This window comes from Acanthopagrus latus, chromosome 21 (assembly GCF_904848185.1).
Source record: "Acanthopagrus latus isolate v.2019 chromosome 21, fAcaLat1.1, whole genome shotgun sequence".
Lineage (NCBI taxonomy): Eukaryota > Metazoa > Chordata > Actinopteri > Spariformes > Sparidae > Acanthopagrus > Acanthopagrus latus.
Window position 1 is genome coordinate 12845310 of NC_051059.1, and position 288358 is coordinate 13133667.

The window sequence follows — 288358 nt, forward strand, 5'->3', positions numbered from 1 at the left end:
TTGTTTCCCCAAAAGTTAAGCAAACCAACTTTTTTAACTTCTTAAAAAATGGGTTGAATTTGAAGTGGAACCATGTACCTTCTGCAGTGAGAATAAGAACACCTTGGAACAAATGTTTTCTTATACCCTGTGTCCCTAAGATTTTGGACAGATACAATGAAAACAAAAAAAGAACTCTAGCAAGATTGCAAATAAATAAATACAAATAGGTGTGGATATTTTTTGTTATTTTGTTGTTTATATTCATTATGTATAAATCGCCCTTTTTTAAATTTTATTTTATTTTACCTTATCCTCATCTCATTTGATTATTGTTTACTAAGGTATGTTTTGTATGTTTTCAATGGTTCAGTGATAAAAAGCTACATATTGTAGGACATTCAGGGGTAATCGAACATTTCAGTTTCCATTAACATGGTACAATATTGTCACAGCTGGCATCTTAAGGGTTACAAGGTTTTCAGGCGAGGCAGGAAGTTAAAATGACAAAAGTAATTTCTTCGAAGTAAATCTGAAATGTGCTTGATAAAAATGAATCTCATTCTCTCGACAAATTCACGTAAAGCATCTTGAGTTCAAACGGTTAAACCTTAAACGTCCGACGACGTCTGAAGGCATCATAGGTTCCGTTCCGCTGGGTGCATCTGGCCAATCGGAGCGCGCCGGCGCCGTCATGTGACAAACCGACTAGTAAATTACGATTGACCTGAGAGCTGCTGATTGTGAGCTACGTTTGGATGTACAGTGACTCAAAGCGGACGAGTCGACTCTCTGCCGTTGCTGGAGTTTTGTTTGTCTAACGGAAATGCTCTTGGGTTTTTCCAGGTTACCTTGAGCAAAGTTTTGCTTGGATATCGTGGCCATTATGTCTGTAAACTGCCGAGCAGGTGAGTTTAAAGTAGGGTTTTTTGGTTTTGCCAGCAAAGCAGTTTGATGACCCGGGTCGACTTTTTTCCCCTATTTTACCGGCAGCAGCAGCAGCAGCAGCATCATTTTTCATCGTAAACTGCCCGGAAAAAAAGAAGTGTTGAAGCCGTGATGTTTTCCGTGTTGTTAGCGTTTTTGTTATCACCTCCCGTGTTTTTCTCTTAGAAAGTGTTTATATGAATATGTGGGAGTGCTTTTGTGTGTGTTGGCAGATGTCGTTATTTTACAAACAAGCTAGCGAACAGTTAACAGCGTTAACAACCATCGACGTTAACGTCAAAAATACACAGTAAAATCAATTGTGGCACAAAAAGTTAAACATTTCGAGATATTCAGTGACTTTTGTGGGTGACAAAAAAGGACCATGAAATACATGCTCGCTGTGAGCTCAAAGCATAGTGTTAAAAAAACAACAACCCATAGTTGTCGATGAAAATATCAAAAGACAGAAAAACATCTGTTGGGATATGGGTGCATATATGCATGTGCATGGACATGCATTAAAAGTCAAATTAAATGTGTCGCATTATTTTTAGGGACCAACAATATTGACAAAATAACAGTTCTTATATGTAACAGAATAACAATCACGTGAAACATTTAAATATCCCACCGTCCTTTACTAATTTTACACTATAATCGTGTGGAGTATATTTCCAGGACAACGTGATATACGGTTAATTTGACTTTAGAGTTTACACTTTGGATCCCAAGTGTTTGTTATACATGTGTAACAGGTCTTTAACAGTTAAGTTACAACGTTGAAGTAGATAAATGGGTTTGAAAAGGAGACCACACACCATCATCTTCACCCCTCTTTCTCCGTTTCTCCTTGCAGCCATCCAGGGAACAGGGCAGCTTAGTGAGTTCAGGGGCTAGCTGGCCTGCTGTACCCCCTGTAAAGGGTGGCAGCTGGAGTGGCTGCTGGGATGCTACGGAAAAGCAGCAGCAGTGGTGGCGGTGGGACCAAGCACACCCAGGGTCTACCACGACACATTTCCAAGCATCACACGGGATCTCTGTCGGCAGGATCAACCAAGACTTGGGATATGGGCCGAAGCTCCAGGAACTCCAATCCTCTAAGCAGCATGGGGCTGACATCTCATCTGGTGGGGGCACCGGGAGTGGACCCAGAGTATGTGATGCAGCTGGTGAACGATGTCCGGTGGTTCGCTGACGTGTTGCTCAGCCTCAAGGAGGCTTTCCAGTGTAATGGTGAGTTCAGGGGGCGCTGGAATGTGGAGGTGTTTGTGCAGGAGCTGTGGAGGTCAGCGGAGTGGAAGATCGTAAAATGACATAGTTGAAGAGAGAAAATCAATCTTCGGATACTTGTTTGGCGCAATCGGTGTTGTGTTCAGTGCAATCAGTGTGTCATATTCTGGTGGTGTCTGTCGCTTTCCAGGCGCCCACGTCTATGAAAGTTGTAATTTCTTAAACATACCCCAGATACTTTTGACAAACCCCTCTGTCTACAGAGAACATGTCTCTGTCTCCTCTCTGAAAGATTTCTTATTGTGTAATTGCAGATGATTTGACTAGAAAGGAGCCCTTGCTCTTTGGATTGAGTTACAGACGTTAAAACCTGATGTTTATCAGTGATGCTTTGCTATAGATAACTAAAGTTCTCAGCCAGCAAATTCCATTGTAGATACATTGGGATTGTTTGTCCATTTGTCCACAGGAATCGCAATTACTTACGTAAACACACCTACAACTCTTTGAATAGTGAGCACATTTCTTTGACTCATAGGTGGGACTGTATATCACACACTGTCCCTGTTCTGCTTTGACGCCTTCCGTGCCATCACCCAAGTGTTTGGGATTAAATGTCCGGGAGGCTCTGTGTGCTGTTTTAATGGTATGTTTAAATAACTAAAATCAAGAGTTAGCCATCAATAGACACCCAGAACCACCTGTGGAGTGTCAGTTTAAAGTGTGATAACAGCCTCACTGCTAACGCGTCGAGCACTTGCAGTGTTGTGTGTTAATAACTTCGCACACCCACACACCACTACACAAATACAAGCATGGCAGGCACAGGTTATGTACTGTCTTTCGGTTTTTCGCACTTGGTTTTGGTGTCTTTGCTCTTGTTTGCAGACACATACAAACTGTCAACCCACACAAACACCCATGTAGCGTTTTCAGTAGGCTTTACAGGAACACAGTAGCTTACTGTATGCTAAATATGCATTTAGTTTTTCATCAGTTTATTTGGTTTTTTTTTGTATTATTTGAACATCTGCTAGGGCGGCTGTAGCTCAGTGGGTAGAGCAGGTCGACTAGTGATCGGAAGGTCGCTGGTTCAAGTCCCGGCTCCGGGGAGTACCCTGCCCTCGCCCTGAGACAAGGCTGGGATTGGCTCCAGCAGCAACACCCCACGACCCCATGGAAAGGGATAAGCGGTTACGGATAATGACATGACATAAACATCTGCTTGACAAATTGTCAAAAAATATGAAAATTCAGGATCGCAAGTACCAAGAGCCCAAAGTAACATTAGGAAATTACTTGAAATTACTCGTCCAGTTTAACACACAAGGTCTCTACATTTTGTTGTATAATAGCAATATTCTGTCTTTCCTTTTTGAGCTCTTATTTTGCTTGTTTCACTGCATTTGTCTTTATGGAATCATTAATGTGAGGCTGCCACTTTTGCAACTACTACTACTCCTGCTGTTCGGCAAAAACACAGATTCCTACACACAAACTATCCCTCACGCATACTGGGGTCCAACTGCAGGTCTGGCAGTGGGAGTGAGTTGTTTAGCCATTCCTCTGGCTGGAGGAGTGAGGCCTCTGTGAGTGAGCCTTGGCTTGCATCATGCTGAGTGTTGCTCTGAGCCATCCCAAAAACATTTGGGATATTTGCCTCCCAGTGCACAACGGCTCTTATTCAGCAGGTGGGTATGAAATCATACCATATGACCCTATAATGTCATTCAGCTATTCCCCGTTTGGATTAGTGGTTTATTTTTGATTTTCTTTTCTCGGAGAAAGTGACACAAGTGGTATGGTGGAACAACTCATGCAAGATGCTCCTACTATAATGGGGTTCTCTGTCCAGTTGGAAGCAAACATTGAGTCATTTTTATTAATTATTGGTAACAGTGGCGGAAGATGGTCATGGTTAAAATTCTCTGAGCTTTAGAAATACACTGTCTGCCTATAGCAACAAACCCATATCAAGCAACAAAATTATTGCAAAGCTAGCAAGCATGGAAACGAGACATATGTCATCATTTAGATTAGGGATGCAGCAATATTTTTAGAATTGAGTATTCTACCTATTATCCATTCGATTAATTGAGTAATCTAATGAGAAATAATTTTGCAATGTTAAAAAACAATATTAAAATAATGTGTAAAGAGTATGACAGGCCTGTTAAATAGACTAAGTAAATGGCTTTTATTCCTGAAAAAACATACAGGTATTTATTCCAACTATTCCTAAAACTGGGAGTAAGGGTGTGTGTTTGTTTGTGTGTGCATGTGTGTGTGAGCGAGAGTGAGGGTGATGAGATGAATGTGTGTCTGTGGAGAGGAGTTATTTGGTGTAGGCTATTACTTTATTGCAATTTAACATGTATTAGTTTCCACATCTTGGAATGATATCTAGTCATACCAACATCAGGCTACAGCCTCTACAAATACCATACGTTCTAACTAGCGATGGTAGGCTACGTTAAATTAGCTAACATCAATGTTTACGTTACCTTGTGTCAGCGATGCTTGGTGAGCTGGTGGTAACCACTGGATGCTTTCAGTTCAGATGTTGAATCATTGTTGACATGCTGTTGTGGTTTGCCAGTTCTGCTTTGCAGTAAACACGTTGCACTTTGTTATCTTCTTTTTTAAGTGTGAAATGATCCCAAACTTTGGACATACTCTGTCTTTTACGGGCAGTTTCTTGGCTCACCGCCATCGCACCAACTCAGTTCTGAACGTAGTGGTGTGTGTCCACAATAACAGTCCTTGTGGAAAAATGATCCCTGAGCTAAGCAGGTCACATAACGTGGGTGATAGGAATGAAATGAATCCTCGAGGCAGAGATTTTGCCTCGACCGTTTTTTGTAATTGAATTATTCGAGTTACCCAAGTAATTGTTTCAGCTCTAATTTAGATACTAACAGTGTTGGAGTCCATGTACTGTACATCAGGAGATATCCTGCCAGTCGTCTCTCAAAGAAACTCATTGTCCACATTTAAATGTTTTCTTTTGTAAAGAGTTTTTATGACCTGCTTCACATAAAATCTATGTTACATGGGTCTTTATAACCATATCGAAAAATACTTCTATATTTATGGCTTAAATGTGTTTGTCATTAAGCTTTCTATAAGAAAAGTATATCTTTTTTTTTTTTGGTCTATGGTATTTGATGAATTTCTGCATAATAGTGATTTGATCATCTTAGCCTATTGCACTATTTCTAGATCTCGTTCATTATGTTTAAGTGCTGACATTCATAATTGTATTGGAGTAATGACTTTTTGTATAAGGAGGCAGGGAGGTCACACAGTCTAGAAAAAGGATCAGTCAATGGTCTGTTTTTTTCTGATTTAAATCAGGTTGTGTCTCTGTTTTAGTTAAAGCACATTTGATGAACATTAATTTATCTCTTCTGCCCTCTATGTTGGGAGTTTAAAGCAATATTTATTATGATACCTCAGTATTGGGGTCTTATCCATCACAGTCAACATATGCTTCCTATTTGTCCAATTATATTTAGGCAGAAAAATCAAATGTTTAGCAATCAGCTCTAATTTAGGAATTTTGTTTAATGTTCATGAATGAGCAGTATTTTTCACAGTATTTTTCAACTGTGTGATTTAAACTGTAGTGTTACTGTTGTGTGATTATCAGCATGCGTTAGCTTTTTCTTTGAAAAGATAAACAGCCTGATGGCAACAACAGGTCTCCATGTGGTGGAAGGTCATGGAGGAAGCGGGGAGGAGGTTAGCGAGGCACATGCCACCCCTCGTGTTATTCTTTTCATATTTCTGTCACTGGAGTACTGTGTGAAGCCGACACAATGCTTTTTTTTCTTTCTTCATGAAAGGCATGCGCCATGTTGTGAACTGGCAGGCTCGTATTGTCATCGCCGAGAGGCAGGTTTGATTCAGCTCCTTATGCAGAGAATGCTTTGTAGGTGTTTATTTTTACTCTCAGGGCACCCGCCAGTCATTAGCTGGGAGGTGTATGCACACAGCATGTTTAGTTGTCATAAACCCACATGGGAACTCCATCCGTGACCATAAGCTTTAGTCAACTCGACCCATGACACTCACACCTACAGCTTCACACCTATAGATTCCCCAGGGTCAGATTGTGGTGTAGATTTACACTTTCTCTCATAACTGGTCCCTTTGTCACAGCGCTTGCAAGAATTGTTGCCCAACAATAGTCAAGCTGTCAAAGAATGTAACCCTAGTAAGGAATGTGAGGCTGCATGAGTTTTCACTAAGTAGGTGACTGCTGTCCCCATCCCCAACTTTAACCTCTCACTGCTCTGTGTCAAATGCAGAATTGCATTTGATCATTTAACCTTAACGTCTGATTTGAAATGACCCAAAATTGTAAATAAGTTGCTTACCTGCCAGGTAGTCAAGCATAATTCATTATTGTTTTGAAAGGAAGTGGGAAACAGTCAGGGTTTTTCTTACCATTGTAAGGCATAGCTAAACACCCAAACCTTTAAGCAATTGACGTTTCCCAAATCTAATGGTTATAGTAGGCTTCCTAAGGAAGTTGGAGCTTTTCAGGTGTTGTTTATTTAATATCAGCTCTCTTTTTGTACACAGATATGGTGATAGTAATCGTCCAAAATTCTGTGAATTCCATTTTTTTAAATTAAAAAATGTATTAAGTTTTTCAGGGGAAGGAACCATCTTCCACAAACTTAAACAAAAAACGCTGAAAACAGCAGGACTGAAACCATTATTGCTCGGCTTGTTGTCACAAAATGAACCCTAAAAAATTTCCCGTTCCCATAAATGCCCACTTTTAAAGAACACAATCATATTATGCTCCAGTCTTCTGCTTCTGAATATTTATTTTGCTTTTAACTCAAGTTATACAAAGCCTGGCTTGAATTCCTTTGATTTTCAATGTTTAAAGAAATTTCATAGAAATGATACAACTTTTCTGGGCCAATAAAATTAAATGAATATGCAATATCAAAGTCAGGATTGTTTCTTAATTCTGAAATTTTTGTTTGAATCTGCATTTCCTTGCAGGACAGCTTGGTTAATGGTTTTAATCGGGATGAAAAGGACTCCTCCACACACAGCCGGGCTGCTGTCCCCCTCCCATCCCCCAACTCTCCTGCATACTCTGCATTCCTTTAGAACAAATGTTCACTTGTAGCTATAGGGCCTTCAGTAGACTAATGCTAGGTGTGAGGCAGATTGACTATGAAAGCTCTCCTCAAAATAACCCATGTTTGATTTGTGGTCATAAATAAAACACCAATGGTGTGTATGTGTGCTTACGAATCGTCTGAATAATTAGATCTTTCACAAACTATGAAGTCTGACTTTACAAATGCCACTGAAGCACAAACTCTGAACTTCATTTGAATCCCCAATGTGCCGAAACAAAACATTTCCTTCTTTATCAAGCCAAAAAAAGTTGAGGAATGTGTGTTGAGAAATGTGTGGTGGAAGTTATGGATAGGCCAACAATGTTGAACAGGATGAGGTTTTGGCTTTTAATGACTCTTGTTACAGCAACGGATAGTCCTCTGAATGATGTCTGAAATTCTTTTTCCTTGAAGGTTTCTCTGCTTCAGAGAGCTTGGGTGACTTATTTTAGCCTTTTAGCTTCAGGTGGAAGAGAGAAACGAAAGGTTTCACACCAGCCCTTTTAGACTTCAGGGTAGAACAAACATCTCACGCATATTTGAGAAGCATGAGGTTAAAGGCGCATTTATATTTACCACAGATAAACTCTGGAACATGTTACCTCCCACTATGCTGCAGAAAATATGTTTCACACTGCAAAGTGCTGCATGAGAAGAGGCATTCAATGTCTGTAATTGAGGAGAATCATGTCTTGCTGACTCACAGGTCTTTGTTTCATTATGAAAACTGGCTTTTTTTCAACTGTTAGTGTCATCAAGACACTCTGATAAGATCTGGCTGTCGTCCAGTTAAACATTGCATTGTTCTGTGTTTCTCAGTGCCAGTCTGTAATGCTGTTGTGATCAGGAAGAAAGACTTTTTTTAGAGCTGTATTTGATCAGATCCTCAGACAGCGACGTGTGTGTGTGTGTGTGTGTGTGTGTGTGTGTGTGTGTGTGTGTGTGTGTGTGTGTGAGAAAGGTTGTCTTTCGCAGTGACATGTTTACCTTTCTACTGAAAGTAGAAAGTCATTTAGTCATGGACTTGTTTTTCTTTATGACTAGAACTGTTAAGTTTTGTGCGGTCAATTAAAAACAAGTAAAATCTATGATTTTGAGGCTTATCAGAGAAAACGCTTACATTCTTTGTTGAACGAGGCCTAGTTTTTATGTGTTGACCGGTTTGAAACCCTGCCATTAAAGCTGCCACCGGTCTCTTATAAACCATATCCAGCAAAAGCCAGCTCACGTATCTCTGCTTCTCAGACAAGTGCCCCTGTGCCAACTGAAGTGGACACTTGTGGCTGGTGCCTTTAATCGCAAAAAAAAGCCAAATTCTAACACATAATGGTTTAATAGCCTGCTTCTCTTTGGAAGAAGAAAGGAGAGATTTGTTGGGCAGTAACTTTCCCCTGTGATGCTGAAGGATGTTTTTGTGCAAGCTTGTGGTTGGGGTGTGTTTCCTGGGGTGGGATTTATGGTTATGGGCTGTGGATGTTTGTGTAGGAGATTGGTCATGGCGAGGGGTGGATTGGCCGGTGGAGCTCCTGCTAGCAGGGGGACGTCACCGCTGGTGATTGGACAGACCTGCTGAAATTTACAGCTGTGGATCAGGCCTGCACAGAGAGGCAGCTTGTGAGGCTGGCTGTTGTTGGTGTTGTTAAGAGTACCAAAGAAACAGCTGATGTTGTGTTGCTCAGCTGAATTAGAAGACAAAACAAAATCACAATTCAGCCTGTTCCAGCAAATTCTTAGATCCCTTGTTTCAAATGTCTGAAAGAACAAGTCATTTCTTTTACCAACACAGTAGTTTCCAACACACTGATGTGACATTATTCATTTCCCTAGGTGGAAAGTCTCTCACAAAGCATTGTGCCACCAACTTCTCAAGGTGAAGCAATCCCTAGAGGACAATTTGTCATCTAGGAACTGGATGGAATAAAACTGGCTCCCAGTACAAGCCATTATTTGTTCCTGGTAGCATTGCAACATCACATTTAGAACTGAAGTGATTCATTGAATTATTTGAGTCAGTTTAAAGGCAAAATTGCCAAACATCATCTGCTGCCTGCTTCTGAAATTGGATGATGGTTTGCTGTTTCTCCTTTTTATATTTTGGGGTTACAGTTTGTTCTTGGGATTCTATAGACAATTTGATAAATTGTGAAATGTGTTTTTTTCCCCTCTAAAAAACTCACCAGAAAAGAGGAAACCAGTTACAATGTTCTAATTTATTTTTTATTGATAACTTTTGCTTTAGTCTCTCTATCAAAGTCTAGGAAGACTAATTAATGTTTGAGTGCTGCCTGAACGGAAAACGTATGAAATACTATTTCAGGATCCATGTCCTGAACTTCATATCGTCACACTGGAAAAGCGGTGCGTATTAGTGTCACCATCTGGGTGTCATGTTTCCATCATTGCCAGTGGAAGCTGGAGCTGAGTAGAGTCATTTGACCCTGGGATGAATGCTGATTGTAACCTTTCTTACTGAGGACAAATGCCAGATGTTGGAGGGTGTTAGTTAGACTAAAATGAAATTTAGAAGTTGATTTGTTTCTTAATGTCTAAAACTAATGCTATAAGCTTTAAGCTATGGCTTAATTGTGTTCAAGCGTTTATTTCCTGTTTCCCTTTTGAGCTTTGTCTCACCTCCATGTTTACCTTACATGCAGTGTGTTAATTTAAGAACGCAGTCTGGTTGTGCACCTGCCATCCTGAAGTGTTAAAGAAGCCTGAGTGTGAGGCCCAGACCTCACAGAGTGCAGCACACTAATAGGGCAGGTAGCTGTTTATGGAGTGCCTGCTGTTTACTGTCTGTGTGATGTCTGAGGCCCGCTCTGTCTCCAAACAAGGCATGGGAAAGACGGAGAGGCACCAAGCAATGCTGCGTTTGTTTGGACAGTAGGGGAAATTAGTGTTTGGATATGGAATCCTGACCAAACAATTCCACCTGTCGCAGATCAGGTTGCAGGCAGCTCAGCAATGCGAGTGGAGTCTGATACTGTGAGTATTTCATGGTTTTTGGCCTTTTGGTTTGTGATCAAAGAGACTTGGGGACACTCTTTGTCCAGGTTTATCTGTGGGAAGGACAAAAAGGGGCTGCTTCCGCTTGGATGAGAGCATTTAGGTGATGACTTAGTCATCACAGAGAGTCACCATCCTGGAATGAGATAGACGGATACACATCTAAAAGCAAACCTGAAAATCGTCTGCTGCTGCGGGTGTAAATCCACCACCCTTCCTCCTTCAGGACAAGAGGAGAAGGAGGGATGCTGATGGAGAAACATGGCCTCCCTGGCCTTTCAGTAAAGCCCTGCGGCTGTTTCCCAAGCAGCACTGTGTCACCAAAGCTGTCGAGGCTTGTTTTATGTCGAGCAGATCGCGTGTCCAGACAGGCCAGTTGATTGCCTGTTGTTATCAGTGGGGGAAGCAGAGGCTGTAACCTCTGTCAGGCCACCTGAAGATTTGGATTAGATAGGTCAGTCTCTGCACCAGACACACAATGAGCTTTGTTAGACACAATGGGACCCCCACACACAACAATATATGAAGAGACAGAAATTTAAAAAGCAAATGTTTGAGCCACTATATAGGGTTAAAGTTGAGTAACTACTTAAACCTGCTTGACAGTGATACTCCAGACACAATACCAGTATTTAGCAATATTTTGCCAAAAGTTTTTGCAACATGCTCAGCATGCAGATTGACAGCAAAGAAGTGCATTATTCTGGATGAATGCATTAAGAAGTTTCTGTTGGCATCCCTTCAGTGAAAACTGGGGGATAGATATCGATGGATTTGGATAAACTGCAAAACCATTGCTGTTATTTAAAGAGCATAAGCAATTCGTTCATTCACACTTAATGTTATGGTTATAACAATTCGTTGATTATTTGATTCGTTTTTTAGTTATTTGATTAATTACAAACTATTTTAAACATTGATTGGTCTTTTGAGTCATTTTTTAAGAAAATATGTCCAAATTCTCTGATCTCAGCTCCTTAGATGTGAATATTTTCTGTTTTTTTTTACTCCTCCATGACAGTAAACGTAATGTCTTTGGGTTGTGGACAAAACAAGACGTTTGAGGATGTCGTCTTATGGCTTTGGGTAAAACTGATCGAAATATTAAGCATTTTATGATATGGATATGATATGGACCAAACAACTTGTCAGGTAATAAGAAAATAATCCACAGATATGTTTTTAGTTGCAGTTCTAGTTTACTTAAAAATGCCACACATGGGGGCATGCAGGTCCACATTTTGAGTTTTGTTTGCAGAACTTTTTTTTGTGAATTTTAGGCTTTTTCTGTCAATCTGTTGACATACTGAGCAGTAGAAAAATGTATGATCATTTAACAAATGATACATTGGAAGCACATGTTGTCAGAGATGTTTCAACCTTAGAGATGCTATTATAAGTGTTATGGTCATTTTGTACTTACGTCATAACTCTAATGAAAATGTTGAGTGAAAGTAAATGTAGAATCCTTTAAACTCCCAGACAGGTGACTTTTTCGCAAAGTAGATTTATAGAATGTTCTGTACAGTTCGAGCCAAATCCACTTAACCATAATTGTATCTTTTAAAGCTCAGCTGTCTGGAGTTGTGTATCAAAAAAGAGTCTAGAAGCATGTACAGTGCATGCGATGGAGTGAAACATCTCAAGTCAAACTCTGATGTAGAGCTTAAAAATTGTTACTGAGCTGACTGAGAAAAAACACATGAAAAGTGAATGACACTATTGTAATCATTGTTAAATTTCAAAGCCAAATGTAGAATATTTGATGGCCCTGGGGTCTTAGATATGCTAATTTCCTTGTTTTACATAATTTATCTTTGGAACCTTGGCCAGATTTTCAGTGTGGTTTTTGTGTTAAGAGAAAAATGAATTCTGTTTTGAAATCGAAAAAGGTAATTTTGTGTATACTGTGTATTATGACATAGCAGTCTCAAGGTTTCAAACTACTTCAACCTGCCTTGAAACAAGAAGGGGATCTTGAGCTTGTAGGAAATAAATGAAGCAGACCAAGCGTGAAGCATGGCTGGGCCACCAGCATATCCTACCAATGTAAAGAATTGGCAACCTTGAGCTGCGTTGGCGTTTGCAGGGGGTCCTGCCTTAAACAATATGGCCCAGCTCTTTGCCTCAGCTCTGTTATCTTTACCAAAACAATGGCATGGCCCCCCACAATCAGCCGCAGATTTCCAGTGCGCTTTTTGATGCCATTGTTGTGACAAAACCACTCACCACCGATTTTTACCAGCTTTCTCTCAGCTGTCTCACGCTGCAATGAGCACAGATCCGCTCACACAATTCAAAGGGCAACAATGGTAGTGATCAGTATGAGCTGTCACACAAAATTTGACCTTGTTTTGAGAACTTTATTCTCATTTCTGATGGAACAGAATTCTTTTGTTTACATTTTTTAATCTGGACTTTTAAGATGAGGAATTAATAATGATCTAAGTAGCCTAATTACGCACAGACTGTACTGACATAACCGTGTATATTGTGGAGGTTAAGACATGTTCACACACTTGAATTTGACAAAAAAAAGGTTATATACATTATGTTTTTTGTCATTTTTTAATTAGAGTTGGATCAATTAGTTGTTAACTAGAGAAGACAATCGTTTTTTTGCAGCCGTTAGTTTTAAACTATTGTGAAATGATTTGAATATAAAACACTTTTTATGATGATTTTTGGACAGTTCTAGTGGCATTTATTTGGCCTTAGACCTTGATCTTAGTCTTTGATTAAAATTCAGTACTTTAAGTAAAATTTTTGTCAGGAAATATAGCCAGAATTTGGACAGCCTCTTTCCCCCTGTGACTTTGAGATCTGGTGGAAAATGTTGTTAGAGTAGATGCATGATGGGTTGTGCTTTTTAACCCCCAATACCAATCCAATGGAAAATACCCTGATTGGCTGGCGTTCCAGTCTAATAGATTGGCTCAGGACATCCTTCTGTCTTTGTTGCCACAACATCACAGCTTTTGTTATTTCCTTACAATTTGTACTCCTTTCTCTTATCTGCTGAACAGATTAGTCTAATTAAATTCTGTTCTTTTGAGAGGAAAGGGAAGTGTGTGATCCTAACCAGCATTATTGCAGTGATCAATGTCATGTGAAGTGGAAATTCTCAGGTGTGGACCTTTTTTGGACTTGTTCTCATGTGCTAATGGTCTAACCACATATGTCTTTGATAAGAAAATCCTCAGATACCATTGAGCTGGCCAAAAATCCCCCTGATGACCACAACTGAGAGGGATGGTTAAAAGGCAGGGAAGGGTTTTTAATGAAGGCCTATTGTCAGTGTTGACAGGGAGGGGGGCCTTTTAAGTGTGTGTTGCAGAGTCAGGGACCTCTCGCCTTGGGGCAGGTGAGCAGGTTAGTCTCCCTCCTCGATAGGATACTTTTTCTCCAATCCTGAGTGGTGGTAGCTACAGACAGGGAATGGTTAGCCTCTAATCAACAAGATGGTCCTTGAATTTCTGGACATTTGGAGAGTGTCTCTTCAAGTCTTCCATTGTGTTTAGTTCCCAAGTTATTCTTTGTCAAAATCCTTTCTTGTCCAATGTCTGCATTAATGTCCATCTCTCTGGTCATTCTGTGAAATACTGTCACAGATGGTCAGGGCTTATGTCTCACTCAAGGATTATGCCCCCTCTACCATTTTTTACAGCAGCCTATTGAATTAGTGTGTGTGTGTGTGTGTTTGAGTCAGAGAGGAGTCAATTGGTATCACACACAGACTCACACAGGCACTTATTTTCTTAGCCTCTGTAATTTCTTTGAACGTTCCAATAAATTCAGTCTCTCATCTCACCCTACTGCCTGGTGGGGTAGGCCTTGATGAAAAACAGATGACTCTACTGTTTCCAGCCGGTGTCCCTGCTTCTTCCAAAACAGTGAGTTAGACATGAACTCACCTAATGTCTGGTGCCAACTTGAACAGCCTCCTCTGATTAGCCTGCAACAGAGTGGGACACAGGCTCCTTCCTCTCCTGTTGTCTGGATAGACATTCATCTTGCTTTTCCTTTCAGTGTTTATTTTGCCCCACAAGCTTAATTGTCTCTAAGACACATTTATTTTAAGTGCTGTAGGAAAGTTGTAGAGCAAATAATACATGGAATTTACAAAGTTTTGAAGTGTAGCTTTCTTTTCCTTGGCAAAATAGATACAGAGAGAAGCCCTTTACACCCTTCACTGCTTTGCCTGGCTCTAGTGACAGGGAATGCCGTTCATAGCAGAGTGACTGATGTGATATGACTGGTAAAAAAATGGGAGAGATGCAATCTGAATGCATTTTGTACATTCTTTTTCTCCTCAAGTATCATCTTTTGAAACCTCACCCTTAACAGAGAGACGAAAGATCATCTCAGCATTTCTTTTTGCTTGCACAATAACTGCCACTGAAATTGAATTTCTTCAAACTTATGTAGTACGAGTGCCCTTTTAATGGTGCTCTGTTAACAAATCTTATCATACACAAACAGAGACTCTGTGCTACAGTTGTATTTATCGAGTTCTGAAGAAGTACAAAGTTGAATAGATAAATTTGACATTTAGCTGTCATTCCTAACTGTACCAGAATTCAAAGGTGGCTGTTACACAGATAAAATCTGTGGCTTTATTGTTAACAGGGACATTTGATTGACACCACCTCACTTGTGACCACAGAAGCACAAAAAGCACGTCATCATCTCTATATTCGTCATCTTCACCTGTCTGGGAATGTTACAACTGTGACTGAGACAGTGTGACCTGTTTATATAGATACTTGTCTCTTCCGGTGCACGTAATGTCACTGCACGCCTGGAGGAAACAGAGAACAGGTTTCATCACAGCAGTTTTGTGCAACAACAACTTAGTCACTGTCACTCAACCACAGCTGTCTTACACTTTTCATCTGAGCGCCAATCGTGCATGTGTGTAAAATAGAACATGCACTGTATTATTTTGCCCTAAGGGGATTTGTCTGGATTAGACAGAAGATGACGGTTGAATTCCATAGTTTCAAAATGACAAAGTGCTTGCCAAATGATGTGTGTGGCAAACACAAAAGGAATGCCAAGAATGTATTTATCACTGGCTTACCTGTGACTCAAAGAGGTGCTTCATACCTGGCATTGTCATGCGTCTCCACATGCGTCTCGAGCGATTGGATCTCATTTCCTGGCTCTACATGCAAATAAACATGTACATCTTCATGTTTTTAAAGACCAGATACATTATTGTTTGGAAAAACTGGCACATTTTTTACACATTTTTACTCTATTTGTAAAGTTGGACAAGTTGTTGTGTCATTAAAGTTGGTGGTCTTGCTTCATAGATAAGGATCAAATTAGTTTAAACAGTTTATTCAAAAAGCTACTAAATGTTTGCATGGAGTCATCAAATTTCTAGAAAACATGACAGATTAAGAATTTACCGGAACTGTTTTGGTAAAGTTAATTTAGTTTGGGCTCACTCAGCAACTCTCACAATTTCTGATGAAATGAGTTGAAACAAAAATGTGACGCTTACCTAAATGCGGAATTTGGATACAGTTAACCAAATAGAAATCGGAGTGTGTTTCACCTACTTCATGAGGACATAATTTTTGTGTAGGCAGACCTTATATGTGGCCCAGGACACATTTGCGTACAACTCTCTAAAGAATGTGGCCACATGCTTCCTAGACCATCTCTGTATGTGGTCTGAATGATCAGATCTCAATCTGAATCTCAGTGGATCTTGGATTCCTTTGTACTTGATGCTCCACCTCTGATTGGATCACACAAAAATGGGGTGTGATAGTACTGACTTTGACTAATGAAGATAACATTTTGTGCAAACTGTTCATTGTAGTTTGGTTTTGGAATTAATAAAGCTTTTGTTAATCTAGTCAGGGTCTTTCTACTTACATGACCTAACCTACTTGTGCCTCTTCTTTTTCCAGAGAATCTGGAAGAGCTTCAGGAGGTGGTACAGGAACGTTTGGCAGAGTTACTCCGCGTCCTCAAGGCTGTCATCGGCAAACACCAGACCCTCAACTCGGTGGACATCCTGGGAGCAGCTGGAACGGTCATTGCCAAGGTCAAAGGTCAGTAATTACTAACTAGCATGCATGGACACATACAGACGCACAAGTAATAACACACAGGTGGCCAGATGATGCTCAGATATCTTGTTGCATCACAGGTTCAAGCAAGGGGTCTGCATCAGTCTTAAAACCAGTGTGGGAAATACCCTGCAGAAATGTTTTACAGATCTGTGCTTGGTTAGAGTTGGCTTGGAGATTTGTTTTAAAAAGGTCACAGTATGAGGAGTTATTATTCCATCAGCAAGAGATCCATTTCCCGTCTACTTAATGAATACAAACAAAAGGATTCTCAGCTCATGAGTTCAGCCTGCTAGAAACGTGATCCACTGCAAGGGTATTTCTTCACTTGACTTGCACACAAGAATCTGTACGGAGGAGACTACGTGGCTGTAATTTGCATTCCATATTTCAGCGACTGCGGAGGCCCCTTGACAGGCTGCTTGTCAGTCAGGCACGTCCACGTTTCTTCATTCTTTTCTGTATGTCGTGAGGTGTGTGGTTGTCTGACAGCTCATCTGCCCTATCTCAAAACCTGAGTTGTGACCTACTCCTTAAGAATGCTTCAGAATACACTCGTGCATCTGCAGTCCACTGAGTGGTGCTTTGACAATGTTTAGAATGCAAACAGGAAACAAAAGTGATCCAGTATTAGATCAGACAGAGGAATTATTGGCATTGTTGAGACTTAAATGATGGAACAGACTGTGACTTCAGTGATAATGGAAAAATTACACCATGACTAATGACTGAAGGCTGCTGTCATTTATAAACATTTATAAAGGACAGTTTCAAAGACAACCAGTAAAACATTTATGATAGTAAATGGGTTTCCTGAATTTCATAAAAAGTATTAAAAAATCAAGGTTTTGATGCACCAATTTAGTTTTTCAGTTTCACATTCACTCAGTTACCCCTATTTTTTCAGTTACCCCTATCTTAGCACAAATAGAAAATATTCCAATGAGTGTGTGAAAAAGTCAAATTGGTTCTCTCAACCATTCAGTCAAGCTATTACAACCCAAAAAAGCGTCCCAACTCTCTTGAATCAAGGTTGTACGTTCATTTGTGGGTAAGATGACATTTTCTCTTTGAGAGAATAATTTGATCAAGGTACTTACTATCATCTTATATTCTAAAAATGCACAAAAATATGCTCAAACACCTTAACTCCAACAGAATGGTGGTGCTACTGTACAGTACGGCAGTGCAGCATGCCATTATTCCTATTTCATATAAATAACCTAGTCAATAACTCAGGCAGTAAATGCAGTAATTGAATCTTGGAAATTTTCCTCTCCACAAGGGGGTGCCTTACATTGCTGCACACTGTGGCTGGACTGTCCCTAATGGCCAGTAGGTAACACAATACTGAGACAGTCAGGGAGCCAGAGGAGGACTGAAAAGAAGAGGCTGAAAGAGGAATGAATCAGTGAGACGCCAGAGATCAGGACTCAAAGGTCTGGATGATAACAGGTCTTGTGCGCCTCAGTGTCTTCAGAGTGTGTCGTCTCCTCATCCTTGTTGCCCTTTGATGTTTGGTCATGACACCTGGGGCATCTGGACACCTGCCAGAATTTACTGGAAAAAGAAACCCCCCTCTCCCCCTCTCCAAACACATGGTTGTCTAACCAGTTTCAAATGCCATTTACATGCAGATGTTATCCGCAAACTATTCTCTTGCTATCGTTTTTGTCTGAGACTGTAGGCAAGTTTTAATAAGCCTGAAAATGTTAAGAGACGTGTTCAGCTCCACTCAGTCGTATAATTCCAAGAGTTTCATACTAGACAGAGAGGCCTATTGTTTTATCGTCTGTACATTTTCGCTGTTTGTGTGTCATCAAAGATATGATCTTCACACAGACTCTCATTGGTTCAAAACCAGACCCAGACAGTGTGTTCAGAGTGTTCATTTTCGCCTCCTCCTACTGAAAAACTGCAGGGCACTGCAATAAAAGTGTCAACTTCCACAACTTATTGAAATTCTTTCCCTGCTCTCTGTCGCCCTTTGTCAGGGGAAGATGCTGGCAGTTGACAGAGTGTGTTTGTTTAATGCAATCAATCTTGTATGTGCATGTCAAAGGTATGTATCTGTCCCTATGTAGAAATTAAAGTTGTAGATTTATTTGATTAATTTAAGGAAAGTTGTTTACACTCTTTTCTGCATTTAAACACAATTGTACTTTTCATTGGCCTCATGAGTGACCCGTCATGCCAAAGAAAATCAATGTGAGTTCAATAGTACTCACTAAAGGCATTTTTTAGGGGCTAATTGTCCCAGTTACGGCTCAAGCGTGAGAAAACAATGGCCCCTGTACTTGAATGATGCAGTTTCCATATTTCAATCGTGGCAAGGGGGGCAGAGCTCTGGAATCATTGTTATGAGACCCACAGGATGTCCTGAGGAAGAAGTCAGCGCGGAGTTGTACGCTAGCATTCAGGGCCAGGGAGGTGCACTGCAGGGAGGCTTTAAGAGCTCAGTCTCTACTCTTAGTGTCCTCGAGAGTCTCCCTGGAACGTGGGGTTGCCTCCCCAACCCAGGATGCCATGACCCTGCTGTGCTTCGTCTTAGGTTGGGACTTTACAATTACCCAACCGCCACTGACATGGATCGAATTTGCTCTCGTGAAGAGAAAATGGAAGCACAAAAGTTAGAAAGCAGTTTGGGAACTGGAGCTGTCTAGGGCTGTTTTTTCCCCCAGCACCTGAGGTTTTGTGGTCCAAGTTACCAGACAATGATGCCAGGTTTCACAGAGAAAAGGTAAGTGTTGTCAAGGTTGTCTGTAGTGTTACATGTCACAGAACTCAAGCTGTGTGAGTGTTTCCTGTTGCGGGCAGACAGGAAGTACTCAGCTTAGTCGGATTTCACTGCCTGTTTCTTAGGTTCCTCCACTTGCTTTCTGCAAATGCCTTCTTGCTGAGTAAACCGTTTCCTGACATCTCGTTCTCGAAGATTAATCAAGCGTCGTTTGCTCTGCTGCTCTAAAGTCGGTGGACAGCTTGATGGAAATACATCTAAAAGCAATGTCTTCGATTGATTACCTCTTCTGAGCATGATTAACATGGACGATGGCATGTGGAATTATAACACAGTGGAACAAAGGAGGGAAAATCTGGGATTGTTTCTGAATATTCCTTGAACTTCTATCCTTGAAGATCCTTGAAGCTGTTCAGAAGAAGACTTTTTTGATTTGGTAGGTAGACAGGGACTGCACATGGCATTGGCTCAGACAGGCTTAAACAGTTTTGTTTTTTAATCTGTTTGCAAAGCCTTTTCTTTGAAATGTTTGACCCTGTTTAACCACCCAGGAGGTTGACTTTCATTCTCTCATCGAAGAGAATGTAAACACTTACCTGAAACTACTTTAGCACTTTAAGAAATGATAAATAACTCCTCACAAAATCAAAATGGTGAACTGTGGTTGTTACTACTTGTGGTTGCAGAGGGAAAACAGATTTTTTAAATTTCGTACATTTACTTGGCATTTGATACATAGTTGTTGCTTTTAGAAATGAATATAGCTGTTTCTTTTGACTTGCATGTTATTTATTTGATCCATTGTCTATGTATGTTTATGATTTTTATGTTTAAGAACCCATGGCCCGGCCACAAACTGGCCTTGTCGACTGAGTATAGATAAGCGGGTTTGTAACATTTTGGCTGACATTCTTGTATTTTATCACTCTCCACAGGCGTTAACTTCAGGGAAGTGAACCCAGAAAGCACAAAAGCTATATTTGGCGAGATACACGCATCCATTGACACTTTGGCATTCACATTCGGCAATGTGTGAGTACAATGCTTGTATACCTTTTCAACACCACAAGATTTAATATTACTTTTTGGTGTGACAGCCAGGAAAAGCGGTCTGACTCGCCCAATCTTTAAAACCTTGAGTTAATCCTTTTGCCCTCTGCGTGTCTGTTTTTTTGACATATGCATCTTCACATCTACCCCTCAGAGTTTCTGACTTCCTTATGGGAGATGTGGACAGCGGCTCAGGGTTGGGGATCCCCCAGACCAGAAGAAGCAGGGTGAGACACCATCTTTCTTTTCCCAGCTTTTGAGCCAGCAATTTTTTTTATTGTTGTTGTTTTCAAAGCTTTGTTCAATTATGTCAGTTTTCAAAAGGCTGCACTCAAAGCAGCAATTTTACCACGCCTCCATTTAAAAAAGCCTCAAAGACTTGCTTTCTGTACTTAATTTGGGTGCTGAAAACCCAGCTGCTTCTGATGTCTAACTTTGATTGTATGTCTGCTATTTAACCCCTTATGATTGGAAATGTCTCTTTCACAGTCTTTTGACAATCTCTCTGTGGATCCTGAGGGATATGTTTCAGAGAAAAGTGACCTTGTGGGTAAGTTTCATTCACATTCTTTAATTTAGCTCTTAGTAGTGCATGTGTGAAATAGATTAATTCTGATATGTAATAGCTATTAATGGCTGCTTTACAAAGCATTAAATGGTGCCGTTGTAGCCCGGGGCACCTTGGAGTGTCAGCCTGTGAGTTAGCTGAGTGATCAAGGCTTTGGACTCTTGAATGCCTGAGGTAGACCCGCCTTAAACCTCTGCTTCCTCCCCTGTTATTTCTGCTTCTTTTTTCATACTAGCTGCTCGTTTTGCCCTCGCCTTCCACATGTCTGACATTCCTTGCCTGTTTAGGAGTAGTTCCATGTGGGATGGGAAACACATGGGGTTTGTGTTAAATCCGATGGCAGGCGGTTGGGAGAGGTGTATCATAGTGTAACCAGTAGAAAGAAAATAATGCTGTTGGACTACTTTAAAAGATGCCCAGCACTTTCATATCCTCCCACACTCCCAGCTTTGACCTCAGTATGCTTTCTCATTTACCTCCCACACACACCTGTTGGGATGGTAGAACTGAGAGACACTTACTTTGTTTGATGTGTAAGACTCCACTGCTGATTCTTCAGGCCCAGAGTTGCAGTTATCACGGGAGGAAGAAGTTGACCTGACCCTTCAAAAGAATGACAGCGGGGTGGAGTCTGCCCTACTCTACGCCAAGGCCTGGTCCAAGTATATTAAAGACCTTCTGGCTTGGATGGAGAAACGACTGGCTATGGGTAAGAAAAGGGTATCACTTGACAGTGCACTGGGCACATTAAGATAATAAACTTCATATTATGTGAAAGCATGTGTTGATTGATAACATCTGAACTGGAATTCTGTCTTAGAAATGGCCTCATTTTATGTTGCAATGTAGTTGAAACAGTACTTCCTAGATACCCATAAATTGTGTTTGACACATCTATTTGCAAATATGACCCCTGAGTGATTATAAGCCTTTTGATTTAGAGGTGGCAGAACAGTTTGTGTTGACTTTAAAGCCATTTAGTCATGGTAATAAGGCAGTCAATAAGGCAAGAAGCAGTAAGGGCCTCACTACCCTATAACCTAAGGCAAATTTCAGTAAATGGCGGAGTCATTTATTTCAGCAATACCAAATACCAGTTACGTTCAAGAATATCAAAATAGTATGAGAATAGGCCATTGCAAAACATCTGGAATAAAAATCTGCCTGTGCTTATTCACTGTATGATAGAATCTATGTATGCTTATGCTTGACTTTATTAACAAGCAAACTCTCTCACAAATAGGCTTTTAGAAGGCTACAAGTGAATTGTGATCCCATAGGTCCTGCTGTTATGTATATATTGATTTTGCAGTCTGAGCAGAAAACATTTGCCTGCTAGCCTCACTGTTTGTTCCATCTACTTAGAATTGATTTATAGGGCTGCAACTTATTTTCACAGATAACTAGTTAATCCTGTTGTCTATAAAATGTAAAAAAATACATATTTTTTCCGACCAACATTATGAAACCAAAAGACTCTGCATTTACAAAAGTAAATGTCAAAGAAAAGCAGGAATTCCTTAAATATAAGAAGCTCAAACCAAAGAAATATTTTGATTCAATATCAAAATAGTTGGCAATTGATTTTCTTTCAATCACTTAATTCTTCCAGTTTCCTTTATGGTAATATCCGGTATGTTCTGAAGTATGAAGGGTGATGTGATCACTACAATAAGTTCCTGTATGCGCTGAAGCTCATGAGTAAACTGTTTTCGGTGGGGGCCATCATTGTGCGTTTAGATGAAATACACTAAACATGCTTTTGTCCAAAAAATAGTTTATCAGCTGGCAGCGATATAGAAAAATAATTCCTTATCCATTGTTTTCTTTCAGACATCGAGTATGCCAAAAATTATGCCAAAATGGCAGAGTCTGCCAAGGCACTGGCCAGTCAACAGGTAAAAGAAGAACCAAACTCTGTTTAAAATTGTTGTTGAAAATATTTGTCTGAAATTATTTTTGAGATGTTGTTTTCTTTGTTTTGTTTCTCCAAGGACTACATGCCATTCAGCGATATCTACGTTGCCACATTCAAGAATGACATTGAGTACAGACAGCTGTTTATTCAAACTGCAATGGCTCTTCAAACAAATAAATTCATACAGGTAAGAATGCAAAAAGGAAGTCCTTAAAGAAACACTTACCTTATCTAACTTCAGACTTGTTGGATGCATCAAACCTTCAGGATTTCATAGGCATAAATATCTCACTGAGCAGAGACATTTATTTTTTTCTTTAAAGTGAGTGCACAAAATAAAACATTGCAAAGGCCTGTTGTGAAATTTACTCTATGGGGGAAAAAAGCACACTTGCCTCTTGTCAAAAATGTAACAGTTTTTAACATGATGAACCTGCGTTTAGTTCAGTAATTCTTATCTTTCAAGTCTTTCTTGTAATCCGACTATTCTCAGGCTCTTATGGGTGTTGTCATTTCTTGTAAAACCATTGCCAAAGACTTAAAGCAATTTAAGTCAGAAAGCCTTCCTGTTATCCTCTAGTCAGTAGGGATCTTTTGTAACAGTACTTGCTGATAAGGACAAAAGCATCTCTGACGTAGTTTTCATCCTTATGTCTTACCTTCAGTGCAAAGCTTAAATTAACAAAGTTATTCAGAAAAATGACTTTTTAAAATTGTAATTGTGTGTGATTGTTGATTTTTTCCAGCCTCTTGTGGCCCGTAAGAGCGAACTAGACAAATTGAGGAAAGACATCAAGGAGCAGTGGCAGAGGGAGCAAAAGAAAATGGTTGGTAACAAGTCACTTTTTAGATACATACATGCTGTTGAGCTCAATAGCGATGTTTTTTTGTTTTTTTTCCATTGTGCACTACAGAGCAACAAAATGCATTATTGCAGTAACATTGCACAGTAATGTTTTATCAACCAGCCAGGTGATTGTTTGATACCTAACTGTCACTAGAGTTTCATTTGAATTTGTGAAAACAGTGACCAAAGCGAGAGTTTATTTACCCTGTTTTTTTTTCATTGTTTTCTGTGTCACTTTACATGGAAGGTTAATTAACCACAAAAGGTGTGTCTGATTATATTCATGATAACTGTTGGACACTTTTCAACATCATGAGTGTTTGTGGTTGATGTGTGTGGTTTTGGCAGCAAGAAGCAGATGCAACATTGCGTAAAGCACGAGCACTGAAGGCCCAGAGGAGAGAGGAGTACCAGAAAGCCCAATCATCCACCAACCGCTCCCAGGAGGAGCAGTCTAATGCTGGTAACAAACAGCTGGAGAAGAAGAGGAGGCTGGAGGAAGAGGCTTTGCAGAAGGTAGGCAGGGGAGAAGATGACAGGGTGAAAATAGTTATTGTGACATATCCTGATAAGGCAGTTAATAATAGCATGTATTGTGTGCCAGTAGAAACTCTGACACCCTTTTTATTGTCAAAATTTGACTTTACAGCAGTGCTTTTCAGTTGAATGTCTGCCCACTCATTCTACTCAGCAATTTAGAATTTCATCCACACCCTCACATTATTCCCTGTATCCATTGCTGTGGTCAGGCGGAGGAGGCCCAGGACCAGTACCAGAGCTGTTTGGCTGACGCAGGCGTCAGGAAGATGGATCTGGCCAACGCCAAAAGCACCATCCTCACGCAGATCCGAGAGATGGTCTTCCAGTGTGACCTCACACTCAAAGCAGTGAGTGGACAGTACATAATATTAGCAGTCAGCTAACAAAACAATGAAATGAGAAAAGAAACTGGACTAGTCAGTAAAGTTTAGTCTGTTATAGAAATATCTTGTTAGCACAGTGCATGATAAACAAAAAAGAAGCTAGCAACCATACACTGAAACACATGAATAAAACAAGGCGAGACTTTTTTCACTCTCAATTACATTTAAAGATCTTGTAATAAAGGGACATTTAACGACAACACTATTTTTTAAATGCTTTCATATAATTTCAATGGCGTGTTAACATGGTATAAAGGAGCCCTATCTGTTTAATGAATGTGAATATCTGTCAAATACATGTACTCAATTTTTGATACTACAAAATGATTCGATAATTTAAATGAAGATGAAATAGAAGCTAATTTAAACCATCTATAAGCTGACAAAATCATACAATTGCTATTAAGTGACATAACAAATATTTGATATTCACCGTTACTCACATTCAATATGCATTCTTAAGATGGGAGTGGTTAATCAAATTGTGAAAACAGAGTTCAAAAATTAAGAAAAGTACTGAAGGTTTGTACAGAATTCTTTGTCAGGTTCTCAATCCTGTTTATTAGGTCACTGCCTGAATATTATCTGATTTAAATTGTCAGTTTCTCTATATTAAATGGGAAAAAGAGAATATAACACCATATATGTAAGAATGTTTGTCTGCCTGTATTCATCTGTTATCTATTATCTGTTGACAATCACTTTGATTCATCCAGTCAGACGTCATTTACTCACTAACTTACTCATTAAACAATCTGTCATTCTTCAGGTGACAGTGAACTGGTTTCAGATGCAGCAGGGGCAGGCTGTGTCGCTCCCCACCCACTACCAGGACCTGAGTGAGAGTGCCAAGCTATACGAACCTGGTGAATGCTACGCTGAGTTTGTCCGCAACCTTCCCAAAAATCTGCCTAAAGAGCGTGTGCACTTGGACTCCATCTCCTCTGACAATACCAGGTACCAAAGACTGTAGATGCTCAGTAAGATTCTGGAAATTATCCCAAACAGAATATCAAAGTCAGACCTAAACCCCTCAGCTTTGTGCAAGCACTTTCTAAGTGAGTTGCTTATGAAATCGGCTTGTGGCAATGCTTTTATTAGGGTTTATTGCAGTATAATCACAGTCATCACAGATTGTTGCACATGTAGCCGTAACATGAGACAGTCTATGTTAAAAGAGCCCAACTGTGGTCTGAGTTTTGTTTTTGATTAGGCTTCAGTTTTAGAGGCAATTGTTACAAAATATCTCTAAGTCACTCCTGTCTCTTTTTAGAAGTTGCTCATAGCCTAGTTCTCCTTTCAGCAAAGGTAACAGTGAGTCAGAGCAGGAGGAAGCGAGAGAGAGAGAGAGAGAGAGAGAGTCGAGGAGAGACAGAATGAATGTTGAATTTTCTGCCCTTCCTCAGGAAATATCTGTGGCGCAGGCAGAATGCAGCAGGGGAGATTGTGAGCGTGAGAGTTTGGCTCTGGTTTGAAGCTGTCCCTAAGACTCTACTTATTGTCAAAGCAACGTTAGCTTCCTACACACACACACACACACACACACACACACTGACTGCCACTAAGAAAACAAACAGCGACAACTTCACTTTCTTAATACCATGTTAATGGTAAGATTAATGATGCTGTTGTTGCCCTATTTGTTACCGTAAAGCATAAAATCACTAGTGTTGACGATGACTGTAAAAATGCAGTGGTGACCTAGTTTAGTGCTTAAACATGTTCATACTTCCATTATTGGGTAGCCACAAACGCCTTTGACGTGACATTATATGTTGTAGTGGACTGCTGGCTAGAATGATTTCAGTTTCTGTTCCTTATCCTGTCTTTCATTCTTAGTAAAGCACTAGCTTTTCTGACAATTCATTGAGGTCACTCAAAACAAATCAAGTTTTTTTTTTACTTTGGTGGCTTAAATCAACATTAAGTCTTGCAATTCTGGGATTACGAAGACCATGTGTGGTCTCCCGTACCACTTAGGTTAGCATGTAATAGACAGAAACAAGCACTATATTAAAAGGCTTGTTTTCTTTTTCAATTAATTGAATCATATGGCTAAATACAGCAGAGGAAGAAGAGGTAATATAATGTGCTAAGCTAGTCTCAGTAATACTGTTGTCAGAGTTTGGCACAACAGATTGAAATGTGACATGCTAGCTTATTCATAGCACTCTGCTCCAAGGAGTTATAAATTGTTGGGAGTGTTGGTGGTGGATGTTAGCAAAACAGATTACATGTCAGAAAATGAAAGCCAGAATGGCCTGGTGTAGTAATAGTTGAGTCACTGGTGTTGACCAACAACACCAGACTATTGCACACTGTGTAATACAATAAGGCTGAGCTTTGGGATAATAGAAATCTATCTTACAAGCAGATTCATCACATGTAACCTTAACCACTGACTGTGTGTCCCCAGGTTTATTTTCAACAAAAGGTCAGTGGGCAGCACTCATTCTTCCCATGGCAACCTGTCACAGGCATCCATCACCTCCTGTGACCTGCTGAGCGGAGATGAAGTGGACAGTCCACTACACCGACCTGCGAAGATCAGTGAGAGGAGGTCCAACAGCAGCGCAGACATACAAGGTGCTCGCTGAGTTGTTAATGCGAACTCAAGAAATGATCACATAGGTGTTTACAATTACTATGAACACCAGAAGACTTCAGAGAAGATCTGCTTTGATATGTGGTTTTACAATTTTAAGTGTAACATCTGTCAGTCATTGATAAAAATAACATTTTAGACATTGTGTCAAGTTGTTTTTTCAGACATTTTGAGGTTAACCTCAGGTCATGTTTTTTTTTCCGAAATGGAGATGAAGTATTTTAGAAACTGGGTGATCCCCAAACCCATAACAGCTGAAGCTGGCAGGCTATCTGGTTGTTAGATCAGTTTGCAAACCTGCTTGTGTCTTTACGTGAGCCTATTGGGGACTTTCCCTGTGTATTGAGTCACGGAAATTAAGTCATGACTAAAATCAAAACATTCAAAGTTGTGTCTTGTCTGGAATATCTGTGTGACCACCTGTCTCTGAATCTCATGCTTAGAAAATCCCTAAACGGGAAATTTAGTCATTTTTCTTTCTTTTTATTGTGTGTCTGTGTGTGTATGTGTGTAACTGGTGGTCTGTGTGTTTTCTTGCAGCTCTGAGAAATCCGGCCGCGCCGAGAGCCTGGGCCTCCAGCAGTCAGGGTAGCCAGGGAGGGATGTGCAGTGACTCAGAGAGTGCTGGAGGCAGCAGCGAGTCAAGATCCATGGACTCTCCCACTGCCAGTCCAGGTAGGAGGATTTTACATTGATACTTTTTCAGGGCTCCAGGTTGGGACTGTTTGCCTGCACATGGGCTCAAAAAATCTGTCAAGTGCAACCTGAAACTTAGCAGCTCTGCAAATTTTTTTTTCCAAATAATCCAATTTACATAATGTTAAGAAATTAAATTAAAGTATATTCCTGGGTACACCTAAATGAAAACATGAGGTGTACAACAGTGTCAAAAGTTTGTCTGGAGTCCTTTTTTTTTTTTTTTTTAATTTATAAAATGTCTTGAGCATGTTGGCACATGAAAATAATCAAAGCACACATGGGACAGAAAGAGACACCTAAATCACGTCACATAGAAGATGATAAAAACATCTTTTAGGGGGGTTATAAAAAATAGTTAGCAAATAAAACAACTTTTTGATACCGAAACACAACAAAGCTAAAAAAAAAAAAGATGATGAAGGTACTCATGATGTGTATTTCTTTCTACTGATATCTTTTTTTGTCTGTAGTTTAACTTCCCCACAGACCCACGCATTACTCATTTCTAGGTGGTACACTTCCCTCTGCAGCTGAAACTACTTGCCACTTTGTGCAAAGCTTTTAGATACGCAACACTAAATCTCCACATAGAGAGCACCTTAAGTTATTTGCTCTTAGCATTACAGTGGTACATGTCTTTGTGCTCAAACATCTGAGCTTTGTTACGCACAGATTCATGACTTTTGTATCTATATATGTGCAGGTGACTTTAAACGACGGCTGCCGAGGACTCCTTCCACTGGGACCATGTCTTCTGCTGATGACCTGGATGAGAGAGAGCCACCGTCACCCTCAGACAATGGTAAGGCATGTGTGCATGTGTTTTATGGCCCCCCCCCCACCCCACCCCTCTCAGGCAGATGCATGCTAATGTGTATACCAATTTTGGCCTTGTGTCTGCTATGACAACCAGTCAGTGTGTCCATTTATGTGACAGGGAAGTTAAACAAGGGAGGGACAAACAGAGAGTTAGAGAGAGAGAGGGAGACTGCTGCACACGTCATATAAGGTGCTTTTTTATGCACCTTGCTCTGTGGTGGATTTCGCTTGCGGCACAGATGGGGGTCATGTTAGTTTTGGCATATGGCCTCAGCTTATACTTCCTGCATCTATGCTGAGCTGTCCCGGTCAGTGTGTATATTTATTTTGTCATTTTGAATTGCGGCAGAAGATCAGCTCCTTCCCTATGTTTTTTAAAATTTAATTTTGTTTTATTTCTTGTGAGGTGACATGTAACATTGTGCTGTCTGACCAGACAGTAAATGTATTCATAAAATATAAGAATGATGGTTCTTTTGTAGCAGAAGTTGACTTTATATACCTGGAGGGATTCTTTTGAAATAGATAAATAATTGTCCTTTTGTTGTGTCAAACGACTGAATTTTCTAAATCAAGCTCAGAATAAATATGTCAACAATCAAAAAACGAAAATTACTTAAATCTGCGATTTACTGTATGTAGTGGCGTGACATCAACAAAGACTTCTCTGATTGCCTTCATAGAGGATCAGTGTTTGTTTCCCCCCATATAAGAACAAAGTATGAAGTCACCAGTCGAATTAGTTTCCTCATTGGAGCCTCTTGTTTTTCAGGTCTGGCAGAGATGGTGACAGAGACGGCCAGTTCTCCTGGTCCATTCAGAAATGCTCAGATGTCTAAAGCTGCTCAAACCCATAAGCTGAGAAAACTACGAGCTCCATCTAAGTGCAGAGAGTGTGATAGTCTGGTGGTTTTCCACGGAGCTGAGTGTGAGGAGGTAAGGTGTAATATCCTCAGCTGTAGAAATGATAAAGTTAAGTATGTGAATTTGTTTCGTTGATACAGTAGAATTTTCAAATATAGAAGACAGCCACTACATGTTGCCATCTGACTGAATTGAATTTTATCAAAGTATCAGTCAACTTCTTTTTTCCTTCTTCTATATTTTCACATCTCTGTCTTCTTTCCTTTTACTAGTGCTCTCTTGCTTGCCATAAGAAGTGTCTAGAAACACTTGCTATCCAGTGTGGCCATAAAAAGCTTCAAGGCAGACTACACCTGTTCGGTATCGACTTTGCTCAGGCATCAAAGAACAGCCCAGATGGTATCCCTTTTATTATCAAGAAGTGCACCTCTGAGATTGAGAGTCGTGCTCTCAACATCAAGGTAAACTTAGTTTTTCACACAGTAGAGTTGTTGTTTCATTTGATATCTTGAATTGCACTGCCTCTTCAAACGATACACATTTTATTTTCTTAACTTAAATACCACAGTGTGGGTATGTTTTGAAAATAATGGTAAAAATGTGTCTTTTTCTTTTCCTTACAGGGGATTTATCGTGTGAATGGTGCCAAATCACGTGTCGAGAAGCTCTGTCAGGCGTTTGAAAATGGGAAGGACTTAGTTGAGCTGTCTGATCTCTCACCTCATGACATCAGCAATGTCCTCAAACTTTACCTGAGACAGGTGGGTTTCAAATTCTTACTGAACAATTGAAAAATGGAAATTTACATCACATTATCATTTGTTACATATTGTTCTATGTAGTATCGCACAAGTTAAATTCTTAATCATGGGATAGGTAATTGAACGTGGAACTTCTTTAAACACTGTATTCACTTCACATGTAGATTCACACATATTCCACTTCTAATAACACAAAACACTTTACCGTTTCCCCACTGTGTCCAGCTACCAGAGCCACTGATCCTGTATCGACACTACAACGATGTTATTGGCTTGGCTAAAGAGTGCCAGAGAGTGATTGTGGAGGAAGCTGATAAATCTCACAGCACCCAGGCAGGAGAGAAATGCAGGCCGAGCGTCCAGCTCAACAGAGTCATTTTCAAGATCAGAGACTTTCTCCAGCAGCTGCCTACAGCCAACTACAGGACTCTGCGCTTCCTTATAGCTCATCTCAACAGGTAAAACCCAGAGCTCAGCCATTGTAAAGATTTCTGTGCTCCTCTCTGCATAAATACACTGATTCACAAACTTCCTCATGCCACAAAGGGAAACAGAGACTTCCCTATAGCTCAGAGGAAGTAGCATAAATTACATAAAACTCATGTTCTTTTGATAGTCATGTCCAGTTGGTTTTCAGATCTGACCCCAACACTAATCCTTTTAAATTGAAAATTGAACTCTTGTGACTTTAACATTAACTTTGATGATTTGTTGGCCAAGAAATTAGTATTTGGTGTTTTGAATTAAATTTGCTGAAGTGATTGCAGAAACTTTTTCGGTCATCACATGACAGAAAAGGGATTTGGCTTGTTAAGTTTGTGGAGGCAGGTTTCATTTCTTTCAGAACGTTTCCACTAAAGTTTGTTTGGTGAAACCTTTTCTCACATCCTGTGTCTGATTCTGCATAAATGTTCTGTTGACTAGATCAAAAACCATATGTGTGGTTTATGAATGAATCTCACCACCACTTTTTGCTCTCACAGAGTGACCGAGCAGGCAGAGGAGAACAAGATGACTGCGAGTAACCTGGGCATTATCTTTGGCCCCACGCTGATCAAACCCCGACAGACAGACGCTGAGGTCTCCCTGTCCTCTCTGGTCGACTACCCCTACCAGGCTCTGATGGTGGAGTTGCTGGTGCGACACTTCCAAACAGTCTTTGACATGTCGCTTCTTTCTGGCTCCGACATCACCACAGCCGGACAAGCGTCCCCCAGACTCACACCACAAGAGAAGGTGCAGCGGCTCAGCAGATACTCCACCTCCCTGATGGACATCAAAGAGGTGAGGAGGGATGGAGGGGTGATCTCACTGCTCTGGCATGTGCTTATTTTGCTATTGTTGAAGCAATCTTCATGAGCTGAGGACAACCTCTATTGTAATTAAATTGACTAAAATCATCCACAGAATGTGAAGTAATAACAATTTTGACATTAAGACTTCTGTGAACTGTGTTGCAAAGATCTCTAGTGATGTTAGCATGCTAACCAGCTAGCCCCAGCCTGTTTCAGTCCAAAGCTCCCTTGTTAGCAGTGTAAAAACTGAGCTCACAGTCTGGACCATTAGCTGTACTGCTGTTTGCTGTTTGCAAGTATGAATTCAACAGGTGGTCAGTTTTTACATATTACACCTTTTAATGCTTTTATCTCAATATCACATTTAAATGTATTTGTAATCTCGAAATAATGAAGCTATTTTTTATGTTAATGGGTTGACAAAATAGCTTTGAGTGATGTCACTGAAAGACTAATTTGAAAGTATGGAGCAGAAAAGAAGATTCAAACACCTTTGTAGCGCCTCCTGATCTTGACTCTGGGCTAGCAGCTTAAGACTACATTAGTGGCTCGTAGCATAACACACTTGAGTCTCTAACTGTTGGTGGTCGAATATCATTGTGGGTTATGTTGGTTATGTTAACATGTTGGAATGCATGCATTTAAAAAGATGATATCTCTGGTTCTGGGGGAGTCTTTTAAGGAATATTAAAGCATGTATGTAAGTTATGGGATTATAACATTATGTGATAATGTTCAATTATATTCATTAAGCAGTATTCATGAACTACTAATTGATGTGGCACCGATCGTAATCTAATTGTTTATTTTGTCCCTGCAGGGTGCCAAGGTGTACAAAAGATACTCATCAGTAATCCCGTCCTCACACATCCTGGATGAGGTTCAGGAGGTGCAGCCAGGAACAGACAGAACCGACAGAGCGGAGGTTTCAGCCCTGGACAGACTCAACGGGATCCAAACATCTAGTGGAGGAGAAGTCCAGAGGTCAACTTTAGTGTTTGGCCGTCCCAGCACCACAGTTATCCCCTCCACCACCACCACCACTGCCGTTGCACCAAAGGTCCAGCTACGCACCCAGCGCATGAGACATGTGTCTCGGCCAATCAGCATGCCACTGGAACGCCTGCCGACCCCCGCCCAGATCAGCGAGAGGAATAACCGCAACACTGCTGCTTTTGCTAATACGAGCTCTGAGCAGGACCCCGTCTCTGAAACTATACAGGAGGTACCAGAGACAGATAAGGCTCGTCAAAGTGGCTCGTCCAGGGTTAGCACCTATTACATCACTCCTTTCATTGACACACAGACGATGCACAGGAGAACGTGGGACAGGAAGTACAAGCACTATGATGTTACACCCAGGACTGCTATGATCGTGGCCAACCTGCCATCTCCCAGCTCTGGAGTACAACCTGTAAAGGCAACAGTGCCCGTCACTGTTAGCCCAGCAGTAACTACTGCCTCTGCTGCCCCTACCACAAGCAGCGTGAGCACCATATTCTCCAACAACCCATACACAGTGTCAGTCAAGCCTGTCTGGACTTCTAAAAGGGAAAATGACACGGATAATTCAGTCAGTGAGTTCAGAAGCTCACCAAACCTTCCGCTAACACTCAGGGCACCAAGAACTCTGCAACCTCCTCCTGGGACTTTCTACAAGCCCCCCACTTCCATTAACAGCAGAGCTAGGACACTTCCAAACTGGACTACTACCATTACCACCTTTACAACCACCACCACCACAACCTCCTCATCGCTCTCCTCCACCAAACCTGCCGAGGTAGCCACGCCGTCCCCTGGCCTTGCAAGCCCCCCACAGACACGGCTCCAGACACAGGACTCCACCGACAGCGCCATTGACCCCGGGGTCTCGACCTCAGCTACGCTTTCACCCCCGCAGTCTCCTCCCCCGAGCAGCCCCGAAGACCTCAGCCCCAGCGAGACTAAACCCGTCTACCAAAGACTGCGACCTCGGCGTCTGCAGGAGCTTGAACACAGAGAGGCTCATTTTGTCTGACACCAAATAAACAAATTCTATCTGTAAATATTAATGTATCTGTGCCATAGTGTATACTGGGAAAACATTTTATCATACAAGCTGAGAGTGGGAGAAAATATAGGCCTGTGAAAATAAACCATGAAAGTGTTATAAGTACTAATATATTGTGTTGTACATGTTCAAGTCAGAAAGTGTCTCAATTCAAAACAAGCAAATACTGCAAGTATGATGCCAACATTGAATGATTTAAATAACAAACATATGAATTGTCAATTTTTGTGTCAAAGGAAATTTGCCGACCACAAATTGACATCTTTATGTAAAGAAGTGTAAGCCTATCGTTTGTTTTCCTTATTTGATTTGTTACGAAAATTATATTTTTATTGTAATCACACAATGCACTTAATCCAGGTTCAAATTCTAATGTTGCCTTTAAATGTTAAAATTTGCTTAATTTTATATTTTATTCCACAAGGAATGGATGGAAGTATTTTAACTTGAGGTTTTTAAGGAGTTCAACATTTTAAATGTGTCCATTGTAGCCTGTGATTGGTACATCTTTTCTCAGTATGTAAACCTTATGTATCTGTTTACGTTTTTTTATATTCGTTCATACATACTGCATGTTTGTCACAGTCATTTTGTCTCATCGCGTTATTGTGACTATACAAAGAAAAAATGACATGCAACAGTACTTGCTGCAAATTAAAAAATGTAGTTAAAACTGTAACTTTGGTTTGTAGTTGAGTGTATTTTTTAACATCTCTGTTCAGCGCTTCAGAGAACAATGTTTACATTGAAAACTTTAAAAGGTTTCTTTAAAAGCCCTGTGATGTACGTTTGTGTGTTTTATCCAGCCCAGTTTAAAATAGGCAAATAGGCAAAATAGGCAATTTGAGGGCTTCACTTTGGGTGCTGGGAAGTTGTAGTGAGCATTTTTACCAAATCTTTCTATGTCTCGCTTCGTAGATCAGTCACGGCAATGATTGGCAGGTGAATAGTTTTAGTTGCAGCCTTAGTTTACTTTATACATGTAACAACCCTGCTCGAACCCAGATTTTCTGGCCAACTTGATGTATTTGACGAATAAGAAGAGTTACCTGACACCACAAACTACCTGAGCCGCCAGAAATGCCCAGACTTGAGCAACTTTTAAGCCTCGAATTCACCTCACACCACAGCTGCGTCTGTTGCGCACACAGTTTACAACAGGTTCAAGTGGTTTTAATGTCCTACTGTCAAGGCTTCACATCCCACAAACCCAATTACCTGTGTCATCTGGTGCATCTTGTCGGGCTGCTCAGAGGAGTGAGTCAGTTCAGATGTGTGCGACACAAAAACAGCCACAAAAACGTCATGTCTCTGAGTCTGTAAAAGCTCCCTAGACTAAGTCTAAAACTCTGATTTATTTTGTAGGTGTTGAGCAAAAGGGGTTTCTCGCAGAGTGACAACTGTGCGGGTAAAATCCTCCTTACGGACACTTTTTGACAAGCGTTTTGGTTCTTACAGGGGACAGTTTCCCTCCACCAGTATCCCTCCTGTCCTCTCCGGCACATATCCCCCTAATTCTGCTTCAAAATGGATGACTGTTGTCTTTTTTCTGCCTGCCCGTGTTGAGCTGGGGAGATTAGAGCAATCAGATTAGGCGTGCTGCTGACCTGCAGGCAGAGGAGAGAGAGTGGACGGCGGGGGGGAATCGTACGGAGCTCCTCTACCTTCTGCTTAATGTTTTCTATGACTTCAGCTTGATCGCGAAGCCGCTTTTCTCTAGATGTCGTACGACTTTTATATCTTTCCATAAGAGGTAAGGATGAGCACCGACTGTTTTGTTGACAAAATAGGAAACTGACTGTAAGGTGTGACAGGTATGTGGCTGCTAATTATTGCTTTAGTTTTGTCTAACGACTCGATTCTAACATCATGTGATGTTGTAGAAACGGCGATCTGAGGGGATTTTTCTTTTATGTTTTTCCTTCTGATATCACTTCTTGTATTTGTGACCAAAAACATGCAGTGTTTTTTTTTTTTTTTTTTTTTTTTAGCTCATGATACATGTTAACCACAAAATTACTTCAGGTTTCTGTCAAGGAAGTCCTGTCATGTGTAATTACTGTGTGAGTGATGAGGTGATTTCAGACGCAATGACAGCCTTTACTCTCCTGTTTTTAGCCTCGCGGTCTCCGTCCTGTCGTTTTTTTATGTCCCTGCATGCTCAGTCTGCCGGTCTGCGGTAATCTATTGGACATGTCACTCTTCTGAACAAATTACTCTTCGTGTCCGACATTCCCCCAGGTCATCTGCAAATAACGCGCATGTGTCATTGGCTGTTGAGTTTTTTTTTTCTTTTTGGTGTTTGGCTCCAAAATGAATTTGTTCTCTGGAATAAGTCTTTACGACTGAGCAGGTACAAATTGCATACACTGTTTCACAATGCATAGACGTACAAGCTTGTGTTTACAGGTTTGTTAATCGTGATGTTGTGTTTTTCCTGAAGATAAATTCCTCCATTTGCCAACATGCTGACACACACACACACACACACACACATAAAAACAAAACTCGGTCGGTGGTTTGGATCAGTGTAAACAAAGAGATGGATGACAATTTAAAGGAAGAGACAACACAAATCTCCTGGGACCATCTTTATTCTCTCATGGTGGTCACTTCTTTTTTATTCTCATCAAACTGTCCTCTGTTGAAAAGTCTGCCTTTGTCATGTTTCTCCCCATTTGTCTGAAAACTTGTGACTCATTCGACTCTGACAACTTACCTAAAAAAAGCAACAATGGTGGACCATGTGATGTGAGATGTTTTTGAATGTTTTTAGAAACTTTTTTAGGTCTTCTTCTGCCTTCTACGCTCAATGACCCACTGTGCACAATATATGTCATTATTGCGCCATAATACGTAATTGACCCGACAATGGGAAATGCATTTTATCACTGATAATTACATTACAGGGTGCAGTGTTGACTAGAGTGCGAAACATGTTGTCGGGTGTTCGTTTTTTGACATTTTCAGAAGAGGACAACATGATTGCAGTCTGCGATACGTGTTCCACAGGGGTTCTGAGAGAAGATTTAACAAGTTTCAATGCTACAAATCTGTGTAGAAATGTGATCTTGTTGTTATCAGCCACAGAAGCAGGTAGATGTCTGTTAATGGTGTCGTGTGTCTGCAGGTTTGTCACAGTCTGATGACCCCTTCCAGGGGAGAAGCTGCGGAGCAATGAAGACAGGCTCCCAAATCCGCCTGTTACTGTGGAAGAACTGGACTCTCCGCAAAAGACAGAAGGTAGTATGAAAACTTATAAACATCAAACTAAAGCATCCAACATCTCCCTGGTGGCGTCTCAACCGGAGCTTCAGATTGGTCAGATGTGTTTCAGGGCTTTTGTATTAGATTAAATTCAGTGTTCATAACTCGCGCTTTACTTGTTTGTGCCCAGGTCCGCTTTCTGGTCGAGATCTGCTGGCCGGTGTTGTTATTCATCGGCCTGGTGTGGCTGAGGAAGGCCAATCCACTGTACCAACAGCATGAATGTAAGGGGATACTCTATCCTGGTGATCACTAAATTCTTAAAAATCTGAGTTCTTTTCATAGACGCTAACAACTGTGCAACTCTTCTTAAAAGCCCGTTTTAAAAGCCGTTTTGACACTTTCCTCAGGTCACTTCCCCAACAAGGCCATGCCCTCGGCAGGGATTCTTCCCTGGATCCAGGGCATCTTCTGCAACGCCAACAACCCCTGCTTCAGATATCCAACCAGAGGAGAGTCTCCAGGCGTCGTCTCCAACTACAACAACTCAGTGTAAGCCTGATCGTGGCCCTCTCTCAAATCTTCGCCGTCATTTGCTTATCAACACTTGTAAATCACTAGATCAATCAATCAATCAGACTAATTCTGTGGGTTTCTCGGCTTGTTCTAGATTGGCACGGTTCTATGTTGACGCCCAGGAGCTTCTGCTCAATGAGACCGAAGTCCAGCAGCTCGGCCGTCTCTGGCGCGACGTGTCGTCCTTTTCGAACTTCATGGACACGTTACGCAACAACCCATCTGTGCTGTCAGGTAAAGGGCAAATGTGAGAAACGGTTCAGATGGTTCAGATGGAAGCACTTCTCTCGAGATGAAAGCTGTTAGTAACAGTTGTTTGTTTCAACTCTGCAGTCAGAGGAGAACAAGACTGTTGACACAGGTCAGCCATGTTCGATTGTGGCTTTCTGGCCATGATGGAAAATCCTCTCAGTCCTGTTGTCGTATGAACATCCTCTTTCTGTTGTTGCGGCAGCAAATGCTGATCAGTGTTTTCAATATGACGTCCTCAAATGTCTCGTTTTGGCCACAACCCAAAAATACTCACTTTTCCTTCATAGAGGCGTAAAGAAACAAGAAAATATTCACCTTTAAAAAGCTGCAACCAGACAATTTTGCCTTTTTTCCCCCGATTAAATTAATAGTTTACGACTAATCGATTAATCTTTGCAGCTCTGTCCAGGATGTTGCTGTGTAAACTCCCTTTTCTGCTTAACTCCTCTTGTGGACATTCGTATGCGGAGGATGGTTCATGACCGGGCCTGAGGGCCAAACATAAAACGGTTCTTCATATCACTTCAGAAAATTAGAGCTCAGCCTGCTGGCAAGGACACGCACGCAGTATGAACACTCATCCTCCTCACTGGAGTTTCCCTGAAAGATCAGATCTCTGCCAAGCGGCCCTGCTGTGAATCACTTCCTCCGTGCAGTCCGGTGCTGCTCGGGTCATCGAATTCCAACCTTTCACTTTACCCGCTGTTGTTTTTTTCTTCCAGGCCGTGGGCTGAAGATAGAAGACATTCTGAAGGATGACGAAGTTCTCACTGCCTTTCTTCTGCGAGACGCCGGCCTCTCGTCCTCTATAGTCTACCAGCTCATCAACGCAAAGTTACGACTAGAACAGGTGCAGTTTTCAAAGGAAGAACGTGCAGACTGGTGCTAGGTCGTCTTGGTTTAACGGTTGAAAAACCTAGCCTGCATGCTTTTACACATTTTCCCTGTTCTATGTGACCTTTCTTTGAGACGCATCCCACAATCTAAACCCGGCATCTCACCGTGTTCTTTTCTCTGCCACGTCCCCCAGTTTGCCTTTGGAATCCCGGACCTGCAGCTGAAAGACATCGCCTGCAGCCAGGCCCTGCTGGAGCGCTTCATCATCTTCCCCAGTCGCATGGGGCTCACCGGCGTCCGCAATGCCATGTGTGCCCTGAGCCAGCAGAGGCTGCAGAGGATAGAGGACGTCCTCTATGCCAACCTGGACTTCTTCAAGATCTTCAAACTGGTGAGCTGTTCGAAAGCACAATCAGTCATGATATTCATCCTCCCAGTCGTCACTCCTTGTCACTGATATTGCTATTTTGGAAAGTCCTCTTTTTACTAACGCGTTCGTCATTATTCCCACTGAGAGATCCTCTGACGGCAACGTTTTCGCTGGAAAGAATCGTGCCCCTCTTCCTCTCCTGGCAGCGAAGCCCGGTCTCATTGTCTCGTTTACAGCAAATATAGTAAAGTGATGTGGCAGTAATTCCACTGAAGTTTGAAGATTGTGGTAGGCGATGGCCAACCGGCAGGGACTAAATGTCTCCATCGAAAAATCTTAAAGGATGGTTATTCTATATTTCTTATTGTCAACAATCTCATTAAAAAAACAAGTCTGTCCTTCCATTCTACGAATATATACTGAATGACCACACGTTTCTGGCAGCAGGATGGCGTTTGTGGGCATCAGCCAAGTTGACCCTGTGATATTGTTTCTCCGAGTTGACCTTAACAAGATGTGCCCCCCCCCGATGGCACATTTTGTGCTCAGAATAGTGATTTTTAGTCATGAACTGTTGCATTCTGTCAGATGGCTCATTTGTTCCATGCAGAGCCGGTGATGCCAGGATTGCATGTGTGGCCCGGCGGCTCACTCCGGCTCTCAGGCGTCTCTGCCAGACATGTTCACTCAGCGGCTGGTTTAATTTTGGGTCTTGGAATAAACCGCAGGCTCCGCGTCAGACTGTTTACACACACGTATTTATGGGAAGCGAGAAACACAGAGAAGTGACAACTGCCGCAAGATGCAGATTGTCCTTTTATTGAAAGAAAAGGCCATTCTATTTGTTTTTTACTTGAATAAATTTGCGAAATATAAAGAGAGGTATCACAGGATATTTTATGGGGAACCAAAGACAATAAAGAAAGGATTAAACAACAGCAAACTGAGCTATAACTAAACTTTTTCACTTTCAACTCCCTGCATTTTCTGCTGCATGTGTCTTCGGGTTCAGCCTGAGTGAGTCATGTCAGGTGACATGGCATTATCCCTCTTGGCCTGTTTCTCTAATGGGCTTAGCCGGGCCCAAGCTACAGCCTGTGAGGTGTTCCGTAAGTCGTGAAGCTGCATCTCATATAAATACATCGTCAACATGTGCCAGTCTGAATGGTTCGGTAAACATAGCTGCCAGCCCACCTGCTTACCTGTTTGCCAGAAAACCCCGACAGCAGGACCGACACGGTTTAGAGGACGGCAGGGCCGCAGCGTCGACAGGCTGGAGGAGGTGTTCAGCCTGAGGTCCACATTCAAACAGGGGTTACATAAAGGAGGTGCAGGCTCATAGAATACATGACTTGGTGTGATTATTTATTTATTTCTCTTCACTTCTGGTGAACAAAAGCCTCGTATCTGAGATTATATCTTCCTGTTCCTTTGTTTAAATGCAATTGAAACATTTATCCATCCATCCTTCCACTATCGCTACTTGCTCATATATATCATGTATTATATTGTAGAATGCAAAAAAATGCAATGTAAGCACCTAGAAATGTATGTATTTAATTTTTGGTATGTAATATGTTTACTGCCCAACACTTCAGCAACTGATTGAAGTGATTCATCATCAGATCCCTGTGGCTAAAGAGTTAAAGGAACATCTTTGGGTTTTATTTATGAAGTCTAGGTGATTGACAACCGGCTGTCGTCTGATTCTGATTCAGATGTTGCTAAAATCTGATTTGGATGTGACATCGCCAGCGTTGGGAAAACTGCTTTGACACCGAGCTTTGAGTTTGAATTTGTTTTCCAAAACTACAAGGTGCCTCTTTAAGCCACATGAAAAAGTAATAGATTAAAATGACAATGTACATGAAACAGGTTATACATATACAAAAACCTCCCCAAGGTGTATTTCATCTTCGGTTTTGGAAACAGTGTCTGTCACTATGGTAGACACTTGCTGTCGGTCAGCTAAAGTCCAGGCGGGGGGTACTGCACCAATCAGAATTACTCAGTAAGAGACATAACTTAGAAATAATCAATCAATACTTACGACTTATGGAAATATTCAAGTTGTCCTTTCCTCTCGTGGCCCAAAATTGCTTATAGTATCAATAAATATTACACAAAACATTGTGAGCCAAAAGAGTGAGATAAGTACTTGGATCACAACGCAGATTACGATGTCGTTGAACCACCAGCAAGCTACTGCGAAATGTAACTGAACTTCTGTTTCGATTGCCTGTAGTTCACTACTCCCCATTCACATGTCGTCAGTGGAGATCCATTCACTTCAAGCTGTTCTAACATTGCCCATTCATGTAGAATCTCACCGCCAACAGTATGAGGCTGATAATGAAAACACCTTCGCAGGACCTTTAAAGTAAAAAACAAATACAGTATAAAATATCTTAGGTGCATGGAAACTTGCCTCGTGTGTACTTCTACACGCAGTAGTGCTCCGTTTGTATTAGTACGACAGTAGCATCTTAGCTGGGATCTCTGTGTTTAACTTGTTAGCTCTGTTAAGTTGAAAGCCCATTACCACTGTGACCTTTGCCTTGTAACAGTTTCCCTCCCGTCATTACGGTCCTGACTCCGGTGTCCCGTCCACCTCTCATCGCCCTCCCTTTCCTATTCCCTCGCTTTCTCCCCCCCCCTCCTCCGCCGCCGCTGCTGCCTCCCTCCTTCCTTCGTTCAATGAAATGCAAGCGCGAGGAATGCGAGAGGAAGGATATCACATGTGCGTGTTTGTCTTTTCCATTGCCCTCAGCACTCTGCCCTGAGCAGGAGCTTTTTTTTTTTAACACCTACCGCTAATGGTTTCTCAAGAAGCCACTGATGAAGGAAGTTTAGGGGAATAATGTCAGCGAGTTTCCATATTGAGAGGTTCAAATTTGATGCAGGTTCATTTCCTCTGTGAACACAGGCACAAATAAATAAAAAAAAAAAAGTGTGATGCGACGTTCCCCAGCAGGTTGCTGGTTGTGTTTGCCTCTAAAGTAAAGAAAGTGTTCGAATGCTTGTTTCCTCCAGCATTTCTTGGAAGCACTCCTCCTCCTCAGGGTTGTAGTTTAACTGGTTTTCTTGTTATGAATTAGTGTTTTTGTCAAAGGGTGTCACGGGACATGATTTTCCCAAGAGCACTTGCAGTCGAGGCACACAAAAAGAACAAAGAGAAAATTGTGTTTATTCTCTCGACTAATTTTATACAAGGCTTGACTGATGCATCTTGTGACTTCGCCTCCCCTCCTCCTCCTCCTTCTCCCCCCCCCCACAGATGCCTCAGGTTATGGACAGCTACTCAGAGGGGATCGACCTGCACTTCTGGGGACGGGTTCTTAAGGCGGTATCAGAGAAGATCCAAGCTGTAAGTGCTCCAAAGTCCATCTATCCCCATTCAAAATCGCCCCGCTCCCCTCTGTCCTGCGCCTCGGCCCTGCACGATCAGAGGCACCAATATTTTTAGCCCTGCAGGAAACTCGCCTCTTCCGCTGCTCCCTGTTTGAGAATCGCTCACAGAGGAGCTGGCTGAGTGATGGCCCCAACAATGCGATGTGGGGTGTACATGCGTGTGTGGACAGCCTGTGTGTGGACCGCGCAGCCGGTGACGTGTGGGCCTACGTACATGATAGCTCACATGATATTTGCACGTGGGTGTGCGTGTGTGTTCGTGCACGCGCAGTGTGTGTGCCTTTACACTTGCATCTGAATCACAAATCAGAATCAAACAGAACTGAATTTTTTTTGGTCATTTTTTCAAGCAGGGCAACACCTTGGCACACCTGCGGATCAACAACGTTTGGGGTCGACAAAATCAGACCAAAAAAACTCCCTCACTTTGTCCTCTTTGCTTGCTTTAAAAACCGCGCTTTGGTACACAGGCCTTCATCAGGTTATTAGGAAATCAGGTAAGGAAAATGCCCCTGATGAAGGTCTACGTACCCAAACATTCTACATTTTCCTGAATGCAAGTGAAGACAGAGGGCAGGACGTTCAGGACTTTTGTTCATTTTTGGAGCAAAACGCCCTTGTAGAAAACATTATGTAGAAATTGACATTTAGCGCGATTTGGCATCCCAGATGTGGCCGGGAGGCTGTTCACCCGGGGACTGGCAAAAATGATTTTGAAGGTGTTAGTTAAAGGTAAATAAGTTAAACAATGTTGCTTCAATTAAGAGGATTTGCTGCATTCTTTTGTCCTGAGACCAAAAACTGATTATCTTTGGGTTTTTGGCCTGTCAGTTCAGCTCTGACTTTAATGAATGATGATGGGCATCTTTAACTTTCTCTGACACGATACAGACCAAATGATTAACTCGAACAATATTCAGTGTTTTGACTGACGATCAGTCATCGGGCTACATCTTTGTTTCACGTCAAATGATCTTCATCAGGAGTTGTCATTGAACTGCAGATAATTGCATTTCCAATGTTCTCTTTAACTGTGCCACAAGGAGCCGCACTTCATTTCATATTTTTTTTTAAAAAAAAAGAAGAAGCAGGAGAGGAACAGATGCACTGAGCTCACATCATAGAAACAAACAATGAAAAAATAAATAAAACCAATACAGAAAAAAACAAAAAGTAGAGTAAACAATAAATAAAGAACAGAAACACAATAGAATAGACCTTCAGTAAAGTAAGATCATATACAATGGCCCGTCTGAACCCTCATGCTAATATTAACTCATACTTACACACACACACACAGAATGAATGACTGGGATTGCGTTGTGTGTGTTTCGGCACGTTCACCGTGACTCCCAGGGGAAGGTGTATTCCATCATCACCTAAGTCGGGGTCAGGGAGACACAGACGGGACGGGGGGTGGGCGAGGGACAGAGAGAGAGAGAGAGAGAGAGAGGGAGAGACATTCCTTTTAGGTGACACATCCTGTAGGTGGGACCCTCCTGTCACCCTGGTGACAGAGAGGCGAGCCAAATGCTCTCATTACCCACCTCTCCTTCCTCTCAATCCAGCGAGAGTGTGTTTGTGTGAAATGACGAAGTTGGGAGGAAAAGGGAGTGAAAGTTAAATAATTTCAGGGGTGTGTTTTAGCTTGGTGTGTGTGTGTGTGTGTATGATTGTTCACACGTAACTTGTTGGCTGAGTGAGGGACATAGAAAAGCAGTGAGTCATTCTCAATCTGGAACCAGTTTGATTATCAGTGTTGCAATATATTCCACATTTAAACGGTGAGCGGACTGTAGAGAGGAAGCCCTGCGATGAAACACGTCTGGGAGAAACTCAATTCCACCAAAATCTGATCCCTCGTGAGATCACCTGTGGATCTCAGAGGGCAACTCACCAAAATTAAGGTCATCACAGGCTGATTTCATTCAATATCTGATTTCATCTTCGGAGTGATCTGTTAGTGGCCTCTGTCTTGAGTATTGGCAGCCCGCTCCCTCTTTCTTTAGAAAGGAAGTGATACACGCTGTGGAGAAATGAAGCTATTTTCGTTCCATCAATAGGAGGATATTTAGTCCGCCCGCAGACTATCCTCGACATGTGAGGAGAGCCGTCTGACCCGCGTTTGCTTATCTTTCAAACTATTGTTTTCTAGTGATCGTTTATGTTATGCAAGTCCCACAGTATGAATGAATATGAGAGACATAAATATCCCTGTCTTGTAAATAATCATCTGATGAAGGTCAAACAGCTCAGAGCTGATTATTTATAATTTAAGGCAATACCCAACAAGTAACCTAACTGGTGTGTGGCTCCATTAAGCCTCCTGTGCTTTTTACCTGAAACAGTTCAAATTATCTTTGGAAATAAATTAGTTGTAGCTTAGTCGGCGGTGTTTTTGGTGTGACCACATCACAATAGTTTGAAGTTTGGAACTTTTTTTCTATTGGTTTAGAAGTAATTAAATAAGATGACACTTTGAATACTGCATCTACACTTTCTGGCACACTTTTTACAGCACAGCGCTGCGTAAACACACCAATTCTTCGACTATCAAGCCAAATAACAGAGTTAAGACACCAGCAAATATTCAAGAAACACATCTGAGGTGGGACGTTTAGATTACATTTATCATGCACACCAAGCTGAGGGGTTAGGGTTAGATGTTGGGTTCGGGTCTAGAACACACAATACTCTTTGTGTCTTTGGTGAATCCTGCTAACAGCTCAATATATATTACCTTTTACCCTGTGTTGAGCAAAATGTAGTTATTGACAATTTGCAATAATCATATTATATATTCTTATCCATGCTAACGCGCAGACTAACATATCCCAACATCTGTTGGAAAAAGATGAACCTTCCTTCCCGTAGGCTAGTTCCACAAGCAGGTTTGGTTGTATAACTTGCAAATCTTGTAATATTACCACGAGCCTCAATATGTCAATTGTGTCTTCAATGCAAATTACCTAATTTTAGCATTCCAACATGCTAAACTGATATGATGAACATTGTAAGCATCGAAGGTACTAAACATCAGCATGGTAGCACTGTTGAGCATGTTAGCATGCTGATGTTAGCATATAGCTCAGACTACAGCTTCACCATGCCTAATCTTGTCTGGCTGTATTGTGGGCTAAATGTAGGCTAGCAGGTTAGCAGTCTGATGCTCTCAGTTCTGAGTCTTCCCATGTTTTGACTCTCGCGTTTCAAACTGCCTGATATACTCACAGTAAGTCAACCGTGGGACACACATGGAAAAGTTAAAAGTCAAAGGCAGGCAAACCTGAACAAAAAATCTGTAATCTGGACGATGATGGATGGATTTGTCCAGCACAGACTGTAACTTCACCAAGTTAACTGGTATGCTGAATCTGTGTATGACTCTTTCACAGCTGTTGCAGCGGGAGAGCTCTCAGGAGCTCCTGAAGGCCGTCTCCTCTCTGTTCCAAGCCGGCGGTCCCCCCTCGTTCTCCAAGCTCATGTCCGGCGTGTCGAGCCTCTTCTGTGGATACCCGGAGGGGGGCGGCTCCCGGGTCCTGTCCTTCAACTGGTACGAGGACAACAACTACAAGGTGTTCCTGGGGGTCAACGGCACCAAGAGCCGCAACTATGTTTATGACGACTCCGCCAGTAAGTGGAGGGGTGTAGCACAGCTGATGGTATGGATCCAGTGGGGTTCACAGCATGCTGTTGTTGCAGGTCGTTTACAGTGAATTCATATAGTGTGAGAATTTACACATATATCTCATATTCTAACAGCCCGGATAAATAATCACTCGTTACTGTTTGTCCATGTTATGCAAATGTATTTTTAAATGATTTTATTGTTTTTTGTTTTTCTTTTTTTTTTGTTTAGTGTATTTAACACCATAAACCTGTTTTGGTTATATAGTCTGACTAGCACCAACCCTTGACTAAAATCTGATACTGAGTGTTTAATTCAACATGCACACTTAAAAAAGCAATAGACGGTCTTACATTTTAACTTCCACAAAGATGTTATCTAATTTCATTTATTCATCTTTTAATTTCTTTATTTTTCAAACATTTCTGACATTTCAAATCCTTAAACCTCCAGTAAACTGAGTACTCTTTTGTCATTTTACTCACCTGTTTGCAAAACGTTATTATTATCCTAACCAGATTAACACTCTAATAATGATTCCATATTCCATGGGACCACATATTTGTTTCACACCTTTACGCTTACCTGCACTTTTTTAGACAAGATAAAGATCATCCGTTCAAAGACCAGTGCTAATGTATGGGTGGAAATTAACTTAAAAAGTTTGTAAAAAGCATTTATTGCATGTGTATTATACATGTCAATATTATACTGTCAATATGAGTCAATGTGATGCTCTCTCTCTTCCTCCTTTCATTTATCCTTCACTATCTCTGCTTCCTTTCTTCCTCTGAACTCTTTGTTTGTTGCACTTCTTCTCCCATTAGCCCCCTTCTGCAACGCCCTGATGCAGACCCTGGAGTCCAACCCTGTTACAAAAATCGTGTGGAATTCAGTCAAGCCCCTGCTGATGGGAAAGATCCTGTACACCCCCGACTCCCCTGCCGTCCACAAGATATTAAAGAGCGTAAGAGAGGCCACCTCCAGCCCGACCCCTCACCTCTCTCCCTCTCTCCCTCCCTCTCTCCCTCTCTCTCTCTCTCTCTCTCTCTCTCACTCGTTCCTCTCTTTCTCAATTCCTTTCCCCTCTTTCAGTATCTCTTTATATGCGTCCAAACTCCCACCCTGCTTAGGAATGAGCTGACTGCTGCAGAGCGGTGGAGGGTGGGGGGGGTCGCGATCTACTGCGGTGTGAGGCGCAGGGAAGAGGAGGGGGTGAATTAAACAATAAATTGAATGCGAGCTCGCAGCCATGGAGGGAAAAACAGAATGTTTTCCCGTCTGTCACATCTCATTCAGTGGTCGTCATGAGTCGGAACAGATCTCCATTTCAGGAGGAGTTTGTTTTTAATGAGATTTAAGCAATCTGCTCCTGACAAGAGAACGAGCTAATGTGACTGTGCACCCTGTTGCTGTGTGATGAGCTCAGATGAAATGAAATGTTCAGGTGGCTCGTCCGACTCCGTTTGTGCACAGTCGAATAAATCAGCATCAGGTGATATTAATGTTGTTAGCATGTGATTGTTCTTCCTCACTGCTGACAGATGTCTGAATTTTACTCCAGTGTGTGCTGGCTTGATATAGTGTTTATTTGTGCGCGCTGCAGGCCAACACAACATTCGAGGAGCTGGAGAGGCTGCAGAACATGGCTAAGGCCTGGGAGGAGTTGGGACCTCAGCTCTGGGCTTTCTTCCAAAACAGTGTCCAGATGAACATGATCAGGGTATGAAAAACTGCACACACACACACACACACACACACACACACACACACACACACACACACACACACAGATACAGTCACACCTGCACACAATCTCGAACACACGCTCATTTCAAATGAGTTTTGATGGACTGTGCTGCCCTACAATGACTAACTGCTGCAACTACGCTAACAATGAAACTGAGAAAAAAGGCTCGTAAGTCGCCTGTCCAGACAAAATGTGTTACTGGGAGAATGGCAGTTATTTTGGATGTAGTGTAGGTAGGGCAAAGACAAAGTGCAGGAACTTCTTCTTGCCTTCTCTCTGAAATATCTGGATGTTGCTCTATATCTTCTTCCATCATATTGTTATAAAATGTTGTCTGCTTGTTTCAATAGTTGAAATAAATGAGTAATTAAGAAAAAAATCACCCCATCTGCAAGTTATCTTGTGAAGTTTGACCCATTAAGATGGCATGATGTATTTATTTTCATTGTAAAATCTATGTTAGCGGAGCAGAGAGAGGCTCTGAGACGAGGCACTCGAGATCGGGCATAATAAACTCCCATCCTTTGGACTGTTGTGGGACAATCTGACCTGAGACCTTCACAGGGAAAACAGTCCTACAGAGTTACATATAGGCTTGTATATTCAATGGGAGGGATGAGGAAGGTCTCCTTCTTCACGCCACAATACACTGGTGATTCATACATTTAAACTGCTAGAAATTGTTACATGGAGCAAGTCAAACTCAAAGCCACAACTTTGACAAACATGCAGTTTGACCTTGACTTGGTATGGTCACAGTGAAGAATTTGGGAAGATATTTTTTTTTCCTCTGAGAACAGCTTGTTTATTCAGTGACAGAAAAGATAAATGTTTCTAAGTTTGTATTGTTACCTCATTCATATTGTAAATGATATAATTCTGAGTTAAAATTTCTTACATAGTGCTCCTTAAAAAGAGCGACCCTCCCCGAGCCCTAAACAGAAGTCAGCAGACAAACTGTCCAGCTAGCTCGTCTCTCGCCACGTTCACTGACTCACCCTGATAGGATGTAGTTATTTGCCAGCAGCCGCGTTCAGTGAATCAGCATTCAGTTTGATCATGCAGTCCGCTCAAACTTGTGCTGAATTGAAAAAAAAAAGTGAAAAGTTGAAAAAGTGAATTATGCAGATGACTTGGAACCCAAAGTTTGTTGGCACAGTGACTTAAGGGCATTTTTCACATTCCAGTTAGCCAAATAAATGGTGCTTGTTCTTGCACATGCAACATGTTTACGTCCCAACCCCTGCAGGACACCCTGAGAAACCCAACAGTGATGGACTTCGTTGACAGCAGTCTGGGAGACGCCAACTTCACCACCAAAGACATTCTTAACTTCCTGTACAATGGTGCGGAGGAGCAGAGGGAGCCGGGCATGCCCAAGTTTGACTGGAGGAACATTTTCAACATCACAGACGAGCTCATACGCATGTTCAACAAGTACGGAGAGGTGAGGAACACAAGATGGTCTGTCTGTTTATCTTCCCCCTGATGATGAAGAATATGCCCGTTCTTCCTCTTTGCTTTTTTTTTCTTCGTCTGTGCCTCAGTCACATTCCCAGGATGAGGTGTTCAAGCCTTTTTGTCACGCCGGCTCACAGGCCTCCAGACAGGTGCATCAGTCTTCCAGGTCTGCTCCCAGGAGATTGCAGCCAGGCCCCTTTGAAACACAGATCAGGCCACTTAGCACGGCTATAGAGCCGCTCTCTCATCCAGTCGGCTGAAAGGTGGGGAGAACAAGCCTCCTGTCACCCCCCTCCTCGGCGTCCATTGTGGACCCCGTGATAAAGTGGAGGGTAGATGGAAGCGAGTCCCCCCCCAATGAGCTCAATGCTGTTTTAGTGCACGGCCCCGCATTGAAGCAGACCCTTGCGCTTGCGAAATAAAAGAGGGGCAAATCACTCTATCCATCCTTCACGCCTTCCCCTCGTCTAAATTTAAAGGGGGGGGCAGGGAGCCCTATCAGTGCAGGCATCTCAATCTGTCCTTTGTGTCCCGAGTTCAGCGTCGAGACCTTCCAGAGCCGCACAAACAAACCCCACGCGGTTCAGCCAATTAGGTATAGCTGTCAGCTAGCATTGGGCCATAGGATAACTGCCGCAGGTCCTCTCACTCCGTCAGGGGCTTGTTTCTCACACTGAAGTCTCACTGGAACATGTGTATCAGCGAGGCTCTTTCTTCTCGGCCCATCTCCGAGCGAACATGATTGTGTCTTGGATGTATGGGCCCGTAAAAGATGAATGGGAAGTGGTCCCTTTGAGAGATCCCGGGGTATTGTACAGTAACGTGAATGGAGACATTAGACATGGTGTACACAGGGGTGTGTGGGGGGGTTAGAGAGCAATGTGTGTGTGTGTGTGTGTGTGTGTGTGTGGGGTGGGAGTTTCACATGGTAATTACGCGTGTTTCATGGAACGGGAGTGCGTGTTCGTGTGTGTGTGTGTGAGAAAAATGTGGCAGTGTGTGAGAGAGTGTCAGTAGTTTGTGTGTAGGTGCACATTCAAGTACATGTGTGTTTGTTTCTGCATGTATGAACGCGCGTATTTGCTTTTCTGCGCGTGTGTGTGTGTCTCACAGCAGAACGAATGCAGTGGCTCAGATTTTCCCATGACACCAGATCCCCTCAGTGAATGATGGTTCTGCTAAGACACAAATATGGATTTAGCTGTAGACTCAAAATGATACTGTTTCATGACCTTATGCTTCCAGTTTGAGGAATTTAACCATATTTAACCATATTTTCTGCAAAACCCGCATCAATTAGTGTTACTGTGACATAAGCTGATTTTGTTTTGGACCTGATGACTGTGCAAGTGTTTCCCTTTGCATACTGGATATTAACATAGTGTGTGTTAAAACACAATGAAAGCAGAGATAACAGAGAAAATAAAGAACAAAATATCTCTGCAAGTCTAATGAAATGGGAGAGAGATTCGAAATTTAGGGGCAACCGCCGCAAAAGCATGGTCTCCTTTACTGAGCCACCAGCGAACCCAGAAGGACCCGTAAGTGAAGTTGGATTCTGAGCTTGACAGGGAGCCAGTGGAGGGCAATCAGAATAGATGTCAGACATGAGACAGTTTAACATGTTTATATACTTTTGGCAATGTTTAATTATTATTACTCAAACAAGCATTCATCTAAGAAATTGAATGAAATCGTCTAGAATAAGACTAAAATGTGGATTTAGTGAGTGAAACTTCAGTCAAAGTAATATGTTAACAGAATTCAAGTCACATTTTTGGCCCTTATATTGGTCATAACACAAGCCTGATTACAAAAAAGGTCAGGATGCTGTGTGAAACATTGACTAAAACAAATCATTTGCAAATGAACAGTTTTACGAAGTGTTCCTGAGCCATGTAGTAATCTCCTTCATACAATCGTCGCTTGTGAACGACTGAGCTTTTTTCGAGGATGGCCCCTTCGTACCTAATCATGATTGAACAAATTCACAATAAGCATATATCTACAAAGAATAGTTGATGAGGTCAAACAGTAAAGATGTTGTTTCTGTGCTGAGCATATGTCAGAGAGCTTTGGCAAAGTATCACATTCAGTTCTGTTTCACACAGCGTCCCAACTCTTTTGGAATCAGGGCTGTAGCAGCATGCTTTGGACACATTTCAGGGTCCGGACCATCTAATACTCCACCTGGCAGCTGTTTCCACATAGAGCAAATGCCTCCACCTGCACCGAAGCCAGCACACTGTCGAGTTAGCTCAACATCAAACGACTTCCCCTCTGTTTTTAGTGCATCAATCTGGATAAGTTTGTGGCTTACACGGATGAGTCCATGATGACCCGTCAGGCCTTGTACCTGCTGGAGGAGAACAAGTTTTGGGCCGGTGTGGTCTTCACGGACATGTATCCCTGGACCACGAGCGTGCCTCCGCATGTCAAGTACAAGATCCGCATGGACATAGACGCCGTGGAGCGGACCAACAAGATCAAGGACAGGTCGGTAACAGCGGGGTCTACTTTTGACTGTTCATCAGAAGTTGTTTCTGTTGTTAATTTTTTTTTCTTCCCCTATCTGATTAAATGTGATCTGAGCTAAGAACTGAGATTTATTTTGCAACACATACTGATCCCCAGTCCTTAAAGGGCCATGGTCTCCAAAGCACCCCGGGGAGCTAATTTATTGCCCAAAGAAATTAGGCTATAAACGTTTTATTAGCAGAAGAAAAAGGCTAATCACAGGTACTTTCCAGTGGAATTCATTGCGGCTAACTGCTACGCGTACCCACAGGGGTTAAGAAGGATCCAACCGGTAGCGTTTGGACTACCAAGTCACCCTGACAACCCACCTCTCCTTCATTTTTCCATGTTGTTACTGCCATATTAATGAGGCAATTTATATGGATTTGTCACATTCCTCAGAGGAGGACAAGAAAAACCTCTCAAGCTGGCCTCAATGTGTTTTCTAAAGTCTCTCAGTTTGTTCCATATTAACTCTGTACCTGCTCTTTCATGCTCCCATGTGAGGCTTTCACATGCATTTTCCCTTCCCTTTGATCCTCCATTCATAAACAGACAGTATGTCAATAGCTCCAGGGGCAAACAAGTAGTTTCTGCTGTTTGAAGCGCACCAGCAGGCTGTAATAGACGCAGTGGGAGTGCAGCCTCTATACAATTGAATAATCAGATTGTAAGAAGGCTTTGCCTCCGACTTATCCGCTTAAGTAAAAGCAGCGTACATGCGGTCTGTGTGTGGCTTTGGAGACTCGGGATGTTTTCATTATGACAATGTTTTGACTGCAGACTGCGACTGAGATTTTTTCAAATACTTATACAAACTGTTATTGTTGGTCTTATAGCTGTTTTAGAGCCAATAGCTGTAATCCTGTCACTCTCTGCGTCCCCTCTCAGGTACTGGGACCCCGGCCCCAGAGCGGACCCCATGGAGGACCAGAGGTACATCTGGGGAGGCTTCGCCTACCTGCAGGACATGATCGAACATGGCATCATCAAGCTTCACACGGGCAACGACTGGCCGCTCGGGGTCTACATCCAGCAGATGCCATATCCGTGCTATGTAGATGACCTGTGAGTAAACGTGTGATGGGTCAGATGTCTTGGGTTAGTGGGGTCAATAGCACCCTACATTGAAGTTGTTATTTTTTAATGTGACCACTGGGTGGCACCAAAGAGTGAATTTTTCAAATTCACACTGCAGCTTTAAGTTTCCTTCATTAATCCTGCTTTTTCAAAGAGACCTGCAGCAACTGAAATAATTCAGTTTAAGCTTCATGTGTATTTACTGAGAGAACAACAGCAGATGGGCCCCATGAGGTTTCTCACTTTGGTTTTTGGGGGTCCTATCCATACTCACCCTCCTCTTCTCCCTCTCCACTCCTCTCCTCTCCTCCAGCTTCATGATCACACTGAACCGCTGCTTCCCCCTCTTCATGGTGCTGGCCTGGATCTACTCCGTGTCCATGACTGTGAAGAGCATTGTGCTGGAGAAAGAGCTGCGCCTCAAGGAGACTCTCAAAGCCATGGGGGTCGACAACGGGGTCATCTGGTACACGTGTTTCATCGACAGCTTCATCATGATGACGGTGAGCACGGCGCTGCTCACCTTCATCATCATGGTGAGTGGGACAGGGATGGATGACGTGGACATGGTGATGGACTCGGGTCAAATTTTATGGCATGTAATGGTGCCCTCTTGTGGAGGATTTTGAAAAGAGATTTCTTTTTTTAATTTGTCCTGTTCAGCCACTGGTTGCACTGGCTCTTTGTCTGTGTACTGAAAACCTCCATATAATCACACACTATATGAATATCTGTCTCTTTTCTCTCAGGGAGGGAAAGTGCTGAATTACAGCAACCCCATCCTCGTCTTCTTATTCCTGCTGACTTTCACCGTGGCCACCATCATGCAGTGTTTCCTGATGAGCGTGTTCTTCAACAAGGCCAACCTGGCAGCCGCCTGCAGCGGCATCATCTACTTCACCCTCTATCTGCCGCACGTCCTCTGCTTTGCCTGGCAGGATCGCATCACCAAGGGCATGAAGATGTCTGCCGTATGTGAATCTTTTGTGTAACACATTTTTAAATGCATATATGCTGCTCAAGGATGGGCATGGTGAGTTTAGGGAGTTTTTATCCAATCCAGACATCAAGAAACATAATTATCAAATATTATCTCTCACTCTAACTTCTCTCAGTTTGGAAGTGAGATTTATGCTCGTAATTATTCAGCACCACTTGTCATCAAACCAATAATGTATTCACCTCCCCTGTTTCTGTAGAGCCTGTTGTCTCAGGTGGCCTTTGGCTTCGGGACGGAGTACCTGTCCCGGTATGAGGAGCAGGGCTTGGGTCTGCAGTGGGACAACATCCAGACGAGCCCGCTAGAGAAAGACACCTACTCCTTTCTCACCTCCATCTTCATGATGGTGTTCGATGCCATCCTGTACGGCGTCCTGGCCTGGTACCTGGATAATGTCTTCCCAGGTTAGGCCGCTGAAACGCTGCATGGTTAACTTTACACAGGCGCCTCGGGTTTACTGAACTGAGAGCAAATGTCAAATGTCTCCCTCACAGGACAGTATGGCATCGGCCGACCTTTCTACTTCCCGCTGGAGCCCTCATACTGGCAAACTCCTGCACACTCATACACGGACACAGCTGCCCAAGGTCGGTGTCGCTGACTCTAAAATCTCTGACGTGTTTCATAAATTCAGTATCATGTGACTGGTGAGCATATCAAGGGAAAAAACGGCCTCTTCTGTTAGATTACTTTTTTTTTTCGCTGCGTTGTAAAAAGGAGCTTATTGAGGCAGCTGTCTAATCAGTCGTTGATTATGGTGACATTTTATATGCATGCTTCAGCTGCGACTGTGAAGCCTCTGGCTGCCGTTTGTCACTCTGCATCAGAATGTATGACTTGTGATGATTATGATACTCTTCACTGTGGCCGTCCCCCTCTCACTGTAACGACTAATTTATGCTCAACGTTGAATACAGATGTGGATACAGACTGAGGCCTTTCTCCGCACTCTGTGTTCATTTTGTCCGTATTTTGACACATTTCTTGAAAGCTTACAGATACGGACCAACGGAGCAATTCCTCCTGTAGTCGTGGGGAGCAGAGTAGCAGTGTAGCCAGTAGCTCGCGGGAGACGTGGCCTCAGAGGGTTTAATGTGGTCTCTCAGTCAGTTTTGGCAACACATCCATATTCAGCCTCGTCCTCCTCCTCCTCTCCTTCTTCAGGGAGTCATCAGTATTAGTTGGAGGAAATTAGCAGAAAATTAAAAAGTGTTTGTTGTTGTGCATCTGCAACCTTGAATTACTCTCTCCACATCCAGCTGCTCTTGTTTTAATTGATTTGTCTGCTTTAAATTTTGGTTATTTTATTTCTTCTCCATTTCTCTTCTTCTTCTCTCTTCTCCATTACTAATTTGGTCCTCGTTTTCTTTTTTTAAGCCTAGGAGAGAAAAATTGATGTTCAGCCCAATGACTGGAGGTTTGTAGGAGAAGTGAATGGCTGTACTTTTGTTTGGCTCAGATCTGATTGCTTCCAGGACGGCTTTAAATTCCCACTGGAATGTTGTTTTGGTATTTGAAAGGCCAGTGTAAGGTGTAAAATGAGTCGAGACCCCGCACAACGTTTTTCCACTTTGCTCCATCCAGGAACTCATGGAGTACTGAATCCAGCATCTCGGTAGAAGACATTTCAGTAGGGTGCACAGGCTCTGAAACCGGGTCCAACTAAATGACGTTTCTGTCAACCTTCCCTTGGAAGTTAAAAATGACATCAGCTTACAACCTCAGATTTATATGATCGTCTCTCTCAACCTGCTTTCTCCAGATCACGAGATGCCTGAACCAGACAACGTGCAGAAGGACGTGGAGAGCAGCCACGAGCCGGAGATGTACACCTGTAACGGCTCGGGCAGCAAGAAAACCTGCAAGCACCAAAGCAAGCGGGATCGTCTGGAGAGGGAGAGGGAGCTGCTGACGCGACAACAGGAAAGTCCCAACCAGCAGGAGGAGGCTCAGGACTCGGGGGCTGAAGGTGAGGACACAGATACAGAAGAGAAACCCTGGAGACAGCCTGGACTCTATGTAAGGCCGACTGGAGATGGAGACTGCAACACTGCGTGTGAGGAATGCACTGAGTACATCTGGTGGACAGGAAGGGTAACACACCACACCTGGATGTGCAAGACAGCAAGACAGCCGGGAATTCTACTGTTACATTTACAGTATTGTTGCAAATGTCTGCTGTTGGGTCTGATATGTGTAAAAGGAAGTCTCTCGGATCGAACATTGCTAATGCTGGTTGAACCTGGCTTCAGATGAGTTCAGGAAAGGAAGCAAACCGTACACTTGATATTTGGCATGTGGCGTTCTAAGAATGTGAAATACCCCATGGATCCATGCACTACAGTTTTCTTTTTCTTAACTGTTATATACTGTTATAGAGCAAATCTGTTGCGCAATCCACAGTGTGATCGGATTCTATCAAGGTCCCTGTAAATAAGCATTAATTAATAGTTAACATTACTGTGTTTTAATAAGATGATATAAGTGTTCATAATAGCATCATAACCACATTTATTGTTAGATTATAAGACATGTAGAAGCGCTTGTTAACACTTGAGTGCTTATGGACATTTCTTCTTTTTAGCATCACAAACAAATGTATTGAATTTGACTAATTTGACTTTTATATTATTGTTACAGATTATTCATACTTTATAATGCATTTATTAGCAGTGAACTGTGCTGTACCGGGTCTGAATAAAAAATAATACCTTGTTGAGGTTGATAAATCATTTATCAGGCACATATTAACAGTAAACAAATATTTTTTGCATCTGCATGCGGGATCTAGAATGAACACTATGCTGTCAAGGCTGATAAAAAGTAAAAACTTTTTGCAGCATTAACGTCCTTTTCTCATGCAGGTCAGTTGTTCTATGAGGGTGACCCGCTGGGCCTGGTGCTGGGGGTGCAGATCGAGGACCTGGTGAAGGTGTTCGACGGGAACTCTCGTCCGGCTGTCAACTGCCTCAACATCAATTTCTACGAGGGCCAGATCACGTCCTTCTTGGGGCACAACGGGGCCGGAAAAACCACCACCATGTGAGCTGGCTACTAAATCTCTGTGATTATGAGGTGGAGTCAAGTAAAAGGCTCCGTCTCAAAAGACGCGAAGGGATTTTCATTTTTTCATTTTGAGAAGTATCTATCAAAATAACCTTTAAAAAACATCCTCTCTGCAGGTGAGGATCCCCCTGCAGTAGTTTTCCCATTTGAATCCCTTCCTGTGGATCCTTTGTGAGATCGCAGCACAGAGTCGGCACCTCCTGTGTGATGGTATTGTATGTTGTTCTGCTCCAGGTCCATCCTGACCGGCCTGTTCCCGCCTACGTCTGGCACGGCCTACATTTATGGAAGAGACATTCGGACTGACATGGACATCATCCGCTCCTCCATGGGGATGTGCCCTCAGTACAACATCCTCTTCAAACAGTGAGTTACATGACCGATTTTGCCGACAGGACTTTGATTGCAGTTGCTGGAAGCCAGATGGACTGATTTACTTCAGCATCCACGCAGGCAAACAGCTGTCAACAGCAACGATTTCACACTCCGCCTCTGTAAACTTCTTCCTAACTGCTGCCCTGTGCTTGTTCCAGTCTCACAGTGGAGGAGCACATCCTGTTCTACTCGCTGCTGAAGGGCCGCACTCAGGCGGAGGCGGAGAGGGAGGTTGAGGACATGCTGGTGGACCTCGGGCTGCCACACAAGAGAGACGACGAGGCGCAGAACCTCTCAGGTCGACCACTCGTTCCGCCGAGAATTTGATTCACTCCTACGTCGTTGTCTCTGCTCTGATCGGCTCCCTCTCGCACGCCCTACAGGTGGTATGCAGAGGAAACTGTCAGTTGCCATGGCGTTTGTTGGTGGGTCGAAGGTCGTGATCCTGGACGAGCCCACATCTGGAGTGGACCCCTATTCCAGGCGATCCATCTGGGACCTCCTACTGAAATACAGAGCTGGTAAAAGTGTCTCATTTAGCACATTAAGATCCTTGTTTTAGCCCTCCAGGTCCTTTTTACTGCTACAGTGAACGCGCTCAAGAATGAAACCAAATCCTTGGCAGCATTGCAGCTCTCCTGAGGCGCTTGAATTAAGTAGGGAGCTGATCAAACGGAAAAATTCAGCTACACCACTACAACAAAAGCCAAGGTTGAAGTCATAAAATCAATAATCTGCTGGCAAAGACGCGCAAAAGTTTGCGATAACTTCTCTTGTTCATCCACGTTGTGCTAAAAATGTTCCTTGGATTCTGATGTCGGTGAAGGCACTTCACTAAAAGTTGGACCCTCCTTGCAGGCCGGACAGTGATTCTGTCCACTCATCACATGGACGAGGCCGACCTGCTGAGCGACCGCATCGCCATCATCTCCAAAGGGCAGCTGCACTGCTGCGGATCCCCCCTCTTCCTCAAGAACTGTTTCGGGGTCGGTTTCTATTTGACGCTCGTGCGCCGGATGAGGGATGTCAGGAAAAAGGAGGTGAGGGTTCAGCTCATAATGTGTGTTATCTGTTTCCCTTCCGTTTTCAAACAGACACTCGAAAGAGAGTGCCTACTTTTCTTCCAGCAAAGTTTTCCCTTTTTTTTTCCGGGAGGATTTTTTTCAAACTGTGAAAAGCGTTCTCTCGTCTCCTCTGTTTCCCGTAGAATGACTGCGACTGTGCCTCCGACTGCTCCTGTTCCTGCTCCATCTGCACCAAATACAAAGACCAGTCTCAGAACCAGCTGCAGCACCTAGACAGAGTTCTGGAGGGTAAGTTTATATTTTTTTTGTTTTACTGTAGCTGCATACTCATGAGCTGCTCCTGCTCTGCTCTCTGTGTGCATGCGTTCTCCTCTTGTGACCCTCGTTCACCCTTTTTAAAGAATAGTAGTACAAACCTTAATGTGTGTGTGTGTGTGTGTGTGCGTGTGAGCTGTAGGGGTGTGTGTAGGGGTGTGTTCTCCTCCTCAATCCGCCTGAGGACACTTGAGAAGCAACAATTCAGGCGGAACTTTACTATAACGGTGTTTGTTTTTTGTTTTTGGCACGATTAGCAGTTTCCCTTCCCTTTGTCCTCTGCTCGGTTTCTGCTATTTTTAGGAACGCGTTAACTCTCCATAAATGATCATCTTCTGCTCTCCTCTCAAGGGGATATCGACAGCATCACTAGCCTCATCCACCACCACGTCCCCGAAGCCAAGCTGATCGAGACGATCGGCCAGGAGCTGACCTACCTGCTGCCCAATAAGGGCTTCAAACACCGAGCGTACGCCAGCCTGTTCAGGGAGCTGGAGGAGACGCTCGCTGACATGGGCCTCAGCAGCTTCGGCATCTCTGATACGTCACTGGAGGAGGTAGGGACGTCACCTGACATCACCGGCGATACGTGTCGGGGGTTTAATGATGCGTTTACACTCCGTGAGAGAGATGGTAAAGAAGAGCTTCCAGAACGTGTCAGCTTTCTGGCTATTTTATGGCTTTTCAAGTATTAAGCTTCGCAAAGGTCCAAAGCATAGAGTACGCAGGATTCTTTTGTTTTTCCACCATCAAACAGTGAAGCTGATCAAGATGTGTATGTGGAAACAAACAAACCAAAAAAAAGGTCAGATTTTTGCAGTAGTTTAAGAAAAGTTTGTTTTTTGGACTCAGTTATAGACAATTATGTTGATAAGTCTGTAAGTGATGACAGAATCTCCCCTGTTGAATTCTTATTATGTTTTTTAGTTAATAAAGCCAAACTTAAAGGAAGGACTTATATGTTTGAGGCCTGAAAGTTCCTCTTTTTCTCTCTCCAGATATTCATAAAGGTCACTGCGGACGGAGAAGCAGCGAATAATGCCACCACTCCTGGTAAATGCCGCCGCTGATATTCCACATGGCCTTTCCCTGGAATTGAGTTTGTGACCCGTTGCCCCGTCTCTCTGCCGTGTTGTTAATCCATTTACCTCAGACCTGTTTTTGTTATGCTGCTGTTGTTGTGTGTGTCACTTTCCTATCTCCAGCACTTTGTGCGGTGCGTCGTGTGTCAGTTTTTAACCCCTTTAGTCTGTGTCTCACCTGTGTGTTCCCACCTCTAGAACAGTGGATGTTGCAGCGGAGACAATGCGACAAAGTTGGCGATGAAGGTCAGAGCCTCGGGAGCAAAAGATTTTGACGCTTTTTTTTGTTGCTGAATGCGCTTGACATGGGCCAATCAGCATGTGCAAGAACTGCTGTTATTCTGTGTCAGTTAATTTTGACTAAGTTTGTAGGAAATCACGTCGCATGTGGGCAATTAGAATATTATCGAAAGCAGTGGTTCTCAGATTGTGGGTGGGCTGCTTCATTAGGCAAATCAACTAAAACAAAAACAGTTTGAGACCTTTATTTCACAACAATTCACCTTGGATCCTGTTTAATTAATTGCTTCCCCTTTCACAAAAATTGTGGGCTGAGGGGTACAGACCTTTTTTTGTCTTCTGAAGCAGGTACCCTGAGAACCTCTGCTGTAAAGTGTCATCACTGAAAAGTCCAGAATTCAGACATTTAAATACTTTTTTGTGGTCAGTTTAATGACAATAATTGTGGAAGCTCCAAGCAGTTTAAGTCACCTGTAATCTGGAGTAGACGCTCCGCTTGTACATTTAAAAACAAAGCAGCTATTATGCCGATGTTCCTAGTCTTTAATTGGAAAGCTTCCCCTGTTTTCTCGCTTTTCAACACTGCTTTGCATTCTACCTAATAGTTTTCAGCTGCTGCCCAGGAAAAGCTCAGATGAGTTTAGATTCCTTACCACTGGCTCTCTAGCATATGCTTTCTAAATGTCAATCGTCCACGTGCAGTAATTTAGTGCATGTTTTCTCGTTGATTGCAGGACATAATGGCGTGACGGAGACTAACGGGGTTTCCCATGGTGCATCAGACAGCAATGCAGGGAAGGGCTCCCGGCAGGTGAAAGGGGCCACTCTGATCCTGAAGCAGTTCCATGCGCTGCTGGTGAAGAGGTTTCACCACGCCATCAGAAGCCAGAAGGACTTCATGGCACAGGTACAGTTCACATCTTCACAGTCTGGTATTTATTACTTTTACTCTAGAGCAGGATCTGAATACCTCCTCCACCACTGCTTGCTTACTTGTATTTTGGGATTTCAGATTGTCTTTCCTGCCAGTTTTGTCCTCATCGCTCTGATCTTCACCATGATCGTCCCTCCGTTCGGAGAGTATCCGAGTCTGACTCTGACGCCCTGGATGTACGGACAGCAGTTCACCTTCTTCAGGTTAGACCTCAAGACAAACACCTGTGAATTCTATCGCAAGACACGAGCTTTAGATAAAACATCAGTTACTGATTGTATTCTCTACACTTCCTCATCCCAATTTAGTAACGAGCAGCCGTTTGACCCCAAAATGAAACACTTCACGGAGCGCTTACTGCAAACACCAGGCCTGGGGACCCGCTGCATGGATGGAGAACCACTAGGGTAAGTGTGAGGACGGGATGGGACCATTAGACGAGTGCACGTTTATTGGATTTACCGAATTCAAAATGACTGGTGCAGAAATCCTGGAGCATTAAAGCATTTTCAACTCATGCAGAATTTAAAAACGTTCACGTAAAGCTGCAAACATTTCAGCTGATAACCTTAATCTCGCCTGAAAATGACATTTTGAACCTCCAGTGTATTCCACATCATCACATTGAATCATTGAATGCAGGACTTTTGCCTAAATAAAAGATCAGAATACCTCTCCCACCATTGCTGCACATGGTAAAGTCCAGACCTTTTTGTGCTTCCATACTTATTCAATCTCCTTGCTGATTCATTTTACCTCTCCCTCCAGAATGCCCTGCAGTAACAGCACATCCGAGTGGGAGTATCCCGATGTCTCTCCCGTGGTCAGAAACATCTTGCTGAGTCCCGCTTGGACCCAGAGGAACCCTTCTCCTTCCTGCCAGTGCAGCACCAGTAAGAAGCTTACCATGATGCCCATCTGTCCCGCTGGAGCCGGGGGCCTGCCGCCTCGCCAACGAATCGAGGCCACAGGAGACACAATGCTGGACCTGACGGACAGGAACATCTCCGACTACCTGGTTAAAACCTACCCCAGCCTCATCAGAACCAGGTAGCGATGAAAAGAAAAATCCCACAAAACATGTGTTAAATACCTCAAAGGTAACCATAATAAAAGAAAGGTTTGTCACTGAAACTCTTCGAAACTCTGCTCAGAAACGCCTTCAAGCTTTATGATGCTACAACAGGCCATGAATAATTTGTTTGACCACCCTCTTTTCATCTGAATAACTGCCGTCCTGTCTGATTCAATTCTGATTTTCACTTCACAGTTTGAAGAGCAAATACTGGGTGAACGAACAAAGGTGACCATTTGCACTTCACTGCTCTAAGTCTCTTTCTGTCAGTCTGAATCTCCCTCTTTAGTCGACCATGCTGGACGCTGAGTGTACGTATTCTCTGCCCTCAGATATGGAGGTCTGTCGGTGGGAGGACAGCTTCCCATCCTGGACGTCAACCCCAAAGACATCCAGGCTGTTTTCCACCAGCTGGGACGGATGCTCAACATCACGGCGGTGGGTACTCGCTCGCTTGTTTCTGTTCAGGAGAGCCCTCTGTGAGGTCCATTATGTCAGTTTCTCACAATGAGAACTGTTTTTTTCACAGGGTCACTACTCTCGGCTCGCGCTGCGGGAGATCGGTTCTTTCTTACGATACATGGAGAGCGAATTCAACATAAAGGTACGCGCGGGCAGGATACAGATATCGACCCAGCAAGTGGCAGAAATTATCTGCAAACACTCGCCGTTGCTGTTCTGACACCTACCGCTGCAGCTCCTGTTCTTTTATTTGATGAATATTTAATCTACATAGTCTGTTCACATCTCAGAGATGCTGACTAAGTGCTCGGTGTAATAGCTTTCCTTTCAGTTTGTTAACAGTGAGTTAACAATAAGGAAGGTCAGCTCTCAAAGGGTTCGGGAATGGTTTTGATTGACCACGCTCTCCTCTGTCAGGTGTGGTACAACAACAAAGGCTGGCACGCCATGGTGGCCTTCATGAACGTGGCCAACAACGCCATCCTGCGGGCCCTCCTGCCTCCGTCCGCCAAGCCTGTCGAGTTCGGCATCACCGCCATCAACCACCCTCTGAACCTCACCAAAGAGCAGCTGTCAGAAGTCACAGTGTGAGTGCGACCGTTACGTGTATCTAATTTTTCAATACATTGTATTTGTGATAACATGACGTAAGATAACATACATACCAAAGTGTACATTTATAACCGTAAATACAAACTTTAGGCGAGAAAAACTCATTTACATTCAATTAAATCATACATATATCATACAATACATTTTATACTCACAAGTGTCTAGTATATGATTAGTGTTCTGTTGTCTTAAGTTAGTGTTGTAAAAGAAAGGTTTCTTGAATTTAATTCATTTATTTATGTTTTATTTCTGGTACAGTGACTAGCTATGAACCCTGCTGTTTCTACTGATATTTTAACACGTGTTCTGCTTCTTCCCCCAGGTTGACCACTTCAGTCGACGCTGTGGTGGCGATCTGCGTTATTTTCGCCATGTCCTTCATCCCCGCCAGCTTCGTCCTCTACCTCATCCAGGAGCGCGTGACCAAGGCCAAGCACCTGCAGTTTGTCAGCGGGGTCAGCCCTTTAGTGTACTGGGTGGCCAACTTGTTCTGGGACATGGTCAGTCCAGCAGGGTTGAACACAGAGGTTATTACTGTATAATTGTTGTTTCTCTTTCAGACGATTTCTCACGTGAGCGCTTTATTTCTCTCCAAGGTTAACTACTGCCTCAGCACCGCAATGGTGGTCGGCATTTTCATGGCTTTCGACAAAAAGTGTTACACGTCACCTTCCAACCTGCCGGCACTAATAGCCCTGCTTCTGTTATATGGGTGAGGCGTTCTCTCATTTAGTCTGTTAAAAAAAAAACAAAAAAAAAAACCTGACTGGAATTGTTTGTAAAACATTGCTCTCCTCTCTGACTCGGCTCTCTTAAAGGTGGTCGGTGACGCCCATGATGTATCCCATGTCCTACGTATTCAACATCCCCAGCACTGCGTACGTGTCGCTGTCCTGCATCAACCTGTTCATAGGCATCAACAGCAGCGCCATCACCTTCATCCTGGAGCTGTTTGAAAACAATCGGGTGAGTGCGCGCGGATTGTTAAGCACTGCAAGAGAAAAACTCAACACACACCTAAAAAAAATGGATTTCTATTGATTATTCTTTAATTCAACAAATGCAGGTCTTTCATAAGAGGCAGATAAATTGAGGTCAGACTCCCCCATTTCTACACAGTTTAGCTGTGTTGCAGTGCTGGACGTATTGGCTCTATATGCAGAGAATAACTCATACAGTAACAAGCGTTAAGGGGCTGACCGTTGAGAATATTGATTAGTAAATGTGCAAATTAAAACAGTATTGAGTTCTTGAAAGCCTGGAGGTTGTAGAACAAGCAAAATGAGCATTCATTTGGATTCTTGTTTCTGGGTGGTTGAGTCCAATAATCGCTCTTCTTTAGCCTCTCGTGGGTCTTGAACAACTCCCCCAAGGAACGTGTCTGGCTCTTTAGTGGCTGAATATTTCAATATGTTTGCCAGCTATAGCTGCTTACTGTGACTGTCAGCTGAGGAGGAAGCACACAGTAGGTTTATCAGAGCTTTTTAAAAGCTAGAAACAGCTGCATGCCGCACCTGGAAACAGGGTTTTAGGAGATCGGTGAAACTAAACCAAAGCTCATGTACACAGCAAACAGCAGCTATACGGTAGATATAGACACAGACTGATTAACTTTGTGGCGCAGCTGGGGGAGCAGAAGGGCTGACGAGACGAGACAACCATGACAACTGCCACCAGTCACTCTGTCAAGTGTTTAAGCAAACCTGCCACGGTCGGCGTGTGGGATGTGAGTCCTTCAAGAGAAGTAGGTGCAAAAGGGCACAGATGCTGCTGTCATGGTAACAGGTGACTTCCTTCTATGTCAAAAGAAAAATGTTATTATTGCCAGATGCTCCTCTCTCCACCGCACATCTGCACTCCTCGTCTCAGCTCTCACTGATAAATCAGGTAACAGGTGTCTCATGAGAGAACCGTACCGCCGCCGCAGTATTTTTGCGAGGTTATTTCCAAGACTCTGAACTTTGTCGCTGACAGTGAATCATCATGCACTGCTCTGATTATTTGTCTGAGTTTTTACAGACAACTTAAAATCGTTTGTCTTGATGAATATGTGTGCAGCGGCCGGGAGGAAGACTCAGCGTTACTCAGTAGTATCCCGCAGGTGGAACTGGTTAGCAGCAGACAAGCCATCCGTCATGACACACATGACTTGTATAGAGAATTGCAGACCAAACTGGACAGTGATTACTGTACAACGGGAGAAAGTTTAACTTTGTTTATATACGATTCACATCTTTTTTTTCCCCCCCAATTCAAAAGAAAAAAACTGAAGCGTGGAAAAAGCATCTGTAAAATGGTGGTGACATTGTTTTGAGTATCACAACCCTTGCGAAATGACTCGTTGAACTGTATTTGAGCCGTTCTTATTAACAGACTTTGTTATGTCTAGAAGAGCTGCACCATTAAATGATTTTATCCCTATTCAAGATAACCGGCTCAGCCAGCGGAGTTCTCTTGTGCTCTGCGGGAGGCACAGCATGTTAGAATGAATTTTCATACCATGGAAAGTCACAATTGGCTTCAAAATGCTACTGAACAGCTTTCATAGGAACTGATGGGGCTCCGCTGCAAACAATGCGTCCAGATTTTATGTAACGTTCTTGTTTCCCCCTGGGAGTTCAGAGAGCCAGGAGACTTCTGCTGTATATACCACTAACACAGGAGCTTAGATCGGGATGAGTTGGGGCTAGCTGGTTAGCATGCTAACTTCAGTATCATTGCTACACAAATGCACATTTTATTAACACTTTTAGTTTATTTTTCACGTTTTTACCTAAAACTCTGACATAATACTCTTCAAAGTCAGATGAGCCACGTGCTGCACACGTTTTCTGCTTTGAGTGAAGTTTGTTTTTTTTCTTCCATTCTTTACATTTAATTGATAATGAGTAAAAAACCAGCAGCATGCTGGATGTGTGGAGAACACAGAGCCTGGTTGATGATACAGACGCTCAAAATATTTAGAAATTATTCTATTTTGATTTTGTTTATTATTTTAAGGCGTATGTTGGGGTGCTGTATGATGAAGTGCTCTATTCATTCTGCCCTCAAGTGAAATGAAAATGTGTGTGTGTGTGTGTGTGTGTGTGTGTGTGCGCGTTGCCAGTCTCTGCTGATGTTCAATGAGTGGCTGAAGAAAGTCCTGCTGGTGCTGCCTCACTTCTGCCTGGGGCGAGGGCTGATAGACATGGCCATGAACCAGGCTGTTACTGATGTTTACGCCAGATTTGGTAAGCTCTTATCTTTCCACAAGATTTTATAAAAATACCATTTAACATCTACAGATTTATACCATATATTTTGCTTGTTACGAATAGAAAACACTGACTTTGTTCTGACTGAACAAAGGGTTTATTCTCAGTGTAGACTTCCTCTCCGCTTTCAGGTGAAGAGTACATACAGGATCCTTTCCGGTGGGACTTTGTGGGGAAAAACATTGCTTTCATGGCAGTAGAAGGCTTGGTCTACTTTATTCTCAATCTTCTGATCCAGTACCGGTTCTTCTTAGACCACTGGTAAGGAACCGCGCAGTGTAAGAGTTTACATTCACACAATATTTTCCTCTCTGTACACCAGAGCCTTGACTTGATCAGGGAAATACTTCCACCCAGGGTCAGAGCTCATATCTGCACAGTAACAGATAAAGTGCAGCACTGTTGTACCAGCTGCTCCTCCACAGATGATTTCTTGCTCCCTTCAGGTTATCAGATTACAAGCAGACTTCAAGACAGGATGAGGACGACGATGTGGCGGCAGAGAGGCAGAGAATCTATGATGGAGGGAGCAAGACTGACATCCTGCAGATCAGAGACCTCGCTAAGGTAAACATGACTGACTCCATGACGCTTGTATAATCACGCCTATATAATTTCACAATATACTTTACACCAGATTTTATCTCATATACGTGTTTTTTTCTGGCCATTATTTAATGTGATTGAATTTGGGGTTTTTTTTGCTCAGCTTTACTTATTAAATGTATCCTTTCATCCATCCGCCTATAATGTTGAATGAATAATCATGGAAAAATGATGAAGGAATATGTTGAGGCAATCCCTACGTGGATTTGGTGCTGGATACAAAAAAAAAAAAACCCAAAAAACCAGATAGCAATAAACTGCAGGTTTTCCTCAGGCAAATAACTGAGAAGAAATTGAAAAAAACAACAACAAACAAGTTCATGTTCCTCACAGGCCTACATCTCTTTTCTAAGGCAGAAATGAATCAACCTATAAAAAGTTACATGAACATCATGACTTCAGAAATAAAGGGTCAGAAAAGAGCAACATTTTGCTTGAAGGAGGGCAAGGAGGGAGCGTTCGTTTTTGCCCTTTGAATGTCTTCTGTGAATCATATTTCTTGTATTATTCATTCGGGGGTGGAAAAGTCCGTCAGCACCAAAACCGTGGGTAGATTGGTCACTTCACTCAGTCGGTGGCTGTTATAGGCATCATTGGTCCGAAGCTCCTTACCAAACTGCAGATGGACGTTTGACAAAAAATGTTTTTCTGATAAAGAAACAGATAATGGAAATAAATAATGGACTGAAACCTGTGGCACCTGAGAACCTGGTCGTTTTATGTTCATCTTTTTTGGATGTTAATAATATTCTAGATAATTTCCATGTATTGTTGTCTATACAAATTCAAGAATTCTCTCAGTAATCTCTAATTGTACAATATGGAAAAATTAAAGCATATTTGCGGTGCAGAACAAACAATAAGAGGTTTAGGACAGTTTATGCAGACAGGTTAATGCTGCAGGAAAAAAAAGGGCATATTTGGTTGTTTTTCTTTTTTACCTCTAATTCTTGCTATTCTTTAAAAAAAAAAAAAAAAAAGTACGACACTAATGGAATATTGTTTCCCTGCCTTCTCTGCACAGACGTATGTGGGCAGGAAGAGGGCAGCTGTGGACCGGATTTGTGTCGGCGTCCCTGCAGGAGAGGTAAAGTCACTGAGTTCATTTACAGTGTGAGCTGCTGCCTCTCTTTTATTTGTACAACTCAAGTTTTTCTCTCCTGGTGTTTGCTTGAGTAAGTCTAGCGCGGATGAGGCTGAAGACTGTTGCAGATTATATTGTTGTCTTTCACCGTCGGCAGCCAGATGATGAAGTGTATTTATTTATTTATTTTTTTGTCTGGGTGTGTTTGATATATTTCTGTTCAATTTCCTTTGTTAATGCATCCATATATACAAGGACGTTTCTCAATTCATGAAGCCAAAAAGATTTTCTATGAAGTCGTTTTCCATAAGTGCATTTCAGCAGCATGTGTCCTCAAAAGGTCTGATTTGTCTTTTTTCTCCTGCCAGTGTTTTGGTCTCTTGGGAGTTAACGGAGCCGGAAAGACAACGACCTTCAAAATGCTGACTGGTGACAGTGATGTCAGCTCCGGGGAGGCGACCGTGGCCGGTTACAGGTACATAGAGATCGGTCAAAAACGTCCCTACATGGTCGATAGAACACAAACTCTGTTTTTGGGGGCTGGATCAGATGGTATTTATGAAATGCTTCCTGTTTGTCCTACGCACAGTTCCAGATGAAAGAGGACCAGAAACAGTCCAGTGAGTTAGAAAGTTTAAACACGGGAAGGTCAATGTGACATGATTCTGTTTGATGACACTATCTGGCTATAAAACCAACCCATGTGGTGAAAAAAATTGAAAAAAAAGAGGACTTGATCAATTGACGGTTGAAGTCTCAAATGAATGTTTGTTGTGGAGCTACCCCAAAGTGATATTTTGTCTTTTAAACATCGGATTTCCGTGCCAACAATCTGGACATGCCCACTCAGAATTCTTGTCAGGGTGAATGAGCCCATCAAAACTGCATTTGCACCATTTATGAACACTGAAACTCCATTAAATCCCAGATTAATGACAGTCTGGGCTAACAGCTATTTCTACCAGCCATCTATTGCAGTTGTTCTCACACTTAAAACAAAGCAATAAGCCCTCATGACCCCTCCCCCACAGGTCCTGGCCTCAGTGATACTTGAGCAAATCCTACAAAAGAGTCATCATTCTTTCTCAGATTCTTTCATGTGAAAGTTAATTTGAAGCCTAAAGAGTTTAAAGTATCGTACATTTCACAAAAAAAGGAAAAAATACAAAACATAATACAGTAATAAAAACGAGTTTAATTGTAATATTTGCACTGTTTTTTCGTAGTTTTGTTCATTTTGTTCATTTGTTCCATTAAGAGTAATCAGCTTCCTCTTAGATCTGGGTGTTTTAAAATAACAACTTCATCAGTGGAACTATTGTTTTCTATTCATGCTTTTCTCTCTGTTTGTGTCTTGTTTTGTAGCATCTTGACTGAGATTCTGGACGTGCACCAGAACATGGGCTACTGTCCTCAGTTTGATGCCATCGACGAGCTCCTGACTGGCAGGGAGCATCTGTACCTGTACGCTCGTCTCAGGGGGGTACCTGAGTCAGAGATCCCCAGAGTGAGTCCGACTTGGCTGCTTTGCATTCTCCCTCTAAGGATGTCTCATTCTGCTGTCTAAATGCAACTGCTGTTTGGCTCAGCACTGCATTCGGTTGATTTTGGTTTAGCTTTGGACATTGTGACTTTGCTGCTGCTGTGTGTCCATTTAATGATGCGGTGAAATTGTGACAAAGGGCTTAGTTAAACAATGCACGTTGCTCGTCCCAAAAGTGTCATTTTCAGTGTTTCCCTTCCCCCTGTAGGTGGCAGAGTGGGGCATCCAGAAGCTGGGTCTGACAGAATACGCCGGCCGCTGCGCAGGGACCTACAGCGGAGGCAACAAGCGCAAACTCTCCACAGCCATTGCAATGATTGGTTGCCCGGCGCTGGTGCTGCTTGTGAGTTAGCCAATGACGAGGAGCTCGAGAGCCCATTGTTTGGGTTTTTGGGTTTTATGCAGGGATTTATCAATGAAATGGTCCATGGATCCAGATGGGAAGCCATATGGGTTCAGTCAAGCCTGGCCTCGAATGTTTTATACACTGGCAGGAAAACTCCGCAGTTCAATTCAAATTGGCATAAATCTGAGATCTTTGCCATATGCTGATAGAGATAAGGATTTGGTCTCTGTTCATATGGAATTATGTACTCAGAGAGTCAAGTTTGTTTGTTTTTGTGGCTGTGTGTGTGCTCAGGACGAGCCCACGACGGGGATGGACCCCCACTCTCGACGCTTCCTGTGGAACGCCATCATGAGTGTCATTCAGGACGGCAGGGCCGTGGTGCTCACTTCACACAGGTTCGACATCTAATAATGAAATTAATCCAAGGCACACATCTGCTGCAGCAGCTGACCAAACACAGTTAACTCTGCCGCCAGCAGCTCTCAAAGAAATCAGGACCAGAGTAGCATTTGGTTGATTTCAAAACAGAGATCTATGAAATGATGATTTATGGATCACAGACATGAAACAGCAGCGGTAAAAACAGAGATTGATTATGGTTGTGTTCCACCAGTATGGAGGAGTGTGAGGCCCTCTGCACTCGGCTGGCCATCATGGTCAACGGGACCTTCAAGTGTCTGGGTACCATCCAGCATCTCAAATACAAGTAAGGGGTTTTCTGTATTTCCAGAGTTCAGTCATCTTAAACAGACTTCCCAGCATGCACTGACAGTCCAAACTCTCCTGAGATGCTTCGTTTTCATAGTTTGAAGAAAAAACACGGGATAGAAACTTGCTGTGTGTCTTGCATACAGTTTGTTTTTACAATAATAGAAACATTACAAACCATGATAAAGATCAGTATTGAATTCAGTTCTCACCCCCTCAGTGGTTTTATTGTTACACTAAAGCCTGTACAGAATAGCCTCAATATGAAAATCTCCATGTGTTTTTTTCTGTTTTAATTTCATTTAAATAGAAAAAAAAACACTGCAAATACTTGTGGTAAGTACAAGTACATTGTTTTAACTCCTCTAATAATATGTTTCATTATGCTAAATATAAGACACCATCAGAAACCTTAAAGTAGCATTTCATGGACATTTTAAGCAGTGGCATTTTTTTCAGACTATTGTTCTGGCAAAACAGTTTTTTCACTTGTTTTTGAAACACAGGGGAGAAACCAGTGTGTATCAGGTTCTAGAAAATGGATCACCAGAGTTTGTTTTCTTCCTGCTCCTCTGGGTATCTTTAAGTTGTACAACGGCTACGTGATAATATTGTTTTGAATTTTTGTTCCACATTGAAGAATCTTCCGCAAAATAAAAGGATGATTTCAACGTAGTACAAGTAGTGGGTGTTGATATAAACTACAGTAGAAATCACGTTCGATATCAAGATTATGGTCACGTCTCATATCTTCATGCTGTGTTTCCTCGATGCAGATTTGGTGACGGCTATGTGGTGACTATGAAAATCAAGGCAGCTAAGGCAGGCTTGTCCCCGGATCTGGAGCCCGTTGAGAGTTTCATGGAGAGCTCCTTCCCCGGCTGTGTTCAGAGAGAGAAGCACTACAACACGCTGCAGTACGAGATCGCCTCCTCCTCCCTCGCTAGGATATTTCAGCTGGTGGTGGCCAATAAAGAGAGGCTCAGCGTGGAAGACTACTCCGTTTCCCAGACAACACTGGACCAGGTACATTATGAACCAAGACAACGACAGAAGGGGGTAGTGACCAAAGAATGCCAGCCTTTGTTCAACAAAACGGAAGCAATTTGTCCTGATTTGTGAATCCCATTGACAACCCATAACTTATTAAAGGTCCAGTGTGGAGGACTGCAGGGGACTTGGGGGCAGAATTGGAGTTTAGTATTCGCTCTCACGTTTTCATAAGTGTATTATCAACCTGAAAGAAAGAAGCTTTCAGTTCAAAAAGCTTTTCATTCTGTACTGAACTAATTTGTCTGTTGTGCAGGTGTTTGTCAACTTTGCCAAGCTACAGACAGGAGAGGACGAGGACGTCACGTTGCATAGGCGGACGGCAGGTGGAAGAAAAGACATCAAGATCTCGCCTGTTCAGAGGAAAACATGAACCTGCCACCTGTGAATGCACAGAAACAGAGACTCCGCAGGGCTGTGCTGTAAACCTTTTGACATTTCGCGATTTAAAAGCCACTTTGAATATTTTACTTTAGCCAGACTGCTTTTTAGCGTAGAGTTGAGCCTGGCCAGTTACCTGCCAAAGTGAAACAGTTTGGTTTTTTTTTCAGTCACAGATAAACTTTCCACGCCATGTCTGACTGTCACTTAGACTTGAAATGATGTAAAAACAGATGATTATTTATCTAATAAGCAGAGAAGAAATATATATTATGCTTAGACTGTTTGGCTTGTATACATTTGTACATATTGTATGTTTAAAGAACATTTAAGCACCTTAGAAGCAGTGTTTTTTTTTGTTTTTTTTTTAAATGTTTACATTAACGCACTCACCTCAATTTTATGTGACATACTGTACGTAAACAAATGTCATGTTGGTTGTTGTTGTTTTGTTTTGTTTTTTTTCCAAAAACACTATCGCTTCTATACTTTTCATTTATTGCTGTGCATTCAATTATTTATTTGTCTGCTGTGTTTCATACGTCGCCATGATATGTTGTTCTCCGAACAAAATATTCCTCTTGACGATTTAAATTCGAGAAGAAAAAATGGTAATTAGATAAGTATAGCTGGAAATAAAGAGGAATAATATTTTGTATCTGCCCAAGTATAACTTTAACATGCTTTATATATCATGCTCCACACATTGTTAGCTGATTTGTACTGCAATCATACAAATAAAACAGTTTCATAATGTATATGTAAAGTATTTCTTAAATGCATTTCTCAAAAACGCCCCTTTCCTTGAAGCTGCTGGATGCTACTTTGGAGCTGAAAGTCTTTTCCCCTCCTGAAAACAACTCCACCGACCTCTGCTGAGAGCTAAGAAGGCTGCTGCAGGTCAGTAAAGTGGCTGAGAGATAGCTTTGCATCAGGGCCAAGGCGACACTGCGCTGAGTGGCTTGTCACAACCTGGATTTATCTGACACACAGTCCAATTACTGTTCTCCTGCCGCAAGTAGCAGTGTCATTGCCTCAGGCCGCCCACGAGCCTGAATTTCATTGGCTACCTCAAAGAAACAAGAGGGACGATGGCACTGTGTGATCTTGAGCTGCTAATGAATTCTCTGGTGTGGATCTCACGCTCCTCTCCGGCCCATATGGTCATCTGGACGAGGCTGATGAGCGCGGATAGTGTCGCTGTGGGAGAACCAAGGAGTCATAACAAGCTGTGAAATATGACTGTTTGTGAACTGCTGAATTCTGAGAAGAGACCAATGTGTTCTGTGTGTTATCATAACCAGAACCAATTAGATCACTGAGCTTGTCAATCGCACAAATGTATATCAACAACATTGTGATTAGAGTTTTTTTTTTACACTTATTTGAAAGAAACGGTGAGCAAAGATGGCAGAACACATTTTCATACATAAAGTTGTAGGTTGTTAACAATTTTTTTTTTGTTTTATTTGCTAAAATTCTCATTATGATCTAACAGTAGAATAAGATACAGGTCAGCGGTGTAATAATCCACTGTCTGTGGGTCCGCCCAGTGGCCCTAATTTGATTTGCAAGAGGCCACCGCTCCAGGGATCAATACAACCAATCAGAGCCAAGGGGAGTGTCTGAGAAGTGTCAATCACTCTCATGCAGACGCTGCTGGCAGCTCCCCTCCCTCACAGCTACTCGGCAGTGCCCCTCCCCCTGGCAGGCGGTGCCTGCCCTCACCTGGACAGACATGTTCAAGCTCAAGCTCCAACTGCAAACAATGGTGGAGAAGAAACCACCACAACAATACTGAAAAATGCCCCAGTGCTGCCCACGTCAAAGATAAGAAATAAGAAGACTGACAAAGAAAAGCAGTGTATACAGAAAGAACTGGACCGAGCCAGAGAGAAAACATCATTTCAGAGGTGGAGGGAGCTGCGCGATTTGTAAGGACTCAAGAGCTTTGCAGAGTTGACTGCTTTTCTGCTGGACAAGTAAGAACCCTTGCTTGATATATGTTTCATTCTGTGTTTTAACCACAAGGCTATGGTGGCGGCGATAACAGTATTACTCGCAATAGCGCATATCTCCGTATGATATTGCAGTTGAGCTGCTTAGCTTGTTGGTAAATCTGGCTTGTTAGCTTGTATGCTAATGGTTTTAAGGGGAGTGTCTGATATGCTAATAGTGTTAGCATATCAGTGTTTGGCTTCATTTATATGGCTACTGTTTAGCAAAAGTGTCTTTCAAGTGACCGGGCAGTTATAATGTTAGTTTGTGTCCTGTATGCTCTGAAGTGGTTGAATTGGTTTAGAGAAATAACATTACTGTTTCAGAAAGGCAGCATGGCGTTGCGCAGGTTTTCTGGTAACTCTGTCTACCATGATGTGAGGAAAATTGCTTGTTACTTGGGATATCTACAGTGATCTGCATGAGGCGCATTGTAATTTAGTTGTATTGATCAGAAATAGAAATTATCAGGGCTTATGTTGTTGTTGTTGTTATACTGAATGCCCCATCTTGGTTATCTGGTGTCCTCTGTTACTGTGGTTACTAGCCTGCTGTGGGTCTGCAGGGAGGGTCTTTGAAGGCAGGGCTGCAGCGCAGCAGAGAGGAAGAAGGAGGGACCAGGGAGCTGTGCTCATTCAAATATTCTGGCTAAATCCACTTAAAAACTCAAAACTCCAGAGTGCAGCTTTAAACTAATTACCTCAAATGAGCCAAGTAAAGATGGCAAATGTCAACATGCTTTTAAATAAGCTCTCATTACACAGACACTTATAAACTAACTGACACTGGGGCATTTGCATTCAAGAAATGAATTTAGCTAAAAAGCTGAACTAAATTTATGTATTTGAGGTTTATGTGCAAATTCATTCATATCATGTCAAACACATGCAATGGAGTAAACAATACAGTGTTTCCCTCTGCAATGTAGTGGAATTTAAGTAGCCTATCAAATGGGCCGAGCATTAATTTGAAATTATTGAACACAGTAAGTAACTGTTTGAATTCGAGCAAAGCTTCGGTGCCTCCACTAAAAATGTGGAAGTAAATAAATTGTAGTATGGTTAGTGCATGATGGAAATGTCCTCCCTGAGTGACAGGAGATGAGAAGTTTGGTATGAGGTCACCATCAGGTCATGCCATACATCAGTGAAAAGCTGTTACTCTTGTTTATTATCTTTTCCAACTTTATTCTACTGTTGAATGTCAACTGTTGACAGACTTGGCTGTGACACCCCTGCATCACGTCAGTCACCTGAGTGCCAGGTATGTGACTTTACTAAAGTCGGCTTGACTGTGTTGAGTGCATAAAGGAGCAGCTACAATAAGAAAATAAAGTGAATGTGACCTTTGTATCTATCCATGCAAGTATATTAGTAACTGATTTAATGTTGCCTAGATTATTAGACTGGAATTAACTGAAAAGCTGCCTCACTTATAGAGAGGTTCAGCCTGAGTTACAAACTGTAATGCTGAGACATACATCTTTGTCTAAAATGTGAAAAACACAAGCTGCAAAATAAAGATAATCTCTTTTTAAGGGCACGTTATAAATCAAGCTACTGAAATACTATTTTTAGATGAAGGATTTCATTTCATGGTGTAGAAAGCGGGTGATCGATGTAGCAGCAAATCCCCGGTCATGTAAGTGTTCTGAGAGGGAGAATATGAAAGGGTTTTTTTTCTGTTATTACTGAGATAATATCAAAAACTCTCCATCTACATGTTGCCTTTAGGATTTGATTGACAAAAATTCGTGCACTGATTGCTCTTGCTGTGCTGTGATTTTGTCCTCTGTTTATTTGCTTTATATCATCCAATGCAAGTAAATGTCAATAGATCCAAATACACACTTCTTTATCCCCCGACCTGCCTGAGAATCAACACGTTCTTTAGTTTGTCTTCAAGGTCAAACTAATCCAGTGATATTTTTTTTCTCAAACATCTGTTTTCCAGTGCTTTACCCTGTAAGAAACCAGTATAATCTTTATTTTATTTCCTCCAACATGCTCAGTTGTTACTCTGTTGTTCCCCCTTTCTGTTACTCCTCTATTTTAACTGCTCAGACCTTTTAGGAAAGTCAAATCAATATAATTGTTGTATTATAACGTATAGATAAGGAACTGTTAACCGAACAAGACACAGTCCGGGGACTTGACAGGACCAGTATCTTCTGCGACAGATAACTCTCTATACTGTTGTACCTGCTAATTACTCACATAAAGTTTATTGATCTAAAGCTGTGCTTAGGTCCAAATAGATTCACCTGAGCTAAAACAAAATCAGTCTCCTCGCCTCGATCTACAGTATTTGGTGTATTCAGGATAACTTGTTCGAAAATGCTGTCATGTAAACCCCGCTGAATTTATTGAATGTAAAATATAAACACACCTGACATGACCTAGTACCATATCGATTTCTGCTTACTGCTGTGAACATAAATGCCTCAAGGAGAACTGGCCAATATAAATGTTATAAAGACATTATTGAAAGTCACATAAAATTACAACCAGAGATGATCTCAACCAGCCTTTTGGTGTGATGGAACAGACAAATCAACCTGCATTATTTGGGATTTTATTTTCCACCATTTCCACATATTGATTTACCAGTGCAGCCTGCGAAAACAGAAAGGGAAAATGGCTCAAGTGACATCACCTCAGGAGTCTCAGCTTGGACCACAGGAAAGAAGAGACGACATTACAAAATGGCTTGTGCCATATAAGGGAGTAAATGTAAAAGAATCTCTGCCTTGGCTGCCTCAATTTAGATATATTTCTCCCTCAAAAGTACCATAATCATAATAGTTTACTCATTCAACCTCAATATAATCAGAGAGGCATGCACTCTGACATATCTGATTGCAAGTAAGTGCAGTTCCATTACTTATGGATTAGAGTAATAGCAACGCTTTTTCCCCCTGCCACATGAAAAGGCTAGCAGATGGTTTACACTGGGAGTGTGTGTGAAATAAAAGATATAAGGTTGCTCTCGGCATTGAGTAGAAATTAATGAGTGATGATAAAGTGGGAAAATTTCTAATGAAGACAAAGGCCAAAGTTCCTCAGGTGTTTCAGAGGATTGTAAGCTTCTTGTGGCTTACAGCTCTTTTGTCTGGGCTGTCTCAGCAAGCTGCAATGACAACAAATGTTCCATCTTGAGAAATGATGTGATTTACTATGAATTAGTGTTTTTCATGCAGGGGGAAATGTAAAAAAGTTGTGGTTTTCATCGTACACTGAACTCTTAATGCAGTTTTGAGGCTGATGCATGTGTTTCTTGGAAGTGAAATATGTCTGCCCCCATCATTCTTTTTTTTTTGGCTTGTTAGCCAGCGCTGTGGATGTTTTGGGTCATAAGATTAATTGGGGGCATGGTAAAAGGATGGAGTCAAAAAAGGTCACTTACAGAGAGCAGGCACAAAATAAACATCAGAAGAATGAGAGACGAAGGTTGCCGTCTGAGAATGACGCACGAGGAGGAAAATGGTGCATTAAGGTTTCGTGTGTTGCATAAGAAGAGACGGAGAAAAGGAGATAAAGATAGACATGTACAATGCCAGGAAATAATTGAAATAAATCAGTGCAGCTTTATCTACGAGTGTTCAGCAGCGCAAACAAACACATGATGGGAAGTAAAGTGGATGACCCTGAGAGTACATTTTGTAACCTGGTATTGTACGTCTTTAGAGTTTGTGCACTTGGTTCTGCAAAACCTTTCTTTTTTCTGTGCTTGGATGCAGAATTTGTGATCCCTGTGGTGTATAGTTTAATACAAACAACTGCTTTTATCATTGCAATTAAGGATCTACAGGGAACTGTTTTTACTGTTGAGTCTGGCAGCCCCAAAAACTCCAGTGACGTCCATTAATAAAGATACTGATCTAGCTTGCACATACTTACAGAGATGAAACTTTTTTTATACTTATACATAATATTATGATGGTCAAACAAAGTAGATTTTGTTTTAGTAATGTTCATACACATTATACAAGTTAACACTGCTAACAGAGTCGGTGGCTTGGTAATCATTTAATTGGGTTAAAACTAAAGAATCAACATTCCCTGGTAATGTCATGTCTTCATAATAATAAGCCAACAGCAAGATGTAGCTTGGTAGCATGGCCAAAATGATCTAACTTCATACCGTACACAGAGAACCTATCACGGACATTGTATGCCACCACACTGGCAACAAAAAACACAGACAAGGCTGCCTAGGGAAGGTAACATGGCTAAATTTCATAGCCAAAGTATTGCCAGATTTTACAGAGGAGCAGTAGAAAGACAGTGCTAGCAGCTTAGCAATGTTAACCTAATGTGAAATCCCATATGTTTATGCTGAAATTGTTTTTGAATTTAAAAACATGAAAACAAGAACCATAAGGGGTTTAAGAAATATTGCGGATAAGCAGACATGTTTTGCCATTATAGTGCATTAAAGTGACTGTTATTTATTGTCTTCTGATATACTTTTAGCATTCTTTCTGCAGCAACCTTGACTGCTGTTTTAGGTGTAGGTGTGATTTTTGAACTGAAGTGAACTGCTGTTGTTGTACAACAGAAGGAAAGTGCGTGATATTGGCACAAATCTTATTTTGTCTTGATTTCATTTATAGGTCAGATTTTGTTGCTCAGTTGGAGGTCTTCTGAGGAAAACTTGCAGCCCACAGAGGAGATTTTGGAGACTTGAGAAGATTTCAGAGTTTCCAGAGCGAGACTTCCAATACTGGAGGATGAGCCCAGCCCATAAGAGATACCGAGCCACCTGTCTGCAGTTAGAGGCCTGTGAATTAAGGATCACCCACACTTAACTCAAGTGCGGTAGGATTGTAAACTACACACACAGCTTGGGAGATAGCATTCATAACTTGCTTCATTCTGGTCCTGCAGCAGATCAGGAGTTTGAACTGCGACTTCATTTTCAAATTGATTGTGGAAGCTGATTGTAATTTGTACATACTCTCCATTATAACTTGTACTTATATTAGGTCCCCATTGCTTAATTGCTTATTACCCCATTCTAACTGTTTAGTATAGATAGTTAAAATGTACAGCAGGGTCTTGTGCTCTATTTCACCTATGACTCATGACTCATTTTATTTGCTTCCTTCTGAATCTGGTCAAATCTTTAAAACCTTTATTTTCTCATACTGCAACACATTCTAGCACATACTGGTTACAATTCTTTTAGAAAAGGTTTTATTGTATGAGTACAGTATTCATATTATAGCATTGCAAAACTGAACTTGCCATTTGTAGATATAAAGACGAAATGTCAAGAATGGTAAATCCAGAGTTTACAGTACAATTTTGAAAAAAATGGATTTGTCCAAATCTGCCATAAACAGAAAATAATTTGATGAATTCGCCACTTGTATTGGTACGATTACTAAATGTACTTAGATGGAAACATCTTTACAGTGATCTCTTGAAGCCTTACAGGTCCACAGTTGTTTGATCATCGATAAAGTCAGTACCTCGGCTCTCAGCTGTTTCTTAGATTAGCCTAATGATTGCATTTCCCCCCGAGAAGGCAGGAATCATCAGTCATTTGTTACGAAAATGTAGATAGCTTACAGTAAACGAGCTGCATGTTTATCATTCTGATTTTCGATCAACTGGATGCAGCAGGTGACGAGCAGTTTTCTTTCTAAAAAAACTTGATGATTTATTTTGTTTTGTAAACGTTTTGTCCTGCCTGTGACCCAGAACCAACCACATGAGGGCAGTAGTTTTATGAAAATGCTCCAGTGATATCTTACGTCAACAAAGTGAGGAATCTCTGCTGTCATCTCCTCAGTTTCTGTGCCCCTAACCTTCAGGAGGCTTGTTTGAAGTCTGAGGGATGTGTAGGCTCACAGAAGGAATTGCTGATCAAGTGTGCTTTTAAAGTGCATCAGAAGTGTGCAGCCAGTCTGCATCTCCTCGCCTTGTGCCTGTGTGTTCTTGTCTCTACAGAAGCTGCAGGACTCACCCTTGAGAAATCCCAAAACAAATATTTCTCTCTACCCTCTCACACCCACACACCAGTATTCATGCTAGATGAAAACGTACAACTAATGTACACTCTCTCGCGTCCCCTGATAATTTGTGGTAAGCTCACAAATCAATTAATCTGAATTTCTACTTTTTATCGCTCATCTTATTCGGTTGGGTTCTATACTTGCCTGAGCACTTAACTGAGACTCTCTGTCATTTGCATTTTGAGTGCATACTGGAGATAAAAAGAATGGTCTCAAAATGAAGTCACTTGGGACTTAATGCAAGGAGATGAAAGTCTGCTGCTGGATAAGAATGGTTAGGCAGAAAAGGGATGGTAAAGTAAAAAAGAAAAAGTTCCTAGTAGTTGGTATCGGTGGAGACATCTCGGCATAACTTGAGCTAATATCACTGGTTCTGGGTGTGTGTGTTTGTGTGTGTGGGCTTGTATGTGCCTCAGGGAGTAAAAAAAAAAAAAGAAAACCTGGCTTAAATCAATAGCAGAGTTGACTCATCATTAGTTTGCCATTCCCGCACACTTGCTGATGTGAATACTAACTTCCCAACTCTGTGTGTTATGGCTATCATTTGGTGTGGCACATTGTCAACGTTTTCACAAGTTTGGCTCAAAAAAATGCTCCAGCGCTGTCAGTTTAATGTTCTCTCAGGGTGTCTCATCAGTGCAGCCCGTTGTACACAGAAAAACTGAAAATCCTAAGACAGAGTGCATTTGCAGTCATGATTACCATAAATCTCAAGCCAAGGTGCTGTGGTGATATAGTGAGCCATTAGAGATATGACAAATACATTCATTAGCTTCCCCACAGCACCTCAGCTCAGTGCTCTCACTCCCTGGTGGAGGTGTGAATAACTTTGTTGTCGCCTCTAAAGGCAGAGGTATCGACCCGGGGCAAAGACAGGAAGAGATGTTTGAGGAAGATGGATCGACGTGGCTCACCTTCAAGTGCTATTCTTGGCCTGATTATGATTATGAGAAATGTCTGACAGGTGAGCGTCGTTTTGTCTCACCTACAGGTCAAGGAGATAAAAAAACAGCTGACTTCCCTAATGGAAATCTGTGCCAGCTCATGTGACACTCGTTGCATGTGATTCCTAAAAGTGATTTTTGAATCAAAAATAAATTCCTATTTTACATGAGGTCTACAAAGCTGTCATGGTGAATTATAACTCTTCCACAACATTACACTTGTTGTAGCCTAGCAAACATTAGATTGAAGAGCCTGTATTTATATTAAGTCTCTATGATGATTCAGTCGGCAATGTGAGAAACCACCATCACGCAAATTGAAAAATGTATCTTAAAAAAAAACGTGTGCAGATGGAGGGACTGTGGTGACATCACACACTATACTTTATTACCCAAGAAGCTTCCCAGCCATGACAGATAAACACCTTGACATCTAGTTTTCCACTTTTATTTCCCCTAAAAGTCCAACTGCTCTTTAAATCACATGCCGTGTGTTCAACTTTGAGAAAACAAATGAAATATTTATATTTCATATTTTTTCATTTCCTGATGGCACCCTCTAACTTTGCATTAGTTTGATGGAAACTGTGAGAACTTTAATGCTGAAGAACTGCAATGAGGCACAAAGGTGCAGTGTCAGCGCTATATAATAGGCAGGCGACAGCTAAAGTCTGTTACTTGAAGTACAAAACCATCTTGTCCTGCACCATTGCTTGTTGAACGACCGTACAACCATTGACAGGGTAAGTTAAAAGACTAAAACAGAGAAAACAAACTTCTGCTATAGTTTCTATTCATGTTGTATCAGTGATTCTGAACAGTATAGTAAGACCACACCAGCTGCTAGACATTTTAAAGTGCCATGTTTTGTGGTGTCCAATGTTTTCCTGAGCAGATGCACTGAGGCACATTCGGATTATAAGTTTGGAATACTGACACTGAAATATCAACATCCAACTTACATTGAATTGCAGCATCAGCCTGGCAGCTGCTGTCAATCATACCCTGGCACAAACATGGCCCTTCAGCTAATGAGATACTCAAATACTTTTTTTCCCCTTTATGGGTGGCGATCCACTGCTGGGCTAATGCAGCGTAAAGATGAACTGTTGTGTATTGTTTTGGTTGGAGTAGTCAGGCTATTTTCGGGACATTTTTACCTCACTGCGCCTTAACAGCTGGGGGTCTTCATTGCTGGCACAATTTCTGCTATATCAACTATATTCTTGTTTTTAAACATTATAGTACAGGTCAATCTTCCAGGTGATGTTGGTACCCGACACTGACTGAAGTGTTCGGATATTGCAAGCCCTATTTGACACATCAAAATATGCTAAATAGATTAGCTGAACCGTGGAAGCAATTGTGGTAACCGAACTATGAATAGTTCACCGTTAAAAGGTCAGTCATGCCTCATTTAGGGAACATAATTGAATCATTTGCCTGGGGAATACATATTAATCTCTCATGAATGTCTAATTGATTTAAATTTAGACCATTAAAAATTAGAAAGTCGGAGCAAGTTACATTTAGCTAAGATGTGCACATCTATACTGTACACTGCACAAAGGCACCAGATATATGCACACCCACTTTGGCTGATCTCGAGACAATACAGTCGGAAAAAAACCCAGGATAGTTGCTGAGTGACAGCTTTTAAAAATAGCTGACGTACACATCCACAGATGCAGGCTTCTTCAATCTGTCCTAATGCAGAGCAGGCTGACAGCAAATTTGTCCCACCTAACCTGCTGCAGCAGCTAAGTGTAATGAAGGCGATGCCATCCCTGCTGTTAGCTCCTTAATGTCAAAGACAATAAGGCTGACTGCCCTGCAGTTGTAGCTTATTGCAGGTCGCTGTCAAATTCTACTGCATCCATGACTAATATAAAATGATGTTTCTTGGTTACATTAATGATGCTAACAACGTAGTGAATGAAACAAACTTCATGCTCAGAGAGAAAAATTGATCTGTTGACTCTGTTAAAGGAATTGCTCCACAGTTCTGTGAATAATCTTGGCAAGAGTAAATAAGAAGATCAATACCATTCATATGTCTGTGCATTAAAGGAGGAGTTTGTAGGATGTAAAGGGCATATAGTGGTGACGTGGAAGATTGCTACACCACTCCTTCTCTTTGATAGCTGCCCGAAAATGCCAAAAATGCAAAAGAGCCAGTGTTGCATTGCAGATTCTGGAGGAGGACATGCTCCCTCTGTAGAGGTAAAATGCCCTTCAAAGTTAATGCAAACACAAATATTCTTAGTTTCAGATTATCATACACTGATGAAAACACAATTATCAATATTGAATTCAGGTTCTGACAATATTATATTCAATTTCTGCCCTAAATCCGTCACAGTATCCTACACAAGTTAGACGTTGGAGCAAGGATGTAGCTGAGGAGCAGTGGGAAACATACACCTAACAGTCAAGTTGTTTTAAAATGTATATTTATGTCTGGATTAAACAACATACAACATGTTGATTAGTAATCTTTAGATGTTTTGGTAGGAAGGCTTTTGGACTTGTAAAAAGGGCCAGTTTTAGTCTGCATGCTAACCTAAGCTGAGCTAACCACTGCCAGCTCTACCTCCATCATGCCCAGAAGAACTAAGGCTCATTTCCAAAAAATACTGAAATATTCCTTTGGCCCCTCTTCAACAATACTCACATAACAAGACTGCATGGTCATGAAAGACCATCACACAAACACAGATTAACTTACAAATAATAACACTGTATATTTTGCTGCTCTGGAACAAATCCATGCAAATTTGTCACAGACTGTCTCAGAGCTAACCAACCCGCTGGCAGAGATTTAATGAACATGAACACATATTACAAACATTGCAAATTCATGAACAACCAGATAGTAAGAAAGAAGGAGGCTGAGGATGCGGATGGAGTTACATTTCGGAAAGCAGGCTGCAGCGAGGAAGCAGAACTCATCAATGCTGACTGAATGAGTTCCATATGTTTATATTGAGACATACACTGTGGGTCATGGACGTGCATGATTCAAGGGGCGCGTGGAGCATGACTTTGAAATGACTTCCATGCCTGCTTGAACTACTGAATGCATTACAGACAATGGTTGTAAGTGATTTAATAAAAAGCATCATATTTCTTTGATCATTCTGCTCTCCCCACAGCCCTGGAAGCTCTTTCCTTGAAGATCCAATCTCTTTTCTCAATACCCACACCAAGGCCATGCCATTCCTTCACACAGATCAATCTCCGAGGCTCGAGCAGTAGAAAGTTAATCAGGAAGAGGGGCCTGTTCGTCTATGCCTCGACATGCTCAGCTGTCAGTCAAAGATCTCGATGCACCTGTCCTAACAGCTGTAGAAGCGAACTTTGCAAATGGCCCCTTCAGGACCTGTCGACCGCCATCCCTTTATCACCCATCGACCCCATAGTATCAAAATTACTGAGAGGGAATGAAAGCTGACCCAATGTGTGACGGCGAATCTGTTCTAGATTTCACATTTACATTTTAGGCTTTTATCTGATGCACAATTTGGGCAATTTACTATTCAGTATTAAAAAGTAGTTAGGTATATGTGTGCATATATGCATGTGCATGGATATGCAATAAAGGTCAAAGGCACCAAAAACATTCACAGAACGCAATAAAAACCCCACCCCCGAGGCCGTGATAGACAGCGCAAGAAGGAATTGATGTAGGAGTTGGTGATGCAGAAGTTCGTAGAGAGTTGGAGGACCCTTGTGTTATTGAGTGAGTTGCAGAGAATAGATTGAAATGGAGAAGGAAAGTTCAGTTAAGTCGCTGAAAACAATTGGCTAAGCAATTGAGAGGAAAACACTGCAAGAAAAGCTTAGAGTGAAAGAGCTTCGACCTGATCATCCAGACATCGTTGTAAAATAACAAGGGCAATACAGCTGGAGACACTGCACCCTGTCTATTTCATGAGGCTGGTTTGCTAAGAAGTCGTGGCTAACTGCATGTGGTGAGGTTAAAGTCATGAGCAATCTAATGGTGACATGGAAATTCCCATGCATCTCGGCATGTTTGGTAGAATAAATATTGCTCAAATATTGCTATTCCCAGCTCAATGAAGGCTACAAGATAGGAATCTGAAAAACAAACACATCCTGTCTAAAATAATAGACTGGTATATGATAGTAGAAAGGTCTGTGGTGCATTTGAGCTAATCTTGCATGGCCATGATGAAAGTGTACGCTCAGAAAATCCAAGTGTTTTCAGAGGACTGATGGATTTTGTAGCATCACTAGATGCAGCAGCACAAGAACATCTGCAGAGTGCTGTTGTGTTTAAAGGAACTTCCAAGATGGTACAGAATGTCAAATTGCTGTTTATGGTTTCTTGAATGTAATTTATTGCTGCTGTTCTTTTTGTCATTCATGATAGTAAATTATGAGTCTTTAGGTTTTGGACTGTTGAAGTACTTTGAGTGTTTGCAAAACTTTTTTGAATGAGGGTCATTTTAATGACTCTTTAATACCGGCACGAGGAGGCCACCAAATAATACAGGAACGACTTCAACGGAAGGTGTTGCATGAATAAGCCATTGATATAAAGATAAGAAACATGAAGTTTACCACCACTTATGTAGTATTCTTTTTTAATTGGTTGGATTAGATTTACAATCCAGCACAGCAAATATAAACTCTGAATGGCCGGCTGTTTATGTCATAGTAGTGTTATTGTAAATATTCAGGCTGTCCCCATCAGAACAACCACACGGTTGGCAGTGAAAGCAGTTGATATTCAAGTTTCCTGTGAGGAGGCGGCATCCAGTGGCTGTAGTAATTATTACAACAGCAAAGAAGGAAGTCAGGTGACATAGTATGAAGTGCAACAAGTCTTCATAAAGAGGACAACAAAGGTCCAGTCACTGACAATCGACCTGTTGTATAAATGTTGATATGATAAGTATGACGCGTACAAATTAAATGTATTTGTGGTTTGCAGAAACATACAATGCCAATACAATAAACATTTTGTTCTGCCGTCTGGGTTGTCAAATAGACTTTTGTTTTGCCGAGCATTTGAGCAGTCAATGAGTAGATGGCAACCCTGCAATAGAGAGGGCCATGGTCCCAGTCTGAGGAATAATGGATTAAGTTACAGGTGTATTATTTAAGTCAAAGTACTAAGAGCGATGTCAACTGAGTAGAACAACAAACAAATGTACTATATTAAGTGACTTTGTGTTTTAGTGGTATTGTCATGCGTGGGAAGAACATCACGTTGTAAATCTGTAGCCAAACCTAAGCTAATAAAAAGGATGGATTGTTGTAGCATGAGTCAATACAGAGTCAACAAGTCTGGGCTGTGACAGGTTTATTGAGCCCATTCATTCAGAGGGACGAACCCTTAGCTGCTGTGCACACAGATAAGGGATGATTGCAGAGGAGTGCAGCCAAATACGGAAATGCAAACCTGACATTCAAAATGAACACCATTGGCGTGGCGCATCGGTGTGAAGGACAAACACATCTCCTCAGCTGTATCTCTCTCCATCTCTCTTTATCTATCGGCACAGTATCTGTTTCCATAAATTCAGAGGTGCCCTGCTTCTGTTTCCTCTACTTATTTTCCCACAATGAAATATCTGAGATGATCTCAGACAATAATTCCTGCCTCTGGGCTGAGTGCTTCGGTTTGTTTATAGACAGTACAGAGTTTACAGTTGCTTTGATCATCCAAAGCAGCTTGAGGGAATGTGACATTTATGCGTGCGTGTACTTGTTTTGTCAATATTTGCTGATGGAGGCATTACAGAGGGATGTTGGAAAAAATGTGTTGAAGTGTGAGGCATATTGGTTGCGTTAGTGTCCTGTTTTTAATGTTTTGTTTTTTATTTTTATTTGTACAAGCAGTGTAATAGAAGCATACTTGATTCCCACTGTGGTGAAGCGTGCATTAAAAGCTGTGCACTGTTTTTTGCGCTGTGAGTAGATAATTGCCTCCAACTGTTATAATTCCATTAAACTAAGGTCTCCGAAGAATCTTTGGACCAACACTTAATATAATCATTGTTTGCACAAAGTGGATCAGCCTGCGGTTTCAAAGTGTTTCCGTTTTAAAACACTACCATTAGAGATTGTTGACAAGCCTGCTCAGAAAAGACAGTCCAATTAGCATTGAAAAATATTTTGTTGGGGTTAATGTTAGAGTCAGGGTGTCTAACCCTCAGCCAAAGTCTCCCCCCACAGTCACTATCACTGTCTTCTGATAATAGTTGAATGAAAGACGCCTGTTTTACTTGGATTTTGGCGGAATTGTGGAGGTGAATATCCCTCCAGTCATTAACTGAAGTCGGTTTACTGCCTCTAAGCCTAAGTCCACCTATGTGAAACTTTCGAGAAATGGTCACTACAGATTGGTACCAGTGGAATCCAAACAGCTCGAAAAATGCCCCTAAACACCTCCTAGAGGAACTTTTTTGGAAATTAAACATTTAACACCTCTGACCCTTTCCATTCACTTTGCATGGGAACACGCCTTATTCAATAACTTCTAGGTCATGTGACCCATTGGCTAAAAATCACTGCCACAGTGTTTTTGGTCACTAGTCTGATGAGACACGCCTGTTTTTTTTCAGATTTTGGTGGAATTTCTTTTTTTTTCCACAAATATCTTAGGTCTAACCCTCATTTGTCATTTTGGAGGTGATTTGTAGGTGAGATTTCTGTTCGTTGCTGCAGTGAAATAAAAACAAATTTGACACCAGGAAGAATATGCAAAGACAATAATGAACTGACCTATGAAGAAACTGAATTGACAGAAGGTTAAAGGTCAGAATATCTTAGATCTAACCCTCAGTCATTGACTGAAGTCAGTTTACTGCCTCTAACTAAGTCCACCAATGTGAACGTGTCACTACACATAGATACCAGTGGAATCCAAAAGGCTCCTAAACAATTTTTTGGAAGTTGAACATTTGACACTCACTTAAGGATAGGACCACGCAATGGCAAAGTTAATTTTTGCTGAAGAGGAACACTGTTTCTCTGAATATAACCACAATTTTAAACACCATAAACCAAAGGAGATGCGGTTAGAATTGCTGATACAATGAGAGTGACCAGGATCATAAAATGAGTTTGAAACCATCTTAAACAACTGAACTCCCAGACCAAGAAGTTGGATGTAGAAAAACATTATGAGACCTTCACCCAAGTCCCATCTCATCACAGCTCTTTCAATTGCAGTTAAAATGGTATTGCATTTATAATGGGTTTTCCTGGGGTTATTGAAGTGTGTTTGAAGTTGCTAACTGCATCTTGGCAACTTCACCTCAACCACTTCCAACCATTCAAATATTCAACTCTTTTCTGTTTTTGATTTCTGTAAATGGGAACATTGAGGATCAAAGAGGGGGAAGAATATCTGCTTTTTTTGTAAAGATCCAGAGCAAAATGAGACTGGGAGGGGAGGCTTTTGTTCATTTTCAAACTGAAAACAGCAATGTTATTTTCTTTAAGTATCATAACGATGAAAGTACTATTTCCATGGTTACTCATCTGGAAAGAAACCCAATTATCAAGTCTGACATACAAAAGGAGGCCTGCGATGGAGGCTAAATCTTGTCTTGTTATACTCTGGCTTTAAATGTAAAGTCTAAGTGTTCCCTGCCACCAATAGCTGTTAACTTTAATGACTTCAATCACCACAGTTGACTTGTTTTAGAGACACTCTGTGGCTCTGTCTTGAACTCAAACTGTTTTCCACTGCCCTCGAACGTGCTTCGATTGCATAAGAGAACACCTGATGGGATCGAAACTGAATTGATGTTTAAAAGCAACTTCTTTCCTCAGTTAGGTCTGAAATTGGCACAGGGACTGAAAGCTCCTTTTAAAAAGCACCATTTCTCAGGGCTGACATTTTGTCTTTTTTCCCCTCTTTTTTTTTTTAACACAATGTCATCCATCTTAAAGTGGAAAGATCTGTTTCCCTGCTTTATTTCTTTCGTGGTTTTCCTGTGTGATGCCTGTCTTTGGCAGAATGTCTGAATCCCATTTTAACACACATTGATAAGGCGATCTCCCACTCTTAAAGGATTAGCTCACAGCTGTCAGGAGGATTTGTGGCATTGCATGCCATAATCAGAATAATCACAAATATGCTTTGTATGTCAGTGAAAAGGATATACCTGTATCACACTCCCTTTCTCAACATGTTGTTTTTTTCTAGTCCTTTTGTGTTTGCAAAGCTGGACTGACAGCTACAATCATCAACACTGTTGGTCAGCAGCGTTAATGATAAATAGGGGCTTCCTGTGGTTGTTCATAAAAAGACCAGAGTAATTATGTTTCTCATTTGGGTGATGGCAAATGTCTCGCAAAGTAGAAGTGTGTGTTAAGTACAACTTCTGAGTCATTTCTGTATTCCACATTCAGGTTTTCTAAATTGGTCTGAGTTTATTTCCTGCAGATTTTATTTGTTCATTTCAGCAGCTGACAGGAAATACATTTCAGCCCATGAAACACAGTCCCAGTGAATGAGAACAGGCTGTTAACACCACATCATGGCAGTGGTGGTAGAAATATTTGATCATTTATTTTAGTGAAAGCATCAATACTGCAATGGAAGTCCTCCACTACAGGTAAAAGTCCTGTGTTCCAATCCCAATCAAAAGTATTATATTTTTCGGATGCTGTATAATAGTATGTGTTGCATCTTACCGCTGTAGATGTTAAAGGGATGAGCTCATTTTAACTACTTTACATACCGTAGTTTCAGCAGTGCTTCATATTCTGTTATGATATGTTTGCAACATTGCTGTCCATTCAAAATGACGTATCTCTAAAATGTAAAACTTTCATGAGCTCAGAAAAAACAGCCCTGTTTCAGTAATGTATTTTTTCCCTAATCCAATTTTAGAATTGTTTATTTGTCTTAAGAAGTAGGAGGATGTTCTCAACTCATAAAGACACACTTAATCCTTCAGTTTATCGCTGACATTGAACATTTAAAACTACAAAACTCAACCAATAGTAACCAAAGCTGTCACGCAAATGTGGGCAAATGGAAAAAGGGAAACTAATTCTCTCAAGACATCTGAGGCATATCATGTTGTGTCAGCTGAAACCTAGTAAACCCCCTGCTTATCTAATTGCACTGATTTCTCTATTTAAAAGCAATTACTCACACTGTACTGTCACCACTGTTAACTATTCACCCTGGCCCCCACTTGAATTTCTAGTGTGTAAATGTGCATGCTGGGTTGTCTTTATTTATGTATCAATTCCTGTTGCATGTGGTTTAGTGTGCTGCTTTATATTTCATACTGTTATGTTGTATTTCTCCTGTAGGGACTGTCCCCCAAGGTAGTGGTAGAGTTTGTTTATATTTTCAGTCAAATTTCATATGACGCTCACAAAATCCAACTGACATTAAAGACTGCTAAAGCTCAAGAAGCAATACGATGTAGTTTACAGAGCAGCATGTTCTCCAGGTGATACGAGGTGTGAAAGCTGATAAATAATTCAGAATAACTCAAACATATTAAATGTCTTGCTTCTTCACTTTTAAGCACCAGAAAACTCGGTTTCATCCTTAAATATTTCAGGGCTAAATAAGGAAGTTAGGGGGAAAAATATGAAAAATACAAGGCAATGATAGTAATCAAAATAGATACTAAATTGATAAAAGTTTAAAACTGAACACAAACTCCTCAATCTGTTGTTTAAATGACATAGAGGCAGATCTATACACTAAAAAATCTGGATATTGTATTCAGCATATATTTTCATCACAAATAGTTAAACAGCTGGCATAAATGACAAATATTGTGCTACATTAAATCTGTCCACTGTGGTGCATCAATAGTAAGTAAACCAGGTTGATGACTGTCTCAGTGTGCTGAAAGATAAGCATCTTGTGCTTATCAACCCTGATGTAAATTGAGGGAATTATGAGCACCTACTGACTGCAGGTACATACTGTTTGATGCAGTCTTGCGATTTAGCTTTCATTACATTAGCGGTCCAGTTTTGGGTCGCTGCTCTTCGGGGCTGTTGGACAGGAAAGATGATGATGGTACACGCTCTGGTCGAGAGCTGCTCCACATAAAAATCGCTAATTGTTTGTCTGAGAGAGGTCTGCAAGCACATAATGACTGAACGGGAGTGTTGCGCTAAAGCAAGCACACTAATAGAGAAGTAAAACATGAGCGAACAAGAGTTTGGGTCAGTGAATCAAGAACACTAATGACAAGAAAAGAGAATTTTTGGCTGGTGGCAGCGTTGGTGTGTTGGCAGGGTTGTGGTTCATTGAGCCCGAGTCAGAGGGAGCCCTCTGTAGGTGGTGGTGCTGGAACTTGTCGGATGTACAGTATTTGTTTAATCTCCACTGGGCCAGGGACTTTCTGTTCAGTTTGTACTCTCTCTTCTCCTACCATTAGAGTCATGTCTGTAATGTGTCTGGACCTGGAGTTGTTTCCTAGGTGCTGCTCAGTGGCTTCTAATACTTCATTTACTTAACAGTAAGGAAGCCTAGAGGGCACTTCGTCACATTTTCTCCACAGGAAGAACACCTTGGAGGGCATTGTTCATTTTCTCTACTGGAAGAGCACCATAAAGGGGAACCCCTACACATTTTTTACCCAGGAAGTAATCACATTGTCTCCTCTGGAAGGGGACCTTTTGAAGGCACCAGATCATTTTTTTTCTGCACAGGAAGGGAAACTCTGATAGCGTGTTATTCTTTTTTTTTCTCCACTGCGAGGGCCATTTTCTTATTTTTGTTAGTTTTCTTAATTCAACTGTCATTCTGTACAAAACTTGCAGTTAAAGTACTTCCATAATTATAGAATCCAGATTGAATGCCTCTCAGTGCTTGAAGAAGTGTCTCAGTAAATACACGGAGAAGTCTTTGACACCAGAGCACTCTAGGGATCAATATCTCAAGAGATCCATACTGTATTACCTAAGGCATGAAGTTGCTGTTGCTACCTCTCTGACCTTTAGGATGCTTGCATTGATCTAACCTGGAGGGGAGTTTCATCCCCAAGCCTATCAGAGATGGAGCTGTGGGAAGTCAGTAGTCTCATGTTGGATATCCATACAGTATTGTGTCCATATACTGAATGTTTTGTATATTCAAGCATACTCATGTCTGCTGCATGTGCATGTAGTTCAGGGACACTTGGCCCAACACTGATGGTCGCCTTTGGGCATACAGCAGTGTGTGGTTAAAAAAAAAAGTCTCCAATGTCATGACACACAGTGTGCAATCACACCTCTGTGCCACCAACAAGGCTCCTGAATATCAGCATCCACAGGAGTAAACAGACTGCAAAAGGTGTGAGTCTGTATTAAACAGCAAAATCCTGTGATCATCACTCCAATGTAGTGGGAGGATTACACTGGTTTACATCAATTAGTGTATTATAAGCCACTCACCTCTAGACATAGTTTACAATATTTTGACCTTGGAAGATGTACTTTCGGACTAACGTCTATGTTAAATTGCTTGGAAACAAATGTTTTACATATCAAAACATTTAACTCCCTCATAAGACTCAGAGCAGAAGCATGCTTTGGTCAAATCCAGCTCCTTGAGAATTTGTGTTTGCTCCATAATTAACTTCTATTCTTGGATTTCAGTGCATCTCCAGAATGGTGTTTGAGAATCTCATTGTTCACAGAAATTCTTATCCAGTTCATATCTTACCCTCTCTTCATTGTGCATAAATAATCCTATTTTTAGCACGAGTACATGCTGATAAGGCGTGAGATGATTTAACTCATAACCACAGCGCATAAGCTTGTTTGATTTGACTTGAGCATTTCTGGCATCAAGTGAGAAGTCATGTTTCCTTGTTGGGTTTTATTCACAGATATTTTATATCTCAGTTTTCATTCAGCTGCATTAAGATATTAGTCAGCCATAAACAGGATGCCAATTGAAGGTGAAGACTAAAAACAATGTTGTTGCTCTCCTGCTGTCCTTGTTATATTATCACATTATTATACTAGCATTTCCTCCAGGGCACTTGTTAAGAGAATCATTTGTATTCACTGCAAAGCTAATGCATTCAAAATGGCAATAGATAAATACGAAAACAGTTTAAGGAATATCACATCACTGAAGTTAAAGTTATTGTAATCTGCTCTCTCAAAAATTGCTTATAACTTTATTTGAAGGGATATGTGTTAGACTGAAGTGACACCCGTCCTTGTGAATGTTGTTAGTCAGTATCATTCTGCAAGTTAGGTTACTTTTAATGCCAAGTTGACTTTATTTTATTTAACCAAAACAATATAACTTGTCATAAACAGGTTTGCCAATGACATAATAACCAATACCAAAACCAACCACGTATGGCAGTCACACTAAATAGTTTCTTAAAGTTTAGGTATAATAATTGTTATGACATGTTTAAGATGAGTTAGTCTTGGTTCATTTCAAGCTGTCATGACAAGGACAACCCAAACAATGTTAACAACTGACTACATGACACTTAATAACATCGATCATAGGCGTGCATAGAGACTCCCTCATGTTCGCGACAGGTGCCATGTCTGTCTGATGCAACACCCCTGCAAGTATATGAATGATATTTCTTGTTTTAGTTTTTCTCCTGGTGTATTTAAATTTCAGAAGGATACAGTAGATAGTTTTGGACCTCCAGTCTTCATAATTTGGTGAAGACTTTCAGTACAGATAATCTTCCGTTTTAGATAAAAGAAACAGCCCAATCACCAGGATAAAATGCTGGCAGTAAACATATCTCCAAACCACTGATTCACTTTTGCAGATGTGAAGGGCTGTTTACTAAATTGATTTTTCTACAAAACATACTCATCATGTTTAACATAAAATCTCTATGACTATATATATATATATATATATATATATATACACACACACACTATATTGCCAAAAGTATCTGCTCATCGCCTTGACTCGCATATGAATTTAAGTGACATCCCATTCTTAATCCATAGGATTTAATATGAAGTCGCTCCACCCTTTGCAGCTATAACAGCTTCAACTCTTCTTGGAAGGCTTTCCACAAGGTTTAGGAGTGTGTTGATGGGAATTTCTGACCATTCCTCCAGAAGCCCATTTGTGAGGTCACACACTGATTTTGGACGGGAAGGCCTGGCTCTCAGTCTCCACTCTAATTCATCCCAAAGGTGACCTATCAGATCAGTTGAAGTCAGGACTCTGTGCAGGCCAGTCAAGTTCATCTACACCAGACTCTCTCAGCATGTCTTTATGGACCTTGCTTTGTGCACTGGTGCACAGTCATGATGGAACAGCAAGGGACCATCCCCAAACTGTTCCCACAAAGTTGGGAGCTTGGAATTGTCCAACATCTCTTGGTATGGTGAAGCATTCAGAGTTTCTTTCACTGGAACTAAGGGGCCAAGCCCAGCCCCTGAAAAACAACCCCACACCATAATCCCCCCTCCACCAAACTTTACACTTGGCACCGTGCAGTCAGACAAGTACCGTTCTCCTGGCAACTGCCAAACCCAGACTCGTCCATCAGATTGCCAGATGGAGAAACGCGATTCGTCACTCCAGATAATGCATCTCCACTGCTTTAGAGTCCACTGCATCCAACGCTTTGCATTGCACTTGCTGATGTAAGACTGGATGCAGCTGCTCGGCCATGAAAACCCGTTCCATGAAGCTCTCTACGCACTGTTCTTGAGCGAATCTGAAGGCCACATGAAGTTTAGAGTTCTGTAGTGATGGACTCTGCAGAAATGTACCCCAGCATCTGCTGACCACACTCCATCATTTTAGATGTACTACCACTTCATGGCTGAGTTGCTATTCTTCCCAGTCGCTTCCACTTTGTTATACCATTACCATTACCACTGACAGTTGACTGTAGAATATTCAGGAGTGGGGAAATATCATGATTGGACTTGTTGCATAGGTAGCATCCTATCATAGTACCACGTTGGAATTCACTGAGCTCCTGAGCGTGACCCATTCTTTCACAAATGTTTGTAGAAATATTCTGCATGCCTAGGTGCTTGCTTTTATACACCTGTGGCCATGGAAGTAATTTGAACACCTGGTTTCAATTATTTGGATGAGTGAGTGACTACTTTTAGCAAAATAGTATGCATATCTAGTTTTACCTACAGATAAATTGTAATAGTGTTAAGAGCTGCAGATGTACTGATGTGCTTAGACATGCCCTATGTCATTGCTTACACAATTCTAATATACATTAATTTATTGTGTAAGGGCTGCCAGCAAAGTCCACCGTAAATATTGGTACTAATGCTTTCAAGCCTTATTAGACAGCACAGCATTGTGACACAGGCCAGTATGCTCGGATGTTCTTCAACTGAATCTAGTCAAACCAAAGCCTGAAGCTTTTACGAGCTGTTGTCATTGAGTACAAAGTGATATTTATGGCTCAAAGATGCTGTCCTCTTCATACTGAAAGTTACCAGAAGATTTCTGTTAATGTGATAAAAGTTCTGACACTGATGGAAAACAAGTTAAAGGTAGTGCGGGGAATGTGGTGAAACCTGGATGCCTTTGTCCTTTTAGAGGACAATGAAATAAGTATTTTTTGGCAGGAAAACATTGTCCTCAGTTCTATGGATTTAAAGTGACGCCACAATAAATCAAATCATGCAGTGCTTCTTCACACTCAAGGTATGTATGTTACTTTTTTCGTTTTGTTGCGGAACATAAAAACACAGAGGACACTGGATTAATGAAAACAATACTTTTATTTTGGTTATGTATAACTTCTTATTTACAGAAATGAATGTTTAATAAATTAATCTACTGCTGTCTGTATAAATAGATCTTTACCATTGATATAGCTAGAGAGGACGGGGCATGGGATGTTGTGCAGATACAAAATACACAGATATACAGTTACAGTAAAAATGCTATTAGGATAGCCAACATTCATGCACATGAGCTGTTATCCAGGGCTTACAGAACGTACTGCACTGTATAAGGCATACAAACTGTTGATGAAGTTACAAAAATGCTAAGATCTCAAAGTACTAAGTAAAAGGCAAGCAGATGCTTAGTACTCAAAGACACTCCCATGGACCTGGATGACTAAGAATCTTCATAGACACAGAAAAGCCAAGTACAGTAACTACACAGGTGCGCTATGGTTCACCACATTTCTCATTGTCTTGTACAAGGTCAAGTGCAAAAACTTTTTGAAATGAAAAGTACAGAGACAAATTCAAAAGCTAAATGGAGGCAGTGAGGAGCAGGAATAAATTAGCAGATGGTTATGAATAAGTGGCGAGGAAGAGAATAGAAACAAAATGAACAATTAGTGAATACGGTCAAAATATGAATGCATTACGGGGGCATGAATAAATGCAGCTCTGAATGAGAAATCCCTTACAAATGTGAGGACTTCATCTCGCGAAAAGCTTTTTTTCTCCAAGAGAAGAAGGAGCTGCAGAAATTACTGGAGGTTCATTGTTCAGTGTTTCTAAAAGTTGCTTGGTAAAAGTGCCATTATTTAATGGAATGTGTTACCTGCAATCTGCTCTTAAAGCACCAAATTTGTGTTGTGCTGTCGTTCCTTTTTCTTTTACGGAGAAGGTGTCATGTTACCATACGGACAGTATCTTAAAAACTCTTGTGAAAAGACATGTAGCTCAGTTCTGACCAGGGATTCGAACTTGTGACCTTCTGATCACCAGTCAACCAGCTGTACCCCCTGAGCTACAGCCAACCCTAATCAGATAAATGACTATGGTAAAAATGTTACCCGTTAATTAGTTGCTTACTTGCATGCACATTAGTAGACTGATTATCAGCCCAGCCAGAACAATGGCCAGGGTCGTGAATATCGAGTGGTGGGAACAATTACAGGGTGACACATCGCATGCCTGGTGACAGCTAGTGTGAATGAGGACAGCAGGGGGAGGAATTTGCATTAATTTTAATGTGTAATATTGTTGTTTTGTCAAATTGTGTTTGTCATTGTGGATAAAAATAAACACAGAGTGATTGGATAACACCTGTTTTAGAGGCTATTTTACGTGAATATGAATACAGGTGGACACAACATTTTAGGAACAGACTGTATTTGTTGAGTATCATTAAGCGTGTACTTGTGGTACTTCCACCTTTTAAGGCCCACACAGAGCAAATAATATAAAGATAGTAATTCATGTTCTTCCTCAGTTACTATCATAAAGCTTTACTTAAGACGTTACTGAGGGAAGACTCTTCATGGCCTGTTGGTTGTAGAATATGATAACAGAGAATGAGCCAATATGCATGCTTATAAGCAACTAGTTAATGATCAGTTCCCTAATGAATAAGAAGTGTAACCAAATAAATAAATAAATAAATAAATAAATAAAATTCATGAACATTCAAGCGCAACGATCCATTTATCAGGTTTTAACAATTTCCTTCACATGTACAGTATGACCATCTGCTTACGAATCGTCCTCAGTTTTAATGATGTGGAAAAGTGTGACATTGAACAGCACCTGGTGGCCGTTGTTCCAGCCGTAAAGGGCGCGGTCCCTGGCGTTGTAGTCCAACATAGACATGTGGAAGTACTGGTTATGAAAGGGAATGTCTGTGTACTCGTACGTGGAGGTTTTCGTGGAGTAAGCATAGTATACCTTTGCGCCGGTCAGGTGGGAGTTGGTGATGTAGAGCGTCCCACAGATCATAAAAGACTCGCCGGCATTTCTCTTTGAGTATTCCGTGTTCCATGTGTTCAGGATCTGGAGTGTGTCGGGGTTCAGCTGGCTGACGACGATGTTCCCGGCGTTCTGGTTGGTGGCGTACACCGCCCACAGGCCCAGCTCGTCCGCCATCAGGTCGATGTCAGAGAAGCCCCCCCAGGTGTAGGGGTAAACGTTGTGGAAGCCGGCCGACTCCAGAGCCCTCTGGGTGACCACGCGGCCCGTCTCGAAACTGTACCTCACTATGATGTTGCTCTGCATCTTGTTGTAGTACAGAGAGCCATTGTACACCACGTGGTTGGTTCCGGCCCATTTGAAGGGCAGATTGTAGGTTCTTGACTCGACCCCTGCCACAAAGTCAGCGATGGATTTGAACTCTTTCACAATCTTGTTGTTGGTGTAGCTGTCCATGTACCACACCTGAGGAGAAATGAACACATGCCTGTGATGTTTAGTCACAAGAACCTCGCCAGCTGTAAAACCAATATGTTTACTCATTCCGTGCTCTGAGATTATAAAAAAAATCCCCTGCACGACAAAACATATGGAAACACCTACATGATAATATATTCCTGAGAACAATATCGAAAACATGACATTCAAAGGGGATGAAAAACAACTGGTGGCCAGACATTTGTTTGAGGTCAATCCTTCACTGAAAGACTTTTATTCTCCTTTTATTGGTACTAAAAAGGTCAAACTTTATAACAGAGAGGGCGACTTTAACTATCCTCAGGATCAAGAAGAGGCTTTTTGGATTTAATAATCACAGAAGACTGAGCATTATGAAGAGTTGTCTGTTTTTACAGTTATTCAATTTTGAACCACGTAACAGAAATGTCCACTAGTGCCAGAACTGGTATTCTAAAAAACACTTCATATCATGTTATGCAAGCCAACAAATTAGTGTTGAAATTGTGTATATAAAAATACTTCGAAATGTAGAAACATAAACAAAATTCTTACAGTCCATAAGTTATTTGAACTTTGTACATTTTTCCACTGCGCCACTGCGTTTAACACCACCCATAACAACACAGAAGCCTTTCGGTGGTAAAAATAATGAATGCTCCAGCTATTGTGGTTTTATTTTTGATCCATCAAACAGCAAATCTCCTGCAGCTATTTTGGTGCTGCTGGCACAGGGTCAAATTTCAGAGGGTTTGAAATAACTAAAAGAGACGGGGATAAAAAGGGGTCTAAGTATTTCTGAGTTTGTGTCGGTCCCGTATGGTACAAAGTTAGATGTCCTGTCTTTGGTTATAAAGCAGGTGTGGCTGCAAGATAAACACTGTCGGAGAATCAACAATGCTCAACCCTGCCATGCTCCAGCAGGAATACACACATATTCAGAAACTGTGCCTTCAAACAAGTTGTCAGAACTTGTTTAAGGTTGTGATATCACTCCTATACAGTCACTGCCTTCAGCCACAGCCCCAGCAAGGCCGTGGTAGCAAAAATACTGGCAGAGCTGACCAATCAGAGCGGACTGGGCCTTTTTTAAAGACACTTAAACTGAGCTTTAAGACAGAGAGGGAGTAGGGGGTCTGCAGCAATGGACAGAATGAGGAAAATAATGTGTCATATAAACAAAAGCATATAAACATTTTCTAGTGGACTACCAAAATAAAAGTAGCCAAGCCTGAAAGTTAGCATATGAGAAGCGTTTTCTTATTTATGTAGTCTGATTTTGATATTGACAGAGGGGTTTAAGATCCACTGTGGAGTTTTTGACCGCTGCTCAAGAGCTGCTCTGAAAGGCAGTGTTTTGATAAGTAGGCTAGATGTCTTTTCTGTTTTTATGCATTTTTTTTATCAATTCATGTACAAACAGTTGGCTGACAAAATGCAAGCTCCTGCTTCATGCTGCTACACTGAATGACAGCTGATAACACAGCAAAGTGTCAGCGTAAGGTAAAGGGTAAAAAGAAGACTGCTACTTAGACTTAAGATAGTGCCCATGGATGTGGACAAAGGAGTTTTGAAAACAAAAAGTTTTGTATTTAAAGGCTGTACCTAAAATAATAAAACTGCCTCATGTGCATCTGAATGTTCAGCAAGCAACATCAATCCCAGCAGTCAGGAGTACAAAATAAAATCTTTAGTGTGTTGGATATTGACACCATCTATCCGTCTGGAACTGCAGGAGGGAATCTGTTGCATGTACCTCATTAAACTGCTTGCTGTCACTTCAAAGGCTCGAAACATACAGCAAAGCAAATTAGCTCGGCTCACCCTGTTGTTTTTGGGAGACGCCTGCGGGTCGGTCATCCATGCTCCGAATCTGGTCCCTGAAGTTTTCACTGTCAGCGGCCCAGTGATCTTCATTAGCTTGCCACATGCTGCGAAACACATTACACAGCTCTGGTCACACACAGCACAGAGTCCACATGATAAAGCTGAAGCAAATGTTTTGATGGAAGGAAAAAAAAAACTCAAGAAATGGATACAGTTCAATATTTGGACTGTTCTTTTCTGACCACACGCGATTATAGAAATACAGGAGGATAACGGAAGGAACTGCCGCAATCAGAGCTGGGTTAACATTTATCCCACATGGTTTAATATTTGAAGTACTTGAGCTGCACTTAATTCATCTTGCCAGACACTTTAATTGTGCCAAATGACAGCAGGCTATCACTTGCACGCAAGCTTGCAAGTTCCCTATTAAGTATTTAACTGCTATTTTACCAAATCAATCAAAGCTTGCGCACAATGAATGCTCAAGTAATCATCTCCAAGCTCAGACGGATTTCCAGCCACATCCCATTAGCATTCGCATGTTAGCTATTTACGTTGACACTTTGACAGGCGCCTTCGGTGTTGATAACCTGGCATTCAGCAAATTGGAGTTTAGCCACATAAACCTTTATAGGAGGTGAAGCTGCTCTGGAGGCAGAATTGATTTTCATCAGATGAGTTAAATCACAGTGGGTGGAGCAAAGAAAATTGTTCGTTGACTCTGCAAATAGAATCAAGCCACAACATAATTCCTGCCTCCTGTAGCAGTTCCACTCCGTCTTCCTGCTCTGTATCTAAAATGTCAATCTGCTGGTAGACGCAAGAATTGTGCCCATGATCCCTGTGCCGCTGCATAATCTAGGGTCACCATGCCCGGATCAGCTTTTTTCTGCCGGTGGACTTACTGAGCTTGTTCATACAGTTGTGGAGCCGATTTTCCAGGTTTAAGACCCTCTGCTGCAGCTCCTCGTAGTCGTAGGCTCCCATTTCTTCCTGGATGCCCATCAGCACGCCAGACAGGTTCCTGATCTCCTCTTTGAACTGGGAGATGAGCTTGGCATCTGTCTTGTACTGCTCCAGGACGGGGATCAGCGGCTGCAGGGACTCCATTTTTCCTTTCAGCTCCTGGAAAACACAGAGAATAAGCTACTGCAAAAATGGCGGTCCTAACAAACCTCTAAATCTGGCAATAAGAGATTTGTTTCGAATATAGCTGTTTCTTGGTTTTTCCTCCATGGCACAAAGGTATATTGCAGCACATTACCTCCTCCCTTTGGCACTAGTCTTCACCTGTGTAAGAAAATAATGATTCCAAGACTCAGTAGAGATGGGCACGGTGGTGGAAGAAGCCCAGATTGTTTGCTTAAAGAAAAAGTTCACCCAAAAGTGAAAGTTTTGAATGCAGGACTTTTACTTGAGATGGAGTGTTTACATTGTGCTATATTGCTACTTTTTAGTTAAAGGAAAAAGTTCACCCAAAATATCAAAATGTAGTCGAATACAAATTTCTTGGGGTGACAGAATAAGCTGGGAAACTCACATAAATCACGTGCATCATGTGGACTATTCTTATGTCAGTTTGTTTGTTTTTCGGTCTGTTTCTTTGGTCACCTCATGCCATTGAGATTCACAGCAAAACAGTGTTGCAGCGTTCATTAAACTAAGCAGCTACTGTGAAAAAAGGTTGTAAATAGTGTCCTTTGGCCGGGAAGCTCCATAAATGTTTTGTGGACTATATAAACTTCACCCGACTTTCCATCGACTACCTTTCTATTTTTTGGTCAACTTATTCTTTAAATCAAAGTAGCAATGTTGCAGCGTAACGATACTTCAAAAGTCCTTCATCCAAAACCTCCGACTGAGTTTGTAGAATCAGCAAAATTTACTTAAAGTATCAAAAGTAAAAGTACTCAATGTGCAGTAAAATTTTCCCTGTCAGTATGTTACTATTATACACATTTTTTTAATATTATTACTTGTTATGTTAATTATGTGTGATGTGTATTTACTGCAATTAACATCATAATAGAGCTAATTTGAACTTCTTTATACACTTCCCAGTCATGCATCATGTCCTATAATATCATATTTGTTTTCTGTCCAGTTAGAACAATGGTTCTCTTGGATTGACCTGTACCTAAGTACAGTACTCCCATAAAGGTACTTAGTTACATTACACCACTAAATAGGCAGATAGATGTCAAAAATCTAAATTCTGCTATAAATCATCTTCTTGTAATCGTGGGTGCCACCATTTCTCTCGTACACAAAATATAGATTCCTTCACATTTGACTGTGTTTATTTTGTTTTTCTTTTTAATATTTGTAGGAAAGATTGTCTGTGTAAAAACCTTAATAATGAGGAAGAGCAGAGCCGCTATAGAAGGAGGAGGGACACGCTCTCGTAAGACCCAAACTAATCCCACTGATGGATGATAATAGCAATGATTATTATAGTGATTGCTCTTGTTATTGTTGTCGTGCAAAGTCAGTGTCATTATGTGGAAACCTCTCTTCTCCTCTGAGTTCTCCTCCATGAATAACAATACTGAAGATACCTGCCAGGGTGTTACTTTGTGTCGTACTGTTTACTGTAGATTCATTTCTAATGTCAGAATCTATTTCTGTCAACCTAAAGAATTAGGTTGTCGACAAGAAGAGGCAGCCATTACTTCACATAACAGCTGAGATTACACATGTAAAAGCTACACGTAACAACTCAAGGCTGTTGAGAGTGATTTTAACACACAGCTGTCTTCTATCACTGCTGTAAAAAGTTCAGTGTTCTTGTGGTTAACAAACAGATAATGGAAATGCTTCATGTAACTATCAGATCCCCTCAGTCTTACTAGTTTTGAGACTCAACGTCGGACGCTGCTTTCACAGCCTGTCTAGCTCTTCAGACAGCTCCGTCCTCGGCCAGGCGGCGGTAGACCCGAATCAATCTCATCCGGAGTGCAAGTTTAGTAATTCAGATGCTTCTCAGTTATCTTTAGAGGGAGATAATTTTGCAGCCTTTTCCCTGTGATGTCCCTTCCAAAGTTCAACACCAAACAAAAAACTGTACCTGAAAGTTTTTGTTGACGAGCGTCTTCCTGTCCGATTCGATCTGTCGGAACTTTGACCGCAGCCCTTTGATCTGGCTCTCCATCCTCATGATGTACTGAAAGTCCCTCTGCGTCCGCAGGTTCAGCACCTCGATTGACTGCGACATGTTCTGCACCTTTTGAAAAGAATGAAACAGCGCAGCATTGATTTTTCCGTCCACCGACAGATTAAAATGTCCTCCGTGTTCAGCCGTTCGGTAGGCCCGACATGCTCCAAACTTCCCCGGGAACAAATCAACACTCTGACCTCCAACGTGATTGTCTTTTAACCATCCACGTGTGAGCTGAATAGAGCGCTGAATGGATCTGACACGGACATGGGACTTATATTTTATCAGTTATTTGCTTGTTTTTTTTTTTAAATGTCACGAATGTGCTCGGTTTGAAGACACGTTTCAGAGTCCACGTCTGACACAGAAACATTACAGTGTCTCAACAAAAGCTCACTGGGTTTATAGGGCATGTGGACAAGAAATAATGTGCTCCTTTCTCTCTCTCTCTCTCTCTCTCTCTCTCTCTCTCTCTCTCGCTCTCTCTCTCTCTCTCTTCTGTTTGGGCTCTAATTGTAACTAACCAACACTGGCGAGGCACATCGCTAGCAAAGTGGCATAACACTCACACATTGTGTTCTGCATACTTCTCTAGCTTGGGTAGAGGGATCCTGAAATGGCCTCATTGCATCCCTGCGGCAGCTTAGTACATTAGTGTCAAAGGCCTCAATAACTGACAGAGAACACCCTTTGGCATATAGCATTAAAATGTAGGCTAGAGAAAATGTTCCCTTATATGGCATACTAGTTGAGGAAAGGAACTCCAGTGCTGTGTTATTTCTTTGTTTGTTGATAATGCATTAAATCACTTTGGTCATGGGAGAAAAAAAAAACTACGTTTCATGCAGAATTAGTTGTCATGTTTCTACTTTAACCCACAATATTGGCTGTTTTTCATATCAGCTCAACTCAAAATGCAAACAAGGTGCTGAAAATTCAAGTCCTTGTAAAAGATGATAATCTGGTAATTGTCCACAAGATTCCTAATCAAATCGTTAAAGTGCTTGAAACATTAACGACGGCCTTGAATGAAAAAAAACAAGCAGCAACACAGTTAATAATAACAGTTCTGTTGAGGTGAGAAGAAGAGCATTCTCGGCAGACCACTCGGCTGATGTCATCCATGTAACAAATGCAGAAGTGGAAAAACAGGGTCGTGGAACCCGGCTGGTGCAATCTCTCAAGGGATTTGGGCGACAATGAAGCTTGAATAATGAGAGAAATCAATGATGTCTTTATGGATTTAGGTGTGCTTACAGTGAAGACGTGTGTGTTAAGGAGGGCACGTCCATGTGCTGTAAAATAAACAGAAATGTGTGCGCGTACCTTCTCCAGGAGCTGACGCAGCTGTCTGCCTTTGGCGTCCCTGGAGCACAAGTTCTGTTCAGGTGCCACCACTGTGCAGATGCAACGCCCATCCGCATCCTGAGCTGAGCTGTACACCTGCCACCCCTCCTTTGGCCGGATGGTCTGCATACAGAAACAACAGGCGCGGCGGTGAATAACACAGCTCACACACCTCCAGACAGACGCACCAAATAAATTCAGCTCTGATGATATCGCTGCCATGAAACTGCGGCACACAGCGGTTATGTCTTCCTATTTTTTCCCCTCGCGGATCGCCCATTCTTCTGACTCATGCTCCCAATGCTTTGACAACAACCAATTCCACTGACTTATAAAAAAAGTCTGGCCTTTTGAAAGTGCTTTTGCTGTAAGATATTCCTCCACATGGTCTCCAGTGAATTTCCTCCCCTACAATAAATAGCGTTTCCTGGCCTTGATGAATAACCCGAGTGCTGAAATTCCTCTGTTTCTCTTCGCCAACGCCTTAACTGAAAGTCCTGCTGGGAGACGCAGATAAACCTGATTTGTGGGAGCCTTACCCACTCTTTATTACATTCAATATGCTCCACAGCTCCAGAGTGTAAAGCTTAAAGAATATAAAGTTGTACATCATAAGCCAATGCGGCATATTTTAATGTAGCGCCTTCAACTAATGTCAGAGTGTACACCGTAAAAACTAGTTTCGCGCCAAATGTTGATCAAATTGTCCTGAAGTGCTGGGGAAGTTGATAGCCATCAGATGCTATTTGCCATCAGACAGGCAAATAGCATCCGTATTGGATTGAGGTGGCGTTCACTGTCAGCACGGGAAATGAACACAAGCCTCCAGCCAAACACCGGCCACCTCTGACTGCCGATGGTTAATCTGTCCGCACTACCAGCATCTTTGGCCGGCGACCAGCCATTATTTGGATTGTGTTTTACATTCCAAAACTCAATCTGGCAGCAGAATAACACATGAAACATGTGAACTTTGGCGTGCGCCAGCTTTTCAACGCTTGTGGATTTAAAAGTTAAGAGCGCTTTGCTTTTATAGTGCAGGCATCCTCTCCTTTTTATTCCCAACCATCCTCCCCTGAACAGTTTAAAGAGTATTTTGAATCAGCCATGAAAGATCATGTCCCCTCTGAGCAGGAGAAGACGTCACGCCAAGGAGGGAGCTCAGTGTTTAACTCACCATTTTGTACGTACTTAAAGACTGCTTTTTAATCTCAAACGTGAACATACCAGTTTCTGCATGTCACTACCATAAAAAGCCCCATTTTAAGATTGAAAAGGATGTTTAGACATTCACATTTCTGAACCTAATCACCAACATTCAAAATTCTCTGAAAAAGGCCAGAATATATATATATCTACACACACACACACACACACACACACACACACAGTAAAGAGTAAACAGACAGTAAACTAAATATCTTTTGGTTGTAGACAAGGAAAACCTACTCAACACTTTCAACAGAGACGACCGATTTTTGGGGCCGAAAACTTCGGATATCAATTGATTAACTAATTTATACACATTTTCTGTTATCATCCCTAACATATTTTTAAAATGCTTTTGGCAATTGTATGTAACGGAGGCAGGATATCTTAAAGTTAACCAATACATTTTATTGTCCAGACAACATCAGTGCAAAGTAAATTTAATTGAAAAGGGGGGCGCCATTTAGCTCAGTTGGTCTTGCAGGTGTCCCATGTACAGAGGCTTTGTCCTCGCTGCAGCCGACCTGGGTTCGACTCCCGGCCTGGGGCCCTTTGCTGCATGTCACTGCCACTCTCTCTCATCCTGTTCCCTGTCACCTCTTCAGCTAATCTATCAATAATGCCATGAAAGGCCAAAAAATACTTTAAAAATAAATAATTTAACAGAAAATGTAATAACTCCGACACAACCTCAAAATAATAACACAATATTTTCAGGCCATATCGTGTATATACACGTTATAAACCTTGATATTTTGAGATCTCCTAAAAAGCTCTTCATAAATGTTCGGACTGAGTGACAAAATCACAATATTGCAATATATTTGACCAAATAGGCCCCACTGTAATATTGATGTTGCAACCATATCATAAAGAGGACTATTAGTGATTTCACAAGCTACTAACATGAAGAGATTTGTGAAAAAATAATCATCAGTAATGGATATCATGAGTAAGTGGGTAAGTAGAACAGTCTATGTTCATAAAATGACATCAGTTATGTCTCTAATGCAGCCTTTAAAACCAGGAAAAGACAACACTTGTGCCATATCATGTGAGATATATATGGTAGAAGATACATAGTCTCATGTCACGATGACGATATATGTGGTATATACTGCCCAGCCCTTCCTATGACTCTTACTTTTTTAGTTTTGAACATCTTACACCTCTGCCACATCAGCTTGTCTTATCTTGAAGTCAAAAAAAAAAAAAAAAAAAAAAAAAAAAAAAAAAAATATATAGATATATATAGATATATATATATATATATATATATATATATATATATATATATATGTGCTGTGCTATCAATCTCCTGAGCTTTCATTCTTTCCTTCCAGCACAACTCTCTTACGTTGCCGATATCAGATTGTCCGAAAATTGTTTCAGGTATTATCAAAGCTCAGCAGCCCCAATCTTTGCCCATTTTGCTATTGGTTGCTGGTAAAGTTTGTGATCTTGAAATTAAAGCTGATTCTCCTGATGCCCCGACGCTCAGACAAAAGCTACAAAAGTAGCAGATGATGTCGATCCGAATTTAATTATGTGCCACCTCTGAACTCTGAGCGCCCGGCGTGCATTTTCGTGAGAACTGCGCTGAAGAGCAGCAGGAGAAAAAAAGTGCTGTTGCATTTAAATGTCTTGAGGTCATGTGTGGTGCGTCCACATAGAAATGATTAGAGGTACTGGAGTGACTGTCGCTGGAATCTGCCTCTCTCTCATGGCATCGTAGCTGAAGGGGGATAAAAGACTCCCTAAAAAGAAGCAACTTTCACTAATTTGGTAAAACGCTTTTTCTCCTCTGTCTCTTGAGTGACGCACATCCTTTCCCCTCTTCTCACTCGCACATTTCCTGATATTAAAATGAATCTGTAGCTCAGCCAAGCCAGATGCACTCTCCAACTAGGGCTTTTTTTTTCTTCTTCTTCTTCCTGTGAGGAACTCTACACAAAGAGTTTTTTCTCTCATTAAATAATCCAGACAGCTGCTTCCCCCTTTGTTCTTGTCGTTCATTTAGACGTTTCTGACAGATCTCTCTACAGTTTCCCCAGAATTGACTTAGCCTGTAAACACTTCCTGCCTCTGTGGGCAAATGAGAAAAAGATTCATTCCACAACACAATTTTCAATCATGGCAAGGTGATCGTATGTGAGGACGCTGCTTTGCAATCAAGACACTGGCGCGAGGGGGATTGTACCCCTGCACGGGTGGGATGGACCTAATCGACCATTGTTCTTGTCCAAATGGGCTCGGTGATCTGCAAGCTGCTCCTCCTAATTTGCGATAATGCTCCCAAATGCATCCCCACTTCCTTAAAAAAAAAAAAAAAAAAAAAAAAAAAAAGCCTCAGAAAAAACAGGCAGGGACGAATCATGTCACATTCTTTCACAAACAGACATGGAATGGCGCAGGTACACCAACAGAGGAGAGAAGAAGCAAATTATTTGTCAAGATGGCATGAAACATTAATGAATCCTTTCAGTTTAAGTCAGCTGAGCAGAGTGAGAGAGAGAACGTGCCTGTATGAAGATGTTCGAGGCAGCTTCACTCTGTCTGGGAGGGGATTCGGACATAAGTCACAGCAGCACTGTTTTTATTTATTCATTGTGTGTGTGTGTGTGTGTGTATACGTATATGTATTTTACAATGATTGAACTCTCTCTTAAAAGTGACTTATATGCATGGCAATCCTCCAGGATCAATATCAGTGCCATGAGGTTGATGTAGGCAATAAACATGAGTGCTGCGAGGGGTTCCTCTTCCTCCACCCACACTTTGAATACAGTATTTAACACAAATACAGATACTTTTTGCATATTCCTAGCTGCAAGGAACAAGCCTGGAAACTGAAATGACTAATTTCCTTTGGTGCCGGTCACTCACCCCCCAACCATTGTGCAGTGCTCCACCCAAATGAAAGACCCCAACAAAAAAAATCTAACTGAACTTTACAACAATGGCACTGAACGCAACAATCGTCTCAAGTTTATCTCTATTCTTTTTTTTTTGCGACGTGAGGGCAGTGAACTCACCACTGAAGGGCAGTGTCCGAACAGCAGCAGGAACAGCAGCGGGTTCAGGACCGCGGACAGCGACCACATTCTGTTCCGTTCTGCTGCTTCGTAGCTTCTTTTCTGCTCTCTCTCCTCCTCCTCCTCCGCCTCAGGAAGAAAACAACAAATTCTCAGGCAAGTTTTTTTTGTTGTTGTTTTTTGTTCCTCTGCCCCACGGGATCACGCCACCTCGTCCACTACGCGCTGGTGAAGAACCGCGGCTTCCTGGGAGGGAGGAGGGGGGCACATCCATCCACTCGACCCCGTTACGCACGCCATGTGGGCAGCGGGGAGAAACCTCGTCACTTCGAAGCGGGAGGGAAAAAAAAAGTTTGCGGTCAGGCGTGCGGCGAAAAATCCACCGCCGCCGTCAAGGATTTGGGGAGCCTTGTCCTCCTTCCTTCCCCTTCTTTCTTCACGGATGTGACATCACCCAGCTGCCCCCCTCATCCACTTGTAATGAATCCAGCTTGTTGTGAGTGCGGGCTGGAGGAGGAACCACCGGCAGCTGTGCGGGGACAAAAGTTGCAGCTGGCAGTATTCAGCAGGAGACAGCAGACAGAGGCGCGCGAGAGCGGAGCGGCACGCAGAGGCTGCGTGTTTTTCGGTGGGTTAGGCACGCGCACACAGAGAGAGAGAGAGAGAGAGAGAAGGAGAGAGAGAAGGAGAGAGAGAGGGAGAGAGGAGAGAGGAGAGAGAGAGAGAGAGAGATGGTATAAAACATTAGCCACCTCAGGAGGATAATCAATGTTTCATTAATTAAAGGTCCACCAAAACATTTGCAGTTCACCTCTAAATGTTATATGGAAGTTCATTTATGCCAAGATTATAAAATAAAAGGGGAAAACAATGTGAGTCAAGAGTGATGGAAATAAATGATTAAAAAAAACAACCAAATAATATGGTTTAATAAGTCAAAGTTAAACCAGTTAAAGTTCAATGGCCAGAGCTCTGATTGGCTGGCAGCAAGTGTCCATAAGAGTCTGACCAATCAGAGCTCTTGTTGTTGTTTTGTGGGCAGGATTTCATAAGAGTATTTTGTTGTTGGTGGTGGTGTTGGTGCTGAAAGTGATCCGGAGATGGGAAGCAAATGTTAAACTGGACGGGTGAACTGTGAGACGGTGTGTAATTGGCAATATATGAATTAGAAAACGAGAAAAGCTTGATCTGAAAGTATATTTTAAAATAAATTTTGCTATTCAACATAAATAAACAAATTCATCATGCGAACATTTTGACTTGTGAATGTGCGGCATGAAACCTTTCGTGGCTCCAGAGGAAGCTGCGTGTGAGCTGGCTGGAAGTTTTTTTTTTCTTTTTTTTTTCTGTCCCTGGCGAAACTGTTTTCATGTATCTGACCACTCAAAGAGCCTGCCTTGGTGTGGACTCATTTACTGTGTGTGTGGACACAGTCCTGCTCATGAAAACTGCTCACAGTAAAGTCTTTTGCTAATCCAGAGTAAGAAGGGGAACCACGTCTGGAGAGAGAGAGAGAGAGAGAGAGAGAGAGAGAGAGCGCTTGCAAAATACATTTTTCAGTGCTTTGACCACTACAAACAAAAGCCCATCGGGATGGTGGCAGATGCATGTCTCAAAACCTTGACAAGTAACACCAAAGCTCGACGCACTTCTACAGCTCGTGACACTTCAGTATTCTGAGTGAACTGGCCCTTCCAACAGGACGAATCGTGGCTGTTTACCAAAGACCTCATTACCATATAAGAATTTAAAATCTGTCATATTACTGAAACAAATGACGCAAAGCTTTCTGTGCTGTTGTAACGTTCCTCTCTGGGCGAAGCCATTTCTCACACACTCTCATATGACACTGTATTTTCTCTGCGCAAAATAATTGATACGAGAGGTATTAAATAACATGCGGAGTGCTCATTTTGAATACGAATAGGGCTCGCAGTTTGTGCAGGGGTTTAACACACGAGGCTGTTTGTTCAGCTTTTGTGCTCAAGCTGTTTTTTTTTTTTTTTTTTTTTTTTTTACTTCAGTCGAGGTTTATGAGAGACCTGTCTGCAAATCAACCTTCAGACTTTGTTGTTTTGAGGGAAGACTGGAAATGTGTTTGGTCAGGGAATAATGCGTCAGGTTTCCTTTTTGTTCGACAGTTATCTTTCTCCCCACCACTTTGTTTTTCCTCGCAGTCGTTCGTGAGCACTGTTCTGCAGCGTTTGAAGAAGCGGCTTTGACGAAGCTACACAGAAGAGAGGCACTAAAAACGTTATCTGTGAAAACACTTTCAGAGTATGAGAGTCTTAAAAACATTTGTCATTGTAGATATTGTGGCATTATGTAACAGATGTCACCTCTTTCAAATGTATACCTCCCCTGCTAACAAAGGTTCTTGGTTGGTCTGGAATATATTCCTTTCCTTCACCTTAACTTGGAGCTCAAGCCACGGCTCCTGTGCTTTGTCCGCAGTTCAGACCTCCCGCCCCCCCCAGAGGACGGGCTCACGGTCTGCAACAAGAGCATGTCCTTGACTGCAGGAGTCACCTTTGCCGCAGTGGGAAGCCTTTTCACTATGTTATGTCAATCAGTTTTTCCCATTTTCTACGAGAAAAAAGTAGCAGAGGCGACAAGAGGATGCAGAGTGCTGTCAGGTTAGGTGGGCCAGGTCACGCACTCGGTCAGCTTTTTTTTTCCCCCTCTCGGGCTTCTTCAGGCGATGCTAATGTAAGAGCACAGCTTGTACAAACCCGAAGGAGACCTGAGAGGCAGGGGTGTCTCCAGGCCCTCGCCAGATCAGCAGTCTGCAGCAGGCTGGGATGAGGTGATGGGCCGGGCAGCGAAGCGCTGTGCCGCTGGAGCGTTTCCCAGCGAAACTGTTTGAACAGGGAATACTTAAACTCGAGGAGCGCCTTTGACAGCAGAAGGAGACGGAAGTTTCTTGGCGCACTCGAACAAAGGCTTTCTCGCACACCATGCCCTGCATTCCTGATGAGATTCTCTCCAGCAACAACAGCGACTGCTGTCTGCTTTGTGGCTCGAGCCGGTTCAAATCGGTTAGGACGCGAGAGGAGCTCGGGGTACCCTTTTTGCGGTTCAGGCGCACGTTCATAATTGCTACAAACGCGCGGATTTTAGCGTGAGCAGGGAGGAGAATCGATTGAGTAATGTTAATGTTGCGAAACACAGCAGGTGTTGTGTCTGTAGGAATTCTGTCCGTCAAGAAAACATCAACCGAGAGAACGAGCAATTATCTTGCTACAAAAGAGACAGCAGTCAATACGGGCTGCTTCTAGTGTTCCTCTCCAAAGAGCTGAAAATTACATGGTGTTTGGCTTTTTTAAACGAAGTCAGCTCTCTCTGCCTTTTATCCAGGAGCCTCGGTCTACGCTCGCTCTTTGCTCGCTGTTTGTCTTTCCAACACAACAGAAGTGTTCTACACTTGTCACCACGCACTTCTGCTAATGTAGTCGGAGAGTTTAAGGTTTTACTCCCATCTGTCCAGATATCAGAAAACCAACAGCTCACGGAGTCAGATTGTTAGTGTTTAAGAGGGTAGAAGTCGCTGTGTGTCGTACACAGATTGTAGGCTCTGTGAGGGGAGTTTGGTACTTGTGAGGTGGGCAGTTCTTACAGAGTTAGATCCATCAAATAGCGAACTTTCTCAAGTAGCTGTAACACCATGCTAATTAACTAAGCTAGCTACATCGCCTAGTTAACATAATAGGACTTCCTGTGCACGCTGCCATGGCCATACTGATGGTCAGATCCAGACATACGCCAACTTAGCTATTTTACTAAGTTCTGGGTGTTACAAAGGTAGTAAAAAAACACGCTTTCAAATTTGATTTAGTTTTGAAAATGCTATGTACAGTTAAAAGGGAAGACGTGTGCTTAGATGGCTCAGTTTATCTTTTTGTTTTGTTTTTTTTTTATAGTGTTTGGGCTTTTGGCTTTTTCAGCTTTTATTTTTTCCCATTTATAACCGCCCAAGTAAGACGAAACTCTGAATTGTCTTACTGCCTTAAAATGAGATTGCCTGTCTCTCCATGTTAGTCCTCAGACACACTGGAAACTTTCCAGGGTGCATTTTGTCCTCTGGCTTAATTCATGCTGTGGCAGGGTCCGGCTCTTCATGACCCTGGAAAGGATTAAACGGGGAGAGAATGAAAATTGTGAAGAGGAGAATTGAACAGTTCCAGCCAAAAAAAAAAAAAGAAAACAACCCCTCCCTGCTCCTCTGCCTTCATGGAAACTGGCTGTCATCAGATGTGACTGCAGCCTACAGCAGCTCTGGACTTTTGACAAAAACATTTTTGAGGCACGTCGACCAGAGTGGGCGTCCCGACAGATCGGCAGCGACCGGCTAAGATTTAGGTGTCGGTTTAGAGTAAACAAGCGGCCCCCTTACCCCGGCCACCTCCTGTTGTTGGACTGCAGCCTTATTTTCCTTCTTTTGATTCTGCTGCAGCCATATTCACCTAACAGCACAAACATGTTGTTCTGCCCTCAAAGATGAGCAACAGGTGGCCCTGTATTAATTAAAAAAATAGATAAATAAATAAAAAGAAGGAGGGGTGAGAAAGATTGTCAGGCACACAAAGTTAATGATTACTCATCACCATATGTGCTTCTGCTGACCAAAACATGATGACAGCATTCAGGTTTAGGAAGCGTGCACACACACACACACACACACACACACACACACACACACACACACACACACACACACACACACACACACACACACACACACACACACACACACACACTCTACTAACACAGGCAATGAATCACCAAACAGAAGGAAAAACAGTTTTGGAACTTGTGCAGAAAGCCAATAACCAAACAGACCTCATGAAAGTCAAATAGATTTTGTCCGTACTTTAAGATAGTGCTGCTTAACAGAGAATGACAAGGCTTTGAAATAGAGGTTTCTGATTATACTAATGCAGTGATGGAATGTAACTGAGTACATTTACTGAAGTACTGTCTTTAAATACACATTTCAGTTTATACTTCACTTGAGTATTTCTATTTTGTGCTACTTTCTGCCTCTGCTCCATTGTGGAGACAAATATTGTGAAAGATTTTTAAAAAAGGTACTGATTCAGATAATGTATACAAAGCATAATATGATATGTATGAAAATATATGAATAATTCACTTTTACTTATAGTTTTGATACCCCAGTAAATGTATTGCCAGGAAATTACTTGTGATACTTAAGTATATTTACTATCAGACTTTTACTCAAGTACAGGAGTCACCTTTGCCGCAGTGGGAAGCCTTTTCACTATGTTATGTATGTATGGGTGACTTTTACTTTTACATAAGTGATATTTTTAGGCACGATATCTTTACTTTTAGAAAAATATGCCTTTTACTGTTTGACTGATCAGAGAATCAAATTTAAACCGGGTGAGTTGAAACCATAGACTGCATAAAAAGTCAATGATGCTCACCTGTCTAAAATGTGGAAACGTCTTAAACCTGTATTCTCTCTAACAGCCAGCAGGGGGCGGTGCCCTTGGTTTCAAAGGAAGTCAGTTTTTTATGTAAGCTTATAAGATAATTGACTTGACTTATTACCTCAGTAAACGGATTCCTAATGAGTTTATGGTCTTTCAAGTCTTCTTCACTATAGCACGATGTTCACATGTTCCCATTTAGAAGATGAAGACAAATAGAAGATGAAGTAAGGTTTGTTTTAGGGGCGACAACCTTGTGATCAGGTTGCTACCCTGCTGTGTCTTCAGGGTCTGGCCAGATCCAATCAGTATCCTCTTCAGCTTCTGGCTCAAAAAGAAAAACAGATGATGACGACTGAATCCAGCAGACCTAGTTTTTTTCTTAAAACATGTCGAGCACAATCTAAACCTAGTTTACTGATGTTGACAACATCCTGTCTTTGATTCCATATCCCTTTCTTTGAAAAAGAAAGGCATTCTTCTGTAAGGAACTCTATCCAGGCAACTTGACTTTAGCCAAGGCAACATAAATATTTAATGGCAGCCAACAGTGTGTTGTTATGTTTGATGCTGTACTAACACTTTATTGCTGTATATAAAGCCTGCTATGATATGTTTATTGAGTTGTCATGACCGGATTTCATACGGGAGTGTTAATTGAATGATGATCATAATCTTTTAGAAATTGTTAAAAGGAACAAGCCATTTATAGTCTGAGGTATTCATGTTGTTGTAGTTGCGTCATTGTTGTGATAGACGAGTCAGATGTGAGTATTGAAAGCAAAAACCCTCCGCAGCCGAAAAAATGATTGGTAGGAAGGAAAAATGAGTTCGCTCTGGCTTTAGCTCACATTTAATTGTAAGAAAGCTTAATTGAGACCGATTTTAGCATTTTCCTTTTTTTTTTGCCAAAGCCGAGACTTGAACACATATCGCATTCATCGCTGCCACAGGAAGACGCACATAAGAAATCCTCCGGCTTTCTTGTTGTTAGCACTTTTGGACGTGATCTCAAATCACATTCGCTGCTGCCAGAACGTCTATTTTGTACGGTGTGTCCCACGGTTTACATCCTTCATTATCATAAATGTAATCCAATTTCCACACTCCCCACTGCTAAAATAACAAACCCCCTGGGGAGAAAAGATAATTACTGTCAATTTGCATTTGCTTCATTCTTCAGCAGCACAAAGGCTCTGAGAGCCATTATTATGTGTGATTCTGTAGCAGATTACACTTGTGGTACCTGAAAGGAATTCATTAAAGGAAGAATGGACAAACATTTATAGGTACGTATAGCTGTATGTGGATATATTGAACTGAAGTGATGAATGCGGCATGTTGTTTGATTAAAGCCATCATGTGGTCCGACTATTTTTGACAAAAGCCAGCTGCGCTGTAAGGAAGCCTGATCAGCCTGGGGAGAGTTGTCGTCATTCAGCGATCGGCCTGTCAGATGACGACACGCACTGTGTAATTACGTGTTTTTGGCTCAACACACTGGTTCTATGGACTCAATTATGCTATAATTACATATACTTATAATCTGTAAGTGAATGCAAACGATTGCAGTGTGCATTTGGCAAAGCACCAAACATTTATTTCAGTTGTACATAGGTTGTAAACATACTGTAATTACACAGGTTTGAAAGCGACTCTGAAGTCGATAGCTATCATAGCTTTAAGCTAAAGAGACGGAGATGCAAACAGATCTTGATCAAAGTCAAATCTGAGTCAGAGAAATAAAAGTGGAAGAGATCACAGCGCCTGGACTCGGCAGAATCAATCACATGAGCCCAAACACTTGGAACCACTAATCCTCCTAATCTTAAATTATCATGGCGAAAGGAAGGTAAAAACGTATAAGGCAGCGCAGAATCACAAAGAGCACTAATCATCTCAACAGCCAACAATACAGACGTTCAACCCGACATTTTTCAGAATCCAGTTTTAATATTTTTGAATGAACAATTCAAGGCACATGAAAACATTTTGTCCATTGTTACAAAGAAGAGAAATTGACAGGGCTTTTTTTCGGACGAACACAAAAAATGTTTGTTTTTTTTCTACCACAAATGATTCAAAACTTGATTGAGTCTTAAAGATTAAAACATGGTTGAAGAGCCAAATGTGTCGACATTTTAAGGAAGAGAGGTACAGTACAACATCTGGGTGAATAAAGTTTGGAAGAATAAGCCCTTTCTTACAGTATTTATATTATTATCTATATTTATTATGGCTTAATATCCTGATGGGCACACCAAATGGTGCGTCGTGAAAAAAGACAAAATGCTTTTTGAGTTAGGTGTTATGTTCCAGTTTGGCTTGCTCTCATAAAAATCCAATATTGAAAGTTATATTATTTACAAAAATGATTATTTTATACTTACAAATTGGAATGTTTCAAAGGACATTACATTTCTTAACAAATTTGGTTTTTTTTTTAACACAAGTCAAATATATTCATTGGATTTAATTCTATATTGTTTATCAAATGTTTATGTAGACTTTAAGAGCTGGGGCACATGCAAGTTTTTTTAAGAGTGGATTCGGAAAAGGAACAAAATTGTACAAAATAATAATAATAATTACAGTTTTATCAAAAAGCACTTTTTGTAGCACCTTTGAGTGTTTTGTGATTCTGCACAAAAGCACCTCTGTGGTTGTATTCAGAGCAGCACCTGGAGCACCCAGAGAGGGAGGCGTGGTGGGAGGGGGAAGGACAAGGGAGGATGGGGCTTGGGGTGAGTGGATCCTCTCTCTGTTGCTGAAAGTGCGCCACTGTCCGCCACGGCATCAAATGTCCTTTTCCTGATGTCACTCCCATCACTACATGTAAGTTAAAGTCATGTGATTCTGGCCCTACAAGGGCGAGGAGTAGTTTCCCCTGGTCACCGCTTTCATGACAGGGCCGGGGGGGCACTCTTCTTCTCCGGGCTTGAGTGGATCTTCTTGGCAACATAAGAAAACACAGGTTTTTTTTTTTTTTTTGCTTCGCGGGGAGAGAAGGTAAAGGTTGTCGGATCTCAGCTTGTAGGTGTTAACGTGTACCCTCTGACCCTGTCCTTCAGCGGGGAGTCGGGGTGCGTTTAGCCGAGGAAACAGACGGGGCCGACCTCGAAGCCAAACCTCTGGTTGGATTCCCCAAAGTCATTCAGCATGACGTCGATGATGGGCAACTGGTCGATGCGGGGAGTGTTGATCTCCATCACCGTCTTTGAATAGCCCTGCTTCAGCTGCGAACACAAAGGGCAGACAAGAAGACGACTTTAGTGAGGTGGATGTTTGGTTCTTTTAGGGGGGAGATGATCAATATATGCTCAGCAAGAAGGAGCAGGAATCTGATTGTATTGTTGCTACAAATCAGTGCTGAGTCACTGTCACTGTTGTGATCAACAACAATTTTGACGAGAGCTGCAACGTTCTGTCGATTGAAAGAAAATGAATCGCCAGCTATTCTGTTCGATAAATTGTTTCAGTCATTTTTCAGGCAGAAATGTCAAACATTTGTGAGTTTTTGCTGCTTAAAAGTGAAGATTTGCTGGTTTTCCTTGGTGGCTGGAAAAAGGAAGTTGTCTGAAAGCATCACTTTGGACTCAGTTTTCACATTTTATAGACTAAATGAACAACTTGTGAGATCATGTTTTTCTATTCTCTACATCATCCAAATTATATATGTTGAGGTTCAGGAAAATTGATCAAACAAACAGAATCTGAAGATGTTACTTCCAAACAATAAATAGTTGAAATATTTGAAATCTGTTGTAGTCTAAAAGAAAAGAGTCCTAACTGCCCTTAAATCAGTCAAAACTATACTTCATAGACTTACCATTCACCCTGCAACTACTTGTTGTATTCACTAGTGATTCATTTGCTGATTACTTTCTTCATTAATCAGTTAATCATTTGATCCATAAAGTAAAAACTGCCCAAGAAAGTGTCCTAAAGTGTCCTAAAGCACAAGGTACTGTTCTCACTTTTCTTATCTGGTCTGACCAAGTGTCAAAGAAATATGTATTCCATTTAATATATGATATAATAATATAATAACTAAGAAATACAGCAAAATTCACATTTGAGAAGATGCAACCAGAATCTCTGGCATTTTAAACAACCAATTTCTTTTTTTTAAGCTTATCAGGGAATCATTTTAACTCTTTCACTTTCTACATAATGTTAAATAATGTAAATCTAGTGAACACCTGCTTTCTCAACCGAAACCAGATTCTGCATTTGATCCCTTGATTCTTCTCGGTACCTGTATAAGCATCACTCACACTCAGTCTACATATTTGTGAGGATTAGTGGGATTTAAAAAAATTGCAAACTGGAAGTTAGAAAATGAGTGTTTACCGAGCAGCCGTCCGTCAGCGGCTTGATGAAGGGATTATTGTCGTAAGACATCTCCTCATCGTTGGAGCCCAGGAAGCGCAGCGCCTTGTCGTAGCCGTCGGCCTTGGCGTCGTACCAGGCCACAGACTGGTGGCAAATGTAGGTGAAGTTCTGCCGCGCCGAGGAGCTCAGCAGCTTCAGGAAGGTCATCTGCACTGTATTGATGGTGCTTTCTCCCATGTCGACGTAGCTCAACTGCGGACAGACAGATGGACAGAGTGACGCAGGGAAGAAGACGAGGACAAATGGTTGAAGAAGAGGAACAGGGAAGGTAGGAAGGAAGGTAGGGAAGGTAACAGAGGGAGGGAGGGGGATCAGAACGTGTCTAAAGAGAATGTGAACGCATGCTGGGAGGTAATAGGAAAGAAAATAGGTAAATAAAAAGTTATTCGAGTCGACTCACAATTTTGCCACGTTTAAATTCACTGAACCATGAACCCGGAGCCTCCTTGGGCCAGTTGGATATTCTAACCTATGATGAAAAAACAAATTAAGAGGTTCATCAGAGAACATGTCACAGTTGCAGTAACTGTGCACAGACCAGCAAAACAGCTCCATCTGTTTTCTAGCATGAAAAAAAAAAATCATTATTGTGGATTCAGCTGTCTTTAAATTACCATTACAATAAAACACTGTTTGAGTCAGGTGTTAACATTTGCTCATTACTTACTCCTGTGGATTTCTTATCAGGGAAGATGCACGTTTCTCCGCCCGCTGTGAAGTTGCAGAACACTTTGATTGCGTCTCCTATGCAGCCCTGGTTTGGATCAATCCAGTATTCACCTGAGAGACGAACACAGTCATGACACAGGGACAAAGCAGTGGTGGTGTGAAGCACAGCATTGGCTTTCTGGAGAGTGAATACCACTGCTGTTATTTAACGTTCACAAATAAACAGAACCGCCGCACTCGTCTACCGGGAGGTTAGAAACTGTTGTTTGCTGCTTCAGAGCTGCAGCGTTTAGTCAATGTGTTGTGTTTCTATAATGTTTTAATGATTCTGAGCACTGTTGCTGTTTTATTCTTTGGCTTTTAACTCACAGTGGGAATTGCCTTTCTTTGTTTTATTGTCCTTTTATTTTTTTAAACCCCTCTTTGAATTTTGCACTGCAACTGTTTTTGTTTTTAAATTTGTCTTAGAATAACATTTGGATTGGAGAATTTCATTTAAAATGAAATTAAACAGCAATTTTTCAGAAAATCTAGGAAATGTATCATTTCAAACAAAAATGCCCCCCAAAATGAATTGTTTCAGGTTTTAACATGTGAGAATCAGCTTCTTTTTATCATTTGACAATGCAGGGAATTGATTATTTCGAGGTTTTCAGCATTTTGATGATGTCAGGTTGTTACCAACTTTTTTTTTCATTTGTTTTTACATGTTGGTTTTATGACTCTAGAAAATAATCTGTAGATTAACGATAATCTCAAAAAAGGAGAATTATATACATGAATTCAAATTTACCATACAACAAGATGAAATTAATTGCCATAGTAAAAGAATCATAATTGCCATGATGCCATTACCTCATAATCCTATTTAACTCTCATTTACCCACAAAACCCACCCTCTGTCCTTTACTGCCTTGTAGATTGATGCTTATGTGAGGAGAGGAGAGTAAATGTAAATAAACATATAAATTCAATAATTTTCAAACAAATTCTTTCACATGGGGTGTTTTTATCCCGAGTAGTGCCCTCAGTCGTTCTTTCATGCAGCCCCATCAACCTCCAGAATTATGAGGTGGCAGCTCATGAGTACGGTCGCCTTGTTAAAGCTCACTGTGAGCTCATGGTCACACTTGAAGGTGACTCAGATGAGTTTGTCAACATTTGTGTCAACTCCTCTCTCTCTCTTTCTGCAGGGATTTTGGCAGCCTGACAGTCGGATGACACCGCTTATAGAGATTCTAGTGAGTAAATCAAACTAACCTTTTAGAGCAGAAATTATACCCTTGGAAATGACACTTTTTGGTTCTGACTGAAGCAAAGTGAGAAATAATGCGCCGCAGTGACACTTGACATATACTGTGTGTTTCTGAAGACCAAATTCCACGGCTGATATGTTCTGTCTCCTTGTTATCACTACGATAGACACTGTCTCTGCCCTACCGTCAGGGTAGTCAGGCTGGCTGAGGTGCAGGTCGTTGCAGGTCCTGGCAGGGTTGTCCTGGGTGCCCATGGGGAACTTCATGCGCTCGATGTCCTGTTTGAGGTTGTTGAGGGATCCAAAGACGTCCTCCATTCCCTCCATGCCCACGCCATCGACGCCGTAGTCCGCCATCGCAGCGTCGCCCTGCATCTCAGCCTGCCGCCTGGTCTTTCTGCCAGACTGCTGGATGGGGAGTGGCTGGATGATGTCACCGGGTGGTCCCTGAAACACGGAGGTCAAGGCAAAGCACGTTATATTGTTTTAAGATAAACTTCATACAGGTTGCACCACGTGTATAACAAAAATGCTTGAGTGGATCTGTCTAAATGAATGAAAATAAACTTACAGGTGGTCCAGGTGGTCCAATCATTCCACTGTCTCCCTTCTGACCTTGTGAACCCTGTTGGAAAACAAGGCATCGTGAACTTCATTAAGAATGAAGTAAGAATAAAACTGAAAGGAACCGTACAAAGGATGAAAACACAACTTACAGTGGATCCCTTGGAACCCTTCTGTCCTGCAGGGCCCTGTTGAAAAAGAAATATTAAGAGATGGGCAACAGTCGTGATGTAACAAAGTGTAAAAAGTGCATTTTTTATCATGAAGACTGAGACTGAACTTACGGAAATACCCGGGGGACCGGGAGGGCCGAGGGGACCTTGGGGACCAACGGTACCCTTATAACAGACAATAGACGACATCAGTCAGAATGCATTTCAGTAGATGTCTGATTTAAGATATGACATTTGATGGATGTGTTTGTCTAAAATGTCTTGCAGTTAGAGTTGGTAGATAAAGTAGAAATATTGGCTGATATGCAAGTCATTTTTCAAAAGTGATATGTGGCACTATGTAGAAAATACATGCAAAACTAGATACGTAAAACTAGATGTAAAATAAGAAAATGTGTAAAAAGAACTTAATCCATCTTAGTTTATGTTTAAATGATACCAGAATCATTAAGTTATCAGAATCAGAAATGTATATAATTCCAATACATTTCAATGAACAACAATACCCAGAAGCCCTTCTTACCATAAGATAAGTTAGACAAAATAATTTTTCCCTGTTTCTATATGGAAGTCTTGTGGGAATTTAGGCTATAGATCTGGAAAAGTCACATTTTACACATACATTTATGCAGCACTCTGACTTTACAAGATTCACATTCCTATGGGAGACATATTTTAAGGCAGCAAACTCCTGACACAGAGACTGACTTACAGCATCACCCTTGCCACCTCCAGTGCCCTGAGGTCCAGGCAAGCCTCTGTCTCCCTTCTCTCCAGGCTCACCAGGAGGCCCGATCAGACCAATCAGACCTGGATGACCCTGGAACAGGAAGAGAAGAAGACAAATAACAAAAACTGAGACAAACTCAGAGAGCAAAACAACATTTGTACTAATTATCCATTCGACAACCAGTAATTTTTGTATCTGCTGAAGTTTTAATTTCTGTTCATTCATCAGCTGCAGAAAATTAAGGCAGTTTTTCAAAGTGAAGTAAAATGCAAATTCACCAGCAGGTTTATGCACCATGCCTGGCCAGCGGACCTCAGTACTGTCTTATTTCTGCCTATAAATAATTAGTGTGTTTATAGTGGTCGTCATATTTAACAATGGTGCTGTGTCTCGGCACCTGCTGCTGGGCAGAGTTATGACCATCTGCTTCTGACTGCTGCATGCTGGCATTAAACCAATGACCATTAGAAAGATGATATTATTGAACTTATACATATTCATCCGGTGCTTTAAATCACTGTGAAAGCTCCTCGCAAGGCAGAACCTTTCTTCGCTCACTGGGGGAGTGTGAACAAAGAGATAGGAGGCAATAGGACCAAGATGTTTGCTCACTGTGGAAGCTTCAGATAAGGCGCGTACGCAGATATGAGAAATACACAGTGAAGCCATTTGAGATTAGCATCATAATAATGTCTTGCCTTCTCTCCCTTGGATCCAGAGTCACCCTTCATACCAGGAAGTCCAGGGGGTCCCTGTGGAGGGAAAGAATCAGACTGTCAATCATATTGTGAGTAAAATTCACAGTATATTACCGTGAGAGCCATCACAGATCTCTGCATTCATGGTGACTGCTCAGGGTTTATCCTATTGAGATACGTCAATGACTGCTTTAAGCAATGTTTTAAGGGCGCAACAAATGATTGAGATGAGTCTCACCATCAATTAATTGTTTTTTTTCCCATAAAATATCCCTAAAATTAAAAAACGGAGGACACACCTTCAAATGTCATGTTTCATCTAACAATTAGTCCAAAAATCCAAAGCTTTTCAGTGACTATCATGTATGATAAAGAAAAGCATCGAATTCTCACATTTACGGAGCTGGGACCAGCCGAAGTTAAATTAATAGATTTTTTTACTACTAATCACACCAAAACTAAAAAACTATCCTTTTTTTTCAATGAGGAAGTGACGGGACATGTCTTACAATAGGTCCAGGAGGGCCGTCTTGGCCAGAGGCACCAGGAAGTCCTTGCTCACCCTGAAAATAATAAAGAAAAAATAGTAACACAGTTTGGTTAATAACACTAGAGTAATAATATTTCAATTTAGAGACTCTGAACTGTGGATTTTAAGAAGCAATACATGTTCAAAAAGTATTCATGATACTAGAATAGGAGCAATAATTGCAATAATAGTTGAACTAACTTGCAATCATGTAATTTACTCCATGAGAATTAGTCAGGTCCTAATGTCATGTTATAATGTGGCATATAAAAGATGTATTTATGAACAGCATGTACTCACAACAGGGCCAGGGATTCCACGCAGTCCCTCAGGACCAGACTTTCCAGCAGGCCCCTGAGGTCCAACAGGTCCAGTTTTGCCAACAGGCCCCTCTGCTCCAGCTTCTCCCTGTAAAACAACAGCACAGTTACTACCTCTGCATCATGATCTATATGGCTCTGTTTCTAACCAAAGCATGTTGTATGTTTCCTTTAGTATTAACAAAAAATGTATTCATTTATTTCTTCACTGGCTTTGTTTCGCCGTGTGCAGCTGACACAAAACACTTGGGACTCGTTCTTCAAAACATCGCTCCACGGTGCTATTCTTGGTCTGAAGTTCAGCACGGTATCTTAAAAGCTGTAACTAAAAACCGACAACGAGACATTTATCTAACTTCATAATTAAACAAATCTTGTGTCTGGAAGTCACATTGTTTGATGATTTGCAATGTTTTTCCTTCCACCAAACCTCAGATTGGAAGGATTCAAGGATTTGCAACATCCAAACAGATCAAATGTTACCAGATCTTAGCTGTTGTCTCTGAGCATGAACAGCGAGTTTCTATGTATTGAAGTTGCAGAGATGTCATATCGACTAGGCTCATCGGAGAAGGGGATTAAATTGTTCTGACAACCAATTAGGCCTGGATTTGACACTCTAGGATCAACATGCAGGCTTTGTCTTGTCTCCATCAAATCAACTCTAATCCTTTACCTCAATGTGAATAGAATGTGCACTTTGCGTGTGTGTGCATGTGTGTGTGTTTGTGTGTGTCAGTTTAAGAGATAGAGGACGACAAAGAACAAAGGGAAGAGCGAGGCTATGTCTAAGATTTGTCAGGTTTTTGTGCCCGTGCATTTCTTTGAACCAAATGATTTGTAGACAAAAAAAAAAATCTCTTTAAGGCTTACAAAGACTCGTCAGCTGTGCAAACAGTCACATGTTGTTGATTTTAACAAAGCAATTAAACCCACTGATGGGCTCAAGAAACCTCACTGCTTCTCCTGTGAGACTAATTCGTCCAGTTTTTTACAAATTCACATGATCTGAGGTGAACATGTGAATGTACTCCTGGACAGAACATTCAAGGAGAGGGTTTTGAATCAGTAATGACCTCGCCCTTCAGAACATCCGCTGGACAAATATCATCATAGACATGTGTGCAGAAGTTGTAACACTATTTTAATGATCTACAGGTGGTGGTATGACGCCAAAAACATGTTGCAAAGTGCAAACAATGCAGAATAGCAGACTGCAAGCTGGTAAACATGGATATAAGCAATGCTGGATTTTGATCATTTAGAAAAGCAGCTTAGCAAATGTTTGATGAGGAATTAAATGTACTTAATACAGTTGTTTAAACTCAAAGTTTAACGCAGTGCAATCTGGTGAGTAACAGTAAAATTAAAGAAAACTCAAATGGGCACTTCTCCACTAATCATTAAATGAAATTTCACCACTGGTGGATTTACAAATGAATTCATAGCATTGGAATATATTTTTTACACCTTATAATTATGGGACGAGTAACCCTTCAGCAGGGATTGTTAGCTTGAGATGGGGAACAGGTGTAATACTGAGAAAGGAGTGGAGAAAACTCTAAAGTAAAAGGCCTCTGAAACTTGAGAATACATTTGGTATTAATGTGTTAAGAAAGATAAAATTTTCTTGTAAACAGTACATCTCCTAAGCAGTTCAAGGAAATGGATAGAGCTGACATTATGAATGATGGAAAATAATACTTTTAGATATAATCTATAATACAATATTACATTTTCATTTAGTTTTTATCCTAAGAGGCTCTGTAAAAGTTTTTGGACAATGCACTTATCATTGAGAAAATATCAAAATCCTTGAAAGCACAGCTCCATTTTAATTCATTTATAATTGGAGAGTTTAGTCTCCATACCCCGCATGTGTTATTGCATGCTGCCTTTGGACTAATATCACATTTTGGCAAGTGCAGCCAACCTGCTGAGCACTGACTCTCAAAGGTAAGCTAGCACGTAGAGTTCATTTAATAAGTGGACATGTGCCAATTGAAGACTCCCTGTAATAAGTACTAATTACATAGTTCTCCTGAGGGAACTTCATAAAAATTTATACTAACCTGTAAAATGAAGCATTATATTTAAATGTGAAAATCAGCTATTTGTATTAATGTGGTTTGAGTTCTCCTCTTTTCAAAAAAGGTAATTTTCAAGTTTTGTGATTTCAGCATGTAATAAATCAATTAGGTAAATTCATGTGTCCTGTGTTTCACTCGTCAGAACTTCTCTCTCTCTAGGAAGCTCAGATTTGTGAATTTTACATTTTAGTGTCTGAATTTTAACAATCCAGCTTGAGTTACTGAATATTTTGACTTGGATCTAAAAATGACCCACTGAATTACATCCGTGAACCAAAATTAATGAAACAGCATGAACTCAGACATGCTTTTCCTTGTAAATTTTGTTGTGTTTATATTTTATATCAAGTATTCCATTGCTTATAACATTTTAACTAAGACCCCTCTTACCTTTTTAACCCTGATCCCAGTAAAAATAAATATATCCAACTTTAATAGTCGATGCTAATGTTTGATGTCAGACAGATGACAACTCACCTTGGATCCCTTTTCTCCTTGTCTGCCCTCCTGACCAGCTCGGCCGACAGGTCCCTGAGAACAACAACACATTTGCAATCATTTAGAACATGAATACTTCAATTATACAAATGAATCATTGTAGTTAACAAACTACCTGTCAAAACCTTTCACATAAACCTTTTCAAAAGGACGTAGAATAGGGAATGATTTGAAAGGGGTATTAAACAACATCTGCTGATGAGTGGTAGTTTCGTGTACACTCTTATTGTTCAGCTAATGCACACTCTGACCTTGAATCTTTTTGAAGAGAGAGAGTTATGCACGGCCAGACAACATCAGCACGAGTAAATTGCCCTACATTCCAAACATACTGGGCTAAAAGCACATCAGCATTTTCACCAAACAGCCTCTGGACAGAAGCTTGTAAGTGGGCTGTCGTTTGCTATTAGACACCATAATCAAATAGACCAAACAAAAGCCACCGGTCTTCAATGTAGGTTATGAGCCCTGGTGACTGTGTATGTGCATTAGTGATTGTGCGTTTGTGTGTGTATGCGGGCATGTGTGAGTGTGCACCCGTGCGTCCATGTGTGCTAATGTAGTCAAGCAGCCACATGCATCAATGAGCACCAAACCTGAGTCAATTTCCAAGTGATATTGGGAGAGAGACTAACCCAGAATTACCTTGGTGAGGGATGAAAAATCGTATCGCAAAGTCCATTAATATGGACATGGAACTGGGGTCTAATTTGTTCTGTAGCTTCTGTCACCTGGATGCTGTCCCGAGGAATACAAATTGTGGGTGGAAAAAGTGCTTACCATACCAATGTTTTTAAAATATGATCAGCTGCATTTTAATTCAAGCCGCAGCATTGCAGGAAAACATGCAAACCAGTGTGCCGGATGCTTACCGGGGGGTGATATCTGGCAGTGAGGTGAGTGAAAACCACACGTAGATATATCTTCTTTTTTTATTTGTTAGTCCAATTTTATTTACAATTTTTCTGAAATCAGGAAAATGGCAAAGTAGATCAATTCTGCAAACAGATCCCAGATCCCTTACTCACAATAACCTATATTTCTTAAACTATATTATTAGATTGCTTAAGGGTAAACATGTTTTGGGGAGTATTAATGCATTGTGAAAAAAAGCAGTATAAAACCTTTTGTGGCTCTCAAGAAAGCTGGCTGTAATCTGAAACATTGCCTCCGGTGATGTCACTCAGTGGCATTGTGGGTAGGTGACAGTTTTTGAAAAGGAAGAAGATTGCGTGGAATTAAAAAGATGATATGTGTAGTCTGCTGTATCGATTTTGTTCATTTGTTTTTAAATTGTCCAAGTTGACTCCAACACTGTTATTGGACCGTTGGGGGTTGCTTTTTAAAGCCTGGCGCCTACATTACCCACAGTGCAACTGGAGGAATTTTTAAGACAAAATGCTCTACCCCTTATTGTGTCAAATGGTAAGATTTAACTGTTATAGTTGTGTATAGTTGTGGGTCACAGTAAGAATCTGAGAGGTAGTACAGAAGAAAAAAAAAGTTCTGCTACACAAATTTCTTTTGAACACTTGGACTTCTCTCTACTCTTTACTTCTGTTTGGTGAAATTTACCTCTTTTGTGACGTTTTGGTTGAATATCAGTAGACACTGTTTTTAGTAGTTCATGAACTAAAAAGGTTAAGAACCACAGGTTTAACATTCATCAATAAATCATTTTTTTATATGCCTGTACTGCTTGTTTCCATGTTAAGCCTTACAAGTGACTGCTAACTATAGCTGTCAAATAAATGTATGGACCAAAGCAAGTTAAATATTTCCCTCTGAAACGTTGTAAAGTAGAAGTAGACAGTAACTCTGTTTGCCTCAATACACCGAGATGTCTGCAGAGCTTGTTGATACTGATACTCTGGAGGGAAAGTTAATTGAGCATCAACTCTGCTGAAGTAAACAGAACAAAATTAATTCACTCCAAATACGAAAGTTTCTATTCTCTCTTGCCATATTGCGCCAGCCTTTCGTACCCGACATTAACGGCATGCTTTATTGCTAACCGTAAAACATTATTACAGTAAATGGAAGGCATCATAAAAATTGCTACGCTAGTGAAATGAAATAATATCAGCCCAAGTCTGGTGTGACAGAAAGGCCATGGAGTGCCAGAAATTAAAGTGACAAGTTAATTCCCTGACATTAGCAGCAGCAGCAGTCCTACTGCTTTCACATTACTGCAAGTCAAACTCACTATATGTCATTATTCTCTTACAGGATGATCTTTATCTGCAATTACTGCCTGCTGTAGAAACTCAGTTAACTAATGGACCCCATTTTCTGTCAAATACATATAAATTAATTTAAAATACAAACATATAATGCCATCATAAATGTGCTTCAATCTCCAGTGGGAGCCGGTGAGAGCATTGTGGATCTATAAATAGAGGGCAACTCGAGAACTCAGCAGAAGTATCATCTCATGCCTCATTTTGGAAATGTACTCACCCTTTTGCCAGGAGGTCCTGGTACTCCAGCTTCACCAGATGGACCTGGAGGGCCCTAAATCAGAGTAGAAAGTACGCTTAACCCCACTGCACAAAAACTGAAGCATTTTGTTACATAATGAGATAACTCTACTTTTGCAAAAGATGATATCCATGTTCACTGAACAGACAGAATAGTTGGCATACACATCACAGAATCAGTGTTGCTGTATCCCTGCACATCATTGTATACATTATAGGAATAGTTTTTAGCTGCAGAATGTGACTGGTTGATTTCTCTGATTTCTTTACTACAGATCATATAAGACTTACAGGCTGTCCAGCTTCTCCGTCATCTCCTTTGTCACCTGGTAAACCGTCAACACCCTAAACAAAATACAAAAACGACAAATGACATTAGTCAGCCATCATTCTGAACTGCAAAGCTATTTCATGCTCACAGTTGGGTATACATTATATCAAATGAAAAAATATGTACAAACAATGACAAAATCCGTCCAAACAAAATGGGAAAATCAAGAACAACACAACTGTTATTGGTTTTGATTTAATTCCCCCAGATATTCGTATTTATTAAAATCTGCTTGACTCAAGGATAAATGTTCAAGATCAAGCTACTGTGTGAAAGTTTTGTGCATGTTAAAACATTCTTGAAAAGTCTGAACTTTGTGGATAATGTATGTAGATAACTCAACAAAATAAATAACACAGGTCTGATTGTTTTAGGTGTTTCATTATTTCTTAAACTGTAGGAAAACTAACGTAACAGTCACTGAATGGTATTATTTCCTGAAAGTAAGCATAAGATCGATTGAGGGATAAATTGTAGCACTTACACCAGCACCAGGCTCACCAGGGGGACCGGGGTCTCCTGGGAAGCCGACAGGACCCTGCAGAGAGACCGAGACAAGAAGACTGAGCCCGACTCAGATATTTGACATCATGTCCACAACAACTCTGGCAGGCAGACAGCTCTACTGTGAAATGTGACACGGTGATTCTGTTGCTGACAGCTCTAATAATGAATCAGTCATGACTGTGTGTGTGGCAGTGGAGCTGACATACAGGGTTACCCTTGGGACCGTCATCTCCAGGGGGTCCGCGGGCACCGGCGGGTCCAGCAGCCCCGGGTGGGCCAGATTCTCCCTTCTCACCAGTCTCTCCTCTGGGGCCCTGAGGAGAAACACATCACACTTGTCATCGTGACGACCGCATGAGTGCCATCCACCCCACTTTGATGACAGAATGCTAAATGAGCCACAAGACATATGTGCCATCAAATCTGTCACTACAACTGGCTTCAAAACATGCACCAAACTGTCTCAAAGTTTAGCTCGTACAGCCTCATAAAAACACTGAGATGAAACCTGTAAGTGCACTTTTTCGATCATTTGCTTCAGAGTTTCTTTTTAAAATCCTACTAAATGATCACACTAATTAGTTTTATCATTACAATACCATTTCTTGCTCTTGTAATAGCAGCATCAGTGTCTTCAAGTGTTGGCTATGAGTCAGAGCAGCAGTTGGAACATAATTACGAGCCCAGAATCGTTATTTGGCCCATTAGAGCAGAGCGTTTCTCTAGTCGATGCCAGTGTGGCACCTTTAAAATTGACCTTGATGCGACGTGCAACACTGCCTCTATCTGTCACTGTAAACAGATACGTGGCAGCAGATGGATACGTCAATACGACCTGATGGACTCAAGGAGGGTGACTGGCCAGTACCCATTACTCAGGTGAGGCCACGTTGGTCCCCGCAACCAATGTCTACCACTTACCCTGGACTCAGTGGCACTTTATCATGATTGAGACCACCGGAAAGTAAAAATGAGACGTCTTTATTTGCTGCATCATGATGTCATTTTGTAGACATTAAACAACAAAGTGTTTTTGTGAAGAACTCCCAGCTATTGTGATACTCCTGTCGGACTGAATAATTCCTGAGATATTTTGACTTTTGCCTCTAATATTAGACTCGTACAGGAGGTTAGATTAATGACACTACCAACAGAGGAGGTGTCGAAATGCTGCTGAGCTAATTATCTGCTGAAAAGCCCTCAGGTTGCTGGCATTGCTGCACATCAGCCTAAAGTAATATGGAGGTGAAACACTAAGAGTGTAACAGCCCCCACAGCTGAAGTGTCAAATTGTAAACATAAGTTAATTAGCTTCACTCTTACATATTCACAGGTGGACACTTTCCATATATGATGAGTTATATGACTGGATTGTGTGAAGCCAGGCATTTTGAGTGCCCTTGACAGTGAAAAAATGCTTTCTGAAATAAGATGAGGGGTACTTCAGCATGATACTGTACTTACCCCAATACCAGGCTCTCCAGGTGTTCCCGGGTTGCCAGCTTCACCAGTTTCTCCCTGTTGGAACATGGTGAAAGTGAGCATGAATGTGTGAAAACAATCCAGTGAGTGTTATCAGCCGACTTAGGTCGCCAGCTCAGTACTATTGTTTTTCCATCTTCGACTTCAAACACTCAACATGTTTTATGCTTTACACGTTATTATAATCAAAACTGTTTCCTGCAGGAGTAGAAAGAAACTTTAGACTTTTGTGCACGTTCTTACCTTCTCACCAACACCTCCCATTGAGCCAATACTACCAGGAGGACCTTGTGCACCCTGTGGATGACGCAGAATAAGGACCGATAGGGATTATCCAAAGAATGTATGTTAGAAATTATTAAAGAATTATAAATAATTATGTAAGAAAAAAATGTGTATTCAAAAAGAAAAAAAAAAAACAAAGACATAAAAACAATCCAACTTACGTTGGCTCCACTGGAACCCTGAGGACCTCTGGGGCCTGGAGGACCAGGTGGACCCTGTCAACAAAGATGGTAGTAATCTTCAGTATACAGTAGTATAATATGGCTTTCTTCTGATGCTGCAGATAACAAAGTTAATGCATGCTCGACCAGAATAATCACACGTCACTATAATATTTGTTTTTAGTAGTTATCAGAGCCTGAATCAGTATAAGATACATTAACCAACCATGTGCAGGGCTGCAACTGATATTTTCATTGATGATTAATCTGCTGATGTCATGGTCCTGTCATTTCACTTTTTTCGTGTTTCATGTGTTTTGATGTGTTTTTGCGACGTTCCCTCCTGTTTCCTTACGCTCTCCACCAGCTTGATTTTCTCTCCACACTTATAAGATGATATAAAAATTACACAAAAAACAATATATACAACTAAATATACCATGGAAGTAAGTAAAGAAAAAGTGCAGAATACACATGGGTGTCTTCAGTACAGTATACTGCAGTCAGGACGGACCGCTGCAGTCATTTGTCACACACTGCCTGCTGTTATATTTTCCTTTTGTAATAGTGTTTGGCAAAACACAGCAGCTGTGCAAAGAAAAGCAGCATTAGTAACCTTATTAGAGAAATGCAGATTTGATTGTCTTAAGAAACATTGCCCTGACTTTCCACTTTTGTTGTTTGATGGCAACTGTATTGTGAAATGGGGCTGTGACTGACCATTGAGCCTGTGTATTACTCTTTGATACTCGAGCTAAGTATGTATAATACTCAGATATCTGCTCCGTGCTCCGTGTACCAAAGCCATGATTCCAAAAGTTCACAGCGCAATCAGTTGTTCACAGACAATCTCGGGTGTTTTTCTGTTGCACTAATGTGCTAGTAAGACTGTATACCAGAAAATCAATCCCCCATACAGTATTTGCACATGATACTACTGAGCTTTCCCTTTTAGAGCTCTACTGACAGTACTGTTAGTCTCTCTATATTGAAAAATTAACAAATGTTAGCAGATAAAAACTGCATTGGAATAGAGCATTCAAAGCTCTCACCAGCAGGAGTGTTTGTGTCAATACATCTTCCACAGACTTCAAAAGCATCTGTCAAGTGGCTCGTGGGGTTGCCAAACTCAGCCACCAGCCAAGACTTCAGATCCATCAGCACAATTTCCCACCTCACTGGGTTGTACGTGAAAACAATGCGAATCGCAGCAACGGGGCAAAAGAGACGCAGAAAAGAGCGAAAACTCACCATCGCGCCGACGTCTCCGTTCTCTCCCTTCTCACCAGGAGGGCCGGGCAGACCCTGCGAAGAAGACAAACATCCGTCAGAACAAAGCAAAAAAGGTCATGTGAGGCAGCACCTGAGACAATGCTGCACATTAAAAAAGGAATCCACAGACAGGTGCATAAATGCATTTTTTCGCTGCTCATTAACAGGCAATTTCAGACGATGTGTATTGAATAGTGAGCTTGAGGAGGCGATGTGATGGAGCATGCACTAATACAAGCAGAACCCCTGAGTGTAAACACACAATTAGTCAAAAAGGACACCTATTGTAATTAAAGGGTATGGGAGGCTTGGGTATAATCAGGCTGTGTAAATTACAGGGTGGGAGCTCCATCCATCTATGTCCAAGGGAAGGTGGAAACAATGGGGGCAGCGCGGGCGGTGTGTATTATCCAGCTTTGGGATTCAATCATGTTCGACCAAAACAGTTACCACACAACTTGGGACGGTGTACTGTATGTGCAACTAAAATGAAGAAGCTCTCACTTTCTATTGTAGCTTATTGTGCATCTGCATAACTGCGGTCATCATTTGTTGTGCTAGTTAGTCCCCGATGATGGAGCATGCATAATCAATAGGTGGGCGGAAAGCAGCGGTAATGATAAGTTGCTGTAAAATCCGAGTGACGTGGATATCAATCACCGTGATCATATATGTGTAGTTTCAGCCCATTTTGTTGATTTACTGTACCTTTGCGATGGCAGAGAGGGCTAATTCATAACAGATCCTGACTGGGACTTTAGTCACAGTAATAAAGCATGAGGGTAGTGAGAAAGGAAAAATAAATAAAGCATCAACTTATTTCATGTATAATGTTTGGAAGTGACGGCCAACGTGATTAATGCCGGACTTTCTCGGCTTCTTTGTAAAATATATGTTGGAACGCATTAGAAGGCAGGAGAGGGGAGTCATATTGTAAGTAAATTTACCCTGAACACTCGCGCACACACACACACACACACACACACACACACACACACACACACACACACACACACACACACACACACGCGCACACAGAAATCATCACACAACACAAATCAGAGCAAATCAATAATGTTTACTCATGATTTTCCACTCCAGCTTCAAACCATTAGGACGATATCAAATCTGATATTTACAGTCCTCTGGGTCCACATCTTGACCTCTTAATCTGAAGAAATCAGCATGGACTCCGATAACTCCACAGCAAACTCAGCCCCCAAACGATGGAAGCCTTTCAAACCGAAAGCCATTCATTCCCCACAGTCAAAAATCATTAATGCTACAGATAATTGCATTGAAGAGCTGAGCTCGCAGTGGCGGCTGCCATCTATTGAAGGCCAGCTTAGCCAAACATAATTAAAAGAGTGGAGATGGAGTGCATTATGCCCAATTAAAAGCCAATTGCACTTAATAACAACGTTATCTGGCCCTATTGACCAGCAGGGCTTCGCTCTAATTTCATCCCCAGTTAGTCCTTGGATAATTGACTTTGAGATTTTCTAAAATGTCCCGATTTCTTTATTTATTGCCGCCAAAGCAAGTTTCTTCAACTTCAGCTGGCTGGCTTAAATGAGCCAGTCCTTTGCCCTTCTGCTCCTCTATCACTCTGGGGTTTTAATGAAATGACAGCTGAATACTGCAGCATAGAATGATGTCTTGATCTGAGTTTTACTTCCTTACAGGAGAATTTTGTTACTCCAAAGATCTGGCAAAAGCAAAGACATAATATACTGTGTGACTACGTAACCTTTGCTGAACAGTAACCACATGTGGCAGTTACAAGATAATCATGAATGCAAAAACATTACATTTCTTCATCATTCACAGAGTTATTTTTGTATTTCTGTCCATGTCACTATGTAAATGCAACTGTATGCACATTTATACAGTGTATGTTACTACCCTCATGAATAGATATACAGTATGTGTGTTATGCACTGTAAACACAATAATTCAGTTCAGTTGATGTTTACATTATAATGACCAAATGATAATTTGGTCAATAACACTTTGTAATAACCAATATTAATAAATGGCAAATGTATAGGTAATTAAACCTTAGTTAATAGTTATTTCATCGTTAGCTTTATTAAGCATTTATAATCAACTGTTTGTTGTAACGTTGCAACCACTGTTTATAATATCTTGTGAATGGTTAATAAATACTGTGTTTTATAAATGAATTTAATTAAAGGTTTATAAAGCATTTGATTGTTAATATTAAAATAACTTACCTAAAGTTTAATTAACTATAAATTTAACATCTGTTAATTATGTTTGTTATACATCTGGTCTGAAACAATTGCAGAAGAAGAAGTCACTGATAACAGTGATGACTCAGCAATATCTACCAAAAGATTGCCAACAGTAGCCACTGCATTAAAGAAGGGAGCAATTTATTAGTCATTGTTTTATCTTTTCTTTTGGAAAAGAAAGAATGTGTTATTTCTTCTCTCAAAAGGTAGCATCAGTTTAATACGGAAACTGGTTGCAACACTCCGTGCATGATTGCAAGAAAATCAATCTCGATTGATCCACTTCCATTAAAAATAAGATAAATAGCCACGGATCAATGTGTGTTGAACTGGAAAATAAAACCGCAGGTCGTTTATTGGTAAAAGCCTTCAAACCCAACTCTTCCCTGTAGACTTTAATATGCATAGTCCATGTTTGTGTAGGCAGGATGTACTGGTGGTCAGACCATTTTTACCAGACAAAGAAAATGTTTCCATCCTTGAACAGAACCCCTGACTGCACATGTTTTAGACATGGAGCCCATTTTCTCTAAATCCTCTGGGAAATGAATACTGTTTGTGTATTATGTCTGTAATAAGGCATATTTGCAATAGATAAATGATTTTATGCTGCGAATTGATAAAAATATTCAGTCAAATACAGGCTGCCAGCTCTCTTATTTGGGCCTGGGAGCACTGCAGGGAAGAGGTTTACTGCATGATAATGATGGAGTCTGAGTGGAAAACCAACGGCGGTCCCCCCCTCCACCATTAGCACAGCGGCAAAATGCCAAATGCAAAATGTTAGCAATGGTGATGGATTTTTCGAACTGTCTATTCTAAGAAAAGTCCTTGAGGGGGAAAAAAAAAAGAAGCATTATTTGCCTCGGAGCAATACAAAGTGTTATTAGGAGCCGAGGCTGCATTAATAAATTATGTTCTGTTTTGATGTAATGTAAATGATGTAAGGAGAGATGAAATGTTGTCGGTTTAAGGGGTGTGGAGGAACTCATTCTACCAGGGTTGGCTTTGACAGAAGGGAGAGCGATGTGCATACCTACTAGGCTGCGTTCAACGTGATCTCGTTGTCATGTGTTAACGAATGAGCAAGAGGATCAACGTGTGTGTGTGCGCGCGCGCATGCGTGTGTATGTATATGTAAAAGATGCACAATTGATTTGTCCTTACCTGGAGTCCGATAGGTCCTGGCAAACCTGGGAATCCTCTGGGTCCTTCGTCTCCTTTCTGGCCAAACATACCCTGCTGTCCTCTTGGTCCAGACTCACCATCGCTGCCCTGCAGAAGGTCCAAGTTCATGAATTCCACACATCTTTATTCTGATCCCAATTAGCCAGAGCTTCAAGTCCACAAACACAAGTATCTCTGAGGAATATCTCTTAAGGGATTTCTTTGCCCTCTTAATTCCTTTCAAGGTTATAGAGTGTATCCAAGCTCACATGGTAGAGGGTGGGTCGATGCCAATATTCAACCATAGATTAGGACAGACAGTTACAGCCTTTTCTGAGGGCAATATCATGGCAATTTCAACCATCTATTCATTCTCTACAGACACATATTTTCACTCGTGGTCACTGGGGGGGCTGGCGCTTTTCCCAGCGTGCACCATGGACGGGTCAACAACCTGTCTCAGGGCATAACCAGTCATTTACACTCAGATGCCATTTAGACCTGAAAATCTTGTGACCAGGTAAAGCCTATTTGAGCATTTTGATGTAAATGCAAACACAAAACTAAGAAGTACGAAAGTAAGGTAACCAGTCAAGCCACTGATCCACCGTGCTGCTGGGCTACCTTGGGAGACAGCAGCCACATTACCAAAGCTCCTCACCAGGGAGGACACAGTACAGTTTAGCCACAGGGATAAGGTACAGAGAGTATGTGAAAGATGCTGACTTCATCTGTGAAGTCAGAGGTGCACAGGGCTACAGAGGATGGAAAGGGGAGACTACAGGGGAAGGAGTGAAGTGCTGACAAACTGGGAGTTTTCAGTTCAAACGCATGTCAGCACTTGAAAGTGCTTGTGGAGCTCTTGCTGAGCCCTGGGATATGTAGGCAGCCTCAGGCGCTGCTACTGAATGCAGAGCAGTTAAGGAGGAAATGTTAGGTGATTACAGGTAGCCTGAGTACAGCTTTGAACTGAAGGGCTGGAGACAATGTGGACTAAAGTTAACTTTCACCAAAACAAGCCAGAAATCTGACTGAACCCAGCAGCTCCTCAGGTATAGCGGAATTAGAAATGTGTGCGGCTGTGGAGTGTGAATTTTTAAATGCTGCGTAATTTGTCATTCATCGCAACACAATCACAATCAGCTTCCCCGGAACAGAACAGTGGAGCTCTTTGCGCAGTGGTATTGAATATAACTAGAAAACCATGCAGGAACATCTGGAACAGTCATCATGACCAAAATGCATAAAGTATTTTTCCAACTTGTCTGGTTAGCTTGATTCTTGTAATTCATTAAGTTGTCCAACAATGGTGAGTACCATCAGCCGATAGCAGACACTAAATCCTAAAACCAAACTGTTTAGGCTGATATTGCCTGTCTGAATCTCTATTTCACTTGGTTTTCCTTTTATTGTATGTTTATTTTAACTTGTAATAAGCAGTTTGCATTTCAGTGCATTCTTTGATGTCTTTCTTCATCAATTAAGGTTTCAATCAATTAATAATATTGTGGCAATGGTCTTCAGAAATTAAATTAAAATCATTATCATCAAAAAAAATCCAACTAGTGTTGCTATTTTGTGATTTATGCCTCATGTCATGATAGAAACTTTCACACCAATATCTTGACATTTCAACAACTGTTCTTTTACAACATTTACATTTTTTTCAGATGATGCACTTAAACAACATACTGATATTACATTATTGTATTTATCTTTTAAACAAAGGTTTGTCAATGAAATAATGTTTGAAATAAAAATCTAATCTAAACATCACCTGGTAGTGCCCTGCTTTCATTCCATGTGCATGACCTAGGTTGCATCTTGAAGACAATACTGGCGACTGAGCTATTGTGAGTCGTGGCAAAAAAGAATTGTTCAATTTCCCTACAAACCCCTATATTTTTCCTGGATTGAGAGGTGTGGTAGATAATATAGTCAAAATAATAGCATTAGGACTTGCAAAAATACAAAGGGCATATCATGTTGGAACTACACAGCACGAGTCAGGTCTCAGTTGTGAAGATATGAATACACATGAGCAGACTGGCTCACCAGGATAAACAACTGTTAAATAATTTGTTATTCAGCTTGGGTGCACTACCTGCTCGCGGCAATCCATCTCTCCCAGTCTATCATAGCCCCCACAGAGCCCTGCAGATGCTGAATTTTTGCTAGAATGGTTGTTAAGGCCTGATAATTTACAGCAATGAGCTGTTAGTTGCCCTCGGGCCATCAGCTATTGTAGAAACGGGACTGTTCCTGTTGTGTTAATGAGATGGATGAGTGGAGGATGTTCTGCAGCATACCAGGCAGTATTTTCAGCTAAACTTACTGCCACAAGAGGTTTTACATGTTAATGACTGACGGACTGTTGTATCGTTATGGTTTGTGGGACTGCTTTCAGGCTGGAAGGTCACCAGTTTAATTCAATGTAAATATTGCCAGAAAATACAAATTCGAAATTAGTATCTGCAGAGTAATTGATGAATTGCTGCTTTTTTTTTCTTCTTTTTTTTTTTTACCAAAACCAAAGCTGTTAACAAATGTGATGAACAGATTTTTTGTGGGGCACCCTGGTATTAATAAGTAAAAGTAAAAGTCATGATGACGAAATTTGTGTAATATTAGAAAATAAAAAGACACGGATTCTGAGATGAATGGGAATTACAGCAAAAGTTTTTTGGACAGCAGAGGCGAAGGTAAAATAGTAATATGGCTTTAATAATTTATCCCTGTCCTGGCTGGATCTGCTGATTTCTGCCCATCCAGGGATTAGAGTGTGCAGGATTTACATGTATCAGAACTGTGGTAATCTATATATTTGGAGATTTTGTTGGTCTGTTCTATACATGCAATATCTATTCCATATCTGTCCATCCTGGGAGAGGGATCCCTTGGTTGTTCTCCAATTTTGTTCCCTGCTAAAAGGGCTTTTTGCAAGGAAGATTTGTTTCACTCCTATAAAGAGGCTCAGTACAGAGAGTGTTGTACAGCTTGTAAATCCACCAGAGGCAATAGCATTTGTGAATGTTGGCCATATAAGTAAAACTGAAGTGACTTCCAATCAGGCTATCTTGTTGTCACACCAATCTCCAACTTTGGAATAAGGAACAGTCCATCCATGCTGATGGAAAGACAGGTGAAGTTTTGCTGTCCACAAAACATTTGCGGAGCTTCACAGAGAGCACTGCAACATTCTCCTAAACAACTGAAGTGGCAGGGGACCTTTTAAAGCAATAAAAAAACAAAAACAAAGGAAAACAAACAAAAACAGAACAAAAAAGAAAACGGTTCCATACAGCTCGTCCAGTGTTATCCTGTTCTCTGGAAGCCTGATATCCCACGTATGAGTTTTTTACACACTGGAGGTGCGGTCGATCTTCAGATTTGGTACTGTATGTGCTGACACATTTAGCTGATCAACTTCAAACTTCTGAGCCTTGAATTATGCTGTATTTCCTGGTGGATTTTAAACAAATCCCCATCTATGTCAGTTGTGTAGTAGAATGCTGCAATGCTGTTTACTGTACTTTCCATCAGCATACGTATGAGTATGAGTATACTCATACGTATACTGATGAGTATGACTGAAATTTTCATTTTTGGGTGAACTAGTCCTTTAAGATTCAAACGTTCACTTTTCCAATGTCTCCAAACACTGTAACTAGTCATTTAACTGACTAGCATGCCATCAACCAGGGATGGTGAAAGTAAAAAACAAAATGAGTGGTTTACATATTTCATTAAAACACTAACGACTAACTGCAAAATAACAGTATTGTGCTGTGAGTATTGTGCTGCAGAAAGAGACATGACCCCTTCATGGGATAGTTTCAGAAGAACAACACTTAATCTTTTAAGGCATCAGTAACGTTGGAAGCAAAGGATTTTTTAAAAAAATCCAATACAAATTTAATATCTGCCAAATAAAGTCTAGAAACCTTTGTGAAAAGGGATAATGAAATTCTGAGTAAGCGTTGCTGTGCACGGGTTAGCCAGCGGTCATTTGCAGCTCTCTTATCGCATGTCTCATTCGTGAATGTGACACCCACTCATGAAAGTGCAGGGAGAGTGCACTGTAATATATCACAGGGGAGAAGTTGACATTAGATGGACAGAGAGAGTGATACTCACAGCTGGACCAGGAGCTCCGACCACACCCTGAAGACCGCTTGGGCCTGGTGGACCCTAAAACCACAAGTGACCATAAGATATTGATAAATGTTTCCTGGAATCCTAATTAATTATTGCAAGATAAAATACAAAAAGTAAACAATATCTGGACTTCTACTACACACAGTAAACAATTAAGATACAACATTAACTTTGCATCCAATGATACCATTACATTGCAGTTTGACCTATTAGTACACACAATATGGACCTGTCATTGACCAACAGCTCAATGGATATGAAACGAAAACAACTGCATGCTTAGGCTGCTTATCCTCCTACACACTGAAAAACTTGAAGAGAGAAAAACATATCACTACATTTAATTTATTCCAAGTGATGCTTGTGATGACTGAAACCAAACTCACTTGTAAAATACAAAGGCTTAAGATGAGAACAGAGCACACTGTATTTTTCATTGGAAACTAAGTAAGCGTTTAGGAAACACAGCAGCACTTCAGCTAATATTTTACATGCTGCAGACTGTTTGGGGCAAGATAACCTCCGATGAGTCATTGCCAAGTAACCTGCGTTCTTTGATTTATTCAGCTCATAGGAGAATTTCAGCAGCAGCCAAGATTAGTGTTCCTTGGTCAATTAGCATGGATTATCATTCAAAACCCTAATATAAAAATAGTTATATAAAAAGGTTATATAAGGGGAAAAAAAGACTCACAAGTTCACCCTTGTCTCCTTTGCTTCCCTTCTGTCCAGGTCCACCAACTTCTCCCTGCAGTGTGACACAAACACCAGAACTCACATCTCTTCTTTCCATCTTGAAAGGCTTTTGACTCTCATGTTTTGTTAGTTCAATATCTTTGAGTGTCACCTTTACCACGATCGAGCAGTAAATATTTCTCGGGAGATTCTAATTTGATTGGCCCGCAAAGACCTTGGGCGAGTGTTTGCAATTAATTGATTGGCTCCCCGTCTAACCCCATTGGCACCATGATTGACAAAATGGTATGATGGGCGACGTGACTTGGATCGGAGAGGCATGATGTTTACAAATGTAATGAAGCAGCTCTGTGGTGATGTGCTGGCCTGAGGGTAAACAGTGTGGCTACTTCACTACATGTATTTGTTTATCTGTTTGTGTTCAGAAATTATTTCAATGCATCCAGTTTATTAATGTTTTGTGTGCTGAATGCAACATTGTCATGATAGTTATTGTAATTGGCTTCGGGCCAAACAGAGTGACAGAAAAACATTTTGTTTATGTGCGGCTTGTGTATTGAGTGCTGTATTTTCTATGTACAGTGTATATCTATCTATCTATCTATCTATCTATCTATCTATCTATCTATCTATCTATCTATCTATCTATATATATATATATATATATATATATATATATATATATATATATATACGTATATATATATATACATATACCTATACATATACATGTATGTGTGTTAAAACATCCAAAGTGAGTAGATGAGGAAAGAAATGCAAATAACATCCTCATCCTTCTAGAGACATTTTGAAGATACAGATAGTTTAAGACGTGTCATATTTTTTTATGTCATCATTGTATTTCTTTGTGTCACAGAAATACTCTGCAGGTGAACTTCATCATTCTGATCTCATTATGAAAGAGCTGGTGCTTACAGATGTTGAAGTAGAACTCTGGGGACGTCTCCATCTGTTTTACCTTTCACCAGAGTGCAGAGTGTTCTTTTGTTTTTCAACAAAGCCAAGTCCCTGAGGTTGATATTTAAATCCAGGATGACTAACAGCAGCATTTCAGTGTATAAAGTCTTTACTCCACCTTGTCACCGTCCTCTCCAGGGGGACCCTGTGGACCAGCCGGGCCTGGAAGACCAACAGGACCTTGAATGCCGTCACGACCTGCGGGACCCATGGGACCTTTCTCTCCCTTAACATTCAAAACAAAGATGTGTTGCAGCAGTCAAGTCAATGTTTTTTCTTAAAGAAATGTTTGATTGAGAAAGTGAGAGTTGGGCAGAAGTACTCACAGGACCTCCTTTCTCTCCAGCAGGGCCGGGGCCCCCTTGGGGACCGTTGCGTCCCGTCAGACCAATGGGACCACCAGGGCCAGCAGAACCTCTCTCTCCAGGAGAACCCTGTCGCCACAGACCAAAGACACATCAGTCGTTGCTGCATCATGTTCTTTGCTAACGAGTGAAGCACATTTCCTGCAGAAAATGTGTGAAACAACTAAGAGGTGCAAACAGGTTTGCTTGGTTCAACTGGAAGCACCTCATTGTAACGACTGTAAAATTACCTTCTACACAGATCATGCCCACTGAAAATACAAAGCGTCCTAAGTACATATAATTAATAAGCCTTTTTTTTGGTTTGCTTTCACAGAAAAATACCCACATTCTTTTAAAATAGATTTTATGTGCCCACAAACTCCACACAAAGACACTATTCACTAAATACACAATATAATACATAAAATGTAACCTTCTTATTTGATTACATTTTCATTCTATTGCTGCAAGAAGCTATATAGTAACTAACAACAACAACAACAACAAAATAACAATAGAAAAGAGTGTATTGACCCCACTTTTAGCCTCAAAGCTACACTAGGATGAGCAGATGAACCAACTCTTATCTCACTAAAAGGATTCAGTTGCTTCCCTCTGCCAAGGCCTTATGGGAGGTCTCACCATTCTCTCCTGCACTGGTGTGTCTTATTACCTCTCTCTTCACTACTCCCAGGTGGAGGCTCATTACTGTGTAGGTGGCCCAAATCACATAAACAGCAAATACGTCTTTGATCAGCAGGTCATTACTGCATTCTCCTACCCGGGAGAGGTCTGCGCTCAAATAAAACACGTGCGTGTGTGCAAGCCAAAGATTCTCCCTGAGTCTCACACACACTCTCACAAACACACACACACACACACACACACACACACACACACACACACACACACACACACACACACACACACACACACACACACACACACACACACAGATACACAGACAGAATCTGCTGCTGATGCGAGCTGCCACCTGGCACTCACATGCCTGGCCCATCTCGTAACAGACAGACAGACTCACACACACACACACAAACACACACAGATCCAAACTGTCATTCCTAGTCTGCCAACATGCTCGCCAGGACACACATACTGTTGCCCAAACAATCACACACACACACACACACACACACACACACAAGTTTCTTGGACTCACTTCATGTTTTCTTTCTACTTCCCTCATTTCAACATGTTTGCTGACAGTTTTAAATTTGTATAAAATGTTTGCTGGTGAGGGATGTAAATCATCCATATTTTCCTCTAGAATTTCAAACAAACAAACCAACAAGAAACAACAGAACAACTACAATATACTTCTTTAAAATCACAACAAAAGTTTATGACTCAACTTGTTGCAGTCATTCTATCTGTTTTTGCACCTTCCGCGGTCTGTGTCAGACAACACACACAACCCCTCTAAAAAGAGGATGAAATAGCAACACACATACACCACTTGCAGACTTTCCCACAGCAGCTCAATCTCTGGCAGGAAATCGATGGAGGAAAATATCACATCTCTTGTGTGCGTGGGCACTGCACACCGGCCCCTCTTTTTTCAAGCAGTTTTTCAAACACCACCGAAAACAGTCTATCACATGTTTTTAGCCAATGGCTCACTTTCAAGCCAATTTAAGAAAACTATCTAATTCCGCAGTGGAAATGGCTTCACTCATTCAGAGAACACCCTCCTCCTCGCTTTCATCATCTTTTCATCCGTGCTCTGCATATCCGCTGTCATCTAATCTGGTGTTGCTCTGTCGCTGGTGAACAGGGGCAATTATCGGGAGCCTGCGTTTAACGCTGGAACAAAATGTCAGACAGTTCAAAGCTGCCTGTCAGTCAGCTTTCTGTACAGATTCACCACCAGAGCTCCCGGGGCTTTTCATTGCATATATCGCTAACTGAGGTGCTCAGAGACAAAGGCAGAGAAAAAAGGACCCCACTCATTTATGGATTACCCTGTCATTCCTTCACCTTTTCAGGGTCCTAAACTATGTGAACACACAGTATTCATATACATATACAGTAGTATTTAAAAAGGATGTCCTTTAACTGAGATTAAAGGTGAATCAATTATGCAGGACATGCACTGTAAGTACACATAACACAGAAAAACATCCTGAGTGTATTAAGATGGTTAATACATTCAGTGAAAAGTTTCACTTAAAGTAGTTAAAAGGGTGCTAACAATCTTTGCCTCAACAGTTGCTATAGTAACAAATAAACATGAGAGAAAAACATCTCAGATGAATAGCATTACAGGGATTAAACTGTTGTTCAATTTGGGCACTTCAGAAATGATAAGGCGGCGCTTCAAAGTGATAACTTTGGGTACTAGTTAGCTTTATACCTAAGAGTCTCTTTTTGCAAAAACAGCTTTTAATAAAACAGTAGTACACAAATTAATGTTTTCTTCTTGTTTTGAAATGCTTAAAATAAATCTTTCTGAAACTTAAATGCTGATAACAGAAGAAAATAGCAATTGCAATTGCATGACCATGGATGTGAACACTGTGTATCTCACAAGGCTTCACACAGTTTAAGATTCACCCTGTTTATCATCTGTTTCAATCAATAACAAAAGGTGTTGTACAGGGTTTCTACAGGTTTCAACAAGAACATGTTAAGACCTACTTCATTACAAATGAATTTGACCATTTTCACATCCATACTGTCAAAAAAACTACAAAGGATATGAATGAAGAATTTATCAGCACATATATAGTATTAATAAGCATCTGATAAGGATTTAAAAGTCTTAATACCTAATAACTGAGGCTTATTACAAGAATCTTAATATGAAGCCTGCAAGCATGCATCTTTATAAAAGTAACTTTAAAATCCATAATCAAGTAAAAGTCATAGCTAAGACATTTTAAGTGTCATATTTCAATTTTTTGAGACTTCTGACAGACCTGCAGAAACCCTGCTTCTATTTAATTTTAAATCAATTTAATTATTTCAATTAAAAAGTAACAACAAATATGGAAATGTGTTCATATTGACCAATGTCTTTTTAACTACACTAGTATTGATTTCAGTCACTCCACCCTGCTCCACTCTACCAACCTCCTAACTGCAGTTTACATTACACAGGAGAATGGAGCTCCGCACTGCATGCACAGCTTCATTCTCCACAAGTCACTTTTCACTGCAATCTCTGTGACAGGAGATGAGGTAACCATAGTAACGGGCTACTTACGATGGGGCCGGGGGGACCCTGAGGCCCTTCTCCTCCCTTTAAGCCACCTGGACCCTGAAAGCAGAGGACAGGAGAGGGTTAGATATCGTTCACCCTAGGCCGGCACTCAATGCCATTCAAAGAGCAGTAATCACAGCTGTCAAATGGGCCTTTAAATGTTACCGTGTGTGTGTATGTGTGACATGTGTGAGAGAGTAGGTATGTGTGTATCAAGTGCTTAAATCCATTAAGGCATACAGTAACTAGCAATATGGGATCGCAAATACAGAATACATACAGTTTTAGAAAAGGGAGGAAAATCTTTTAGGTAGTTAAGTAGTTTTCGAGGGTATGTCCACTTTCTCTTCAGTACACTTTTGTAACGTCTACTTTCAGTGCGTCTTCCAGATCAATGAACTGTACAATCAAAAGGGCAAATATGAACAAATATGAAATTTCATTGAATTTGCGCTCATGGTTGCCATGTTAATTGAACTTGTCAAAAGGTTAGTCCACCCAAAATTAAGAATAATGTAGAAACATTGGTGCATAACATTGCAGATAGGTTTGGTTTGGTTTTTCCAAGTTTAGCAACATAAGTTAAGAAGATTTCTTCTGTCATCCTGATAAAACTGAAGTGACTTTTTTATGGTTCTCTTATGAGAGAAGCACATACTGTATTTCTTTAAAATTACTCGCTAGCAAAGAAATCCATATGAAGCCTGTTCAGAGGGAGGTCTATGGATTACCCAAAATGAAAGTGGCCGCTGTTCCTGGAAAGAACGGCCCACAAACAAAATTGTATTTGGATCCTTCGTATTGGGGTGGAGGGAAAAGTCGATGAAAGAATAATGAAAAATAAACAGCTTGGACTAGTCCAAAATTTAAACGATATACAGTCTATGTGTCAGCACCTGACTTTTGGTTCTTTGTGGTGACAGAATCCCAGAAAGTTCCGAAACTTGAGCACAACTAGATGAGTAACAAAATAGGGAGAAATTGTGTGAGAAATCTGGCAATAACAGATGCATTCTGTTAATGAGCTCAGCAGGCGGGAGTTTAGCTGTTGGATTTGTCTAAAAATCGACAAACCCAGAAAATAAACAATGTTATAATGATGATAATTCAATGGTGCGGCTCAGAAATATTCATGAATTTTGAAGATTTCAAAATATTTAATTTGGCTGGAGTTCAACTTCTCCACAGAAAAAAATGGCGTTTCTTTAATAAATAATGATATAGCCTAATCAGTAGGCGTATCTATATTACTAATGCAAAAGGGGTTATCAAATGAGCTGTAAAGCAAATGGGAGCCTGCAGTGGGCCACAAGTTCAGGTATAGGCAATCTATCTCTGGACCCCCTTCATCTCCTCAAGATCCAAGTCCCTGGATGGCAATGCCTGTGCTGCTGAATCATAGCAACCAGGAGGCTGAGATTGCATATGGAAAACACAGTTCACCAGCGGCAGTAAAGACTTTCATTATAATAACTAATTTACAGGCTCCGACTGAGCCAGCAGGCACAGACATTGCCAAGCAGGCTCTCCAGCTCTTCAGCTTCCACATTTCACCACGGCTGGAAGGATCTTTCTTTGCCGGACACACAAAAAGTTATTTATTGACTCATATATTGCCACTGTGCCTTTCCTCAAGACTGAAAGATTGGATGAAGAGTGTGTGTGTGTGTGTGTGTGTGTGTGTGTGTGTGTGTTCATATGTGTATATCGGAAAAAGAGAAGAATAAACTATTTATGTTTGTGTGTCAGTAAACAGAATGAGATTAACTTTTATGTTCCTGCTCACACAACAGGTGCATGTATGTTTGTATCCTTGTCTTTATTGTCCTTGCCATCACTTTGAGAGACAGTGAGAGGCTGTATTTGCTTGTGTAGTGAGTGTGCTGTGGTTATGAAGAGAAAGCCATCCCACTGCACACATGGGACAAACATAACGGTGGTAATAAGTCTGGGCAGTGCTGTCGTGTGCTGTCTTAATGGTCAGCCTTGAAATGAGCCTCAGCATCAGTCCCTCAAGCTGATCTTCTAACAGCCTACAACTTTCACCTTGAACTATTTCTCACACCCACACCCACTTATTTTGAGAATTAATTTGGGTTACTCAGGAGGCTCAGAGTGTATGTGATATACTCACACAGTCGTGGGTTTGAATCACAATTAGAGGGCTTTGACTCATGGCCTAATCAAAAGCAAAATAGGAATTCCTTTTGGAAAAAAGAATCTACCAGCACAGCTAAAAATGTGGAAATATTGCACAAATTACAGCTGACTAAATATGTGCTTTACAAGTTAAAATACTTTGTCAAAGCTGCATTGACAACAGACTACAAGCTACTTCAACCTTGCTGAGATAAATGATTATAAAAAAGTCAATATTGGGCCTGGCTCAATCCTCTCTGTTACTTCTGTGTAAGCCGGTTCTGTTCCATTCAGTCTGGTTCACCGCCAAGCCTGACATTTGGTTTAACAGCAGGTAGTTAGCCTGGTAATTTGGGTTTGGAGTTAAATCCAACCGGGTGTTTGCTCGGGATGTGGGCTAAGAATACTTCTGTGTTCACAAGTGTGCATATTTGCATGAGTGTTTCAATGTGTGGGTGGTCTGTGTGTTACCATAGCCCCTGGAAGACCTCTTGCCCCCTGGAAGCCCCTCAGGCCAGCAGGTCCTGACTTTCCACCAATGCCTTGAGGACCTGGATCACCCTACAGATGGAAGAAAAAATAATATCCACTTAACTGACATCTGATATACCCTGAGGTATTTGTTAAACACAGAATTGCTTTGGGTGAAAACAAAGAGCAGAGCAGAATCTCGGCAGAGGATAACAGAGAATCAAATTGATCTTTTGACAAAAGCTGGAATTATGGCTTATTATGTGGAAACAACAGCAAGTGATTAAGAAGTAAAGGCACAAAAGGAGAGATGTGCTAAATTCTAACAAACGACATAGAAGGACAATGAAGTCTAGAATGCGCCAGATATCAAACAAAGCCATCACATCTATTTTTTAAATTGCACTTCAATTATCCTAAACACAAAATTACTTGAGATTGTCAAACTGCTAAACTAGTACGGCATCCTGCCAGTTTCTCTAAAGACATATTCAATATTTAATCTTTTGAACACATTCATTTTTTAACGATGAGTGTTTTTTTTTGTTACAGTGGAAATGCTCGGTATGAAATCTAAAAAAGCTTCTAAAAGCATTTTAAAGACCACTACTTATTCCAATGTGAGTTGTTAAAAGACAAAGACCAAATGTCAATAAACAGAAAAAAGACTTCTACATCACGAAATAAACACTGTGTGACTTCAGATGTTGTGAAAGTTGGATCTTCAACGACAAGATAACTGTGCAAAGTTGGCCACAACTTAAAGTAGTTTGTGTTCCTCTTTACGATACTTTGTTATATTAAAATTGGAATTAGTAGGTCAAGTGTAGGAATAAAGAGGTGGTCAAAAACACCAAGCTTTAAACATGTAGCTACTTTTGACTGGTGCATTTTGCATTTATAGTTGCACAACACATGCTCATTTACCTTTCCACCCTCTTTTCCAGCAGCTCCAGGAAGACCTTGCTCACCAGGTGGACCAGGAGAGCCCGGGTGTCCTCGCTCTCCGCTGGGTCCTGTCTCTCCAGTTGGGCCCTGTCAGACACAATGGAGAGAAATTAAGGTCAATGTGAAATAAAACCTGATTCCTAAAGGAGATATGATATTGATACAGTAGTGGTGCATCAGATGTTAAGAATATGTCACATTGTCAGTGGTTAACAGATAATGCTTTATTTTTCACATTCTTTTTTCTTTTTTTTTTTTTTAAGTGTAAATTGAAGTCTTAATGAGGTGGAACAGTTAGCCCCCGCTTCATTACTTTCCAAATCACAAAAAAGCTCACTGAAAATTCTTTATAAGACCATGTGAGGCAACTTGTGTAGATTCTGTTGTACAGCTGTTGTATAAGGTACCTATTTAAATTTCAGTGCCTCGTAGTTCTCTAAAAAAGAGAAACAGATTCAGTGAGGAGGTGGAATGTACTGTAACTGTGGTGGTGTACTGTGCTGTTTATCTACCTGTGGTCCAACCACCCCTCCGGGTCCTGGAGGTCCTGTCTTTCCTTGGAAGCCCTGGAGAGAGAAACAGTGATAAAGTTGACTGTGCCCAGGGACTCCTATATAGTAAATAGTGCCTACTTTGTGCTATATAGTATGTAAAGACTTTTTTTTTATTTTCCTCTTCTTAAGAACAGTAAAAGAATCTGTATAACTGATTTGCCCACATCAGTCTGTAACACAACTTTTTAAGCATAATTTCACATCCAAAACTCCTCCCTTATATCAGGTATTTTCCTCCCAGTAGCGGAAGAAGTGCTCACGTCCGCAACCACAATGAAAAACATTTTTATTATTAGCTCTGCAAAAATGTACTTACAAGTAAAAGTAGAAAGGTATTATTAGAAAAAGTGCTCATTAGGCTGATGATTAATGATAAACTAATGTGGAAACAGCATTTTATTGTAGGAGAATAGCAGCGTTATAACAATGCATCACATTTTATTGTTTGTTCATATACAATGTATACATATAATTCATGTGTTAAATCTCAATGTGAAAATAATTGGGAATTAAAGTAATAATAATAATTGTAGGGAAGTAAAGTGAACAATGTTTTCCTATGGAGAGAATTATATGCATAACTTAATAATACTGTACCTCAAATGTACTTAGTTACTTTCCACTCTGGTTTTTACAAAAACTTGAAAATAACAAATTATTTACATTCTGAACTAATCATTCAATTTGATTTGTACCATGACATTTTCCTAACCTATTTGCTCCTATTTCATCTAGGGGTTGAATAACAGAATTCAGTTTTTGGATGGACATTTTTGCCGCAAGCATACTAAACATGTAGAGCATTACTTGCCCATCTAAGCTCAGCTGTGCTCAATTAAATTCACTCCAATTTTGCTGTCGTTGAAATAAAGAACATGTACGACTGTATAACAGAACTGTTTTCTCTAAAACCAGCATAAGAGAGGCATATGCTGTATCCTCTACTATGGCATCTAAAACTAATCTGTATACAACAAAGAGAGGATGTCATAATGATGATCAGTGGCAGAATCCGTGATCAAACAATCAATGATAAAGATTAAATGAGTGACCATCAACTCCTGTGACGATGTACTAACTATGTTACAGTTCCCATATTCCATTTTCTGTTATTGGAGCTTCCCTTCCACCCTTCCAGTACACAATTTGTATGCTATTTCAGTTATCCTCCTCCTCGCCTCACTTTTATTCTACAACCTATCTGAAAGACTGAGTGAGGAGTGGGCGCTGATGCATGATGTTCAGGGTCACATGGCATGACATATTGCATTCACAGACAAAACTACCCACTCACCGTCTCTCCTCTCTGTCCGGGATGACCGGGCAGGCCATCTTTTCCTGGTGGGCCCTGGGGGGAGGGGGTGAACAGGTAGAGACATTTCATAAAAGACCTCAGGTCGTAAATGTGTTTTAATATTTGAGAAGCTTATATGAAATGTGTCAATGTGGACTTGTTTTGGACGGTGATAACTTCCAGACACTGACAGCAGCTACTTACATTGGGTCCTTTTGGTCCAGGGAAACCGACGGGTCCCTGCGGTCCTTGAGGTCCCTTAAATAAAAAGAAAATGAACAGAGTGAGTAGAGCAAATGGTACACACGACTTCTAGATGGTCACTGGTATTTCAGTTGATTTTAGTTGCCAAATCCAGCGTTCTGACTATAATTAATGGGAAATCATTCAGCCACCTTTTTATAAAGAACTGAGTGATTTTTTGTCAGTTTCAGCTTGATATAAAGTACACAGAAGGTTAATAAAAAGGTTAATAAAACTTTAAAATAAATAGCTAATTATGAGGTAATCAGCAGCTACTGGAAGGCATTTACACCCTTTGATTTATATCTAGTTTGAAAAATAGCCACAGTTCACTTTGAGTTAGGATTCAATGCACCTGAAGTACTTTTCTGTCACTTACTCAGTGCACACACTCCAAAGGTTTAAGAGGCACTAATCAAAAAAATATGTGATACTCACCCTCTCTCCTGGCGGTCCTGGAGGTCCATCATTTCCTGAGGTGCCCTGAGGAGAAAGAGAAGAGGTGGACGGAAAAGTTGTCATTTTTGGACAAAACTGTCAAAAAGTATGAAGTGTGAATAAAATTTATGCAAACCACTGGCAGTGCGCCTATATAGCAAACTTGCACATTTCTGTTTTATACATGATTTGGCACCTAAGAGCTGTTTTAAATATGACTGATGTATGACTGTTTTGTTTTTGTACATCTTTTTTGTGATATACAGAACACATGATGAGCGTGAGCAGAGTAACCTGCTCATTGCCATTGCTTTGGTTTGTTGCAAAGCATTCAAACTACTGAATTTGTTCATTTTCACTTTTATGGTTCCAAACATCAATTATCATTGGCCAATAAATACCTTCTAAAATGGCCCTGTCTCTCACCTTTGCACCTGGCTTCCCTGTTGGTCCTCTAGCACCACGTCCGCCACGTGGACCCTATAGATATGGTAAACGAAAACAATACAGTGATTCTGAGGGAAAAGAAGAGGGTTTTCTGTTTTATGGTTCAATATAAGAAAACATAATGAAACGAAAATAGAAAGTAATTGTATAAAGGGCAGGTAATCATCTGTGAAATTCAGTGCATATCCTCTTCAAAAGATGATGAAGCCCGAACACAACTACACAAAGGAAGGGATTTTCATCTGAGCACAATAAATCATTGATGTGGAGGGCTTGGGCAGAGTCGGCAGACAGATGAAATGCCTACCGTTGGGCCACGTTGTCCTCGTGGGCCTGCTTTGCCGGCGATTCCCTGAGAAAAGAAGAACATTAGCTTTAATTTGCCATGTAATCATTCCTTGTGGTACTGTTTCCTCTCTTTTTAGAAGTTTAAGCCAAAGCAATTCTAAAATAACAAATACACTCTGACATAAGACAGGCACACATGCTGAAGGTGGTTTGAGAGAGGGACAAAACAGAACCATCTGAGCATCTTTGGACAAAAATAAATAATCAAATTGCTGCAGTAAGTGGTTACCCACAGGCACTTGACAGCTCAAACTACCTGTCAGATGTAGCATGCCGGGGCCAGGGGTGTCCGCCTATCAGTGCCTATCACGTCTAGTCAACAACAACCCGCCCCATTTTACAGCCCTCATTCCTTCATGTGTAACCATCCACAACCCGACCAATCCATGGTCACAAGTCTTGTTTACAGTTTCTCCCTCATTTTTGTCTGCCATTGGGTGCGAAATTGCGATTGTACCACAGGCCAAAAGTATGTGAACACCTGTGTTTCTCTTGCCATCTGGGTTTTCATTTCATGATTTCGGCTCAGCTCCTTCGTCTATATCTCAAGGAATTGTGTGCCTCCAACTTGGTGGTTAACAATCAGGGGAAGTCAGAGATTGATGTTGAAGAACTAGACCATGCCGCGACAGACTCCTGACCTCTGCCCCATCTTTGGGGTGAACTGGAATGACCTCAATGCCTAATATTAGTGGCCAGCCTCATTAGTACTCTTGCTATGATATTTTAGGGATTCATTAACAAACTTTAATGCTGACTAAGTTGATTCCCAAAATGTAAACATGACATCTATTACATGCTGATCCATCCCAGGAATCCCTCCTCTGCTGCTCTCCCTGAGATTCCTCCAATTTTTCCCAATTAAGAGTTTTTTGGGGGAGTTTTTCCTTGAAGGAGGGTCATGGAGGGGATGGAGGGTGTCATAGACTGTAAAGCCCCATGAGGCAAATTTGGAATGTGTAAACAAAATTGATTTACTTGACTTAAACAGTGTACAATCACAGCCAATAATATACAGCATACTTTTTACGTGTTATGTGGCACTTTCCGCAAATGACTCTCAAAATTTCTTAGACTGAAACTGAATGACATTTCTAGCCTTCCTCAGTCAGGTCTTGCAGGAAATGATCCTGGGAAGCAGACAAATATGCAGAGCTCAGAGCTGGCAGATGAGTCTGGTCCTTCTCCCATTCAGACAGATTCCCATCCAATTAGGTCCTTATTGGGCCAATCACATCCGTTTGTCCAATATCAAGCTGGTTTGATACAATGACTGACAGAAGAGCAACACCACTCCACATTAAAAAAAACAAACAGTCACCCTGTTCTGATTGGTTGTAGGTCTGTGCAATAGTAGGACGGAAGAACCTAAAAATGTCCATCGTCCTGTGATTCATGGTCACTTCAAATAGTTCCAGGAAATTCTAAGCAGGCATATTTTCAATGCATGAATACAGAGAGACAAAACTATGATGACTGACAGCCCGTAGTTAATACATGATTGCCTTACATTATGGTAACTATTGAGAGACTGTGTGATCCGCCTTTGCTATTGTCTTTTGGAGTAAACAGAGATGACGTGAGTCTTCACACTCAAGGACTCTGGTCCAGGCCAACAAAACTGAGATCAAACTGTCACACGAGGCAGTGCTGATCAAATATAAATCAATATTCTGCTACTGCATTGATGGATATTCCACCTGAATGTCCTCAGAAACACATGTTAGTGCTTGGTATAGCTGTAATTTAAGAGTTTGGGTTTTCCATTTACTTCCAACTTGACACTGGACCAAGAACTGAGCCAACTTGCAGGCGTGACGCAGCTATACGCCACTTGTTTCATTGATCAGATTACTTCAAGGTCTAACCAGATTTCCCTTGAGAGGCATTTTGGTCTCCACCTGTTGATTAAGCCCCTTTAAACTCAAAAGGGAATGGAGAGTGACCAGACTTAAATGCATTTGCAAATTAGGGTACACTCGCCAATCTGTGTTATAGTATTCCAACTTAATCCATCAATCTTAACTATATTTCATTAATAGCACAGTGAATAATGAAAATTGTGACTCACCCTTGCCCCCTTCTCGCCATTTGCTCCAGAAAATCCAGGGAAGCCAGTGGAACCCTGCGAGACAAGTAAAAAGGGTGTGAGAAAAAAAGGGAGTGACAGACAGTTGAAGTGATAAAATAAGAGATGTCTGCCATAGTCCAGTAACAATGTGACATGTGAGGCTGAAGACAAAACAGCACCATTTCTTTTGGGCTCCACTGACCAGGGGTCATTACCAGAGAGACTGTGAAGACCTAACAGGAATATGGCGAAGCTAGCCAGCCTATTGTTAGTATATGGCTTAAGTTTGCAGTTTGAGTTCCCGTAGATTGATGAAACCCTTATTTTAATACTGAACAGGAGACGAAGTTTCTCCCTTGCCACTTAAAGGCTTTCTGACACACACACACACACACACACACACACACACACACACACACACACACACACACACACACACACACACAGAGGTGCTGTTGGGTTGTTAGCACAGTTAGGAAGCAAAACAGGAAGATAAAAGAGGCAGTGGGAGCAAATAAAGACAAAGGAAGGGGAAACGGCAGATCCCCCTTGATACCCATCAGCAATTTAGTTATTGGACTTTCGCAGGCTGTGCCCTCTGATAGTCGCGATGGTGCCAGTCAAACAAATACTGTGAGGGGGGAAATCACTGTTGGATGAATAAAACTGAGCAGCGCACCAACACAGCCTCGCTTTATGCAGCATTAGGTAGCCGAATATATATTAAACTAATTTGAGTTCAATATTTTTTTTGTCTGAGCTGCTTGACAAGGTCATGTGCATGTCTAGAACTTCCTCTGATGCAATGCACATCAGGAGCGCTCATTACTGCTCACATGCATATGTATACCAGGCATTATACTGTTCAGTATAAGCAAGGGCACCACAACAAGGCAGCGTGGGCAGAATTGCAAGAGGTAAACAGCCCGACATTGTGGAGACAGCGGGAAGGGAGATCTATGCTGCTTAATTTGTTTTTCACAGAGGTGCAGTTATGGTAAACTGAAAGGAGAGCTGGTACCGGACAAGCCTGACTTGCGCCACGGAGATAAGACAGCCCACTGAAGCCTTTGCAAATGGCATCCAGAATTAACGGTGTGGGGAAGCTGTTAACAGAGAGTGATGGGGTGCAGCAGCCAAAAACACAGCCAGTGGAGGGATTCGTGCACAGGCTGATTGAAGGGGATAAAAGCTGCAAATAGGCCAGGGCTTTGACCCTGAACATGGTCATGAAGACAGTGTGGCATTTTATAACGCTGATGTTACTGTGCAATGTGTCAGTCTCAGTTAACAGAAGTGTATCCATTGAATTGTATGACTCAATTAAGGAAAAAGATAAAGATAAGCTCCTGTAAAATATAAAGTATCTTTGATTTGGTTAATTGAAGCATCCTCATTATAAGTTACTAAAAGCAGCTTCATATTTTGTTTTAACTTAGTTAGTGTGCATCACAAATATTAAATAATGGATATCTTCATTTTCTTTTTGAAAAAAAAAAGAAACTTTACAAATGCAGGCTATAGAGATCCCCTTGCCTTTGTACCATGCATTTATTGTCTTCCCCTAAATATTTTTTGAAAAGTATTCAAAGAAGATCTGATCCTGAGCTCCAGTGGGAACCGTTGTGGGCAGCCTTTGCGCAAAATTATTTATGGATACAAACAAAGGAATACCCTTTGTGTTTCTGCACCATTTTCACTCATGAGATGTTTTATTGGAGAGAAAGATATCCAGTAAATAAAAAAAGTAAGACAATTGCTTGCAAATTACTGGAAAGAACGTACCTTATTTTACATATTATTTCTACCCGCTCTCCCACTTTGTTTAATTTGTCCACGCTTCTTATTAATCTGCGTGCCCTGCTCGGCTCAGATCCTGCTGACATTAACAGACAGAACTGGAGACTTGCCTATGTGGATGTGGTGAGAGTCGATGTATCTGACCCATCATATCAGTGCCAAACTGTCAGTGCTGACAGCAGCGTGGAGGAAGCAGCTGCAGCAGCACATCTTGATTGTGGAGTTGTGGCCAAGACTGTTAGATAATGCCGGGAAGAATTTAAGGAGAAAGGACAGCTGATGACTCCGGCAGTTGACCGTGCTACTTAGGCTTCTCGTGGTGAGGGGTACAGTGAATGTCTGCTCGGTTTTGTGTTTGTGTGAGTAAGGGTCAGTCAGCAGGTTAGCAGATTTTAGATGAGTGGATGTTGATCGGACAGACATCGATAGAAGATTTGTAGAGTGCACAAGCATACATAAATAAAAGCGTAACAGCATCACAGAGAGGCAGTTTGTCCTTCAACTGCTCACATTACTGAGTAGGCAAACGTTTCCTCAGCTGAACTGGTCTCGACCAAGAGGGCGAACACCTACAGCTTGCCGTAAACTCTGACCTCCCAGTGGAGTTAGGGGCTTATATGGGAGGAATTGCTCTGCATTGATCAGCAGAGTGCGTTATTACTCTCATCACACACCTTCGAGCCTTGTCTGCCAGGGTACCCAGGCAATCCAGGGACTCCGAGTTTGCCCTAAAAAGAGGGAAAAAGAGAAACAAAACACAGACCGTGACTTCTCATTGTGCCACCAGAGACGTCGCCGGAGACTCTGCAGTAAAGTTCACAGAAGCATGGCAAAAAGCAATAAACTTATGACCATAAAGTTTTACATGTAGTTGGGGAAGTTTTTTTTTTTACCATACCATGTTTATGAACATTACATCATCCGTAGAGAGGCCTTTTCTGCTTTTAATCCCAAATGTTAAGTCACTCTGGTCCATTTTGCTCATTTTAGACAGTGGTTGGTCATTAGGAAGCACACGGAATCTGATGTAACCACTTTGAAACTAAGGTCAAGTCCTGTAGTCTTATCTACATTTCTTTATTATGAATTCAATACTTGTAACTCAGGTAATGGTAATTTGTAGTTCTACTGTGCTGTTGCACTAATATTAAGCAAATTTGGGATAGGGAAAGAGTAGCATTCAAAGGGGAATAAAACTGCAGATTTATATGTGGCAGGTGGGATTAGTTCATCAGTGTGGCAAATTATGACTTTCAGCTTAGCAAAATAACTGAAAAACTTACTAATTAACTTTGGAGCTACAGTTTCCAGGCTCTTTTTTACATAGTTTCTGATTAGTCTGAGCATTCCCCATCCATGGTCTCATATATCACATTTTTGCTGAGATTGTTACTGTGTGTTTATTATGTCATTTTAGCTATGGAATGAGTCGATACAAGCCTATTCACTTTACAAAAACACAGTTCATTGACCAAAGTTCTGCTAAAGCATCATTTCCTCTCGGAGGCATCCCTTATATGTTAATCCTTTAATCCGAATGGAGAAGATCTCGTTGTTACCTTCAATACCTATTTGTCGGAGTGTTCGAGTTCTGAGTGTACTGCAGCACCATGAAGCAAGAAACACTGTGGTGAGATCAAAGCTCTGTGGAGAAGTGTTGGCAACACAAAGCCAATTAAATGGGACTGTTGTAGAGCTGAAGGGGGGGTGGAGAAAATCTTATCAGGGCAGCTGTAAATCTATTGTGAACTACTCTCCTCAGTCTACTCTCTCTCCAGTTCATTAAAGGCATCTATAAAAAGGAAAAATCTTGACTGTGTAACAGCACGGAAACACAACACATATGTTTATTTACTTATGTATGTTGTTTTTTTTGTCACTAAAGCATTTTAATAGCATCTGTATGTAATTATGGTGCGTGATTCAACTTGAACTTAAGCCTCAACTTCAGCACGTCAATGAAACACATCAATCAAACACGATACAGCACTTGGGCATCAATCGAAATGATAATCCAGTTTTATGATTGCAGGTATTGATTATTTACCTTCTCTCCAGCTAATCCCAGGGGACCAGCTTCTCCATTGGGTCCTGACTTGCCCTTGGGGCCCTCAGGGCCGTCCTCTCCTCTGGGTCCTAGTACACCAGCCTCGCCCTTGGTGCAAAGAGCGCAAATGTAAACAGCGTGATTATTTTGTCACTTTAACACCTCATCTCTTTCTGCAACTGCAAATATCAGTAGTCTCTTCAGAGATGATGATTCACCTTGTCGCCCTTGAGACCCATGTCACCTTTGAAGCCGGGGAATCCATCCTCTCCCTAAAGATGAAAGAGATAAAAAAAAGAGAGAATTGAGTGATTTATTGAGTATCAAAGAGACGAAAGTGATGCATTCCAGCAAAATGGTTCATATCTGAGATTCTTTGAATAGGTGAATTTTATCATGACAGTCTTACTTTACTAATTTTTACTCAAAAGTGTAATGGCTCATTGTGATAGTTTAACAGTGACACCTAGTGGCACTTCGTTCAAGCATTCACACAAGATGTTCTGAAGTTATTCCTCACTGTGTCTCTTTCACTCTGTGTTCTTCTATTGACATCTGGTGGTTAAAATTCAGAATGCAGCTTTCAATCAGTTCCCACTGCTTCATAACAGCTGTTTTCTCTTCAGATTATATAAATGCCAATTTTCTGACATGTTTTTGTAATGCATGAAACTATGAAGAAATTAAATCATAACACAATAAAATTTGATGAGCATATAACCGAATGTTTCACTTGGAATTTAACGTTAGACAGAAGAATCAGAAGTAGAAGAGCTTTCAACAACTTCAGTATTTTTAGGTAATCTCTGAAGAGCTCGCTGAAAATTGAGAGGAAAATCGATTCCAGTGGCACTGTGGTGGCAACAGGCTGAGTTCAACCAGGGCCGTCCAAGAAAACAATGGCAACAGATTGGTCTCCACTGAAACTGCCCTACAAACAGCCTCATTCCCGTCTAATGTTCCACACTCCATTACAACTCAGTGGCATGAGGACTTAACTGCCAGCCTGATGGGCCTTTAACAGTTTTTTCCCCTTGCTGGATTCCAAGGAAGCCTCATTTGCGAGGAATTAAACAACTCTCCATTTTCATAGAGATGACATCTGTCACTCATGGAGAGAAAGGAGAAGAGGAGACTGTTTACCTTTTCTCCTTTGCCACCTTTAAGACCTCTGATTCCCTCAGCACCCTGAGGAGAGAGGAAAATAGGATGAAATTCAGAGAAATCTTGAAATTCATCATGGCAGGGTGGTACTGTATGACTTACTTACTTTGACACCACGAGGCCCGGGGTACCCAATGGATCCCATAGGACCAGGATGACCCTGAAAGATTGAAAAAAAAACGTGTTATATCTATTATTATATTGGGCTTTTTCAGCACTTATTGCAGTTTACACCATAGAACAATAAGGTGGAAATCAAAGAAAATAGCTGGATTATGCAGTCACAGGAAGGAATGAGTGGGCCGATTTAGTTCGCTCTATTTTTGAGACAGTTTAGCAGATATTATCTAAATCGTGTGGTTATATTCAACCTCACCCTACTGGCACACTAAGCGGGCTAAACAAATGCTAAATCTAATTATTTGCCTGACCCAGTCTTTTCCCTGTGCAGTGACACACGTATTAAATCTCTGGGAACAACTGCAATTACGTTCTTTGCTCGAAAAATCCAGATTAACAGCTAAACCACATCATACTTACAGCTGCTCCTTTCTCGCCTGCAGGACCTTCTTTTCCTGGGTGACCCTGTAAAAAAAAAAAAAAAAAAGTATAAAAAAAATTAGCTTATTCAACTTATTAGTTTGTGATTTTGAGTGAATGAAGGAAAAATCAAAAATGAATCCGGTGTGCTACTCACAGGGGGGCCATCAGCACCAGCAAGGCCGGCCAGACCTTGTTTACCTTGAGGTCCCTACAAAAAGAAAGCAATAAATAAGTTAAATAGTCAGACAGACAGATGGATGGCAGACAGATGAGTGCACAGCCCCCCACTGATATCAGTACCATGAAGACTAATACAAGTTCAACTACTTGAAATATTATCAAAAATCCTCAAAACCACAAGCAAACTGCTTTCAGTTGGATATGTATTTATGAAGGAGTAGCGCTATGATCATGTGCATGCTGTGTGTGCAAGTGCATGTCAGTGTGTGTCAGTCCTTGTGTGCGTATGTTTAAGCCTTTAGAGAGGCCAATAAAGGCCTATAGCCTCTACCAGCAGTGGATCTGCAGAATCACTTATGAGGTCTTAGCTGAAACATTCAGTTATCGGTGCAGCAGAGCAGAGTTGTGGTAGGAGGACTGAAGGGGCTGAGTGGGCTCACTCTTTACTTACTTTTTCACCAGGAGGCCCGATCGGACCTTGAGGACCAATGAGACCCTGAAAGACAATCGAGATAGGTCTGTTATTTCTTTTCAAAGTTATTTCTTCAGTCCTTTCGGGGAAGAAGAACATGTGTTTTGTACGTTTTGGAAAGTCTATACCTGTTTCTTATGATGTGCTGTGTTTGTAGTTTGCTTATTTTGTAACGCGTTCATCCTCTTTCCTCTACAATTCCAGCCTTTTGTTTTTGCTGCTTGGCAAGTTCATGTTGCTCATACAGATGTGTTCAGATGTGTTCAGTCAGCTGTGCAAACCGTGGTTCATTCTTTTTCTACTCTTATTTTGGAGTAACACATCTTGCAGACCCAATGAGGGATTAAAAAAAAGAAGTTATTAACAGTTAAAATAAGCAAGCTGTGTTATTTTTCTACAGGCCAATGCCTTTGCTGGAAGGCATCAATCTGCCTCTGGCCAGGTGTAACTAAAATGAAGTTATTTATCCAACCTGTATACCACGAGGACAGGTCCCCACTAATACTTTCCAGGGCAATGACGCCATCCTGTCCATGCTGTGCGTGTCAGCAGCGCTGAAAATCTCACCTGGCAGTGGTCATTTAGCCCTGGCTACAACATTGGGTGTACTGTTTTGTATTAAAGATGACTCCAAAGTGGAACATTTTTCAACGTGCCACCAACTAGACAACGTAATTGGGTTATAAGTGCTATCAAATCAGTACAATATGTCTCATTTCAGCAGGTCACAGAGGATGTTTTTCTTCTTCGTGGACACAGAGAACCACATCTAATGATTATTTACAAAGTTCTCTTCTCTATTTCAGTTGTGTGGAATGAAGCATGGAGAGAAAGAAGTAAGAAAAAAAGAAATATGCCTGTGAATGTTTGATTAAGAAACCAGGAGTTCTTCCTGTCGCACAATGGATAAGGCAATGAGGACTGAGCATGAAAAGGACAGCGAGGCAGAGAGCATGGGGAAGACTAGAGATGACAAGAGAGAGATAAAGACCCAATAGGAGAGACAGAGTGATCAGACAGGGGATAGAGAAAGGGAGATACAAAGTGGAAAGATAAGAAACTTACATGAGGACCAGGCAAACCCTGCTGCCCAGGAGGCCCTGGCTCTCCTTGTACACCCTGTGCAACACAAAGAAACAGAAAAGGATGCAATCAGGCCTTCGAGTTGTTGTGAATTCCACTTTATTCCTTTCAATTTAATTTAATATTTTTTAATCTTCAAACCCAAACTGAAATGGAAAATTTCACATGATCACCAAGGAATCCAGAGTATTTTGGATGAACCAAGCCAAAGACTGTATTGACTGGCACGTGGCTCTGGGTTGGTTCAAAACTTTGCTTGGCCTTGCTTGGATATATTGATTTAATTGTTTTATCTATGTCAAGAATGTGAAAGGAAAAGGTGAAAATTTGGGGGAGTAATGTGATACACAGGCTTGTGAAGCAGAGCTTTCTGTGTTCTCCGAAGTTATGTTAGGTTCCTATGAAAGCCAACCCAAAAATCTGATGGCTGGTCAGAAAGTTTGGCCAGGAATACAGTTTTTTTTCTCCAAATACATGCTGTGGGGCTGCACAACCATCTGGGTATGGATTAAGGCTAATAACACTGACTGGAATGGTGGGTTGTTTGGCATCCCTGCAGAGATTCAGTGTGTCACAAAACAAACATATACAAAAACAGACAAGACCCTTGTGAGGCAATCTGCCCCAGCTGTTACAACAAATACTAAATACAAATGCTGGATTCTGTGAGTTGCCTGACTGTGATTGTTAGCACGACCTCAAGTGAAAAATACAATGTTGGGCATTTGTCGAAGATCCAAATGCTGTCAGTAACAACATTTGGGTTCTTTCCTTGTAAAGGATGTCTTAAAAAACATCCATGTTAAGGGCCATGTGTGAGCACCAGAGGGTTGTGTAAACCCTTAGCCCTACTACTGTGAATGCTTTCAAGTGTTCTGCTTTGATTTTTATAATATGCTGAGATCAATATCATCTACATACTAGAAAAGTAATGAAAAGCACAACATATTATTCTTGTCCTGTGTCCCTTTAATAGTTTCTTCTTTCGTCAGCTCAGTGACTAAGTGACCACAGACAACGTGTGGGCTGGTCCAGCTGTCCTAACCAATGATCTGTTACCCTCATTGAGACATCCCGCTGAGACCCTCCAGGAAGCTGATTGTGCGATGGGACCACGCACAGACAGCCCTTTCTGTTTTCATCCCTCTTCATGGTGGCATTTTTCAGTCTGCAAGCTTTGTAGTTAATGGAAAAAAGTCTAACATAACAGCTATTATAAGACTATCCCACATCTACTATCTCTAATCAGCAGATGACCTATGACCTCCATTCTTGTGTTCATGTTACACGGGGGGAAGGTCACCGACCTTCAATCAGCCTTAAGGCAGGCTTAATCATGTAATGATTGCTTAGGTGGTCTTGTGTACAGGAACACTCTTTCCACTCGCTGTCTGATATATCAGTTATGAGCAAAAACCTTAATATTTCTCACCATGTTTCCTTTGGGACCAGCTTGGCCATCAAGTCCAGGAAGACCCTGAAAATATCAAAATGTTATAATGAATCATATTTGTGTACAAATATCAAAATATCTCAATATTTTACAATCACTTCACTTCATTTTGAAGCAGCATTTTTTCCTGTGGGAAAATAAAGTGATAAAGAAGGTCTGCTTACACGCTGTCCACTGGGACCTGGAGACCCTCTGGGACCAAGCAAACCTCGGGGACCCTGCGTGTCATTACAGGATAAAAATCAGGTTTAACCGCTGAGTAGCTTTTCACATACATTGATTTTCCTTGGTATATTTAGACATAACAATATATGGTACAGGAAAATAGAGTACAGTATACATTTGAAAAAAGATGAAAGCAAGGACTGCAGGTAAAGCTGCAAAAATAGAAAGTTGACCAAATCACATGAAAAAATAGTATGAAAACAATCAAAACAATTTGTACAATGAGATATTTTTTTTTTCTAAATAAGCATGCATAAGTTGTATAGTCAAAAAAAATCTGTCATTCATGTTACTTTCGAAAACTGTTTTTTGAAAACAGCAGGAGTTAAAAGACTGCCCTACTGTAGTGAACCGCTTGTGCACTAAAAATCTTTAAAACTGGTTTGACTTAAGTGTGTAAAATACTGACCCACTGTGGTCACATATGGTAACTGCAGGTGTATTTGGGGGAATAAGCATGGACATGTTTTCTTATCTTAACAACTAAAATTGTGCACTTAAAATTGTTGCACTTACACATGCTCTTTCATCATATGGACGGTGCACGTGATGCAACAGTCTGCAACTACTTCTTTAAAAGGGGAAATGTTGGTTTGGGTATGACAGGGAGCAACCGTTTCTCATGCAACTCTATGGTCCATTAGAACTAAACTGGGCCAAATATGGCAATTCCTCATGGGTAATGACAGAACAACATGTTTTACCAGTTCTATTTTTTGATCTATTATTCAGAGACATTCTGTCTTGGCAAGGTCAAGAATACAAACAGTCCTTGCAGACAGGAATGTCGCTACAGTTGCGAGAAGAGAGGAGGGCGAGGCCGTGTGCTGAAAAGTAATTGCCAAAATGAATGTAGCGGAAGGAATGAGGGGATGGGGCCTGAAGTAGCACAGGAAATGGCCAAAATCAGAGTCATATTCATCATATCCTTATCTTTGTCCTCTTTATCTTAAGAATTAAGATGCAGTTTAACAATCCTGTCCAAGTGTATTATCGGATGATAACAATAAATACACTTACACTCTCTCCAGCCACACCTCTCTGTCCAACCTGGCCATCTTCACCCTATGGATAGAATGAGAAAGGGAGAAGTATTAAGGAATGCAGGGTAATTTTGAAGACCGATGAAAAGGTGACTGATGCACCACTTACTCTTGGACCATCCTCTCCTGGAGGTCCCGGAGCACCTGTAGAACCCTGTTCTCCCTGGAGAGAAAAGATCACAGGAAATGAGGATCAACAAAGAGAGAGATGACCAGATGCCAGGTTGTGTTCACTCTGTCTTCAAAGAGAGGATGAAACAGAATCTGACTGATCATACTGCAAGAAATATGAACATTTGAGGGAAGGTTTGAAGAAGAGAGTCCACAAGCTTGATCCCTGCATCTAAGGGTGAAACAAAAGCTCCTAATTTTTACTTTGAAAAACTGCGATATGGGTCAAAAATTCAGAAACTACAGAGAAACGATGCCTTTAATCTACAGTAGGCATGGGTCACCGCAATTGGCATGTACCTATATAGTTGCTCTCTATAAGGACTAGCCTACCTCTGCTGGCCCTGTAATTACTCAGTATAGGATAAGGCAAGAGAGCCTGTCTAGAAATACCCTCTGTGATCTTTGTCCTCTCTACGAGGGCACAAATTCCGCTAGCACTAGCCTCAGCCCACCTCATTCGCCTCCAGGCCTGGTTAAACGCAGCCCAAGTGGTTCTGGAGTCGCTCCCGCCTTTCATAAGTGGGTCAAACGCCCTAATGAGTTCAGCTGGTTCAGAGCTCATGTCTGTCAACACCAGAGTTCACATGAGATGGATAGGACGTGGCCTTTGAACTACCAGTGCTGCTGTAAGGACAGGGCACGGTGCGGCAGTGACTGTGATCAATGGGGATCTGGGTCCACAAATAAAAGACTGCAATATCATATTTTTGGAGACAGATAGAAGTCTCTAACGATGTATGTTCTCTGACCTTGTTCAGTCACCAAAACCAAAACTCTTTCTCCTTGTACTTACTCTGTGTCCTTTTTCTCCGGGGAGACCAGGCAGGCCGTCGAAACCCCTGTCACCCTGCAATGGCACAGTACCAAATGGTTAGTTTATCAATCACTTCAGCAGAGCAACAGACACTGATTGGTTTATTGGGCAACCTGGTGTGTGCTTTACCTTGGCCCCTGCCTCTCCGGGCATTCCTCGAGCACCATCAGCTCCGTTACGACCCTGGAAGACACACAAATATCATGAAAACACTTAAAAATATTAAATTGTCTTGAAAGGCTCTTGAGAATAAACACGGGGACAATGTGATCATTTATCTGACTAGTTCAAAGTGAAATAAACATGGCTTTATGAATTTACATAGCACGCAGAGAAGATTATTGGGTGCAGCTGACTTATTTGAAATGAGGCCATGTCTGAAACTAGACAGGCTCTTCACTTTGGGCACTGTAGCTTTGATCCCTGCACACTTGTTGGCGTGAAATATTAGAAATTTGGCAATTGAAACTTAATCCTCTGCTGCAACATGATAATGTTCTGGTGGAGATGAATCAGTAATGCAATAAGTGGGTCGAACATGGTTGGAAAGAACTCTTACCCTCTTTCCTGATTTCCCTGGTGGACCAGTTCCACCCTGAAGACCTCTGGGTCCCTATGGAGAAAACATGATTTTTTTTTTTTTTAATCAAATAAAACAACACACATTGAAGACAATTTTAGTTAGAAATTCTTAATGTTGACATAAAAGAGAATTGGATGCTTATTGTTCAAATCAAGTAGTTAAACAAAATGAAATCAGTTAAGGTACTCTTCTCACCTGTGGTCCAGGATCACCACTGTCACCTTTAAGTCCAGAAGCACCAGGACCTCCCTATCAAAAAGTATATACACAGATGAAGAAACATGTCTGCAGCAAAGCAAACAGAACTGGTCATGCCATCATTTGGCTAGAAAGCCATTATAATCTACACAATAGTGTTAAAATTCAAATCTAGATTGTAAATATGCAACAATGAGACTTTCAAGAGTATATTACTACTTGTATAAATCATGCTTGAAGGCAGTGAATATGTGAAATATGCTCTCAAATGTATCTATATGAGGAAATAATGTCAAATCTGCTCACAGACAGACAGGAAGGAGGGTGGTGTATGTATGAATCTGTGCATATGTATGCACTGAACAGGTATGTGTCAGGAAATGATAAATGCTTGGAGTTGATGCCTTCACAGAGAGAAAACGCTGATCACCGACTGTGTTTTTCATAAACTGTGAAATGAGCGGATGACACAGTAAGCAAATAAATGCTGTGTATGAGTGTGTGTGTCGAAGGTCTTCAAAATCTACTCACGACAGGACCAGATCTTCCCGTCATGCCTGCTGGCCCAGGTGGACCTCGCATGGCCAGCTGTGGATCAAACAGAAAAGGACCAACAAAAACCACTGGTCAGCTCACAATGTTGACACTCTTTCAGCTATATACATGTTTAAGCTCAATGAAAAACTTCTTTTTCTCCTGCAAGCGCAGCCATGTTCTCTTTGTGGTCAGTTTATTAGCCTCAAGTGAAGTGACTCTTTCTGGAACTAACTCTTGTAATAAACGATAATATTCTAATACTGCAAAACTAATGTCGGAATCCTACATTTAGTCCCTATGATAAAGCAGGAATTTGTGATTTTAAAGTCGACACAGAATCCACTCAGCTAACTGGGCTCTACACCAAGAGAAAAAAAGGATAAAGAAAAAAACACACTAATAATAAGCCACTCTTTTAGCCGCTGTATAGCGTGGAACCTTACAAAGTGCAAAACTGACTTTGTTCTTGTTCAGAGTTTACCACTCTGGTCTTTGTTCCTGTTCATGGTTGACCACAGGCTTGTACTGCCAAAAAAGTTGTCTGGGATTTATTTGGAGCCTGATTACTGAATAAGTGAATTTGCTAATTTAAAAGGGACACCAACTCAGAACTTTCACTACTCTTAAAACCAAATCACACGCATTAGTTAATGTATTTGTGGCTGTGTGCAAATAGGTCAAAGAGAATTTGACAACTTCTCCCTTCAATTCCCTTTACATTGTGAAGAACTTGCAACTCGTGCCATGTTTTTTTTTTTTTTTTTTTCTTTTCTTTTTCCTGCCTCGGGCCAAACCTCTGGCATAAAACACAAATATAGAAAGGTGACAAGTGCTTTCAAGACATGACCAAACACCACTTCACCGGTTTTGACAGCTCTCCAGCTCCATGAGGTGTTGTGAATGTGTGAATATTCAGTGTTTGTGGAACGCTTAATGACTTCCATGTGTTCCACTATAGATCACACCTTGCTTGTGGCCGCATAATTCAACCTGTTTTTCAACACTGCTATGGTTATCAGAACCGCTGAGCGAGTGTGAACATCTGGCGAGGCCTTATAGACTACCTAACCCAACACGGGTTCATATTTTGGAGTTGAGACAGTTTATAGGATGAGTGGGACTTGTGAATAGTGATTCCCCCTTTGATTGTTTACAACACTTTCTGGATCATTTCACCTTAATCCTACGGATTGGGACACCTGCTGACCCCAGACTTCTACTTTTTGTTATATTTCACATGTGCTTTATTCATTCCAACCTTTCATGACTGTTGTTTTTTTTTCCATCCTGCTTTGTATCATGATTTTTTTTTTTTCCATTTTAATTTGCCCCTTTTAAAAATACAAATCAATTAAGGACCCCGATCAAAAGCATCAATTCCAGTTCTGTCTTTGCAGATTTAATAGCAAATGGATTTTACATAATATAATATTGTTTACGTAAAAGTGATGATTGACAAGCTTTTAAGTACAAATGTGGATTGTGCTTGGTATAAAACCTGCAGTTTGTATGATTAGTGTCTCTAAAATAATCATAATCTGGTTCTTTTTGGATGACATTGATTTACTTACCAACATTGTTCAGAAATCAAGAAATCAAGTAACATGTTATGATGGTTGTTTCCTCAAGTTGTTTATTCAGCAGAATTTTGAATATGTTGGCAGAATGAGGGTAAATTGTTTTCTTTTGAAACTTGGGCCACAGTAGTTAGTTAATTAAAACCTCAGTTTTGGATCTGAACTTCAGAACATTCAGTTTAAGTTAACTAGAAGCGCATGGCACACACAGGGAGACAGAAAATCACAGTCCTCAGTGTCCTCTTTACTAGGAAAGATGGTCACATTAAGACGAGACACTTACCCTGGCCTGAGACAGAATGGCCTGAGCCTGAGCTTCCTGGGCTGAAACCACAGGTCCTTTGTGTGCCTCACCGCCTGCACGGAACTGTCAACCACAAAACAACAAAAAATGTTTTAAAACAAATCGACTCGTCTCTTTTTACAGAGTGGGGCATCTTATGGTCTCCCCTGGTGTGTGTGTGTGTTCAAGTATTTTTTTGTGAAAACTGTAAAGCTCTCACACGCACACACACACACACACAAATATGTGTCACCATGCATTTCAAAGGCTCAGTCACTGGTTCCACTCCATTGCACTGGCTGACATTTACAAGGTAAGTGATTTGTAACCCAAAGAAAATAAGGTTGTGATCCCTTGGCCTACTGGTGATGCTATGAGGTAAACGTCCTAAATGAAGCAAGTTCACGGGAGACTGCCTGAGATGAAGAGGGTACAGTATGTGAGGAGAATAAGACAGACAGCCCAGTGGGCGCGTGGAAAGCAGGTAGGACTTACTGGAAGCATCAGAATGGTACCTGGAGGCCCAGGGACACCGTCGGAACCAGGAATACCAGGACGGCCTGGAGGACCCTAAAGAATCAGAGGAGGGAGACAGAGTTGGTTCTTCTTAGTAAAAAAAAACCCTCATATATATATATATATAACATCCATATTGACTATAACAATGCTATTCAGAGCTTTGTATTGTATTAAGACCACCAGTTATGTTGTACACCCTTGTGAAACACTGTGAGGAAAAAAATAATTGCTTGTGGTTAATAAGCGAGTCCAATATTTTCCCAGGGGATACCATGATTATTTCTCTTTTTCTCTATAATCCCCTGGAGGTGTTCTGCAAATTGAAAAGAAAAGCAAACAGTACTAACAAACAACAACTGCACCAGTGCAGAGAATGAACAACTGTTCATAGAAAACTCCTAAAATCAATGGGAAGGTACTTTGCTACACTGATGCTGCTTATTATGAATAGAAAATTGACTAATATCACTGAGAGGAACAACACAGGGGATTCAATCACAAGTAAAGACAAAGAATGGGCTTTCATGAAGCTGGCTTAAGGATATTGTCTGCAGGATAGCACCAACTATATACGAACAGATATCCACTACCATGGCCGTATTAGACTACAATGCTCATTAGAACAAAATTGTCCACTTGATGAAAAATGGATAAAGTTCTGCTAATCTTAGATGTTTACCACCACTGGGTCCAAAAAAAGGCTTGCCTATGGGTGGCTCCAGAGAAGAGGCAAAATAAAACGCTGTAACATAAATTAAAAAGGACGTACTTCTTTGCGGTGGTTATTTCAGGACAGCTCAGACTAAGCTTAACTTTCATCACTCTAAGGGGCCCAGACTCACCAAACCTACATCAGAGAATTAGTGGCGACGAAGGCTGACTGTTGCATAGTCTCATATTGCCTGTGTCTTGGCAAAAAGGCTGCATTTGAACACACCACAGAGACTACAGCTGACAGCCAACTACGTGAGAGGAAATGCCTCTGTATTCCCACAGGTAACAGTAGCTAAATAACAAACCTTATGTTACAGCATCATTTTCTGACACTACTCTCACTGATATACCCGCTTCTAATCAAGTACATGTCTGATAAAAGCCGTCAACAATGGCTGACTAATGCCAGTGCTGTGGGACACACCACAACAAAGAGGGCCAGTCCTAACATGCTTTCTTTAGCATAGCATGCTTGCATGCCTACTTTTGCATTTTTACAGGCTTAAGACTTTAAGAATGAAAAGCAGAAGGGTGTGGGAACTCTAAGTGCTGATGTCAAAGCACAAATAAAGCTGAGGCTTAGTCTTGGCATGAACAAAAGTTTTGGACAGGTCAAAAAGCATCTTTGGGAACAGATTAAGTCAGTAAGGAATTACAGTCTTTAGAATTCATTGTCTGGGGACCATGGAAGTCTGTACTCAATGTCATGGCAATCTATCCAAAACTCAAGATTATTCACCAGTGGGTCATCTGAAATGCTTGGAGCATATAGCTTAAAACTACTAAAAGGCATTTGCATAAACGTTGCTCATAATGAATAATATGAATAGACAGTTGACTAACAAAAGAGAATATACTTTGTTTTATATATAGACAAGAATGTATCTTTAAAAAATCAATAGAAAGGAGGACCCAGTATTTCAGGAGAAACCACACTCTATTTAGCAGTCTTGTCATGTGCAGCAATCTCAGAATACTGGCTCAAATTGATGCCATGTGTTCCCATCTGTCTTTTCCCAGAAGTGGTAAATACTCTCCATCTATTGCTGTTATGGTAAGCGCAGCGACATCTAGTGTAAATGACTCGATGTCATGGCTGGGAAAATGGTGTTTGGGTGAAAAGGAGGGAGACGGTGATTATGAGAGAAATGAGCCGATCAAACGTTGAGTCCAGGCGGATACTGCGCAACGGAAAACCACAAGATGACAGAAAGGAGTCGCTTTTAATGCCGCTGTCAGTGCTCTAAAATGCTTTTTCTAATGGGAGGAAATAAGGAGGGGGGTGACTTTCCTTTGGACCAACAAAATATTTTCTGGTCACCCTGCGGAACAATAAGGCTTTTGTATAGGCAACGTCTGCTGGTCGTACCGGAGGAGGCGAGTTAGGGGTTTTTTTTTTCCTTGGCAATTAAAGGGTTAACCTCCAGAGACAGAAATGTAGATGTGTTAAAGGGGTGATGAAAGAGGGGTGCGGGGCAAACACCACATTTTGGAACAGAAACAGGCTGAGATCCAGCTTTCTAGAAGGGGACAGGCGCTTATTCTGAATCATCGCAATCAATCACATAAATGGGTGGAATCCCACGGTGCTGGGAGAATTAAGGCCTCTACATATTTAAGAGCAAACTCCTTGAACTTCTCACAAGTCCCGTCACATACCATACCAACACAGCTGTTTCTCAGCACTTTGTTGGTAAATTGACAGTTTACGGGCATCTAATTTCCCTCTACCACTTCTTGCTAATCCCCCCTACTGCTGCAGTGGCTGCATCCAATTGTATCATTCATTCCATGGCATCTAGACTGAACTATAGAACACAGATGTATTGTTAGGATATTTATATCTATGCTGACTCAAATAATTCCACAAGTAAAATCAAAGGCTGAAGTTAAATCTCCATTTTAGTATCAATTATAGCCGTAAAAATATGTTTTTTTGGTTGATGTACAGCTTGAATTGATTGGTCAAAATATGTCTTATTGTTCTTTTAGCCATATAAAATTAGTTGCTTAATTCAAATGTTCACGATGAGCAGAGAATGAGTGACAGAGTTTCTCAGAAACATCCGCCAACTGCTGTGAAATGAGGCCAGCTTTTCACTCACCCTCTCACCAGGATCTCCATGGGGACCTGGGGGACCCTGCAATCCTGGGGTACCAGGAACACCCTGAGATCACACACAGAGAAATGAATACACTTAGCATATTATATCCCACACTGCTGCTAACCAGCATTCCCACCACAGTCAGTCCAGTAATGCACATGCAAAGGCCAATAAAGACAGAGGCAAAGACATGGGTTCAAAAAAAACTAAGCCTCAAAATAAAATACCCCCCTCCCCCGACCCCCCTTCTTTCCCCCCTCACTCTCGCACACACGCAGAGACACAGATGTACACACATTCATGCACAAATTCACATTTTGACTGTCTCTCCCAACTCAAGCTTCACTGGCGATGAGGGCTGATGCTCTTTCCATAAAGACATTTTTTCCCTCCTTAACTGCTCTCCATCTGTGAAAGCCGGCAGACAGGAGCGAGGGAGAACGTGATACTCACTGCTTGGCCGGGGGCTCCTTGGGGTCCTTCAATAAGCATCCCCTGAAAAAAGGAAAAGTGGATACAGTAGCATTATAGGGCAGCGTTTAAATCCACAGGCAGAGGAGAATGGGGAGAAAATGAGAGACAGACAGAGGTTTGCTTCGGTTTTGAGGTTGAGGAGTTTACTTATAGCTACAAGCTAAAGACTTAAACAATTCTACAGCTATCTGATGTTCGGTTCCATAATGTATATGTGTGCGTGTGGTCAAACATTTGGACGAGCGCCCTTTGGTGGTACAGAGGGTATGGGAGGAGGACGTTAACTGCATGCTATTTCAGTCAGTGTTTCGCCTGTAGTGGTAATTGTATAGGATGGCTAAAAAAAAAAACATTATGTACTGTGGCATTTTGTATACACAGCATTTTGTCTGTAGTTCTAAGAACAAAGTTGTTCGTTAAATCTCATCAGGAGGGAAGAAAATCTTGCTGGTTTCACTCACTGCTTGGCAAAATAAAGACATGGCCTTAAGTTCCAGTGGAAACCGGAATAAATCAACATATATAAACATGGATATAAATCAGATATGAAAGAGATTTTCCAAAGCACAGATGAAAAAAAACCTACATTTCCTTGGAAATATTCAGAAAATGCAATTCAGGACTTGTAAATCTTTTAGGAACGTTGCAGTTGATAGGAAAGCCTGTCAACTCTAATTCTGAAATATGACACTTACAGATAATACAATAATTAAGTCAAGTCAAAATGATGTATAGAATTCTGGCAAGATAGACCAGAAAGCTAAACAGCTAACAGAGTCCATGGCTACTTAGCTAGCTAGCTTGCTAACTAGACAGACAGACAGACAGACAGATGGATAGATGGATAAAAGTAATGTTAAAGTACTAACTAATTATCATTTACATTAGAACCCACCGGTCAAAGCTGTAGCTGTAGCTCAGCTCCAGTACTACTTAAGTATTAGTCTGCTAGCTACTTAGCAACTAGCTACACAGATACTAGCTAACATTTTGTAGCTTTACATACATATATGCATTAGTGTTTTCCTAGCTATTCTTTTAGCTGTCGTTTCCAGGGTATGTTAAACAGTCAGTCAAGTCTGTTTGCTAGCTAGCTTCTTAGCAGCTAGCTAGAAGTATATTATCGTAAAGTGTGAACATATTCTTTTATTCTCTTTCTTTCCCTAGTATATCCATTTCACTTTGAACATTTGAATGTTAGCCATTTAACTTGTCGACTAAGTTAGCCTAGCTTGGACAAAGCTGACTTTGACTCTCCCTGATAATAATGTGAGTTTTCTTTTATTTCTTTTTATTCTTTATTGGAATTAAAACACAGCAGTGTCAAACTTCACTTACTGGCTCAATGACAGCGGGTTCGCCCTTCTCTCCTTTCTCTCCCAGGTAACTTTGACCTCCGCTCACCTACGGACACGACACAAACCAAGTGAGCCTCTCACACAGTAACAGGTCAGAAATTTCTATGTAAAGGCAGAGCAGCAATGGGACCAAAATTTAATTAAAGCCAGTGAAGAGCAGATGTCCTGTGCTGTTGGGTGTTTTCTCTTTATAGAGTTTGCCTAAAACACCATGAAACAGCTTAACAAAACACAGCAAAATGCTGACTAGTCAGATGCGTGCTTTAAAGGGTTTAGGTAGTTCGGAATATGAAGAGCAGATCTTTTTTTTCATGCCTGCTGGAAAAATAAACCACAAGAATAATTTTGCAAGAGGCTATAATTTATACTTTGGTCTGACTCATATTTATTAAGCTTCCTTAAAGCCAGGAACTGCCAAAAAAAAAAATAAATAAAAAAAAAAAGCCCCCAACTGTGCACAAATGCAAAGGTCGTTACCTGACACTATCCATACAATGACTTCACATGAGAGGAATTCACAAACCACCTACATCAGTGTGTCCAGAAACCACTAGATTGTACAGTTTAGCCTGAGGAGGAAACTCTTTTTGAGAAAGTCATGAAACAGGGCTGTGATGTCCTGAGACTGTAGAATGGAGAGGACTTATAGAGCCATTCAGATTAACCCAAGGCAGACAGATCTAGAGCCAACATCCAGACTGGGACAGTGTCACTTCCTGCATCTGAAATCTGGATCCTGAGGCTAGGAAGGAGGATGGAAACTAGCCATGATAGACACTGGCTCAGCAGATATGTCTGCCTGCTTTTAGACATCAATCTAGATGGATTTGATGAGAAAACATTTAGTAAAGATTTAGTTTGTCATCAGATAATGCAAACAGATCATTGGTCGGATGACCAGGAGGAGCATGCCAATAAACAGCAAAGGTCACTGAGGCCAAGAGGTTATGGAGGGTGTGCCTGTACTGACAGCTGGGCCGACATATGTTTATCTGTAGGAGAGTCAGATGGACAAGGTGTGTGTGATTGTGCTTTCGTGTGTATTTGTGTTTAGTGCATGTGCATGCAGAATGCTCTAATCTGTAACCCAAACCATTAGAGACAATAAACAAGAAGGGCACCGCAAACAAGCCATCGGAACGAAATGCCACCAGCATCTTCTCCATCTTTCCACATTCCTGACCACCATTTCATACCCCTCCCCCAACCATGCCTCATTACTGCTACGGCACTTACACTGATGTCGGTCTCTGCTGGAACACCAGGGCCGAACTCGTCATCATACGTTGCAGATGTGGGCTTGGTGTCAGCGGTGCCATAATCGCCATAATCGCCATATTCGTATGGCTTCTCTACAAACTCTTTGTGGTCATATTCCTTCAGGTCGTATTCTTTAAACTCATACGCGTCAGTGGCCGGATCCACTTTCTCTTTGGGGTCCACTGGGGCAGCGGTTTCCACAGCAATAGTGGGATCCACCCCGACCTGTTCCACACCGGTGATGTAATCATCCACTATTTCCCCATCATAGCTCTGTGATCAATCCAGGCATCGCACAGAGGCAGCAGGGGTTTGTTAAGATGGGAGGGAACATGGAGGTTTGGTTAGTTAAATGCAACCATGTGAACAGTTTCAATGATTCACATGTTTTTATAAAGCATCAATCAAAGTAAAGACATTAGTATTTATCACTTAAATACACTGAAATTATTGGAGACCAACTAAGTGAAAATTAAACTTAGTTGCGCACACAATCATGTATCACATTTGGGACAGCATCCAAATCTCAACATATGTGAAACTCCACATATGTTTTGACAACAGCCACTGTTATTAATATTAACATATATAATGATATCTTATATCAGGAAGTTTGTCTTTGCAGAGCAGTATGAGTGTGAGATGTCCCAAACTATTGACACATTGATGTTTTACATATGTAAACAGTAAAATATGTCACAAGGAAAAACATATGGAGATAAGGTGTGTGTAAAAAAAAAAAAAAAAAAAAAAAAACAGTGAAGAGGAGGAATGCATGTGTTAACACAAACAAGAATGTTCAAGCACTATTAAAAACCAGATGATGTGAAAATCAAGTGCTGAACTTGTAAAAAGCACTTTGGTTTGAGAAGGAAAAAAGAAATACTAGCAAGGCTTTTACACATCTGTGTTTGCACAGAGTCTTAGGCACTGAGGAAACAGGATTGTACGGGAACAGTTGCATCACTAGACACTCAATATCAACGGCGTGTTGAGGGAGAATGTTGAGAAAATATCCAGGACGCACATGCAAATTCACTACTGGTAGGCAACCTTTTATCAGGAAACAAGAATAATCTCTGTGAAACAACTTTGATATGATTGAAAAAACTCATAAAAGTGATTCACTTCATGGGATTTTTTCATAGTCCAAGGTTTCTTGTGCATAAATCAGAGAGTAAATGTTCCGTAAGAGTGCTTCCATGTTCTAAACAGTCAGTTAATCGGGTATCTTTCTAACATACACAAGGCTCAAACCCTCAAACTTCAAGTCACCAATCCATGTTGTTACATTGTGATTAGCTGGTAACATCACTCACTAAAGAATCTTTAATCTTATTCCACAACTAGGTATCTTGGAAAACCACACCACCACAATCCACGGTTAAATCTAGGTTTTTGTGATATTCTGAACCAGTGGAAAAATACAGTGCCTTCTAGCAGTGAAAGAGAAAGACTTACAGTGCTTGTTAAAAGCATCTATCAGTAGTAGCATGTCAGATCTAAGGACACTATGACCTCACGGCATTGTCTAAAAGTTGTCCAATCCTTCACAGTCCTCAGTAATCAGACAAGTGTTCCAGCATGGGACAGTGTAAGTTCAGTTTCCGTGGTTAGCCTTCTGGTCTGTCATTTCAAATAAATGTGAAGCTGACTGAAGCTCTGGTAACCACCTTAAGATACATCACGATGCAATCGGGAGACATTTGGCTGGCGGAGCGCACGGCCGTATTGTTTTAGTTTAACCCCCGAATGTTCCTCATTAAGTTGCGTTTTACGTGATGGTTTAGCACAAATTAAGACAGGATCTGCCAAATACAGGATAAGGCATAAACGTAGGGGATGCGTCTGTCTACTGATTTTCCGTTGGTCACGGTTCATTAAATGACAAAGTTTTCTTGCTGAAGTCTTGATCCAGACTCCGTTTGATGGGGGCGGTTTCTCATGGAAATCAAGGAGCAGAGCAAGCAGTTTTTTTTTTCTCCGTGAGGCCTCGCTGGGGTTGTTGGGTTTTAACCTCTAAAGGCGATCGTAAAAATATGTTTTGTTGTCTGTGATGCCCAGGCATTTGTGGAAATTTCATTTTCAACCAGATGTAATTTAAACAGGAATGTAGATGTTAATTGGATAGATGACTGTTAAAAGTCAGTGATGCACAAAGAATATTACACCATAATAAAAAAGTGCATCCCTCAGGGTTTCAACCAATCTTTCTGTGGTCAGAGCCTTTCGGATTTTACAAAAAAATGTAATTATAAGTCTACAAGAGTAATACAAATGTATACCAAATGACGTTGTCCGCTTACTACAAACTATTTACAGCAGTTACTATATTATAAAAGACTTTCAGGCACAGTTAAAAAGAAGTTACCTGGCCTTGCCCAGCAGTGTCAGTTGGAGTCTCAGGCTGATTTCCATCCACTATGCTGTAGTCATACTCACCCGTGTAGTAGTCTCCACCCACATTTGTCTGAAATCAGGCAAGAACAGCAGACAAGTAAAGCTTTAAATACTGTATCTGTGACAAGTAAATTAAAGTTCAGTTTACATTCGAAAGTGTTTTGTATTTGAACATGTTGAATGTAAGGGTGATATGTTACCCTCTATATATTCAGGGATCTTTAAAACAAGTGTTATAATAGTCATAAGCTGATTAGTTGTGTAATATATATTTAGCTATAAGTACGATATAAAAAGAAGTTAAATAATCAACTAAAGATTTGGGAGGATGTCAAGATTTCCTGATAAAGCAGGAAGTGGGGGATAAAAAAAGGACAATGAGATGAGAAGAGAGAATTTCAGAGGAAAATAAGTGAATAGAGATGGATAACAAGAGATGAAGTGCTTGTATATGCGTCAGTCAAGGCAAAAGTCATGAGAACTGTATTAGTAAGGCGTTACCTCGGTCTTGGCTCCTTCAGTTGGGGGACTGTCAGTGGTTAACTCGCCTTCAATGTAGTCATATATCTCACCATAATCATAGTTATTGTACTGTAAGGAAAAAGGATGGTGGAAGGGATTAATTAGTACAAGCATGTAAATAAGGCAGCAGGATGCCTGAAAGACACACTGTACATTATTTACATGGCATGTGAGTCGACTATTTCAGAACCATTAAAGATGCAATACGTGAGATAGTGAGATACATTTCCGACCAACAGCCATCAGCAATCTTTCTCCAGATTTGCTTATTGCACCTTTAATGTATTTTGTGTCGTCATGCTATTTTAAGAATAACATGGTCAAACAGTGTAAAACATCACATCCATATCATAAAACTGAACAACTTTACATATGGATGATAGCAACAACCCCCGCTTCCCTTCTATCCAAATCTCATGAGCCTTATTGAAAGGTTCATGAGTGTAACCAAGAAAACAGCAATTAAGACCCTTGTTTGCTTCCAACAGGATGTCTGTTGGTTAATGCACTGCCAGTAAAATGTATCTGCCTCTACCACTTAATTCTGTAAGCCAACAATGGCCCTGGGCTTTCATTAATGGGCCCTTTAAAACAGAAACCTTAAGCTGGGCTGACTCATCGCATGTTAGTAAATTACGGGGAACATGAAGAATACAGTAGCAGGGGGGCAAAGCCTTAATAGAAAAATATGGTGGGTGGTTAAACCAGTCTGTGACTACAGCATGTGTCGTCTTACTAATCTTTTAAACAGAATGTTTCTTTTAGGATCTCCAAAGCATTCCACTTGGTCATAATGTGGTCTGCTTTGTCTATCATGTTGCGGTTTATTTACATGTGAGAATTAATTCAAACTTGCCCGCCAAAGTGGAAATGTCATAATAAACACCATGCAGTGACAGTGGACTTAAGTTATGTTACTCAAAAAAAAAAAAAAAAAACGTGGTTTGCCCAGCTTTTTCTGGCATGCCTCCCTTTAGAAGCTGAAAAAAGCTCACCCTATCAAACGGGGAAACAACTAATAAAAAAAGGATCCAAGCTGAGACTGAATGAAATAAAGATCCGCAAGATGGCATTAGCATACTCTTGTTTGTTTCTCCATCAATCACATTCATTCAACTTGTATTTTTCCTTGTGTCATCCACAACAGTTGACCGGCACTTAGACATTTGAGGAAAAATGCTGATTTAGTTTCTTCAAATTAAGTTAGAACCTGGAAACAGTTAGCTTAGCTTAGCATAGAGACTGAAAGCTGAGTGAAAACACTGGGCTGGCCCCAATTAACGGGAGGCAACGAGCATCTTTAAAGCTCACTTATGTGTTGTCTTCTTAATCCGTAGAAAAGCTAGAGTGGAAAAATGTCAATTTGTGGCTTGACAGTTAGCTGTTCCCCCTGCTTTCAGTCTTAATGCTAAGCTAGGCTAATTGCCTCCTGTCTTCAGCCTCACAATAACCACACACATGAAAGTGGCATCGATCCCCTCATCTAACTCCTTTTAAGAAAGCAAATAAAAGTAATCCCCAAAATAAACTAAACTATTCCTTTAAGACATTAATGTCAGACAGACATTTATTGGTGCGCACAGCCGATATAATGCTCACCAATTCAGCCACCTTAGCTCTTTGTCAAAACCTTAAGATTCCTGCCGATCTGCCCTTTTCTTTTAGTTTGCAGTCACGAAGAAGCGAGGTAGATTAAGTTAACAGACCAGCCCCTGATATACATCGCTCTATCAGCAGCAGGGATAAATATTATTCCCTGGACGGCTGCTAGGCTCATAAAAATAATACAAGATCCACGGCCTGCTGCAATGCTGGCCAGGCGTCCGCTCAGTGGCCCAGAGAGAGCGAAAGGTCACACAAGAGTGAAGCTCTGGCCAGACCGACTGAGAGAAGAGGGGAGAAGGCGAGGGTCAGAGAAAAATAAGAAAAAAGATTGAGAATGAAGGAAGGATTTATGGTGTTGAAGTGCTTGGCTGAGCCGAAGACCTTCACCACAGCCCTCGGATGAAAGGCGTAAATACTGAAGAGTGCTCATAAAAAAAAAAAAAAAAAACACCCCCTTCATCCTCTAGCATCCCTCTTCCTCTTTTAACCCAGCTGCAGACATGTGGCTGACAACTGCAAAGGCTTCAGGTCAAGGAGCATCTTCAGAGGTTAAGGTTACAGCCACACTCAGCGCCTTTGTAGAGTTGTCGAAGTTTCAGGAATAGAAGCTAAGACCTCAACATACACAAACACTGTTTTAGGTCTACTTGTACAGCAGTGTTCTGTCCTTGTACAGCAGTGTTTGGTCCTTTGGAGGAAGTATTTCTCAGTTCCACAGAGGGATACCGGTTCCTGATAATACCGAGTTGGAATGTAGGAAAAACATTCCTGTTACAACTGTACAGAAACCGACGATGAATAAACCAGATTTACAGCACTCCTCTTGTATCCAAACTGTTCCCTGCTGTCTATTTAGAACTGACAAGCTCCTTGACTTGGCGCTGAAGATTAACTTGATGATGAAGCAACATTTTCCAGGACATGGTACCCACTGTACAGCCAATATTTTTCAAATAGAACCGGCTTCTGATTTTTTCTTGAACCAGGGATCTCAAGTCTACTTTTCCAGGTACTGGGAGTCTAGCTGGGGAAGGAACAGCTTATATTTCCCTGGGAGTCTGGGCAGAGCCTGCAGAACTCGTTAGTGATATAAATCACAGGGCCACTCCAAAGTGGGCTCAGACTTCGTGGCAGGGAAAAGGGAAAAGTTTCCAGTGTGAGCTCATCATTTATTTAGTGAAATACTGAAGGAAAATGTCAGCCGACAAAAAAGGCTTGAACTAGCAAAATAACACGGGATGAAGACAAGGAGGGAAAAATGAGGCCCCGACACAAAGCGTTGTATTTTAATTAGGATTTTTGGCTGAAGAGGCTACAAGCGATGTTGTGGAGCCAAGGGCAATAAAATAAAAAAAATCAGAATATGGACTCCAAGTCAGCCATATATTTTGATATGTCAGCATGTTTCCAAGAGAAAAAAAAACAAAACAAAACAAAAAAAACCCCCACAAATCTAAGACAGTGACAGATAAGAGTTGACATGGAAAGTCGTACAAGCCAGTCTGTGTCAAACTTTTGCCATGAGGAATGTTTGTAAAATGTTTTCACCCAATTTGTGGAAAATATGTTCAGCTTTTTGTGTTTCTCTGGCAGACAAACGCTGTACTGGCTTCAACCAGGTCAAATGTTTTCTACTGCTACTATTAGCTGTTTCAGACCATTGTTTTTATTACAGAAGTGTTGGGGGTGGGGAAACAGAAGGCCGCTGCTTAGTCCCATCTGTGATTTGAGCATTCCCTGTGTTACGCATTCATGTCCTTATTTGAACGATGTGGTAAAGTGCAGAGTGCTGAGGTTACAGGGATACCACTTGCTGTGAGTTTTTAACAGTTTTTTCTTTGTCACGATCACAACTGGACCCTTGAAAGACAGATAGTTACCGCTAGCTAGACACCCTAAGTTGTTCACGATGGACTAACAAAACACAAAGTGTGCTGGCGCTGCTGATCACTCAGCATTAACATAAACGAAAAGTAGAATGTGGAGGGACTAAGTATATAACATTAGAAAGGTTGGCTAACTAGTTTGTACTTTCTGAGAAAGGAGCTATAGCCTAGTTTGCTAGCATCCATATTCCCAATGGTACATAACCAATGACCATCTAAAATTCTTATATGTTGCACCTTTAATTTTCACTCCTCTACACATCCTCACTTATTCTCTTCCTTCATTTTCTTTCTCTAACAACACCCAAGTCTGAAAGCCTCTTTCCAAATTCCTGCTATCATCTTTACTAAATCTCAAACTCCAACCTCCACACTCTCTTCCCTTCCTGCTCCCCCCTCCTTTCATCGCAGCAACTATCCCTCCCTCCTTCAAATCCAACTATCTCTAAAGCCCTCCCAACATCCCCCTCCTCTCTCCCAACTCTCTTGTCCTCCCTCCCTCCAGTCAACAACTCCTCTCACCCAAACTCTAATCCCAAATCCATCTCGCCCAGCCTTCTCCCCACCCCTCCCTTCCAGATACTGACCTCGCCCTCAGGTTCCTGAGCCTGGGGGGTGTCGTGGTGGTTGGGGGTTTCACAGTCAGGGCTGTAGTGTTCACAGTAGTCGAAGGCTGCCCTGGGGTCTGCCACTATCAGCAGCTGCTGGATGTCACCCTGGAAGAAGTGAAGAAGGAGAACAAAAGCAGACTGTCAGCAGAAACCACAAAATATTTCACAGTCATGAATTGGGAAGTAAAGCGTTTTCTTTTATCCTCACTGTTTGTGAACATAACAAGCCTACTGGATAATTAACTACACTATAGGTTTATGTTATGGCCATCAGTTTTATTTATTTCAACTTAGTTTCTGAGAAATGTTCCCAGTTTGGTTTGGCACAAGGCACCAAATAATACTTTACCATGGAGTCTTAGCCACTGTTGCTATTGAGGGGAAGCCAGTAAGAAATGCAATCTGTAGCAAATGCAGTACATTCATTACTGCATTTGGGAACAAAATAAGTCACCAGTGACATCCAAAATTGATCCAGCATAAAAAATTGGATGGATTTACACTTCTGAACGGTGTATAAGGTTTCCTGAACACATGGTTTGACTTTTGACTTTCTGATTGAGCATTTTCCGACACAGTTACTAATCTTTTATATTGATGATTCGCTTGAAATTTCATGGCCATTCAAGCCATGGAAGTGCTCCAACTGCCAATCAGCTGACACTGTATGTGCAGCGAATGAACGTGACTTTTGTTTCAAGAGCCCTGAGGCCCAAAATAACTCCAAAGACCTTTCACGTTGTCTATTTCTTTGTTTCTTTTATGATTCCAAATGGAAACCAAATGTTGATGTAAAAGCCTGCACCTATTCCTCCACACTTGATTGCCCAAGCTTTGCACCAATGTGGTGATAATAAAATGTGACAATAAAACAACAAAGCAGATGTTGTGCAGTACCAGAGGCAGTAATCTCTTGACTATTAATTACATATAACTGTATGGAGTAAATCAAGACTTGAGGGGAGTCTGAAAGCTCTTAAAAAAGGAGCTATTGTATAGTCCCCTCACTCAGCCATCAGAGACGGCAAGTCCCCTTACACAGCAGATAAATAACCAAGGTCTGTACTTATCTGAGGCCGTCTGTTTTTCATGAGCTTTTGGAAAAGGAAATTAGATCCCTGCTCCCTACCCTTCCATCAGCCAAAGGCTCTTTTTCCATGATTGTCGCCTTAGGAATTTCTAAACCAGGAACTGCTATGCCACTGATGTGGAGAATGTTATCTATACCAAATCTAACATATGGGCACCTCAGCTGACCCCTTTATCCGAATCCACCTGGAATAAGCAGCACGAGGACAAATAAATAGGGAAAATTACTTGGGGAAAATAAGTGGCTGTGCTGAGGTGAAAAAAGACTACGGTCGGGGTGGCCACTGTGAGAGGAAGCACATACATGCAGATTGCATTAAATTACAGGAGGCAACATCTGCACAAGCTTAGACCTCTGGAATAGATTAGATATTCACCGTCCCCCTTGCTCCTATGATATGTCGCCATTAAATCTCAACAGGGTGTTGAGCAACCCAAACAACCAGAAGATACACACACATGCTTATCTTTTACATATGGACTGATGCACGAGCGCTAAGTGAGATTCAGTCACTTGTAGATCCCATAAGAAAACATAAACAATGTATTTTATGTATATGGATCATTTTAAGGATAACATACTAGCTCTTTGCACATTTGCTTATGTTTTATGCTTTAAAATAATATTATGATGATGATGATGATGATGATGATGATGATGATGCGTTAAAACAGCTGCTAAAACAAGTTACCATTGAACTGCTGGATGTGATGTTAAAAGCGTGTACTGTTAAGTTAGTAATGTAACCTAAATAAAGTTGTCAACAACAGGGGAGATGTAGTTGAATGAATTTGAACACAAAATGTGTGTCATCTCCAATTCATTTGACCTTGATTTTCTGAAAAAAGTGACCAGTTCTTCTGTAAGGTATTAAGTAGAGTAATCTCTATGGATTGGATCTTAGAGTTAAATGGAGCTCAGGTGTCAATAGGCAACAAAAGTTCCTGGAAAACTTGTTTCAAATTGTAACATGGCTGATAGGTGTCAGTGTCTGTATCAGGTTTGTAGATGGCAAGCAATCCAGAATAACAGCCAAAGGAATAAATTAAATTAAAAAAAATGGAAATATTTGAATAAAAAGTACTGTACATTTAATTAAATTGTTTCTCTTTCTGTCCTCAGCATCCACAGCGCCATAATGAAAGTAACAATCGCTTTTACAGAACATGTGTGACATGAGGTTTGCCAGCTCGATTACGAGACTGCAGGCGTGTGGAGCAGGGTGTTTCTACAGGAGAGTACTAGCGCTTTTTGAACCTACCTTCATATTAAGAACAACAGTGACCAACAGAGGGTCTCAAATTACATTCAGTGTTATCCAGTTATCAGTTTTAATCCACAAATGGAGAGCCAATGCCAGGGACACGGAAGAAACAAGGACATATTGCATTTGGCAAGATCTCTGTCTGCTTCCTCCTCTCTGGGTGTATGGACAGTACTGCCATTTTATGTTCATTCAGTCTCACTTAATTGTACTTTAAAGCTCTGTTTATGTGTATATTTAGGAAGAAAATAAGGTGTATAAAGCAAGAATGTAGTGGCTACAACAAGAAAACAAGCAGGAGAGTCCAAAAACGTCATGAAAGGAGACCACACACGCTTAGCCCATTTTTAAAGCCAGTCGGTGATTCAATCACTCCCATCCTCCCCGATCGGCTTTTCCCCCACTGTTCCCCCTCTCTTCTTTTACCCCGTCTGTCCTTCGTCTGCATCTCGGTGCTTTTGTTGATGTTATTGTCTGGATTGTCTTGCACATCTCTCTGGCATCTGTTGAGGTTCCTCCTCAGAATTCAAGGAATGATCTACAGTAATACCCTGGCTCTGTTCAGAGCTGGCACAGACACAATGTTGGAATGGATCATCTATCTCGGCAACACCACAGTGGATCTAATAATGGGTCGGTGTACAATGTATGTGCCTCTACACACGTTAACCTTCAACTCACACAGTAACAATGACCATCTGAGGAAGAAAAATCCATTGAAGGACCAACGGAGTGATCAAAGACAAGAGAAGAGACTTCTTCTCACCTACAGTTCGCCCACGGGCAAACCATCTTGAGTAAATGGCTGTTTTTTGGTCTTAGACATAAATACACCAATGTTTTTTTCCTCAACCACACATTTCACATCTTTTCAAGCTAAGAAATCTAAAACTGCAGACAGACAACAATGGATTCTCCCTTCTCTGGACAAGGTAACCTCCTGCTGCCGCTTCCAATGAGCAACCCATTTAGTCCTTTAGCCAAGTCACTGAAGGGAAGCAACTGGCAGATTGATGATCATCTAATAGTGGCCAGTATTGCAATTATTACAGCAGACCATAAAATCTGTCCTCAGCATCATGTTGCTAATAGGATGTCAAATCTAAGCTTCTGAATGCCACTCAGACACAAAGGAGGGTGGGGGGGGAGGGGGGTGATTAGGTGAGTAGTTGACATCGGATTATGAGCAAAGATTACCTCATCAATGTGCAGCAAAACACATGACCCACCTCAGAAATCAAGACTCAAAGCTTTGATTGGATGCAGATACTGTAGCTCCTGCTGGCACCAGATCAGACGTGACAGGAGACTCAGGGGTTTTCCCATTCTGTATTTGTGAGACTAATTTGGAGGCATAAACAAAGCTGTAGTTTGTGTTTGGCTCCGGAAAATTAACTCCATACTTGATTTAGAAACTTAATCAACATCAGAGTGTCAATTCCTGGAGGGTTACCAACCCCAATTTTGTCTTTCTTCATTCAGGCCCAGAACACATTCCTGCTCTAAAATCTGCACTCAAATCCTAAATCTTTTGCTTGAGATGGTAACACTTGAAACCATCCGTGCTTTTACTTTAATCATGGTTCCAACACATGTTCCTTTGACCTAAAGCATTTGACTGGTAAGCCTTTAATTTGGCAGAACAAACCCTGGGATCTATGGAGGACTCAAACTGCCAAAATCAGAAATAAATAAAGAAATAAAAAGAACAAAAAATAAAAAATAAATGGTTCAAATTAATGCCATTAAATACACCAAAGGTAATATTGACAATACATGTCAGTATTAATTTGTTATAATGTGACATACATTGACATATCTGCTTTAATTTACCTCTGTATTTTATTGACATTTTACCATTACCATTTATTTATCTATGTACCTCTTTGGGAGCTGCCCAAGCTCACTATGGGTCAATGCAATTTTTGGTGCATTTCATGGTATGTAATTGTAATTTATTCACTCATTCATCCATTCATTCATTCATTCATTATTGATTTTGGATGATATAGTCCTCTATAGAGACCAAGTGCTGCCTCAAAGCCCTCTCAAAAACTTTGTACAAATTTGGGGACACATATAATGAAACATAAATGGAACTGCAGAAAATATATGTTTGATCCTAACACGCAGATGTTAAAATCAATACATTTGTATTCAATTTTGTGAAATATGGTGATTTTACCAATCATTAAAGAATATAACCTCCAGTTGGTTTATTAAGACATTTTTTGTTTTAATTATCTTTCGAACAAAAATGACAAACATTGTCTGGTTACAGTGTTACATATGTGAGGATTTGCTCAATTTGTCTGTTTGAAACATATTTGGGTTTTGGAATGTTGGTTGGACCAAAGAAACACATCTGAATAAATCATCTCTCTGGGAGGTTATATTAGGCAAAAAAAAAAAAAATAGTCAGAAAAATAACTGGCATATTATTCAATAACAAAAATGATATGCTTGGCAGCCCTATTCTACACTATGTACAAACAGTTTCCATTAAGTCACAGAACAACATGCAAGTACATCACTAGGTGGTTGAAAGGTTATTTTCTGAGGCTAGGTGCAGCGGGGACAGCTGGATGATATTAATACACCTGGAACACACATTTGGAAATACATCTGAAGCATCTGCAGTTTGACCCAGAAACACAAATGCATACATGAAGGGGCTTGAGAACAAAAGGGTGCCATGGCCACCAATTATATGTTTGTGTTAAAATGTTTTACTTGGCGTGCTGCTATACATGAAAACCCAGCTACACCAGGATTCTATCATGTCTTGAAGCGTAACTGTATGGGCTCTCAACAAGGAATGGAAAAACGGCAACCTGGTGTTAGATCTAAGATGAATACATGGGTGCATATTTTAGCTCGTATTTTTCCGGATTTCAGGTCCATACTCAGGATGATCCCCAGACTTTGCAGTAAAAACGTTTTCACCATAACGAGAAACAGTTCAAACGAAACCTTTAACGGTGCCATTGTGACCTTCGTGACACACTGAACTTCCACAGGCATCATCAGCCAGATGTGGTCGTGCAGACTGGCTGCTAAAATCAACTTCTGCAGATGTGTTTGCTCGCAAATGCATGAATACTGTGCAAGCTTGCAGTATCTGTCTTAGCTGTAAGTCACTTTTGTATTGTCTTGATTTTATCTCTTTTAACCTCTGCACAAACTTGACACACGTTTAATAAAAAACAAAAAAGCCTCCTTTTCCAAACTCTGTGAGGGCACCACATCTTGAAAGAACAAATAGAGGGGATGGAATTTCAAAACTGTACAAGGACAACAATTAACCAAGAAGCAGAAGAGAGGAAAAATGTCTAATACTCTCCAGATTTCTCCCACTGTTTTATCAAATGCAGCCTTTGTGGTCAGCGGAGGGATAGCGTTTCTTTTCAAGCACTGGGGGCACACAAATGTCTTGCACCCTTCGAATATTAAAACACTTCGCCTGCCAGTAGCTCACAAAACTGTTTGAACCATCTGCTTGCTTGTCCTCCTCCTCCTCTCTCTCTGTCTCTCTCTCTCTGTCTCTCTCTCTCTGTCTCTCTCTCTCTCTCTCTCTCTCTCTCTCTCTCTCTCTTTTACCTCTCTTTTTTCCTACTGGTCTTTTCCATCAGCAAAGGTTTTTCGAAAAGCACCTTGGGTCCGTTACTTCCTGACTGTGCTGGTGCCAGTCAGTCAGGGGTCACAACTCAAGGGACTTGAAAATAACACACAAATACAGTTTGACCAAATAAGACATCATCAGACTATCATGAAGAATAGCTAAATAAGTGACAGACGACCCTCTCACTCACAGTAACACTCATACAAATATGAATTAATAACTGTATTCCTGTTACACAACCATAACCAAATTCATTTTGTGACAAGTACGGGAGGGTGAGAAGGGACTGAGACAGATGAGAAACAGTCAGACTTCTTCACTTGCCAGCTCCATCATAAACAATGATTCACTTTAAGGCTTAGAGCCCATCAGAGTCTTGTTAGATTTCTCTGCCAAAGACTGTCCTGAATGAGGGACAGCGTTCTGGAACGACCTACTATGCAGTAATGACAGACATATAAACAAAGCGTCATCGCCTCTCTTCTCCCCGATCGATCTCAAAAGACACACATTTTTATGCATGCATGCACAGAACAACACACACGTAAAACACACTCAGACATGCTGCGCAAACAAATAAAAAATCCAACTCATCGTTTAAAGTCTGAGGAAAAGATTTGCATAGGAATGAGAGAGGATTCAAATATCTTGTGGCTTTTATTTAAAAAAAGAAAAAAGAAAGAAAAAAAAAACAGAAGAAAGTGGAAAAAAGGCATTTTGGAGGCCCAGTCGGAGAGCGTATCTTTTAAACAGCTGTGCAATCTGAGCCAAGACTAAGAACAAACTGATCATATTTTCCTCTAGCCTTCACTCTTCCCTGTGCTTCCAGCGTTGACACCTGCTTATGCAATCTACTGAAGTAATGTAGCCATGTGCGCACTGCTCAAAGGAGTTTTAGTGATAAAGCTCACAGCCAACCTCAGTAATTAAAACTGGGGAATGGCTCAAAAGCTGTGTAACTCAAGGTAGGTATGCTAAACAGCCACAATTTCTGAATCTGTTCAGTCGTGGATATGTTCTCATAATGAATCTTTAATTCTTTAATTAATTCTTCAAAAAACAAACAAACAATGGAGGTCAATATTTTCCTCTGGTTTGATCCATTTACGGAGGTAAGTTTAGTGTACAGGGCCTTAAGATGGGTGTTTTTGCATCTAAAGTAGTAAACTGGAATGCTTAGAGTTGGAGATGATCAGGGTAAGGTAGAGTCCTTTTTCATGGTTATGGTAAGAATCTGTAATGGACTCCCATCTTTCCCTAAAGCTACAGCGGGATCCTGTCAGGAGGTCATCAGAAACTCGTCCTCTGGGCATCATGAATAATCATAACACATTTCATGGAAATCCAGCCATTAAAACGGAATTTTAAGACATGTTATCATTCAAGGGAAAAGTTTGACCTGAAGACGATGGAAAATGAAGGTTGAGGAATTAAAAAATATCTCTGGGATCAATCCTCTGGAAAGTTTAATCTTTTTTCACACTTGATCAGTAGAATCATCACATCATCACCTTGTTTTTTGTGTTGTTTTTTCACATGTTTTTTTTGTATGCTGGTTGTTAGTCACAATGCATATAACTTCCCATAAACTAGAGCCCGACTTATTGACTCCTTTTTTGGGACCTTTTTTGGGCGATATGCTGATATTAAATTGAAAAAAAATCCAGTATTGATACATTAGCAAATATAGACATATTTCTTAAATAGGTCCCGCAAATGTGGTTATCAAAACCAGCTTTACAATAGAGGGTAACAACACACGTTTTTTCATTCATTACTGTAGTTTTTATGTCACCATATCACAGAACATCGAAGCCAAGACCTATATTTCTGTGATAGACCGATATGTGCCAACTTATGTATCAGTCATCACAACTTTTTTTAACATGATATTGTTGATGTACCGGTTAAACAACGGAGATGCAACACGTTAGATAATGCGCCGTAGGGGTGTGAATAAGGTTAATTCCAATTAGGCTAATTGGTTCACGGATAAAGCTCCATACTTGATGCACAGACATAAGAGTGGTCTCAATCCTTTCACCCACCACTGAGTGTTTTCCAAAATATTTTAGTAGTCTTTTACAGTAAGCTGCCCAGTAGTCATCTAAATGTTTTACTTCCACCAGCTGGAAACTACTAAATTCACCAAAAAAAGTGACATTTTTGATTCAAACCATACCTTTGGTGCATCTTTGTAAGATTTAAACATACATTCTTTTAAATACAAGACCTTGGAGGATCTGGACTCAATAACCTGATTGTGTCCTGTAGATGTTTCACATTTTCACACTGTGTTTAGTGGATAATACAGCCTGCAGTGTTCCAAAAGTTTCCACAGCCTCCAAGGTATACTGATTGTAGTATACCCTTCAACAGCTGTACAATGTACGCCAAACTTTAATCACATAAGAAACAATCCAATCTAAGCCATGGCTTCTATCTACATTACAAACCTGTGTTGATCCATAGGAATTTATAGTATTCAGCCAAAAACCCTTGTGGCCAGTAATAATTATCCCATTAACAATGCAGTGTGCCTACAAGTAGCCAGTTTGGAATCAACAAATCTGGTGTTATTAAACCTGAAGTGGAAATAATTACAGTTTAAGATATGGCTGCATTTCTAGCTCAGTCACCACAGCATTTCTATTGTGTGATACACTAATTAAAACCACCTTGCGACATGCAAAGAGTTTCAACCCCTGGAACAGAGAGGAATCATTTTCTCTTCTCCAGGAGAACAAAACAAATTACTCTGCAATTCAACACCATTTAGCATAATATGAGTTCAAACAAAGAGCCCTCACAAAAGCCAAAGAGCTGGCCATAAATCAGCATCGACAATAGAAAAAGGCTTGGTGAATGCGCAAGGCTACTTTTATCCTCTCCACTCAACTCTTAATTACCTTAATTACAATCCCAACTCTAATCACTGTGGCTTTCACTCATACATTCTTAACTGTTGGTAATGTTATTAAACTAATCTACTATGATGCCGCACATTATGTACATTTGAGATTGCCATTTCAAAGTATTGCTCTGAACTGGACTGACTCTTCTTATCACCTAAACTTGTCTATATGTTTAGGCTCAATATCTAGCAATGCGAGCCGCTTGCCAAAAAACCCATCACTGGAGAAGTGTGGGATCCCATTTTCTGTGGAAACTCGTCCCTGACCTGGAGGCAAACATTTTGCAGGCTGTTCTACTTAGCAAGCATTCCTCATACAGACATCAAAGAGAGGCTATTGTCTTTGGAGCTAGCATTAAGCTCACATTTTCCACTCAGCTCACAGCTACCTGTGCTAAACCTGGTAGCTTGGACCTCCATCTTATAATCACCACCTCGGTCACCTTGAACTGAGGTGTAAATTTTAATTCTGAGTGTTACTGAGGGAACAATGCAAGATAGCTTCACAGGTAGCTCCAAAACACACTAATATCTGTAATATGAATATGTCTAATATGAATAACTGAGTCATATCAGACCTCGGGCTTCCTTTTATTATGTCAACCATTCCCACAAATGAAACCAGTGTTGGGAGGAAAAAAACACTTTGAACAACACACTGTGCAAATAGCCTTTCCACAGACATCGCCCGTGGCTCTTGCCAAACACACAAAGCCAATATTGTTGTTCTGGCCAATAAAACTCACCATTTACTGTATGCAGAAGTTAATGAAAGACAATGTCTGGCCTTAAAGCATTTGGACTTAAAGTCTTACACACTAAAATCGTACCCTTTCACAATGATTCAAGATTCACAATATGCTTTCAATTACATTAATTCTTAAACAGTATATAGAGAAATCACCGGCATCTATGTAAGCTTCCAAACTGCCTGAAAACACAATTAATTCAATGTAGTGGTGGATTTCTCCAAAGACACTCCAGTGTATATTATGGAAAACACTGGATGGAAATCTTAAACCAGATTCTTACACAGATTTTAACACCAGATGTGTGTGCAAAGACTAGATAATAACAGTTAATAACAGATTTCTTTCAACCAACTGATCCCATAATGAACAATGCAGCTAGCTTGATCCAGTCGAATCGTGATTCAGCATGGCCACCTTACCTCAAAGACTTCCTCGTCCAGGATTCTGGTGCCAAAGACAGTAATGCCCTCTGTGTTGATGACAGCCTGGTCACTTCTGGCGAGCGGCCTGGTCAGCTTCTTCTTACAGTCCACAATGATGGTGACAGCCTTCTTCTCCACGCTGATAGCCACACGATGCCATCTGTGCAACGAGGGAGCAAAGAGGGAGGTCAGAAATGATGACACACAGAATGACGCTTCTGTTAAAAGGAATATTCAGGCGAGATGTTTAAGATTGATATTACTCATGTATTTGTATGCTAAATATAAAGCGTCAGCCAGCAGTTGATTGGCCTAGCTTAGCATTAGCTGTGTTTGTGTTAGCAACATTTGTGTTGGTTAGCATTATCAATGTTAGCATCAACTAGTGTTCGCAACATAAACGTTTGCTAGCTAGTGTCAGCAATGTAAGCTAATGCAGCAACTGGCAACCACTTGAGGGGGCAGATGATTCGAACAACAGTGGTTTTGTGGTATTAATGCAAATGGACAGAGAGGACATGGAATGCCGCATTTAGTGGCTAAAGGTAATTTCTATTCAAGTTAGCCTCCAACACTGTGTCCAGATTTTAATGTTATGTCCTTGGCTTGTCGAGCATTGCCCGTAAGTAAATAAATCTGCCTACTAGCATGAATTGTAGTTTGTCCTGAAAATACGTCAGCTGTTGGCCCCTCAGTTCAGACTTCAGCTGATTAACTTCTGGCTGCAGTGCCATATTTATTGGTGGTATCAACTTTCACATCTATCTCTTGTGTATTTCCAACATGTCAGACTATTCCTTTGAAGGGAACTATCCCATATTTTAGATTTGGTGATACAGTATATATGATAAAATCTGAAAAGCCTGATCAGACTAGAGAAGTAAAGAAAAACCATTGGTCTGGCATACTGTAACTACAGAGGCAGATTTGTTTCATTTAGAATTTAGAGGCTGTGTCAAAATGTATACATTTCTTATTACCGCAAGCTACCTATCTAGCGAAATGATGAAAGCAATGATTGTGCTGTATATTTATGCTGTATTTTCATTTTTTTTCCTGATATAATTCACTACAGACAAATAGCGGCACATGAAATCATATCAAGGCATTTCTGTTAGCATTTGTGCAAATGATTGATGACAACTTATAACAATGATTTGTATTGGCGTCATTGAACAGCTATGGAATTCATGAAGACCCCACTCATTACTGCATATCAGTATACCACTGCTGTAAATAATCAGGAAAAGAAAAGGCTGTCATCAAATTGCTGCCAGCAATTTATTTGTCATTACTGTCTGACTTGTTCCATATGGCTCTAAAGACTTAGCAAACATAAGAAGATAAATCTTCAGAGCCGTGCGTCAGTTTACCATGCTAGACGAGTTAACTATGCCCTGAGAGCTTGAGAAAATAAAGTTTAGCAGATTGGTCTTGTTTAGCGTAAATATAATCTATAAATCTAGATAAAGGGCTTTTCTTTTCAAGCCAAGAGCAAGTCACACAAGCTTTGCAACACATTTGAAATCTACACTCCGAATGGGACACAGTCAAGCAAAGAACAAGGGGCTGACCCAAAAAAATCTACCACCCACATCCGACCTCCAACGTGTTCAGGCTCTCTTGAGAAGCAGTCATTCACTTACTTGCCGTCAGCAAGGTTGATGGAGCGGAACAGGGGGTACTCCTCCGGGGCAGGCTTGCCATGCTGGTCCTCATACAGGAAGACGGGGCCACGGCCCACCTCCACGCCGAGCTGCTGGATGCCTTGCTGGTTGTACACGGACAGCAGGAAGGACTGGAGGCCAGCCTTAGGCTTGACAGTGAACAGGATGGAGAAATCTTCCGGGAAGACTCCCCCTGAAGGTGGAATATGCAGCAGGCATATGTAAGTTGGTATGTAAGTTGAGACCAACGGATACGTAGTAAGACAATCTGGTAAACGCCAGTTTTTCGTCAGAGGCTTTTACAGCATAGTTCGGCTTCAGACTCATGTAATTACACACAGGGGAACTTCCCAGTGCAACCACAGTATTTTAATTAAATTCAATTAAATAACTCTTGTGGGAATGTTGGGCCAGACCAGTTTTCTTCATTTCTGAGGATGTTGAGAGAAGGTTTATTGTCTACCTTCCCTTTTTAAGTTATAGTTGACAGTTTGGTAAAAATGCTTATTCTGGCTGAGAACTGGATGAAAAGGCTGGAACCATTTTCTTGTGTGTGCAGTGAACATCAGGCCATAACCAGTACATGTAGTCCAACACATAACCAATGTCAAACCACAATTCTTCCTTTTTACACTTTGTCTTTTCTACAGATTAAACAAACGATATGTAACATGTTAATTAGTGAGCCGGCCAGCCGGTAGATGGCTGTTACCTCTCAAGCTCCCTATGCTAAAATGAGCTTACCGGCTACTGGTTGTAGCTTCATATTTACCATAATGGTAAGAAAAGTGTGGTATTGACCTTTTGATCTGACCCTCTAAAAAAAATAAAAAAGCAACGTCTTCTTCCTCTCCAAAAGAAAAGGAAAATCATTTTTACATCAATTACCATGGCAAAGCCTTCACAGTGTTGAAGCATTTGGTTCAGCAGTGGCTTCAACATTTAGTTTGCAAAGATTATGAAGTCATTCACTGGTCTTTGAGGAAAAATCTGCATTAAATGTAAAGCGGAAATGGAACGCAGACTCCATTTCACCTTATGCCCCATCCTTTAGAAGTCTATCTTCTAAGGATCTCTTTACTAGAGCAACTGTATTGTGAAGACGAAAATTGAATAATGGCAAGTTTATTAGCAATCTTACTTTCTCTCCTCACATTAAACCCCAGCGTCTAGACAACTGGACCAGGAGCAGTGTTTATGAAGGAAGCTGAAAGAGACCTTGGCATCCCCTGAAAGGACCCGACAGCGGTGATGTAGCCACTTTAATTTTACAAGGGCTGTAAATACTCAAACAAATGTCATATTTTTAAAACCATAATAGCTCGGTTCAATGAAAAAATAACTAATCCCAATCACATAAAAGTCCAATTATTCTGACGGAGGACATTCTGACACTCTGCTTCCAACGTCGCACCTCTCAAGCTTCATTATATTCTTCAAATTTCCGTTTCTAAAAGTGTAAGGTGTGCTCACAGTTTGAGCCAAAAATCACAGAAGTTACGTTCTTATACCTCACACTATTTCAACTTTTTTTTGCTCTATGAAATCAGGCCAAATTGAAAACAACTCAACACGTACTGCACAGACTGGGACAATTTAACAGTATTCAGTCTCCGATCCATGTCTATACATTCACTTGCCAAGTCAGTTATGACTAAGCAAGCAACTGGGGTCTCTTTGTACACTTTTGCCAGAGTAATAAAGAATTAACAGGCCTCAAATGGATGCAAATTTTATAATGCATTGTATTTGTGATTAATTTCTTACTTTAGGTTTTATATTTCAGCTGGAAATAATCAGCTGAGAAGACTGGAAATTGGGAAATATCACATTTACATATATCAACAGCTCATTGGTTTTCTACAACCTGTCAGTAATGACGCAAGTCTCACCATCTACTGTTCATCATTCAATCTTCGGATTAGCCGATGCTTAGCAATTAGCGTAAGAAAGTAGCAAGCCAAATGGTTCTACAGTCAAATGGCTGTGAGTGTTTCTCTGAACAGACCCCTTCGTAATAAAATAAATATGGCTCTATTACAGACAAACAGCCGGGCAGCAGACTTTTGAGTCAGGCAACGTGCATTCACTGTGAAAACCTTGCTTGATTTCACTAGATGAGCCAAACACAGCAAACCCGAGTCTGCCAGCAATCAAACCCGAGAGCTTTATTGACAAGATCAATCTACACGACATCAAAAGAAATATTTCCCTCATTGATTTGCTGTGATAAATTGTGGGTTTCCCCAAAAAATATCAAATAACATAACTTTGGTGTTGCTTTTCTTAGTCATATGTTTACTTGACATTTCATACACCATGTGCTGAGCGACTCTCATCCCCTATGGGCTCTTGTGGCCAACTGGAACGCCAACATTCATGGGCATCTCATTGAAAACAATTGCTAAAAGTCTGCACTGCATTGTTAGAAGACAGGTGTTTGTAGTGAAGGGTTTCATCACATTACATTACTGAATCATTTTTGCTATTTTATTGTGAAATTGAAGAAGTTTCCATGTGGCAATTTTAAGTGGTTCAGGACAGTAAACACAGGCATCAGATTCATTTTCATCCAAACAATCATTTTGCATGAGTGGGCAAAACATTTAAAGCAACACTGGTGGCATTGCTGTACGGATGATGAAGCCGATCTGTCAGTTTATGGCCAAATATCTGCAGAACTTATGACATTCCCATCAGCCGCAGTTGTACTTCATTTTTACATTCATTTAGCATTGATTAGCAATTGACTACATGCTAAAATGCTAAACTAAGAAGGTGGACATTGAACCTGCTTAACAACAGCATGTTAACTTTGTCATTGTGAGGGTGTTCGCATGTTAACATTAGTATTTATCTAAAAGCAGGCTCACTAATCTGCTGGCATGACTGTAGGCTTAGCCCCATTTAGAGGGGTAGCTTTTTTTTTCCGGTGAGATTGTGTAAATGTTCCTGTGTAAAAGCTGCTTTTGCAAGATTCAGTTTCCTTTAATCTAATAAACTTTGAGGAATTTTTCCAAAAGTAAAATTCAGATGTCAGATAAAAGTGTGTATTCAAAGTCTTCAGGAAATGACAGAGGCAATAAATCTCCCGAACTGCAGTGGGCAAGCGATCCTTACAAAATCGTTGCACTCACCAATATTGCAATTTTAGCATTTTTTTCATACCTCTCTTTTTAATTTCAAAGCCTATCAAACCCGGAAGAGCTTCTGCAGGTTTGTTACATCCAGTTCTTTTTTTGACCTTTGTTACATCAACGTTCTCCTACAATTTAAGAGACCAGATGCTGGTAATCTGTAAGAGGTTAAAGTGAGATTACCTGGGAAGAGCTGTTTGGTCGGAGCACTGATCTGAGCCGTTTTTCCCACTCGGTAAGCAGTGTCAGGTTGGGAACCTCTCCGGACTGAGCAGAAGCCTGTTGTTTTCCGTACTCCTTCAGGAGAGCTCTGGAAGTCTAGCGCCTTCAGCACATCTACTGGCTCAGCTGTGGAGAGGAATGAAGAATTGATTATTGTAGCCAGCAACATTTCTGAAGCTTTCCAAGATGCTCAGTCTGTGTTCCCCCATGGCGATTGTACCCTGCGAAAACACTGGCAGGAATATAATACACTGCTTTAATTAAACTTTACATACAATATTATATAAAAAATAATGAACACTTGTTATATATCCATATAAATAAATGTGAAACAATTAACATGATGTATGAGATTATAGAAGAACATGCTCTTTATTGGGATGTATTATGAGTGTACATGTTGTAAAAAACTGCATTTAAGTTTACAGTACACTGTAAGTATATTTCACCAGTTAACAGAGAACCTAATAGAGGCTGGCATTTTGATGATAAGTCAACATTACGTCCCCCTTGCCTGTGCAGTAACTGTTGGCCAAATCCGTCAGTTCGAGCAGTTGTTCGTTTACGAGCTACCTTGGCAGAGGAGCAGTAAAAATGTTAGGGAACCATTCAGCAGGCATAATTGGGCCCCCTCCTTGCCTCCACTGTTACCCCCGCAGCATCTATGGGCTGATAAAACTCACTGCTGTTGATCACCGGGGTCTTTGGAATAAGGAGAGCGCCGAGGGGGGGGGCGGCTTTACGGGCTTCTCGACACTGCAAGAGTCTTTTCTATCAATGGACTTGGAGCTCAGAGTTAAACTACTGTGCGGTGCATCCATAAACACCGCTTCTCATTTCTTCTACCTTCTGCGATCCTCCGCCTCGACCAACATTCCGGAGACTTTTACTCTCTACTTTCAGTGTCTTGCTTTGTCCTGTTCTGTATCTGCTTTTCTCTTAAAACCCTTCCTTGGCCTTCCCCAAGGCCCCCTCATCAGTTACAGTGTGATTATTAGGAAGCATAATAGGGCATGTTTTTAGGGTATGTATAAACAGTAGTGTTGACGCACGGCAATGTGTCATTCCTGATTTAACGCACGACTGCCTGAGGCCGCACTGGCTTCAGAATATATGCAGTAAGAGGCTGATGATTCAAGGTCACGTTGGACGTTTTAATGGGTAAAGGTTAATGTAAATTTGAGAAAAGTATTTGTTGTAATACTCTGTGACTGTGGCACTGTAGCTGTAACTGGAGGTTAGTACCTGTCTGTGCTCAGCGGCATCAACTTAAAGGGCAAGTCCACCAATGTGGCTCGTTAAGTGTGTTTACAAGTTTTGGGGAGTTCTACTGCATATGTGAGAAAAGTCGTATGAAGCCTTTTGTGAAGGCTGCATTTAATCTGCCTCCAGTAATGTCACTCATTGTCACTCAGTGCATTGTGGGTAATGTAGGCAGCAGGCACTAGGTGCATGACATTAAAAAAAGACAATGTCTCTTGTTCTGCTGTATGGATTTGTTTATTTGAGAGGTTTAGAATGTTCATAGATCAGTGGATCAGTCAATATTTTTTTAGCGGGAAACACATCCATTTGCATACGATACAGCACCACGTGTCGACGATGATTCAGTATTCCTGGTGCTGATATTCCACATGGTCAAATATGATATTTTGTCAAAAGTGATGTCCTTTTGGAGTCAATAGCAATAGAACTGTTCGGTCACTTAGGTCTGTTGACGTGCTGTACATACTAACAGGACACAAAATATCTCGTCAGTGCTCAACTATTTTGAAAGGTCTCGAAGCAAGTTAAGCACTTCTGTACAGCTAAGTTCACCTGACAGCTGGAAATGTATCTATACTATAGTCAATAAGCTAATATCAGCCAATATATCAGCTTTGCCCATTCATCAGTCTAGCTCCTGGGTAAAAGGCAGCCTTTATGTATTTCAGACCCAAAAAGTTTGTGTAACTTTCGCTGACCACCAGCCACTGTGGCAAGAGGTCATGACCACAGGATAATTGAGCAGAGAACAAATACAATGACAGAGGTGACTCATTAATGACACAGCACCTCTAAGTTAAGGTTGGAGGCATTAGCCACTATAATGCAGCTGTCATACCAGATCAAATGAGGCTACAGCAGCAGAACCCTTGAGCTTGAGTTAGAGAAACAAGCAGGGGGCTTTCTCTCTGCTTATGAATTCCCCCCACACCCCCACAACCATGCAAAGGATAAGTGGATAATTATGGATGAAGGAGGATGGATTTGTGAGAGGAAGAACGGGGTCGTGTCTTCTTTCAAAAGTCACCTAAACTTCCTTTTAATAAGCAGTCATGAATAAAACTGTGATTAATCACTTCTTATCCATGGCTTTTTAAAATTAAAGTTGATGTTTCGATCACTAACAACGCTGCCATTTACTCAAAAAAAAAAAAAAAGAAAAAAGATCAAACACTTTCTCACGATGATTACTGGAACATTTGCTGCCTTGTTGTTTAATGACATTCATCACATGAATAACATCTCTATACTTTTGTGCAGTTAATGCAGCAAAGTGAAAACAAAGACTTCAAGCCGCACATTAATACTACAGATGTATTGGCTTGAGGAAAAATGTAGTATTACGACAAAAAAAAGGAATATTAATAGCTAACAGACATCCAATGCAGAAAAAAAAAGGAATAAAAGTAACGTCTCCTCGCCAAACCAAACTCGGTGCGACCCAGCTAGTAAAACGCTACTTGTCTAACTGTTACCAAAAACCACAGCAGAAGAAAAAGCAGCCCAATCGTGTCCAGACATCACATGACTCACTTGTCTTGTGTCTTTGCGAGTCAAGAGACGGAGACGGATGTGCCTCTACGAAAGGCCCAGTGATGATAAACAAAAGTCTAAATGGTCAGCTGGTGGATAAAGCCTTTAAGGAATGGCAGATAACAGGCTTAATGTGAAATCTCCCTTCCCTGACGAAAAAAAAGAAAAAAAGCAAGATCCATGTGTTTGATATTTGTCTGAAAACACTGTGGGAAAATGATTTCAAGGGATCAGACAGACAGCTTCCTTTAAATTCACATCACAGGAAGTCTCATCTGCCTTATAACACTACATAAAACTGCTCAAAGCGGGAAGAGGTTTGTATGAAGAGAGAGAATATTATTTAAAGGAATAAGATGTAAAGGGAGTGTGTCAAAACCCTTGACCCTGATCAATGGAAGCATGTTCCTTCTTTTGAGCACTTTTACGGTTCATTTTAGCATCAATCTATTGTGAAAGCTGAAGTAATTGTATTCTAAAAACACGAGGCTGTTTACACTTTCTCCAAGTCATGTGGCACGTGAAGCCGGGAAGCGCTGATTGTGCAGTTCCTGTTCGGTTTTAGTGACCAGGGGTGGGGGGTCTGATGGGTGGAGCTACAAGTCCACATGCTGAACCCATTATGGCACCGGCACCACTCCCTGTACCCCCCTAACTAAAACATACATGAGGCTAAAAATGAGAAGGCCCCATCCCCATCGCTACTTCTCCTGTGACCAGAAAAATAACAGCTTGAGTGGTGAATCCAACCCTCTTGATTTGAGCACAAGCTCGGGGGTCGCGTCTCCAGTTTTAGCACGTCTGAGGCTGCGCAGACATGATGGAAAGGACTGGAGCTGTTTATGCCAACATGGGTCCAGATCACCTGAGGTTCATGACTTGAAACTCTTAAGAGTGTGGGCTGCAAGCAAGCAGTACTTCTTGGAAAGATAAACAGATTTAAAAAAAACAAAAAAAAAACAAACTTCTATTAAATCCAGTCCTCCAATGATCAACTGAGGGAGAGATGGAGAAGAAGATGCTTCATGACTGACGCTGCACAAAAGCATTTTAACAGACACAGGGTTCGTTACTCGCTTAAAGCTACCAGACCGACTCCTCACTCGCTCACAGACAGAATAAAATACAAATGTGCCCAATGCCAAGTTTTAAACCTCACACCAAATGCCTCATAAAAAAGAAAATAGTCTGTGGCTCTTCTGCTGAATATTGTCCCAAGTACAGAGCTACTGGTTTTTGAAGGGAAAAAAAAGGGGGGAAAAAGAAAGCTTGGACTAAAGGTCTCTTTGTGAGTTTCAGAATGCCTTTCTGCGTTACTGCATACCTCAAGGCCTCATATATTCCAGATGTGCTGAATTGGCCAGGAACCCCCACCTCCCCACACCCGCACCCCGACTCTTCATCCCTTCTCCCTCCACAACCATCGCTTCACAGAAGCCCTGAAAAACAGGCAGTATCCCAAAACCATTAAAGACCTCAAATGAGTAGGCATGGCGTCTTGAAAGTGTTTCAGCGCTACATAAGTTTGAGACGGCGTGCTATACCCTCAACGCATCTTTAAAAAAAAAAAAAAAAGAAAAGAAAGAAAGACTCCCATCCTTTTAAAAAGGAATAAACCATATTCTAATGATAAGGATGAAAACCACAAGAGAGAGAAGACAGCTCTCTCGTGCTGAAGGTACCAGACTAGCCACAGTCTCAGTCGGAGGGGTAATTTGTCAGTCTCCCTGATTTTTAATGACACATCTTCCTGGCTGCTGTCGGGGACTTGATATACTAGCTGCCATGTTAACAAGCTACAAACACGACAAAGGAGTGTGATTTCCCCCCGAGGCGGTGAGGCATGTAGTGACAGGAGAAACCTGTTAAAATCATTACAGCAATTTCTCCGGCAGACCCTCACCCATTAAAATTACCATTTTCAGCCATATAGGAAAACTTTCCGACGCTCAAAGTCTCGTAACTCATCAGAGCCATACAGCCTGATGTTTAAGTTTAGACGTATGATTAACTTTTAAGTCCGTGACATTCTGGCTTAATGTCTCTGTGGCCGCGCGGTCGCGCAGCAGCATCTTTTCTGTGTCACTGCCATCTACTGAGAGCTGGCAGCATAGGCAGCAATTAAAGTACACTGGAGAGCCTGTAAATGTTTGCTAGCAGATCGTGCAATTATGGTTAGTTTAAATATCAGTCAGAGTGAAGAGAGATGGCAATGGGCAAGTCATGCCACTGTGGTATTTGCTTTCATGATCGTTGGATTTTCTCTGCAATTTGGCCCTCCGCTGAGAGATTTCTGTACGTATGATTGGGCTTGTACAGTCATAATAATGGATGGTGATGGTTCGAACTGGGTGGGACTTAAGACAGGAAATGTCTGGACAGGAAGCAATGTATTACACAAATGACCAAATATTGCATATCAGCCTTTGATTCAAATGCTGATAAAGTCATAAAAAGTGTAAACTTTTTAAGTAAATTCCTTTCTGTCAGTATCATGAGTCTGATATAATAAGGCAAGCATTTAAAGGGTTGCAAAATAACTGATCTGATGTCAGAACCACAAATATTAAAAAGCAGCATGCATCCAAGAAGATACACAACTTCTACAAACTGATCCCGTTTGAAGCTGCAGTACAGTACTGACGTCTCTGTGACTTCAAAGACAAAGGAGATATACAGAAGTGGTTAATGTGACCCACATATGTGCTTTTAAAGCAAAGAGAAATACTCCAGATTCTTTTTTTTTTCTTTTTTCCATCGACGCCCCTTCTTGGACTTAGAGGGAGCCCAGATAATGTGGAAAGATGGTGATCCTTCAGGCCAGAATATGAATTTCACTTCCAGGATTCCACAATGTTGTGCCCAGTGAATTATATAAACTCCCTGAATATTTATAACAAAACCTTAAGAAGTTAAAGTTACACTGTGCTCACTGTGTTACAGTAAACTCTGCTGACATAAGTCAGATCGTGACATAAGTCAGGCGAATGAGGGCTCATTAGTCAGACTAAGGAACATTTTGAGCTAATTTTAAGCCTTTTGTGTATTTTATTTAGCCATTGGACTCTTCCTGAAGTTTTAACTCTGTGTTTTATTTGGGGGCTGCTAGTTAGATCACCAAATGTCGTGCGTAAAAGTTGTGCGTAAAACCAAAGTGTGTCTAAAATTAAACGGTGCAAGTTCAAATTAGAGCTGTATAGGCACCGCTAATAAGCGGCATAATTGCTCACTGGTCATTTCGGGGGCACACCTTTTACCACCCAGGTGTTAGTGCCAAGAATAAATCTACACAGTCAGCCTCTCCTCGCCGACCACACCTGGATGGCAGACTTTGCCTCGAGGAAACTGAGAGAGAGATAGATAGAGAGAGAGAGAGGCGCATCTCCGTCGGGTTGTGCCAAGAATAATTTCCCATCGAGATGAATCCGACGCGGAATTGGACGCGTCGAAACTTTGCGGGCAGCCTATGATGTGGTTACAGTTTAAGGTAACAATTTTTTAAAAAGTCATCAACAAAAGTTGGATAAACCGCTGCGATGGCGCACTAAAGCCCTTTAAAAGTTAGTGGCAACATGGATGCAGGTGCAGTCATATGATTATGGATTTAATTTGGGGGGTGTCACTCAATAATAAAGATAAATGACCTGGAATATAAACAGAAGCATACACAGTGCGTGCCATCATCACCTGCTCTGTTGGATAAGTTGGGTAGCAATTGAAAAGTTTGGCAGACTAATGGTAATGGTGACTCTGGCTACCACCTCAGCCTACAGGACGCGCTCGAGCTGTCCGGGGTGCCCTGGTCTTGGCACAGTGACCGCGTCGTCCAGGAACGGCTTCTTACCTGCTCTGACACTGGCAGCTTGTAGAAGTAAAATTATTGTGACCGCGGCGGTTAGCGTCGAATCCCATAGCCACCTTTTCGTTTTCCACCTGGTGGTCCACCTTTGCATCTCCATGGTGAGCGCCCGCGGCTGTACTGAAAAACGGGCGACTTTAAAAAAAAAAAAGAAAAAAAAGAAAAAGCTCGGTCCCTTCCACAGTCCAACAAAAAAAAAAAAAAAATGTACTTATACTACAGCGCCATGTGTGTGAGTATAAGGATGCCTTTCACAGCCAGACTGGGCCCTTCAGATCCGCTCCACCTCAAGCCCAGCTCTCAGACTGATGGTAAAGGGGCTCTCATGAAAAAAAAGAAAAAAAAAAAAAAACAGAAAGAAAAAGAAAGACAGCAAGCGCAAGGCACTCTGCTTCCCCGGGAGTTGCGCACCGTCAGGAGGCTGGACCAACGCCGGAACACTGAACCTGAACCGACTCTGAAATACTGACACTGGAAAATCCTCCGTTCATCAAATCACCAGCCGGGAAAGTTGTCTCGGGACCCGCCCCCTGAGCTTTGGAAGAGGTCTGAGCAGCATCAAGCGGAGCATCACTGCACCCCGGTGCAGCCTAATGACAGGGCTCACCGCGGTCTCCCTGAGTGATACTCGAAGCCCTCCATAAAAACACCTTTCTTTCACTTAAGGTCGAAGATTTGAAAAGGAAAATAACACACCAGATGCAGGATATTAGCTGAACTTTCCCATAAAAGGTGTGAAATTGTGAGGAAGAGCGTGGAGCAGCAGGAGTGAAGGCATCACAGTAAATGCAAATGAAGCGGTGGGGTGGAGCTGTTATTTCAGACGTTTCCTGAAAGAATGTGAAAAGAGCTTGAATAGCATCTGCACTGGCCAACGGCTAATATAAAAGCCTCAGTGGCCAAGATTAAATGTTTTCCAGACTTTAGGAGTTTCCTCAAGGAGGCCATAGACATTTTTTTTTTTTTTTTTGGAAAGCAGTGCTCCTGAGGCCTGAAATTAATTAATGGTTAAAGATGACTGGAACAATGAATGGAAGCACAGGTGGAAGCTATAGAGTCCTTCCCCTCGATTTTGTTTTTTTCCTTGTGCGCCGATGAGACGACCGCTCTCACACAAACACAAACCACACATTTCGGAAACATTTGTCAGCGTTTATGTGGTTTTTATCGCGGGGCAGAAATTGGGACCACAGGTTTCGCAGATAATAAGTATACTGACGTCGGGATTTGGTTGAGCGCCGCGCAGGTGTGGCGAACTAAAAACCAATTGTTTGGATAATGTAGCTACAATGGGGATTACGGATTCAGGATGCAGACCAATGGATACTTGGACTCCCTTTCAAAATAAGGTCAAACCCCGTTGTGTGAGTAGGCGACGCGTGGCTTTGATTAGCCGTTTGACTCCAGGGTACACACAGCTAGTGGTCTGATTTATAAGGGTCATTCAAATTTTTAAACATTTATTTAACAAGGGTAATTTGCTGAGCATTTTTATGTTTCGACTCATCTGGTTGCAGCAAAGCACAGAGTTCCTCTACCCTGCTGGATAAGAGAAGCTAACATGCCAATGGGCACTTTGGCGGCATGAATTTCCCCAGCTGACCGGGGGTGTGTTTTTTAAGTTTTATAACCGATGGCTCTCTCTCTGAAGCTGACACTAACAAAAGTAAAAACTGCATGATGAAGACAATCGTACAATATCAGTGGGTTAAACGAGAGTCTCGAGCTACTCCATCAGCTCTGTGAGGCTGCAACATGGATATACAATGAGAATACAGATTAAGCCAAAAAAAAGTTTGCCTCCTCAGGTAAAATTACCAAATTCTTCCACATAGCTTCCGTATATTGGGGCTGATAAGAGTGTGCAAACCAGAGGCTTCAGCTGGCTTCTGAATGGGCTACTGCTCTTCGAGACTTCCCAAAATGTTATCGGACCAAATGTATTAAACTCTGATGGTCAAACATGTCATTTTGTAGGGGTTAAGATGCTACCAAAAGTCCTTGTGGGCCTCTGTGCATCACCTGATGTTGTAACTACATGGTTAGGCCTCCAAGTCAATTTGACTTTAAAGCACTCTTGGGGCTGTTCTGATACCCAGTGGTGCCTCATCACACTGACAATGCTAACAAGCTGATCGTGTGGCGCTAGAGGCTTCACCCTCTGAGGAACATGAAAGTCTGCGCAAAATCTAATCATTGCAATATTGGAGTCCGGACCAAAATGTTGGAAATACTGATGGATCATCATTTTTTCCCTAGAGTGTCAGTAAAAATGCAGAACAAGACAAACATACAGCACTATTGATTGAGAAAAGCAGCACTGAATAGAACCGCCAGACATGACAACAACGTCCTCTATGTTAGCCTAATCGGATGCACCTACAGTCTGTCCCTGGATACGTCCAGGGAAAAACCCTCAACTGTGAACAGGTTACATCAGAGGAAGTGAGTGGGCTCCTCTGGCTACTGTGGCCTTTAACAGAGCATTCATCTTCACAAGAACCCCATTTGAAACGTACAGGAAATGTCTTCCAGCACCCAGTGTGAGGAGATGATTCAGGCTCCCACTACCCGCGAATGACGTCTCAACTGTTTGCTCTATTGGTTGTACAACAGCTCCCAGTGAAAAATCCCCATCGTACATCACCAGAAAATGTGTATTTTAAATAAAAAGTCCATCCCTGACACCAACTCTGCCCCCACTTGCTGATAGCTGTTTGAATATGGCACCATACTTTGGTGTCAAAAACTGGAAATGCGCTGAAAACTCACAATCTCTTTTGTTTAACACAGCATGTGTGCTCTTAATAAGACCCACACTAACACCGGCACCACAGTCAATTATTTTACCTTTTTGTAGTAAATGGGTTAAATGTGTGAAACTATCAGTCTTTTAAGCTGTTTACAAGCATCTCTGATCCCCTCTCCCTGAAACCATCCTGTTTAAACACGAACCAGCTGAAAAAAAACTGTAACACAACAAATGTAAGTGTGTGTGTGTCAGAGGTCTGTCTGCTGGTGAATCCATTTATTTCAAAGTTTTTGTTTGTTTTTAGGTTGTTATTTTGATGGATGAGTTTGGCCACATATTTATACCACACACACACACACACACACACACACACACACACACACACACACACACACACACACACACACACACACACACACACACACAAGGAATGGATTAAAACAACTTGCACTCCGAATTAAAGCACTTTTACATGTAGAGTGACATTTATACACGCAAAAACTGTTTGACCTGAGAAACTCTGATTATTGATCATAAGGTAAGTCGACCCATTTGGACAGAGATGTTGCCGTTAGCACCCTACAGCCACGTGTAGGTTAATTGTCTCCTGTTCAGCTTATGTTACCTTGGCGTGATATTACTGCTCTGAGCTGCATGCAAAGTGTGTGCAATCTTTGACTGCCACATGGCAAAAAAATAAATAAAATGCATGAGCGTACACGTTTACTGGTTTTCAAGACATAACATTGTGTCTGTAGTTAGCAACAAGTGCGTACAAGTGTAGAGGGTCATATGGGGAGGTTAAAAAAAAAAGTATTGGTATTTGCTAATGTATGCAAGGCTTGTGTTTAAACATGCAATATTTAAGTGTTTTACTTTAAAATATTCAAACTTTAACTAAAAATTATCAACAGAATGTGAAGAAATGACAGTTTTGATGGTATGTGTTGTGTAGCATCAACATCTCCTGATGTTAGCATGCTAACCACCTAGCCTTGGCAATCCAACCCCTTTGCTGGTGGTGTTAACACAAGAGTGCCCCTCCCCCAGTCTGGGCAGACCAGATAGTCTCACTTGCCGCTATGGGTCTGTAGTTCAGGTGAAATAAAATGAGCCCTGTGACTTATTTTGTGTTGTTGAGCAGTCTCAACTGTTTACATTATTTCTCTATGACTCCCTGTGATGACCTTGTGCTCACTCAGCAGTAAAAACACAAGTCTTGAAAGCAGCCTAGCTGTGCAAATTGGTTTTCTGGCAGATGGTTGGCCTTTTTTTTTCTTTGTCATTTTGTTTCAAGTTCTTTGGCAGAAAATGTTAGGACCTCTTGTTCGTGTTGCCTCCAAGGACTGTGGCGCAAAATGTTTGGTTTAGCTTGTCGAGCCCTCCTCTGCTGGCAGAAGGAATCTGTACAAGTGAAACTAAAGTCTGCAGTTTTTCTTTCAAACACGACTCGGACAGCCGCCCGGTGGCTCCTTATAGATTCTTGTTTCTGGGACAGTCTACAATTTTCAAGAAGACTTGTCTTTAAAAGCTGCCCTCTTTGTAGTTGAAAGTGTATGATTACAACTGATGCATTTACTGCCAATGTGTACCAAGAGGACATTGTATAATTATTCTATAATAAGTCCTTACTCCTTACATGGTTCAGCCCAGAGCAGCTATAAAAACAAAAATGTCTTGAAAATGTTGCCCAGAGGCAGTTTTTTTTTTTTTCTGTTGGAAGCCGCTTTTAATCTAAATGCTTTCAAGTTTCAGAATAAAATTCTTCTGCTGCTTTCCAGAAACAGTAGACAGACACGCCTCTGCAGAATTACAGTTGCTTGAGTTTTGGCATCTTGCTTTCAGAATAAATGTTCCCTCTAGACTGTATTTATGTAAGTCTGTACATTTATTGTTGTTTGTGATGCGTATGAAACACGGTGTATAGAAAGTGCCTTCTAACTGAATGTACAGCTGCATTTTCTCATGACAATAATTCTAAAACCCTGAAGGACCTACAGAAGGCACTAAAAGGGACTTCACCTAGATAACAGGGATTCCTAGAACACATTTCTCTAGTTGTATGATTGTTCCCTTCATCAGCAAACTGCTGCAGTAAGAGCAGAGTTTCAATCGGTTCCTCAGAATTCAGACGTCCTCCACCAGATCACAAGTAGATGTAACCTCAAGAGATCCTCGCCACTATAAATTATCCAAATAGAGGGCCATGTGTGGCTGGCTGGGGGTGCCGAGAGATGGATACTAGACGCTGCAGACCACATAACTACTGAGTGGAATGTATGTTTGTCTGGGCATGATTATAATAGGGGCATGTGGTACCCAGACAGCCTCACCTAGAGAGGGAGTCTGCTAGAACGTGGGAAGGTGCGCTTTCGCTTTCCAAATCCTGTCAGGTCACCTAGTGTGTCCTGCAAAGTCATCGCCTGCCATACTCCACACCGACAGAGTGCACAGAGGAGAAAAGAGACCGCCGACACAGCAACAGAGGAGTCATTGGCACCTTTGTTAATCACATAATGGACAGGGGAAGAAAAGACAAAATCTTTGAAGAGCCAAACAAATCTGACCTTTACATTAATTCCACCACTAAGCAAGTTACACATATTTACAACAGAATTTTCAAATGCAGGTTTCTTTTCTACGCAGTATGCACACTTTCTTTGTTTGAGTTTTTTATGCTTACAGTAAAAGAAGTTTGTAAGTATAAATGACTGCAACTTAAGGTATGAGTCTATTGAACAATTAAAGAAATAATAACAAGACTAAGATTCTACAGTCCTGCTGGTTGTGACTCCAGGTTAGGCTCCATAGACCTAAATGACTGAATAGCTCAGCTGCCTGTTTCTCCCAAAGTGACATAACTTACCACATCTGGTCATTAGAGAGAACCAGCAACAGGCATGCAAGACCTTTTTTGTGGTTAAAATTGTGAAACAGTTGCAGTTTGATAAGGTTTATGCACTTAAAGTAAGAAACATCATGATTTGGGTGTGACATGACATAAGCTAAGTATGCTAAGTTAGTAAAAGGTCAAGTTGATTTTGGCCACAAACAGCGGATTCCTGGGTGAAAGTCTTTGGAGTGTGTTTAACCCACCCATCGGCATCAAACTCCTCTATATTTGGACTTGGTCACTCTTCTCTTCACTCTACGTCACCTAATTTCCTCCTTTTCTCCCATCACCACTATGGTCACTCCAGATATTACTTAACTCAAGTTGCATAAGTGATGAAGTTAGACCATTTCCTTTATAGGACATCATGGAACTGAATGCTGAATTATGTTCTCCTAACCTTAACCAGGTAGTTGTGCCTAAACCTATCCAAACTGCAACCTTTGACAATGTGGTCAACAGTCCAACAGTGACAACATGTAATGATATCTGAACTGTTTGCCAGTAGGCTTTATTTATGTATTATTCCCACTTTGATCATAAGCTTTTATTTTGAAAGTGTATAGGAACATTACATATTATGTATTATTGCTAACTTGAGCCCTCCCTGTGCAAAACCTTAACTAGGGTGTTAGGCAGAGCATCATGGTTTAAAACTTAAATTCACTGACCAAGCGTCTTTTTAGGAGTTGGGAGTGAAGTAAGTAAAAAGCCTATATTAAACGCCTTTGCCATCTTTGTCAAGTGTGTGCGTATACACTCAGGCTGACGGTAGTGTCACTCCTGCAGCTGTTTAGTCATGCACAAAAGTAGATTTAAGGTTTGACCCCCCCAGACGTGAGAGGAAATGTAAGGAGAAGTTATCACAGTCTGACGGGGTGTGAATGCTTGTACCAAATTTCATCACAATCCGTCCAATAGCTGTTGAGTCATTTCACTAACACCCAAATGTCAACCTCATGGTTTCACATGGGGAAAAAGTCAGGGGACAAACAAAGTCAGCAGGATAAATCCTCTGGGGACTAAATGTCAAGACTGTATGGATGCAATAGCTGTTGAGGTATTGCAGTTGGATCAAAAGAGGTGGGCTATTGCCATTCCTGGAGCCAAGCCGCTAGCGTTGGAAACATAAACAGATTAAGAGTTACTACACTATAATCTGGGTGTTACAAACAGCTACAGAGAGAACAAACGCTGTACACATTAGCCGAAATAATAAACTGAGAGCTGAGAATGTATAAACCAAACTTGACAAGAGCAAGCTGCATGGTGAAAGGTGCAATTTCTCGATGGCTGGATGGGGGTTGGTCTTTAAAGGTAAAAAGAGAGAGAGAGAGATCAGATATCACCTCGCTCAACCTCCAACTGTACCAGGAGGGGGGACGTGGATAATAAGAGGCCATCCTATTTTCATGTTTCTTGTCAGGTCTGTGTGATGAATGCTTTTCCTCTCAGCGGTGAACTGAGTGTTATGGTGAGTTAAGTGGAGAGGTCTGCGATAATCCAAACATGCCCCGAGCATCTCGTATTTCATGAGCCAAAGTCTCCCTGAGCCCTGTCTCCAGCCGTCAGCCGTAAAAACTGATAGCGGAGGGAGAGACTGACTGACACTGAAGGACGAGGCTCGCAAACCCAGCTAGGCACAGACAGGACAAATCGCTGAACTGTGTTCTGTTATCATACTTTTTTGGGGGTGGGTAAACCGAGTTTACATACTAACTCTGGGTGAGCCTGAAAAACAAATAAGCGAGATAAAGTTGAAAAGAGACCGGAAAGACACAAACAAAAGATGAGAGAGAAGAGAGAAGACAAAGCAGGGAACTTGGCAGATGAAGACACATGGGCTTGCGCACTGAAGACTTGAACTCATGAACCTTACTGGAGTTACAGGCAATGAATGTTCCTCATTACTCTGGTTTGTTGTGGTCGGCATAAATCTCTGAGTCATCTTTGATGCTCTGCATGAAAAGTTGTACATTTTTTGGATTCTGTTTCACTCCGACATTTGTACAATGGTAAGGAGACTGCGAGACTATTGTCACAAACAATCTTGTGTGTGCAGATGACGATCAATCATTAGAGGGTGATGGCGGCTGGGAATTGAGCAACATTCGAGTTAGTAAACAGTAAATCATAAAATCGGCTAAATCATCCCGTGTGAATGCTGCTCAGCAATGTTCAGCGTTCCATAAAGCTGAAATTGATGCGTAATTCTTACATTCAGTCAAATACCTACATGTCATAACTAATAATAATTATCAACAACTTTTTCGATCTGTTCTTGTTTAGAGGTTTATGACTTGCAGATTTTTTTGTATGGATCAATCTCACAGTTCTGAACAACAACACACAGCAATACAGATAGACTGCAACTATAGAGTTAGCAACTAACTTATCAAGGTTAACAGGTAGCTGGTGAAGTTAACTGCTTACTGAATAGCTGATAAATGAAGCTGTAATGTGGGAACAACATGGACAATGTTTCGCGTTTTAACGACCAGAGCGTTTAAAACAATAGGGAGCTGTTTCTGGTGTTTGATTGACAAGGAAGAGCAAAGGAAACGGATCATGCAAGCCATTAAATATATTTCACAAATATGTATGTTACCATCAACACATTGTTTACTGTTGTCTCCCTTGTTCAACCCGTGCATCAAAGTTTTCTTCATATGTCCAAGGTGCTTCAATTTAAAGGGGGCATTCCAATGAATTTTTCCCAGTCGTTGATGCATTTTTCTGATTATTCTGACAACAGTCATTGACTTTTGTATAAAGGTGGAGCACATGACAGCTCCCCTCTTGATTTCCCCCTGGTGGCTGGCTGGAGTTTAGTCTTAAATCCCACCCTCTCCCTTTTAGGTGTACAAGTCCAATTTCATTTTTTATTTTTTTACACGATAGCTTCTGCCATTCTAGTTTATCATTACTACACTGATGTATTTGTTCCAAAAAATGGGGATGAACGGTCAAGACTGCATTCGATCGAGTCAGGTAGTTGTATGGTTGGGACCTGGATACTGTGGCTCCATCACCCAATCAATACTGTGCCGATTACAGAAACTGCCCTGTAAAGTTGTTCAAGGTTAATGGGAGTGTTATAACATTTGGGGAGAAGGTTTTTCTTTCCACTGTTTTTCTGAGAACTGTCCAGATTCTTCAGGCAGGGGTGAGAGTTTGTGCCTGAGCTGAAACCATTTTTCTTACAGTTTAGTGACTAAGCAAATGTCTGCTGGCTAACTTTTTATTGCAACAGGTATATTCCTTCTGACATCTTAATGAGTGGGTATGCAAGCAGGGTTTCCAGTCATAAAAATAGTCACTGGGGAAACTCCTTTTCCAACCAGCCATACCCTTAGAAGATAACGGGTCCACGCAAATGCATATAGTCATATTTACTGAGCCCAGCTGTGTGCTGTGCTGCTTTTCAGTATTTGGCTAATTTGAGCTCGTTTTAAGCCGCCCTGGAAGCTGTTTGAACACATACTGTTATGAGCCAGTAACAATTTGAGCTCCAGGTTTCCCCTGAAATCAGGCTGAAAACCTGCCTTGGCTTGTCACTCCCATGAATGGATAGCCTTGATTTTTATTGTGTGAATAAATAAGGGGAAGGTATGATGCAAGTGAATGAAACCAAGAGTACAAACACAGCTTCAACTCATAAATCAAGCATCTTAATATCAGCTCAACTGGCGCGATGTGGGTCATTTATCAAGCAGCTGGAGGATTTTTAAACTGTAAGTCAAGACATGGTTTGCTCTAAATGAAGACAAGAGGAAAAAAACATTAATTACAACTAGATGACAAGTTGTTGAGAAATTATTAATAGGGGGCTTTGTTGTGATTGTTGACTCGCTCATCCTGCTGGCATTGAAAACCCGACCGAGCTGTTACTCGGCTCACCATTTGGTTCTAGACCGATAAAACTAAAAAACTACTGGATGGATCACCAGTGATGTTTGCATACCTGTGCTTTGTAACCAGAGGATATTCCATCTGACTCGTCCTCTGATGCTGTCCACAGGTATAAATTATTACTCATCCAGTAAAATGTCTCAACATCTTCTGGGTGGATTCCTATAACATTTTCTACAAATATTCATGGTACCCAGGTGTGTGACATGGGGTCATGGAATCGGATATCTTTTTAAATCCAGTGGAGTTGCCCCCCTGCTGGTCATTAGACATAATACCGGCATTATCCTCACTTTTCAGACTGGGAAGCTCTGTCCATAATTTATAAAATCGGTGGCCTAAATGCTTGTTGAAAAGAAGTCGAGTAAGAATAGAAAATCAAATAGAATAGAAAAAAATGTGGGTCATGAGGAAAGCCAAGGCTTGGAGCTGGTATGTAAATAAGTCCTTGAAGAGTCAAGCATTTAAAATTGTGATTTGGATTCCAAATCATACACCCCAGATTACATGTTTTCCTGCTTAGTCACATCTTGAAGAAATGTCAGATGCTACAAGTTTAAGGAAAATGTTGCAGATGACGGAAAATGATACTTGCACTTTTTATGATTCACGGTCAAAGCTGCTCTTACAATCTTGCTGTTGCTCCACTTTGTTCGTTGAATTGTTTATTTGTAATGTGTTACAAATGAATATGCATGACTAATAAAATATATCATCTGATGAAAATGATAAAATGCTCTGCGATCAAGGCCAAAAGACTGAGATATGTCGCAGTGGAGATTTGTTACACTGCACGAGGTTTGTGGCCAAGAGACAATGTCACCATACCTCAAAGCGAAAAGTGGCAACAATACAAACCACACTGATTCCTTGATTACGCCTGTGTGTGTTCCCATGGAAGACCAAAAAGACACAACTGTGGCTTGAGATATGGAAAGACAGATGAAGTAGATTATAGAGTACTGCACTCATATCAGAATATGAATGGGCCATTTTGTTCCACTCGTAAGAAGGCCCTGACTGTGTCTTCTATTGATGGCACTGTAACAATGATTTGCTTGAATAAAGTACCATAAAATTTGGTCGATGAGTAATTTTGGTAGATGGCCTGCACTGACCTGACTCGTCTCTGTGGCCAGGAGCTTTCGTTCCCTCCGTTCTGTTGCCAGCATTTTAGCTGACAGTTACAGTGGAAAAGGTAGGAGCAGTAGCAGCGGTAGCTCACTGTTTTCCATGTTCATCGCCTCCCACAGTGTATGGATTGGGTGGTTTCCAACACGGTGGTTTTGGGTTACGGCAACCTCCAGCTGGATGGAGCGTTGTTTCCACGGTGCTGGAAAGCTGCGGTGCCTATGCGTCCCTCCGCAAGCTTCTGCAACAAGCCAATCAAAAGCCATCACTGGGGTGGAAAAGTAGTGGGAAAAGGGATTTTATACGTTTATTTTAGTGCATTTTAGTCTGTTATTTTTTGCCCGTATTTGTTTTTATTTTGAGAAATTGGCACTATTAAAAATATGTCAAAAACGTCAACTACGTTCACAACCCCATTAACATTGTCTGTGTGCCATTTGGTGCTGGCTAGTGAAAGTGAACAGTGAAACTGATCAAGCTTTTGTGGCTGGAAAAAAAAATCCATTGATGCATGTTGTTGAAAACAATGCTGATGAAGGTGGCGAGGGTCAACCAAAACAATCAATAAGCTTAAAAATGCTAAAAGGGCAACTGCAGAATTGGCTTATAATTCTCTGTGGAGTTCAAAACTTCCAACAACACCTTCATACATAAATAATCATGTGCTCCATTGTTGATGTAGAAATGCTGATTATCAATGCTTTGAAGAAATGTATTTATAACTCCATTTCAACCCATCGGCTACTGTACCTTCTAAATTCTGCTCTTGATCAAAGCGGCTGGCACAGACCAGAAGTCTTTTTTTTTTTCCAGGTCCAACATCTGGCTGTCAAAGAATGCCAAATCCTGGCTATAAAGGAAACGAAGCTGCTAGGTGGACCTGCAATAACATAAAAGACCATTATGAACATATTTGAGTGAAGTTGATCCATTGCCTTTTCCAGCGGAGCAACTGAGACTTCTCTGAGGAAGACTCAAACACAGAGGTGGCAGAGCAGCTGGGTTTACACGTGTAGTAACGGCTGTCTTCTAGTCTCCGACGTGTAATTCCGTAATATGTCGGTGATGCTGCAGATCAGCGGAGACCCGATTGCTGAAATAAAGTGCTTAGTGTGTGATTACGTATGATTGAGGATGGAGGGGACGGGGGTATGCTCATGTGTACACGTGCATGCTCGGTGCCTGCACACCAGCGTAAAGCCGATAGGGAGAGCAGCATGTCTGGAATCATTTAAACAGAGTGAGAACACATTCCTGCATGTGGAATCATTCCTCCCAATAGGAGTGTCATTGTTTCCAAAGACAGCTTTGCTTTCACCACGATTCAGGTAGCGTTTTCCCCCCTTATACTTCTTATTTTTCCTGTCAGCTGTACAGAGCTTTACAAATATGCCGGGAGTGAATCCAGGAAGAAGTTGTGACTGTATGGATCCAAGAATTTTGATTTCGGTGACCCAGTTTGGGGAACCTGAGACAGAAATACAACAGTGTGTTAATTTCTTTGGTACATCATGGATGCGTGTTTTTAAATTACATTTCGTGACGCGCATGCAGAGTGGGGGACATACAGGAAACAGACTGACACTGTAATTGAAGGAGAGGGTATAAACAGATCCATCTGAAGTTATTTGAAGAACAAAGGTACTTTTTTTTTTTTAATTGTCGACAAATCCTATGAAAACAGCCAAACCAAAAATATGTTGCGCAATATCTGACTGTGACACTCAAACACTCTGGTCCCTATTTAATTTTTAAAAACAGTATTTCATCCCTTTTCATCCAAAGCTCTGTCATTTCTTAAAACAGCTGCTTAACAGCTGAGTAAATACAGTGTTGCATTTGTTGGGGACAATTTTCAGCAGAGGATTAATAGACATGTATTGCTCCCAGACTATTTACAGCAGCAGCAGAATGGTGCATGTGGAGAGTGACTCAAAATAAACTAAAGCGCCTATGTTTATCGGAGTGAATGAACATGTCAGCCGGAGCAACAGCGTGACTCTCTGATGTGTTTTTAATGGTTTTTCGGACAACAGCAGAGCTCAGTGGCACAGAGCACAAGGATTTATCAATCCTTGTCCACACAGACCAATGCTTTGAGGATCAAGTCATTGTTGGTTTTATTCATGATGTGCTGTCAACATTAGAATCTATATTACGTATTCTTAATTTCAGCAGGAGTTCTTAGTAATTTTTTTGTAACATCTGTAAAGCTGACATTTTCATTTAATGTTGCATGTCAGTGCTTCAGTGACCCAAATTTGCTTCACCACTTTTGTCTACTCTGACACAGGAGCAGACAGCTCGTCCTCATCAGGAAAACTATACCATGTATGCAGGCTGTCTGTGAAAGGAGCTTATTCAGTGCATATTAAACAGCTCTTTTTGGATGGTGCCCTCTAGTGGCCATAGTAATTACTACTGAAGCAAAAGAGGGAAAAGCCTGCATAGGGAGATGGTCAGGGATGGACGGTCAGTTTAAACAAGCTCAGGACTTTTACCCAAGAGACTGCTGTTCTAACTTACTAATGACGTGAAATCATGTCATAATGAAGTTACATAGGTAACTTGATTATTTGATCTCAAACCTTTTTATTTTCTTAAACCTCACCAAGTTCTTTTAGTCCCCAAACCTAACCGAACTGTGAAATATGACAAAGGTCTGGCATACAGCAACGTTTATCATTTTGGGAAAAGTGATGCATGTCTTTTTCGGAGTCACTGGCGATCAACCTATACAACTGTTTGAGGATGTATTGGGAGCAGACTGTACTTACTGCATGATCAGAACTTACCCCTTTTATATGTAAATCTTATTTATTACAAGAGTTGTTTTGTAGATTTTTAGTTGTTGTAATTGTTTCCATTTGTGGGCCGGATAGAGATAATGCTGAACCGCTTTTAAGACACCACAGCGTGCATGAGCTTGTTGCCCTTGAATCCCATGATGGTGCATCATGTGCAATCATTGAGCACCATGATCTGAACCAATAAAAGGTTGTGAAAAAAAAAAAGGACTTTAATTTAAAACCCTGAAATAAATTCTCTAGAAACTCAAAGCTAATTTGAAGCCAAAAAAAACCTGATGTCGCCCGGTGTCTGAGAGCTGTAGTACACGGGCAGTGACTCATACCAGTCAAATGTATGTGGCACGGGCGGCCAGCCACATAGTTCCCTGTGGTGAAGGCCACTGCAGAGAGCAGCACTGGAATAGACGTTTATTACTGGCCACCAAGTCAAGCCCTGCTCAGCAAATTGATACCTTGGAACAAATATAACATAGAAAATCACATATACGCATAAACTGTGAAGCGAACGCACGCCCATGCACGACTACTCTCGTGGAGGGAGATGGACACACACGCACGCAACACGGACATATACGCACACACAGTTGAAGTTAAAGGCTATACTTTGACAGTTCCTGTTTAGGTGTAAGTGGGTGAGAAATGTGGGCACATTGTTCCGTCTCTAAGAAAAGTTGCAGCAGTTCACTGAGGAGAGGAGCCCGAAATAAGACGTGAGATTGAGGGTTGGATAAGGAAAGGGGTCCTTTGCACACAAAGCAAAAAGGGACAGAAGTGACGTGCGTGTGAAGGAATCTTCTGCTTTCATACTCAATATGACTTGATTCATCCTGGAAAAACTTAGTTTTTTTTAAGGGAGAAGAAGCAATTCCAGAGTTTCATAGAAAGCGCTCGCTCCTGTGACAAACGTGACAAGTGGCCCCCGTCAGCCAGCGATCATCTGAGTGTTACTGCAACCATGATGTCACATCAGTGCCTTATAGCTGCTGCTGTGGGACAGAAACCACTGTTACCCACATTTGCCAATAGTGGGTGGTTTTGTCAGACAAGCTCCAGATATGCGCTACGCTAATGGTCTGGGTTTAGGTTTGGCACCAGACGTCTTGGCCGAAGCGCGATCACACTCAATAAAGAAGCAAATGCAACTGACTGACAGACCGCTTTTATTGCGCCACTTACTACTTCACACGACGCGCGAGTCCTGATAAGTTCAATCTGATCTGATTTGTGATAGAGAATTTTGTGCAACACGTCCCTGAAAACGACCTCGACTTGTAAATGCTGCCCGATGATTTGACTTGAATCTTTCAATAAAGTTATCCGAGTTCTGGCTGACACAGTATAGTGCCGATGAGGTTTGGGACTGGCCATCCTTACTGGGATTAAATAATCTTGATTAGTTGCCTACCATTTGTGAAGTATTTCAAATTTAATCTGTAAGTGTGCAGCTAATTGGGAAATAGCAATGCTCACCTCTTCCTGGTTCTCTTCAGCAGGGGGGCGGAGTCAAAAGACACAACACCTGTTTAAGAGCGCCAGGATTAAACCATTTGGGGGGCAGAACTGCAAACAATTCTGATTTATGAGATTAGTTGGGTGGTATGTGTTTTTGGTTAAGTGATAGGATTTGCATTATGTAAATTAGCATCATTAGCATATTTTAGTTGTATGGTTGTTGTTCTGAGTTACGGTTTTGTGAACATTTATTATTCTTACGTTGTGGTCCCACCTGTCTGGTTTGCGTCACCTATAAACCTGCAGCAGGGAGGGTGTATATATAGCAGTTAGTTGCTTTTGCTGGTTATTGGTGTGTTGGTGTATATTGAGTCACTAAACGCCAAAAGTGTGTGTATAGCATTTTACCTCTGTGTGTCAGGTCTCTCTGTGAGAAAACCCTAAAGCCATCATCTGTCCATGCGACAGGCATTAAAGGTAAAAAATCCTTTATTGTTTGAATTGTGTTTGAAGGGTGACTGAGACTAAACAAAACACACCGAAAATTACACTAGAAGGCCCTGCAGTTTTATAGATTTTTAGAAAAGCTATAGATATTCTTTTTATCGCCCTCATCTGAAATTTTGTGCATGAAATATGAATCTACTGAACTGTGGTGGAGTAGAGGTGCATAGCAGCACAAAATGAAAGCAGGTTACATCTAAATTGTCCTTGGGAATAATGATTGGGAATAATTAAGGAAATGTGCTCGGTTATCTTCTACCTCTGGAGGACTGTAAGGAAAACAAAGACCTGAAATGACAGAATTTATCACTAACATAATGTGTCAACTCAAATTAAGTGCAAAAATATTAATACGCGGATAGAAAGATAGAGAAAAGCGATTGTAATCATTAGCGCTGTATTTCAGATTTCAAGCCAGCCGGGCCAAATGAAATTGAAAGTGAAATTGAAACTGAGTGAGCTCAGGCAGAAAGCTCTCCCTTCTGTAAACTTTATAATGTCAATAAACTTGCTGCCCACTTCCAGGCCCACACTGACGGAGTCACCGGGCGCAAGATTACTTGCTTTTTCACATCCCTGCTTAAGGGTTTTTCTCTAATTGTCGGTTGTTGTTGCTGAGCAATTTGGCTTTCATTCAGGTAAATCCTCAGAGGAGACCCCCAGTGCGGGAATCTTACAAGTGCACTCGCAGGGCAAAAGCAAGGCTGTTTATGATGTGCGATGGTCCTCTGCGATTGTGGTGCGTTTAGGGATGAGCAGATAATGGACAGAAAATAGACGCCCGGGGACAGGTTGGACGGGGGGAATCTCATTCAGCTGCAAACTCTCACAACTCAGGAGGTTTTTAATTTGATTTGGCTGGAAGTGGATTTTTCCAGAACGCTTCGTGGAAGACCTCCAAAATTAACTTCCTGGATATTCTACAGGGCCTCTATGTCTACATCCATTCTCATACCCAAACGGTGCTCTGGCCAACTTAAGGGTGGTGGTGGTGTGTATTTGTCGGGGTTGGAAATCCATATTGAGAAATAAGAAACAGCAGTTGAAGAAAATACAGGCAGGAAAAACAGTGAGAGTTTTTTTTTTTCTGTTGCATTAATCAGATATGAAGATTAGATGACAGTGTCAGGGTTAGTCAAACAGTGGGAGTGAGAGAAGCATGAAGTGATTGTATTGTGGCAGTGATTGGGAACCTGGGTGAAGGAAACCCCTCAAGCTGTCACAAGATCAATTTGAGGGTTGCAAGATGAATCAGAAAAGGGGGGAAGCACAACACCTTAGTTTCGAGACATGCTTATTTTTTCCGCTATCCTTTTCTTTTGTTGATTACTGAGTAGTTTTACTTCTTCATGACCTTGTTTATTTAAGCGTGGTTTTTAATCCAGGCAAACTTTGTATTCTAGTTTAGTTTTTTTTGGAGCAACTGAAGAGGTTAGCTTTAGCATTAACAGTGTGCTCTTATTTTGAAGTCAAAATGAGTGTTCAACATTCATGTTATTACCTGACTGCTGATTTACAAGCGGTGTGTCTGTTTGCATCCCTCCCAGCATGCACTGGGGCAACAGATTCATGGACATAAGTCTAATGTTATGCAGGGGCTGGAGTTTTCCCTGATGAATCTGCGCAAACCGGCCCACAGATTATTCTGAGCGGCTGTGAAATGTACGTGGCCGGCCCTTGGGCTAAATGAAATTACTGAAATCTCAGAGGTCTACTATATTAGAATAACTTTGAAGTCCAAGCAATATTTATACCACTTGCTGACTCTCTATATCTCAATCATGGTTACCCTGCACACTCGTCTCTAATGTTAATCCTTACTCAGGAGTTACGGAATTTTCATGGTCACAAATAAAAAAAGAAAAAAAAAAAAAACGACCGGCAATTTAATTTGTTTGTTCTTAAATTAACGTAGAATGGAGCAAAGCTTCGTGGGAATGGGAACTGCGTTTATTCAGAGCCTATCACTCTGCGTTCATCCAATGAACCGATTGCAGGTCAAGTATGTTTACTGAAATGTAGGGGGATAGATGACCCTACAAGATAATGACATTTGTCAGACAGAGAGAAAGTGAGCAAGTTCGGGGAAAAGTTCAGGATATTTGACAGTCGAAGGATTTGCATGGTTACATGATTACACATGGAAGGCAAGAAAAGAAAGGAGAAAGGAGGGTCGGAAAAGGCCAGAATGAAGAAGAAGCGGATGCTGGAGGGGGATTCATCCAAGCGCTCAAAAATTACGGATTATTCTAAAATCAGGCATCAACGAGTGCTGCAGGTGAACTGACAGATCTCATATTTCCGTTAAATCCATCCCAAATGCGTAGACTCGGCTGGCGTTAGAACAGATGGAGGAATTCCACTCAAAGAAACATGACATAACCTTGGTCGTCATCCAGATTATTCCCGGTGGATTTTTTTTGCCCCGCTCCACCCCTGAGGTTATGTGTGTTCCTGCATTCTGTTCTACATTGTGCCACAATTTCTATACTTTCACCAGTGTTGACCACTTATATATTGTGGATGTTGTTGGACTGCATTGGGTTTGGTTTTAAGCTGAGTGAGTTCTGCAGTTAATCATTTCATGTATTTTAATGTTTGAATGACAAATTCCTTTACTGTCAATTTAAAACCCTAGTGTTGTCAAGAGATGCTCTTAAACAGCTGCTCTCCGCCATCAGTCTGTGCAGTCTTCTACCAGGCTGCAAAGATGTTATTAGACAAGAACCTATCATCCATCCATCCCAGCCGCCTCCCTCCTGTCAGCACCGCGAAGGCTGGATGATTAGAAATGATGGTGAGTTTAAATACACATCCAGTTGAGTCTCATGCCATGTTTTTTTTTTTTTCTTTTGCTCGGCATCCAAACTGAGTATCCACCCTCTGAAAACCTCGCTGCCCCTCCCGAACACAAACAGTCAGGACTAGAAAAATGACCAGATCTAAGTAACTGATATCATCACTGAGTGTATTTGTTTTATTGTGTGGTGAATTCCATCTCTCCCCACAGCACAAAGCCAACAAAGGAACTAACTTTTGTAGTAGAATTGAATGATTGAACATAATCACATTTCATCAATGTATTTTTCATTCAAATAACTTTTTGTTGCATCACTGTGATGTTTGTACAGGAGGATGTATATTCAGAAATTGTTTTCAAGTGCTGAAGGGGGAAAGTTTCACTCATATGAAGCAAGAGGAGACAGTGATGCTGTGTACGTTTTTCTCATGAAGAACTAGGTTAAACGTCTGACAGTATGGAAAAGGGATGTGCTTTATTACTCCACCCCCTTGTCTCCCCCTCTTCTGCTTTCTCTCCCCCTCTTTCTCTCTCTGTGTCTGTGAGAAAGAGCACATTGTTTCTTGATTAAAACACCATGTGTTTGGAGTACACAGGACTGAAGGAGGTGCAGTGTCCCCCACATAGGGCATCCATTAGGAGTTACATGTATTGACACTTTGAAAACTTCCTGTGGTGCTCAGTATGAGTTAGCAATATTCACTTTTTGAAGTTGAGTGCTCAGTTTTTGCGGGATCCAGGATGTAAAATAATCGCTAACTGCATTTATTAACCTGCCTTGTTTCTACATGTGGAAATGCCTGTGAAAAAAAAAGTGCTTTAGAATGGATGTAATCCACATGTTAAAATGTTCATTCATATGTGAAAACAGCCAAATTATGTAAAGGCTCAATTCACACATCTTGTTATTTTCATCTCATGTGCAAATGGTCGATGTGATTTCATATGCCATGTTTTCTACCCACATGTGGAAATTCTTATGAGGAAAAGTCAGTCACATATGAATGTGTGTAATGCAAACAGAATGTTCACATTAATGTTAGCTACTGACCTAACTTGTTTCCATATGTGGACACAAATGTGAATTTCTTATTAATAGATGAATATATGAAAGCAGCTTATAGTGACCCATATTTACATTTCTTGTGAGGCTGTGACCTCCAGTGGTCAAAGTCATTGTGGCTGCAAGGAAGGAAGTGAGAAGTAGCATAAAGTGGCAGATCCCCATTTTGAGAGGAGGGTTAACCCATCATCTTTGCCTTTCAGGAGACTGACCCAGCATGAGACCAAAGGTCAAGGGTGAGTTCTCTTAACTTACTAAAGTAAATAATTTTTGGAGCATAAATAAAAGTATAAATAAATGAATTAGAAGCCTTCGCAATTAAATGAGGAATTGTGGAGCCACACAATAAACGGTAAGTCAGCAAGGAGAATGACACTGTACAAAGTCTCTTTTTGTCTGAGCACAATTTAATATGTTTGGATCCTCGTTTCCCAGTGCTGACCCACTCTCGGTTAACAGCGTCGGCTTGTCATCGGCCAAATCAGCAAACAGCTTTGGCAAGGATATAGCCTCTGTGTCTGCCAGCTTCTCAGTATAATTCATTGTGTCCTTTATCTTGCTCCATGATAAGTAACGTCACTTACATAACATTGTCACTTCTTTAACTGAAGTTACAGGAGAAATGTAGTGCTTTTAACCCAAACTACAAAGTTCACCCAAACCTAACCAAGCGGTTTTAGTGCCTAAACGTAACCAAACTGCAACAGTACAATGAATGTCTGGTATCCTCAAAGGTCATGTTGTTTTTGGGAGTCTCACACAACTGACCTTTTCAGTCAGTTTGATATGAGGATCTGTTGTTTATTTCCCATGTGAACATATTCAATTCACATGTGACATTTTTCTCAAGGCCCGTCCAGCACATATGTTTGCGTGTGTCGGTGCCAGCGCCTTGCTCAGAGGTAGTCCCTGGCTACCGTTATGGCAGCGAGTACAGAGACGCAGCCAGTCGAAGACAGGAACTTGGACAGATCTGGCAAATCTTGGACTGCACACTTTACGACCGAAAAGCAAATAAAGTCTGCAGAGAACAAGCAACGGGTGCTCGGCGTGTTTATACAAAAGCTCATTAGTGTGAGATCAGGTCAAGGTTTACAGCCAGCCTCTTCCCTCTCGGTGCCAGCTATACAACCTGTGATTATTCCTTCTTTAAGTATAAGCCTGGGACCTACAGCACCGCGTCCTCGCCTTTAAAGACTTGTTGCTATTTTCTGTCTTGAGGGAGAGGAGCATTTTAAGAGATGATTTCAGTGCTGTGATGCTACCTCCTGCGCCACAGACAGACATCTGTCCCGCACATTTGCTGCAGTGTAGCGCGGATGTTGATCATCTGGTGAGCGTTTTTTTTTTTTTTTTTTGTGAGGTGGCTGCTTTGTTTCCAGTTAAATAAATTTCCATTAAGCAAAATATTTGAATCTCAAACAGCAGCGGCCCCTCACGCTCACTTTATGTTTAGTGAACTCTGTCGGAGTTACAGATGTAAGACAAACTGGAAGATAAGCAGCAGAGCGAGACTGATGGGATATCGCGAGGCAGGGACCCCGGCGCAAAAGTGAGGCTGATATTGCGTTATTTGACAGATCCCTGCCTGCCCGTCACCAAGCCTCTTTTCATGTTCCTCCCTTTCTCACTTTTGGAGGAGAAGAGGGCTGCAAGACAAAGGGAGCTCTCTGTATCTCAAAGCCAGCAGGGATATCATGGAAAAGGCTGACAGTGAGTCAGGTGTGGGAGACAGTCAAAGGGATTACAGCTGCTCTCTCAAAATCCACAGAGGTTTTTTTTTTTTTTTTTTTTTTTTTGCAAAACCGATATATCTTAACTTGCATTCATACAGAATATATACACGATAGATAAATACTCACTTCCATCATAACTTAGCGATTGCATTTCTTGTGTCGGGAAATGCTAGTGGAAGGAGGAAGGACATCACAGTGAGAAAGGAGGTTCAGAAGGTGGATTCGCGTCTCTCCCAAAGGCCGTACAACTGAAACGCTGCACCCTTCAATTCTCTGTTATTGTAGCATAAAAGGTAACAAATGTCTAAGGAGGAGAAAACTACAAACATTTCGAGAAGTACAGGGGAGCTCGGGAATTTTCCCCCCACAGTAAAACCGTTGCTCAGCTCATGACCATGAAAGCAAAGCTCTCATTTCCCGCTGACTACTGTGAAAGAGGATCATAAAATTGACTCCATCTGTAATTTTATGGTGAGCTCCCCAGTCACCAGCAGCACAACGGCATACCTTCTATCAAGTTCCTTTTAAAAAATTTCACTTGAAGGCATGTACTGCGTAGTAAGATTTGGGGATAAATTGTGCTCTGTGTCTCTTTTGATGTCTTAAATCAGGCACGTTTGGCCGCGTTCGACAGCAGAGAGAGTACAAAGCAAAATCACGGCATGACTTGGATCTGAACGTGCATTCTCAGCGCTCTTTGTGTCCTTTCATAATAATATCATTAATAAAGACAAGAAATCGATTAGTTGAGCGACAGAATACTCAGAATACTCTCAGCTGCTCAACTTATAGCAGCTGGGGGTGGGCTGTTTAAATGATGTGGGTGCTTAACCAGGTTGGCAATATAGGAAATGTACAATAAGGTCCACTGTTATTTGTCTGTCTCTGCTACTTTACCATCTGTCTCTCATAAGTGCAATAAGTACAAACAATATTGTTCGATAAACAGTATTTCACATATCTATGTGTATTTGATCTCCAGATGGGATTCTTGGGTCTTAGCAGATGTAGCTCAACCATTTTGGTTCACCATGACTTTACTCATTATCCTTGTTTTCCGCTACAGAAAGGAAGAAGCTGATTACAGTGAAAAGCTCTGAAAAAACCCCCTCCACAAATCTTACAGTTCACAGCACCAGTAAGCAGGCAGATAAAAGTTAGTGACTAGCTGGTGATCAAAGCGGAGTGGTTTGTGGCTAAAGAGCCAGCTGTTTCCTTCAGGAGGTGGTGGAGCGCAAAACAGACCTACAAGGAGCGCGAATGTCGGTCTGTGTCATGATGTGAACAGAGGTGAGATGCTAAGTAATGTAAAGTACAGGATGACAGCTAGATTCTGGCAACCCCATATGTTTAAAAATATTGGCTATCGCAGCTGTGAGGTCTTTGTCATATATTTAAGTCTGACAACACCTTGGGCAGGGGCGTAACCAATGGGATGGTTTAGGGTGGCCCCTGATATCTGGTTGGCTCCCCACAGGTCCCACCCCATTTTTTTCCTTAAATTATGATATTTGCCTGGTCAGAACTTGACTACAATTTGAACCGACTGTTCTGACTTTCCTTTATAAAATATTTTGAAACTTTATGAGTGGTTTGCAAACCAGCAAAAAGAGCCGGCACATATAGCTGTTTAAACAACAGCTTCTGTGGCATCTCTCTGTTGCATATTGTTTTGTCACTACAATAATTTGTCGGGGGCTTTACACTGTGAGTGTGTGTTTGAATGTTTACTGTCGTCTTTTGCATGTAGCTACTTCTGAGGTATAATTTCCTTTTGTGGCTTTGGTATGGAAGCTTTATATTGAGGTGAGTGTGTTGTGGTTCGTAGGTCTGTCTAACTTTTGAATAAACATTTTAAACACAGTGATGTAAGAAACTGTAAGATATTGTATTCAACGCAGAACAGAGTAGTGGAGACAGAAATGGTGAAACAACCGTATTATGACTTTTGATGGGGGACTTTTTAAACAATATAGATGTATAAAAAATAAAAATCAGTCAATACCAATTACTCTTTTTAGTCCAGACTACTGTTGTCCTGCTTAAAGTTGTTAGACTGACATGAATCCTTTGTGAAACACTGTCATGTATATGGTCAACATTACTGTCTACATGTGTTCCTTTAATGTCTCAATGTGAGAAGCATGTGTCTCTACAAGAAGCCTGGATGGAGAGCATGTGTGTGTGAGAGAGCGTCTGATTCCCTGACTTGTCTAAAAATGTAAAGGTGTTCGAGTTCATGTCTGCAAATGTGCATGCATGCGCGCACACGTGTGTGTGTGTGTGTGTGTGTGTGTGTGTGTGTGTGTGTGTGTGTGTGTGTATTAGCCAGTTTCAGAGCGTGAACCTCTCCTGGGGGACTTCCGCTGCTGCTGTTATTCTTTGCAGTGAGATGGAAAGCTTTTCCCAACATCTGCACAACATATCATCATGGCAAAAAAAAAAAAAAAGAAAAGAGAGAGAGAGAGAGAGAGAGAGAGAGAGAGAGAGAGAGAGAGAGAGATAGAGAGAGGAGTATACTGGGCTGAAACTTTCCTTTGGAAGAGCTGAGGATTTTACTTTATATGACTTTTTTCCTCCCTGATATGCTCAGCTGAGTTGATGCAACCTGAAAAGTTCCCAAAACGCGAATCATTTTTGTGACAATTTCAGAACCCTAGAGGGAAAAAAATGTGGTTACACGCTCCTCGTCAAGGCAAGAAACACTTGTTAGTGCACTTGATGGCATTACTGGGATCATTAAAAAAGTCATGCAAAGTTAGGGGCAGTAAACTTTTGCAGTGCCCAGTGAAGCGACAAAATGCTTTACATCAGATTAATGCTGGGCCGTAAATGTGGTTAGCTTTTATTTGACACCTCTTCATCTGACGCAAAGTGGATTTTTATGTTTCCAAAAACCAGTGAGCGATGCAGCTTTGTGTCAACTACAAACCTACTTTTACAATAGTAAGGCTACTTGAACCCTGAACACTGTTTCAATGTCTTTTGGTCCAGGATGCCTTGTGCTATCTGTTCGCCAACAGCTCTTAAACCGGAGCTGTCTGGCTGAGAGAGCAACCTGAGGTGTAGGGAGACGAGGTACATACAGCTTCTTATCCTTCCATCAGCTGCCTCTTTTTTTTTTTCTTTTTTTTTCCTTTATGGTTTCTACTCCCCCTTCTCTTTTTCCACTCGCTCCCTCTGTGTTTTTCCTCATTTGCCCTGCACTGCAGCAGCGCCCCCCTTTTACCATCTCGTGCACTCGCTCCTCTTTTTGTTTCCTCATTCGTCTTCTGCTCGCCCACCTCCTTTCTCCCCTCTCTTCCTCCTTCTCCCTCTTAACCTGCTGACCCCCTTTTTCTTTTTATCTCCCTCCTTACTCCTCCTCACTCTCTCTTGTCTCCAGTCGACCTCCCCCCCGCCCGCCCCTCCTCTACGTCGTGACTCCTCCACTTTCCCATGACAGAAGCAGAGGCGGGAATCAAATGACCAGCTTCTCTCCTTTCACCTGGTCTCCGAGCTCGAGCTGTGAAAGAAAGCTTTGTCCCCCCCGAACCCTTCATCGCCTCTGGAGGTATGTCCTGTGTTGTCCATACAGGAAAAGACTTTGGTCTGACTGGAATTTTTGGGGCCCATGGGAAAATGTGAGTTTTAGGGCCCTTAACTCTCCCGCTGACACCTCCCACAGAGCGTGATGCGTCACCCGGATGAAAACCTCCCCGCGCCAGTTATTCAGAGTAAACCTTAAAGTGGAAACCTTTTTGATATAAAATGTGAAGACGATAGCTGTGTTTCCATCATTATATTCTTCTGCACACGTTTGAGGGGTGTTGATAGGTCTTTATCTTTATAATAACCTCAGGGATGAATAATGTGAGGCATTTTATTGTGTCTCCAGAGGTTGTTGCTTCATCTGCAACAGTGAAATAAGTAAAAATGATCACACACTTTTTTGCTGCCTGCCGCCTGTGTGTCTCTGCTGCTGCTCGTCCCTGAGGGATGCGTGTGTATAAGCACAATCACAAACAGCAGTGAGACCACTTCCAATAGATTACCTGTGTGCTCTCGTCAGATTTGCACTCAGCTTGAGAGTGAGTAGTGCCGGTATCCAGGGAAAAGTCAAGGTACGCCAAAGAGTGAACCGTAAAGGAGCTGATACTGCATAGCAGTCCAGCTAATGTGAGCTCACGTGGTTGATCAGCTGTTTCCCTCCGAGAGAAGAACAAGAACAAGAACAAGAACAAGAACAAGAACAAGAAGAAGAGGAAGAAGACAAGGCTGTTTCCTCTGAATTCCTGAATTCCTGAATGACTTTTGCTGATTTTCTCTTAAAGATGACCAAGGCGACTGCTTATGTTTCTTCCACGTTGATGTTGAAATGCGCGTTCAGTCACGAGCGACTCATAATTTCTTCTTTTCTTGTCTCTTGATTTTAGCAAGTAGAACCCGGCCACTGCATGAGGAGCTGGAGGAGGATGGGGTGGAGGAGGGTCGCGCAAATGACTGAAAAATGACAACTGACAGCAGAGAGGAGAGCGTTTTGAAGTTTGACAGCAGAGACGTGATTGGCTGATATCGTTCATGGCTGAATCTGGTTGCTTAAATGGGGAAAGAGCACATGAAGAAACGTCCATGTCAGGTGAATGGAGGAAGCTGGGAGACAGGTGAATGAAAAGATAGTCATTCCGATTGAAGTTGCGCTGAGCCTAACAGCCGTCTTTTTTTTTTCTGGGTCACAATTTATACCTTTATATTACAGCCAGAGCATAACATAGCCATGCTTTATCCTATAGCGAGTTTCACAACTTTTCCTGTTTTTTCATTCTCACTCCCACTAATCTCATAGCATTGTCTTCAGCGCTAAAAATCCTGCTGCAACCAACCTGCTCAGCACCAACAATGGATGGCCACAGTTAGCAACTGGCTAGCTGGTGAACATGGTGAAGCACTTAGCAACCAAAAATCTAAATTTTGCCCTCCGATGGATGATGATGTTGTTTTGTATCTTCTGAAAACCACCACTGCTGACTACTCAGTGTTTTAACATTACATCTGTGTTATGTTTAGTATCATTAGCCCACTTCCACCCTCACTCTGTCCCAGAAGCTGTAGCAACAGATGACCGGGATAAAATGAAAGATTTGTCTGGGTGTGAACATTGCTGGGAACATTTGGAGTAATGCAGGTGCATCATTCAACAAACTCTAACAGCTTTATACATTTACTACATAGATGTTACATATTATATCTTTAAAAAATGATGTCATTACAGTGGTTCTGCTGCCCTCAAGTGGTCAAAAAAAATCTGTTCCTGTACATTTGCTATTTTGACCCCAAAAGAACTTTTCACCTGACCTTAAAGGATAAATAATACCAGAATCAACCATTTGAAGTCTTGTTTTGACCAGTGATGGACCACAGCTTTAATTCACCACACACACATAAAAAAATATCAGCCAATTTGATATATAACAGCAAACTCCAGCTATGTAGGTTTATGCTCTAACTGTTCAGATAAAGGTTTGTTTTTGATCCCCCCGAATGCGTGTCGTCTGCTTTTGTCTGGACTGTTACTGCGGCTTCAAAGAACACCAGAGAGCAGTGCTCCCACTGTGAACAGGGCACTGCGACCGAAGAACAAAACCTCTACTGTAAAATTAGATCTTTATCCCTTTAGTCCTTATGTGTCAACACTCGCAGTCTGCGCCGTGGTGAGTTATTAGTGAGCGTTTCCACGACAAACGTGCCGGGGCCCCTTCACTCCTACATGCCTGTGACTCACGGACTCACTAGGGGGAGTGACCCAGAGCAAAACCCAGTAAGGCAGGTCAGATGTCTGCTTGACACACTCTCTGCGGGGGGGGGGGGGGCTGCAGCAGGAGCTGGGTCAGATAGTAAGCAGGTGGGACATGTGTCATGATGAAGCACACCAGGCCTTATTTACAAAAAGCTTTGTGTGCACACAAACCTGCAGTCTATGTGGCATTTACTAGCCCTGTTTATGTGATGCAGCCACAGCGACAAACGTGGCTGTGTTGTTAGCTGCGGATGCTGAACCCCCTTAATAATGTACAAAGGCAATTGTCAATAATACAGCAGAAGTTGTGGTTTAAAGTGATTTTATCCAAATTTCCATGATAAATCAACAGCTGATTAAATGTTATCGTGTGAATTAAGAAATCACATGTACATATCAGTATATAAACTTTAACTTACTTAAGGGTAAAAAAAGTTTTAAAACATTTTTTAGGACATGAGGTTCACACAGAGTGATGTAGTGTATAGTATACTGTGTATGCTTTAAATGCAGCAGTTTCCCTCAAGAACCATTGGGGGGGCTATTGTTATACGGAAACACATCCCATCAGCATCATGCTCAGTTATACAGTAACTCAGACCCCCAGGTGTGATGTGACAGCGCCATGTGGTCGCTCTCAAGATAACTGGTATGACTCCGTATTTACCCAGAATACGCATCATTTTAACCTCATGTGGTTTTTTTTTTCTTTTTATTTACATTGACTTCATTCCTGTTTTTTTTTCTGGAGTCTGAGATATCTCACTGCTGTATGTGTAAAAAAAAGTAGAAATCATTATATGAATTTTTATTTTATTATCTTTCTTTTCTCGCAACCACTCGCTCTCTTCATGTGGCATGCGCAATTGATTAGGGTGGGGGGGGGGATACATGGACACACATATCATTTTTTTGTTTACCAAAAAGTCAGATAAATATAAATATGCACACAAACAGATAAGTGGATACATAAAGTAGCATTAGCCTGTTATGTTTTGGGTCAGTTAGACATCAGAGTCCGCTTATGGTATAACTGATTTAAAACTTCAGTAAATGAAGTTTGCGTTTGGGATTCAGGAGGGGGTGGTGCTGCATGAACTCATATGATAAACTTATGGAAAGGTTGTTTTTAATAGATATAAAACATATGAAAATACCTTGTAATAAACCAGGTTTAGGACCTCAAACATAACTGCTGCTTCAAACATTTGTGCAGTGTGGTGTAAGAGACACTCAGGTAGTGGCAATACCACACAACAATACATATTATAAGTTTTAGTGGGCCTGATGGTATTAGCAGCAACACATTAAAGGTGTGTGCAGATCAGTTGGCACAGCCCTTTCAAAGGCTGTTCCAGCTGTCAGTAGACATTGGCGTAGTTCCTTGTCTGTGGAAAAAAAATCACTGATCGTGCCCATACCCAAAAGCAATAACCCTAGGGAACTTAATGACCTGTGCCTGGTTGCCCTTACATCCACAGCAATGACATGGTTTGAAAAATTGATTCTTAAACAGCTTTTATGTGAGGTCTCACCACTTGCAGACCCAAACCAATTTGCATATCTTGCAGAGAGTGGGGTTTAAGATGCACTGCTGACCTTGACAAACAACTTATATGAGCACCTTGAACAGGCAAGATTGTGTTTATAGACTTCAAGCAGTGCCTCCAATACAATCCAACCCCACCTGATGGTAAAGAAATTAGTACACCTCGGATTAAATCCAAGACTAGTTTTGTGGATTTATGACATTTTGACTAATCGCTGTCAACAAGTCAAATTCAATTCATGTGTCTCATCAGCCATCCCCAATACACCTTATACACCAATAACTGTCAAGCACCCTCCTCAGACCACACTTAGTGGGTTTAAAGTCTAACTCTGGTTTTGAAAGGGAGATGCAGGATTTTATTAAATGGTGTACAGACAATTTCCTTGTGGTTAATGAGATGAAAACAAGAGATAGTCATAGACTTTAATAAAAAGGGAATTATAGTTCCACCTGCATATATTAATAGTGGATTTGTAGAGCAAGTCTCAACTCACACATATTTGGGTGTTGAAATTGACAACAAACTGACATTCAATGAATGTGCACAAAATAAGACCAAAACATTGCAGAAGAGGATGTTTTTTTCTTAGGAAACTGAATCTTTTTAGTATAGATAGCTGCATGCTTCAGATGTTTTACAAATCCTTATCCTTTTCAAATTCCTAGGCTTTGGCCTTATTTGTGCATTTGGAAACATCAAAAGAAACTACAACAAATAGTCAAAATAGCAAGTAGGATCATTGGAGTTGATCAGGTATCTGTAGCTCAATTGTACAATGACCTCAGTTTAAAAAAGACAGATCAAATCCTAAGTGACTCAACCCACCCTCTTCACCTGACATTTTTAAGAGGTAACAGGTCAAGTGGCAGAATCCCGCAGAGGAAAATTAGGACCACAAGGTACAAGAAGTCTACTTTGTGCCTACAGCAATTAGACTGCACAACACTAGATTAAAAAGCACTAAACTACTCCATATGAGCATACAACTATTTTTTATTTATTCATATATGCTTGTCATGTTTCCCCAATGTTCTTACTGTTTTGTCTGTCTTGTCCTTGTTTTTCTCTTAATGCTTTGTATTAATGTTTTTTCTCTTAATGCTATACAATATATAGCAATGGAACGTGCAGTGGTGACCACATGTATTTCCCACTTGTGGGATTATAAAGTTTACCTTGACCGTGACCTTAATGCATGCAAAATATTTAACCTGAGTAAAAGTAGGAAGTATTAGCAGCAAAATGTACTTCGTAGTATCAAGAATTAAAATGTGCTCATCGTGCAAAATAGCATAATAGCATAATTATTAGAAACATAAAATAATTCTAAGCTTATTTTACTAACTATATTACTTACAGGTAGTTTAATCTCTAACAATGAAGATGTATCTAATGTTGCAGATAAAAAAAAAAAAAAACTTAATATGAAATGTATAGCAGTCTAATAAAGAAAAAGAGGAGGTAGAATCTTTATTTACAGTATGTCAGATAATATATAATGTACCACATGGTGAAACTGATAGCCATCCCAAAGGAGCAGCGGGACCAACCAAAAGTCAATATATTCTATTATGTTTCTCTAAAACGTAGTGAACACTAATATAGAAATGGAAGTAAAGACGTTATTTCCTTAGTTACAATCCGCTGCTGTAAAAGTGAGATAACGTGGGAAAAAAAGGCTGACTGAAACTGAGCAGTTTAGCTTTTGCTTTCATTTAAGTTTTTTATTAGTAATTTATAGAGAAACATCTTCCTGAAGGCGATTGAAGTCATGCTGAAGACCTACATATAAATTAATCTCCTGTGCTGACACAACAAGCACGACCCTTCACCCACATACGGTAACCGAGCGGTGGGTCATATCTGAAGCCCCTCATGGGAAATACTTGTGTTGTTTCATAGCTGGTGTAGTTTGTTTTACATAACAAATCTGACCTCCCACCCTTCTGGCTCGGGTGTAGCTTATCTGAGTTGGTTTTAGCTGATAGGAAGCCAATAATATCACTGCCGAGTTATACAAGTGCGTTTTGTAACTATTGCACAGCTGATATTTTGCCTTGATATGGCATCACGGGCAAAGTAAAACTGACCACTGCTAATAATCTAATCCAACCTGTCAAATGGCAACCAATTCATTGAATCAGATTTATAAAGCTGTATGTATGGATGATTTGGTTCTCCCGCTCATTGCTCAGGTGCATGTGAACAAGCTTCAAGCCCCATACATTAAAATGGAGACAACTGAGGTGTGCAAAACCAGTCTGTGTCTGAAATATGTCAAATACATGGTTTTTGTGCATATACATGTCAATTAAAACATCTGGCCCCTGGTGTAAGACCTCATATGAAAGTATTGTGAAACCCTAAATTTCTTATATTGGCCCAGTTTTGTACCAAACATGTTTGTCTTTACGTGACAATACATGAAAGAAATCCAGTTAGAATTCCAGTGCATACTTCAAATTTCCACACAGAGATTCTAAATTCAGACTTTAGAGGAACGTGATGTACGATGAACACTATGTTTTCCCTCCAGTGCAGCGCTCGCTTCACCGTTACCAGCCTCATTCAGTATTAATGGCTAATTGCCAAATTCATCTCAAGGACAGTCGTGCTTAAGTGCAAGTCATGCACGCCCCATTATAACGTCCAACACAGAATTTTCCAGCCCCAACTTTTTATTTGCTTTGCCCAAAATAGATATTTGCTCCAAATCAAATAAACTCTGGGTATGTTTAAAGTGGCTGTTGCAACATCACGTGGTCACTAAACAGAACAAACCAATACTAAAAGCAGGATAAATCTATGTTGTTGTCTGAGTGGTAAGAGCTCAAGAATACAATTGTGATGATTTTTTATATTTGATTCGGTGCAGGAATGAATATCATGATTCACTTAAGATGGTAATGGGGTAAATGTTTAAAGTGGGAAAATGATGTTTTGTGGGCTTAGTGTTGCTGCTGAATTTGTGAGGTTACGTGACAAGGCAAAAGTGTGAGTTTCAGTTTGTTTTGACCAGCAGAAAGGATCAAATTCAGTGCAACAGATGCGTCACTGTCAGAAAATGTGCCAAAGATCCCAAAGTGTTCTCATTCATTTTCTGTCTCTGAAGCCACTTTCTGATGTATTCAGGTAAATCAGGTATTCAGGATATTAAGCACACCTGTGTTTCCAAGTTTCCAACCCATGTGTGCCTCAAAGCTATTTTTTCCCTCTACAAGTTTTGAAGCAAGGTTGTAGGCCGTGAGAAAGAAGCACCTGTTTAACCTCCATGCTGATATTTGCCAGCCTCTCATTGGTCCAAGAGAGAGGGGGAAATGAGTATAAATACTAACTGTGGGGCAGCAGGTAAGTGTGGTTTTTTCGCTCACCCAGGGAAAAACATGAAGTTGTTCATTCTGGTGGCTTTGTTCGGGCTCAGCCTCGCCCAGCACAACCCCCACACCAAGCACGGCAGGACCGCCATCGTCCACTTGTTTGAGTGGCGCTGGGCGGACATCGCTGCAGAGTGTGAGCGCTTCTTGGCTCCTAATGGCTACGGTGGAGTTCAGGTACGTATGGCTGAACACAGGGATCAGATAAATATAATATACTGTAGGAGATTTCTGCTTTCTTTACTTGAAAGATTGTTGTTTATCGCTTTGAATTTAAATTATTTTTAGAAAAAGTTTTTTTTAGAATTCAATAATCTCTTTTAATCTGTCTATATTCCTTTTAAACGGTACTCTGGTGATTCAGTGTAGCACAAAATAAAGTTGGAGGAACCGGATTTTCAAAAGAATGGTAAAAAAATGGAAGCATCAGAAACAGATATTGAAAGTTAGTGTGATTAAAGCTACAAAAGACTACAATTCCCACACAGTGTTTCATTAGCCCTCCGTTTTTCCAAACTTAAGAAAGCCACGCATATGTCTCATGATGATTCAGAGCTTCATGTGAAAAAGTACACTTTAAAAAAAAAAATACAACTGCACTCGATTTATTTCTTTTTGACAACAATCAACTGTCTGCAAACAATTCCTGCGCTAAAAGTGAGAATTACTGTGATGTCTTCCCTCTGTGTCGCTCAGATCTCCCCTCCAAATGAGCACATTGTTCTGGACAGTCCCTGGAGGCCCTGGTGGCAGAGGTACCAGCCAACCGGCTACAACCTATGCTCCAGATCTGGCAGTGAGAACGAGCTGAGGGACATGATCACCAGATGCAACAACGTCGGGGTAAACCACATCACAACAGTGATTTATTGAAAGACATTTGGAACAATGCTCCTCTACGTATGTCAGCACCTTGTGAATCTACAGCTGTGTGCAAGGCGACAAATTCCTACCAGATACATCTCCTTACACTGGATACTTAATCCATCATCATCAAGCTGTTTTATAACAACAGACACATGGTATTTCAGAACAAAAGCCTTTTTTTAAAAAAAAAAAAATCTGTCTTAAAAAAAATAATGATTCACACTGTAGACAATTAGCTGCTGTTTTTTTTTTTTGTTTATGATGATATGCTTCCTAGATACTGACATTGCAGTTAACCATTAGTGAGCAGTGCAGCTTTGTCATATTCCAGTGACCTGAGAATGAACTGAATGTGTTAAGAAAAGGATCGCACGTGAAGAGAGATAGCACGGAGGTGTTGATTAGTTGTCTCGCACCTACACAATCCTGCATCTGCCCCACAGGTCAACATCTACGTGGACGCTGTCATCAACCACATGTGCGGTGCTGGTGGTGGAGAGGGTACACACAATTCATGCGGAAATTGGTTCAGCGCTAACAGGAAGGAGTTCCCCACCATCCCCTACACCTCCTGGGACTTCAATGATAACAAGTGCAGGACAGGCAGTGGCAATATTGAGAACTATGGTGACCCCAATCAGGTGATGAATCACATCTCACAGTGGAAGTCAGAAGCTTCCACATCAACCGATTGTTTGAGTTTGAGGATATGGGGTGAAAAAGAATTTGATTTAGGGTTTTTTTTTTGTATTAGAAGTTATGTTTAGATACACAATAAAAAAAAAAAAACAGTATCCCAATGAATGTGCGCTAAATTGCATACAGTCTAAAGATTGAATTAGGCCAATTTCCAAATTCTTGGTTTGTTTTGTTGACATCACTAAGAATCAGAAAACATCACAAACAGACATTAGAAAATTAAAAAAAGTCTTTTTTTCTATATATTTAGGAATAAAATGTAAAAGAAAATAAATACATAAGGTGATTATAGATATCACCATGACACGTCCCCTGTTGATTACTTACGTTCAGATTGCACTTGTAAGTGTTTGTTCTTAAAACAAGAGTAAAAAGACAAATTAAACAGTGAAGTAAATGCTTGTTTCTTTCTGCTGCAGGTGCGCAACTGTCGCCTGGTGGGTCTGTTGGACCTCGCTCTGGAGAAAGACTATGTCAGGGGCAAGGTGGCCAACTTCATGAACAAGCTGATCGACATGGGTGTGGCTGGATTCAGAGTGGATGCCTGCAAGCACATGTGGCCCGGCGATCTGTCTGCTGTCTATGGTCGTCTGCACAACCTCAACACCAAGTGGTTCCCCGGTGGCTCAAGACCCTTCATCTTCCAGGAGGTACATACTTCAACATGTCATTTTTGAGGTTTACATGATTTCAAGACTGAAATAGTGACATGTGTCAAAAACTGGAGAAAATATATGTTATCGTATTGAGTGATGTGCTTTACCGGGATATCTTGCTGAACCTCAAGGCTGGATGAACTTGACCTGGTTTGCAGAAGAAAAAAAAACATGCATCCAGCAAAATAAAAAAAAAAATAAATAAAAAACTGCTGCCAGCAAAACTAATTTACATTCAGGTTCATGCCCCCAGCTGAAGTCGACAGGGAAACATGTGATTACATGAGTACTAACCGCCCACATAACCAATATTTATGACTGATGGCGCAAAAGAAAAACAGCGAGCAGAGCCGTGGGAAAATGAGCACAGAGATCAAGATGACGCACGCGGACACATGCACACAGACAGGAGCTGTTTGGATTCAAAAAAAGAAAAAAAAACATTAACAGAGTGGTAGCAGGTGAATGCAGCTTTCATGAGGCTGTAAGTTCATGAACCAGAACATGCTAACAGGCAAAAACAGCCCGTTAACCTTTGAAATAAGTGCTTTCTGTCTTCACTAACAACATGACTGTTAACAGCAGACACATGATTCTGTTCTCTGCTGAATAGACAAAATAAATAAATAAATAAATAAATAAATAACTTCTAGTCAGTCCACAAATCACTGACATGGTGCAGTTAATTCAGATCATATGTATTATGAATATTATGGGTGACGTGAATTATTTCCCTCCAGGTTATTGATCTGGGAGGTGAGCCCATCACCTCTAAAGAGTATTTCCATCTGGGAAGGGTGACTGAGTTCAAGCACAGTGCCAAACTGGGAAGTGTCATCAGAAAATGGAACGGAGAGAAGCTGTCTTACACCAAGTATGTGTATTTCTGTTTGTCGGCCATTTTTGAACATTTACCTAACCATGAGAGGACTTCAGTTCCAATCGCTGCATAAATTCCTGGATTTACCTGTTTTGATTTCTAACTGTGTTTCTAGAGACAAAGCGTTTGACAGAATTATTCATAAATGATCACTGGTTAGAACTGGTGCATTTTGGAGTTTCTGAATTGAACACTTTGATATTTGGCTGTTCTAGAAGTGCGCCCCTCATTAGTAAAATTGCATTGCTGTGTGCAGGAACTGGGGAGAGGGATGGGGCTTCATGCCCAACGGCAACGCTGTCGTCTTCGTTGACAACCACGACAACCAGAGAGGCCATGGTGCCGGTGGTGCTTCCATTGTCACCTTCTGGGACGCCAGGCTCCACAAGATGGCTGTTGCATACATGCTGGCGCACCCTTACGGAGTGACCAGGGTGATGTCTAGCTACCGCTGGAACCGCCACATCGTCAACGGAAAGGTAGACTCTCTTTTGATCAACAACAATAATGATCAAATTCAATGTAAGGTGTGTATTTCTAACAGATATTTTCTGTGAAACTCGATATCGTCCGTCATTATCTTGTAGGATCAGAATGACTGGATGGGCCCTCCCAGCCACGGTGATGGATCCACCAAGCCCGTTCCCATCAACCCCGACCAGACTTGTGGAGACGGATGGGTGTGTGAGCACAGATGGCGTCAGATCAAGTGAGTTCTCAGACAGCGAGAAGGGAAACCAGTCCACACAGAGCTCCTTTTTTTTGTTTGCCTCTGCTTGGTCAAATGGATTTGAAAATGAGGTACATTGCAGGTCGCGATCATAATTTGTCTCGTTTTACTTTTAGGAACATGGCCATTTTCCGTAATGTGGTCAATGGACAGCCTCAGACCAACTGGTGGGACAATCAGAGCAACCAGGTCGCCTTCGGACGTGGTAACCGCGGTTTCATTGTCTTCAACAATGATGACTGGTAAGAATGATTGGCTAAGTGCTCGACCTGGTGCTGACAAAATACTGAATTCACCCACTTAAATAATATTCAGATTACACAAACATGCAGATGCAGATAAATTAATAAATATATATTACAACATTCAGCAATCAGTAGAAACAATTCATTTAATTCTTATGTCATGCAATGTAATGTTGTACCTTTACCTATTTAAAACTGAAAAAAAAATATATAAACAAAGAGTATGAGGTGTACAAAAGAAATTCTCCTACAGAAACTGTATAATATTTATCTTGTTTAATTCCTCCCATCACATAAAAGTGTCTTTCTCTCCCTCAGTGACATCCCAATGCTTTGATCACAAAATACAGATAAAATAAGTTTTGTGACACTGTGGCTGCTTTAATAAAAGTATGTACCTCGCCCTCACCTTCAGGAACCTGGATGTGACCCTGAACACTGGCATGCCCGGAGGCACCTACTGCGATGTCATTTCCGGCCAGAAGGAAGGAAACCGGTGCACTGGGAAGCAGATCAATGTGGGCGGTGATGGCCGCGCCCACTTCAAGATCAGCAACATGGATGAGGACCCCTTCGTCGCTATCCATGCTGACTCCAAGCTGTAATCACAACAACTGCCAACTTAAAATAAATCTTACTGTAGTCATCCAGAAAAAAACTGACTTGATTTTTTGACTGATATATCAAGAAAAAAAAACAAAACACACTGAGTCAATCAGGGATTAAGAAGCTGTGGTCATCTATTTTTCGATCGAGGTTATTCACTGACGTCACTGTGTGCAGACATTTTGCAACAGTCGGTCCCTCCTCTGCATCTGCCATCAATGCATTCATAGAGAAAAGGGTAAACTTTGTATGGGCGTACTGTCAGCAGTCAACTGCTCTCCCCATTCATAGCAGCTGTCATGTGCTAGAGTGGTTGTATCGCAATCAAGACATCAACTCATACCATCAATACTTGCAAACTTAAAGGGTAACATACATGAATCACATGTTTGGAGAAAATCTGTCCATCTGTTAGTGAAATCTGGCTTGAGGAACAATATGATGATACTGTTTGACCACCATCTGTTAAAGAAAAAGTATTTCTCAAGCTTAAGCCACAATTTAAAGCCCCTGCAATGACAACTGCTGTGCTTCCATCTTGAGAGGTTGCTCGGTACGAAGAAAGGCTAATAGACTGTCAGAAATATCCAACACTGACAGCAGGGTGAAAAGAGTTACAGGATTAATTTCGATAATGACCAGAACAGTAATTTACTTCTCAATTAATAAATTTGAGGTTTAGTCACATTCAAAGTCATTTGAAATAAAAAAAAATAATGTTTCACTGGAGAGACTTAAATGAGGTGACTGTTGGCTGAAGTCCGACTGCCTTTACTGCAGCTGCAACCGTCAGCTTTCTGTTCTTACGCGGTACGTATGCAGTTCACAGTCACAAATTGCCTTTTGAAACTATTTCATGAAAAAGTAAACTACAGCAGCTCTTGGTTTCTACCCCAATGACAAAAGACAACAATAACCAGCACATTCATGCTAAAGCTGTAGCTCTTGCAAGCTAATGCTAAAAGTCCTTGAGTTGGTTGAAAACACTGTAAGAAAGGGACAGCTCAATTCACAAAATCAGTAGCTTTAATTTCTTTATCTTCTTTATCTTCTTTTTCTTTAATTATGCAAACTGCAACAATCCTCGAATTACTAGCTAGCTTGAATTACTGAGGCCAAAAACACCTGCTGTGGGCCAAATTAATAGTCATGACAGGCCTTAATTTCAAATCTTAGCCCAACCTGCTGGTAAACCAGCCCAAATTCTGTCCATGCTCCAAGCCCACTTTACCCATAATGCAACTTAAAACCGCCCAACATGGCAATGCTATGGCTGACCAAGAATTCTGACATTTTCGACAAGATGAGATTTGGGTTTTGTAAAGGCCAGAGACATAATACATCTTACACACATAAGTTACACTGCTTCAACTGGGCCTGTCATGAAGTTCCATTTGCTATGTGACGCCTGGATGACTGGCTGTTTGTGAGTGATGCAGCTCATTGGTTGAATTGTATGAATGACAGTGAAATAGTTACATTTACATTCACTGATTTCCATTTTTCAAAAAGATGTTTTAATCAGACGGCTGCACGGTCAGTGAGTGTCCTGAACAAGTCCTGTGATGCATGCGAATGTCCTTCCTGCATTGTGCATTCTTGCCCTCCGCTGGGATCAGACTACTTGCCCTCACACTGCAGCCACTTCAGTTTCACCTGAGTGCAACGTTGGCATCCGTTATTAGGGCGGCGTCGGGGCCCAGAGGGCCAGTGAGCAAACTCTCCATCCTTTACTTCCACCCTCTCTCTTCCTGTCCCGTCACCCCGGATTTCTCCCCTGTCCCCTCCCACCCACAGAGTCCTCGTCAGCAGCTCCTGGACGGGTGACACTGGAGTGCCAGCCACCAAAGGTGAGACTGCGAAGGTGGTGCCTGACAGAAGTCGTCTCGTCTCCGTTGTCATGGCAACATGACCCATGAGTGCAGAAGAAAACCTGGAAACATTCTTTATGTCTCATAGAAAGAAAACAACAGAGCAACGGTGAGTGTTGTCTCGGTAAATGTGACGAAAACAATGACAGCTCACATGGTTTGTGTTGCAGTGCACAGAGAAACCTTGAACCACTAAATTGTCAATCAAACCGTCGGGTTCATACTGGAGGCACCAGTACATATAGGTTATATTATACACCATCATTCCCCTCACATCTGAATGTATATCAAGATTTGCTTTCCTCTGAAGTAGTGTTTAATTCATATCATGAGGCATTTGATGAGTCTTTGCTCACGAAAAATGTGCGAGGCGAGAAAGTCGGAGTGACAGAAAGTGCAGGAGAAGGATGGAAAGAGACCTTAACATCGGACCAGCCGCAACATATTGCATCTGCTAAATTATTGACCCTCTCTCCATCTCTTGGTCCGGCAGCTGTGAGGGCCTGTACCTTCCGATTAGCTGCAGAGATGTCAGTGTAGCAGACCGGGGTCTTTGGTCCTGTCATCCTCACTGATGCTTTGTGACATGGCTGTCAACGGTGTCCCCGTCCTGTTTTATATTTCATACAGTGCAGCAGACCTGCCTGTCACATCACCCAAGGAGAAGGACAGTCATCAACTTAAAGACCAGGCAACTGAGTTTTTGGATCCATCCAGCTGGTCTCACACGCAGAAAGTCGAAAAGAGAGTGTGGGTTCATGCCAACATTAGTTTGAATAAAGACAGAATGAGACGATAATTTAAAAGCCTTGTGGAAAAAGGTAAAAAAAAAATAGATAAATAAAAAGCATAAAAAATGTATTTATTACATCATAATGATTGTGGCTGTATCTGTGCAGTATCCTTTTTGTTGGAGGCTGTTGCAGCAATCATGAACACAGCACATCATGATTCATTTCAGCCATGTGGTCCCCGGGACATGTTCAGCTTCGCATCACATGGGGGCAGTATTGAAGCAAGAACTGTGAAACAAGACCTTTTTCCAAAGCAGGATTTTTAAAAAGGTCCATGAGACACTTGGCTCCCAGTTAAATTTATTTCACAACTGCTTGAAATTCAGAATAATTCAAGAAACGGAAAGAATTCCGAAGATGACTGATGTACGAATTAAGCATGAATTATATATATTGTCAGTGACAGTCTAAAAAGAGGTGAGTGATGTATGACCGCTGTGCTCATACAAACTTAATACATGCAAAACTGCATAAAGTCAGTGCTGTCAGTGTTTGCTCCCAGCTGATGCACACCGTGCCGTCGGCGTCTATTAACGCGAGCAGGCCACTGTTTATTTGTCTGAAATTTTCTAAACCGATCGTTCTGACGAAGAACTCGGTGCAGAGGGGTATTGATTCCACACTCCTGACAGGATCTTCATCCACTTTCTCACTGGCGAGTCTTGTCAAGCCTCCAGCTTCCTCACCCAAATAGTTGTCACGTCATATCTCTGTGTACAGACACTTTGACCATGGCAACACACTACGGCAAACTTTTACATCTACAAATACTGTAGGCTTCCGTTCAATAGTTTGCAAGGTTATTCAGAAACATTATGGAGCAAGATTTCAGTTCAAGCTAATTGATCTAGATGAAGCTGGAGAAAGGACATTTCTAGGAGCAATACTTAAAAAGAATCACTGAGATGTGCAGTATTATCCACCATGAAAATACTTTAATACACATACAATATGTGACAAAGCTTTTTTATGTTCCCTTTGTTACTACCACAACTACAACCACTTCTGAGATATAAGGATTTCTGAAAGCAGAGGGTACTTCAGATGTTTTAGTTTTTACTTATTTTAAAAAAAACACAAGACTTGTTTTGCATCATGGATCTCATTTACAGCATGTGAGAGTTGACTGATCATGTTGTTTGTATTTGTGAGATCAACCCATATGTTTTTTTTTCCCCCCAGGTACAGATAAGGATTATTGGTAATCATGTAGACAGGTAAAAGATATTTGGAACTGATACACAGCATAGACATTAAAAACTGAAATTTTGGTTTCTGTTTGTTTTTTCTTTTGCTATTTTAAACTTTTGTAAACATTTATCTGATAACTTGAGGAACTTGTTGAGATTTGGATTATTCGGTGTTCAAGTGGCACTAAAATTATATATATATATATATATATATATATATATATATATATATATATATATATATATATATATATATATATATATATATATATATATATATATATATTTATATTTATATATATATATTAATCTCACTGACAAATTTACCTGGTTATATTATAAAGGAAAGTAAAATGAATGAATGAAGTAAAAATTAATGAGAGGGTAATGGCTCTAGTTTGGATTCCAAAACAGGAAATGTCTCACATTAGTTATTAATCCTCTGTATATGATGTAATAAAATGTACTCAATACAACTGTTCCCAAAGAAATATAAGTACCATACAATGCACCATACATACACAGGCTGACCCAAACCCCACTTGCCTTTATATGAGATCATGTCCTACATAACTTATCTGACAATTAATGTTTAGAACAACGGAGCTTCACCCACAGTGTGATATGTAATATAACCATGTTAATACAATCACTCTTGTCAAAATAGAATCATTTTCTCCCAAAACACACAAGCTAATTTAATCCTCTGATAGAGCGAAGAGAAGAGCATGAAATGATGTTGATACATGAGTACATTGGTCTGTGTCACCGTTACCCTTTTCCAACACCTCTGCTGTCCTTGCAGTGAGCTTATTCATACCCCCCACCAACAGATTATACAGCAGCACACAGAGCAACGTGAAGGTTGGCCTTTCGTGTCCTCATACATTTCTCTGCTTTAGTCTTAATGATATCATTGCCAGGCTAAGTCATCTTTTACACCTGACACCCCACAGGGTGGCCAATATTTAGTCTATGCTGTGCATGCGTGGGTGCATGTGTGTGTGTGTGTGTGTGTGTGTGGTTTTCCTCCCCAGGCATCCTAAACGCAGAGCGAGACAAGCTGTACTTAGCCCTGAATCGTCTACCCAGGCTGTAATATGAGGCTGAAATACCACAATGTGAAACGGGCGCCCAGCACAACTTTGAAATAATTGAGACAAACTCATTCAGTCGCGGCTCATTTAATATAATGAGCAAAGTGAGCTGCTCAATTTGCATACTGATAAGATGCCTCCATCAGGATACACAGCACCCCCTCCCATACATGCTCACCGTGGATATTACATTTAATAAGAGCATGGATTTACTTTACAAACACGCTAAGAGAAGTGCAAACTAAGGCATTCAATTAGGTCATTGCCAGGTCTTAATCACCGCGAAGACAGATTGGGCAGTGGGTCGACAGCTTCCAGAGTCCTGCTGCCAATAGAAACGCCTGGATACAGGCTTTAACACAGATCGAAAAGGTAGGAAACACAAAGCACATTTGGTCTTTGGTAATTTCTCTTTGGAAAAGAAATCCTGTCTATTTCAGCACCATTTATATTTCATGTGTTGGCTTCGGGATCTCATGTGATGACCCCCTTTCAGCTGTCACCCCTGTGCTTTCTTTATTGATCCCTGTTATTGCAGTGAAAGTCCCCCTGCTGCTTCTGTTTGCTCCCTCGCATTCTCTCCCCATTCCAGCCGATTCCAATTGCACAGGTGCTCTGCCTGGCTATTTGTATTGCGCACGGCGGTATAGCCGAGACCAAAACAGTGAGGGCAACAGCACTGGCTGGTTTAAATCGCATGTTTGTGCAGTGGCTCCGAGCACTGCTGGAGGAATTAGACCAGCGACGCAGCCCACGGCCTGGTTCCAGAGCCCGCAGGCCCGTGGAGCAAGACTTTCTGAAAGGGAGCAGATGGTGACATGAATAGTGCAGCAGGTCCCATCCACCCCCGCCCATTGCCTTGCGTGCAGCACATTACCTCAACAAACGCTTCACATAATTGATGTGCTGGAATGGCCCCATCATCACTGGATTTTGCAGAGTGGCAGAATCATCAAGGTCATTACCGCCACTCTGACATACGTACTACACTGTAATGCAGACTCTGGGACTTCTTCAAGAGGAGTGGACTTCTTGAAACTTCTTGGAGACATGTGTGTGTCTCTGTGTATGTGACACTGGTACAGAAAAAATCTACTTTATACGTGCTCATCTGACACATGTATGTACATCTCATACATGTCATACGATATGAGTGCTAGATTATGTAACATTCTCTGTCCACGCAATTTTCATCTTGATTTTAAAAACACTATTTTCACCTAATTCCCTGTCTGTCTGCCAGACAGGCGTTGCAGGAGGGGGAAGCCCACAGAAACACTTAATTATATATGGCAGCCCTGGGCAACACATGACGTTAAATTTGTATGGCTTGGTTTAGACAGAGTATGTCTGTTTCAGTGACCCTGCCAGCCTGGCGCGCTGCCATCGTAGTCCCAGTCTAATTTCTATAAATGTGATGTCAAGCAGTTTTCTGGTAAAACCAATCGGAAATGATGAACATTTCCCCGAGGTCAATTCCTATGTGTTCTACATCAGTATAGTCAACCTGATAAACAGTCGGTTTACAAAAGCTGTCTGTGCAGCCCGTCCACCACCAGGCATTGCTTTGTCAATGTCTGTATGTGATGTCGATGTGATACTTAAAAACAAATTATGCTGATGTGCTAAGTTTTTGTAATGGTGGTTGATGGGTAAAATGTTTTAAGGGCCACAGGGGGATTTTTTGCTGCAATACCACAAGTGCCCGCTGGGAAACACTGGAAGCAAGGTTCTGTTATACGCTGACAGCATGCTTGTATTAGCATTTAGCCTTAAGCACTGCTGGACACAGCTGTGAGCGTGGCTGTTGACTGGTAAATTATTCATTTCATAGAGCCACTGTCCACTTCGTATGTTTGCTCAACGGAAAGGTTTGACATTTCGAGAAATAATCTCACTTGTCAGATGAGACGATGTCCAGGCCTACCGCTCCCTCGTGTGTATGCTTAATATGAAGTTGGAGCCAGCAGGTAACTTTAGCTTAGCCACTTAAGATCTTGAGTTATCTTTTTTTTTTTCACTTCTTCCCTCTTGCATGCATTTTTGTCACCGTTGGACAGAGACAGGCTAGCTGCTACACTGAAAATGTTTTTTTTTTTTTTTTTTTTATAAATCTGCTTCAAATCCTACCTCACCCTTTGGGTAGTTCTATAATTCACTTCACCGTGTCCCTGTGAACTACTTTATTTTCCATGTTCAGGGCGCAGCATGCTGTGCACACACCATATTTGTTATTGATGCTATTTTGTGTAAAAATGTCCTTAGAATGCACAGTGCTCGCCATGAAAATTGAATTAGCAGCCTTCCCTGCCAGCGTAGTTCATCGAAAGGTGTTGATAACTTGTCATTCACAATGCAGCGCTCCCAAACAATGACCAAACCATAGGCTGAAGACATGTAAACCCAAGGGACGATGTCACATTTCCCAGGGATATTCATGAGGTTTTTCTGGATTTAAATCTGCATAGAGGAAAACAACAACAGGCAACCGGCCTCTCCAAGGTGAAACACAAGTGTTATTTTATTTATGCCCTACCACCCCCCCTCCACACACACCTCTCCTTCTTTGTCTCTGCTCCCTGGGGAGTCGGGCCGCTGTGCCCCAGAAAGCTGACATGCCCAGGCTGAGGAGAGTGGGAGCAATGGGGGGAGATAGGCAGCTCTGTGGTCACCCAGACAGAGCCGGCGCTGAACACATGCAGCAGTTCTCCTCCGCTGCACCAACACACACTTTCCCCGAGCACTCGCTTGACCTTCAGAGACAACAAGAGGGTTTGGTGGGTGAGTACTGACTGAGGAATTAGTTGGGTCTAATTTGAGATGAAGGGTGTGGCGAAAGCCGTTTCGGAGTTCATATACATTGACGATTACGATGAGTGAAATAGTCAGGAGGTTAAAATTCAGTATCTTCTGCTTCGTGCTCTTAAAGTAAATAAAGTATGTCATTATAACATTCATATTATTCTCTCTCTCTCTCTCTCTCTCCATATATATACATATATATATATATATATATATATATATATATATATATATATATATATATATATATATATATATATATATATATATATATATATATATATATATATATATATATATACATATATATATATATATATATATATACACATATGATGGGATACAAGACAGGTCCTCTCCTTCCCTCTTTCTCAGAGCTGCTCCCCTTTCTGTCAAAGATTGATTGGCTGAGAGCAAGATTGACATGTCAGCGACAGCTGCCCTGCAAACTAGCTCTGTTAGGTCAATGCACCCTGACAGCTAGCTGACACCCCAATTTCCTGATGAGTCGCCTGCTGCGCGATGTCTTTTAAGGAAAGCTTAAGACATCTCCTCCACCGCGCTCCCCGTTCCTCCCCGCTTAATTTCCTTCCGTCACTTGTCATCTGATTATGCGGTTGTTCACTTTGTTGTGTCAGCAGATGGAGAGGGGGTTAATGACTGGGGGCTGAGAGTGCCTCGGCACACCCCCGCCTCACAGGACATGTAACTTAAGAGCATGTAATGGATTAAAAGAAGGAGGGATGGAGTGGCTGGTGCATGTATGTGCATATGTGACTTTAAAAGGCCATATGCAGTCACTTTAACCTGTTTACATGTGTGTTGTCTGTATCTTGAGAATATTGCATTCCTGATATGGATTATGTCCATACAATTTCCATAGGAAAACAAAAAAATGAGAACAAGTGTACGTAAATATATTTTGAGTTAAACTGACAGAAATAGTTGTATTGTTGTTTTTTTATGCATATTGCCCCAAAATTCTCAATAAAAGTTGAAAGGAGCAGCCAATGTTTGAAGTTTTTACTGAAAGCAATTGAGAAAGTGTAAAAATGTCATTGGACAACAAATTCAGTGGCAGTGAAAACAAATCAGAAAACAGACGATGGACCGTAAAACACGAGTTAGACCAAGGGTGCTGTCAAAATGAACGGGACGCCAGGGAAGCTTAATTCATAAATGTGCCAACTCACTTGAGAATTAACTAGACTGTTGCCAGGATTAAACACAGCAGCAGCAGCAGCATCTTAAACAACATTTTGATGTTACATTGACTTGTATTCATTTTGTATGTATGACAGATGTGTAAAATTGAATTGCACGGGTTAATATTAAACTCAGTGCTGACACACAACATTCTTCTGAATAAAAAATAAAGATAAATAAGGAAAAATCAGCAATTACAAAATAGCTGTTGTAAAAAAAAGTACTTAAACATTGTGTTGAGACAGGAGCCTTTCTGGAGTAAATGCATCAACATTTGCTTTGCCATAGAACGCTTTATAATAACTGTCATTAACGAATGGTACATTTGGGATGAATCGATTGTTAGTGTGGAGTTATTTTATTTTTGTCAAGACACAATAAAATGTTTTATAAGCAATTTATTAAACAACAGTTTGTTGTAACGATTAAAAATGGTAGATAAGGTTCAGACGTTATTTGGATTGCCATTACCTTTGGAATTACATAATACAATGTTTATAAAGCATTTTGTTGTTTAGTAAAAGTGAAATAACAGTGAAGTAACAGTGAAATAACAAAGTTACCAAGGTTCAGTTAACAACAATTTACCAATTTTTAATGCTGGTTATTATAATGGTGCCCCGCGACCCTGCAGAGGATTAAGCGGCGTACATAGAATATGTACAGATGATGGATGGATGGATTATAATGGTGGTTGTAATGTGCCTATGTTCGTTAAACTAAACTATGGAACCAACTGAAACCAACAAACTGAAACCAAAACATTACAAATCACTGTTGTTTATTACAAAAAGCATTTGTACTCAATATCTAAATATTAAGTGGATCTCATGTATTTCATGTCCATTGTTTTTTCTAAGTAATTAAAAGGTTGCTGTAGTTCCCACGGGTTAATGGGTGTTTAACAAAAACTAACATTCCTAATCTTTATCACCTGGCATAAAGAATTGTGACATCACAGTTTTATCTACTCCCTAATGACTTTTCTGTCAAATCTCATAAAGGAAAAAAAGACCCCAGACTATTTTTGAAAGCATTTTTTATTAAGAATAAAAGGTGCATGAATCATCATTAGAAATTGTGTTATAATGGCTGGACCGAATGTTTCGTTTTGCTGGATGCGTTTGCTAGTAGAAGAAGAAAATGTTATGAAAAAATGAATAGTATGATTTTTCAGAACTGAAATCGAATATTAGAATAAGTTCATATACTGTGGGCACATTCAATATACTGTATCCCTAAGTCTCAATAGGTATGTAATGTGATGGCACCCAACAGCCCCCTACACACACACACACAAAAATGACAGTGCAAATTCAGTAAATTCTATATTGAAATGGGATTTTTCTAAATAAAGGCCACAGCCAAAATGCATTTGTTTTAATAGTAATGCAGTTTTGTGCTGTAATGCTGCTGCTGTTAATAGTTTAACATCAAACCTGCCTCTGCAAAATATTATGACAGACTCAGTTAACGTGTGAACCCACAGATAACCTGTCAATACTTCCTGCATGTGGCTCTGGTGTCAGTAAACAGACTTTAGTCTCACATCCTCAACAAGCCACATCACCCCCGTTATCAGACGTGATTTAATGAGTCAGCATAACAGCTTTTTTACACTCCCACATCTCATTCTAAAACACGCCACCCTGATCACGCAAACACTTCTGGGCCTTCCTTGTCTTCCCCGGGAATGAATTCACTTCATGCTGTATAATGAGAGTCAGTATGGGGTCCATATGGCTACAGCAGGGTTGGGTAGGAGCAGAGATAGGGAGGCAGGAAGGGGGTAATGCACGTTTTAATGAGATGTGAGTCTCTGTGGCACACCTGCACTCCAGTGAGGATTGCTCACTAGAGCCTGGAGAGGAATAAGACCTGAGCAAAGCGCAGTATAAGAGGCTGCCTCGAACGCAGCACCGACTTCATCAGCAACGATATAAAATGCGTTGCGGCCTGATTTGGACAGGACTCCTGATTTGTGGTGCTGCTGGATCTTCCCTCTGTTTGACAATGAGCCACACTCAAAGCTAATCAGGTATTACTTTTAATTCCATTGAACATGTGGTTGATGTTCATTCGGCTCTCTGTAGGCTCCCGACTGGATATGGCCCCAAGTGGATTTTGACTCATAGTCGCCTTTGTAGCGTCTGCGTCACATGACAGTGATGATGATTGTGCAGGTGAGCCGGTGATGATGACAGTCAGATCTCAGGTGCTGTAGGGATGCTGCGCAACTGTTCAGACGGTTCCGTAAATGTTAACGATGTCATCCATGTCCGATCAAAGGGAATAATTCAGCCAATCAGTGGAGACAAGCACACACATACAGCACAGCAATGTAGCTGTAATTGTTCCGACCTTGACGTCATGATGGAAAGCGATCAAAGCTCCTCTGTGGCACGGCCAACGGTGCTCCATACAGCGGGTGTGGTAGCATTTATTGCCATTCAGCACAGATCTATGATTTCACATTGCAGCCCGACTGGGGTAAATTATCTTGGTTTGACTGGGAAATAGCATCTCAAGGTCAAACTAAGACGAGCAGCACGTTATCCTGAGCCAGTGTGGGGCCAAGTCGACTGATCTCGCACAAGAAGACCACACCGAGACCACCGGGGGCCTATTAAGGGCTACAGATTGTAGGGCCTTGTCATGCGTTCACTCTATTTATGCCTCTCAGTTGTCTTTTAAATAATGCATCTCTGTTTAAGCAGAGTCCTGCTTTTTTAAACACAGCACCTGGCACGCTTTGGTATTCCGCAGTTTGCTCCCTCCCGGGGCACAGATTTTTATAAGGCTTTGTGAAGAGCTTTGGTTCGGAGATGTGAGGGGAGAATATGACTGAACCGAGAGCTACTGCATGACAATAATAGTGATAGTTGGAGGAGCGGATGGATCATATTGCGCGGTAGCTGGATATGCGCACTGCATGGCGAGATGGGAGGATGGAGGAATAAAAGCAGAGCAATCTAGCAATCATGATTAAATGATAACCACTGTCATCTAAATTTAGCGAGTGAACTTATTTCAACAATCTTCATACTTCCTATGAAAATGCTCAGCTGCATGTTTCTGCTATTCAGGGGCGGCAGACAAAATGTAGCTTTGAACTGACTCCTGTACAAATGGTAATTTATGTTTAATGGGGTACATGCACCATTACAACAGAGATAAATAAATAAAGGTGAATTCTTGTCGTTCATTTTGTTGTATTGCACCTTTTTACTTCAGGGGATTTAACATAGCCTTGAATCTCTCACATACTTGAGATTATTTCTCCCAGCAGGAGGGCAAGGGCTTGTACTGTATATAAAGGATATATGTGTGTGTGTGTGTGTGTGTGTGTGTGTGTGTGTTGTCTTTGGAGGAAGTGTATGTCAATGATTACAATTCTGAGCACGTTCGACTCCACTCCTTGTTTGTGTGCATCCGGAATCGCGTGTTTTTAAACGGGCAAGTTTGCTACGTGCCAGAGATTCTGAGTTCAAATGCATGTGGCTAATGAGGCCTCTCAAAGGCCTATTAGATAAAGTGCTCTGGATACTCTGATCCTGGTGGTTAGCACTCTTTCCCCATTGGACCTCCGATTCTGACCCAGTTTGTAGGAAGAGCATAATGAGCTGAATGCTACTAGGTTTATTCTCTCATTAGCTCTGACCTGCGCTCGACAGTATTCAGCCGTCCTCCGCGACAGAATATCGGTCTCCTCCATTTGTTCTCTGTTAATTTACCGCGGTTCAAGCTGCAGTCTGTAACTGCCAAACAGCAGAGGTGATGAGAGCTCGTTGTTGCTGTTTGTCAGTGATAGGGTCTAAGTATGTTTATTCACTGTGTATTTTGAAGTACAGTTTTGAGGAAGTTGGTCTTTACTTGAGTATTTCCTGTTCGGCTACTTTAACCCTTTAAACCTTGGGGTTTTTAACCCTAACCTAACCCTTAAGACATGCAGAACAACCACAGAGCCACTACTGCACTAATTATGAAAGAATATAGTCATATTTTATATCAAATCAAACAGCAGAAGCTGGGCTACAAGGTGTAAAAACATGTTTAAAGGGTTAAACTTCTAGTTCCAGAGAGTTTGGTGGCACGGATTGCACTTTTTACTTGCTACGTTTATTTGATAACGTACGCAACTAGTTACCCTGCAGAGTAGAGAACAGTCTGTATCAGAGCCAACAGAGTGCATATTCAAATGAATTAATCTTAAGAAGGGACACTTAATCAAGAGATTTCATTATTGTTCTCTTAACAAGACAGTTATACACAGTACAATACAATTTTGAATTTGCAAGATGGGAAATTGAGACCCAAGTTGTTGTGAATATGTTAGAAAATCGAGCTCCAGTTCGGACAGCAACATGCACGGCTAACTGAGCTAACTAGCTACTGACAGTGATCAGCAGTAAGTGGTAACTCTGGTCATGTGCTGCCTCAACACCAATTCCTACATGCTGCATCTGTTAAGAGGGAAACAGAAAACTTTTCTCCATCTACTCTCCTTCCTTGCCTCCTCCGTCAGCTGAGCTCTTTTGCAGCGCAGAGTCTCCAAAGCCTTTTCTTTCCAACAAATGGATTCATAGATCAGTCTATGGATGCAGAAACAATCTTTACATTGTATTGGAGAGCTCACATGTGATAAGTGTTCAAATATAATTTGCTAGAAAGTTGTAATGTGCGCCACTGATCAGCGACTCCTACTTGGCATTGCAGCAAACAGTGGGGGAGTTGATAATTAAAATTACAAAAGATCTGAATATTTCCAACGATCAAAAGGAAACTTCCAATTTTTTTTCCCCTCCCAGGGATTCCCACAGCACTCTGATGATTGGCTATCAAACGTGCGTCCTTTCGATCACAGAAGGCTGCACAGTGTGGGGGTGTCTAACTCTGCAGTGGAACAAAAGTCCGGAGACAGGCCTCGGACAGAACTGGAGGCAATTAAACAGGTTTGTAGATTCATTACATTTCACACTGCTGGAACCTGAAGAGCTTTTTTTCAATCGGCTTCAGACTAATGACAGGCTGTAGACTCTCGGGCACTCAGGTCAACGGCACAAAAGTTCAGCATCAAATACGGACACAGGACCCTGCAGGGTTTGTGGAAAAAAAAAACTGGTTTATTGAAATACAAGGCCGGCTGTCTCAAAACTAAAGGAACTCAAATATCGACTGTCAAATCCTGTTCTCTGCTGTTTTGCTCAGGGGACTTTGACATGGTATGCATGACAGAACGGACAGTTAGACACCCACCGCCAAATCCCTTCAATACTCCATAAAGTTTTCCCAAAGCTCAACACCAGCAGATGACACCAGAAGCAAAAGTCTTTTAAAGGAGAGGGAACTTGTACTCCGGTATTCACATGAGAATTGGCGAGGTGTGCGCACACATTCTTGCTGTGAGGAAATTGCATGTCTGAGCTGGAAAAAGCCATTTTGAAACCTGCCCAGTGCGAAAGCAAACACCAATAATAGAGGTATTAAGAATTTTAATCATGGACTTATTTAACATGGTAATTAACTGGTGACAAAAGCAAACCGCCAAATGATTCAACACTCGACGTCTGCGACTCTGCCTCGTTTATTAGTGGTATAATTCAACGCGGTCCCCCACAGACTCGCTCCTGGTATTCCAGGGAGGTAGTTTTGGTGATTATCAAGGCGCCTCTGTCAGACAAATGTTTAGCATATTCAACAAGCCCGGATCAATATGTTGTCCGGGAATAGCGTCTCGCGCGCTGCACAATTAATTCACTGGTGTCGACCTCTGGCTTGAGTTTTAGTGGAGCCAACATCATCTGCCTGCTGATGGGACGGAGAGGGACATAAAGCAAATGACCCTGTTTTAATACTCCTCATCAAAGCCCACAATAAAAGATCACAAGGGGCAGGAACGACCACGATCTCTCACAATGACCTTAAAGCGAGACGCTAAACACCGTGTAGGTTGTGACAAGGGTCAGCGCTGCTATTGATCCTTTCACAGCGAGTCTCAGCAGTAACATTTCCTGTCGTGCTTTGATGTGAGGATATGAGGGCTTTTTTTTTTTTTGATAGCATACCATACATAGCAACGGTATACTGTATTTAAACAGTCCATCAAAGGAGCACTGCCTGTAAAGATATATGGATGACGAGGCAGAATGCCCCATCAAAAGGGCAGTTTACCATATTGGTTAAAATGCTGGATGCAGTTGTCATCACAGCTCATAACCATCAATGCTGTCCTCCTCATTTACACCCACACCGACCTCACTGCAAACGATTCATTCTATTAGCAAATCATTCGAAATAACAACACAGTAAAAGACATCTGATTAGCTCTTTAATATTAGCACATCTGAGCTCTCACATTTACGCAGCTTTAATGTCAAAGATCGAACTGACTCGCCCACCGTTAACTACTATCATTAATGCTTGCCAGTCGTACAGTATTCACTAATTTGTTTGTGCTCCATTTGTAATTAAAATGTTCCGGCGCCACTTTGATTCACAACGGCTGAATACTAAGTGCTGACATTATACAAGCACTGGAGGGAAACTGTGGAGCGAGGAGGCAAATAGGTCAAGTTTCCTCATTCGGTCCACATACAGTACGATGTCCGTACGTCACCTGCTAACGTAGCTGTGAAGCACCTGTGGTCAAAACAAGTCTTTATTAAGCTGAACAGCTGAGTTTTTATGTTAAACCAGAAATAAATAACTAACTAGACTTGAAAATGTGCTTGTTTTTTTTCTAAGCTACATATTTGATTGTTGCTTATGTCATCATGAATCTACTGATGCAGATTAGTCAATCCCAAATCTAAGAGTGACGCTGCCCTACTTAATCTTATCTACTAAAATCTACTAAATCTTACGGGCCCACTCAAACTCAACACACACAAGACTAGGATAAAGTATTGCATACTGCATTAGGTTTATATATAATATATAATATAGTGTTTTCTATTTCATCAATAAAACAGCATGCAACAATTTATATTCTTATATCTATTTCAACACATGCAATCAAATGCAATCACAATTTCTCATCATTGGTGTGATTTAAGATGTGTAACTGTGTTGTGTCGAAATCTTGTTCCCCAGTCTGATTTTGTTGCCCTTCTGTTAGAATCCATGCAGTGCTATCCATGGTTAAGGTCAACACCTGATGAAAATCGAAATAAAGATTGAAATGTAAGTTAGCTTCCCTTTTAATCAGTTCTGATTACTTTTCCAAAACTTTAATATTGAGCTATGAATATTTTATGGCTTTTTCAAAATCAGTTAATTTATTGAAAAGTAAAGACTTCTGTAAGTGACCTCTTAGGGCCCCCATGCAGTGCCTTCACAGTCTACCAGCGGGCTGCGGTCAACGCTTTGGGATTCACTTTTATAGATAAAAAAAAAAATAGATTGAAATAAAGTTTCCAGGGGCCTTGTACATGGCCTATTTAGTTTTGGAGAAGAAATTCAAACTCAGAGAGGTACTATTTGAAATATTAATGAGGTCATAAAACTGGATAAACAAGTCAAGAAAGGTGGCTACTGAGAGGATCCTGCAAACATAAACAAATAAAGCATTATGACATTGCCTGGTCCTCAGAGGAAATGTTGTTTATTCAGTTTATACAGTTACGAAAAATCAATCAGCGAACATTTTCTCTTTAAAAACTCCAAAACTTTAAGGAACATTCAGTTTTTGCCCAATCACACTATTTGAATGACCAGTCTGTCCAAACTTGTTTGAAACACGTTGCTGGCATCAAATTCAGATAAGCATATATTTACAAATAAATAAAAGTAATACATTGTGTTTGCCCCGTTTTCAATTGAATATATGTCAAAAAACGCACCTGGATCACTGTGAAAACTGTGTACCTCATATGTCAATGGGAACTGCTTTTTTAAGTATCATGATAGCAGAAATCACTGCGTGATATGGCCACAACTACAAAACCAAAAAAAAAGTGAGAGAGAGATTTTGATTTGTTTTCCTATAAAACTGGAGTATAAGACCCTCCGGTAGTGAACCCACATCCCTCCCCACCCCGAGTCATCAATGATCCAGGGATTAGCCTCCGCTGGTTATCTGAAGCCACCGATGACAAAGATAGAGAGAACTAGGCAGATTAGATGAGAGTGGTATATTTTTGTGCTCTCTGATCGGGTGAGGGAAATGATGGATGGACTAATACCTGCCTGCGTCTTCCTCCTCTCCCCGCTCGGGCTTTATTGAGGTCTTTAGATTCACTTATCTGCAGGCCCCCGGGTTATCTCTCTCTCTGCTCCTTCAATGACAAGTGCCACCTCAGAGAAGCCCTGCAGACACTCTTTTCCCTAAACAAAAGAATTCACACTCCTGCTCCTACTCCTGCTTTTCAGTGATGCAGATCGAGCGTGTAGCGCATGTTTTGCTCACTTCCATGTAAAATGGACTCACAATAATTGATCCCAAACTGCAGTGTAACCTGGCTGCTAACACAGCATTGATAAAACCTTCTCCCCAGGAATGTCTGAAAGTATCTAACTCGCTGCATTTTTGCGAGCCTGGTGAAAAAGTCCACTCTTTTGTTTCTGACCATGTGACCGATAGCCGTTGTTTTCATTTCTAGTTTTCCTATCTAATTCTGCACATTGGACCGCGACCAAATAAGCAGCCATACCTTTGCATGGGTTTGAACATCTGTGTTTGATGACTGTCAATATTGTGCCAGTTGTCCTTGTTTTCCGCTGCCAGCGCAAACACACAAAGGGTGGAAACTGCGGTGGCAGTTCGGTTCCGTTTGATTTGAGTTTATCCTTTTGACCAGGCTGTATTTAAACAAATGGTGTTATCTCACTGACTGGCATCTGTAAGGGGTGACCCGACGCAATTGCTGTCGCTTACATTCGGACTGTACTTCCGATAGAGCTGGTGTTGTGTTTTGAGGGAGCCTTTGTTTGTTGTTATCTGTTTTTGTTTTGTTTGAGTTGAGACACACACTTTTTTTGCATCACATATAGTGGCTTCGAGTGATTTTTGCATATCTGCGCTTGCACGAAGCAGATTCGACTGGATTCGGGAGTTCAAGTGTCTCTATTTGCGTCAGAAAAAAGCAGCCCTAGCAACAACACCCACAAATTCCTTGGTCAGCCAGATGGGAGCCATCACTGAGTTTACTTATCTTCCTCCTCTCCCACTGCCCCAAGGGAAAGTAGCTCCACTTTTCCCCATATGAGGCTGGATGGTGTCATTATCCAGGATCAGGTCCAGATTCCTGCCACCACCACCACCACCACCAGGCATGACTCGATTGAATAATGACAGCATGGACTGCTGTCACTCCTCGTCAGTGATAAATCAACTGGTAGATGCTCCCTGGTGACAGATCCATTCAGTAACTGAATAAGTCCCTGCATGTAGCACACACACAGACTCTGTTTTCATCTTTAAAAACTGTTGTCATTTTTTGTTGTAGGCGTGCAGAGAAAGAATTTAATGCTGAGTGGGTCACACCGGGTTAATGCTCAAACAAAGGGCATTTAAAATGATGTGCTGATGTAAGAAAAATTAAAAACAAAAACACAGGGAAGAATTCATGCCAAGCAGTAGAAGGCTTCCACTCCAGCGCACCTTTGCCTCAGCAGAAACACTTATATAAGACACCATGTCCAAGTAGCTGCAAGAAAGTTTGCCAGACAGCAAGTGTGACACTTTGCAAGGAGAAGACAGGAACACAATGATGTCACCTGGACTGCTCACTTCAGATGTCCCAGCTTCTCTGCCTCAGATGGGGACTTGTTTCAAGGGACGCCCGCAGGGCTATGGCACCTCAAAGAACTCTGAGAAATATCCTTGACCGTCTCGGGAGCACTTCCGCTTCAAAGTGCAGATACATTTAAACAAAGAACGATTACCTCGCTCACTGCAGCATCCACGGTAATGTTAAACATTGGCAGAGGAATTGCAAGGCTCCAATTAAACTTGAATGTCTTTCTGTAACAACATACGTCTGAATGTTGCAGTTATCAAAAATATTGTATCGACAACTGGCCAAATGACTGTGCAAATTCAAAGCGGTCATTCAAATGAATGGACAAATGATTATTTACTACCAACTCTATACTAACTGCTACTTTTAAAGACAATCAAATTCCATTGTTAGCCACCTGCTCGACACGAAACAGACGCAGAGTTAGCAAATAGCCGGTGAAGCAGCCAAAGACCCTTTAGTTAGCTGAAGAATATGTTATATTATATTTCTGCAGACACGGGACTCCAACCCAAGGCTAATGCTAATCTAGCCCTTCTTGCTAACATGTTCACCATCATAACATTATTTAGTGATGATATGCTGATGTTGTCTTCGCAAGTCTCATTTCAATGATCTCCCAAGCTGCATGAACACCTGGTATTAAATGTAAGCTGTGTCTGGATACATTATGTGGACAAAGACATTTGATCCACAGCCTGGTATTAATACATGCGTCAAAGGGGAACTTTTTAAGTCATTTTTTGCGAGGAAAGACTTTGCCGGCTACTGCTACTACTTGTTGTCGAATTTGATTAAGCTTGCAGGAGGATCCTGTAGTTTTGGTATGCTTCTACTTGCAACACTGCTAATTAAGGTTGTAACTTGTTGGCAGTTAAAGTTCACATTTGAAGGTGTAATAGGTTATGTACCATGTTGACATTTCTACAACTGTGTCATAATTCACATTATATGTTTGTGACCTGTCTTTCATGCCAGGCTGTGGATAGTGGTGGAGTCATGGGCGAGTAAGTTTGAACATTTGTGTGTGAGAAGCCACTATATATATTTTATTATTTTCAAGGACTACACTGGAAAATTAAGAGCTGTGTTTATGGCAACAAGAAACCAACATTTTTGACGAGACCTCAGGATATTTCCCGCCTGTGTTTGTTGATCTTTTCCTAAACCTAACCAAGTCATTTTTTTTTGTTACTAAATCTAACCGGATCATAACTATGGTGTTATAAAATTAAACTGAAAATTGAAATCAGCCGACTGGATTGCTTCCAGATTATCAGATAACATTCCGATCAACATTTTGTGTGTATTCATATCACTCAATAACAGGAGTTTCTTCCTGTTTAGTATGCAGACACAAACCGCACGTTAATGCAAGGTGTAAATGAGGTAACAGGTGAAGCAAGAAGTTATTAACTTATCACCCAGACAAGTTTTTAAGTCAAAAGATTACATTTTTTAAAGATGCATCCTGATAATAAGTCCCTTAATGCTTTGTTTTATTTGTGTACAGAGAGCTCCGTTAACTCTCACATAAGAGGAAAAATGTGACTGTGAAGAAGCATCTTACTGACGACAAAACAAGTTCCTCAAATGCATCACAGTAATGAAAAATAAAGCACAAGGTGGAGAGGGAGGATCAGAAAGTTACACTTTCTGGTTTAAAATATATTTTTTAACTAATGCCGGGGAGATTGGATATGAATACATATAGGATGAGTTTGATGCAGGGAGTTGATAGTTAGACAACAGTGAAAAATATTTGTCTAAAAGTAAGGGAAAAGTGCTGGATCAGCACTGTCATGCATTTTGAAGATTAAACTCTCAAAGAGGAGCCCTTTTTTAAAAAAAAAAAAAAAAAAAAAGTATCTGCCAACTTACATCAGTGCATTCCCTGAATCCAATCTAGAGTGCGCAGCCATGGTGACAGTCACTGAGCAAGGGAGAAACAATCGGCTTAAACTCTGGGAAGAATACAGCTTTATTCCACTGCAACGGATGTAATTCATTTAAAAGAGCAGGTGTTAGACAAAACAATTATTTCTTAAAGTTATTTTTTGACAATAAATACACACTAGATGCTAATTCTGTCTCCATGTAATAATTTTGTGACACCGCTCCTTTCAAGCGGCTTTAGAAATAAATTCCCAGTCTGCAATTTTCAACCTTAAATTCATTATGAGTTGAAGGACAATGGCAGATGAAACATTATCCATCTGTTCTGCGTCCACTTGCACTTCTCCCTCTGCCTCTCCTCTTTCCCTCCCCTGGTGAGGCTGTGGCAACCTGCGCATTACAAGTAGAAGGCTGATGATTACATTGTTGGACTGAGAGCGATGCTCATGGTGCTATAATCCCAGCAGTAATCAATATCTCTGGCCGCTTCGCCCGTCCCATCCCTTCCACTGCATGTAAAATATCCCCGAGCAACACTTAGTTCACACTTTAATTATTCTCTCAAAGTCATCAGTGACTGAAACCAATACTGGTCTTGAGCATACTACAAATGAATCAAAGTTTTTGTTTGGGGGTCGGTTTACGGCACCGGGGACGACGACGATAAATGAAAGTCACCGCGGAGGTTTTGTGTTGGAAGCGTTTAGTGAAGATTAGACAATCACAGTGCAATAGGAGCACAACAACCTTTTGCAGATATTTAAATTTTGACAGATATATTCAAGTCCAAATGACATTAAATACCACGTTACAGCTCGGATATGTTGCTGTGTGATCCTTTAATGAAGGAAAGTGAAAAAAGGAATATGTCTTTATATTTTTTGGTTTCATGCATAAAGCAGTAAGAATGTCTTCGTCTCCATCTTTTCTTCACAGGCAGAACATCTTTACAGAGAAGAAATCAATTTAACTTTTAACCCATATGCAGCAGTCACCGCCATCACATCACTGGCTGTCATCAATACTAACAGCCAGGCAGCAGCCTGTGACACAAATGCTGGATGAAAACACACATTTTCTTCTCCTCTTACCAGAACAATGAATGTATAATGAGAAATGGGTACAGCTTTAGAGGCGGAGCTCTGTTCATTCCCATTAAAAGCTGTTCTGTAATGAGACTTTCTGGGTAACTTCTGGTTTAGCCCCTGGCTAACTTGTTTAGGGATAAAATAATTAAACAGACAGGCTCCTCTGGACTTTCCCAATGTGAGTGGACCAAATCGTTTAAATTCTGATGGCCAATTAAGTCATTTCGTGGGGGTCTGTTATCGCTAGTCTCGTACACATTTTACAGTGCTAATTGCTGCCTTTTAGCTTAGCCTCACAGGTCCAGTGTGTAGGGGATTTAGAGGCAGAGTTGTAAAACAATACATATTAGCGACGCTTTCATTAGCTCAATTGTCGTGTTTTTGTCGTCTCACTGTGAACCTTTTAAACCTACAGAGGAAGCCGGCTCTCTTCCAAGAGTCTCACACTGTGGTTTTCACAGTAGCCCAAAACAGGCAAACTAAAAACTGGTTCCAGAGAGGTCACATGTTTCAGTGGCAGTTTCAGTCTTAAGTCAGGGTAAGGAGACGGCTGTTAACTTGGTTGCAATCTCCTCGATGCCACTACATCCTACACACATCCTATCGCATGTGAGACTGGAATTGGAACAGCAGCTTGCCTTGGAAAAAAAGAGAAAGCCCTCTATGGCCAGACGAGTACTATTACAAAAACATCAGTAATAATAATAATAATATTTTAATTGTAATTAGTAATAACTATGTTGTAATAACAGTCATTTCAAGATTGTATTGACAGTTGTTTTTGACGACATATAGGATGACTCATGATTTCAGTTATGCCTTGAAAATGTCTCAGGCTATATTCTGACCATGTTCTTTTACATCAGATTTAACCTTTTCAGGCCGAAGTCGATGAGAACATATCCGTCTTACACTGTCTCGCACAGGCACAGCCCTGTAAAATACTCAGGAGATGATAATGAGCCCAAGAGACCTTATTTAACCACAAAACTTCCAAAGTGATGATGGAAGAGCTGCAAGGCTAAAATTAGACGACCGCCTACTACATATTTTATCTCTGCTCATCATGTTAAGACAAGCTGGAGGAGAGGTCAGCAGTCCAGCACCGAGGCAACTCCCCTACCTCCATGTTCCACTGTAGTCACCAGAAAACGTTACACTCAGGCCGGGGCTTACACTTCTGCTTGTTTCGCACCTGACTGCCTGTACTGAATCAGTTTGTGTTGTTACCGTTTTATCAGCACTGGCTTATTAAGGTTACTTCACGTGGGCTAATTCAATACAGAACATCATGCAGGACAGCATTTTGCTTACTGTCGAATTCTCATTGTCTGCATTAATCATTAAATCTAGTCTGTCCTCTGTATTCTTACTTTTTTTTCTTTCCCAGTATGCACTCTGTAACTTAAAGTGAAACTCTCACCAAAATGCAACTTAGGCTTTTTTTAGTGAATGCATATGAGTCAAACTTTCATTTAAATGCATAATTACAACTAAAGAGACACTTTTAATATTAACTGTATTTTCGTTTTCAGCTCGTTTTCAATGGAAGTGCACGCGGCGCTTTTACGCTAGCATCAAAATCACTATTTTTCAAAACACTAAGAAGGCTCGACACAACATGAAACGTTGCTCGCAGAATCACCAGGGTCTCTACACACAGCTCAACTGAACCACATACACTCTATCCAGACGTGTCGATCCCCGAGTATGTCTGGGCTGCCATGACGAGGGCATGAGGAAGAAGCTACTGCTAACGTGAGTTGTTCAAAAACTTTTTTTGTAAACTCTGTGTACACAATGTTCTCAATGCTCAGCTTCATGTGTAGAGACCCTGGTGATACTGCAAGCAATGTTTCATGTTGTGTCGAGTCTTCTTAGTGTTTTAGAAATAGCGATTTTGATGCTAGCGTAAAAGTGCTCCAAGCACTCCCATTGAAAATGACTTTGAGCCAAAAACGAAAATATGGTCAATCTTAAAAGTGCCTCTTTCGTTGTTATTATGCTTTTACACGAAGGTTTGACTCACATTCATTCACAAAAAAAAGCCTAGGTTGCATTTTGGCGAGAGTTTCGCTTTAATTTCATCCAAATATTCAGACAGAAAAACCAATTTGTGATCTTAAAATTCATCTCTGCAAACAGGGGGAAAGCTATTATTTGGGATTTTGGCCTCAGTGCCCCAACTAAACTGAATTTCTTTTCTTCCAGCATTTATTTATGTTGATGCAGCTATTGATCATGCTCACAAGGAAATTATGTCTCTAGGCTTCAGTGTTAGTAGGTGGGCCAGGACATTAATCAGGAAATCAATCGTGCTGTCGATTGGCCAGACTGTGTTTGGAAAAGGATTGCAATCTGAGGCCTCAGTTGGATTGGAGTGAGGAGATACTTACTCTGCAATTACACAGCAATATTACAATTTGTAAGGAATTTAAAGTGCTTTTCGGCTAAGATGCTGAAGTGCTTCATCGGCAAATATCCTTCTGCTTACATCACAGCAATGGAAATATAACTAAAGGTAATTTTCCGTTGGACAGCTTTTATTGGATTTCTGTACTGTGTGGCTTCACGTTTGTTGCCGTGAGAGACAGGGGATAATCTTTATTTTTTAAATGAACAGTCCAGAATTAAGACTGAAATGATACAAGTATTGCCTCCTTAGCCTCCTAAGTCTTGTATGCCTTACAGTGCAACAGACCTTCAGTGTTGTCCATAAACTATTAAAAGAACATTAGTGAACCACAATTTATTATGAGTCAATCCCTTATAAACCATCCTGCTGCTGTAAACACACATTAATCCATGGCTGGATATTATTGCCAACAACTGCACTATTTACTGGTGTTTGAGTAATGCCTCTTAAAAACTACAGTGCCACACTGTTTGAGACAAAAAAAAGTTGGAAGCATCTATAGTCAATATGTTAATAAAAACAATATCTTTTTCAGTGAATAGCTCTAAAAATGGAACGTTCAATACCTGCTCAGCACCAAACAGCAGACAGTGTCTAGCTTTTTGAGTGCAGAGGAGAAGAGTCAGATATTTCCCCTCAGGAGCTGGTGGAGACCAAAAACAGAGTCAGCCTCACTGTCTACATCAGTGGAGCTGAGGTGGAACAGGTGAACTGTTTAAGGTTCCGGGGAATCGACATCACAGAGAACTTATCTTGGTCACTGCACACCTTCACCCTGGTTAAGAAAAAAAAAAAAAACGGCACAGAAAAAGGCTCTTCTTCCTAAGGTAACTTAAGGGGGCTAAATTCTGAGGCCAAACTCTTGGCAACTTTTACAGAGGATCGACAGAGAGCATCCAGACTGGAAACATCATAAACTGGCATGGTACATGCACGGCCCAGTGCATGAAGGCTCTGCAGCGGGTGATCCAGATCATCACTGGTACCCATCAGTTGGTACAACATCAGTGATATTGGTGAGGAGAGATGTCTGCACAGAGTCTGTTTGATACTAAAAGACGACACCCATGCCAACCACAGTCTGTTCACTCAAAGATACAGAAGTATCTGCTGCCGTACCACCAGACTACAGAGCAGCTTCGCTCCTCAGGCTAAGAGACTCCTACACTCCCTACTGTTGTTTTGTTTTTCTTGTTTTCGATGACACGCTTCAGTTTCACTTTACAACCCCAGTGTGATGAGATAACACATAAATCAGCCTCGTACCTCGTCTTATGGTCATGGAGAGGCCATAGACACTGTTGCAAATGCATGAGCTCCACCGATGTGTTAAGTGTCAGACTGTCAAGTCGGCGTGAAAGGTGATGATGTTTCAGTGTTGCGTTCACACTCTTTAATGCTGCATCCAAGTGGCCAAAATAATAGGGACGCATCTTCAGTAACGAGGAACAAAACAAGACAAGAAGGACAACGAGTATGGAAGAGCAAGAAAGCTGAACCTGCCTCACATTATCTTGCAGTGTGCTTTGGAGGCCAATTAAGATATGTGTGGGCACATATTCATGAAAATTACTTTGTTACCTGAAGGGCTGCTTTCTGTCTGAACTATATTTTTTACATTTTTCCTATGGGATTTTTTTGGCAAATGAAAAAAAAAAAACCAACAACACCAGCCTCATTATAACATTTGTGTTAGCATGCAATAGCTGTCAACCAGTGCTGGAATATTCACATCGCGTTCCTGTAGAATCAAACCTGATTGTTATCGGTGCAGTGTACTGCCACGCTAACCTCTACGTGCACTCAGTGATCATAGCTCCGGCTTTTCTCCGCGGTTATTTGCTTGGCAGTCACATCTATCCTGTGTAATTCCCATGCCATTACCCTTTGTAGTCGCAAATTGAGATGTGAGGTTCACCACGGTTCAAAACATTAACGCCATACCACGACGACATGCCAGCCACATGTGGTTGAAATAATGATCAAGAGAACAACAATATCGCTGTTCTTGGGTGAGGTTGAGGCTGTCACCCGCCCACCATCACACAGCTCTTTGACACGCTATGAATCAGTGGTGTCTCTCTTTCCATCTGTCAACCTGTCTCTGCTTCCATCTTTCCCTGCCTGTTTTTCTCTCTTCCTTTGGACAACTTCAAACATGCCAGCTCCTTCTGACAGCCACATCTGTCTTCGAGGCCTGGTCACTGGTGTATCATAGAGGTAAAAACTGGACAGAACTGTAAATTCAGTCCTTTGCCCTGGCATAGTCGCTCCATTGGGTAACTCTGGTAACTCATTTAGGAGCCGCTCAGTAATTTCGTCAAACTCACAGCAAAACCAAGGCGTTATCATCTTTTTAAACTTTCCTGCGGACACACACAAGATTCTTCAGCACATCTTCTCGCTTCCGCGCTTTGAAAATGTCCTTGTTAGGCTGGAGTGTGCGCAATGAAAAGAAAGCTGCAGAAACAAGTTTGATTGCACCAAATCTGTCAGGGAGGATCATTATCTCTGGAAAGTTTCCCACAGTGAGCAGCTGGGAAATTGTCAAAAACCATCTTGTTGTGGATGCAAATGAACCCCTTTGAACTCCACTTTATGTATGTAGGTGTTTATGGCTGTCAATCACCATTAAGATTTTGAGAGTCTTGCAAATAGTGCACCAATTCTCATTTATAGTCACCTTCTGTTGTTTGGATGGCGCAATGCTGTAGAACGATTACGCCATATTTCCCTTAAACCTGGTTAAATATTATGATAAGGAGATTCATGCACATGATTTCAAATGTTCAACTGCGTGGAGAAAAAAAAAATGCACATTGTCACTGTCTGATTGTCTTTGCTGATGAAGGCTTTGGACCAGAATTGGACAAATGTCAGCAGGCAGCAGATTCTCAAAACACACAGAGAAGAAGGGCTGAGAAGATTTGAAACCGTGGCACATTTAGCAACGTCTCAATTATGTCGTAAAAAAAAAAAAAAAAAAAAAAGGTTTGGGATATTTCATGCAATCAGGGACTGCAAGAAGAAAAACACTCCTATGTGGTTTTAAAGGCTAAGATTCTGTGAGAAGGGTAGCACTAAAGGATTAATGTGGGGCTTTCAGGATTGGTCCTCCATTTGCGACTGACTTTTTCAACATGAAGTAATGGACAGAAAAGTTTGGATGAAGTAAGAACTTTCGGGATGCTTTTTAGGAGCAGTTTTCTTCGCGTTTAACTTTCTAAAGTGGTACTTATTAGAGAAAGAAAATCTTGGTATGTGGCAACAAGTAGTTTTCAGATTGCAGGGACACAGAAGAAGACATGACTAAAAGAAGATACAAACTCCATTAATGAAATCTGAGCAGGCCCTCTTTGATTCCTACAGTTGTTCATCCTAATAAGTGCCACTGAACCATCTAATTCATCCCCAAACATTTTATTGGTCTGTAATAGCGTGCGGAAGGTCGGAAATGTGAGTTTATTTCAATGATATTTGTCAAAAGTACAAGGCTTAAAATACACAGGACCCAATATGTAGCTCTCACATTAGCATCTCTTTATATTGCATACATTGCAGTTAAGCAGTTTGATATAAATTCTAATCTGTAATCTCTGTTCTTGTCAAATATATGGTACAATTCCAACTACTGAGTTGTTTCTCTACAAATGCAGTATAGGTCATCTTTTATGTTCTGTCACATTGCATTGAAACTAACTTGTTTCTTAAAGAATTTCTTTGTTCCACAGCTGAAACTGTTAACATTCTTTGGTGTAAATCTTTTTTGCATCTCCTATATTACAAACCAAAGGCTGTAGAGTTGAAGGCGTCATCTCAGTGCTGCACAGTTGACTTTGTCTAGCCTGAGTGTATTGGTTCTTTTATTTGAGAACCCCACAAGTGTCAGAGTAAACACACGGGCGCAAACGTTTTCTGCCACGGCACAGATCGACAGTTTTTACAGGCCCTCTCTTCTCTCCCGCACAAACCTTTGTGATCATTTCAGTAAAGACAGTTTATCTTTTATACAATCATTTATCATCATGTATTCTTCCAGTGAAAAATTCTGTTTTCTGTCTCTCACACACTGACAAATTTACAAAGCCTCCCTGCGGCTCGGTTGACTCCTGTGTGGGAGATGGATGTGACGAAGGCTCCCTGATGTTTTTCGGTCGTGACATATTTGGAGCACAAGAGATGTGGAGATTGGTGAACTCTGAATTTATAAATATTAGCAGCCTGACAGTGACTCAACTGTTTAATTCAATGTTAATTTTAAGCTTGATTAAAATATTTTCGTGACACCGATCATAAGGTTACAGTCGCAGTTATTTTTGAGTTTTGTTGCTAAATTGCAAGATCACATGGGGACGACGGATTACAATAATTCAAAACACTTAAAAACGACAAATAATGTCTGAGGTTGACCCAAGGGAGAGAAAAATGGAAATGGAAGTTAAATGCATAATGTGCATCTGTCTGTCTCCAGTTGTAATTATAGCTTTTACATTGTGTATGTGAATGTTTAATCTGAGTATTTTGCAATAGCATATCTGGGACATAAACAGCACATACTGTACTGTATCTGTAAAAAAATCAAACATGTTTGAATGGAGCCATTCAATATCTGCTTGTGTCAGTCTGAAGGAAAGATTGAAGTTAAGCAAACAAAATAGTCATAAAATCCTAAAGGGGTAACATTGACTGTTGGACCTTTGTTCCATTAACATAAACACCTGAGACAGAGCAATGTTTGGCCTTTATTTGGAGTCATGTGAAGATGGTTCATGTGACGTCATGATGTGACCTTTAACCCCTACTGATCAGTCAAAAGCCACAAGGAGAGGCTGCTATGTTGCTCTGCTACTGTATGATGGTCCCACAAATAGAACTTTTTGTTTTGCTCCCCCTGTAGCATTTAGCCATGCTAAATAGTGTGCTAAAATTAAGTTTTCTAAAAGTGTGTATTTCTGGAATGATTCTATTACTTTTAAAAGCTTTAAACAACAAACCATTCTCATCTTTGGTTTATTCTTCTTGTATTTTATTTGTCTGAACAATGTACAAACAGTACTTCCAAACCAGCTGTCCGTCGACTGCCTGAAATCGACATCTTTCCTGTTCGTTTGTTCTGCCGCCTTGAACAATAATCGATCTGGATCAGCTGGGTGTCATCACACAGGGATATAAGATTTTTGTTAGCACACTCAGGCACTCAGGTAATTATCCAACAGGTCTGGTAAATTCAGAAAGTCAATTTCTTCTTCACATCGTCATATGTTTGATCATATAATTGTCTACGGTAATGGAGTAACACCTGTTGGGATGGCAGAAGCTCTACGGATGGATTTGAGTGGAGTTTGCTTGAAGAATGACTGAGGCGTGTTTGCTTCATAAGCCTATCCGAAGCAGGCAAATATGTATTTTTGGTGAACTCTTGACTACTTTTGCTCCATTTCCAACCCATAAAAAACACAGAAAAGTCAATTTTATAGTTTAGTTTTTGTCACTGCATTATTTGCATTTGTTTTTTTTTTTCTCCTTCAGCATAATACATCAAACATTACCCACGCCTGCTGGAAACACATTTTGTTCCAGCCGGTGTGGGTTCGGCTGACAGCTTTCTCCACCAAATAAATACGTAAAGAAATAAGGAGATAAACAAAGACACCTAGTTTCTAGAACAAGTGCAAGCTCCTGTCACGGATGCTTTAAATACAATATATCCCAGTAGTACTTGAACAATATATATGTCTTCCTTTTACATTGTTGCACTGGCTGTTCAATAAAAAAACAACAAGCAGCCTCCCCTACTAGAAAAAAAACAAACCAAAAAAGAAAAAAAAAGAAACACCCATTAAGGTGACAACGCTTGCAGGACTGGATCATGAAGGCCACATGCAGAATCTAGAATTGCCTGCTGCAGACTTCTCCCTATGTGCATGGCCACCGCTGACTTCCTGTACTATGCCTCAACTAATTAAATATCAGAAAATACATTGAAAATGTAAGTGTATAGTAAAAGGCATCACTTTCCCAAGTTCTTGTTCCATTTTCCCATTAAATACATTTTTGAAGAATGACGATCTGTACTTGCTATGTTCACACCAGCAGTGTAAAGTGAAGCAGACCTTTTTCACAGCAGACATTTTGACTTATTATACTTGGGGGGAAAAAAAAGCGCAGGTGAAGCAAATCGTGTTCAGAATGGTCCAGTCCTATTACAGTGGGCGTCCCAGTAAGGCATGACAGTGAGCGTGTTCGCAGTGTGAACAGTTCCTGCTAGAACTGAGGTTTCATGGGATAATACAGGATGTATAGGTAGATGTATAGATGTGTAGTGAGCCATCCTTTTAGGAAAGGAATAGAGATAACGCCTTCTTTGCAGCACTTATGTAAGTGCAGTCGGACTTGCTCTCTGGGCTCAGAAAAAACAACCTTTGTCAGGGATAAGTGTCATTCAAATCAGAGTGGAGACTGATGTCACAGCAACATGGCTGCGCATACAGGAAGCAGAATTACCTTTTCATCAATTTGAACTTATTATAGAGCTTGAACATTTCATTTCAAAGCACCATATTTTTTGGACAATCAGAAACGTATCTGAATATTCCATTACCAACCCAATCCCCAGAATAAATGTTAGCGAAGGGCCTTTCTGCAAAATTGAATTTTGGTTTATGTTGCAATTGTTAAGGTTGAATTTTCTATTTTTCTGTTCACAGAAACAACTTGGCTGGGGTTAGGAAAAAAGGCTTTAAGAAAATCCGTTTTGGTCGGCACGATCACAGATGGAGATGGTCCAACTCCTTCCAAACTGATGGTTATATCCCCAGGTGTGCTTTAAAATATACACAGATGTGACTCGAACTGTAGTCGGCTGTTTGACAATGCAGCCTGGTCCTTAGGGATTCAAGCCAAAATATCTGTTGTAAAAAAAATTTATGGACTTGATTTCAGCCAGCATTTACAGCAGTGGAAACATAAATACTGTACCACCAGCTCAGCTCTGCCTAGCAGCTCTTTCTTCAAAATTCTGGCTCAGAGGACAACACCCAGGTGCAAAGCAGGTGTGGTTAAAAAAAAAAAAATAAATAAATAGCCTTTACTTGGTCGTTAGGTAGGCATAGGACTGGAAAAAGAAAGGCAAGGAACTCCAAAGAGAAACGGTTCAGAGGCAGATGTTCATTGGAACAGGTGTGTGGGAGCACAACAGTGTCAAGGCTGAGAAGTTCAGAGAATAGAGACATCAGCAGCAAAGAACTGGCAGCAGCTGAGCTCCCTTCTATGAACACTGAGACTAATTATGGTGAGGAGCAATTAGGTGAGCAGGTGAGTGGGTCAGGTGATCAGCAAGAGGGGGAAAAAACTCAGGCTGTCAAATAAACAGTCGATCCTCTCGGTAAACCAAGCCTATAGCTGACGGTAGTCGTCCTAGGACGTTTGCATCAACCACTGCTTGCTGGAGGACAAGCATATAGTTTAAAGCCCGACATGGTGAATTTGCAAATTGTACAACACAAATTATAGGGAATAAATGTGCACTCAGAAAATGAATCTATAGAGAGAGACGGTCACAGATACAGATTACTTATACATCCTGCAAAACCATGCCCATCCAGGAGAAACACCAAGTTCAAAGCAAGACCCAACCGGGAACATCAGCCAGATAATTTAGAATTTTTGGAAATCTTAAAATGAATTTGCTTTTCTTTGTCTTTGCATGAATTAAATCAGCATGGATAGAAGATTGGGCTTATTGCGCTCCACCTCTATATGTCTAAAATTGGATTTAAAGTATCTAAGCTTTACAATATTCAGTCTTGTTAATCTCTTTGCTGGTTTGATCCTCCTACATAAAGCATATACAGTGGTACAGTAGTGCACATGGAACTATGGAACAAAGGTAGAAATTCATAATTTTTACACCGCACCTGTAGTTATTCGAGCATAGCACTCCGTGGCTCACATCGTGGATTGTGTGCAAACCAGAGTGCATGAAACAAACATTTGTCATGAGATAACACTGCGCCGCATGTCTCTGCAGGGTGTTCCCCTATTAGTCTGTGGAATAATGGCCACCAAAGGGAACTGTTTCTTCACCCCCTAATGTGTACCATCATTCTTTAAAATTTAAATATCCTATTACAATTCAATAGATGGAGAGAAAGGAGATGAGCGTCTGAAGGAAATGCTGCGGACCTGCCGCGGAATACTAAACAGATTATACATATGCGTAGGGGCCAGCACTCCTCAGTGAATAGAGAGCTATGGATTTGCCCAGAGTCTGTCTCTGGCATTTTAATCCAGTGTGGAGATTAATGCCGTAATCCACCTTCATTTCAAGTCATTTGACACATACTGTACACGAGGTCCTCAGCACCACAGGTTATGTCTTAATGTGATTTTTAATAAATATTGAAATAAAATTCGACGGCCGGGGGAGAAACAAATGCAACATACAGCACCCTTTTTATTGATGTTCATTTCAGGTCAAAATTTAAACTTACAGAAATTCCGGTGCCAATGATTTGCAAAAGCTAAGCATGTGTATTTCAGTCATAGGCGTTTTACTAGTTCAGAATCAACATGTACTTCTCTGCCGCGCAGAGGAGGATTACACTGAATGTTTAAGAGTGAATCATTTTTGGTCTTTGCGCTCCAATCTTTCGACCCTGAGGGCAAAACACAAACCTGTCTTTTGGCTGCTGCTTTGAATGTATATAACTGCTAGAAATCTTGACACAGAGTCCTTCTGAACTTGATGTTGAGACATCGTCTTGTGTGCTGTCTTGCAGGTACTGTCTTTGCAACTTTTTTCTGCCCGTGCTTTATCCGGGAACCAGCGCACTGCAGAAATGCTTTGAGATTAAATATCTGCTTGCTCAGTTTATTCTTTGTTTCAATTTCACTTTTTTTGTCTGACCTCTTAATAACGTACAAATGGTTTGTGGTCGTGATCGAAAGGAAACAAAACGTTGACTGCTGGTGCAGCTTGAAATCCCTCCTCCAGTCGATAATGTGTTTTGCTCATCGTTAGCCTTCCTGCCTTGGATGCTTCACTCTGCAGAACACGTGGAACAAATTTGGAGGCGGCTGACAGTCACCTGTGCTCTCCTCAGATCCTCTTAGAACTAGTTTGGAGGCCAATCTTGGTCCAGGTTGCAAATTATACAAGTGTTATGTTGAAACTATGTTGGAACTGAAAATGGTCTTTTCAGTGAAACATCCCATGTGCAGCCCTTTTGGAAACAAACAGTTTTTTTGAGGAATGAAGATGAAGTTTCATTAATATCAGGTTTCTCTGTGCCAAAGTTCGACATATTCATCTCACCAGTGTCCAGTGAAAATAATTCCCTGTATGACCTTTTTGTGGCGAATCGAATGTGGAGAAAGACTTGATTTCTGATTCTCCTTCCCAGTTCATCAAATGCCGCTGCTTTAGGTTATTGTCTCTGTGAATTGTTTTTAGACAGATGATATTTAATTAGGATCTCTCCTATTTAGAAATTGAAACCTTGCTTTAATGTTTGACAGTTCTGCAGCGGCGCCCATGAAGGAAGTAGTGGACCCCTGTTTACTGAGGCAGAAATAAGCGTGTTGATGAGGTCAGGTTGGTGGACACTATGCATCAGACTTCCAGGCAGACCAGAATTTATCTACAAATTGTCATGCTGAAGCAGAGAAATAGTGGACAGCGGGCACTAACATCAATGGATGACGTTAATCCAGGATGAACGGTAAGAACTGAAAAACACGGTAGGGTCCAAGAAATACAAGAGGAACAGGCAAACATGGCAGGACCTGGGACAATAAACCGATGACTCGCCAAAGACTGGACTTAAATACAAACTGAACCAGCGAGGGGATGAGGTGCAGGTGTAGTGAGGCCCAGAAGCACAGGTGAGGGTAACGAGTGGAAAAAAACACTGGGATAGGGAGGGAACTGATAGGCTGGAAACACACTCGGAACGCGAAGGAGCTAATGAGACAGGTGGGAGGCCGGTGTGGAGGGGAAGCACAAGTAAACAGGAGGGAATACTGAGAAAAATAATGCCACAGAAAACACAGAAAATACATAACAGATAGAAAAGAAAAGAGGCAAAATTTGTCTGAAACTGTCCCTACAGTGTATGCTTCTCCAAGTATTTTCTTCCTCAACCCCAAATAATTACCATGTTTTCCTCCCTAAGGTTTGTTCTAAGAAGTCTATAAGACTGTGCGTGGGAGCAGCGTACAGAGGTCTGGTCTTTGTATGAAACTAGGATAAACGTGTCTGGGCTTAACTACAGAACCTACTACAATGTTGACACGGATGGACTGTTTCCTCATAATATTACAGCATACACCTTCAGACAACGTTGGCCCATGAACCGACAAACTATGGTTTTGATCACCAGTATCAATGCCCGAGGTCAGCAGGGCAGCTCTCTACACATCACAACATCTCAACCTAGAATGTGGTAATCTCAGTTCTGCCGGTAGGGTCACGGCTGTAAAACATGATATCTTAGGCATCACCTCCCTCACAGTGAAGCCAGCTAGAGAACAACTGGACTGAAAGCACCGAAAGAGATGTCAACAGGCTCTAGACGGAGGCTGGCGCCGTGACTCCATCCGTCCGTCCGGTTTGGGGGTTTTCCTATACACATGCAAATGTGAGCTGGATTATTTTCCTCATTCCTCGTCAGAGAGGACGCTACGGGTAAATCTTCTCTCTGCGATAGCCTCGGGCAGTCAGAGCCTCGCCGCTATCAGCACGCTCCATCCTTATAATCCTGCCTTATTCAAATGGAAGACTGTTTGCCAAATGTTGGTGGTATGTTTTATTAAACCTCCATGTCTCTGGATCCACTTGGCTGGATCGCAGAGCCGGATGAGACGCCGCCACAAGAAAATAAAACAAAAAAACAATCAGATTCTCAGACACGTATCAAAATTAGACTTGAATTAAACTTGAACCAATTTCAGATAATCTCTTTTTTTGTTTTTTTTTTCTTCCTGAATTGAAGCCTTAATGCCTCTGAACAGTCGAAGAGTGAAAGTTTTTGGAAAGAATTACAGATAAAGTGCTCTCACTAATGTATTCGTGCCTAAATGACTCTGGGCAGGAAAGCATGCTTTTAGTGATATCCAAGCTATTCATGTCTGCATTAAATATTTAAACATTCAATAATCATCAGCAAAGTGGGACAATCAGCATTTGTTTCACAGCCTCCACAAACAAAATAAACAAGTTTTCATACATTGCAGACACTATACAGCTCATGTCCTCATCATTACATCCACATTAAGAGTTAGAAATCGTTGTGCATAAAATGAGCCGACTTTTGTATTCAAGTTAAAAGCACTTGTTGAAAGTAACTATGGGACAATGAGGATTATGCATTTAATCTTTGCTACAGTTTTCTATTAAATGCTTACTATACATAATGAATCAATTCAACCAGTCTTTGATATAATAAATCACTATATGAGCAAGGCCAGCCGTGGACCTCAGTCAGCTGGCAAACAAATCAGACCACAGCTTTAGAATTTAGGTCACGCTTCATTTTTTAGCTGACACTGAAAAATATACCCTCCACATTTTTTTTTTTTTGTATGTGTATGGCTTTGATCACAAGTGGTCATCGTCTTTTTTTTTTCTCCCTTTTTTTTTAACTGCACTGTGTGCCATCTTCAGCTCAGCGGAAAAGCCAACAATCAGGAAAAGCCAAGACGGCAAAGTTTTCAAGAGGATTACAGGCAGACTTTGTCAAACAACCCAGGACAAGGAAATCACTTTCACTAATCCCACTCTCTGATGTCCGCCCCACAAAATGTCCCTTTCATCAGCAATAATTGAACATTGAGCAGACTACTATTGTGCCGGAGTCATTTCCTCTGCCCTTAGCCTTTCGACTTTGAAAGTATCTTGTCTCTCTCCGTCCTGTCACTGATTTTGGGAAATGTTCTGTCAGTGCTCTGATGCTGTAGGCTGCGCTGAGTGATTCCCTCGCAGTCCTGCAACATCAGCGAATCAACGAAATCAGCCATTTAACTTTGAGTGCCAACTAGAATGGCACTCAGTAGAGTGCATACCTCCGCCAGGTCCACATTGTCCTCTTTAATTAAATAAAGCCTGGTCCACTATCAGACTCAATAATCATAACTGCTTAACTCGACCCTTTTATTCACTGAGGAGATAAGTATGTGGAGGTCAAGTTAGCGGGTTATCATGCAGCGGACTTATAGAGGGACCAAAGTTGACACTAATGTCTTGCCGGAGCAGAGAGAAGATGGACCTAAATGCAAGAGATGGCAGGCAGGTATATCAACGGACGGAGTTTATTTAGGATCAAGGGCAGGAACAGGCAACAGTGGTAGGATCAGGGAAACTAAACAGATGACTCAACAAACTCTGAACAAAAGACTGGACTTTAATTAAAACTAAAATAACCAGGGGATGAGGTGCAGGTTGAGTGAGGCGAAGAAACACAGGTGAGGGTAATCAAATTGTACTCACAGCCATCAGCCACATAAATGCCAGATCACGCCCTGAGAAATACACCTTAATATGCTCAATCTCACAATGTTACAGATAGTGAGAAAAAAAAAATTCCTGGATCTGCCCCTTTATGTGGATCTGCCCCAGAAGTTACTAGGGTCCATTCTGGGCCAAGACACATCTGCCATCATAGTTTCATTGAAATCTGTTGGGTAACTTTTGTGTTGTTGTGCTGACAAACAAACAGATCAACCAACCATCAAAGAGACAGATTTCACCATAACAGTAGACATAACCTCCTTGGGGGAGGAAACAATTCTGAATACGTAATAAAATGTTACCTCTCCCTTACTGGGCGTTGCTATACTTTTGTATTAGCATGGCATGCACTTGAAATGTACAGTATTTTTTTCTAAAGCAATGGGTTTATTGCAAACAGACTGAGACAAATTCAACCTTTTCTTTTCTAGCCGGCCACAATGTATTCTGACTTTTAAAATGATGGCTGGCATACTGAATCAGCTGTAGCTAGCAAGCTACTTAAGCTCACGTCACTTCTGAGGCTGTTAAATATTGTTTCCCTGGCTCACTCTTCCTTTGTTTTAAAATGTGTATTTGCAAAGACGGGTCCTAAAGGTGCTAAATGCTAATTACTAAAAGACTCAAACTGTGGATAAAAATAGATGCTCCAGGCAAAAAGTCAGCGTGATGATCCAGAGGAGATGGGGGGGGAAAAAAGCAAACAGCAGTGCTCCTGTAGCCTACTGCTGTGTAGACCTAGTTAGCTCCAGTGTGGTGGGTGTGATATGGAAAACAACTCAATCTCAGGTAACCTTTGCTGTGGTGGCTGTGAGTGTAACTCTCTCAAACAAAAGACATGTAAAGATCCACGTACATCAGGCTGAACTGATAACATCCAGGACTGGCAGCCACACAGTGATATGCTTTTTTTTTTTTTTTTTTACTGTATCATCAAAAGTATAATGACGGCCTGGTTTTGATTTGCTTTGGTGTAACACTGTTGGAAGCTATTTAGCCACACTTGCTAATGTTTCAGCAAACATACAGTTTAATCGATTCTTCACACCTCTGACTTTGTGCTTTTGGTTTTGGAATGGAAGTGCTAAAGAGGGGGTAGAAATCCCAGTCTTGCTGTGCCCACTTACGGTGGCCTAACTATGACTGCACAACTGCTGTTTGAATGTGACTCAACTACAAAAATAACCCTTAAATGTGAGGCAAGCTGTGTATTCAGCTATACAAAAACAATCCCACTTTACACTTAACTGTAGCTCGTTGGTAACAAAAAAAAAAAAAAAAAAAGGTGCACATTAAATCCTCCTTGACACCACTAAAATAAGTCATTTCAGATGCGTGGTGTAGCTCGGTTCAACAGCACCTGCATGTGAACCGCAACTGAACCAGTGCTCTATACCAAACTGAGGTAGTGAAATGTCAAATTGGGCTTTGGGTATTGCTCATGCATTTACAGGGAAGGACAGGCTGTTAAAGTTTATACATTTGGGCTTGTTGTTTTGTCTTGTTTCCCCAGCAGCAGGGAGTTCTCAGGCCCTGCCATCTTCACACGTGGTCTAGCCTGCGGCACTTTAAACCCTCTCCACGACACACACACACACACACACACACACACACACACACACACACACACACACACACACACACACACACAGACACGCACGCACACATACATATACACACACCCTCGCTTCTCTCCTCTCCCTCCACATCTCTTTTTCTGTGTCTGTCACTCTCTCTCTCTTTGTCTGTGTCTCCTTCTCTCTCTCACCTTCTTTCTTCCCCTGTTCAGTGTTCAGTTAGTGAATCCCTCAAGTCTATACCGGACCACTTCCTTTGACACACACAGCAAAAGCCTGTCTGTCAGCTCCCGCGCTGACAGGATGAGGCCAAGCTTCCCCAAAAGTTGTGTGGGTGTACGTGAGTGTATGTAAGACTGAGCTGTTTGAATACAGTACTTCTTTGCATGCTTTTGTATGCATGCAATGTCACATAAGTTGGGTGAGTATAACTATAGTCCAAAATAACACCACGTGAATATGAACAGGTCAAATTGCTTCGACAATAGCAAACAGACTGGTTGTGCTTCTTTTTAGTTTTACCACTTAAGTGCCTTTTTTATTGTTGAATATTATTGTTATTGTTGAACATGAACATTTCAGTCCTGCCGCAATTCATACAAAACAATTAAATGATGATAACAGTAAAATTACTCAAATAGTATTGATTAAAATGGTACCATCGTCGTATATTTTCCGGCCACCGGAGGCAGCACTGTGCACACGGCTGCTGAACACTCAGGAGAGGTGAGCAGGTATCCAGTCAATCGCGGGTTTTTTTGTCCCTTTACATCAGCCCAACATTTAATCATCTTATAAATCACTAATAAGATTGGCTGAAGCGAGTTTATACTTATGTTACCTTTGCAGTATCAAATGTTCTGAATACTTGACGAACTGAAAGGTTTAGGTTCCAAGGTGTGTAATTAATAGTATGATGGACAGTAGTGATGGCATGACAGCGACTATAAAACAAGTTGTTTACTCCTCAGTTTGTTGTTATCTGTACCTTGTTGTTCTCTCAAGTTTTTGTCTCATCTTTTTCTTGTTTCCTTATTCAATTGTGAAGTCCTTCTACTTAACGAACAAAGTTGCACTTTGGTAGGATGTCATCTGACTCATCCCGACGCAGAGTGTGGGTATGAGTCTGTCGGTAATTTCATGGACTGTGCCGGAGCAAGTTAAATTTCCCCAGCTCCCAAAGGCATGAAGGACAGAGGATCCTCTATGAACAATAAATCAATTTTACAGAGAATTGATTGGTCAGAGGGAGATGCTTTTGTACCTGTTGATCTGTAATCTCAAACATTACCTGCAGTTTAGTCCTACTCCTACTATGAAGGACAGGCCTCATGTTGCTAAATGTATGAATGTAAAAGAGCTAGGCAGCTCCTCACTTTTCTTTTGCAGAGATTTAACTATTTTGGTGCCGGGGCTTGCTTCACTACATGCAAATGTTCCATCAAATTGAATTCCCCCAGACATTTTTTGAAGGGGCACAGTCAGTACTTCCCGGGCAATGCTCCACCCAAGATTGTTTCCACACTGTACCAGAATAATAATGGCGGGCAGCCAGACCTGTTTTCCTGCTTTCCTGTGAAGATCAGGTACGATGCACAGAGTACAGAAGCATACATTTCCTGAATTCATTCTAATGTTTTAGTGAAAGAATTATGCAGATGATAAATACACTCTTCATCAAAGTGGATTAAAGCAGTTGACATCAGTTTTTGCCATATGGGACCATTTTCCAAAAGCAACTGAGATCATTTCTCTTAAAATAGCGGTCACATTTACTACCTTCTTGCCTTGACAGTGCACACGTTTCAGTGTTGGGGAGACCTAAACTATATGTAGATGAACTACATAGATTAACAACAATTTGCTGTAACTTGCTGGTAATTAAACTATATTCATATGTTGTACTTCGTCAAGTATTTAAACTACTTTTTGGGTCTTTTTTTTGTAGTTTAACTACTCAATTTACAAACTACAATTTTGGCCAATAACATGAAATGTTAGACCTATATAAGATATATTTTATTTTTCTTTGAAAAAGGGTATGAAACATGTGGTGACATGCTAAGCCAACGCTGCTTCTGATTGGATTGCCCTGGCAGCACTCAACACAATGCTTCACAGAGTGGGTGGGTCTTTGTGCCAAGGAGTGCTCATATGGCACAAGCATGTCACGGACAACCCTCCTGCTACCCCTGATGTGCCCCAAAGTTCACCAGCCCAACCACGGCCATATTGAGCATGTTGTACATGTTGAATATAGATGCATCTATAGACACAACCTACGTATTCACGTGTTAGTGCCTCTGGAGTTCCTGTGATGTTGACCAAAAATGTCAGCTTATGTTCTTTAAAACATAAAACTTGAGTCATTTCTGCTGGCATGTCATTTTTTTGTAAGCTATTATATTGTGTTTCATATACACCATATACACACACCATATGTTTATTTATTTAACGCTGAGTTAAATGAGTATAATGAGTATAAGTAGCTGCTAAAGCTACTTTTTTAAGCAGTAGTTTTACAAACTACTGCCAGGCTGAAGTACATGTAGTTTTACAGGCTACCCCTATTTCCCCAACACTGACAAGTTTGCAGCATGAGATCACTGTGGGAGGGGAGAGAGAGAATTTACAAACCAGTAACAAGGCGGTTGTCTACCACCATCGCGCCTTCACGACAAAAAACGCTTGAGAAAAGAGCCCTAACCCTGGACACGTTGCCTGGTTGACTTTGCCGTTCTCTTCAAGGGCATTTGCTCCATCCTTACCTCTTTGTCTCCGCAGGCTTGACTGGCGCAACGGAACAAAAATGTTGACACCTTGTTTCAACAAATGAGAAATGACAAATGCATAAATCATTCAGGCTCTGCCGCGTAGAGATTCCAGGTTGACACAGTCGCAGGCTGTTTGGTGGCTCCACTGATGAATACTTCCGCGGAAAAAGGCTCGTGCCACCGCTGACGTGCTGAAACGGACAGTGTGGCTTTTCAAGCCTGAAACCTTTTCCATCGTCAGAACGGTGACGTGATATTAATGAGTATGTGCATGTTGCTGAAAAACCTGATCACACCCCGCAGTTATACACATTTAATGACCCATACATCTTACTTTAGGATGTTATCAGGCTGGTCAATACAATTAAAAGAATAAATACTGTGGATCAATAGACTAATGGGTGGAGTGAGAAATACAATTTCCAACATATTGCAGCCTCATTGTCACTATATTGCAACTTTATTGTGCTTGACCTTATAGTGACAGACTCCTCTCTGTGTCAGAGGGTAGTATTCCTCTGTGACCTGAAACAATAAGTCAGACTTCTGGAGCGAGATCACCTTATTGAATGAAGAAATATAGTAGAGTTGCATGCCGGCCCAAAGTGCCTCAATAACTGCTCTTTACCAACATTATTTACTAAACCTAAAAATGTAATTTGACCAAGAAAAAAAGCCCCCCCCACCCCGGTTTCATTAACTTGCAAATCAAGCAACATTTCAATTATGCTTATACAGTATGGAGCGCACAATTACTGTGCCTTACATCTCTTCAATCGTCACTGTATTGGCTAACAAGACCAATACAACACAGATGCACTAATCTATCTCCAAGCCCGTCCAATTATCCATTTAGCCAAATGTATAATTACTTGTCTGTGTGCTGAGAGTGTTTATTAGGATTCCTCACACACAAATTAAATTGCCCATAAACAATTTCCAGGAGCCATTAGAGCATCTCGCGAAATGACTCACTTAATGAGGGGGTGGGATGGGAATGTTCAGATGAGGAGACGGGGGGTCGTTGTTAAATACGCAGCATCCAGTGACATTGGGGAAATACACAATTAGATCTCGGCGAGCTAAACTGCTATACTGCTATCATGATGGCTGCTTTGAAATCACTATAATGAGCTACGTGTAGAGTGTTGTAACACTTTTTTTTTCCCCCCACACAAACAGATGGAAGTAACTCCTCCCTCGAGCTGGCTATGAATAAATGCTCGTATAGAAAGCAGGGTCGGCTTTTAAAGCGAAACGCTGAGGGGAGAGCCCACCGCAGTGTTACCAAGTGGGCATCTCCCTGTCAGCGACGACTCGTCGAAGTTTGGTTCACAACGCCTCCAGACGGCTAAACAGTCGGTGTGTGAGTGGAATAATGAATCTGTTTAGCAGCTGTCCCTCATTTATGATGATTGATTTACCCACTCACTACCCTGCAGTTAGAGATGAGCAACACAGAGTGTATATTTGGACAGAAAAATACCGGAATAACCCAGACAGTGGTGGAAGAAGTACCGAGATCCTATACACAAGAAAAGAGAATACTAAAATAAGTATACAGATAGATAGATAGATAGATAGATAGATAGATAGATAGATAGATAGATAGATAGATAGATAGATAGATAGATAGATAGATAGTGCAGCAGCAAACACATCTACGTAAGTGTTATCCCCAATATATACTTAAAGTTTTAGAGGTAAAATGACTTGTTCTTCCGTAAATTGGCCTCTGTACCTCATGATATTAAATTATATAATAATGTGAATGCAGCAGTTTAATAGTGTAGCAGGTCGTGAGTGTAGGTAGTTTTTCACCATTAATAATAGACTCTATTAGTCCAATTGTTCCCAACCTCAGGGTCGAGCCTCTCCACAGGGTCACACAATAAATCTGAAGGGTCATGAAATTATTAAAGGGGAGGAAGGAAGAGCGGAATAAAAAGTTCTGCTGCACAAGTGTGTATATGTATTCTATTTTCAAATGTTGCCTCTGTGTTTTCTTTTTGTGCAAGTAAAATATTGGGTAGTTTGACCTTGAGCACTTAGTTAAATAAACATCCAACAAGTTCAGAGAGTAAATGTCTCTTAAAGGTCCAACACCATTGAAATTTCTATGTCTGTTTCATTATTAAGCAGGGGTTTGCTATTTAAATGCTGTGGAAGTATTAAAACACTCACAGAAAAATTCACACAGCCCGTATTCCAGAAACGGTGCCTTCAAATGAGCCATCGGGCACTAAAATGGAGCGATCAGATGAAGGGTGAACAGGTGCTGCAGGAATGGATAGAATGAGAAAGTACATTTTTACTCGACAGCATGTCAACATTTTCCAGTAGAAACCAAAAATGAATCTTAAAAGTTAGTAGAATATGGGACCTGTATCTGCTCACGGAGGCCTAACGTTTGCCAAGTGGCTCCAAAAGCCCACCCCCAACAGTAAAGGAAGCTTATTACAACCCATCTCAAAGTTTCTTGAAAAGCGTCAACCTCTAGCGGCCATAGGAATAGTTAAATTAGTAAAGAAGGAAGTCATGTGAAGAACTGTGAGGAGTGAGAAAATCCACGTAGGGAGGAGGTCGGGGATGGATCGATGGGTGAAACAAAGCACAGAACCTTGATCAAAGAGATGACTGTCCATGTCCAGTGTAACATCAAAAAGTAAATGCTGAGCTATTTCAACTTACTTCCGTAGTAGACTTATGAAGTCATGCAGGTAATGTGACTGTAGCAGCATGTGGAAGTTGTTGTGGGAGCAGTAATATACTGCGTGTTTTTTAGGAAGTGAATAGCAATCGACCTGTTCGGTTTTGTAGGATGTGTTGGTTTGGTCATAGACATTGTGTTAGGATTTACAAGCCAAAAAGTTGAGAATCACTGGCTAAAGCAGGGTTTTATATTTTACAAGCATGTCTTTGTTGCTGGTGTGAAAATAACCCTTGACATTATCATAACCCTAATAAGTAAATTGTATGCTTACATATCAGTTCTTAGTAAAATGGGAACTGAGCATTATACACCAGTGTTTTGAACATCTCCCAAACAAACCTTGAAGAAAAAAAAAAAAAAAAACTTTGACCACAAGAGGTACTGTCATAACTTATTCACTAGCAAGTGAGGACTCATGTTTTGACACCTAACTTCAAAGTATCTGGATTCTATTTCATGTTGGCATTGGAGGAAAGTCAAAAGGATGCCAAATGCAAAATCCGTCACCGAGGTCAAAGCTTCTTCCCAAGATGACAGAGGGGTCGACAGATTCATTGTCAGTGCAGAGATACAATGCCACCTGTCCTTGAAATCCTGTTCTAAGCATTAGCTTTGTCTTTTCTATCCGCCATGACCAGCTCTCTTTTCTCTTAAGCTGCGCTTTCATCTGTTATTTAATAGAGGGGATTGCCGACATGAAAGACATGACCACTTTGCCTTTCATCACAATGACATCATCCCTCTGGCTACACCTGAGAACCTGTCTCATTAAAATGATATGGTGCATATTAAGACAAAATCCTATGCATCACTCCTGTTGTTGAGGAGAGTTTAATCAAAAGCCTAGCTTAGACATTGAGGTTTGGTTTATCATCAGGGGGTCTGGAGCTTCTGCAATGATAATGAATCGGAGACAGCGAGTTTTCTGTCTTCCCAAACTGAGTTTAATTTGATTCTAGTTCTACAACATGAAGACCACCATACACAACAGGGCACATCAAGTTCACATTACATGCTTATGGCCTGACTTTCATATCAGGGGGTGCAGGGGATGGTGGTGGTGCTCCAGGCCAAGTCAGTGACTGTTCGAAACTGAGTTTCAACATTTGTAAGTGTGAAACAAGTGGATATTTCAAAGGCGACCTCAGGAAAATTGCCAGCCATGTCAGTGGCAACAAAAGCCAGGTGCTTTTCATGAGACCTCGGGACATCTCCTGCAGTGTTTGTGGCAACCAAAACAGGTATGTAATTCCAACACATGATCTTCTCCTAACCCTAACCCAGTGGGTTCTGTGCCTACTCTAAACTAGACTGTAAGCACATTTTATCACAACATTGAATTAAAAAACTGAAGCCAAAGAAATATAAAGTTGAAAAAGAAAGTATAGAGACTACGTATCTGTGGATTGCAGGATCCTACATTACCAGCATTTGTTCTGCAGATTTTGGTTCATTTACATACTCTATATTGCATGTCTTTCCATCCCTTATTTTTGGGGAAGGGACAGTTTTTAAGGCATCATCAGATTTTTAAGATCTAATGGATATCTTAGCAATCACATCATACAGTATGATGAGCCCATTACACAACCCTTTTTGACATTTTTTTTGGTTTTGTCTATGTACAACTAAATGGCTGACACCATTGAAATTTTATATTAAAGGAAACCTTTTTTTATTTCCTGGTGGTTATGAAAACACTGTACTTCCAGAGATCTGAAAACATGGCAGCATTGCTAACAAGAGGTCTGGCAGGGCACAAAACTCAAGCAGTCAGACAGTGGGAGTAGCAGAAGACAAGCCAATAATTAAGCGAGATGATCTAAACCACTATGCTCGAGTCTGTGTATATTTATGATAAGCAGGTCGAAGGCACACCAAGAAATCAGTCTGTAAACTGTGATGGATGTTTAGGATAGACAATCTGGGTAATGATTTCACCATCAAAGGCATCACATTTTTTCACAACCATTTTTTTCACATTTGCAGATCACAGCAATTAACTCCAAGTAACTTATACAGTAAATATAAAATATAAAGAATACATTAGAAAAAAAAATATAGAAATTGTATTTGTGTTTAGAAATGTGTGTGTGTGTGTGTGTGTGTGTGTGTGTGTGTGTGTGTGTGTGTGTGTGTGTGTATGTATATATCTATATATATATATATATATATATATATATATATATATATATATATATATATATATATATATATACATAAATTATGGCCAACAGTCGACAAACAGGACTCAATACATACAGTTACAATACATTGGATTTATCCTTAAACCATCGGGAAAAAAAATGAATGATTATTTATTTCTGATACTGTCACAATGCCACATACACAGTTAGACTATACACAGTCATCTCAGTAAGTAAAGTAAAACACTTCTTGATTTGATAAATAATCAGTTTTATGTAATTTTTCTGTTTTTGGTCCATTTGTGAGAGTTGACTGCATCTTCCTCAGCTTTCCTGCCGCTCTCTTCTGTTCCCTCGGTATCGGAGCATCAGTTTTAGCACCAAGCAGGTTTTTTACCAGATGGTTATCCCAACTCTGCAGTCCTGTCATCTGTTTCCTGATAAAACCTTTAGCACCTGTATATTTGAAATGGTTTCTGAGTGCTTCAAGAAAAAAATGCATCTCTGAGGTACAACAAGAAGATGACAAGCAGTGCTGCGCAGTTTACTTCCAAAGTGTAATACACTACATATTACTAGTTATCAATTACCTTCATTTTAAAGTAATTTATTATGTTACAATATCATCATAATTGCTGTCTGCATAGAGTAATACAGTACTTTTAACAGAACGCCCTTGAACGTTTATAGAACAATTAAAAAATTAAAAGATCTTTTTAAATAAGCAAATGCCCTTGGTCACAGTGATGAGCAGGTAGACAAAGGATCAAAGTCCCGTACATTATGAGATAGGAACAAAACATTTTACTTGGAGGCTCAGTCATATGATACACAATGGACCTCTGCCTTCTATAATGTAGCCTATAATGACATGATAAGAAAAAAAATTCTATCCATGCCTTTTTATTCTTGTCCACAGAACAGGGAAAACATGGACATGTGTATTTCAAGAATGTAAAATAAAGTGAGAGAAAGTGAAAGAATAACAGCGAATGCTTAATTTTGGTCAGCAGCACAATTGTAGAAGCACATTACTGAAATATTGTTAGTAATGCGTTACATTACTCAGTTACCACTAAAAGAAATACTGTATATGACTGTAACGCCTTACCCCCAACACTGATCACAGGGAATTTCTTTTTATGTTGGACTAGCCGTGTTTTTGAGAAGAGAGTGAAATTGAGGTGGTGTTGGTGCTCCAGCTTATTCTTCTTAAGACTTAAGACTCATACATGCAGTAACATGAATAGTTCGAATTCAGATCTTAACCTTAACATCTATGGAAGCCTTTACACAGCTGCACTGATTTGAACGGAAGCTCTCTTTTTTTCTTGGTAAGTAGTAATGTTTTTTCGCTGTACTCGGTCCCCCGGAGACTGTGGAGACATCTTCAATAGAACACCTGCCCTTATCAGTGTGCTTGACCTATTTCCTCAGCTTCTTAGCTCCATCCACCCCCCCCACCCCCCCATACGACTTGGGCCACAGAGGACAGGTAATCCCATTGACACTAGCAGAGACGGATGTATTGCACCTGTGATCTGGTTATCCTGCCCTATCTCGATGGCAGATAAAGCTGGCAGCGTGCCAGTGAGGTTCTTGTCAGAGTTATTGGGTTGTCATGGATCACTGGTTAGTGTTCAGCTAAGTGAGCATTAAACTGAACGTTATTGTGGATAACATTGCATGGCAGAGTTTGACAATGCAGCTCTTCTGTTGGTCTTATTACGGTACTGCCCTTTTCACAACATGGCATTAGTCATATTATATCATTTTTAACCTGTTTCATTTATTCAAATATTAGAGTAAAATATCACAAGGAAGTGCTCTGTGTTCTGTGCTCTTATCTTACAAGAAAACCTTTGAATTGAAGGGTAACTTCACCAATTGTACACATTAAATTGTGTTTACAGTTCGTGGGGAGTACAACTGCATATGTGAAAAAAGTAGTGTAAAGTGGCTCCAGTGGAGGCTACAAAGTCACCCAGTGGCTAAGTTGCATGATGGGTAATGCAGGTTTTCAAAAAAACAAAACAAAAAGGAATGCATGGAATAAAAACAGACATCTCTTGCTGTATTGATTTGGATCATTTGCTATAAAACTGTCCACGATAGGAGTGTAATGCCAGACCACTTGACTGCTTTTTAAAAACCTATTGCCTACATTACCCACGATGCAATTTAGCCACCAAGTGACATCACTGGAGGCAGTTTATCAGATTACATGTACCTTCCTCTGAAGCCACAAAAGCCTTTATGCTACTTTTAACATACAGTATGTAAGTATACTCCTCAAGAGCTGTAGAAACACTTAAATGTAGGCATTGGTGGAGTTACCCTTTAAGGAGAAGCTCTACACAAAAAAGCAAACAAATCTATCTGGTACGGCTGCTAAATTTAAGAAATATCTTAAGAAAATATCAATGTACCCTGAGGATGGTCAATAAAGGGAAGCAGCTAAACATAAACAAACTTAAATACTGATGGAGGAAGTGAATCTCCGGGGAGGGGAAGCTAAGGCGTCCTCTGGTGCCTCTGCGTCTGTCTGAGCTGCAGCTGTGCACCAGCTATAAAACACGGGAACGCAGTCGGCATCGTTGCTCGGCCTCCAGATGCTTAACTCATTTTTTCACTCATTTTAAAAACATAATGTGCACTTTGT

The 288358-nt window shown here is 41.1% G+C and overlaps 5 protein-coding genes and 4 long non-coding RNA genes across 12 annotated transcripts; 7 read left to right on the top strand and 2 right to left on the bottom strand.

Annotated features, from left to right (window-relative positions):
• The first annotated feature begins 695 nt into the window (after window positions 1-695).
• On the top strand, window positions 696-34199 carry LOC119011233 (rho GTPase-activating protein 29-like). Of its 3 annotated transcripts, XM_037084180.1 has the most exons (22): window positions 696-887; window positions 1766-2142; window positions 16223-16366; window positions 20057-20153; window positions 20326-20398; window positions 20661-20721; window positions 21299-21448; window positions 22573-22637; window positions 22734-22844; window positions 23404-23484; window positions 23853-24020; window positions 24254-24391; window positions 25197-25384; window positions 26844-27013; window positions 27573-27707; window positions 28435-28533; window positions 29323-29486; window positions 29687-29875; window positions 30038-30175; window positions 30401-30633; window positions 31159-31459; window positions 32291-34199. In XM_037084180.1, the coding sequence occupies exons 2-22, from the start codon at window positions 1857-1859 to the stop codon at window positions 33485-33487; spliced, it is 4188 nt and encodes a 1395-aa protein (XP_036940075.1). In that variant the 5' UTR covers window positions 696-887; window positions 1766-1856; the 3' UTR covers window positions 33488-34199. The 3 variants fall into 3 exon arrangements, with proteins under 3 accessions (XP_036940075.1, XP_036940077.1, XP_036940076.1); XM_037084182.1 differs by lacking the exons at window positions 696-887; window positions 1766-2142; window positions 16223-16366 and adding an exon at window positions 18800-19124; XM_037084181.1 differs by lacking the exons at window positions 696-887; window positions 1766-2142; window positions 16223-16366 and adding an exon at window positions 19281-19557.
• Window positions 34200-36697: 2498 nt separating this feature from the next.
• Window positions 36698-72526, top strand: LOC119011803 (retinal-specific phospholipid-transporting ATPase ABCA4-like). The gene is made up of 49 exons (XM_037085179.1): window positions 36698-36763; window positions 36918-37011; window positions 37138-37279; window positions 37398-37537; window positions 38278-38405; window positions 38586-38783; window positions 42040-42129; window positions 45569-45806; window positions 46629-46768; window positions 47408-47524; window positions 48801-48998; window positions 51303-51508; window positions 52421-52597; window positions 52923-53145; window positions 53359-53580; window positions 53809-54013; window positions 54104-54196; window positions 55372-55578; window positions 56474-56651; window positions 56910-57041; window positions 57209-57348; window positions 57434-57571; window positions 57909-58090; window positions 58258-58363; window positions 58742-58947; window positions 59389-59443; window positions 59671-59718; window positions 60447-60619; window positions 60725-60849; window positions 60955-61053; window positions 61415-61696; window positions 61917-61949; window positions 62054-62159; window positions 62251-62325; window positions 62601-62770; window positions 63118-63295; window positions 63392-63507; window positions 63614-63761; window positions 65902-66025; window positions 66181-66310; window positions 66496-66616; window positions 67680-67742; window positions 68108-68214; window positions 69105-69246; window positions 69491-69625; window positions 69923-70026; window positions 70245-70337; window positions 71116-71365; window positions 71646-72526. The coding sequence occupies exons 1-49, from the start codon at window positions 36698-36700 to the stop codon at window positions 71760-71762; spliced, it is 6960 nt and encodes a 2319-aa protein (XP_036941074.1). The 3' UTR covers window positions 71763-72526.
• Window positions 72527-73499: 973 nt separating this feature from the next.
• Window positions 73500-120469, top strand: LOC119011058. The gene is made up of 4 exons (XR_005072115.1): window positions 73500-73752; window positions 78384-78588; window positions 120099-120146; window positions 120328-120469. It is a non-coding gene; the product is annotated as an uncharacterized LOC119011058 (long non-coding RNA).
• Window positions 95425-109022, bottom strand: LOC119011057 (noelin-3-like). Its single transcript, XM_037083846.1, has 6 exons — window positions 108386-109022; window positions 104121-104264; window positions 102705-102860; window positions 100543-100762; window positions 99632-99738; window positions 95425-97816 (listed from the first exon to the last, which is right to left on the bottom strand). The coding sequence occupies exons 1-6, from the start codon at window positions 108452-108454 to the stop codon at window positions 97139-97141; spliced, it is 1374 nt and encodes a 457-aa protein (XP_036939741.1). The 5' UTR covers window positions 108455-109022; the 3' UTR covers window positions 95425-97138.
• LOC119011056 (collagen alpha-1(XI) chain-like) lies at window positions 115773-203879 on the bottom strand. 2 transcript variants are annotated; one of them, XM_037083844.1, is made up of 67 exons: window positions 203424-203879; window positions 196742-196906; window positions 193401-193614; window positions 191752-191914; window positions 181667-181795; window positions 177568-177657; window positions 177038-177136; window positions 174643-174939; window positions 173387-173452; window positions 172028-172069; window positions 171575-171637; window positions 168732-168806; window positions 168237-168320; window positions 166371-166427; window positions 165837-165890; window positions 165618-165671; window positions 165188-165241; window positions 165038-165091; window positions 164180-164233; window positions 164048-164092; window positions 162967-163020; window positions 162782-162826; window positions 161332-161385; window positions 160246-160290; window positions 159769-159822; window positions 159612-159656; window positions 159178-159231; window positions 159051-159095; window positions 158126-158179; window positions 157908-158015; window positions 156535-156588; window positions 154061-154114; window positions 151949-151993; window positions 151621-151674; window positions 151195-151239; window positions 150718-150771; window positions 150514-150567; window positions 149178-149231; window positions 148645-148752; window positions 147718-147807; window positions 145111-145164; window positions 141864-141971; window positions 141656-141763; window positions 140558-140611; window positions 139843-139896; window positions 135706-135813; window positions 132260-132313; window positions 131009-131062; window positions 130806-130859; window positions 130545-130598; window positions 129287-129394; window positions 129058-129111; window positions 128534-128587; window positions 128223-128276; window positions 125742-125795; window positions 123155-123262; window positions 122835-122888; window positions 122326-122379; window positions 121610-121717; window positions 121009-121062; window positions 120877-120912; window positions 120732-120785; window positions 120346-120607; window positions 118904-119016; window positions 118637-118705; window positions 118195-118428; window positions 115773-117077 (listed from the first exon to the last, which is right to left on the bottom strand). In XM_037083844.1, exons 1-67 carry the CDS (start codon window positions 203536-203538, stop codon window positions 116931-116933), a joined length of 5463 nt encoding a protein of 1820 aa, XP_036939739.1. In that variant the 5' UTR covers window positions 203539-203879; the 3' UTR covers window positions 115773-116930. The 2 variants fall into 2 exon arrangements, with proteins under 2 accessions (XP_036939739.1, XP_036939740.1); XM_037083845.1 differs by lacking the exons at window positions 173387-173452; window positions 174643-174939; window positions 177038-177136; ... (4 more) ...; window positions 196742-196906; window positions 203424-203879 and adding an exon at window positions 172944-172962.
• On the top strand, window positions 120481-123295 carry LOC119011059. The gene is made up of 4 exons (XR_005072116.1): window positions 120481-120620; window positions 120734-120826; window positions 122346-122414; window positions 123160-123295. It is a non-coding gene; the product is annotated as an uncharacterized LOC119011059 (long non-coding RNA).
• Window positions 172954-173757, top strand: LOC119011060. Its single transcript, XR_005072117.1, has 2 exons — window positions 172954-173317; window positions 173432-173757. It is a non-coding gene; the product is annotated as an uncharacterized LOC119011060 (long non-coding RNA).
• Window positions 191844-227569, top strand: LOC119011061. Its single transcript, XR_005072118.1, has 3 exons — window positions 191844-191941; window positions 222959-222991; window positions 227486-227569. It is a non-coding gene; the product is annotated as an uncharacterized LOC119011061 (long non-coding RNA).
• Window positions 227570-235167: 7598 nt separating this feature from the next.
• LOC119011173 (alpha-amylase) lies at window positions 235168-239933 on the top strand. The gene is made up of 9 exons (XM_037084100.1): window positions 235168-235371; window positions 235891-236037; window positions 236505-236702; window positions 237180-237410; window positions 238157-238290; window positions 238553-238775; window positions 238884-239005; window positions 239143-239268; window positions 239687-239933. Exons 1-9 carry the CDS (start codon window positions 235204-235206, stop codon window positions 239874-239876), a joined length of 1539 nt encoding a protein of 512 aa, XP_036939995.1. The 5' UTR covers window positions 235168-235203; the 3' UTR covers window positions 239877-239933.
• The last annotated feature ends 48425 nt before the right edge of the window (window positions 239934-288358 follow it).

What these genes read in the sequence shown, in the direction of transcription:
- LOC119011233 (XM_037084180.1), top strand. Translation starts at nt 1,857, where the DNA reads ATGCTACGGAAAAGCAGCAGCAGTGGTGGCGGTGGGACCAAGCACACC. An exon ending in AGGCACTGGCCAGTCAACAG is followed by an intron (nt 22,638 to 22,733) that starts GTAAAAGAAGAA and finishes TGTTTCTCCAAG; the next exon opens with GACTACATGCCATTCAGCGA. An exon ending in ACCGTCACCCTCAGACAATG is followed by an intron (nt 28,534 to 29,322) that starts GTAAGGCATGTG and finishes CTTGTTTTTCAG; the next exon opens with GTCTGGCAGAGATGGTGACA.
- LOC119011803 (XM_037085179.1), top strand. Translation starts at nt 36,698, where the DNA reads ATGAAGACAGGCTCCCAAATCCGCCTGTTACTGTGGAAGAACTGGACT. An exon ending in CCTACTGAAATACAGAGCTG is followed by an intron (nt 57,572 to 57,908) that starts GTAAAAGTGTCT and finishes CCCTCCTTGCAG; the next exon opens with GCCGGACAGTGATTCTGTCC. An exon ending in GAATAATGCCACCACTCCTG is followed by an intron (nt 59,444 to 59,670) that starts GTAAATGCCGCC and finishes TCCCACCTCTAG; the next exon opens with AACAGTGGATGTTGCAGCGG.
- LOC119011057 (XM_037083846.1), bottom strand. Translation starts at nt 108,454, where the DNA reads ATGTGGTCGCTGTCCGCGGTCCTGAACCCGCTGCTGTTCCTGCTGCTG. An exon ending in TCGGACACTGCCCTTCAGTG is followed by an intron (nt 104,265 to 108,385) that starts GTGAGTTCACTG and finishes TTCTGTATGCAG; the next exon opens with ACCATCCGGCCAAAGGAGGG. An exon ending in TCGTCAACAAAAACTTTCAG is followed by an intron (nt 100,763 to 102,704) that starts GTACAGTTTTTT and finishes TGTGTTTTCCAG; the next exon opens with GAGCTGAAAGGAAAAATGGA.
- LOC119011056 (XM_037083844.1), bottom strand. Translation starts at nt 203,538, where the DNA reads ATGGAGATGCAAAGGTGGACCACCAGGTGGAAAACGAAAAGGTGGCTA. An exon ending in TGGACGAGGAAGTCTTTGAG is followed by an intron (nt 181,796 to 191,751) that starts GTAAGGTGGCCA and finishes CACTTCTTCCAG; the next exon opens with GGTGACATCCAGCAGCTGCT. An exon ending in TCGGAGCTCCTGGTCCAGCT is followed by an intron (nt 135,814 to 139,842) that starts GTGAGTATCACT and finishes GACCTTCTGCAG; the next exon opens with GGCAGCGATGGTGAGTCTGG.
- LOC119011173 (XM_037084100.1), top strand. Translation starts at nt 235,204, where the DNA reads ATGAAGTTGTTCATTCTGGTGGCTTTGTTCGGGCTCAGCCTCGCCCAG. An exon ending in GACCCTTCATCTTCCAGGAG is followed by an intron (nt 237,411 to 238,156) that starts GTACATACTTCA and finishes ATTTCCCTCCAG; the next exon opens with GTTATTGATCTGGGAGGTGA. An exon ending in GTCTTCAACAATGATGACTG is followed by an intron (nt 239,269 to 239,686) that starts GTAAGAATGATT and finishes CCTCACCTTCAG; the next exon opens with GAACCTGGATGTGACCCTGA.